The 288,358-nt window shown below is 37.9% G+C and overlaps 1 protein-coding gene, 2 non-coding genes and 2 pseudogenes across 6 annotated transcripts; all 5 read right to left on the minus strand.

Annotated features, from left to right (window-relative positions):
• Positions 1–2,474: 2,474 nt before the first annotated feature.
• On the minus strand, positions 2,475–235,455 carry FILIP1 (filamin A interacting protein 1). Of its 3 annotated transcripts, none has more exons than XM_033217691.1 (7): positions 200,324–200,797; positions 124,890–125,171; positions 75,848–76,021; positions 66,242–66,420; positions 23,359–26,164; positions 19,849–19,906; positions 2,475–6,590 (listed from the first exon to the last, which is right to left on the minus strand). In XM_033217691.1, the coding sequence occupies exons 2-7, from the start codon at positions 125,163–125,165 to the stop codon at positions 6,550–6,552; spliced, it is 3,534 nt and encodes a 1,177-aa protein (XP_033073582.1). In that variant the 5' UTR covers positions 125,166–125,171; positions 200,324–200,797; the 3' UTR covers positions 2,475–6,549. The 3 variants fall into 3 exon arrangements, with proteins under 3 accessions (XP_033073582.1, XP_033073581.1, XP_033073580.1); XM_033217690.1 differs by lacking the exon at positions 200,324–200,797 and adding an exon at positions 235,414–235,455 and having other exon boundaries at positions 5,532–6,590; XM_033217689.1 differs by lacking the exon at positions 2,475–6,590 and having other exon boundaries at positions 19,092–19,906.
• Positions 10,044–12,069, minus strand: LOC117087464 (annotated as a pseudogene).
• On the minus strand, positions 30,187–31,675 carry LOC117087462 (annotated as a pseudogene). The gene has a single exon (XR_004438818.1). The product of XR_004438818.1 is annotated as an MICOS complex subunit MIC19-like (transcript).
• On the minus strand, positions 109,295–109,502 carry LOC117088954. The gene has a single exon (XR_004439448.1). It is a non-coding gene; the product is annotated as a small nucleolar RNA U3 (small nucleolar RNA).
• LOC117088941 lies at positions 180,440–180,608 on the minus strand. The gene has a single exon (XR_004439443.1). It is a non-coding gene; the product is annotated as a U1 spliceosomal RNA (small nuclear RNA).
• Positions 235,456–288,358: the final 52,903 nt, after the last annotated feature.

Raw genomic sequence — 288,358 nt, forward strand, 5'->3', positions numbered from 1 at the left:
TCTTCACAAAATGGACTTCAATGTGAAAGTCGGCTTTTGTCGAGCCTCAGAAATCAAACATTGGGCCGGGCCTGGTGGCTCACGCCAGTAATCCCAACATTTTGGGAGGCTGAGGCAGGCAGATCACGAGATCAGGAGATCGAGACCATCCTGGCTAAAACGGTGAAACCCCGTCTCTACTAAAAATACAAAAAATTAGCCGGGTGTGGTGGCAGGCGCCTGTAGTCCCAGCTACTCAGGAAGGTGAGGCAGGAGAATCGCTTGAACCCAGGAGACGGAGGTTGCAGTGAGCCGAGATCACGCCACTGCACTCCAGCCTGCACTCAAAAAAAAGGGAGGAAGGGAGGGAGGGAGGAAGGAAGGAAGGAAGGGAGGGAGGGAAGGAGGGAGGGAAAAGGATATTTTGTCAGCACTAAATATTTATGACAACAAAGGCAGGCAGGCAGGAAGGATATTTTGTCAATAGCACTAAATATTGATGACAACAAAGGCGAAGACCAAGGGTTTCCCTCTGACCAGCACACCATGAGGCACAAGATAGGTTCAACAGACTGTTTCACAACATCATTTGTATTGTCACTGAATCTTCTGGGAGGAGAAATCTGCACTCGCTGTCTTTGCTTCCTTAACCCAGTCACTCAGCAACCCACTGCTCTCTGACTTCACACCTCACCTCCACTGAAACTGCTTTGCTAGCTAATCCCCACTCATCCTTCAAGATTCAGGTCAGCAGCCAATTTGAGGAATACTTCTTTGACCCCTTTGGTGGAGTTAACAGCTGCTTTCAGAGCTCAAGGTAATGTATATATGATGTCTGTCCTTGCACTTACTGTGTAGTATTGAAAACTATCTGTTTACATCTGTCTTTGTTACCAGATATAAATGAGTTCCTCAAGGTCAGAGACTGTTTTTATGCATTTCTACATCTCCAACACCTGGCAAAGTGCCTAGGCCATAAAAGGTACTCGATAAATCTTGTTGAGCTGACCTGACCTACTCTCAATGAACCCACATTTTAGTGGGAGAGACAACTTGCTGACAACTGAAATATTATATAATGAAGTCAGTGTCACACAAGATGTGTGTTCAAGGGGCTGTAGGAGCACTGAGGAGGTACCACATGTTGTCCCCTTATGATGTCAAAAACTAAACTGTGAGGAAATTGGAAATAAGGTCAGAGTTACACTGTGGTTCTCCACATAGGAGAATAGAGAAAAGAGAGCCTTATGCTAATATTACATGTACTATAAATGCTAAGCAAGACTGTGTACTCTGGGTGATCATGTTCTTTTCCTGAAGCAAGATCTCAGCAGATTATGATGACCATGCAAACAGACATCTCTGGTGCCCTCCATTTCTGGGAGATAATCAGTTTGTTGTCCCACCGCCTGCTTATGTCAATGCTCCACGTGGGCACCAATACATGCCCCTTTGTGAAGCAAAAATGAGCGCGCTTCTCTCAATAAAGCAGTATAAACCATCTTGAGGCCTGATGAAACTCTTGTCTTTTCAAAGGCATACCTTCCCTTAGAATGAGTGATTACTGAAGGTCTTTTCTTATGTAATCCAGATGATCTGCCTCTGAAACCTTCCGTGGGCACAGAAATTTCTGCAAGGAAAGCATCAGCAGCCAGAATAATTTGGTGAGGAAGATTTGGCACAGAATACCCTGACTGAGGTATTGCTCCCAAAGGAGCAATTCTCTGGGGTTAGGAGTCAATTATTAGGTGCCTACAAAACACCCTGTTATTTTGACTAAACCTGCCTTGCTATCAAGGAGAAAAAAGAACTGTGCGCTGAAAACCAGAACAGCCAAAAAAGAATGCAGCTGTGGTCATGGAAAAGGTCCTTGAATAACAGGGAAAGGGAGACAGGGCAGTTTAAGGAAGGATAGGAAAAGGCTACTTCCTAGCAGGAATTAATAAACTAATGTTTTTATTATTTAATAAGAGAAACCCATTCCCTTGTTTCAAATAAGGCAAAGATAAGTTAGGATTGGATGTAGCTATAGATCCCTATTTCTGGCACAGGCTGATAAAAATAAAGGAGGTCAGAACACAACCCCACTCTCACCCACATCCCACTTTGCAAAAACCATGACCCAACTGCCTCTGTAGATACTGAGCTGTGGACTGCAGGCAAAGCCTCAGGAGACTTTGCTCTACTGAGTGATCTACCTTTAGATGACAGCAGCAGCTGTGGAGTAACATCTGAATGTTGATTGACAATGCAGTTTGTGGGAATAAAGCAGGGAGGGAAACCCTTTAACCAGTTTCCATTTCTTGTGAAGTTTTCATCTTACTAAAGAATCAAACCGTGGTATAATCCAGAGGAAGAGCATACCTCATCCTGACAGCCCTGCTATACCGCATCTGCTTATCCATAGTGAAAGAAACCATATTTTTAAGAAAATATGAAATGCAGAGATGAAAACTGTTTTAGAGCAAATGATTTTAAATAAAAAGAAGGTTGCGTACTCATTTTAAATGATTTTAATTTTCTGAATATTATGTTCCAACTCAAGATATTGCACAATGCTTTAATATTACACTTGTTATTTTTCTCACACTAGTGAGATTTTGATAAACATAGTTGACTTTGGAAGTAACAGAGAATGTTTTCATTGGTTAAGCAATTTCAATGACCTGTGAGGAACTGAAAGCAAGCTATTACATTCATATAAAAGATAAGTACATATCCATAAATTCACTTGGATTCAATGAAAAATAATAAACTCATGTACTTGATAAAACTTAAAGGAAACAAAATTTTACATGGTGCAAAAATAGAATGTATTTCTTTAAGTTTTCAGTGTTGTTTTGCTTTTGAAAACCCTTAGACCTAAAAGAATTCTAAGAATATCAGGCCACATTATAAACCCCTTATTTGTAGAAGCAAACAGTTGATAATTTTAAAACAAAATCTAGATTAAATAAATATAGTTCTTCATTATTAAAATAACAAAATCTATGATGGTATGGTAAAATTTCCCTAAATAATATCAACAAAAAACGACATTGGAAAATAAATGTATCATGTTATGGCATCTATAAACATTTCTATTCAAATGTATGGATCTACAGCATTTTCCCTAGGTAACACACACAGTTGTTATCACATTATGGAATAAATGCTGAAAAATTAAGAAAAAAATACTAATGGTCACTAGGCCAAAGTCAATTCCAAAAAACTCTCTCAATTTTTATAAACTTTTATTATAGTGATTTTTATTGTATTACAACAATTTTTTTCTTTTTTTCCTTTGCTTTGTGATTCATATATTTAGCAGAGGCATAGCACTGGAGATAAAGAAGAGGAAATATGCCTCAGGTGCCAGTTGTGTTTTTTTAACTTCCATTTTGCACTTTTGCTATTTTTAGACTTGTTGCTCATCAGATTCATGAACACACCCTACTTTTGCTATTTTTTTTTTTTTTTAATTCATTTCCCGGAAAACTCAACCACAGCATTAGGAGAAAAGGCAAAAACTTTACATTGCCTGATACACCATTTTTTCTTGCTCTGCCACTGATTTTTAGTAGTTGTGTATTACTGCAGTAGTGTTGTTGTCTCTATTAATGCTTAGAGATTACACACCATAAATTTTTTTATGGTCATCCTAAGATACAATGAATTCTTCACATTTTGTGAAAATCATAGGCATCTGACAGCTGGTGTATTTATCTACTATCTTCATCAGACTCGAATATTTTATAAAATACTTGAGAAAAGATCTCTACCAAAGATATCCTCATGAAACACTCTCTTATCAGAAAGAAAAGGGTAAAATACGGATGAGTTCAATTGAACTAGAAACACTGATTATTATTATATTTCAGAAAACAGTTACAATTATTTCATTAAAAATGATTCTCATTTAGATTGATGATTGGAGACTTATTTACAAGGAAAGATAGAGAAATTTTATGAGCATAGGATTGTGCCAGGATTGCATGTGAGGGCAGTTTTTTCAAATGGATATGCATGTTGAGATGTGACTATTTATGATCTTATTTTCTTATTCATTAGATAAGGAGATGATCAGTGTTTTCTGGGGTTTTGTTTTGTTGTTAATTTTGCATATTCTCTTATTTCAAAATTAATCTAATTAATTTTATTCGTGTGTCACCCAGATTGCTTTTGGGTTTAAACACAGGACTTAATCATAGCATGGACAGAAAAAGCTCTGCATCTCTCTAAATGACTCTAATTGCACCATCATCCTCATTGTTCTTGTAAGTTCCAAGTTCATTATAAATCCAGGGAGAAAAAAACCCTTCAAATCCAAATATACATACATTTCTTATAGTATTTTAATTTAAATCAAGAAGTATTTAAAATCTTATCCTCTAACATTTTCACTATTAGTATAATAAAATTCCCACAAGTTGAGAAAGTTATTTGCTTCAAATACGAATCTAATATATCAGAATAATTTTGCCATCAGAGGTACAAACATTGGCAAATAGGATACTTAACTGTGAGTCAAAAAATATAACAGTCTAACTAAAACACTTTTCTAATTGAAAATGTCATTACAGTCAACATTTTCAGAAGACAAAACCCAGTAACAATTCTAAAAATCTTCACACATACACACTCCAGTTTTCTTAGTAACCAAAATTCTGGAAGATTATGTGATGTTTTCACAATCATTCAAGCTAGGGCAAGCCTACTGTAGCATTTCTTTTACTTTTAAAAATTAAAAATAATTTTAACATGTCATATAATTTACATGTTGAAAATGATTTGCCAATTTCCCAAGGTGTACCTTAAAACCTTCCAGGATTAGGTAGGGGAGGAAATCCAGCATTAATTTTTCTATTCCAGAGACTCGGTTTGGATGCCCGTGTGTGGGCTTCTAAAGCTGAGCACAACCTGTGGACTAGAGAAATGGGCCAGCAGTCCTCCTTGTGTGGCTTTTAGTTATCCTTGTGACACTCGGAAGCATGCTGTCTTTAATTTCAGTAAAGTTACATGATAAATGATTTCCACATTCAGAAACTGATGTGTCAACTCTAATTTATCTTTAAAGTTATCTTTAAAGACCTTAATAAAAACATGTCCATATTAACAGTCTTTAAAAAAAAAAAGTATATTACCAGGGTTTCAAGTTTGGACTTTAGATGCACATTTTCACATAAAACTAAATTCAACAGTAGCTCTGACATTGAGATTTCAGTAATGCATGTTGTGCTTTTTATCTTCAAAGAATATATTCTCTAACCTACCTGTAGTTATGAAAGTCTTTCAAAATCAAGGGGAAAAAAGTTATCGATCCTGAGATTTCTTGTACTACTTTTTCTTTCTGGATTTTGGGGTTTGTGTGTGTGTGTGTATATGGGTTTGTCTTTGTTTTGAGACCGAGTCTCACTCTGTCACCCAGGCTAGAGTGCAGTGACACAATCATGGCTCACTGCAGCCTCCATCTCCTGGGCTCAAGTGATCCTCCCACCTCAGCCTCCCAAGTAGCTAGGACTACAGGCAGGAGCAACCAGGCCCAGCTACCTTTTTTTTTTTTTTTTTTAAGTAACTCTCACTGTGTTGCCCAGGCTGATCCTGAACTCCTGGGTTTAAGCAATTCTCCCACCTTGGCCTCCCAAAGTGCCGGGATTACAGGCATGACCCACCGTGCCCAGTCTTATTTTTTTAAAAAGATACTGACATTTTAGGTCCGTTTTTATATTCAAGTTTTGGTTGGATTAGATTGTGAGAACTAGCTTTATTTCACAGTCCTTATTATAAGTCTTATACATATAAGTAAATAATTCAATCAGAAGTTAATTGAACTGTCAGTCGAAGCTGTTCTTATTACCCTCACTGGTTAAACTGGTACATCTCCTTTTATGAATTTGTTCTATATAAAAATCAATTCATCCAAGGTTTTGGGCCCAGAACACCAGAAAGAGCAACTATAGAAACTGATTTTTAGTATTTAAAATTAGGCTTTTAAGTCAGAGCATTATTTGTTAGTATTGAACCATGATCAGAACCATAGCATTGTACAAGCAATAGTAAAACCTCTTCCAGAATCTCCTGCTTCTAAGTTTTACCTCTTGAATTTACCTCAGGAAATATACTTGTACTTTCTTTTTTTCAGAATTAACAAATTGATAAAAAGAAAATAATTATAGGTTACCATTTTGAATGCAACAATACCAACACTTTGAAGAACTGACAGTGTATTCTGTAGATATATGTGCCAGAGACTACGAAAAAGGGAAACACTTTAGGAAAAAAATTACATTACAAAATGTATTATAAAAAATAAGTTATACATCATGTGCCCATAGACCTGAAAGCTTTGCAAAAAGAAATTTCTTTTGGCACATAGATTGAATTGCTTTCTTGCTACATATTTTCATATTATCAGCAAAGCCATTTTCAGCTTTCACATTATATCCTTAAAAAAAAAAAAATCACTGGAAGTAGTAAAATATTTCCAGTAGTAATCAGTAGCATGGAGGACCTTAGTCATGATTGAGGGCTGTCCATTCAATAGGGATTCAGAGGTCATACACACACCCAGTATGTGCTTGGTTTACCATTTCATCTGGAGTTCGTTCGTAACTGGTGAATGATGATGCTTTCTATAAAGAGAAAAAAGACATGGCATTTTCAATTAAACTGAAACTGAGAATCAAGCTACGTCATTTCACTAAAAGATCATAAATGTTAAATAACAAAACAAGCAAAAACTGGTACATGAGGCTAATAGACGCTCCTGCATTACTATTCTTGGGCAATGTCTTTATATTGGCGTATGTACTTTACCTCGAAATTTCTTAAATCCCTTTAGAAACTACCTCTAATGTTCTGACAATAGTAGATTAGTTTTAACCAAGGTAAGAACTGAAAACAAAGATAGTAATTGCTATATACAAACCCCATAATGAGAAACCAGACTATTTCCTAGAAGTAACTAATCTTCCAGCCAAACTTTCTGTTCTGAACAATATTTATACCCCTTCAATTTCTTTGTGTATGTGTGTGTATTAGAGTTTTAATAAGGAGATATTATTTCTAAGAAGTCAATAAATATAGGTGACTCACTTTTGTCTCTGACTGCTGCTTTTTTGCATAACTATATGTTTATTATTATTTTTTTTTTTTTTTGAGATTGGGTCTCGCTCTGTCGCCCAGGCTGGAGTGTAGTGGCGCAGTCTTGGCTCACTGCAAGCTCTGCCTCCCAGGTTCACACCATTCTGCCTCAGCCTCCCGAATAGCTGGGACTACAGGTGTCTGCCATCATGCCTGGCTAATTTTTTGTATTAGAGTAGAGACGGGGTTTCACCGTGTTAGTCAGGATGGTCTTAATCTCCTGACCTCGTGATCTGCCTGCCTCGGCCCCCCTATATGTTTTAAAATATAAATTTATTCTTATAAAAATAAATTTAAACTAGATGGAGATAGTCATTACAATAGTCCAGCACATTATGGATAATTAATATTTATATTTATTCAGCTGTAACCTTTATGCTTTCATGAACATGTATCAGTATGACTCATTTCATTCATTTATTGAGGCTGTATACTATGCTAGGTAGGCATGGAACTACATGTATGACCAAATGAGACAGATTCCTAACATCACTGAGATTATACACAGCAGAGGAAAGAAAATTTTCAAACCTCAAATAGTTTCTTCACCTGAAAATTTTGTTATTAATACTTCCTTGTCAACATATGGTATATGTTGTGAGTACAGAAACTTATGTCAGGGTTTATCAATAACATGAAGAAATTTCTACCTATTATTTTCACATTAATCTCAAGTACCTAGTATTTAAGTTTTATTTTTACTTATGTAGTTAGTATGTAAGTAAACATTAGTTAAATCATATTATGCCATAGACTTATAGGTTCATAGTAATTACACACAGTGCATGATTATCTGCCAAAAAGAAAATGTTTTCTTAATTTGGTGTCGTTAACTTTACCTCATGATGACCAATAGGTGGAGCTATTTCCATTTTGTCCCTCAGCCTTTTGGCTTGAATTTGAGGTAGATAAGAAAGCCAAGTAAGATGAAATACAGAATGTCTTATATACCTAAGAATATTTAGCTATGAAGGTTTTCTGAAGCTCTTAAGACATTCATACTATATTGTACTATGCCAGAAGCCTGAAATGATCCAGCTTCAACCTCTTTAAATGCCTAAAAATATATCAAAATCTTCAGGCACAATATTTAAATACTAATTAAATAATATGTAGTTTAAAATTAGCATCCAAAATTAAAATGATGTTTCTCACTACTTAAAAAAAAAAAAAAATCTGCAGTAGATTCCAAATAGTAAAAAGACCCACGTCTCAAATCTCCCTGGTAAAATTAAAGTATCTCCAATTTGCTTCCCTTAAGAAAGCATAGATAGAGTGAAATCAGAATTGTTCTTATTGTGGATGTAATTCAGAAATCTTTTGCCTTTGCTTCTACGGTACAAAATAAGGGTATTAGAGAGCATCTCAAAAATCCCTTTAAGGGTTAACATTTTGTATTACTACAATACCTTCTTTCTCCTTCAGTGTGCAGCAGTGGAAATTTACAAAATACTAGGATTAAGGCAATTTAGAGTTGTCTTGTCTTAATCCTAGCATTTTGCACAACTTAGTTGCCTTGTCTTAATCCTAGCATTTCAAAATCTCCATCATAGTAATAAGGGTCCGTACACAGAAGAAGCAATGTCTTGGTGCACCAAAACATTTAATTACTGTATTTAAATTAGCAAACTCATAATCCTTGCATGCTGTGTATGCTAATGCTATTAATCAGATAGTGTTATTAAATCAAATGTCTCAGAAACATTTGATAATGCTAAATAAGAGTTTATCTTATATAAATTGTACTTTAATAAAAGGTGGTATTTAATATTTATGTACATAAACTTTATTTAAATGAATACAATTAAGCTCCAAATTATGTTGTTTATATGGAGATACACTTCATTTTATTTCTAGAGATAGTGAAATAAAATCTATATGATATTGGCTCTATTAATTGAAACTTATTAAACAGATTTACTAAATCTATAGTTGCTTATTAGCTATGTTTTCCCCAAGTCTCAACTGAACTTACTCAAATAAGAATCACCCAGCCAATACACAAAATTGTGAGAAATTTTTAAAATGTTGCTTTAAAGCTGGGCTTGGTGGCTCACGCCTGTAATCCCAGCACTTTGGGATGATGAAGCGGGTGGATCACTTGAGGTCAGGAGTTCAAGACCAGTCTGGCCAACATGGTGAAACCCCATCTCTACTAAAAATACAAGAAATTAGTTGGGCACAGTGGCATGCACCTGTAATCCCAGTTACTCTGGAGGCTGAGGCGGGAGAATAGCTTGAACCCAGGAGGCAGAAGTTGCAGTGAGCCAAGATGGCACCACTGCACTCCAGCCTAGGCGACAGAGCGAGACTCAGTCTCAAAAAAAAATATTGCTTTAAGCCATTACATTTTGAAGTAACTCATTATACAGTCAAATTGTCTGAGGTACATGCAGTCCATGTTGCCAGCAAAAAAAAAATTAAATACATTTTTAAAAATTAGTGCTTTAGGGATTAATGCCATTCTTTGTGTAAAAAAAAGAGAGACTTGATTTCCCAAGTCTCTTCCTGTCTTTTTATATATAGTACAATAAAATAATGTTATAAATCTTATTGAAGTTACAGATTCAGTGAGCAAATTTTATTCCATCTCCTACTGTCTTCATTTCATCCCAGAACAAGATTCAAATATAGGTCATCTGGGGCCTCTAAAATAACCTCAGTAAAATCAGGTATAATTTTTCATAACTTTTCTTCTTACAGATCACAATTTTGCACAACCATCATAATTTTTCTTCTTACAGATACCACTTTTCTGACAATAGTGATTTGGAGAGCACTTTAAATAGGCAGATTGAAAACAAAGACCATAGGTGTTTACCACCTCTGTCAGCAAACTCAAAATAGCAAAGCACTTAAATTTGGGGCCCTCTGATATGAAGATGTTTAGTAACATAATTTCCTTTTTTTCCTAATTGAAAGTTTAAAAAACTCTAAATTTCAATGAACATATACATATGAGACACTGAGTTTTTATATATTTTTGACATTGATGGCTTATAAAGTGTACTTAGAGACAATTTCCCCTATATGTTTCTCTCTAGTGTTACCTTGATTTTTTTTTCTTTAAAAAAACTTCAGGTAACACATTAAATACATTATTTGTTATTATGACATTATTGTGAAATGGTGTAGTTTTTATTAAGTCTTTTAGTACACTAGCTATTGGATAACTTCCTGGAAAGGAAGTTAACATGTTATCAATTCCTAATTACACTTGATTTCTGAGCTTACTAAATATTTATCCTCCTTGTGTGGTATCCCAAAACTACTAGCCAGTCATATGACTTGAGATCCAAAGCTGTATGCATGAGAGAGGATTTGGGGAGACATTTGGGGGAGAATGTCTCCTGAGTGCAGAGTGAGGCAACCTCACAACAAATTAGAATTCTGTTTCCTCCCAGGAGGTCTCCTTGGCTGTAGAGTGGGAAAGATGTACTCCCTAAAAAACCAATACCTCCCTCCGAAGTAAATCATGTTTATACACTGCCAAACACTGCAAAGGAACACTTGAGCTCTAAATTAAAAACAAACAAACAAAAAATTCTTTTCTAGCAAATAAAGCCACATCACTTTAATAACTAGCCTCTAAGTTCACATACTAAAGACAAAACATACCAGAAATTCAACTTATAACAAGACGTTACATCAGCAAAGGAGGACTGCTTTATCCACAGGAAGCTGTACACCAGGTTACAGAACAAAAACATGTCCTCTTGGATTTTGCGTCAATTTGCCTATATATAGCCTGCTTCCCATGTTCTATGGCTCCCTACCCACCAGGGGCTCTGCCCAGAGGTACCAGGTTAGGGCTGTGCTATTCTTCCCCTCCCCCGACCAACTACCAAACATCAGCTTTGAACCTACTGGCCTCAGAACAACTTGTCAAGTGCAAAAATGCCCTACATTCTACATACCTTTTATAAGTACTTAGATATGATTTACTTTTAAGTTTCTCATTTTCATAAACTGCTTCAGGGTTCAATCCTGTTATTATCACATTCAGAAATTAATCAGAGTTCTGTTAAAACATCTGTTTTAAATAGGAAGTTCAAGAAACTTCCTCTCTTGATTTAGACTTGTATTCGTCTTTTGGATTCAGAACAGCTAATTAAAAATACTTCCGATAATAGGTTCTGTCATTTGCTCTAGGAAACTTTTGAACCAGATAATACAAACTCCCTTGGGAGTTCTCAACCACCTAATAGTTTATTTACTTCCTTCCAGCAGGTTTCCCACTCTGCCATCAGCCCAAATTATCCCCTTACCTCCCCAGGATGCAGAAGTCACCAATAATCACAGTCATAACTGATAAATTCTTTTTTGGCAAGCTAATTTCTTATCTCCAGCATAGATTGCTGTTTTACAGACACAAGCAAATTTGAATTAGTTCCCATATGTAACGTTAACTATAAATAAAAACTAAGTAATGGAAAAATAGGAAAGTATCTGAGCAAAGCATGTGGAGGTTCTCCTTTTTTTTTTTTTTTTTTTTTTTTTTTTTACCAAAAACACCTTTATTCTCGTCTTCAAAGAAGAAGCTCTTTTCTTCTTTTTCCAGGATAATCATGATTAACTTACAAAAATGGGTACACACCTTCAAAGCACTTCCCTTTAACGGGAAACTTAGCTTTATGGGATTTAAACATTAGAAGGTGGGGGAAAAAAATTCCATTTTCTTGTCATTAAAAGACAAAACAGAATCTAGCGTAAGTCAAGGAAACTCATTCACACTTCAGGTCCTTCTCCTCCAGGAACCAGCATTGTTATATTATTTCCATTTAGCAAAATCTGGTCTACTTTAGTAATCCTTCTTCCTTATGGTGTGATTTCAAACTCAGTGACATCTTCCAGTACCATATTGACAAAGTCATCAAATCCTAGAAGAGTACCAACAATTTCCTTATCACTCTTCATCACAATGTGAATTCTTGATCCTATACATTTGTCCACAAGCTCTAATGGCAGCAGCTGTGATGGGTTGGTAGTAGCGTTAGCCACTGTGGCTACGCCGGAATTGGGTTCTACTCTTTTAAACACAGATGGTAAATACCTAGGTTGTTCTAAGTCTATGGCTAGTCACAGAATAGCATGCAAAATAACATTATGTGTGAAAACTGAGGTCACTGCACTTTTTAAATGAGGACAATATTCAAAATATTATTATAAGAACTTTTTCACAGTTTCTATATAAATATCCTAGTAGCTCAAAATCATTTAGCAGTATTATTTTGACCCAATGAGTATGAGTGTTTCAATCTATGTATGCATGTACACTTTACTCACTTGAAGTAGTTTCATCATATGAAATAATGAATAATGTACTAGGAGGAACTGAAGAACTGATTTTTGGTTCTGGTCTTATCATTAATAAGATGGTTAGACATCTGTATGCCTCAGGGCTTTTTTTAAAAGGGTTTGTTGCTGTTTGCCTTCTTTAGTAATAGATAATTATCCTCTTGATCTCTAAGGTCTACTTCAGTTCTAACCAGTTCTGTGATTTTGCATATATGTAGCATTAGCAGAAGTAGAGAGGCCAAAAGTACTTTTACCAGATAAGTAATTAACCATTAGATCTTAGGAAAAGCATTGTAGCAGGATCTTGTAAGGTGCTTGCTAAACAATAGTGAAGCATATTATATTATGGCTCTAAGGGAGAATGCCAGAATCATAAAAAATTATAGCTCCATGCTAAATCATAGGCCAAGGTAGGGTGATATGCCAAAGGTTACACAACCTTTTGGTGGTAGAAAAGAGTATGGCTCCAGTCTCATGGTTTTCAGTTCTCTCAGGTATCGAGTCCATTTCTCAGCAGCCCTTCTTCTCTGGATATTCACCCTGATATCTATCCTAAATCTAAATCCTGCTTTTTGGTGGTGTTTGGTCCTTTAAAATGAGAGCCTCTCATCCTATTTTGAGGGTCCTTCATGAACTTGAGGAGCATGAGACAAACCCCTGAAACCTCCTCGTTCTTGAAGTGCCTTTGTGTTCCACTGGGAGAGTCGGAAAGGGTGAGGAAAGGGCTATTTATAACTCATGCATGTACTGTGTGTTTATACTTCACGGAAAGCTCTCAGGCCCCTTTCTTCACAGGCATGGTGGCTTCTGAGGTGAGAACTCCCCAGTCCAGGACTCCTGGCTGTTTGCATCCATCACCTGCTGTTGTGCCTTTGGAGGGAAATAGAAGTAACTTTCACCACCCAAAAATGACAGTACCTGGACTTCTGTAATTCTGCCACCTCATTACCTGCATGTTCTCACACAGGACTTGTTAACTGCTTCCATGTCATTCTCACTGGTTTGTGTTGCAAAGAGAGGAATCAGAAATAGCTCTTGCTTGCCCAACTTTCTGCCGTTTTTCAGCTGCTAGTTTTGTTTATCTACAGTGAGTGCCAAGCTTTCTACAGCAGTGGACAGGCCTTTAAACCTCAGGATAGATTCTGAAATAATTGTTTATCTTCCTAGAAGAGGTAATGTTCATAAAATAGGCTTTGAACAGAGAAGGACACATCTGCCAAAAAAAAAAAAAATAGGAGAAAGGGCAATTCAGGGAGAAGGAACAAATTGAGCAAGTCAAGGAAGGGTGGCATGGCCTGATAGTCAAGCAATTATTTAAGCCTGGAGTGTGGGGGTCTTGCCAAGGGAAGGGAAAGGTGCTCAGAAGAATGGAGAAGTAGAGCCCAGTCACAGAGTGCCTCAAGTACATAGCATTGTATTCTGTGAGTAATGAGGAACTTTTGGGGGGTTTTCAAATAGAGATGATTATGATATATGATATGATTTGATATGATATGATATGATATGATATGATCAACTTGCACTTTGGAAAACTGCAAGAATGAAAAATGAATCCTAGAGTTTTGAGACTGGAGATTACAAGACCAATTAGGAGAGTATCAGAGTAACCCAGATGAAAAGTACTTAAAAACCTCAATTTAGGCCATGGTAGGGGAAATGGAGAGGAGGAATCAGCTGCTAGAGATGTTAGTGAATAAGCAGGGCTTGCTGAATGAGGGCAGAAGGAGAAGGAGAAGCAGAAGCATAGATGGCTACCAGGTTTCTAGCTTGAGAGACTGAATGGGTCAGGATATCCCTGTTGAGATGGAGAATAGTAAGAGAAGGAGAAGATTTGGAGGAATACAGGGCAGTATTGAAAATGGTTTTTAGACAAGCTGATTTGGAAATACACACTATAAAGATGGATACACAGTTGGTGATAGAAGTTTGGGAGTCATCAGCATCTGGGTGTAGATGAAATAACCAGAGCCAGCTTGTAGAGCAAGAACATGGCTTTTGATAGAGATGTGGGAGACATCAATCCTTATTGTGTATATATAAAATAAGGAGCCAACAAGGGAAACTGAAGCAGAGCAAAGAGGTGAAAGAAGCAGCAAAGCAAATTAGATATCTTGGTCATTGAGGGAAAAGAGCACCGCCTAACTCTGCCCTTGCCCTTACTAGAGACCAGAGGTTTGTTTTCTGGAAAAACTGACCTAAGAAGTTCTGGACCCAGACACAAGAATGGGCAGCAGACTGATTGCAGGGGAGTAAAAAGTTTATACCTTGAGCTGTGAGATTCTCATCTTACCTCCCCTAACCTGTTCCCATAATTCAGATAGTCTGCCCCAGAAAGGTTACTGGAGGACTTTTCCCTTTAAAAACTATTAGAAGATGTAAAGAGAAAGAGAGAGAGAGTGAGAGAGTGAGAGAGAGAGAGAGAGGATAGATAGATGATAGATAGATAGATAGATAGATAGATAGATATATTAGATAGATGATAGATGAGACATGATAGGCAGATCGATAGATCAATAGATAAAAGAAGTCAAATATAAGCAATCAGGGAAACAGATAACTCAACATAGGCAAAAGGGCAACAACTGTGCAGCAGGCCTAGAAAACAACCAGTCCAGACTGAATATGGAAGCAGAAGGCTGAATAGGAAGGCTTCCAGGGAAAAATATGAAACTGCTGTGTTTAAGTGTTTGGAAAAATTACTGATAGGTGTTTGGCAAGTCTAATGGAGCATTTGAAAAAATATATATACACATACATGGAAAACCAAGCAGATGAAAAATTAAAACAATTATTCTTTTGAAGGGGGAAATGTGGTAAGAGGAAGAGAGCAAAATCATAGTATACTACTTGGCTCAGCAGATAGTAATATTTATTTTTATTTATTTATTTTAAGACAGGGTCTTACTTTGTCACACAAGTTGGAGTGCAGTGGCACTATCTCTCACTGCAACCTCTGCCTCTCAAGCTCAAGCAATCCTCCCACCTCGGCTTCCCGAGTAGCTGAGATTAAAGGGATGCACCGCCATGCCTGGCTAACTTTTTGTATTTTTGAGGCTGCAGTCTAAGTTTTGCCATGTCATCCAGGCTGGTCTGAAACTCCTGAGCTCAAGTTATTCAGCTGCCTCAGCCTCCCAGAGTGCTGGGATTACAGGCGTGAGCTACCGTGCTATATTTAAATTTAAATTTGCCCTGCAAAACACATAAATATATAAATGTTGGCTGCTGATTTATCAAAAAGTTGAGGATGTAATCATATTGGGAAAATGAGAAAAAGGAAAGAGAAGGGATAAGTGAGAAGGTTAAACATTCAACCATCAAAACAATAATGTGAAAACAAAAGAGATCTAAAATCTAGAAATAAAAAGTAACTGTATAGGCACCTTAGTTAGAAATATGGAGATAAATGCCAGAAGAAACAGCTAAGAATTGGAAGTGATTTTCTCCGGGGTACAAAACTGAGGGCTCAGGGAAGTGGTAAGGAACATCTGTTTTCATTGTCTTTTAGCTCTGGCTTATATTTGAACTATGTATATGAATTTTTTATTAAAAATAAAAAGTGATTAATGATAAATGAGAAGTGCGAGACTGGAGGCAGGAAATGTTGAGTGTTCTCTCAATAGCTCACCTGGGCATGGAAGGAGACTGGGCAGTAGCTATAGAGGACTGCATAGATGAAGGAGGAATTTTGCTAAAATGAGAGAGGTCAGAGGATAGCAAGTGAAAATGAGAAGTGGAAAGACCAGAGAACAAAGAAATAACCAACGATGAGACCCTAAAGGAAACAGAAAGGAAACATTATCTAGGTTGGGGAAATTTTGGAATCATATCTTCCTATTTCCTGGGAAATCCTCTCTATGCCCATCTCCTCATTACTCGTTCTCTCTCTGTGCCTCCAGCCTCCAGTATAAATGTGCTCTTCATATCTATAACCCTGTGTTTTTCCCAACAGGGAAAGTCTCACCCTTTCCCCAGTATTCGGAATCTGGGGAATGAGAAATTTAAATATTTTTACATTTCATATTCTTAAACTTGTTTTCATGTCTCCAAAATTATACTCTTCCCACACTACACATGAAAGCTATTTTTCACTTCTTTCTTGAAGACATTTGAGTAAGAGCTCTGGATACACCCTTAATGAATACCCTAAAATCTCTAGAGAGAGCTCGATTGCCGCCCATCAACCAGTCCTCACTGGAAATACAATTGAAACACCAGTAGAAACTGAATAACTTAAGCAGATGACCTAGATATATAGCTCACATGTAAAAAAATAATAAACACTCTTGGGGCTATGTCCCATATCGAAACATTTCTGGAATCATGCATGTAAGGTGGACACCACCATAGTGTGCTGAAATAGCACCTTACAATTATTCTCAGGCAGTGAAGACCAGGGTCTCCTCTGTAGCTGTGTAGATTGTGTCCTGCACATCCCTAGAGGGTACCAATGCACTGAAGTCTGTGGAAATGACCCACCCTTCCCACCCCCAAGTCACCCACCATCCCAAGATTTCAGGGTGGGGCCTGAGCAACAGCTGTACACATCAGCCACAGTGAGACCCCTTTTACTTTACTATGCGGTATGTTTCAGGACAGAGAAAATATTGCAAACTTTTAATCCCATTCACCCCTACAAAAGCATATTAAATTGCATCTTAAAAGTACTGTCTTCACAAATGGAAGTTGGATTTGTAATACATTTAGTCCTCCACCTCCTATCCCCAGTGGATTTTATTTCTAATGTGTGGCTTAAAGCAAAGCTATCCAATAACTATAGAGTGGGCTCTAAAATTACAAAGAAAAACTGTCATGGTGGTTGTTCTCTATCATTTCTGAAAAGCAAATCTGTGTTGTTCTGCCAAGATTTTTTAGCAGTTGTACTTTGTGGGTGGCTCTATTCCAATATCTAGATGCATAAACATCCTGTACATGCACTGTTAAGCCTTCAGAGCACTCTCCTGTAGATGGTATGGACTTCCTGGAAGAAACACCATAAGCATGATGTGAGAAGGTAAAAGCAAAAACAGCAGCAAGTGGCAATAAGATTATGATAAAAGTCACTGAAGAATGGCAGGTGGAGTCAAAAGGAATGTGGTGTTTGGTTCTTCTGACACCCTCATTTGCTCAAATACAATATGTTATGGTACAATAACACTAAATACTTCACAAATGTCAGGTACACATTAGTAAAAACAGTGAATGTCTTCATTTTTGAAAGGGTTGAATGTTCACTTTATGAAAGAGGAAAAATCTTTAAAAAAAATGTAAGTCAGTATTCCAAATGGCAATCTCTCTTGTTCAAATTTATCCAAAATCATAAAGTGTTCTTTCTCAGTCTCTCTCTCTCCTTTGACCTTGAAATCCCATTACTATGGCAGGTCTTTAACATGGCTCCTCAATTTTCTTTTTTTTCCTATTTTATTTTTTGAGACAGAGTCTTGCTCTGTCGCCCAGGCTAGAGTGCAGTGGCATGATCTTGGCTCACTGCAACCTCTGCCTCCCAGGATCAAGCGATTCTCCTGCCTCAGCCTCTTGAGTAGCTGGGATTACAGGCACCCACCACCACACTTGGCTAATTTTTGTATTTTTAGTAGAGATGGGGTTTTGCCATGTTGGCCAGACTGGTCTCGAACTCCTGGCCTCAAGTGATCCACCCACTTCAGCCTCCCAAAGTGCTGGGATTACAGGCATGAGCCACCATGCCTGGCTACTCAACATTTTGTAATACAATGTTGAGAACTGATGAGCAGTAGGCAACAGCCATCTGATTAAAGTGAATGTGAATACTATGAGGCATCTACATCTACCACCACTATACACAATTCAAGCCCAAGTTCTGCAAGCGATAGAAAATCTGCTGTGGAAAGGAACTCAGAGAAGAGCTTCATTATCATGACACATGTTGAAACATGAGATAAAAATCTAATCATACATCTTTTTTTTATAAAGAATTATGCTTTTTCCCAAATATCAAGAACAGGTGCTATCCATATAATTTTGGAACACTCACATACAAAAATGGAAAACTAAAAATCTGTGACATTTTGCTATTGTATTTTTGTAAAGTTCACTCAGTTGGCTCAAAAATGTCAGCAAAGGTGTAGCCTACATGAAATCTTGTGTGCTAAGCTGTGGGTTACTAGCCTTGAACTCATTTGTGGTTATGTGGCTATGAAGCACAAAGCCCACCTTAACATGGTTAATCTACAAATACACCTGGCATTTTGCATTCACACTCTGCTTCATGCTTATTAAAACATGCCTAAAAATGAAAGAAAATGATTCAAACAAGAGTAAAACTGAGAGAAATAATCCACTTCTCCATACCACACACATACACATACACACCCAAATCATGAACTGGTTTTACACTTGCAAGTCTATATTTAATTGAGAAAAATATTTGAATTCAATTAAGATATGTATGATGTCATTTTTTCCCTTGGCATTAATGTATCAGAATTTACTTTCTGCTAGTTTCTATCCATCACAATCACTTTTGAGCTATAAAAGGTCATTTGGCAGCTCTTTTCAAACTATTCCACAATTTAAATCAATTGTACACTTGAATAGAGCACGAGTCTGACATTAATGACTTTAAAATTATTGCCTAAGAAATTGTGGGAATCTTATGGAGGGGCTAAAACTTCTACAGTACACACAGACACACACAAATAAGTAAAACTCTGTTCTTAGGATTCCATATTTCATTTCCATTTTATTACACATTCATATTATTTCCTGAAATCATCTTAGAACCTTTTGTTTTTGCAAAATTTTAGAGGTCCAGGCCCTGTGATAGCTATGTGATGTTTTTTCCAGCACATAAAGCAAATTCATGATGTGAAAGAGGCAAATGACAATTGTTAAAGTATGTCTTATTTCATAATAGAATTTTTTTTAATAAAAAATTATTGTGGGACAAGGTACATTAAATTTGACTTGCAATTAGGAAATATGGGAGCCAGCCTTGAAGAGCATGTGGCTGAGTCCCCACATCTAACTGATGAGGAAACAGGCTCAGATGGGTCTACTGATGGGTCCACTTGCTAGAAGCAAAACTGGAACTAGAAACCACGCCCTGGCTTCTAGGCAGCAGGCAATAGTTTTGCTAATTTTGTTCCCCAGCATCAAAACAAATGCACAAAATAGGAAAGACACATGGTTATTAGTCGGTTATTTTATAAACACAATATTTAAAACTTAAATTAGTACATGTAAAGACCTGGCACAAACAGATGAAGGTTCACTTTCACGGCAGCAGTAGCATCTGCACAACATACCCCCTCAGCCACTGCCCTCAGCCCTTCCCCCCTCCGAGAGAGGTGGTGCTGCTGGCTGCAGATTTCTTCAGCTCTATTTTCATAGACTGAGTCTCAGCTCGAGGCTCGAATTTGGTCAGATTTCCTGCTCCTGGGGCTGCCACTACTGGCTTTCCTGCTTTCATACCTTTTGACATAGGAATGCGGGTGGGTGTAGGCCGCTGGGATGACCCGTCTTGTCCTGACTGTAAGAGAGAAAATACGTAGATACAAAGGAGATGTTGGTGAGTTTCCTCTGGATATGCCATCAATCTGAACATTAGTGGGACTCTTGCCACACAGGAACACCCACAGATGACCCTTCCCCAGATAAAATAATTGTGAGAAACTTGGAGTTGGTATCTAATCCACTCTGATTATCTCCCCTTCCCTTCTCTTAAAACAACTTTGCTTGAAACTTCCTTCTCTTCTGAAACACTAACTCACCTCCTCTGCCCTTACTGAAGATGGCCTTAACTCCAGTTTCACAGAGGAAATATAGACCACCGGGCAAAAACTCAGGCAACTTTACTCCTACTGCTCCCTAAATTACCTCTACACTCCCTCCTTTCTTCCATTTCAGATGAAGCCACTCTTTTTTCACCTCCTAAAGACCTCAAAATCTTCACATGTTATTGTCACTGCTGACCACATCCTCCTTTTTAAAGTGCTCCTAACACCGTCTTGCTGTGATTTCTCAGGACAGTCTCATCGGTTCACCTCTCATATCTGACGACTCCTTTTCAATCTCTTGCTGGCTCCTTGTTATCTACTCTGCCTGCCTTCTAAATATGTCACCATGTTCCATTCTCAGCCTCCTTTTAATGTTTAACATTCACTCTGAGAATTGCCTTAGTTATTACCTCATGTGTTCAAACCCTGGGACCCCTAGGCTTCAATGCCCTCTAGAAATGCAGATCCTTATTCCCAACTACTCACTGGACATTTCTGATGTTCCCCAGACATCTCAAATACAACATGCCCCAAACATTACTTATCCTCTCTCCTAAACAGCTAGTCCCCCTAAAGTTTCTCATCTTATTCTCCCAGACAGCCAAATCATAAACCCAAGAGCCACACTCTCTACTCAATTTGTCATGAAATAGTTTTGATCATCTTCACTATATCTCTGTCCTCATTTTCACTACCTTAGTTCAAGCCTGCTTCATCATTAAGATAGAGAATTGCAACAGCATCCCTGTCCCTCCAAGTTATCCTTTAGACTGTTTTCCACACACATCTTTCTAAAACATAAACAATATGCTTTTCTCATGATCATTACCCTTTCAGTGGTTCCCTAATATCAATTTCATAATAAGACAGGTATATGCCTCCCTTCAATATCCAACCCCAGTTTGCTTCCCTATTTTCTGCCCTTGCATTTTTTGCCCCATGCACAACTGGTAGCAGCACAATGGGATGCTCACCATTCCCCAAGCATGCCAGGCTCCTTCCCACTGTCGTGCCTTTGCACATGCTGTTCTGTCTACCTACTCCTTCCCTTTTCCTTCTTGAAAATCCCTCTTTAACTGTGAAACCTCCACTTCTGTGAAGCCTTCTCCGTTGACTCCTGTGTACATATCTCTATCATAGAACCACTAAGTAGGTTCCAAACCTGTCTATTCCACTAAGTCAAGAACTTCTACAGTCCTCTTGGCATCCCAGCACCTAGCCCATGCCTAAAGTATAGTTGACACTCAACAAATGTTGACTGAATAAATGTACAAATGAACTACCCTCACTGTTCAAATTCTAAGAGGAGTATTCCAAACCTTTTGTTGTCCTTGATTTTATGAGATCTGACATACTTAAGATAGGTGGACCATTGAGAACTTAGAAATCCTAGACAGTTGCTTTGAAATACTACTCATGTGTGAGGTTTAATCAGTAGTCAAAAATGTCGATACAGAGGGTAGGGCTACCTTGATCTGACCCTTAAAAACGGTAAGAAAATGTTATGGCAGAAAATGTGCTCTAAGTTACAATGATTTATACCTCCAATATCTTTTTATAAAATGCAGCAGAAGGAAGCAAGACCCTACACAACCAAGCTATGCTCCACATTACCTAAAAAGCAGTATTGGATCACCTGAGGACAGTGAATAATTCTGAATCCTATTTGGCTCATGAGGAGCCAACAAGTAAAAGCTTTACTGGCAAAGCAATTAGTAATTCACACTTTGGAGCCTGCCTTGAGTCTATGTTTGTGCATAGAAAATTAAAGTAAATCATATTAAGAATATAGGAAAATAAGCCACAGTTTCTGTTTAAATTATGAGCTTCCTGTCTTTCTTAGGAGATTTCAGTTTATGCTGTAGAACTTGTTCAGAGTCTAGAAATCATGATTTCTAGTTTATTAGCTTAAGTTAACATCTAAACAGTACAAGCTCTTCTATAATTACATTTGCCAATTTGCCACCAATAAATGAAGACAATCACTGGAAGTATTTTGAAAAATATAATTTATAATTTATTTATTTATTTACTTTTTTGAGACAGGGTCTCACTGTCACCCAGGCTGCAGTGCAGTGGCATGATCCTGGCTCACTGCAACCTCCATCTCCTGGGTTCAAGTGATTCTTGTGCCTCAGCCTCCAGAGTAGCTGGGATCACAGATGTGCGCCACCACGCCCAGCTACTTTTTAATTTTTTTTCCTTTGCATTTTTAGTAGAGATGATGTTTTGCTCTGTTGGCCAGGCTGGTAGAATTTATTTTTAAGTTCCAGCTTTTGTGCTTTGCACATGCTTTTCAATAATCATTCATTTAGCCTTCCAACTAGTTTTGTTTGTTAGTTTGTGACGGAGTCTTGCTCTGTCACCCAGGCTGCAGTGCAATGGTGCAATCTCGGCTCACCACAACCTCCACCTCCCAGGCTCAAGCGATTCTCCTGCCTCAGCTGGGATCACAGGTATCCACCACCACGCTGGGCTAATTTTTGTATTTTTAGTACAGACGGGGTTTCACCATATTGGCCAGGCCGGTCTTGAACTCTGACCTCAGGTAATCCACCTGCCTCAGCCTCCCAAAGTGCTGGGATTACTGGCATGAGCCACTGCACCCAACCCCAGCTATTTATTAAATAAATATTTATGAAGCACCTGCTCTCTGCAAGATCTGATTAAATAAAATATAGTTTTTATACATGTAAACTCACTTCTCTTTTACTTTTAAAAAACTTTTTGATATTAAAATCTTCTCATCTTATTTTGGGATAAAATATGCCTATGGCCATACATAACCACATATTGAATACTTTAATTTATAGAAACATAACCTAGGAACAATTTTAATTTCTTCTTCCATATAGACCATTTTCCCCGTCTGCATTTTAAAAACTATCTTAAACATTAAAATCAAATTTTAAACCTTCTGATTACTATATGCTACCATTTCAAAGAGGCTACCTTTGCAAGTGTTTTATGGCACTGTCCATAATTTACATGAATAGGCGAAGTTTTCCCTCAAAGTTGGCCTAATTTATTAAACTGTTAGGTCACTTTTTACATTCAGTTCTGTGTGGATAGTCCTCTGTAAAGCATCTGGATTCAGGCAGCATGAGAAGCATGTGGCTGGGTTTTACTGCGGGTGTTGGGGTAGTCTCACTACTCACATCTCCCTCCCTCCATAGGCCTGCCCTTTGGAGCCTCTTCTACTCACCACTGACTGGGTTCCTCGAGCAGATGACGTTGTGACTGGTGTTATGGTGATAGTGCTCGTCACCTTGCTCGCACCAGGCCGTGAGGAGAGGTGGTTCCTGGGAGAGCGAAGGACAGTGCCGGTGGAAACCTCCTTTTCAGCTGTCACGTTTACTGGTCGGACAGTAATAACTGGACTGACTCCTTCACCTGAAGTCCCAGGGGACCGTTTAAACTGAGACCCTAAGTGAATGTGAATTTTATTGTCCTCTGTGGTTATGATATTGGCATTGGAGTTGTATTTCCGTACTGGAGTTGGAACAGTCTGTTTTTCTGGGGTGACTTTGAGGATTGTCCGTCCCATGGGCATTTCCTGGGATTCGGGAGAAACTGCAATCTCAGCTGGTGCTGCTGATGTAGACACCGTCATTATCTGAATAGGGGATGTGGGCCTGTCTGCAAACACACCTCTTCCACTTTCTGGAGTCTTCTCTCTGGAAAATGTAGTAATTGTGACTGGGGACATGGCTCGTTCTGGGCCAAGAGTAGTATCTCCACTTTTTTGTTTTTGAGGCATAACATTTGGTGATGGAATAATGGTTATTCTTGGTTTCTGATTCCCTAAGGTAGGAATGACGGTGGTACTAGAAAAAAATTCTTCAGATGTCGGGCTTGTTATCTCCAAAGTCGCAGTACTGTTCTCATGGTCTGGTGTCACTCGAATATGCAGGGGCTGGCCCTGCTTTGGTGAAAGGACTACCTCTCCTGGGTGCCCTGGACTGGAGTTTGTTCGGGGCCCTTTCTCCTGAGTGATTGAGGGGCCATTTTCCCTCTTTCTCATCCACGGAATCCAAGACTTTCTCATAGTGAGCTCATTTGCTGCTGGAGGATACCTGTCTAGAACAGAGGATCTTTCCATGGGTTTCTTCAATCCCACCTGCCGAAGATTACTCATAATATGATTTTCTTCCTGGAAGGATTTCCGTATGAATACAGCTGGTGTTTCTTCCTCTGTTGCTTCACTGCTGACTGCATCAGTCTGGACTCCAGTTGATGTCACAGGAACATCCACCATTCTTCTTCCATTCACACTGGGCCTAAGAGCTCTGCTGTAGCGCTTGGAAAGCTCCAACTCTTTAGTCAGATTGAGGACCTCCTGCCCCATGTTTTTGTTCTTATTTTCTTCTTCCATAAATCTTTGTTGCAGTACAGAATAATCTACCTGGAGCTGAGAAAGCTGATCTTCTTTGTTCATTAATTCGTGAATCTTCTCTTTAAGAGCTTGTACTTCAGCTTTTAAGTCTCGACTTTTAGCTTCTTCCAACCGAAATCTGTGTCTCAGTTCAGCTTCCTGGCTCACAACCTCACCCTTCTCTATTGCTTTATTCTTGGCAATTTGGTGCTTGATCTCCTCCAGTTGTTGAGAGAGGAAGTTCGCCTTATCCTGCTCAGTTCTAAATTTCTGTTCCAACTGATCATACTCATCTTCTGTCTTCATCAAATCCCCTTCGACCACTTCCAATTGTTGGAGACGTTTCTTCAGTCTCTCAATTTCAAGTGTTAGTTCCTTAATCTTATTATCATCCGGGCAGGTGAGCTCAGACCCTTTTCGTGACCTTCCTCTTGTTATTTCTCTTTCCACTTCCTCTATACCATCAAGTCTCTTCTTTAGTAAGTCAACACTGCAGCTTAATTCAGAGGATTTTTCTTCTTCACTTTTCAATTTGCCTATCAACTCATCTCTTTCTCTTGTCAAGTTGTATACTTTTTCCTCCATTTCAGATTTTAGTTTTAAGAGCTTCTTACTTTCTTCAATTAGTTTTTCAGTTACATCCATAACTTTTCCTTGTTCCACCTTAAAATTTTTATTGAGTCCATCCACTTTTCTCTCTTCTTGCTTTATTTTTTCCATCATATTTTTCCTTTCATCAACCAGCATCACGGTAAATGACTTCAACTTCGTAAGATCATCTTTTAGGCTTAATTCAGCCTTTTCCAATCTACTTTCAGAACATTCCAATTCTTTAACTCGACTCTTGACCACCTCCAATTCATTTAGCAGGTCTTTGGTTAAGTTCTTTTCTTTCTCCAGATTTAAATGTAGCTGGGTGCACTCAGATTTACTCTTGCTGAATGCCTCTTCCAATTTCTCCAGTTCAGACATTCTCTTCTGTAGCTTCTCAACTTCAAGTTTGAGCTCCTTACTATGGTGTTCTTCCTCTTGCAACTTCTTCCTCAGTTCCCTACACTGGGATTCAGTTTTAGTGATCTCCTCATCTTTACCTTCCATTTCAAGTACACGCTTTCGAAGATTTTCCACTTCTGCCATGAGGCTAGAATTTCCACATTCTCCTTTGGCAATTTTATCTCTTAATTCCTGAAGTTCTTCCTCTGCCTTCTGCAGATTTTTGTTGGTCTCTTCTAGCTCCTCGATTCTTTGGGTTAAGCCAACCAGCTTGAGTCTAAGTTGCCTATTGTGAGACTCTTGATTAGCCAATTTAGCATTCATCTCTTCATGCTCTTGAGAAAACCTCGAAGCTTTGTGTTCAAAGTCTACTTCTAACTTGAGCAATTTCTGTCTGTCTTCTTTGGATTTGGAAGTAATGGCTTTGAGCTTTTCTTCTTCTTCCCTCAGCTTCTGAGTAAGATCCTGTACTTTCTGGCTTTGCAGGCCAAGTTGTTCAATGTGCATTTGTCTTTCATCCACCAGCATGAGTGCAAAGGACTTGAGTTTGACAAGTTCATCTCTTAGTTTATTGAGCCGCTTAGTATTTTCCTTTTCTTTGCGGGCTTGATAAGCCTTTTCTTGTTCAAGGAGCTTTTTTAACCTAGAAAATAAAATATGCCTATATGTTAAAAGAGTAATCAGCAAACAGATATAAGCATTGATATTAAATAAAAAACAAAATGCTACTACAATAAATCCCTTCTCAATTGTTATAATATCAAGGTTTAAAAAATAGCCATTAATGAAACTAATGTGAAGTCAAAATATTAGTTACCCTTAGGAGTAGTGGCTAGAAGGGGGCATGAGGAGGGCTTTGAGTGTGACTAGTTTCTCTTTTGTAATTTGCATGCTTGCTATACAGGATTGTTTAGCTTATCTTATGAAATTTCAGTAAGCTGAACACTTCTGAGTATCTTTCTGCCTGTGTACTATACTTTAATATAGTGGCCATTAAGTAAAACTTAGGTTGTGCAATAATAATGACTATGTCTTCTGTATCCTTGGTGTTAGTATTTACTTTATTCTCAGAGTAACTCTATGAGATATGTATTGCTACTATCAGCACTATGAAAAAACATGAGATACAGGGGAATTATGTAACCTGTCACAGATCCCAGAGTCAGTAAGTGGTAGGGCTGGATTTCAAACTTGGCCAGGAAGCCTCCAAAATTCCTGCTCTCACCTCTGCATCATATGATTTCAGGAGATAAATTTACTTTAAATGATAGTAAAGGTTCAGAAAAGAAGCAGCTTTGGGTTTTCTTATTTTAAACCCTTGACATAAACTATGTAACTGTCTCCTGGAAGGGACAAAGTAGGACTGGCTTTCTGATACAAAAGCTGATTTACAAAAATTGATTTTAGTTCACACCAGAACTGGCACAGGAGTTTTTTATTTAAACATTTTTTTAAATTCAAGAACTAGGTAGGAAGGAAATCTGTGTTACTATCAATATGAAAATGTGGCAGCCGCAGGAATTATTATGTTTCACATGTGTGAAATACATGTTCTCTACGGTGTTTATGCATATCTGTAAAAAGTAGGAATATAAACATGCTGAAGTAACTATTTACCATTCTTGGGTTGGTCAGTTAACTTGTACTAATTATATTAGTTTTTTTATTTACCCATAAAAACAATTAAAATTATAATCATATTTGCCATGTTATTGTAAGAATGCATTTTAGTAATTAATAGGTTTATAAAGGAGGTAAGTTATAAACAACCAATGACATGTACTTATTTAAGTATAATAGATTTTATTTTTTCAGTGTATTTTGCTCCTTTACTATTCTGACTGATTAATTTCATATTTATGACTAGATTAGCTGTTAGCAAAGTAAATAGAATTTAATAGTCTTACATTGCATTGTGCAAGAAATATTTGTGTGGTTTTTTTTTACTTGTCACTGACTGAAAGCTGGTGTATAAGAAATATTTAAACATACATTAGTAAAGCACAACAAAAGCTATGAATAATTAAATACAGTGTGAGATAAGTATTACAGAAATGGCTCTGATCATGTCATTAAGATTTTTTCATAGAATTTACTTTTATAAAGTATGATTGTGTCTTAGCATCTCTAAACTAATGCATAGCCTCCAAAAATCATTATGACTTTATCCCTAAAATAGGAGGAAAATATGATCTTCAAGTCCTACTGATTTGCACAAGTGATACTGTAACAGCATCACTAAATGTGGTCCTTACATGTAGGAAAGAGCATTTTTATTGGCCATGTTCTCTCTTTTAGTAAAAATTGAAACAACTGAAATAATGTCATAGAACCATAGATTAGGGAAAACTTTTCAGGATATTTTCAACACAAAATGCCATTTTCAAATTCCTTGCCCTTAACCAGACTGTTAGAGATTAATTTATTGAAAACATCACTGCTTCCAATTCTAAGCTTAACATGTGAAAACTTCTAAAAATATATTTTTAGGAATACTATGCCTCTATACTGTTAGAGGCAGTGGGTTGGAATGACTACAACATAGGTTTTGGAGTCAGACATAACCAAATCTGAATTCTGACTCTCACTTTCTAACTGTGTAATCTCTGACCAATAACTGAAACTCTCTGATTCTCAATTTTTTCACCAATGGAGGAAAGAGGGAGGGAGAGTAACCCATTTATGCCGGAGGTTGCAAATTTTTTTGTGTGAAAAATCAGACTTCGGCAATGACCTTGAGCAGCAGGATATAAAAAACTCCCACAAGCTTAGCGTTCCAATAATGGAACACTAATACCAACCAGATAGAATTGTTCTGAAGATTAATTGAAATAGTAGAAGTAAAGTGACAGATACATAGACTCAATACATGAATGTAATAAAGCATAAAAAGATAAGAATTATAGTATATGCTATTGGCTTCATCTGGAAAGACTGTCAGTGCTTTCTGTGTTTAATCAATAAACATTTTTGTCATTATCCTGTCTTTGATAGTAAACTTGGGGCACTAATGTTTCAGCCAGAGAAGAGCAGAAGGCATTCCGATCAGTGGGAAATTCCATGAGCTAGAGTGTGATCTCGGCAGGAATTTGGCTGCCAGGAAACCACATTTTTCACGTTCTCCTAGCTATGATTATTTCTGTTTTTCTAACCCCATTAGCTTACTCTCCCTCCTATTCTCTTTCACCACATCTTAAACCATGCCCATCTTATAGTTAAAGTGGCTCTAACAGCAATACCAGGCTCATTCTGGTATTACATTTTGTATGCTCCCAAAACCCAGTTTCCCAGTTGGTACAGCTGAGGGTCAGATCCAGGATCAAGGTAAAGTTGCTCAGCTCATTTTGGAAGGCCTGCCAACAGCCTTCTGTGCAAATAGACCTGCAATCAAACTTCTTACAGGCAAGACGTTGGGGATGGGAATGATGGGACTCAATATCTGACCTCCTTGATAAGTTCATCTCCAGTCAGTCTCTCCTGTTATCTAACATTCCTTGCAAATGCTGTGTCCTCTGCTTGGTATTTCCTCCCTGCTCCTTTTTTGCATTCTGTCACACTCACCTGAATGTTCCTGGCTAGTTTTTCATCCTCCAACTTTCACTTCAATGTCACTTCTTCAAACCCAATTAAGTCAGAATTTCTTATAGACTCCTGTAATATCAATATCCTACAGTCTTTTTTTTTTCTTAGAGGCAAGGTCTTGTTCTGTCACCCAAGTTGAAGTGCTGTGGCATGATTATAGTTCACTGCAGCCTCAACCTTTTGTGCTCGAACTATCCTTCGACCTCAGCCTCCCAAATGGCTGGTGGCTGGGACTACAGGCACATAGCACTATGCCTGGCTAAAACTTTTATTTTTTGTAGAGACAGAGTTGCCCCTATGTCACCTAGGCTGGTCTTGAACTGCTGGGGTCAAGTGATCCTCCTGCCTCAGTCTCCCAAAATGCTGGGATTACAGGTGGGAGCCATCATGCCTGGCCCAGTTTTCTTTTATGACACTTAATCAACTTACATATTTTTTCTTGTATTTCCTTAGGAGCATTCAGAATGTCAACAAAACACCTGCAACTTTTTTCTTTGCAATTACAGAGTGGTATTCCATTAACAGAACAATTATTTCTTATAAGCTGCATCAGAGACAACTAAAGAAGAAAAAACTACCATCCCCATATATAATTAATTTGTGCTGTGCACCAACAAGAATCTGCTTTAAATCCATGCCAATTTACAACCTCCATACTGTCCCAGGCAAGGTTAGTGGCTATTGAAAATACTACCAGGACAGGACTATCTAAAGACACACTCTGTAGTGTGTTAACTATACAAAAAAAAAGACACTGTACAGTTTAAAAACAAATCTTACACGCTTTACATTTCAATTTTTTTCTTTAAAAGGAGTGAGTTGTGTACAGGGGAATTAAATGCTTTATAGACAAGAAAAAAAAACCGTGCTAGAGCCAACTTATTCATCATCATCTTCTTCTTCCTCATCATCTTCTTCACCTTCTTTCTCCTCTTCATCCTCTTCATCTTCCTCCTCTTCCTTCTTTTTCTTGCTGTCTTCAGCCTTGACAACTCCTTTTTTGCTGCATCAGGCTTTCCTTTAGCTCGATATGCAGCAATATCCTTTTCGTATTTTTCCTTCAGCTTCGCAGCCTTCTTTTCTTTTCTTTTTTGTCAGAAAATATATTTATTATTGATAGTGAGTGAAGTAAAGATGTAAGTATTCAGTATAGAGGTTATATCAGCCAAGGTTGCCTTCATATTGATAAAAATACAGTATCTCACTTGTAATCATAAACATTATTCCAGTAGAAGAGGTACATTTTCTCTCCTTTTTGTCTTCTTGCCTGTGTAATCACCATAAGAAGTTAAAATGAAACAGCTCTTACATAATCAAAGGAGAAAAGAAAGAGAGAGAAAGCTAGCATGCCATAGCCTAGACAATTCCACCCAGCACTGCTGCCCCAGATCTGTGTTTTCTGGCTCTCTCCTCACCCCACTCCAATTAATTTAGCCCCCCACCCCATCCAACTTTGTTAGGGTGGAGGTTCACCAAATGATGGGGCTTGCTCTGAAGAGAAACATTTTATGGTCAGTGGAAGGTGAATAGAAAGTACCAAACGGTGGAGAGGGCTGCCCTTCTCTTTTAATCATCATGAGAGGGTTTACTAATACTGAAGTGTGTCCTTTAATAACTGATCCCTGATCAAGGCTTTGGCCCTTCAAATTGCTGCTGTTCAAAATGTGAAATGACTCTGCTGAATCCATTCTTGGTGTCTCTCTTTAGTGGTCTTCTCATTAGTGGTCTTCTCTTCAAATGGGTTATTTTCTTACTAGGAAAAAAAAAATGTTCCATCTCTGGAATTAACATTGATGGTGTTTTGCTCGTTCTGAAAGTTTTTATCCTCCCTTCTCAAGCATGCTCTGTTTGGCATGATTGACACAGTGCATATACTGGGTGGCCAGAGAGGAGCATTTGAGGGCCTGGTGGGTGTTCTCACAGTAACGCTGAAGAATTTTGGCCTGCAGATCAGCACAGACTGGATGAGACTCATACCGCTTGAACTTTGATTCTACCTCTTCAGCAGCTTTCTGATATTGTTCAGTGGTGACTTTGTAGAACTCTGAGCTCCTCTCCTCCAGTCTAGCCAGCTGTTCTTTGTAGAATGCGTCCTGCTTCTTTAGCACTCGGTCTTTCTCTTCCAGCTGCCTAGCCAGGTGCTTTGCCTTAGCGCCTTCCTCCTCGTTTGATATCCTCTCCCGAGGGATGGCTCTGGTTGACTGCTCATTGGCAGCAGCCCTCTCTCGGTCCAGCTCTTTGGCTTGCTTTAGTCGTTTCTGATCTTCAGATTCTTTCTCGGCTTGCTCCAATGCCCGCTCCTCTCCTTTTCAATTCTTCATCAGAAACTGAGGCACCATAAGCACCAGAATACCACTGAGACTTCGAACCAGAATGGAGAGGATTCCTTCATTCGATCAATCACATTTTCCGAAAGCCGGATGCCCTTCCCCACGGTGATGTTCTCATTCTCGTCCCCCTCGAAGGTGACCCAGCGGGTGCTGGTGGTCCCACCCATGGCTCCGGTTCCTGCTCCAGCGGAGACCTAGGGCGGAACCAGGAGCATTTCGGGGCCCCCGCACCCACACGTGCGTGGAAGGGCCTGGATTCTTTTCCCGCACAGCGGGAGCAAGGCCATGACCCCAGAACCGCAGACTTCTTTTCATAAGGCTGCTTGTCATCTGCAGCAGTGTTATTCCACATCTCTCCCAGTTTCTTCCAACATCACCAATGGGCAGGCCAGGATGTTCTCCTTTGATTTTCGGGGGATACTCAAAGCAGAACAGGAAAAAGGCCGAAGGAGAGCTCTTGGGTGCATTGGAGTCCTTGAACTTCTTTTTTGTCTCCCCTTTAGGAGGGATATAGGTTTTCATTTCTCTTTCATAACGGGCCTTGTCCGCCTTCGCCATATCTTCACATTTTCCTTTATCTTTAGCAGGCATGATCTTCTACCTCTCTGGGCACTTCTTAGAAAACTCTGAGGCCGGGCGCGGTGGCTCACGCCTGTAATCCCAGCACTTTGGGAGGCCAAGGCGGGCGGGTCACAAGGACAGGAGATGGAGACCATCCTGGCTAACATGGTGAAACCCTGTCTCTACTAAAAACACAAAAAATTAGCCGGGCGTGGTGGTGGGCGCCTGTAGTCCCAGCTACTTGGGAGGCTGGGGCACGAGAATGGCGTGAAACCGGGCGGCAGAGCTTGCAGTGAGCCGAGATCACGCCACTGCACTCCAGCCTGGGCAATAGAGCCAGGCTCCATCTCCAAAAAAAAAAAAATTGAGAAGTTGACTGAAGCATCTGGGTGTTTCTTCTTATGCTCCTCCAGACAAGTTTGCACAAAAAATGCATATCATGACATTTTGCCTCTCAGCTTCTTAGGATCTCCTTTGCCCATGTTTAGTTATTTTTCTTCAGCAAGGCAGAGTCGCCCAGTGCTCATCTGGCTCTCACTTGCCCAGGTGCTGTCTCTATGGAGCTCAATTACTGCAAAGTCTGTCCCAACTTACAATTTTTTTAATGTCTGCCTACCTCTGTTAATGCAAATTCCATGAGGGTGGCTGTCATGTTTGTCTTGTTTGCCCCCTAGTGTAATGCCTGACACATAGGATGTGCTCAAGAAATATTGGCTGTATCTATAAACAAGAGAAAGAATGAAGATATAAACTTGAATTAGAAATATAAATCTGTAGGCTTGGAGCGGTGGCTCAAGCCTGTAATCCCAGCACTTTGGGAGGCTGAGACGAGCAGATTGCTTGAGTCCAGGAGTTAAGAGATCAGCCTGGGCAACATGGCAAAACCTCATCTCTACAAAAAAAAAAAAAAAAATTAGCTGGGTGTGAGTGGCGTGTGCCTGTAATTCCAGCTACTCAGGAGGTTGAGATAGGAGGATCACTTGAGCCAGGGAGGCAGATGTTGCAGTGAGCTGAGATCATGTCACTGCACTCCATCTGGGGCAAAAGAACAAGACCCTATCTCAAAAAAAAGAAAATAAAGAAAAGAAATATGTATCTGGAAATTACCTATATAGAGATGTATTAACTAAAGTTCTTCACAATGCTGAGTGACTATACATTTTTGTTAAACAGATATCACAGTTGTTATTAGGCCAGCAATTTTATATTAATAATGGCTATTAGATGAGTGTCTCTGTCTAATGAGCAATGGCCTCCCTTGAAGAATCTGTCCATTTTCGTTGTCAGCCTATTAGAAAAGAAATGTGTCTCTCAACTGATAAACTTCAAATGAGGGAGGGAGCTTTCTCTATATGGACTGAGCAAGATATCCCTTACAATCTGTCTACCTGTATGTAGGAGTGGAGGCTGAACAACCTCTATTTAACCTATAAAACAGCTATGGGACTATTAGAACAGGCTGAATTAAGGCTTTTTTTCTCTCATAGGTTTTTGTGTCACTGGTTTGTCTTAGTTCTTCTTCTTCCTCCTCCTCCTTCTCCTCCTCTTCCTCTTCTACTTCCTCCTTCTTCTTCTCCTCTTCTTCTTCTTCAAGGTGGGATCTTACTATGTTGTTCAGGCTGGTCTCAAACTCCTGACCTCAAGCAATCCTCCCATCTTGGCCTCCGAAAGTATTGGGATTACAAATGTGAGTCATTGTGCCCAGTCTGTTATAGTTCTTTTTTTTTTTTAAAGGAAAGGGATTTTCATACACAGTTGGATCAAAAATCTAATGTTGGAGCAGTACACCCTTGGGTCTATTGGGAAGAACAGTGGTAATTACGGTGAGGGAACTCCTAGGAGGAAAGAAAATCAGAGGGAAACATGGGGCCATTTTGTCAGCCATCCCATCCTACATAGAAATTTTCACAGTGCTAAAAAGCTTGGTAATTGTTAGATTTTTATTTCCATAATGGAGGTGATATTTCCTTAGACACAGAAATGAATGTGATCTCCAAAGTAGAACATATCTAAAGAGAGAAAAAAGACAGGATGGAGAAAAAACTTTGGGAAATGTCCAAAAATGAGAGATAAAAAGAATAAGGAGGACCTATGGAAGGCCTGTGCAGAGAGGGAAGAGGAGAAGGAGATACAGAGGAAGAGGGAGCCATGGAGCAACACAGGAGGACCCAAGGAAGAGGGTTTTGGGAAGGCAGGAACAGGCTTGTGTTTCACTTTATCCACCTCCCCAGTCAATTCAGCATTCTACTTGCAGATGTTTTTTTCTCTTCCCTCCTATTTAGAAATCCTCATTTTACATTAAACAAGCATTCAGCATTCAGAAATATAGCATGTATCTATTCACAAAACATAATGCCTATGGCATATTACATCTCTTTTTTTTCAACAATTTCCTAATAGTTATAATTTCATTTTGCACTTCAAACAACTAAGTTGCTCTACATTACTGGACACCATTTCCATGTAATTATGCTATTTAAGAAGCAGAATAAGAGATTTAAGTGTTGCTTGTGCCAACTAGTCTTACCACCTCCTCTCCATTCTCTTCTCTACTCACCTTCCCATTCTTCAACTGTGCCTTGATTCTAAACATATTAGCATGAAAAGGAAACAAACCAGAAGACTAAGACTAAAACAATAAATTAGTACCCTGATTCCCATCAGCAGTCACAGGTACCCTAAGTATCCTAAGTATCCTAAAATCAAACTTGTTCTTGGCAAATTTTAAATTTTCTGCAAGCATTTAGTCCTCTTTAGAGAACAAAGAAAGACAACTAAATGAATTAATAGAGATTTTAAATTTTTATTGCCTTTCTTACTAACTACTCGTAAACATATTCTTAATTTCTTATTTCATAACGGATAAAATTATACTTTTTTTTGAGACAGAGTCTCACTCTGTCACTTAGGCTAAAGTGCAGTGGTGCCATCTTGGCTCACTGTAACCTCAGCCTCCCAAGTTAAAGTGATTCTCTCACCTCAGCCTCCTGAGTAGCTGGGACTACAGGCATATGCTACCACGCCTGGCTAATTTTTGTATTTTCAGTAGAGACAGGGTTTTACCATCTCGGCCAGGATGGTGTAAAACTCCTGACCTCAGATGATCCACCCACCTCGGCCTCCAAAAGTGCTGGGATTACAGACATAAGGCACTATGGCCAGCCAAAATTACACTTTTTAACTGGCAAATTGATCACTTATCAGCATGTTCAGAAATTTAATTATTTTCAACTAGAAGACTTTAAAAGTGTGGGCCCAGGTGTTTTTTTTTTTTTTTTTTTTTTTTTTTTTTTTTTTTTTTTTTGCCATTTAGAAAAGCATTTATTAATGTGATTGTGTGTGTGTGTGTGTGTGTTTGTTTTTTTTTTGAGACGGAGTTTCGCTCTGTTGCCCAGGCTAGAGTGCAGTGGCCGGATCTCAGCTCACTGCAAGCTCCGCCTCCCAGGTTCACGCCATTCTCCTGCCTCAGCCTCCCGAGCAGCTGCATTACAGGCGTCCGCCACTACGCCCGGCTATTTTTTTTGTATTTTTAGTAGAGATGGGGTTTCACCATGTTAGCCAGGATGGTCTCAATCTCCTGACCTCGTGATCCCTGTCTCGGCCTCCCAATTTGTGATTGTTTTTTACATTTAATTAAATAATGGCAATTGGAATAAAAACCCAGGTAAATGAATGGCATAGTAGTTCCATTCTGAGCTTCAAATGTGAATTTAGAATTTAATAGCTCAACTTTATATTCCCAAATGTTCTATGATTGTTGATGGTACATTTGTCAAGATTCATCAAATTGTATAATTAAAATTGGTGAATTTTACTGGATATAAATTATGTCTCAAAAAACAGAAAAAAAATTTAAAAGGGTTCTGAGGCATCAGATAAAGGGAGAAAGATTGTAAACAAATATTACTAGCAAGTGACTTAAAATACAATAGAAAACATAAAATTGGTTATTAATCATAAGGCAGAAAGAGGTGGAAGCACAGGTGGGGAAGATAAAGAGAAGAGAGCTGACATTTCAGGTGGTGTTAGAAGGGCTGACAAGAAAACTTTTTCTGGGGAAGTAATGTTTCAGACATTACTTCAGACAATCTCTAGTCCTAATATTATTTCAAGAGGCTCTTAAAAGCCCACCCTGCCAGAGCAATCAGTCAAGAAAAAGAAATAAGGGGCATGCAAACCGGAAAGAGGAAGTGACATAGTTTGGCTCTGTGTCCCCACCCAAATCTCATCTCAAATGAGAATCCCCATGTGTCAAGAGAGGGACCTGTTGATAGGTGATTGGATAGGGGTGGTTCCCACTATGCTGTTCTCAAAATAGTGAGGGAGTTTTCATGAGATCTGATGGCTTTAAAAGTGGCAGTTTCCTCTGCACTCTTTCCTGCTGCCTTGTGAAGACGGTACTCTCCTTTGCTTTTTACCATGATTATAAGTTTTCTGAGGCCTCCCCAAGCCTGCAGAACTGTGAGTAAATTAAACCTCTTTTATTTATAAATCACTCAGTCTTAAGTAGTGTCTTCGTAGCAGTGTGAAAATGGACTAATACAGGAAGTCAAACTGTCAATGTTTGCCAATGATATGATTCTATACCTAGAAAATTGTAAAGACTCGTCCAAAAAGCTTCTAGATCTGATTAATGAATTCAGTAAAGTCTCAGGATATAAAATCACTATACACAAATCAGTAGCACTGCTATACACCAACAATGACCAAACTGAGAATCAAATCAGAACTCAATCCCTTTTATAACAACTGCAAAAATAATAATAATAATAAAGCACTTAGAAATATACCTAACAACAACAACAAAAAGAAATACACCTAACCAAGGAGGTAAAAGATCTCTACAAGGAAAACTACAAAACACTGCTGAAAGAAATCACAGATGGTACAAACAAATGGAAGCACACTCCATGCTCAGGGATGGGTAGAATCAATATTGTGAAAATGACCATACTGCCAAAGGCAACCTACAGATTCAAAGCAATTCCCATCAAAATACCATCATCATTCTTCACAGAACTAGAAAAAACAATCGTAAAATTTATATGGAACCAAAAAAGAGCCCACATAGCCAAAGCAAGACTAAGCAAAAAGAACAAATCTGGAGGCATCAATTACCTGATTTCAAACTATGCTAGAAGACCATATACACCAAAACAGCATGGTACTGGTATAAAAATAAGCACATAGACCAATGGAACAGAATAGAGAACCTGGAAATAAAGCCAAGTACTTACAGTCAACTGATCTTCGACAAGGCAAACAAAAACATAAAGTGGGGAAAGGATACCCTATTCAACAAACGGTGCTGGGATAACTGGCAAGCCACATGTCGAAGAATGAAACTGGATCCTCATCTCACCTTATACAAAAGTCAACTTAAGATGGATCAACGACTTAAATGTAAGACCTGAAACCATAAAACCTCTAGAAGAAACATTGGAAAAACTCTTCTAGACATTGGCTTAGGCAAAGAGTTTATAATCAAGAACCCAACAGCAAATGCAATAAAAACAAAGATAAATAGATGGAACCTAACTAAACTAAAAAGATTCTGTACAGCAAAAGAAATAATCAGACTGGGCACGGTGGCACACACCTGTAATCCCAGTACTTTGGGAGGCTGAGGCCGAGGCCAAGGCAGATGGATCATCTGAGGTCAGGAGTTCGAGACCAGCCTGGGCAACATGGTAAAGCCCTATCTCTACTAAAAATATAAAAATTATCTGCGTTTGGTGGTGCACACCTGTAGCCCCAGCTACTTTGGAAGCTGAGACAGGAGAATTGCTTGAACCCGGGAGGCGGAGGGTGCAGTGAACTGAGATTGCGCCACTGCACTCTCAAAAAACAAAACAGAACAAAACAAAACAAATAGCAGAGTAAACAGACAGCCCACAGAGTGGGAGAAAATATTTGCAAACTATGCATCTGACAAAGGACTAATATCCAGAATTTAAAAGGAACTTAAATCAGCAAATAAATAAATAAATAAATAAATAAACCCATCAAAAAAATGGGCAAAGGACATGAATAGACAATTCTCAAAAGAAGATATACAAACAGCCAACAAACATTTGGAAAAAATGCTCAACATAATTATCAGGAAAATGCAAAATCAAAACCACAATGAGATACCATCTTGCTCCTGCAAGAATAACCATAATTAAAAAATAAAAAAAAAATAGATGTTGGCATGGATGTGGTGAAAAGGGATCACATCATGTGTAAACACTTTTTTACACTGCTGGTGGGAATGTAAACTAGTTACAACCACTATGGAAAACATTATGAAGATTCCTTAAAGAACTAAAAGTAGAACCACCATTTGATCCAGCAATTCCACTACTGGGTATCTACCCAGAGTAAAAGAAGTCACTATAAGAAAAAGACACTTGCACATGCATATTTTAGCAGTGTAACTCGCAACTGCAAAAATATGAAACCAGCCTAAATGCCCATCAACCAACGACTGGATAAAGAAAAGGTGAGATACAGATAGATAGATAGATAGATAGATAGATAGATAGACCCACACACCATGAAATACTACTCAGCCATAAAAAGGAACAAAATAATGGCATTCGCAGCAACCTGGATGGAGTTGGAGACCATTATTCTAAGTGAAGTAACTCAGGAATAGAAAAGCAAATATCATATGTTCTCACTTATAAGTGAGATCTAAGCTATGAGGATGCAAAGGCATAAGAACGATATAATGGACTTTGGGGACTCAGGGAAGTAGGGTAGGAGGATAAAAGATAAAAGACTACACACTGGGTTCAGCGTACACTGCTCGGGTGATCGGTGCACCAAAATCTCAGAAATCACCACTAAAGAGCTATCCCTGAAGAACTTATCCCTGAACCAGAAAACATCTGTTCCCCAAAAACTATTGAAATAAAATAAAGTTTAAATAAAGCCCATCCCAACTCCAATTAGGTATTTGCTAATACCTAATTTTGAAAACATGAAATAAAAGGAAAAGTCTCTTAGGTAGTGTGAGAGCTTTATTATTGAATCTTCATTCCCTTTGAGCAAGGCAATACTGTACCATTTTATAAATAAAGTAAATTATTGTTTAACTTAATCAAGAGAACATGACTAAGAAGAGGCAGGTTGGGATTTTGAATCAGATCTGTTTGCACAAACACTGTGCTTTAATAACAATGCTATTGCTCAAATGGATATTGCCTGGACAGCTCAGGTTTGCAACTCTGTTTAGGTTAACTTCATCTTGCTTGATTCAGTTTATCTTAGAATTGTCAAGATGCCCCTTGGATTCTATTTTGTCACCCAGAATATCAGCTTATACCTAGCGTTGTGTCAATGGCGAGATGACCCCAATTATTAATTAAATAGGCAGGTCAATGCACAGAACCTTTCAAAGCACTCTCCAGGTCTCCCTCCTGCTGACATCAATCCATTCAGTGGCGTGGACATTGTCATTCAATTAGCTCTGAGCCCACTGAGCTGTTCATTCTTTATCACTTCTGAGCTCCCAATCTTCCCCATGAATCTGTTCCAACCACATCTTCCTCAAATCAATCACCTACAACCACTTCTTCCAGATGCTTAGGACTGAAATTTAGACTCGTCTTGAGTCACATCCCTACATTCAATTCTTCAGCAAATCTTGTCAATTCTACTTTCAAAATATATCCTGAATCCAATTACTTCTCACTTCCTCCATTGCTATCCCCCTGGTGCAAGCCACCATCATCTCTTATCTGGATGATTGCAAGAGCCACCTAATCTGACTCCCAGCTTCCACTCTTGTCCACCCACAGTCTGTTCTCTTCCCAGAAGCTGGAATGATCCTAAAACAGGGTAAATCAGAACATGTCACTCTGCTTGTAAAAGGAAGGAGAAACAGGAAAGTGAACACAGGAAACAGGTAGGGCAGGATCAGTAAGGGCTTTTTTTGTGTGAATATATATACAGATGTAGATACACATATATGTGTATATATATAAAATATTATATATAATAATATATAATAATATAAAATAAAAAGGTCAATGCACAGAGCCTTTCAAAACACTCTCCAGACCTCCCTCATATATATATATATGAGATAAGAAACTAGTTTGTTTTTCCTATATAAACATTAAGAGACATATATTAACATGTCTCTTCTTAATATTAAATTCTTTGTTTTTCCTTATTATTTATAAATTAATAAATGAAAATATGCCACTATTGGCATAAATAAAGAGGTAACTCTGGAATACCACCATTTTGAAATAATGGATGTAGGTAATGCTAATCAGTGTTTCTCAAAAAGAGACAGCCAGACATTGTATACAAACCTCCACCCATGAAAGATTCTTTTAACAAAAAAAACCTGAACCTGAATCAAATTAAGCTCCTATAACCACTAATTACTAAAGGAAAGATAGGAGCAAGAAACTGCTAAATGACTTCATGATGATGCAATCAGAAAAATCCAAACTGTGGGCAACTATATAGGATAAACAAACTAGTTTCTTCAATCAATAAATTGCAAGATAAAATGGGAGCAGAAAGGGAAACCTATGGATTTTTTAAAAATTTAGAAGACATATCAACCAACTGTAATCTTTTGGATTCTTATTCAAACTACTCTTTTTTTTTTTTTTTTTTTTTGAGACGGAGTCTCACTCTGTCGCCCAGGCTGGAGTGCAGTGGCCGGATCTCAGCTCACTGAAAGCTCCGCCCCGGGTTCACGCCATTCTCCTGCCTCAGCCTCCCGAGTAGGTGGGACCACAGACCCCCGCCACCTCGCCCGGCTAATTTTTTGTATTTTTTAGTAGAGATGGGGTTTCATCGTGTTAGCCAGGATGGTCTCGATCTCCAGACCTCTCAAACTGTTTTTTAAAATCAGATAATTGGAAAAATTGTATTGAGAAATTTTTTTTTTTTTCTTTTTTTTGAGACGGCATCTCGCTCTGTCGCCCAGGCTGGAGTGCAGTGGCCAGATCTCAGCTCACTGCAAGCTCCGCCTCCCGGGTTTATGCCATTCTCCTGCCTCAGCCTCCTGAGTAGCTGGAACTACAGGCGCCCGCCACCGCGCCCGGCTAGTTTTTTGTATTTTTTAATAGAGACGGGGTTTCACCATGTTAGCCAGGATGGTCTTGATCTCCCGACCTCGTGATCCGCCCGTCTCAGCCTCCCAAAGTGCCAGGATTACAGGCTTGAGCCACCGCACCCGGCCGAGAAATGATTATTAAGTTTTAGGTTAGATAATGGATTATGGCAAGAGTCCTTTATTTTTAGGAGTCCTTATTTTCTAGAAGTACACACTGAAATATTTGTGAATGAAATTATATATCTGAAATTTATATCAAAATAATTCAGGGGAGTGAAAATAGATGAAACCAGATTGGTCATAGTTAATTAATTGTTGAAGATTAGTGATAGGTACATGGGTGTCCATTATACTATTCTCTTTACATTGTAAATGTTTGAAATTTTCTGTAATAATGTTTTTGTTTGTTTGTTTCTTCCTTTTGAGATGGAGTCTCACTCTGTCACCCAGGCTGGAGTGCAGTGACATGATCTCACTGCAACTTCGGCCTCCCGGGTTTAAGCAGTTCTCTTGCCTCAACTCCCAAATAGCTGGGGTTACAGGCACTCCCCACCATGCCTGGCGAATTTTTGTATTTTTAGTAGAGACGGGGTTTCACATGTTTGCCAGGCTGGTCTCAAACTCCTGGCCTCAAGTGAGCCACCCACCTCAGCCTCCCAAAGTACTGGGATTACAGGCATGAGCCACCTTGCCCAGTAAATAACATTTTTTAAAAATCTCCTTTGTAATCTTTAGCTCCCCTCTCTCACCTCCAGTCTCAGCTCCTTTGGTCTTTGGTTGTATTTTTACTTTCCTCACAGTGCCATGGAACTTTCACATTTGTCTGTGACTGTGGGTGATTCTTATTCCCTTCCATGTTTATGTAATTTAGTTTGTTGGAGACTTTTACTTTTCTTCCTTATTGAAATCCTTCTGATACTTAGTCAAACTTATGCTAGAGAACGTATTCTCACTCTGTCCTACTCCACAGATACTTGTTAATTTATCTTTCTTCTTATGGTCTAAGGATAAACTGTTTGGGAGAAGGAAATGGGAAGTGAGAATTTTTTTAAAGCTTATCCTGATTACCCATTCTTGTGATAACCACCATCCTTGGAACACTTGTCAATCTGTGCTACTAAATATTTAAGGGGACAGTCTGCCTATATTCATTCTTACTTCTCTTCCTTGGAATAAGGTGGTGTAAGATTTCAGGGCTCCTTTTGACCAACATTCTTGACACTCCCACTTTTCAACCACATTTCCAAATTTATCAGCATTAGCTCCAGAGCATCAATTGTCTCTTTGATTCCTTAAGATTTTGTCACTTGTCCCCATCTTAATCCATTGGACTCTGTTTTGCAACACAAATGTCACCAAAAAGTCATCCTAAGCTTGTTTCTTAGCCAGACCATCTTAATTTCCTTCTCAGAACACTATTTTTGCTTTTCTTCAACTCTCCCCTTGTGTATGCTTCTCTGTCTTCCAAGACAGAGGGCAGGTTAAAACTCATAAGGGCATGATAGTAATTAAAGATGAATGAACCTCAAAAGAGTCAAGCTTGCATGTAGTTTGAAGTCTTTAGTCACAATGCGGTTTTTCCCAACTAGAGTACAGTACAGAGCTAAGCAGCTTGTAACATAATAGGGCATGGTTTTACCAAATAACTCAGAAAGAGCATTACTTTTTAATTTTTTAAATTTTTAATCTTTAATTTTTGTGGGTACATAATAGGTATATGTACTTATGGGGTATATGGGATATTTTGATACAGTCATACAATATGTAATAATCACATCAGGGTACATAAGGTATCCAAAACCTCAAGCATATCCTTTGTGTTACAAATGATCCAATTATAGAATGTTACTTCTGAATAAATTACCTCAGTTCCTCAATATGGTGATTATTATTATAGTTATCCAGAATTAATCAGTGTCCTTAATATACTATGCAGGGCTGGAATGAGAGAGAAGTGGATGAGGGTTGGGTTGCACAACTGCAGAGTCAGAGCCTGTCTTCACTTGAAATTTTGATATTTTCTTCATCGTAAATTTTTTGCATTAATTTTGATACTTTTAAAATAGTTCATTAAAATATAATATATCTTGATTACTGAGTTTTTTGGCATCACCTTAAATTTTGCACCCAAGGGGAGAGCCTTACTTGCTTCACCCTGGTTCCAGCTCTGATTTCTGAGTGCTAAAGAATCATTTTTTTATAAAGAAATAGTGAATCCTTCCCATCAGGACAAAAACTTTTGAGCTTTGTTTTTGTTTTGTATTTCTTAGTAGTGAAGATGAGTTTACAAAAGCCCTTGTACACTTGTTTTCTCCTCTTGTCTTATAAAGACCAGCAACATTTTGGAGCATGTGATCTCAAATTTTTGACCTAACCCAGTGCAGGAAGGCCTATTTCACATAGTCTCACTCTAAAAAAGAACTTGGTGATAAAAAATTGAAAGAGAAGAGAAAAAATCAGTAGACCTGTTCCTAGCAGCTTTTGTGAACTGCTTTTGCTTCATAAGAGGAGATCCTGTAGTTATATTTACGATTTTAAGCTATAAAACTATTATATGTCCTATAATTTTTTTAAAAATCCAGTAATTTCATTACATTTACTTTGCTAGTATAATTCAAGTAATTTAAATAGCAAACACACAAAGCTCAGGCAAATTATCACAAATAAAGTTTTATTTTTCATCAGATTTTGAGGGAATTATGTGTAATTCTGCTCTAGAATAGGCATATTGATGATGGTCCTTGGAACTAGTTGTTGAAAATTATAAACTGAGAATCTGCATTATGGACTCTCTGTGGGTTAGTCCAACAACTCACAACAAACTAAAGTGTGAAGTTTAATCCATAGTAGTTTACCTTTAAAATGCATAGATGGTGAGAACTGAAAACCATGAAAGGTTCATGGCTAATAACAAATTATACATCTCGGAGATGATTACATTTCCTACTACTAGGTAATCAGAAACTTGTAGGTATTTGCAAACTGGGTGGCAGCTAGACTGCATTGTAAAATTCTGATTTAGTCCTCAAGAAAATCTGGTAACATGGTAATTTAAATTTATAAATGCTATATATGTTGTAAAATAAATTGCTCAATATGTAACTAGTAAATAACACTTAGTCATAATAAAAATTAAAGTCTAGGGAATTGTTAGTTGTTTGCTCCTATGAGCCACAGAAATGGCTGGTATTTTCCGATAATTTCTGACCATCTTGGAGGCCCATATTTGAGAATCACTGAGAGGAAACTCTCTGATCACACACTCTAGTATGAAGCTCCTTGACTCATATAGAATATAACCATGATTCATTAATTAACTCAATAATTCAACAAAGATGGGCAGAATGTCTCATCTCCATTGTCAGTGTATTAGGGGACAGGAATAAAAATATATATATATTGCAAGGCTATGTTAAATGCCAGTTATCCTTTAAATATAGGCTACTCGGGGACACCCATGGATGGGGACATGGATGGAGGAAGTAGTTGCTTGTCGGCCTTCCCAATACCCTTCTCCTGCTCTCAGGGGTATAACCCATATGGTACATTTGTCAGAAATGGAAAGATCTCCTTCCTCTCTGTGAAATCAGTGCCATGCTGCAACTCTATTTCAGCTCCTATTCCTTCACTGGTCAGTCACCCTTGTAAGCTACAACCTGTATGACTGCAATGAATTGAAGGTTTATATCCTCTCACATTCCAAAATTTGTATATTAAAACTCTAACCCCCAATGTGATGGTATTAGGAGGTGTGGCCTTGGAGGGGTGATTAGGTCAGAAGGGTGGAGCCCTCATGAATGGGATCACTACCTTTAGAAAAGGGATCCCAGAGAGCTCTCACACATGAGGATATAAGGAAAAGACAGAAGTCTGCAACCAGGAAGGGGACCCTCACCAGAACTTGACTGTGCTGGCACCCTGATCTCGAACTTTCAGCCTCCAGAACTGTGAGAAAAAAAATTTTTGTTGTTTATCAGCCACCCAGTCTATGGTACTTTGTTAGAGCAGCCTGAACGAACCAAGACAGCAGTTCACCATAGTCTCATGGGCTCTTCTTTCTCAACCTTCAGATTTCTGTTCTTATGTCCTTTCCCCAAAGAGGACAACAATATGGCTTTTATGGTGCTTTCCTATTTTCTATGTCGTTCAAAGTACTTTTCAAACACCCGCTCAGAATGGTCAGATGAAATACTTTCAAAACAAGAAAAAGCAGGTACTATTCTTTATTTTTGATAATGTGTATAAAGAATCAGCTAGGTGAATGAATTTACCTAATAATTTTCACAAGGAACAGGAAAAGCCATGAACCATACAAGTTTGTCACTTAAATGTGTGACCTTGGGCTCTCCCTTCCAGATGGCCCCTTCGCCTTCTCTCCCCAACTCAAACAGGCCTTCCATATCCCATTCTTAAGGAATGTGTTGCCCAGGTTCATCACACCCAATTATGGGATGCTATATTTAGGAAATGCGTATTGCCATAGGAAATTCTCTCCCTCAGAAATAGGTTAAATGGAGGGATCAGAGGGCAGGGAGGATATTAGAAGCAGGTAGGTTTTTCAGTCCCTGAATTCGCAGTATGAAGGTCTCCAATGTGTGGGGGTCTCCTCCCACATACACCTCCCACAGTGTGAGGAGTCTTTCCCCCATGGGATGCACTTGTGGTCACACAGAACATAACAGGAGGAGCTGGCAGCATGAATGAGGTTTTCTGAGACTAGTCAAACAAGTTGGAGACAATCCGTAAAGCTACCATACACCTCATTTTACTCCACACAAACATTTATACAGTGCTGGGCAAAAGTCATGGTTTTAAGCTTATACAGTGTGGGTGCTCACAACATAAAAACATTTTATTGTAAAACTTTTAATTAAGATACTACTACTCTATCTCGGGCAAATCCATTTTCACAAATAAGATTGTTTAAAATAACATAGACATACTTAGGTAGCAAATTAATTTAAGTATATACATCACTTATTGGTGTGTTTTCATTTACTTACTCAGAAAAGTAAACCTCTCTCTTTCTAAAATGGCAGTTGAATTTATTGCCATGACATTTAAAGGTCTTTTAAAAAGTTTTAAATATAAGCTTATGTAAAATTTTGCTAAAGTTTTTGAATTATTATGTTAACATTTATTTAATAATTATCTCACCCAGTTTTGGAACAACTTTAAAACTAATTAAAAAAATAAAATGTCAAAACAATAAACAAAACTCCAAAACCTCAGACTCAATTTTGTATTGATCTTGACTATCGTTAATCTAGAAAAAAAAAAAATATGAGCATCATTCTGTTGTGGAAAGGATACTTAATTTTACAAGTAAACAGAAGTTCATCTAGTCACATGGAATTAAGAATCCAGGAAGATCAATGTAGTGAACCCAAGATTTTCATCATAGTTGAACTCAAGATATTCATCACTTTAAACACAGAGACAAAACAGTATTAACAACCAATGTTACACAAATTAAATCTACACAAATGAAAACCATACCATCTGCCCCTATTTCAAATTTCTATAAAACGGGTCATGTGAATCTAAAATCACACTATAAAAATTTGGTTTTGGCCAAATGAAGTTCTTTTGTGAAAGACTCACAGATCTTTCAGCCCTACTGAGCACTAAATCAAGCTATTTATTTTTATACACTCTGCTGAACTTAGACAATGTTTTTTGGCATTTTGAAAAATTACTAAAGTTCAACTTTTTACACAATTGTTCAACATAATCCAAACTTTAATCTCATTCCCACTTTGAAATCAAACTTCCTATTTACTTTATTATTCTTGTTATCACTGCCACACTGAGTGTTTCAGAACAAACACGGCTTTCTTTGGATCGCTATGCATTCTAATTCATTGCCAACTTTTACAAGCCTTTTCCACACATGCAAAGAGAGAGCTGTAGAAAATCCACATGACAACAACAACAACAACAACAAACCTTTGGGAAGAATATTTTACTTGAAATTAGTTGCTTGCTCATCAAGAAATCATACATTAGAAGATACATTTACAGTATATAGAAAGGCTGCCTGTTAAAAGCCTTCAGAACACATTAGTAGGACTGCTGGTAGTAAGACAAGAGATTTTTCAGTTCTGATACAAACTCCCCAAGGTTTCTGTAGGATGAGATTACTTCCCCCACCATAGAAAACCAGGAGCACTCTTCATACCATAACAAGGTGCATCTTGGACAGTTCCAATCAAGGATTCTGAGGCATCAAGGAAAGTCACAAAAAGCTGGTAATTTTCAAGGCTTGTCACCATCCACACTCAGTAAAACCTGTAGCTGCAAACTGAAAGGTTGTCGAGTTCTTACAGCCCTTGTCAGATTAGTCAGGGCTCTACAGATATCCAAACCCAGCTTCCAAGATGCTCTTTGCAGTAACACTTAGAAATGAGTTTACTGCCAAGTAAGCCTATTAACAAATGAAATGCGCATGGACAAGAGTAACTAACATTGCTTAAATCAAAACAGATCTTGACTTCCTTACCTTAATACTAGGAAGCATAGTAGCTTTGTTTTTGTTTTTGTTTTTTTATAAGGGGGTACTGAAGTTTGTTCAACAGCTGCAGGCCTTGCTCAGCCCCCTACTCCACAGGGAATTAACCGTCACATTCCAGCCCTGTCATCAGAACAATGAAAGGTGAATGTTGTGCAAAACAGCCTGGGACCACTAAGTGATGATGTCATTCCTCCCTTATATGGCTCATTATTGTGCAGATTTACTTTGGTCTGTGAGAAGGGGTGGAGCTGCCCAAGACTGGAAGGGAAGGCAGCTCTTAAGAAGCAAAGCAAGTGAATGGGAATTACGCTCAACACTAAGGGAAATGCATTGGGAGAGGGATACAGCTGGGGAGGAAGAATGAAATAAAGAAAAGATATGCAGAAAATGTCAAATGGGCCTCACTCCCAATTTTTCAAACTAGCTAAACTCTATACAGTTCTATTCAGCACATATTGGAATTTCAATAGGGATCCCACTAGAGCCTAATCTATGATTCAGCCAACAGGAGAAAATTCATATTTCAACTAAAATGCCAGTTAATGTACATGGTATCTAAATGAAAACACTACAGTATGGGCTACAGAATGCCAAGTACTTTTCATTTTAAAAATCATTTCGTCTTTACAAAATATTTTTACTTGAATTTTTTTCCCTAAGTGTTTTTAAATGGCAAAAACTGCTGCCCGCACAAACAAAAGTAGGTGAATACATTCAGCTAAAGTTAAAAGAGTATCTGTATCATCATTTATATCAAATGTTTTCAAAAGCTTCTATCATCTTCAAATCAGTTGTCCCTCTTCTCCATTTTTTCTTTTCTTTTTTTTCCCATTGTTTCTTTCCTCCCTTCCTTTCTCCCTCCCTCCTTCCCCTCATTCCTTTTGTCCTTCTTCCTGAGAGAGTGTATGAGTGATAAATCTAGTCAAAAAGCCATTAGGTAAATTAAAAATTCCAGTATAATTTTTTCTAAGCCATATGCATAGAAATGTATGTCATTTATGTTATGAAATTTCACTTCAATTACAGAATAAAAGCACAATACCAGATAAATTAGTCAAATTAACTTTAAGTTAATAGAATTAAATGTTTGCAGAGCATTTTTAAGTCTTCAGATATCTTTTATACTATATAAGTATACGCCATTATGTTATGGTATATGGCATATGACAGAATATGAAAAAAATAACATCAAGATCATTGCTTTCTTACATTCCTAATGTTCAGTCATGCCCTTTTCTTTAAGAATATGTCTAACTGAATATAATAATAATTATTGCCTGTTTAAAGGTTGTAGTACTAAATAAATGTGTTTTCATTATAGAGTTATAATCAAATAATGTAGCTTTCTGTAAAAGTTACATAAAGCAATGTTCATTGTTAAGGTAAAATTACAGATACTAACCAATTAGTCATTGTTTTGTTTTTTAGCCATATTTTTAAATATGGGTGGGGAAACTGACATTGAAGAAGAAAACAAGAAACTATTGCCACTCCCTGGCAAGGCTGCACTAGTGCTGGGGGAAGAGGGGTCTTGGCAATTGATTGATAGACTTAATCTGGGCTTGGCAACTACTTGGAAGATAACCAAAGGGTATATTTTATAACTCTGTGGCTTCGGTTAACTCAGCTGTATAATAGGGATATGGGTTTTAACTTACAGGGTTGTTATAAGAATTAAATAAAGTAATGTAAGTCAAGGCCACAGAATCTGATGTGTAGTGGACCTACAATATATAATATGTTTCTGCACAGTTTAATTTTGATGATGGTAGGCAGTTTGTGAAAATATAATCTTGTGGTCTAATTTTGACAAGCAACATAAACCCATGTGAAAAAAAAAAACCGGGAATCAAGGGGTCAGGACTGATTATATAGTCAAGTGGCATCTTGTACTCAGTTTGCTTCTAGTGATTCAAACTTGAATTATAGTCCTGGGGAGGCATTGCTCATGTTCAAGCCATATTAAATCAATATTTAGAGACAAATGATAATAGCAAGGGGAAATGTTTTATTACCTTTAAAAAACCTTTTTAAAAAATACCACAAATGTCAATCACAGACAGGTTTTTTTCTCCTCCCTGTTTAATACCACTAAATGACTACATTCAAAGTTAATTTAAAAGATTCACTCAAAATGGCTATATTTATTATAAATTAATTAACACTCCCTTGGCTAAATAACATTGTTTATTAGAAGCCTCTTGGAACCCAGAGATGTTTAAATGGTGCTGTAACCGTCCCTAGAGTCACAGTAACAAGAAACGTCCCACTATTAGCTTCTGAAGGGCAGGGTTCTTTCTGTGTCTTTCTGTTTTCAGGAAGTATCTTGTATTCACTCATTCAACAAATACTTAATTGGTTGCCCACCAAGGACCAGACATTGTCTTAGACACTGGTGCCTAATTGTTTTTCTATGAATCATATACAACCTTTCTTCAACTCCTTATTAACTGAAATGTACACTACAATGTAATATAGTGCATGTGGAAAGTATTATTGTGATTATTGGTCCCTAGGTCGAGTCCTAAGTCCAGTTATGAGTGGGAATCTTCTAAAAACAATTACAACTTTTTAAAGCACTGGATCCTAGAGATAGAGTATCCAGGCTCCTATCATCCTTTAAGTAACTGGTTGCCATTAAGCATTATGACCTGACCGAGTGACTCTTTAAAACAAGTCTTCCTTCAGTTGCTTCTTTTTCAAATTGATAAGGAAAAGAGATATAAAGAGGATATGATTCCTGAATTATGAAAAAGATCTAGTTTAGCATATGGCAATTGGAAGTTTCTCAATGTGTTTGGGCAATCACTGGGTTTGCCAATGCAATATTCTTTCATCTCATGAACCTTTTTTTTTTTTTTTGTAGCAGAGCAGGGTGTGCTCCAGAACTTCAAGAAGTGGAGGCACTGCAGGGCTGGAGTGAGCAGGCAGGAAGAAGAACATCATAGGATATACTAGAAGCACTGCACTTGCCTTCCTCAGTTGGGGCAGAGGTGCATTCTTCCAGGATGCCACCTTGGAAGCTTGGGAATGGTGTATCAAGTCTGGACAATAGTTCTTCCCACAATTACGCCTTCTTCCTTGGGAGTAACATAATCCAAAACTTACAGTATGTTACAGATTCCAGGAGAAGTGAGAAAAATCTGAGAGCACTGTAAAGCTGAGTAAAGCAGAAAGTATTGGATGGAGGAATGGTAGTGTAGATAAGAACACTTTCCTGGTTTGAATACAGGATTTTTACAGAAGTTGTTGTGTGTTATTTAGTCACAATGTACTAAATGACAAAGACTAGGTAGACTAGAGCATTCCTCCCCTCTAAGAGCATGCTGGATGTGGTGCAGTCATAGTCTACCATTTCCTGTTTCCTTCATACTTCAGGTCAAATGAATGTGCTTCCTAAAGCATTTAAGAATAAAATAAATAAAAGGAACTCTCAGTGACCTCTTATATGATATTAGGAGCTATGCAGAAAACATTTTTTAAAATCCTTAAGGCACAGCATTTCTGAACTTAAAAGGAATGAGTTAAGACTAAGTAAAGTTGACCTCTTCTTTTCAGTTAAAGCTCACATTCAGCCCCTGAATAATATTTGAATAGTTTCTTGGCTAAGAGTTCACATCCAAGAGCTGAATATGTTATGCACTGAGCATGAAAGACCCAAACTTTGATTAATCTTTTTTGTTCAAACTTTTCACCACCGTGAAGCACTTTCCAAACACAAGCATTCTTGGAAAAAGCGTGCACACACAGTCAAAGAGCCAGAAGAGGAGCAATCTCCAAACATTGAAAACACTACCTTCCCAAGTTTCAACCTCCTCTCTGGAGTCCCAGATTTGTAATGCTAATCTGACTACCTTCTTCCACTCTAGAAAAAAAGTAAAAATACAAAAACAATGTAGTTATTCACTATAGTGATACAAGACAACACATTTTTCCAGCACTTTCCTTTCTTAACTTTTTCTTGATGTATAAGTTTATGCAAAAACAATATTTACTTGTTATTTATTGTGATGACAAATCTCTGCCAATTTAGAGCAGAATTCCCAGAGTTTTTTATTATAGAAGAATAATCTCACTTATCACTTTTCCATACCCAATTTTGTCCATGAGGCTGAAATAAGTGATTAGATCAATTAAAAACTCAAACCAACTAGTCTGGAATGTGGGGAACAAAAACTCCCCTCAGTTGTTGGAAGTGTTCACTTTTAATACAGTTGCTTCTATAACCTGGATTAATTTATTTTCTCTGAAATGTATACATCTCACTGATGCTTCAATTCATGAAAAAAAAAATCCATAGGAGAATTTGATTTTGCATTTCTGACATAAAGAACGTCTGTTAAAATTAGAATTGATCTACAGTTGATCATTACAGTTGCCTGGATTAGTGATAGTTTCAGTGTATTGGTAGGTCAGAAAGCATTTTTCAAATCTGTTACGACAAAGCACTAGTTGTTCACTGTCTAAATGTTTGTCACTTGGCTAGACTCTGAGGCTGTAACTACTGATGGAAAATTTGTCTGTTAAAGTCCCGTTCTAACTGGATTGTTTGTATTTCCTGATGATTTTCATTGTGTGTTTCTTAAAATGTGTCATCTACTCTGGTTCCTGAGGACTGTCTGATTAATTAATGCTTATTTATCTCTCTGAAAAATAGGCATGAATTTTCATCTATATACATAAACTGAATCACTCACAATCTACTTTCATCTAGAAATTATAGGGTAAATCTGTGCTAGACTTTCAAAATAAGCAAATTTGTATCTGGACTCTGCTAAATAATACACAACAACTTCTGTTAAAAAAAAATGCATGCTTTTAAATCCTTCAGTTTGGTAGATGCTAAACAACACACAACAACTTCTGTTAAAAAAAAATACATGCTTTGAAATCCTTCAGTTTGGTAGACTATTAGGCACAGCTCTTCATATTCGCTTTTTTTTCTCATTTAAAGCAAGTTGTTTTATGCAGCTGTTGGGAAAAGAAAATTAATATTCTACAGATTATTCTAATAAGTAAGTTTAAGCTGTGTTTAATCCTTTCAAGACATAAAGTGTAGGGAGGCCAGGTGCAGTGGCTCACACCTGTAATCCCAACACTTTGGAAGGTCAAGGCAGGTGGAAGGCAGATGGATCACTTGAGGTCAGGAGTTCGAGACCAGCCTGGCCAACAGGGCGAAACCCAGTCTCTACTAAAAATACGAAATTTAGCCAGGCACGGTGGTGGGCACCTGTAGTTCCAGGTGTATATATACACACACACACACACACACAAAGTGTGTCCTGTCACTTCTTTTGATTTTTTAAATATACAAATTTATAGAAATACAGCAATAAACTTATGACCTTAGCAAAATAACTCCAGCACTTCCTCTTCCAAAGGATGCTTCTAGTTACCACATATTTTACTTCTCATAAGATTTTATATGGCTAAAAATCATAATATTGCTTTTTAAAATGGAAAGTAAGCCATAGTTTTCCAGCTATATATTTCATAGTTTTATTTTATTCCTCAAATATAATTTTTTATTACAAAGAATTTATCTGTTCTTTGGAAACTTAAAATGTAAATGCTAAATTTTCTTCTGACACAAACCACAACTGTTATATGGATGGTTCTCCTGAAATGGTAGACATTAGATCAGGCCAGGGGAAAATACTCTCACTAAAATACGATCAGTTGTTCCCCACATTTACAAATAAAGTATAGGAGCCATACAAAAAGATGACTATAATAATGGTCATTACTAAGGGACCCAACTTGTGCCAACTGATTTGGAATGCCATCTTTAAAATATATTACGTTTTTATATCTATATAATCTTATCTCCAGAAGTTCTACTGGTCTGTCTGTTCATGTACCAATATCATGCTATTTTATGAACTGTAGCTTTAAAATGAGTTTTTATTTCTGCTGGGAAACTTTTTGTTTCTACTTGTTTTTGGTTTCAAAATTTGACTATTTTTCCTTATGGGTTTTTGTTTTATGGTTTGTTTGTTTGTTTCGAGGTGGAGTCTCACTTTGTCGCCCAGGCTGGAATGCATCATCTTGGCTCACTGCAACCTCTGCCTCCTGGGTCCAAGTGATTCTCCTACCTCAGTCTTCCTAGTAGCTGGGATTATAGGCGCACACCACAATGCCCAGGAAATTTTTTTTTTTTTTGGAGAGATGGCATTTCGCCATGTTGGCCAGGCTGATCTCGAACTCCTGACTTCAAGTGATCCACTCACCCCGGCTTCCCAAAGTACTGGGATTACAGGCATGAGCCACCGTGCCCACCCAGCCGCTTATGTATTTTTCATATGAACTTTGGAATCCTTTAATTTAGTTCCCATACTTTAAAAAAAGGTATTTTTAGAATTACATTAAAAATTTGATATTAGGATTACATTAAATTTGTGAATTAATATTGGGAGACTTGAGGGTTTTTGTTTTGTTTTGTTTTTTTGGTTTTTTTGAGACATGGTCTCAATCTGTCACCCAGGCTGGAGTGCAGTGGTATAATCTTGGTTCACTGCAACCTCTGCTTCCCAGGCTCAAGTGATCCTCCCATTTCAGCCTCCCAAGTAGCTGGCACTACAGGTATGTGTCATAATACCTGGCTACTTTTTTTTTTTTTTTAAGATGAGGTTTCACTATGTTGCCCAGGCTGGTCTTGAACTCCTGGGATCAAGTGATCTGCCTGCCTCAGACTCCCAAAGTGCTGGAATTATAGGAGTGAGCCACTGTGCCAGGTCTTTGACATCTTTATGATATTGAGTCCTCCAGTCCTAGAATATGATCCTTTCCATTGGTCTCAGTCTTTTTCATGTCTCTATGTAGCATTTAAGATTCTTCTTTATGTAGGTATTTCACATTCTTAGCTTTATGCCTAGATGTTTTATATTTAATATAGTTTATATGTAATATAGTTTATATTATTTTGTCATTTGGAAATATGAAAACTATTGATTTTTTGCTTATTGATTCCATGTAATTTTGTACTTTGCTACTTCCTTTTATTGAAGTCTCTAACTGCAGTAGGTTTTCAGTCTTCCTGAGTCTACATGTAATTAAGTACAAAAACAACTACCCTCAAACAATATAAAAGTTTACTTTTGCTATGTATTGCATTGTTCTCAAAATGTCTTAGTTTGATAAACCGTAAATCATGAGTTAGTGAAACTTGTATTGTTTTCCTCCAAGAGTTTAATACAGAGATGAGTAAAAGAAATTATCCCTTTAAGTATTACATGCTATGCCTTATGAATGGGGCTATATATTCATTATCTCATGAACATAAAATGCTGTGAGATAGGTACTTGGTTATCCCCATTCTATTTAAGAGGAAACCAAAAATCAGAAAGGTTAAATAACCTATCCAAAGTCATAGACCATAAGTGATAGACTTAGTAACTGAATTCAGAGTTACCTGTCTCTAAATGAAATGCAGGAGACTAAGAAAATAACTGTCTCTAGGTGACAGATTTCATGAGGGTCTCACACCGTGTAGCTAGAGTAATCTAGAGAAGAAACTGACTGCAGTTGAAGAGGTAAAACTAAGTTCAGGTGATCCTCTGAAGGTCACAAGATATTTGGAAGCACATCATATCTAATCTGAAATGCCTCAATACTGCATTATTTCTCCTCAGCACACATACAGATTATTTTACCCATGAAGTGGTACTAATTGTAGGCCTCATACTCATGTGTGCAAGAAATACAACGATCTTCATTTTTCTGTATCTTTTATAATTTCTATTTGGGGTCCCATTCCACAGGTGACAGAAACTTCATCTTAGTTAATTCTAGGTATGCTCACCCAAGCCTAGTTTCCTTTAGTAAATTCAGACTTCAGTCAAGTCAGGATCTCCTGAGTTCATTCTAGGGCTTCAAGTCCTCATTTCTGGAGTGTGACTAACCTCTGGAACCATCAGGAAGGTGGCTGAGAGGTCATCTGCTCATTATCCTTCCACACAGGCATCCTCTGAGATGCACACTGTGGTCTCTGATCTCAGTTGCCAATCTGTCCAAGTTCTGATCCATGTCAGTCACAGTTCCATGCTCTTGACAAGCCCTGCCTCAGCCACTTCCATGGCCTTTCAAAGGCATAGGGAAAAAATCTAGATATTCTTTTAGAGTGGCAGGAAACTGAGGCTGTATCAAGATTTCTCCAACTAAACATATTGGACACCATTTTTACTCATTTTCTCCTGAATTCATGGAGGGACCAAAGACTAATTTGTGCCCCTCAAAATTCATATGCTGAACCCCTAATCCCCAATGTGACCTTATTTTAGAGACAGGACTTTCAGGAGGTGATTCAGGTCAAATGAGGTCATAAGGTTGGAGTTCTAATCTGATAGGATTGGTGGCCTTATAAGAGTTGGAAGAGAGTGAGCTATCTCTACATACATGTGAACTAGAAAAAGTCCATGTGAGCACAGAGGGAGAAGGCAGCCATCTACAAGCCAACAGAATAGGTCTCACCAGAACCCAACAATTCTGGCATCCCGTACTTTCAGCCTCTGGAACTGTGAGAAAATACATTTCCATTGCTTAAGCTACAGAGTCTATAGTATTTTGTTATGGCAGACCAAGCAAACTAAGATTCTCTTGGACTCTATCTGGTAATCCCCTCAGTCTAGAGTTCTCCACACTAACCCTCTTTGGGTTTTATATTACTGTCCATCTTTGTCCCCCACCCACTCCCCACAAAAAAGCGCCAAACAAAGCTTCTTATTTTGAACTACCCCTTCCTATAGCATAAACTTCTCTTGCTTCCTTGTTTCTATCCTCTCAGAGAAACATCTTATCTAAATGGGAAAGAAGAGGGGTGATAAAAATTGGATCCACTTGATTACATATTCTGTCTAATGCTATACCTAGATCCTTGCTTCTGATCCTATACACCAGATATTGATTTCTATTCTCCCCTTTAGTTGCGACAAATTTCTCTTGAGGCAGTGGTTGCTCTTGGGTGACTACTCAGATGGGGACAGGTCACAAGGAAATAGAAAATACTAGGTTAAAACATTCAATTACTATCATGCTATAGTACATTTTTTATAATTGAGTATAAGTAAATGATATTGTGAAAGCTATAACAATTTTATTATTGTAACCCTTGGTCTCTGAGGTTGTAAGAGCAGAGCCACCCAGGTTACTTAAGATGATGGGAGTTCTTAGAAAGAATATCCCAAAAAGTGAATAAATACAGAAAACTGTCTCCACAGTCAAACAGGCCCAAAGAGAACTGGAATATTGTTCATCATTGTTTAACATACACCTGCAGTTCCAATAACCCAACAGCAATGCTTATGGCCCAATGCTTGTCATCCCTTCAGAAATAGGCATCCATTGTAACCCCAGATATGATGTGGCTTTCTTCACTCTGAGAATTTCTATGTTCTGGAGTGGTTTTCTGTTTGTTGTTTGGTTTTTGGTGGTTTTCTAGGCTACTATTGTCCTTTCTTCTTTCTGTTTTGTATGCCTCATGAGGGTCTCAATGGATTAACTGATCACCATCAAACAGCACATGCCCTGTCACCTCATCCACCTTAGTCTCTCTAATGCCTAGGCCATCAAAGGTTGTAAACCAGCCACTGTAAAGACAAAGTGGCCAGGAGACGGCTTTGTTCACCACACATTATTTTATCAATTTGAGTCAACATTGAAAAACTGGAATATCTTACTAAAATCAGAGTTCTATCATTTTCTGAAACTTAAGAACTGACAACACTGGGTCTACAAACTAAAATGGGGTCAATTAGTCTGAGCTAAACTTTACCTTTCCCTGGTAGTCAGAGAATGGCCTCTTCAGTCTAGCAGTTTCAACCACTCATGCCATGTATGCTAAAGAGTTGGGTCAGTTGGCTCTGGAGGCACTTGCATTGGAGACCTCTGTGACCTTTGTCCAGGATAGTTGTCAACTTCTCTAACTGGTTGTGACCAGCATTTACAGGGCCACATGACAAAAAGAATGACAGCAATGTGAAAGGAGCTGCCTCCATTTCTCTCAGTAGAGGCCTTTTCAGCAAATCAGGAACTTAAGAGTTTCAGGGACTATCTGGTGATATCCTGAAAACTTTTTGAAAGAGATCAACTCTCTGGAGGTTGCAGTGAGCTTTGATCACACCACTGCAATGCAGCCTGAGCAAAAGAGCAAGATGCCAACTCTAAAACATAAAAAAATTTAAAAATGTTTTTAAAAAGATAAACTCTCTCAATGACTGATTCAGATCTAGAGAAAGTCTGCCAACATGAACATCTACCCTTACTGGGTTCCCACTATTTCTCATATTTAAATGCCAAATACTGTCCTCCACTGTTGCTTTTCTTAGGACTTTTCTAAAATAAGGGATATCAAATACCAGGACTAAGGCATTCTTACACAGCTTGTTGAAATCATTTACAGTAAAGAGCATTTCTTGCTCATTTTCACTCAAGCCCTCCCTTTCAACACTTTTTTTCCTGTAGTCAGTTTTCTTTGATTATTATCTCATCCTTTTGTACAACTGACATAGGAGTTACAAAGAAATTACTCAGGCAGATAGTGAGAGTACGGAAGTCCTTGGTAAGGTTTTCCTTTTAATGAAAAACAGCCCCCAGCTCTTTTTTTTCTAACAAAGAGCAGCCCATAAAATCGAGCTGCAGACATAAACAAGCAAGCTGGAAGCTCGCACAGGTGAATGTCCCCAGTTGTGCGCATAGGAATATACTACCTGTGACTAGGCCTGTTCAAAATGGTGGTGTCATCTTTTTGCCAGCCTCATGTACAGTAAGGAATAGACAAGCTGGTGCTGGCCAAGTGGAAAAACATTTGCATAATAAGATTAGGGTGGGGCCACCAGCCTTTTCCGTGCGCTATGTAAACGTCACACCTGGTCAAACCAATCTGTGAGCCCTATGTAAATCAGACACTGCCTCCTGAAGCCTGCCTATAAAATCTGCTGTGGTCAGCCGTCTTTTCCTTTTTGGGCACCTCTCTCTCACAAGAGAGAGATAGCTGCTCTCCTCTCTCCTTTCTTCTGCCTATTAAACTTTCCACTTTCCTTAACCCACTCACATGTGTCCGTGTCCTTAAACCTCTTGGTGCAAGATGAGGAACCCTGGATATTTACACCAGACAGCAATGCCACTCCACAATGTCATTAGGGTTCTTTCTGGTCCAAGTTCTATTGCTATGGTCGTGGTGGTGGTGGTGGTTATAAAAGCCTAAATATATTGAATCTAATTAACTAAAATTCTCGGTTAAACCAAGTTAAGCCCTAAAATCTAGAAAACATCCTCACCATTTTTATCTATAGTAAAACATGATCAGAACTGACATTTAGATTTAAATATAATCTAATAGGCTCTGAGTTTATAAGGTACAGAGTCATCCAGGTAGTAGCACTATAAGATCCTGAATCATCAAATATGACTTAATTGAATTTTGTGGTATATTTTAATTTTTTAAAAAGAAAGTAAAATGTATTTGAGAGATATCTTCTATAGCAGTAAAAGTAAATTAATTCATGGCATAACCTTGATTAATTAGAAATTTCTGTGAGTCAGATAACTCATTTTCGTAGGCATCCTTGTTAACATTATAATACTAAGACTTTAAACAGTCTTTAATCAGAGGCCGTTAGCTCATTAACTTTGAGAATGAGAGTGCTATGAAGCTTGGGAAAAAGCTCACATCCATCCAAGACCCAGCATCTTTGTATAGGTGGAATCTGGTGAAATGAACCTCAAAAGCATTTTTAATGGGCTCCTTCATATTTAATCCAGGGGGGTGCCTGGTAGATCAGCAACATGCTACTAGTTCCACAGCACTGATAGTAGGTATGTTACTATCCTGGGTCTTTTAAAAGAAGTGACTCTTCTAACCCCAAACTTTCCAACCCTGGGAAGCTACCTTTTTAAGTTACTTTCTCGGTCCCCTCAAGTAAGATGTATCTTCACTTTCTTTATACCACCTGGCACCCACCTTATCACCCAAAACAGATACTCTAGCTATACCCTGGGGTAACACCTCGTCACCTCAGCCTCCTTTACTTTAATTACATTTTTCCAGTAGAAAGTGGGATTTGCATATTTTAAGGGTAAGACGAAATGGAAGGTGGAGTTTGATTCTGCATTATTTCAGAAACTATAGAACATACTCCAGCTGGGTCATTGGGCCTCTGAATTTTAATTCCTCTTCTTTCTTGAAAACTGTCTATTCCCAACAATTTCCTTCATCAGTGGGATACTGATATTAGGCAGTATGTCTTATGACCAAGTGAAGGTCTGTAAATTTGAATCCTAAACAGGCAACAGAATAAGTATGCAATTCAAGTCACTGGTCAACTTTCCAAGTCACCTTTCTCCTTCTGTGCTTTGAAGAAATAAGGCTTTCACTTTTATCAGAAGGTAAGAAGTTAGGAGTGGGAAAAGTTATTTTTTTCTTATAGAAAAAAACTCAATTCAAACCCTGATTCTGCCAATTAATTATTGGCAAGTGTCCTTGGGGGAAGGAATTTAACTTCTCTGCCTCCTCATCTGCTAAAAGGGGCTAATAATTACACATCTTATAGTTTTGTAAGGATTAAACAAGTTGGTACATGTGTCTAGCTTATCCGGGGATCAATAAAAGTTAACTTTGCTTTTGAACGGCTTCTAGCAGAGTGCTAATCACAAAGAAGAAGGCTCAGTTGTTTTCTGTTATGTTACACATATGGATTACTTTCTGCTTGTCAAGACTTGAGCATTTGCAAAGCATAAGCAACCTTTTTCTACAGAGTGTTTTATTTAGATTCTCTGAGCTACCAGTGAGAAAAGTCCATTTTGTTAATATGCTTTTAAGATATGGGCACTAAACCTAAGAAACTTAAGAATAATGTTCCAGGGAACCAGACATGAATCTTTTTCTATAAAGTGGATCAAGAATATTTCCAAAGATCCCAGTCCACTAGAGCAAGTTTTCAAAAACAGTTGATTTTGACTGGTCATTCCCCCACATAGGAAAGTATAAGAGTGCAGACTGTCCCATCATCCACCAGATACATGACCAACTCCCTGTTCACATTGACTTAAAGGAAGAATACCAAAATGGGGCTTGAAAGCTTCCCTTCCATTCAAGCCCCTGCTCTTACAGTCTCTCCTTCACAGGTTAAGGGATTTCTCTTGAGATGCTGATTTGTACTTTAAAAAACTTAACTTACACTTGGAAGGCTTGCTGCAATATTATATGATGATGTAATTATTTATGTAGTCCCAGCTGAGCCTATAAAATCCAAAAGTTTTAAAATCTGTATCTACAGTGATAGATCTAGACAGCACTCCTCCATATCATTTATACACACACACACACACACACACACACATATTTCCCTCAAATATTTCTTTAAGTCCCAGACCACTTTTTGATGTAACTGTGTTCTCTCTATTTTGACATTCTTGGAGCAGCCCTAGTGAAGCTTAAGATTAAAATCACAAGTCTTACAGTTCAGGCAGAGAATAAAGTACAGACTCTGAAGGTGATCTCATGTGCTCAGAATTATGCCTTTAAAAGTCAAGTTGACTTGAAATATGGACCAAACCAAATATAGCATTTAGACAAGGGGACTTTCTTTACGCAGCCTGAATTAATACAATAAAAAATATTTTGTTTTTATTATTAACAGTGCTAATTAAGCCAAAACATTTTAAAATGGTGTTTTCTCTTTTTAATTTGGGACTCTAATTATTTGTAAAAACAAATATGCAGTAAATGATGGAACAAATTATGATCACAGTTTGTTGACTTAGAATAAAGGAAGCCCAGAACAATATATTGCCCATTTTAGGTACTTAATTTGTGCAATTTTTATACAAGATGAATTAAACAATTCCTGAAAAGTGAAAAATAATTTATATAGTTTTCACACGTATAGGGTCTAGGTCAGTGGCAAAACAAGGGAGTTAATTTGGAGGAAGGCTTTATTAAGTGCCCCTACAAACCTCATTAACCTTCCATGATAACTACCCCAAATAGAATATAAGCTAAGTAAAACACTGTGTGTGCTATTCAGACTCAACTTCAAAACAAGTCCCAGGCTGCTCCTTCTGAGAGACCACTGTGCCGAAGCTTCTACCTTGACATTCTAGAGACACCCTGGTCCTAATATCTCTGTGCTTATATCTTCATGATAACAGTCATTCTGCCTTTTAAAATTTTGTGTCATAGTTTGGATATAAGAGGGTGGGGGTGGGGAACCTACACACAAAAATGAAACTTTTTGCACAAAGCATCCACTTGCCCACAAGTGCTAGAGTGGTGGCCTGCACTGTGTGATCTTGGTTGAGTTACATAATTGTTCTAGGCCTCAGTGCCTCAATGAGGGATTTGAAAGGGCTGATCTCAAAATCTTTTGCAATATTCAGGGCCTCAGACTCCTGGCTTCATCAAACATCTGAATCTGGATGGCTTATCAACAGCTACTACTGATCCTATGAGCCTGGGTTCCTTTTTGTTATCTTTAACCATTTTTCTGGAAGAGGTGAGAAACCCTTACAGAGCAGGACAAATGAGCAGAATGGAGCTGAAAAGGTTCTGGTGCCCGGAGAGTCCCTGCTCTGCCCCGCCCCAGCCTCACCCCTCCACCACCAAATCAATAAGCCGCCTGGAATGGAGGCAGCCTGCAGAGTCTCACCACCGGCGGGAGAAGCTGAGTGAGTGATTATAAGGAGAAAACCACTCAGGCTTATCTCAGACTTCACTTTCTTCCCTTACTCATGTTCACAGTAGAAACAAAAGGGAAGTGTTTCCGAAGCAAAGCTCTTGGCTCTGCTTTTTGCTCCCAGGGACTTTTCGGGAAAAGGGGAAGGGAGTGAAAAATAAAAAGCAAATAAAGGACTTGGAACAGTCTACAGGACACGAGGACTCCCACTTGTTCTCAGAAATGCCGTTTCCTTATTAGCTGCAGTCCAGCTTCCCCTGCAGGTGCTGTGGCCGCGTTGCGCCTCGGCGGGAGCCTCCTGGAGAGGCTCTCTGGCAGAGCCCCAGGGATGCGGCGACCCGGCCGAGGTCCGTGGTCGGTGGTACGCTCTGGGGAGGGGCTCCCCGGCAACTTGGCCCGCGGGAAAGAAAGTCTCGGGGTCAGCCTCCTGCCAGCTCTCATAAGTAGATCTAATTATGACCGCTTACTTCAAACAGAGGATTTAACCCAAAGCAGATTTAGTGGGGCAGTTTCCAAAGGGTAGCAGGAATCCCAGGCTTGACCTTTGAAAAATCCCAAAGACTTCGCTGCCCCGGGAACTTGGCAAGCAAGTCACGGTGGACGCCTCAGATCACAGAGAAATTCAGAGATGCCAACTTAAGTTATCAATCAGGTCCTACTAGGGATGTTTAATTTAGAATAAAGTGTCTGTCAGAGAATGCCCACGGCATGTGCACTGGTGGTCAGAGTGTTGAGTTAAGATAAAACGTTGACAGAAAAAAAAAAAAAAAAGATTTAAGCACTCAAGTATAACTGATTCCATGAAAAAGTATTTTAAAACATAAAGTGGTGTGAAAATTAAGTGAGAGTCAAAGGTCTCTTAGTGAATTCTTATCTAAAATGTGAAAGTTTGGTGACATATCCCAGTGGTGTTGATAAAAGTGTCAAAAGCATGTCAGGGTAATTTTTTTTAAGTTTTTTTTTTTAACTTTTAAAACTTTCTACATAGCACTTTGCTCAGGAGAGGCTGTTGTAATTGTTTTAATAAAATTAAACAACTTCTACAAGAGGGAGGGGATTAAAATTGTTAATTTAGAGTTAACCAACATGAAGGTAGTAAATAAACACATCCTGCGTAGGCTTAGTGGATACTGAATATAAAATTACTCTGTGAATGATCATGCTCTCTATCATGTATTATTTCAATTACTCTCACAGAACACAAAAATTAGGAAAACAAGAAACAAGTACGGTCACTCCATCTACACACTTTTATTAAACCAATGACTCAGTAAGTGACCTTATGCTACCTCAGGCATTTAGCTTAGGTGGGAAGCTGAAGAAAAGACAGATATCTGGTTCTAAATCAAGTAATTTACAAGGTAATGAAAAATAATTCGCATAGGTGCTCTTAGAATCATTTGATTTTCGACATTCTAAAAAGTCTATATCAAGTTGCTACTTTTTTTTTTTTTTTTTTTTTTTTTTTTTTTTTTTTTTTTTTGAGGCGGAGTCTCACTCTGTCGCCCAGGCTGGAGTGCAGTGGCCGGATCTCAGCTCACTGCAAGCTCCGCCTCCCGGGTTTTACGCCATTCTCCTGCCTCAGCCTCCCCAGTAGCTGGGACTACAGGCGCCCGCCATCTCGCCCGGCTAGTTTTTTTTTTTGTATTTTTAGTAGAGACGGGGTTTCACCGTGTTAGCCAGGATGGTCTCGATCTCCTGACCTCGTGATCCGCCCGTCTCGGCCTCCCAAAGTGCTGGGATTACAGGCTTGAGCCACCGCGCCCGGCCCAAGTTGCTACTTTTTTATCTGACCACATTCCAACACAGAACGCCTAACCAGATGACTGTTGTAGATAGAGACTTGAGCCACATAACAACACTTCTGTCAACAAGGGACTGCATATATGATGGTGGTGTGCCTGAGGCAGCACAAGAGAGCATGATAGTTCACAGAGACTGTTTTATTTTTTGGGGGGGGACAGAGTTTCGCTCTTGTTGCCCAGACTGGAGTGCAATGACACGATCTCGGCTCACTGCAACCTCTGCCTCCCGGGTTCAAGCAATTCTCCTGTGTCAGGCTGAGTAGCTGGGATTACAGGTGTGCACCACCACATCCGGCTAATTTTTGTATTTTTAGCAGAGGCAGGTTTCACCATGTTGGCCAGGCTGCTCTCGAACTCCTGACCCCAGGTGATCTGTCCGCCTCGGCCTCCCAAAGTGCTGGGATTACAGGTGCAAACCACCACGTGCAGCCACCACAGAGTACTTTTATATTCATTACCATTAGTATTAATTATACACTTAATATTTTATTTCAATTGCATAGGACTCTAAATAATTTGTTGACATGGGTCTAGTGACTTACTACCTTAAAGGGAGAACAGTGAGTCTGGTATTCACGGCCATTTCCCCCATTGTATCCCATAAGATTATAATACCATATTTTTACCTTACCTTTGATATGTTTAGATACACAAATACTTACGATTGTGTTGTAGTTGTCTGCAGAATGCAGTAGAGTAACATGCTGTACAGGTTTGTAGCCTAAGAGTAACAGGCTGTGCCATATAGCCTAGCTGTGCAGTTGGCTATACATCTAAGTTTGTGTAAGCATACTCTATGATGTTCACACAATGATGAAATCACCTAATGATGGATTTCTCAGAATGCATCCCCTTCATTAACACATGACTGTATATGTAATTTATACTCTCCTTAGAACCATGTTTGCAATATCTATAACTTGAGGTTGGAAAGTTCTCAGAGATTGAGGAGGTGGGCTTTATTTTCACTGGTTACTCCAAGATGTCAAATCAGTTAGTCTATGTGTTCAAACATGAAGCTAGTTAACTTGAGCTTAACAGGAACTTAAGACAAACATAAGTCTGGGATACAGTACACAACAATTTAGCCATTGTTCACTTTTCCATTTCTCCTTCCGCAAGGGATGTACCAAATCCAATAATAAATAAACATTACCAATAATTTTTAAAAAAATGTTTAACCCAAACCTGTTCTATTTTATGCTTTTATTTACTGTCTAATTGTGATAGCTTCTTCTCATATATACACTAATCTGGGAAAACTAGGTCTCTTTTTGTAACTAAATAGATAATAAAGTTGGGCTAGGTAAAGCTGTTCCCTAGTGGTTCTCAATTTGCAAGCTCTAAACACAAAAGCAGACATGCTTGGTAACTCAAAGCATGAGGATTCAATATCATTGGTTTCAAAGTCTGTGGAATTCACAGACACAAGCATTCAGCCTAGGGAAGAGAAGGGAGATAATAATTTAAAAGATACTGAGAAAAGAAAACAGATGGTATAGAAGAGTGAATTACAATATTTTAAAATTTGGGGTCTCTGCTTCAATTGTGGCAATCCCTGGTCTTAGAAGACTAAATAAATACCTACAAGAATAAACATCAAGGCTAAATGTGTCAGTTTTTAGTTGGTTTGGTTTCTTTTTTTACCCCAAGTTTTAAAATTTATGCAGTCCTTAGAAAGTTCAGCAGGTAGTTCTAGTCATTAAGTGATTTATACACAGCCAAATAGTAACATTTTCTACACTGGTATTAAAAATGAATAGGATTCATTTATAATTGTTAAGTATAATAATTTGCCTTTCTGAAAAGCTGATTCCCACCCCAAAGAGAAAAACTAGATTAGTTCAAATAGAAAGCAATTTGTAGAAAGACTTTTCAAATGTAGGTGCTTCATTGATCAAGTTTAAATATAAAGTCCTTGAGTTTCTTTCCAGCTTTACGGTTTCATGGCTTTTAACATCCTTGTGGGAATGTGATGCCCTACCTATATGCAACCCCCAAAACATTCATGTAACAATCTCAGGTAAAATTCAGTATCATTCTCTGTGGTTACCACCCATTCAGAAATTGGCATTCGATGCTGAGCACCTGTCCACAGTACCCCTGGCTGAAAGACTGATCCCTGAAGGGAGGAGCACACATGAAAGGGCTACGGGCATGCAGATGTGACCGGTGGTGTGTGTACGCATTACCTCTCCCGCTCCTGCTCCAGCAGGTTGGTGAAGTCGTCGCTCTTGTTCATGTAGTCAGTGTGTTTATGCTTCTCGTTCTCTAACTCGTACACGGTGCGCCTGTGACACTTTTCGGCCAGCAACAGCTGCTCTAGCATGCGCCGGTAGGTTTCTTTCTGTTTTTCCTCAAGTCTGTCCAGCTGAATAAGCAAATATGGGAAAGAGCTTAATATTTTATTGCATTTGCATAGGACTCTAAACAACTTGTTGACATGGGTCTAGTGACTTATTACCTGAAAGCGAGAACAGTGAGTCTGGTATTCACTACTATTTCCCCCATTGTATCAGTTTCTTTATGCCAATTGGCTGTATAAACCAACCATAATAATGTTGCAGTAACTTCTGGCTTTCTGGCTTTTTTGTAAACATATACATGGTTCCTAAACCTTTTTCCTTTTTAAGGGCAGTGGGATATACCACAATTTTATCCATTCTACTGTTGATGATCATTTGGGTAGTTTCCAACTTGGGTCTATTACAAATAATACTGTTCTGAATACTCTAATACATGTCCTTTAGTGAATATATAGCATATGTGTCAGGTGTATACCTATGAGTGAAATATGGGTCATAGGATATGTGTATATGTAGCTTTATTAGATATACCTATGAGTGAAATATAGGTCATAGGATATGACCAAATATAGGTCATAGGATATGCCAAGCAATTTTCCAAAGAAGCTGTACCAATTTATGCTCCTACAACCAGTGTTTAGGAGTTTTGATTGTTCTACATCCTTGTCAACACTTAGTATTTTTAAAACTTTTAGCCGGATGTGGTGGCTCACGCCTGTAATCCCAGCACTCGGGGAGGCCAAGGCAGGCGGATCACGAGGTCAGGAGTTCGAGACCAGCCTGACCAACATGGTGAAACCCCATCTCTACTAAAAATACAAAAATTAGTTTGATGTGGTAGCACATGCCTGTAATCCCAGCTACTCAGGAGGCTGAGGCAGGAGAATCACTTGATCCATAGAGGCAGAAGTTGCAGTGAGCCAAGATCTCACCACTGCACTCCAGCCTGGGCAACAGATGGAGACTCTATCTCAAAAAACAACAACAAAAACCTTTTAACCATTTTGGTGGGTGTGTAGTGTTCGTTCATTGTGATTTTAATGCTCACTTACCTGATGAAGTTCAAACACTTTTTCATTTGTTTATTGGTCATTTGGGTTCCTAAACTTGCAGGAGAACAACTCTTTCATGGTTTTATGAGATAGCACAAAGCTCTATACTCAGAAAGAGGATAACACCCTTCCTAATAGAAAAATTAAGATCTCAGCACGTACATGCACCAGGCTTCTCCCCTGGAAAGTGATTTTCATCACAATCTGTTTTTAAAGCTTGTAGCTATCTGCATTTCTAGGAAAAGTATATGTAGGATCCAAAGTCCTCTGTTTTTCAAGAGATGCTAAATATAGGGAGGATTTCAGAACTCATAGACAGTACATATCTCTAAAACAGTTCTTACCAAATATTATTACAGGGGCCAGGGGCAGTGGCTCATGCCTGTAATCCCAGCACTTTGGAGGGCTGAGGCGGGTGGATTGCTTGAGGTTAGGAGTTCGAGACCAGCCTGACCAACATGGTGAAACCCTGTCTCTACTAAAAATACAAAAATTAGCCGGACATGGTGGCAGATGCCTGTAATCCCAGCTACTTGGGAGGCTGAGGCAGAAAAATCACTTGAACCCAGGAGGCGGAGGTTGTAATAAGCCAAGATCATACCACTGCACTCCAGCCTGGGCAACAAAGCAAGACTCCATCTCAAAAACCAAAACCAAAACAAAACAAAACAAAAAAAAGGCAAAAAAAAAACAACCCATAAATATTATTATTGGGTTTTGGGCCAGGCACGGCAGCTCAGGCCTGTAATCCCAGCACTTTGGGAGGCCGAGGTGGACGGATCACAAGGTCAGGAGATCGAGATCGAGACCATCCTGGCTAACACGGTGAAACCTCATCTCTACTAAAAATACAAAAAATTAGCCAGGCATAGTGGCAGGCACCTGAAGTCCCAGCTACTCGGGAGGCTGAGGCAGGAGAATGGCGTGAACCCGGGAGGCGGAGCTTGCAGTGAGCAGAGATCGTGCCACTGCACTCCGGCAGGGGCAACAGAGCAAGACTTCATCTCAAAAAAATAAATAAATAAATACAAAATAAAAAAGAATTATTACCAGGTCTTTGTGCCTCTTTCTCTGATCAGGTTATAAGATTTTTTTATTTTTCATTATTTATTTATTTATTTATTTATTTATTTGAGACCAAGTCTCACTCTGTTGCCCAGGTTGGAGTGCCGTGGCATGATCTTGACCTCAGCTCATTGCAACCTCCACCTCCTGGGTTCAAGTGATTTTCCTGCCTCAGCCTCCTGAGTAGCTGGAATTACAGGGCACGTCACCATGCCCAGCTAATTTTTGTATTTTTAGTAGAGATGAGTTTTCATCATGTTGGCCAGGCTGGTCTCTAACTCCTGACCTCAGGTGATCTGTCCACCTTGGCCTCCCAAAGTGCTGGGATTATAGGCACGAGCCACCACATCTGGCCTGGCCAGGTTATATGATTTTAAAGAGATCATGCCTTGACCACCTTTTTAGACTCTGGTGCTGGTACAAAGTTGATGTTCAGTAAGTGTTTGTTAAATTGGACCAAATCTGACAATCTTGATATTTCCCTATCCTACTCACTATCCCATTCTTCCCTTTGAATTCTAGTTCAGTGTTCCACAACTTTGGCACTGCTGAGGCCAGATAAATCTTTATTTCAGGGTGCTGTGAGCTGGAGGATGTTTAGCATCATCCCTGGCCTCTGTCCACTAGATGCCAGTAAGCACCACCTCCTGTGTGACAACCAAACTATCCTGACACTGCCAAATGTTCCTTGGAGGGAAAAATCCACCACCACCCCAACTGAGAACCAACTGTTCTAGTTGAAACAGACATATTTAAAATCAGTTCTCAATCTCACAACCAACTTTCGGAAACTCCACGGGGTAACTCCACAGGGTCTCAGCATTAGAGCTATTCCGCTTTAGTTTTCTGTTTGTCCTTCAGTTATAAGGAGGATTAAGTTCTCTCTATAATTGCATGATATGTTCATTGTGAGTGAGTCATTTCCGGGGCCCAAAATAAAAGAGAGACTGCTTGCATTATCTTTTTCCCAGATCTCCACTTCCCTTGTTTAGGAGTCGGTGACCAGATAGAGACTGGTGGAGAAGCCCATGTTAATGGGTGGCTGATATTATCTGAGATCATCAGGAATTGCTAATTGTATTTTTATATCTTCCAATAATTTTTTGTAGTCTTTTTTTTTCTTTTTTTTTGAGATGAAGTTTCGCTCTTGTTGCACAGGCTGGAGTACAGTGGTGCAATCTTGGCTCACTGCAACCTCTGCCTCCTGGGTTTAAGCAATTCTCCTGCCTCAGCCTTCTGAGTAGCTGGAATTACAGGTGCCTGCCACCACACCCAGCTAGTTTTTGTGTTTTTAGTAGAGACAGGGTTTCACTATGTTGGCCAGGCTGGTCTTGAACTCCTGACCTCAGGTGATCCACCCACCTCTGCCTCCCAAAGTACTGGGATTACAGGCGTGAGCCACCGAACCCGGTCAATTTTTGTAGTCTTAAAGAAACAGTCTATACGTGAGGTTTTCCCATTATAATAGCTCCATTCCCTATTACAAAATCTTCTCCCCAAGAACTTTCCAAATTTCTACAAATGTGATTTTCAACATATTTTAGAGAACGTGTCAAGCATTGCTGAAACATCATCATCATCAGAAATGTAGAAAAGGCAACTTTCCCCCCTTTTTGAGCCTTGCTGCTTTATCATAAAATAGGACTCCCCATCCTTTGGAAAGTATTTGAAGATCAGTATTTTCCCTCTTTCTTCAGGCCCTACCCAACTCCTCCCAAAGGAAGGAGGGGTGACTTACTTGAAAGTTGTATTTGGAATAGGGAACTGGATATGTGCAGCCCAGCCCTTTCGTTTCTTAGTTTTTACTCTGCCTGTCATACAATGATACACTGTGATCTGAAGGGTCAAACTCTTCTGCAGGATCTCTCAATCCATGTAAGCAATTCTGGAGAGGAAGGTGGGAGCATTACTAATCGGAAGTTTGACTGGGAAATGTAAAGAGATAGTCATTACATGGACATCTGGAGAAAAAAACAGCACATGGAAATATCAAGTGTTCTGGGGCCCCCTAGAACAGGGTAGACCTTAGCCTTTTTACATCTATCCTTGTAGGCTTTTGAGACTGGTTGTTTGCGATAGCTACAGTTCCGGACTAAGCCACTGGAGTAGTGGCTGAAGTCTTTGTGGGTAATGTTCACTTCACCAAACACTAGCACAGCTTGACCACAACAGTAATTACATTATCAGGAAAGCAGTCTTTTCATCTCTTAATGCATAAGTTACTGAGGTATTGGTGTATGTAGTGTGTTTTTTAGGCAGAGCTGCAGATCCAGACTTTAGAATGTAGAGGCTATAAATTCTTCTGCTATGAAGCATTAGTATGTGAGGTTTTAGGTGTCAATTTTAAGTTTTGGATGTAAGAATAACATAGGTAGCAAAAGATCAGCTGTACCAGATGCTGTTTCTTGTTATTTTGTTTGGAACTACATCAATCTCCTAAGAGAGAACAGAGGTAGTCTATTTTCTTGGCTCTATGTGGCTTGTCCAGAGACTCTGAAGATTCTGTAGATTCATTAATCATAGATACTATATGTACATGGCTTTTGGTTTTCAGGATCCAAGCTGTGGTTCAGTATACAGGAATGGGTTTTATTAAATGACTAGTGAAAGTAGAATGGGCACCTATTACTTTGGAAATGTAGATTCTACTTGGACGAGGTGGAAGGAAAATTGAATGAGATAATCACAACACCAAATGCCAAAAATTTACTAAGGAAAGAGTGTACCTGGAAGTCTTATTCTAATCAATAAAGTTAGTGGAGAAGTACAATAACTTGAGGAGAAATTTCAGTATGTTTTAGATAAAAAGGCATGATTCAGGAAGTGTTTTTAGCTCTGTTACCTGCAAAGGGCTAACTGGAGAAGTATTAAGGAATTGAGGAAAAGAGAAATCTACTTAAAAGAAAATATGAGGTCTTAAAGACCAAACTAGATTTACACAAAGGGGAAATGGATCTAAGTGCTTCTAAAAATAGGGATATTAAAATGAAAGGTATTTCAGACATTGTTGAATCAGAATGCGTGCCCAGAGAAGATAGAGACAGGAGAGCCCAGAGGACAGAGCAGTGTGACTTTCCTCACAAAGAAGGCACTAGGATCCAGGAAGGGATTGAGGAGAACACTGTGAATGGACTGATAGTCTTTTGTGAGCTCAAATGGGGGCCCTTCCCTTAAAGACTGCAACATCTATTCAAAGTGGTTATATAAAATATGAACAGATTTAAGAATCGAAAACTGGGAAGATCAGGGTAAGATATCTGAAGCATTATTTGGTGAGTTTCAGTGTCTCAGCTGTTGTAGATGGAATTGCCAATGTTTATTTATTTATTTAGTAACTTTTATTTTTTTTTTGAGAAAGAGTCTCGCTCTGTCCCCCAGGCTGGAGTGCAGTGGTGCAATCTCGGCTCACTGCAACCACCAAGGCCTCCCAGGTTCAAGCGATTCTTGTTCCTCAGCCTCCAGAGTACCTGGGATTACAGGTACCTGCCACCACGCCTGGCTAAGTTTTGTAATTTTAGTAGAGATGGGGTTTCATTGTGTTGGTCAGGCTGGTCTCGAACTCCTGACCTCAAATGATCTGCCCACCTCAGCCTCCCAAAGTGCTGGGATTACAGGCATGAGGCACCACGCCCACTGGAATCGCCAATATTACTGTGGCCCTGAGTGAACATACTCAAGAAATGTTGGGATGTGGTGTTTGAAGGAAAGATGAGACAAAGAAAAGGGAATGTAGACAGGACAACATCAGATAAGTCTAAATGTGGGTGTGGTGTAATGGAAAAAAGCCCTTTAATGAAGATTATCCAAATTAAGAACATGAAAATAGGTAAGATTTAGGTTTAACAAAGAATACTCTTGGCAGACTCAGAATTCTTTGATTTCAGATCTCTCACTGAGGGAGCCAACATAATGTAGAATATGGAAGGCAGTATTAGAAAAACAAATGTCTGGGAGCACTTGAAGAAAAAGACTAAAATGCTGAAGCAACAACTCAGCTGAGCCTTCCTACACAGAAAAGTTGTGGCAGAAGAAATATTTTTGTTGCCTTGAGTCAGACAAGTTACTCAAGGATTGAAAGTTCAAACATGAGGGGAGGCTAAGTTCTGAGGAAGAGTAAGGTCTGATCCCTTCTGGGCCTCAAATTACACAGGCTTCAGAAGGGTAACCCTCTAAAGCGATGGGCTTCCTAGGCTTGGCAACAGGGCCCGAAAAAAGAAAAAGACCAAAGAAGTCTTAAATACTCAGATGGGAAAACTGAGTACCTAAAATGAGACCTAGGCACTGAAGAGGTCACCACTGCAAATCCCTAGACTTTACAAAAAGACAGGAATGTTTTGAATGCCACTCACTGAGGCAAAGACAATACCTGCAGACAGGCTCCACCCAACCTCGAGCTTGCCATTTCCCATAATTATTAAGCTGCTGATGACAATAGGCTCTGGTAAGAGCAGACTTACCAGAACCCTGCTATGGCTGAAGATTTTCTCTATGTACCTTCCTTTCCTCAGACATGCCCTAAATCTCTGCTTTAGTCTCTGGTAGGAGTAACATGGACCTTCTTTATACTGAGTCCTAGGGTCAAGGAATATCATTTTGCTTGAGAAAAATGTATCTTAGTGCTAGAGACTCTTTTGTATTTTTTAAATTTATGAGTGTGAAGTTGTACTCTGATAATTGCATGTGTCCTAATAATTCTTTAGATTCTTCAGAAAAAAGTAGACTCTAGGGACTTCAGGATATATTAATACAACTTTGAAAATGCTGGTGAGTCCAGGTTTTTTTTCACTAAAGGGGAAAACAAAAACAAACTCTACCCAATCAATTGAGATTCCATTGGCTAAAGCTAAGCAGAATACAAAATTAGGAAGGAAAGAAATGAAAACGTTTTTCGAATTTTGCTTAAGAATTATGAACTCTGATATCCCAGACTTTAATTTACAAAGAAGGGCAGAGAGATTTAATATTTGCTGTTTAATTTTTCCCCAGATATTTGGCAAGGGAAAAAGGTCCACTGTATTGGGTTCATTGCTTAACTTCTCGTGAGTTCTACTGGATACCCCTGCTGGGCCTAATACGGTATGGAAATAAGAAAGAGCAGTGATTTTTGGCTTAAGATATAATATGGCTTCTAGGAAACAAGAGCTAGAGACTACATGCTCATGATCCCAGGAGGCTAATGGAACAGTGACATATCACAGTTCCTGCCTCGTGAATTTGGAAGCAGGATTCTGCTCCTAGGTAACAATAACTTGACTGTTAATTTCAAAGGGTTAACAGACCCAAAATTTGTAAGTGGTGGAAGGAAATCTTTTCTCCTTCTATCATTTTATTTCTCTCACAAAATGGACTTCATTTTGGCAGTATTAGGAAAAGTATTTTCTGCCCTTTCTCTCTGCCTTCTCACTCACTTCTCCTCAAAGGGGAAACGACTCTTTAGACTGTCAAGAGGAGAAAGGAACCATGAAATATGCCCAGCTTAGCCAGTTCCAGAGGGACAAGTCACAGGGTGAGTGTTTTCTGTTCTGATCCTCTGTCCCTGAGTTAGGAATATTTAGGTCAGGCCTACTTTCTAAAGGTAGGTCGGAAACTCCTCTCTCTGTGTTCAGCCCGTAGAACTCAGTGGATTGGAGGCAGTAATCCTGGGTAAGTGTGTATTCTCTGCAGACCCACCTCTCCCTTGGTGGTGAGGGTGGGGAATGTCATCCCAAGCTCTAGCCTTGGAAGAAAAGAACTCAGAAGCCCAAATGAGACCATTTATCCAAGCTGAGTTCTCTAATCCAAGTTATTATTATTATTATCATATTAAATACATGTTTTTGACCTCTGTGTCTTTTACTCCTCAAATCTCCCCAAGTTTCAAACCAGTTAAGGGTATGAGCAGTTATTCTTGAATCCCAGCAAATACTAATGACTAATACTTGTTGAGTACCTAGAATGTGCCAGAGACTATGTTAAGAGTTTTATAGGCGGCCGGGTGCAGTGGCTCAAGCCTGTAATCCCAGCACTTTGGGAGGCCGAGACGCACGGATCACGAGGTCAGGAGATCAAGACCATCCTGGCCAATACGGTGAAACCCCGTCTCTACTAAAAAATACAAAAAACTAGCCGGGTGAGGTGGCGGGCACCTGTAGTCCCAGCTACTTGGGAGGCTGAGGCAGGAGAATGGCGTAAACCCGGGGGGCGGAGCTTGCAGTGAGCTGAGATCTGGCCACTGCACTCCAGCCTGGGCGACAGAGCGAGACTCTGTCTCAAAAAAAAAAAAAAAAGAGTTTTATAGGCATTGCTTTATTAAATTCTCACAGCAGTTCTGTGAGGCGGACACTGTGGTTCCTCACACCCCATAGTTGAGGAAACTGAGGCTTAAAGAGCTTACATAATCTGCCTATAGCCATACACATCTAGCAGTGGTAGGTCTCAGACATGAAAGTAGATCCAGCCTATTGACTGCATCCTATTGTATAATCATCTCTTAACTCTTTAGGAAAAGATGAGAATAGAGCTCCAGTTTATTCTTGCTGCAGAAATTTGAAAATTATGGGACCATCAATCTGTTGTGAATGCTGTCTAAAGCAGATCTTATCTCTGAGAGTTATCAAACTGAGCTGCTCCAAAGGCTTGACATAAATTACATGTTAAACGTATAGTAAATTGTTTCAGACTTTTAATTTCTGTTCTCTTTTTGGTTCATGACACTAATTTCACATCTGCAAATTTTTTAATATAAAGTCTGAAGGATCAATGTGAAAAACTTGTATCCTAATCTGGCTCGAACTTCTACTACAATGTGAGAGTATTTTTAAAATGTGGTATTATGAGTAATTGATAACAATAGTCATAGCCCTATCAGAATTCCTTTCATCTTAAAGAATTGCCCTAAGCATTTCATTAGGATTTTGCCTCAATCACTATATTTTGGCCACTCACATTAGACCATTTTAATTATGAAAGAGTTTATAAAATTCGAAAAAAGTGTCTTTATAACCATATCAGTGATAAGATCAATTTAATTTTAGGTTACCAATTTTGTAAGAATCATGACAGCTCAATGTTAAAACTGGTAAGCACTTCAAATTTTTACACATATCATTTCTTAGAAAAGTAAAATAATAATATACTGCAAGAGCATGTAACTATAAGAACCACATGGAAAAATATATTTCAGGCTTTGGTATGTTTAAAGAAAAGCTTCTACAATTCTTAACATTGAAGCTTATCCACTATAACCCTTGACTTATTTAATTACACTTTAATTTTACATTAGTGTATCATCAAAATTTTGCCTTTGAAAGAAAATGTTAAAGCATGTAAATGGAAGAATGTGAAGATATCTCCCTGAGGTTCCCTTCCAGGGGACTTGTTGGTGTCATATTTTTACCTCTGAAATCGGTTTTTCATAGACATCTTCTCCTATGGATTTCTCCTGGGCAAGAATGGCATCTCGGTGCAGGACCCGCAGCACTTTCTCTGGCTCCGCAGACCCGTAATGAGCCTCCAGAACCTCAGGTTTGGTTTTCTCCGTCTTCAGCATGTGGATCACATCTTCTCTGGCCTGTAATAGAAAGTGCAGCAAGATCAGACGATTGACAATGTAAATCACATCCTGGGCTCAAAATATCAACAGAGAGCTTATTGAATACATCCCCATCTTGTCAGGGCTATTGGCAAATTCACTGGGTATTCTGTTCTTTTTTTTTTTTTTTTTAACTAAAAGCAGATTGGCAACCAGATAGTCTGCTTCAGGTTGCTAGGAAGCAGGCAAGCAGAAAAAAGGATTTGTGCTAATATTAACTACATAAAAATTGCTTTATCTAAGTAGCAATAATTCGGGATGGGGTAGGGGAGGGAGGCAAGCAGGGCTGGTCCTGGGATACTTAACCTGTTTCAGTGCGCGTGAGGTCAACGGCAGTCTAAAATCTTCTAGTTTTCTGTTGATGTTCTCAATGTAGTATTCAAATCTGGTTTAAAATAAAACCCTGCTGCCTCCATTCTAGTTATAACTTCATGTGTCAATTAACAAACAGCCTTTATTGGTGATTTCCTGTTTCTCATTAGGTGATTCATTTTGCACAGAAACACATGGTTGAGAACTCATATGATGCTTGGATGTCCTTTTCAAATCTAATGTATCTAATGTATTCACAATAAAGGTGAAATTTCACCCCTTTAACATCCAGACTGTCAGTTAGATGAGTCAGCTTGGTAGGTCAGTTTTGTTTGTTTGTTTCTTAGCACAACGTATTACTGAAGCTTTCAAGAAAACCACGATTGTAGGCTTTATATCATACAGTCTGTGGTTCCCATCACATAATGCAAATACACCTGCTTATGTTTTGCACTGGTTAGTAGGGATGATCTTTCTACTTATGATGGAGCTGACATTTGCTGAATGTATTTCCATATAGGGACACACTTGGAGCTGTTTTTCCAGTAATGGTGATGGGTAAGAAGTGCCCTGACTTCATTCCAACTTGTACTAAAAAAAAAGCTGGTTGGGAACAAAGTTTCAGCCTATGACAATGGAATAGAGTTTTCTCCTATATTGATGCTAACTGTGGGACTGAAATTATAAACCTGGTTCATTATTATGATATTCTAAAGAAGAGAGCTAACTAGTCAACTATGAGTGTTCACGATACGACCGTTATAAAGTTTGTCTTTCTTGAGGTTTCTCACTTTTGTTGCTTTTTCAGTCTCCAAATTAATCTAATTCCATATGGCTACAGAATAATTCATTACTGAGATGTCAATGAACTGGAATTTGCAGATTTGAAATGTCTCTGCCACATATACACATGTTCACTTCAAGACAAAAATGGAAAATATGCATTTTGAAGAACCTGGTGGTTTAGAATGTTAGTGAATATTGAAGTCAGGAAATAGTTTAATGGAAAGGCAATGTGTCTCCATGCAGGTTGAAAGAAGATAAGCACAGATGCAGGGTCAAGTTAGCCTGTACACTGTGCTCATTAGAAAAAGGTGCCCACTTTATCCAGGAGACACAGCCCTGAGTCAGAGCACAGCTCACCTAGTGAGTGAAGAGCAGGCTGTCTTTTAGCCCTGTTCATCCTTTCTACCAGGCACCATTGTGCAAGGCATAACTCCCAATCTATACTGAAGGAGCCTCAAGTTAATGTAGATTGCTACTGGTCTTCAGGCAGAAAGTGCTCCTGTGTTCATCTGACATAGGTGAATATATAAAGCATGTTCTAAAGTAATGATTCACAATGCTGACTGTACTGAAGTCATTTGAGGAACTCTTAAAAAATCCCAAGGCCCAGGCCGTTCCAGACCAATTACATTCTAATCTTTTGGAGAAGGACCTATATACATCAACACTTTTTAAGGCTCCCAGGTGATTCCAGGGTTGAGAGTACTGTGCCACACTAATAGACTACAAGACATAGCAACTAAATTGAATACAAATCCTTGGCATCATCCAAAGTCACCTTGCTTACTTTGGTGCAAGTGCATTTCCTTTTTCCGATCTTAAAAAGCTGTCATCACCTTTCTCCTTTAAATTATCCTCACACCCTAGGTCAGTTTTTTGCTTTGACCAAATCTGAAAGAGACGAACTCGTCTTTAAAGAAGAAACACCATACTGTGAATTTAGTGACTTATGTAATGACAGGAAAGGAAAATTTAGAATCACATTTAAAGTGAAAAAATGGCGATGATAGAAGGTTGGCAAGCTGGAAGTTCTTGATAACAAACTACTGTCTGTTTCTCATCTTTAAATCGGATGAAGTAAAGGCCATTTTCTAAAGTTCATTTTTCTAACATGTGAAATGTGAAGTCTTATAGAGCAGACATAGACTGTACTGTCCTTTGAAAAAATAAATAAAAAATTTTAATATAAAAAATGAAAAAGAATGTACTGTTGTTTATACTGTAAATTGAGATACTGATTAAAAATTTCTGAAATACTAAAAGAAAAGGGCTTAGAAGACAGGGTAGTAATATTAAGGGCTGGTTTTTTTGACATTTATTTTGTTTTTCTGTTTTTTGCTTTTGTTTTTGTTTTTGAGACAGAGTCTCAGTCTGTCACCCAGACTGGAGTGCAGTGCCACGATCTTGGCTCACTGCAACCTCTCTCTTCCAGGTTCAAGTGATTCTCCTGCCTCAGCCTCCCAAGCAGCTGGGACTCAGAACATGCCACCTTACCCGGCTAATTTTTGTATTTTTAGTAGAGATAGGGTTTCGCCATGTTGGCCAGGCTGGTCTCAAACCCCTGACCTCAAGTGATCTGCCCCCCTCGGCCTCCCAAAGTGCTGGGATTACAGGCGTGAGCCACTGCACTCGGCCTAAGGACTGTTTTTAACCTCTTCTTTTTGTTTCTACAGGTATGTATTTTCTAAATTTTCTACTGTAAATATGTAACTAGTTTTACAAAGAGAAACAAAGTAGTGCTTTCATAAAGAAAAAAGAAATACTTCATCATTCCTTATTCCCCATAAATAAAACAAAGGCATATAATTTCATAGGAAGTTCTTTTTCATGCACCCAATGCTGAGAAAGCCACCTTCATTCTGGCTATAGACAGTCCCATGCACAGTACCTAGGATTTAACCAAAGGAGGACGCAAAACAAAAATTACTCAAGGATTATTCTATGCCCTCTTTTTGGCATTGTCTTGATTTCTTTCAGAATTATTTCAAACACACCAGTAAAGCCAGAGGTAAAACAGCCACTGAGCTGGGTAAGTGTACTGAAGACAGCATAGTATAAGGATTATAGGTTTTCCCACCTAAAATTTATTATGATTTAGTCACATTCTAACTAGACAGGTGAAGGAATCACAGCAGAACTATTTCCATATGGTCTTTCCACAAATGACATTCTGAAAAAGTGTTTGTCCTTAGTTATGGATAAAGGTAATCAGAAAGTGGCTGTATCAAGTAATGTTGAGAGCAACAATGTAAACTGTATCAAGTAATGTTGAGAGCAACAATCTTACTGCTGGTTTGCCCAAGTTTACATGGCTCGAGCATAAAGAAAATTAAATGAATCTTAAAGCTATCAAGCAAGTATGAATTTTAATGAAAATATAGGAATAAAATGTATATCATGATAGAATGAGTCCAGCTTTGAAGAGACTCAGAAATAGTTTCCAATGTCAGCTAAGGTGTGTGATTTGTGCAAGCAGTTAACATTGCTTGGACCTAATTTATCATTTATGAAGTTGGATCATAATTTTCTTACATACTTGTTGTTAGATTAAAATCAGATGTAAATATATAAGATGTCTAATATAAAACTTGGCATACAGTAGGTGCTGAGACAATAGTAATTATATACTATGGTTTCTGTTAGATCTCCATGATTAAATAACTTTTTGCTGCATGAGTAGAAAAGGAATTTTATAAGATACATTTTTCACTAACCAAATATAACATGTAAAACTGATATTGTTAAAACTGTCTATATATTTCACAATCTACTCTTAGGAATAATTTTTTCAAAAAGGAATTTCAAAATCAGAGCAGTCTCTCCAAAAGTTATTTAATCTCCCTGACTGTTTCCTTGTCTGTAAAGTGGGGACACAACCCCTATACATTATAGGGACTGTGTTAGGCTCTAACAAGATAATGCAAATAAAGTACTTTTAAAACTGTAAGCAGGTAGCTATTTCAGTTTAATCATTTAAGTTATTCAGTTTAAAAATATCCAAATATTATTGGTATTGATCATCTTGACCCCAAACTTCCCAATTCTCTTAGAAGACAGTTTCTTGTGTTCCAACTGATATCAAACATCTATTACTTTCCTTCCCCGAAATACACTTTTGCTTGAACTGTATTAATTGTGATATGCTACATCTACTATATATTTCATCTTAGTTTAATTATCCTAGATACTAATTACTGAAGAAAAAGAGGTTATGGTGATATAATACAGTGCATTTATTTACAATCACACTATTCACTATAAATTTACTAAAGCCTCTTTAATTGTATAGTAATAATCATGGAAAGAGGCCAGGTGTGGTGGCTCACGCCTGTAATCCCAGCACTTTGGGAGGCCGAGGCAGGTGGATCACCAGAAGTCAGGAGTTCAAGACCAGCCTGGCCAACATAGTGAAACCCCATCTCTACCAAAAATACAAAAATTAGCTAGGCGTTGTGGTGTGCGCCTGTAGTCTCAGCTACTTGGGAGGCTGAGGCAGGAGAATCGCTTGAACCCGGGAAGCAGAGGTCGCAATGAGCACAGTGAGCCGAGATTGTACAACTGCACTCCAGCCTGGGCGACAGAGGGAGACTGTCTCAAAAGAATAATAGTGATAATAATAAAATAGTAAATCAATAAAATTGTGGTATCTAATCAATGTATTAATGAAGATGACTGTGTGATCACAAATTTATTTTACTATTTGAAACAAATGATTCGATTTATGTTAAAAAAAGATTCTATATTTTGGGGAGAAAACAACTTTACATCTCCATTTCTGAGAAACTTGCAAATTTTTCTATAAAAGAATAAAGTTCAAAATGTAAGAAAGCTTCTGCTCTTGAGCATTAATATTTTCACTTAGAAATTTATCTAAAACAATTTGTTAAAATCCTAGCATGTGGGGAAGCTGCAAAATAGACCACTATATTTAAATACATGTAAAATGACCCAGAGGAGAATGCTTTGAAGATGACTCTACGTTCAACTTATTTACTCCTGATGATAGAGAACAAATATGAGATTAGAGTAGAGAAACAGACACAGTTGTCACACCATTCTCTTCCATCAGACATAGTTCTTCTTTGTGCCAGTGGAGGTGTAGGGAGGCCAAGAACAAGGATGTTCCATAAATACCCCACAACTGAAACTGCACCAGGTGGAACAAGGGGTTTCTCAGTTGACTGGATAAGAAGCTGATTCAAAACATGTGGGGGCAGCTCTGTGAAGCCTAGGGCCCACAGGTGAGTGTGCAATTCATTGTATAAAGTCAATGGAGTGAGTCTGCGCTTTGCTGGAAAAGCAGGAGCAAATTGGAGGATAGAATAAAACATACGACAGGTGGAACCCACACAAGTAGCATAGGTTCAAAAGAGGCTGAATCCCATCACTCCTTCAATAAATATTTGCACACATTTACTTTGTGCAATGCATTGTATTCAGTATTGGAGAAATAACTGCATCCTTGGGAATTCAAGTCTGGAGAGACACAAACAAACAATTGAGAGGTGTTTACAATATGACATAGTAAGCCTTCGGTGGAGGAAATAATTGGGGCTAAGGACATCAACTAGAAGAACACTTAACTTGAATCTGAGCTAACAGAAGAGGCCTCCTGGATTAAGGACCTGAAATCTCATAATGAGTACTTGAGCTAGCGAAAGAAGAGGTAAGGTAAGAGTGCTCTAGGCCCAGGCAAGACTGTATACAAAGGCCAAACAGATTTAAATGCATGGGATTTTGCAATATGAGACCAGAGTAATAAACTCATGAAAAGCTTTGTAAGCCATGCAATGAGTTTGGATTTTGTCACAGAAGAGCAAGAGGCTTTGGAGTTTTTGAGCAGCAGGACAATGATGGTCAGATTTGTGTGCTGGAAACATCATTCATCTGCTATGTTAAAAGCACAGAAATTCTAAGTCAGCCAGTCTGTTGGTGCAGGCCAGGAATTGTGTTTTGAAATATCTCTATAGGTGATTCTAAAGCACAGCTGCACTTGGAAATCACTGCTCTAGGACAGATGATCAATTCAGCATCAAAAATACTTAAAACTTTGGCTGTGTTAGCTCAAGGTTCTTGGCAGGGTGGTCTGATTCCCAGGGACTTGGTTGCCTCAGAGGTTTCTTGCTGTTCTCCCTGTGTTGTTAGTCCCTGATCTTTCTGCACCAAAGAATCATGGCCATTTCCAGCCAGCAGCCTATATGAGGAGGATCCCTGAAAACTGCTGGAAGTGTGTGCCAGTTCTGGGCAAATGAGGGTGACCAAACATCCCAGTTTGTCTGAGACTAAGGGAAGCTGAGTCCTGTGAAGTCGGACTTCTGCAAACCAGGACAGTCCCAGGCAAGCCGGGACAAGTTGGTCACCCTATGACAAACACCAAGCCAGAAAGAGACTGGATATTCCATAATATTCCTGTGTCTAGCAAGGCAGCCACAAATGGGCTTATTATGCTCAGGAACTGAATTTCATTGATCATGTTTCCAAAACTTAGCTTTTTTTCAAACGTACAGCACCATTACTAATTATTATGTCTGATGACAATTTAACTGTATTTTAAACTTGCGCAGCTTTTCTATCTTTGAATGAAAAAAACATAATGAGTAGGAAAGAATGCTTAGTTCTTACGCTCCTATGACATAGCTTCTTCCACACTTCTAAAATGGGGGTGGTATGCCCACGAGCCTTGGAGCTTGGAGATAAACATGGTGCATCCTCTTTTAGCACTAAGATTACTGAAAGACTTGGGGTGGGTGATAAGTAGCTTAAAACTCAGAATATTCATACAACTTTAATATTCACCTGAGTGTTCAGAACAAAACAAAAGACATAAAAAAGCATTTGCTTCAGCAAGGCAGCTTGGGACAGACTCTTAGACGATGTAACCATCACCCCAACATGATGATCCACTCACTTGGCTGAGAGGAAGCATAGCCAGTGGGAAGTTTAAGAAGCCTGCCCTTACCTAATGACACTGCACACTTTGAACAAGGCATTCCTGCCAAAAGCTGTTGACTTTAAATAATGATGAATCCATTTTGAGGAAAGGACAAATCCATTTCTATGCTTACGGAAGAATGACACAGTTCCCAAGCACTATCACTTCTTGATATTATTTAACTTCTTAAACATGACCCCATTGTTGCAGTGAGTCAAGGAGCCCTAGAAAAGACAGTTCTGGAAGATCAGTAACATATCCTTTCTGTGATTGCTTTCCCATTCTGCTTTCCCATTCAACCACTCTGTATCTACTTACATATGGTAATTTATTAATTTACTTGTCTATTTCCTTCTGAGGCTTTGAGCTGCTGTGAGGACTGTGACTGCTGTGGGAGACTGTGTCTACAGCATCTAAAAGTAAATATTTGCTGAAATAAAGAAAAGTAAAATTAAGTGATGTGAAAGTCAGAGAGGCATAAACTGGCACTGAAAATCTCAGAACAACCTTAACTACTTAGCTTTGTTCAAAAGATCTAAATAGTTACATTTTGTCAACCTCTTTACTCTTTCAACTGATATATTTGTCTGTACTTTGGGAGTCTTCTCTTCTTCTTTTTTTCTTTTTTTCTTTTTTTTTTAGACAGAGTTTTGCTCTTGTTGCCCAGGCTGGAATGCAGTGGCATGATCTCAGCTCACTGCACCCTCCACCTCCCGAGTTCAAACAATTCTCCTGCCTCAGCCTCCGAGTAGCTGGGATTACAGGCGCCTGCCATCACACCTGGCTAATTTTTGTATTTTTAGTAGAGACAGGGTTTCACCATGTTGGCCAGGCTGGTTTCGAACTCCTGACCTCAAGCAATCCTCCCACCTCAGCGCCCCAAAGTTCTGGGATTACAGGCATGAGCCGCTGTGCCCAGCCTACTTTCTTCTTTTTAAGTTGATTCCAAAAAGAAAATATGTAAACTGAATAAGGAAAAATAGTACATTCCACCAGAATGCTGCAAGAGGAAATGGACTATCTTTAAATCTCATACAAATTGAATTATATTATTTACCTGAGTTAGATAAATTCTAATATTATAAACAGATTGAAAGAAAAAAAGTTATGTAATGTATAATGTTATTAGCTGTTACTATAGAAATTAAACCCTTTTTTTCCCTGAATTTTAGAAATCAATGTTAACAAGATTCGTGATACAACTATGTACAAGAAGAACATTCAGACGTGGTTAGGTTAAAGGCCACTAGGGCTAAAATTGTGACTTTTCTTCTCTTTGGAGAAATTATTCTCCACAACTATACAGTCAATAGTAGCCTAAAAGCCTGTATAGAGCTTGTTCATAAAAGAGTAGCACTTCAGACTGAATATCTACCAAATCTGTTATTAAAATATCAGAAACAGATGCAATTTCTTATGTTAAAACCTGCTTTGCCACCACCATGATAGCTTGAGTTTTTAAATGTAAAATCCTCAAAATCCCAATTATGACTTTGCAGAAATAGAAAAATCCATAAATTCATATGGAATCTCAAGGGACCATGAATAGCTGAAATAATCTTGAAAAATAACAAAGTTGGAGGTCTCACATTTCCTCATTTCAAAGCTTACTACAAATTTACACTAATTAAAACAGTGTGGTACTGTCATAAAGACAGACATATGATCAATGGAATGGAATAGAAAGCCCACAAATAAATTATTGCATATATAGACAAATGATTTTCTACAAGAGTGCAAGATCATTCAATGGGGAAAGGAGAGTCTTTTCAACAAATGTTGGGAAAACTGGATATCCACATGCAGAAGAATTAAGTTGGAACCTTTCCTTGTAGCATATACAAAAAGTAACTCAAAATTGATAAAAATGTAAGAGCTAAAACTATAAAACTCTTAGAAATAGCACAGGAGAAAAGTTCCATGATATTGGATATAGCACTTATTTCTTGGATATGATACCAAAGCACAGGCAACAAAAGAAAAACATATAAATTGGACTATGTTAAATCTAAAAACTTCCTTGTGTCAGAGAACACAATCAACAGTATGGAAAGCAACCCATAAAATGGGAGAAAATATCTGCATATTGTATGTGCAATAAGAATTAATATCCAGAGACCGAGCGCGGCGGCTCATGCCTGTAATCCCAGCACTTGGGGAGGCCAAGGTGGGTGGATCACCTGAGGTGAGGTCGGGAGTTCGAGACCAGCCTGATCAACAATGGAGAAACCCCCGTCTCTACTAAAAATACAAAATTAGCTGGGCCTGGTGGCGCATGCCTGTTATCCCAACTATTTGGGAGGCTGAAGCAGGAGAATTGCTTGAACTTGGAAGGTGGAGCTCATCAGCTGAGATCGTGCCATTGCACTCCAGCCTGGGTAACAAAAGCAAAACTCTGTCTCCAAAAAAAAAAAAAAAAGAATTAATATCCATATCTAGAATATTAAAGAACTCCTATGGAAAAAAAATTTTAATGGGCAAAGGACTCAAATAGACATTTCTCCAAAGAAGATATACAAGTGGCCAAAAGGCACATGAAAAGATACTCAATATCACAAACACAAATCAAAATTAACAATGAGATACTACTTTACACCCAATAGGATGGCTATCAAGAAAAGAAAGAGAGAGAGAGAAAGAGAGAGAAAGAAAGGCAGAAAGAAAGAAAGAAAGAAAGAGAGAAAGAACGAAAGAAGAAAGAAAGAAGAAAGAAAGAAAGAAAGAAAGAAAGAAAGAAAGAAAGAAAGAAGAAAGAAAGAAAGAAAGAAAGAAAGAGAAAGAAAGAAAGAAGAAAGAGTTGGTGAGGGTACAGAAAAACTGAAACCCTGGTGCACTCACTAGTGGTAGAAAAGTAAAATGGTGCAGCTACTATGGAAAATAGTATGTCAGTTCCTCAAAACTTAAAAATAGATTACCACATGATCCCAAAAGAAATGAAAGCAGGGATTCAAACAATATTTGAACACTTGTGTTCATAGTAATATTATTCAAAATAGTCAAAAATAAGAAGAACCCAAGTGTCCATTGACTGATAAATGGACAAACTAAATATGGTACATACATACAATGGAATATCATTCAGCCTTAAAAAGGAAGGAAATTTTGACATGTGCCATAAGATTGGTGAACCTCGAAGATGTTATGCTAAGTATAACAAGTCAGTTACAAAAGGACAAATGCTGTGTGATTCCACTTACAGGTACTTAAGAGTAGTCAAATTATAGAGAAAGAAAGTAGAATAGTGGGTGGTTGCCAGGGCAGAGAGAGCAGGGGGAAACGGATGCTATTTTTTTAATGAGTAGTTTCTAGTTTAGAAGATGAAAATAATTCTGGAGATGGATGGTGGTGATAATTGCACAACACGGTGAATATACTTAATGCCACTGAACTGTACACTTGAAGATGGTTAAAATGGTCAATTTTATATTGCATACATTTTACCACAATTATTTATTTATTTATTTATTTATTTATTTATTTATTTATTTATTTGAGATGGAGCCTTGCTATGTTGTCCAGCCTGGTCTTGAGCTCCTGGCCTCATGCAGTCTTCCCATCTCAGCCTCCCAAAGTGCTAGGGTTACAGACATGAGCCACCACGCCTGGCCAACAATTTTAAAAAATTTAAGTATACATTCACCTGCCTAAAAAAATCAACTAAGAAAAGAAAATTAAAATCTTTCCCAATTTTCTATCTAGAGATTATGTTTTTGGAAAAAACTAAAATTTCAAGCTGGGCGCAGTGGCTCAGGCCTATAATCCCAGCACTTTAGGAAGCTGAGGCTGGTGGATTTCTTGAGTCCAGGAGTTCAAGACCAGCCTGGGCAACATGGCAAAACCCTGTCTCTATAAAAAATGCAAAAATTTGCCAGGTGTGGTGGCCTGTGCTTGTAGTCCCAGCTACCTGGGAGGCTGAGAAGGTAGGATCACTTGAGTCCAGGAGGTAGATCACATCACTGCACTCCAGCTGGGGAAACAGACTGAGACCCCATCTCAAAACAAAACAAAACAAAACAAAAAACTAAAGTTCCATGTAATAAATTATAAAAGTTTAGTCATAGTTCCCTGTAATTAGTCATCCGAATGTCACTGTCATCCATGGATTTGAATGCATTTTTATTATGTGGTTTTCTCCTTTTTTCTATTTTACACACATTGGGATATTAATAGTGTGACAGCTGCAGTGTCCTGGATTAAAAATTAGATAAGGTCACAGGTTCCCCCATGCAGCGCTATCATCCTACAGTGTATAATTTCTTAAATTCCAAAAGACTGCAAGCTCTCAGTTCTATGCTAACAAAGACCTTAGGCAGAGCCCTTAAACTGTCCACTTGTATGCATAATCAGCAGATAGGGTCCAGCTTTCTGTGAAACAGGTGAGAAGCTGATTTTTTTTTTTTTTTTGAGATGGAGTCTTGCTCTGTCACCTAAGCTGGAATACAGTGGCACGATCTCAGCTCACTGCAACCTCCACCTCCCAGGTTCAAGCAATTCTCTTGCCTCAGCCTCCTAAGTAGCTGGGACTACAGGCGCGTGCCACCACGCCAGACTAATTTTTGTATTTTTAGTAGCGACAGGGTTTCCCCATTCTTGGCCAGGCTGGTCTCGAACTCCTGATCTCAGGTGATCCACCCGCCTCGGCCTCCCACAGTGCTGGGATTATAGGCATGAGTCACCATGCTGGGCCAGTGAGAAGCTGAATTTTTTAGAACATGGGAGAAGTCATTGCTAAGGTACAACTAGATAACATTTTCTCACAGTGGATGTTTATCAGCTCAGTAAACTTAATCCCCTCAACACAAACCAGCTAGATGAGACCCAGGACAAATCAAGCATCTCTGGTACAACTCTGTTTATTAAGTTAAATTTTCTTCACCTCTTTCTTAATTTTCTGCGATTGCCTCCTTTTCAGTTGTCTCTAGAATTATTTTCCCACCTCAAGGGGAAATCCTTCTGTGTAATTCCATCTGGAAAACTGACTGGCGGGTGGCCTTGTCACACAGCTATTTTGCATGAGGCTCTTCCTGGGAAAGAACTCATCCCCAGGGAAGAAGGGCACCATTTTGGTTGAAGGACAATAGAACAGGGTCAGAGGGGAAGGGTGAGTCTGAGTGCAGCACAGTGTCTGTCACTCAGACTCCCATGTAGCCCACCCCCATCGACCCTTGCCTGAGTCCTGGGGTGAGGGATTGCCATGAAAGACCCAAGTAAAAACTAGAGGAATTGGTAAATTAGAATTCAAAGCACCACAGCTTCAGCAGTTAGGGGGGAAGGTGAGGAAGAGTAGCCCTGTCTATAGCTTACATCATGCTCTCAGTGTAGACATCAGCCTGAGCAGCCTCCAAGTAGACAACAACTGACATAAACAGAAGAGAGAGTCTTTGGGGCACACACAGCCGTGTTGGCTGTGCACTTACAGGGGCAGTCATCAGACCCACAGCTGGCTGGAGAAGAAAGGGCAAATGACAAATGCCAATATTATCCCAGAGAAGTGTGTGGAACATGTGTGGGTCATTTTCTGATTTTCTGGGGTCTTCCAAGGCTTATGAGATAACCTAAAGGAGCTTGGCATTCTCACCGAGCAGGAGGGCGCGGGGACAAGAGAGGGAAAGGACAGCTTTATAGAAGTCTTTGATCTTATTTTTATCCTCAGACTGGTGAGGTCTGGAGATATGGGTAAAGCATTTTCAAAAGAGAAACTATATTGATCAAACAAAATAAAACTACATTGTCTAGACAGAATTTATATGAGGTTTATTTGAATCACATAACATTGAATTTCTTTGGGTTTACTGTGTTTTCTGATCTATTCATTTTAGCCTCTGACCTAAGTGAATTCTACACTTATACATTTGACAAAGGTAATAAAACTACTGTTGATTTTTTGGAACAAAAATGCAAGAAAATCTCAGCCATTCTGAACCTATGAGGAATGTCACACTGGATATTCACTTTTACAAAAAAATCAGAGTTAGCATGCCAAATATTAGATATTTTAATTTTAAGCATTTGGGCACAGGTACATCCTCAAATGTATTATAAAGTTCCCCTCCACTTAAAAAATATATAAGGTACATAATGTCTTTTTGAAAACTCAGGGTGGTCCTTATAAGTATCAATTTTCTGATGTACTGAAGATTAATATTGTTGTGTCCTTACTGAATCCACTTGCTTTTTGTTTTTCTTTTAAAGCAAGTTCCTGATGTAGACTCAGAGCTACTTTTTGGCTTAATTTTACTCCTACTCAAGAGATGCAATGTGGTAGAAAGAGCATGCCCTAGGGAATCTTGTGTTAGAAATATGCGTCGGTACTACTGTTAGTGTGACCTTGAATGAGTGAGTTAGCCTCTCTGAGCTAATGTATACAAAGTGCCTGGTAATGTTGGTTACCCTGCACCCCTTGGGAGTCAGACAAATTATAGCTCTTCTGTTTACTACAACTATGTGACCTTGGGCCAGTTAGCTCTGAATTTCAACTCCCCAACCTGCATGAGAATGAACTATTTGTGAAGTGACTAATATAGTGCCTGACATACAGTGAGGCCCAATGAAAGGCAATTTCTTCTCTCTCTTTTTTTTTCTCTGGTAAGAGCAAATTGCCTGATCCACTGGGCAACATAACCAAAAGCCTTTCCATAAACTGAACCAATAAGTCAAAGGCTAAGGCATTTTTTTTTTCTCATCCCTGTTGTTCCCAATATTCAGTGACTACCCAAACCATTCATAACAACATCTCTGATTCCTGTGCAATGAACCTAGCAGACCACTAGTAACCCTATGTCAGCTTGTGCCAGCTTGTACAAATAGTGCAAGTGGAGGCCTCTTGTACTATTTGTTGATGTGATTTAAAGAGGCAGCTCCCTCTCTAATTCAAAAATTTGGACTACACTGTTTACAGTCTGCAGTTCCCTCATCACCACTGTCAAAAGATTACATTACGGCAGAAATATCTTACTATTTTTTCTAAACTTTTCTTAGTATTTTTTTAAAATCCAGCATCAGTAAGAAACAATACTACATAGCACATTTTGCTAGTACTCATGCTGAAGGTAAGTATTGCCCATATATGAAGGATGCAATGAAAGTCAAGCCCTCTGATTTAGGAAAGGAAAATAAAAATAAGCACAAAAAATAGAAATGTTAAATTTTTTAAAAATTGCATCTTTAACAATATTCCCGTTGAGTTCCTACTTGGAATGTCCTTTTTTAAAAAAAAAAAAAAGAAAAGAAACTAGACCCTTGAGAAAAAGGTCTACTTATGTATGATTTGTGATTTGTTAACTGCTTTTCATGGGCAATATTTGGCCTTACAAGGCCTGTTTAAAATGCCAAATAGTCAATTGCATTTGCTTGTAAAATTAACTTGCCTTTTCAGTATATTGGATCAGAGATGGGACACATGCAAAAATGTTTTGAACACCAACATCTCATATGTCCTGTTACCTAAGTGTTATTGTTTAGGAGATACGTGATGCTCTGTGACTTGAGAGTGAGCATAAAATTTGGGGAACTGCCATTTCTGATGGCTGATACTTCCCTAATCACAATAGTCACCACTTTGTAATTACAATTGCGCCTTTCTCCCTTCCCACAAGACTGAGAGCACTGAAGGCAGGAGCCTCTTGTTCTCTTTTGTGTCCCTAGCTCCTAGCACAATGACTGACACAAGTGGGTGCTCAGTAAACATTTGTTGAATGGTGTGTATGTGTGTATCCTACTTATCCATCAACAATTTATTGTGCTTCTTCTTTTCAAAGCATGTACATTTTCTCCTCTGAGGACAGAACTGCTTTTTAAAAAGCTACCTTTTTGCCCTTCACTAGAGAAAGTTTAGATTCCAAAAGATACCGACTTATTAGTTTCACTTATGTTCACAAAATTTCTGTCAAATGTCTCCATGGTTCAGATTCCTTACTGAACATGAAGAACAAATAGAAGTGAACGACAGTTGATCCTCATTATTCACAGTAGTAGTTATGTTCTGTAAAGTTGCCACAAACATGAATTTAGTGAATACTGAATCATTGCTCCCCGGGGAAACAGAGTTCGATTCCTGTGAGTCTTTCTTCACAGTATTTTCATCAACCAATCAATACATTACTTTATTTTGTGTGTTTTTCTGTTTAAAGGCATCTTATTTTATAAAAACTGTTAATTAACATTGAACTCATGATCAATGACACTATGTCTGAAGGACTCATGTCTGAAGGAAACTTACCTAACACACATGTTTTCTCCTTAAAGCATGTCCTACACTTAGGAACACTAGACAGCACTTCAGCACTCTGCCTGGGGCCATTTTAAACAGCAAAATCACCAACAAAAACCACAGAAATGTGAAACATGTGGCACTAAATAGACAGCAAAAAAGATACTTGTCTACGATATGAGAGCTGAAACAAGAAGGCAGAGAAAAGCCTGTTCGGCCTCCGTTGGGAACATGCACGTAGGCAACACAAATTTTTGGCCGCTCTGTGCATGTCTGGGAATGGCCATGAAAGCACTGCAAGTATTGATTTGGGGATTACAAATAAAAAGCTTCCCCCATCTCCCAGTCTCCTTGTGACTGGAGGGGGTTATGTGACTAGTTGTGGTCAATAGGCTATGAGAAATGATGAGTGAATTGATGCATAACTCTTCTACTTTTCTCTTCCTGTCCAAACAACTAATGGACATGAAGTGAAAACTGATGGAATTTTCACTTGATGGTGAAAACTCCATCTGGGTCCCTGAGTGACTACATGGAACACAAATCACCCCCTGTTCCCATCAAATCAAGTTGGACAAACATAGTAATGAGAAAAAATTTGGCCACTGGTATTTGTAGATTAATTTATTATTGCAGCATGTTCCTGTCTACCCTTATTAATACTGAAATTGATACCAAACTAAGGGCACCAATATAGGTTTTGCCACCACCAAAATCTAAAATATAGAGCTGATAATATGTAGAGTAAAATGTATGACCCTCATTTCAAAGATCCTGATTCAGGAATTCAATTCTATTTCTTTATCTATACATAATACCTGAAAAAATGCTTTAGAGATCATCCAACTTAATGCTCTCATTTATGAATGAGAAATCTAGGCTGAAGTAAGGTGAATAACTTAAAATATTACCCTTGAAAATGAATTAAATGTTATGAACTTCATAAAAGTAAGTTGTTATTATTGCCTACCGCCTACCAAGGATATACAGTTGGTTCACAACCAAGCTATGACTAGAACCCAAGTTGTTTTTTTTTTTAATTACTAGGTATAAATGTAGTTTATTACTCAGTTTTTAAAAATATAGAAATACATATTACAAGGAATATTGACTGGAAGTTGCTGATATTCAGATGCCTTTTGCAAGTAGAAATAAGCGACTGTTTCGTTTGCATTACTGCTTTACACAGAAGCTAAAGATGCCTAATGGAGGCAGAAAAAGAGAGACAGAGAGAGAGGGGTCTATTATTGAATTTCAGACTTATTCAAAGGTATTAGATAGATTGCAATGGTCAAACCAAGGCCAACTTATTGGGAGAAACAACAGAGACTCTGAGGAAGCTCACTCTTAGGGAAGAAAAATCTGGGATGGGAAGTCAAACCCAGCAACAGGACCCAAGTGTTGGAGAGGCTGTTGCTGACTTCACTGCTCCCTCTTGTAACCACCACCTCCTCTCCCCTTGGTTTTATCTGCACTGGCCTCCTTGCTGTGCCTCAGGCTCTCCAGGCATACTCTCCCCTCAGGCCTCTGCCCCTTTGCCTAGAATGCTCTTCCCCCGTGGTGTGCTCTCCCATCTTCTTCAGGTCTTTATTTAAATGTTAGCTTTTTAGTGGAATCTTCCCTGATCTCCTATTTAAAACTACAATCCTCATCTCTGAAATATCCTAAGGCTTTTCTTGTCTTTCTTTTTCTCCATAGGATTATTATCTTTTAACATATCTGTTTGACTGACTTACTTTGTTTCTTGTCTGTCTCCTCCTGTAGAATGTAACTCCTTAAGGACAGAGATATTTTGTTGTTGTTCAACAAGCTTTGTTTATGCTTTATCCCCAATGCCTAAAAATAGTATCTGGCAAATAGCAGATACTTCATAAATATTTGCTGGATGAATGAATGAATATACATGGGTAGTTATCTGACTTCTGAATACAGGAAAGACTTTCTCTAAAATAACAAAGAAAAAAACAGAGATTCGAACTGTAAAAAACAAGCATAGCCAACTAAAAGACAAAAAAAAAAAAAAGAAATATTTGTAACAACTATGAAAGATATAGGGTAACTATACTTAATTATAAAGAGTTTACGTATATCAGTGAGAAGAACCCTAAAGCTCAAAAGAAAAATGCCTGAAAGGTATAAATAGACAGCTCTCTAAAGAGATATAGAATGTTCATTAAGAAACAGTTCAACTTAACTAACAACTAAAGAATTATAAATTGAAACAATAATGAGATACCATTACTCACCTCTTAAATCAGGACAAATTTTAGAACTATAATAGTTATTACAAGTGAGAGTTTGATAAATAGGCATTCTCATAATTTTGTTGGGAAGACATATGGCTCTAAAAATAACTTGGCAACAGAAACACACAAGTCTTCAAAACCATTTATACCTTTTAATTGAGTAGTTTAAAAAGAAGGACAAAGATTGTTGCACAAATACGATGTTATGTTTAATAGTAAAAAAAGGGAAAAATAAATATTTAATAATAAGGAAATATTTGAGTAAAATGTACTATACCCATAGAATAAAATGTTAAACAAAGATTAAAAATTATATCCCAAGGGTGGCTGAATGATGTGGCAAATGCTTATTATAAATATTTAAAGTTGCATATATACTGTGCTTGCAATTATGGAAAAAATACATGTGAAGAAAAATACCCACCAAAATAGCCACAATTATTCTTTTATGTTGGTAGAATTATGGATGATTATGAAAACCTTTTTTCATAAGTTTTAAGTTTTCCTAAATCATTGTTTTTCAAACTTGTTTTTGTCCTCCTAAGGAGACTTTTTAGGTATTTTTACTTGTATTGTCCTCTTTTGAAATTTTAATACCATAGATATATCCTGTACATATATTTATGTTCTGTGATCCTTTTGAGGGCCATAAACCATTGTCACATCTAAAATTTATTTACCACCACCCTCAGAACCAAATTTCACCCTCTTGAGAACAGTAGTGATGACACTGAGAATGCATATTCTAAATAATCTATACCAGACTGGTTTTACTTTGATAATTAGATACAATTTTTTTTTTTTTTTTTGAGACAGAGTCTTGCTCTGTCGCCCAGGATAGAGTGCAGTAGCTTGATCTCAGCTCACTAGGGTTAAGACCTCCACCTCCCGGGTTTAAGCCATTCTCCTGCTTCAGCCTTCTGAGTAGCTGGGCTTATAGGCGCGTGCCACCACACCTGGCTAATTTTTGTATTTTTAGTAGAGACGAGGTTTCACCATGTTGGTCAGGCTGGTCTCGAATCCCTGACCTCGTTATCTGTCCACCTTGGTCTCCCAAAGTGCTGGGATTACAGGCGTGAACCAGTGTACCCGGCCTACAATTCTTTTAAAAGAAAGTGCTAGGTATTTCAGCTCAAAGGACTAAATTTCCAACAGCGGAATTTCTGGTCTTCTGGCACCTGAAATTTTGAAACAATGATCTTTCTATTATACCTAAAATTGCTTGTATAGTAGATATTTGTTCTAGCTAATATAAGTCTGACTTTGGATATGTAGATTTAGATATGTAATATATTTTGCAGGAAAGGACAGAGTTGAATTTAAAAACAATCAATTCTTATGTTTTACTCTAGTGTGGACAAAATTCCTTTCAGGAGCATTATTTAATTTACTACTTCTTAATTCCAATTCTATAGATGAAGAAATAAGGCTCAGAGAAAGTAAATAGCTTGACCAAGATCCCGTTAGTAAAAAACAGAGTTATCTAACTCCAAAATATTTGTTCTTTCCATTATATGTTGCTGTAGGTGTTAATAACAATTTTCAGTGAAAATATGATGTAAGCACAGACCTAAGGAAAGTCCTGGAACAAAACTCACTGGGTAATGTTTCCTGTACTAACAATCATCCACAAGTGGTGCCGTCTTTAGCCATCTGGTCCAATTTCCCCACACTACATAACTTGATTGGCTTCTCATGGTCTTGCCAACATTTTTTGAGTATTGCCATCTTTTTTTAGTAACTTCCTTAAAGATGCTGCACTTCAATCTTCAGGCCAGGGCACGTGAGGCAGTGAACCCAATCCCGTAAACTTCTCTGACTCTCCAAGACCCCTTGCCAAGCCACTGCTGCTGGGAGACAGCCCTAGAGCATGACTTCTTGCAATGCGCTTTGAAGTAGATAAAATATGCACTCACGGACATCTGTCTGTTATTTCCTGCACTCACAGCTTTGTTCTGCTTTATTGCCAGAGAATTCTATGGATGATGTCACTTTTTTCTGAAGAGAACAGGCCATCAGAGCTTTTCACTGACATAATTAATTATCTGTAGTTTGATTCTGGGCCAGAAAATTCTCAAGGCACAGCCCCTAAAAGAATTAACTCTACTGTGCTTGCTATTCTTAAACTGTTAAAGAAACAGGGTACCATATCTCTTTTTTTCTCAGACACTGATAATGGTATTTTTGTTCAGTGATATCAAGTAACAGAAAGTGAACTGGGGCACTATTCTATGATTTCACAAGGAAGACCTTCGGTTCAATGGGCAGTAAACTCTAAAGGTCGCTACAGATCAAGTATACAAAGCAAAGCTTTTAGGGCTTAGTCTTAAATGCTACAGGAATGCATCACAATTACTGAATAGACTTTGGGGGATCTTGTGAATCTGCAGGCAGAAAAATGAGATCTCAACCAAAACTAACCATGTTAAATTAGCCACAAGGTGAAAGGCTTCAGTTTATCAGTCACAAAAACCTAAAACATCAAATATATTTAAACCTTACAGGAGATAAGAAATTACCAGAATGGTGACCATATATTTTGAGAGTCTTCGCTTATGTTTTTATATAGATCTAAAATGAATTAGCCAGTTCCTCATAAGACTTGTTACTCTCCATTCTGCTGGGTTTCAAGATTACGTAAATGCACTGTTCTTTGTCTCTTTAAAAGTGGAGCTCTGTGGGGGAATGATGGACACTGTAGATGTCATAAGGCAGTGAAGGGGCTCTGTGGAATCAGGGAACTTCAGTCATTTCTGTCCCTGCTCTTCACTAGGTGACTAATAAGGTAAGATCTGGGAAGTCTCTCAACTTTCTCAACTCTGGTGGAAATAGCAAAATCCTATTTAACCTAAAGGATTAATTGAGACCATAGGTTTGAATATGCATATAAATATTGTCCCCCTAAAAAGGAATTGTTATTTGTGGTATCTTCTACTACCTTAATTCTGCATAAATGAGTTTGAATTGTGCTCTCTCTGAATGAATTTACAGTGGTAAGTTATCTCTTTAGATCTATCAAAATTTAAAGACAAAATTATGACATAAAAATCTTTGTTATAAAAAAGTCAACATTAGAGAAGTGGTTAAAGAAAAAGTGAAACGTATGTGCTACATCCCCCCACATTCCACTCACCAAGGCTAATTCTATTAATAATTTGAAGTGGATCCTTTCAGAATTGTTTTCTCTATAGATATACAAATGTAGTAGTAGCACACGCATTATCTCCCCCACCCAATAACATTATGAAGCACTTAGACAAGTAATGTGCAAAGTGCTTTTTAAACATTATCTCATTTAAACTTCACATAACCTTATCAGACACTGTTATTATCACCATTTTGTAAATGAGGGTTCTGAGGCAGGTGCAGAACAGTTCAGTAATTTGCTCAGTCACATTAACTAATAAGTGGTGTCAGAATGCGAAATCAGGCAACCTAACTTCAGAGCTGGCAATCTTAATATGATACTTTATAAATTTGCCATATACATACATCCATATAGAACCTCTCAAATACGTACCACTTAAAAATACGTGTTTTTTTATTCAACAATAGAATGGAAAGGTCAAGGAGAATTAAATTTCATTGCAGCTAATACTCATTTTACCATAACTGTTATGTCTTGCTTATTTCATTTTCATTAAATTAATCGAGTCTCTTCTATTTTTATGTTCATTTCTCAATTGAGTCTTTTTCAGTGTTCTCAATTTTTTTAAACCTGAATCTATAACCTAAAATTTACATCAAACTCTAATACAAAAAAAATTCCAAGGAAAAGATCAAATAATTGTGTTGGACTAGAATTTTTAAAGTTTACTTTGTTAACTTTGTTTGAAATATCACTTTCTACTGTGATTTACGTCTGTAGTAATTAAATCAAACCTTTACCAGACATCTCTGATTTGTCCTGCTCCCCTCTTTAGATGGAAGTTGACAGACTTAGCTACTTCTTCTCTTTCCTTTAGCAGCTCCACATCATAAATGGAACAGTTAGTTATCTATCTCTCTCCCTCCCCCTCTTCTTACATCCTTCATTCCATCTGCTAATTTATTCCTTTAGCAGCTATGTGCAAAGTATGTGGCTAGTTGCTGTGGTGAATCTCATATGAGTAGGACATAATCCTATGTTGGTATGACTTTATAATTTAGTAGGAGCAAGATTGTGGAAGACTACTCCTACAGCTAGTTGTTCATCAAGCCACCTTTTGGAAGGAAGGGTGAAAGGAAAGTTCTAGAGGATGAAATAGCATTGGGAAGTCTTTAGGAATGGTTAATCTTAATTCCCGTTTTTTGACCATCTAATTGGCTCCAAGCCTTAGCAGACCATCTGATTTATAGAATCAGAATAATTTAGAACAAAAAAATTTAATTCTTTTTTTTTTTTTTTGAGACAGGGTCTTGTTCTGTTGCCCAGGCTGGAGTTCAGTGGCACAATCACGGCTCACTGAAGCCTCAACCTCCAAGGCTCAATTGATCTCCCTACCTCAGCCTCCTGAGTAGTTGGGACTACAAGTGAGCACCACCATGCTCAGCTGTTTTTTTTTTTTTTTTTTTTTTTTTTTGAGACACAAGGTTTCACCATATTGTCAGGTTGGTCTGGAACTCCTGGCCTCAAGCAATCTGCCCACCTCGGCCTCCCAAAGTACTGTGATAACAAGAGTGGGCTACCACACAGAACCAAAAAGACAGAGGTTCAAAGAAGTCAATAATTTGCCTAAGGAACACAACTAATTGGTTCTTGATTGCACATTAGAATCCCAGTCTCCTGATTCTCAGACCAGAGATCTCTCCATTATGCTAAATCACTAGTAAATATATTGTAGTAATCTCACATAGGAATTAATTCATAGGCTAATTAATTTTTAAAACATGAAATGAGCAATTTTTGGCAAAATTAATATTTTAAGAAGCATTTGAATGCTGTTGGGCACACTTGAAGGAATGCTGGCATACATATCAATAGCAGCTTTTGACTGTAAAATCAATGCCCTAAAAAATGGTAATTGACATTTCACTGATATTTGACTGTGTATTCAAATACATCACTTGTCAATTAGCAATAGGAATGTGTTTACTGAACTTAAAATAGCTGATGCAATGTATTTTTCTCTTACTCCTTTATCATGTAATGCAATATTTTACCTTAATTTTCAGATAAGTACATATATATATAGCATTATTTATATAATGCCTTCTTTCCATATGCAGATCCTGAAGTTAACCAGGAACTGGTTGGTATGTTTGATAATCTTGTTGAGGGAACATGTTGGAAAACCTTAATTTTGTTATAAGGTGATTACTTCCTTCCAACTTTCACTCAAAGTGGGGAGCATTCTGGTTAAGCATGCTACATATCATGGTCCCATTACTTGTAGCCCCTTAGGATTTTTTTTTTTTTTCCAGGATATGCTAACCCTGAGCTTTATCTGGCAGCACAATATTGATTGTGACGTTGGAAAATCTTTGCCTTACTAGCTTGTATAATGTTTCCAATGTATCTACTTTTTCCAAATAAATGACCAAGAACCACTGGCCAAGATTTATATTAATAGCTGGAAAGTTTCAGGGAAAGAACTTTCTGGATTGCGATAGAATCAATAAAATGGTTCAAGGTCTCCCTAGCTTCTTTCAAACTCCTACTGCATATTTGTAGTTACCAAGCTGCCAAAAATTATTGTTTCAGACAATGATATGCATTGACCTCTACTGAGTTTTTGTGGTCAGGAACCTTCTCTGAGCTGTCATAATCGTGCTTCATCATCTCCAAGCAAGTGGTCAGATGAAAGCATGGTGAAGATGACTAAATAGAGGAGGCAGGTGGATGAGATCAGTTAACCAGCATCGCCAGATTTCTCAGCGCTGAACTCATTTCATGTTCAACAGTGGCCAGTCTTATTAAATAATATTATGGGAATATCCCTAGAGTCTTCTTTCACATTTCTTCACGACCTTCAAGGCCAGTAAGCATGTAGTCTGAAGCCTTTTTCTTACAGCCACTCTTCACATGCTTAATCCCGAGAGCTAGCTTATAGCAAGACACCACGGAGCTGCAACAATACTGGCACATCAGTTCCAGCTGAGTCTTACCAGCTGTTTCGGAGATAGTGTCACATTCATCAGGGATGTTGGCCTGAAATGTTCTTTTTCTGTTGTGTCTCTGCCAGGTTTTGTTATCAGAGTGCTGGTGGCCTCATAAAATGAGTTAGGAAGCAGTCCCTCTTTTTCTATTGATTGGAATGGTTTCAGAAGGTACCAGCTCCTCTTTGTACCTCTGGTGGAATTCAGTTGTGAATCCATCTGGTCCTGGGCTTCTTTTTGTTGGTAAGCTATTAATTACTGCCTACATTTCAGAACTTGCTATTGGTCTATTCAGGGATTTGAATTCTTCCTGGTTTAGTCTTAGGAGGGTGTATGTGTCCAGGAATTTACTCATTTCTTCTAGATTTTCTACTTTATTTGCGTAGAGGCTTTTATAGTATTCTCTGATGGTAGTTTGTATTTCCGTGGGATCAGTGGTGATCTCGCCCTTAATCATTTTTTATTGTGACTACTTGATTCTTCTCTCTTTTCTTCTTTATTAGTCTGGCTAGTGGTCTATCTATTTTGCTATCATTTTTTCTAATCTTATATCTCCTATCCCCATCTCCTGAGACTCTTCCACTGTGCTCTCTGAAACTCACATTCAACCACAAGTAAACTCTCCTCAGTTCACAAACTCTTCTGAGAATGTTCCCTTCACCTCCTTGCTCTAAGGTAGTTATTCTCAAATTTGGCTGCACTTTAGAATCATCCAAAGCTTAAAACAAACAAACAAACAAACAAAATATAGGTCTATGGCTCCTACCTCCAGAGGTGGTTATTTAATTAGTCTGGGATACGGTCTGTGCATCTGTGGTCAAGTTTGAGAACTACTTCTCTAAAGGAACACTGGCTCTCTCCTGAGGACATTACTTGTCCAACAACTCAGAAGCAGATAGTTTCTATCCCACTCTCCTTGTACCAATGGGCCTGGATGTGGGGCAGATTTTCCTCCTTGATCATCATCACTGCTTCCAAATAATTCTCTCTCCCTGCTTCCTAAAATATACTAGCTTTTACTCTCATGTCATCAGACAATATTAATTATATCCTTTCTGTTAATAGCTGTACTAGTCCATTCTTGCATTTCTATTAATGTAAAGAAATACCTGAGACTGGGTAATTTATAAGAAAAGAGGTTTAATTGGCTCATGGTTTCATAGGCTGTACAGGAAGCATGGTGGCATCTGCTTCTGGGGAGGCCTCAGGAGGCTTCAATCATGGCAGAAGGCAAAGAGGGAGCAGGCATGTCACATGACAAAAGCAGGAGCAAGACAGCAAGGCAAAAGGTACCCCACACTTTTTTTTTTTTTTTTGACACAGAGTTTTGCTCTTTTTGCCCAGGCTGGAGTGCAATGGCGCGATCTTGGCTCACCGCAACCTCTGCCTCCCGTGTTCAAGCGATTCTCCTGCCTCAGCCTCCCAAGTAGCTGGGATTACAGGCATGTGCCACCACCCCAGCTAATTTTGTATTTTTAGTAGAGACGGGGTTTCTCCATGTTGGTCAGGCTGGTCTTGAACTCTCGACCTCAGGTGATCCACCTGCCTCGGCCTCCCAAAGTGCTGGGATTACAAGCGTGAGCCACTGCGCCCAGCCCCACACTTTAAATGACCAGATCTTACAAGAACTCACTATCATGAGGACAGTACCAAGGGGAGTGGTGCTAAACCATTCATAAGAAATCACCTTTCACCAGACCCTATGTCCAACACTGGGGATTACATTTCAACCTAAGATTTGGGCAGGCACTCACATCCAAACTATATCTATATCATGGGCCATTCAATACCCCCAGGTCATTCATTTTCCTTCCTTCTTTGAAGATTTTTGTCTCTGGATTGCTGTTATTCTAGTACTACTTTTGCCAGTTTTTTGGTGATTTCCATATTCTCTTAGATGATATTTCTGATGTTCTGACTTCCCAGTTCCCTGAACTTCTCTGCTCTCATAATTCTGTCCTTCATACTACCTCAGCCCTCACTTGTGTGGTCATACCCTAGTTTTTGCCATTATTATAAAAAATTACAACTATCTGTAATTTCAACTCTCCAGCGTCATCTTCTATATTTCCAGCTTATTCCCTCTAGAGCTCAAAATCCAACAGTGCTTTGATGGCAGCACATTATAATTCATTGATTTTTGTCATTTTCTGATTGGCCTTCACCCTTCTCCTTCCATGCACTCATTTTCCTTCTCATTCAGCTTAAATTTCAATTGCATACACCCTTAATGTCATGCCCATTCTCTCACGTGATTGTACTCTCTTGGTCAAATTACAGCCTTGGTTAAATCTCTGTCCCCAGAGAAAAACTCATGCCAACTGATCTCATTTCAAATTCATGGCCACTAACTTTAACTGGGCTGTTAATTCTGTCAAGAAATCACACTATATTCCTTTGGTCCACTCTCATACACTATTTCATAACTTCTCTAGCCTTATCAAATCACACATCTACCCTATTGCTCCCTGACTCACCAAGAAAATTGAAACAATTTGGGAAGAATTTCCACAATCTCCTATCACTTTCATACACCTACTGCATCTTTGCTGGTATATGTGACCTTCTCCCCTATTACTAGAAGTAAACTGATAGTGCTTCTAATTAACACAAACTTCTTACCTCATTTACTAAATCCCATCCTTTTTGACTAGCTAGGACATTGCTCCAGCCTTTTACCTTTTGTTAATGTTTCCCTCCATTTTAGCTCATTCTCGTTAGCATAGAAAATAGTTATTTCTTCCATCAGAACAAGATCCTCCCTTGACTCTACTTCCCCTGGAGATCCCACTTCATTTCTTTCCTTTCCTATACAAATAAAACTCACTGAAAGAATTGCCTATACATACTGTCTCCAATATTCTCTCCTCCCAAGTGAGTGGGATTTCTCTGAGCCCATTCCAACCAGGCTTCTGCTTCTAGTACTCCACTGAAACTCTTTTATGAAGGCAAATCATGATCTGTCTATTGCTGAATTCAATGATCAACTCTCACTCCTCATTTTTCTTGATACATCAGCAGCATCTGACACTTTGAATCTTTCTTTCTGCCTTGAAAAATTTTCCACTTTTACTCCAAGATTTCCTACTTGCTGATTTTCCTCTTTCCTCTCAAACTGTTCATTCTCATTCTTTATTGCTGAGTCCTCCTCATCCTCCCAGTCTCTCAGTGCTGGAATTTCCCAGGGCTTAGTCCTTGGACCTCTTACCTTTTCTATCTAAATTTGCTTTCTTCATGATTTTACTAGATTTCAAGGGCTTTAAATAGAATCTATATACATGTGACTTCCAAATTGATCACTCCACCCTAGACCTCTTCCCTAAACTCTAGACTCATATTCAAATGCCAGAGTTTCAGATTCAAATCTGAAACTTCCTGTGCAAAACTATATTTCTGGTTTCCACTTGTCTAAGCATCTGAAACTTCCTGTGCAAAACTATATTTCTGGTTTCCACTTGTCTGCTCTCCACCTGTAGTCTTCTCCATCTCAGTAAATGACAACCCATTTCCCATTTGGTCAGGCAAACAACCTTGGAGTCAGGCTTAGCAAATCTCTTTCTCACATATCCCACATTCAACCTGCCATCAAATACAATGAGCTCTTCCACACAATTTATACAAAATCTTAGCACTTTTGCCCCACCAGTACTGTTATTGGCTGATATGGTTTTGCTCTGTGTCCCCACCCAAATCTCATCTTGCAGCTCCCAAAATTCCCATGTGTTGTGGGAGGGACCCAGTGAGAGATGGTTGAATCATGGGGGCAAATCTTTCCCATGCTGTTCTCAGGATAGTGAATGGGTCTCACGAGAGCTGATGGTTTTAAAAACACGAGATTCTCTCCACAAGCTCTCTCTTTGCCTGCTGCCATCCATGTAAGATGTGACTTGCTCCTCCTTGCCTTCTGCCATGATCGTGAGGCCTCTCCAGCCATGTGGAACTGTAAGTCCCATTAAATCTCTTTCTTTTGTAAATTGCCCAGTCTCAGGTATGTCTTTATCAGCAGCATGAAAACAGACTAATACACTGCCCTAATCCAAGTCACCATTATCTCTTGTCTGGATTACACAAAGCTACCTAGTTTGGTCCCTCTTTCTTTCTAGAGGTTCACATTGACTCAGAAACAGGGAAGTAAATAAAGAACTGCTGATGAAGGAAAGGATCCCTCCACTTTCTCTGTTTAACCCAATCACTGTCAACATAATAAAACTAAAACTGTTTTTAAGTACATAGAGATGGAATTTTTTTAAAAGACATAATGACATTTTTAAATGTTAATAAAGTTATTCACATACATTTATTAAGTACCTAATATATGAAGATTCGTGTTACCATAATGAAACAATAGCCAAAAGTAAACAAATATAATTTTCCTAAAATTGGCTCTTATTTTTAAAATTCCTTTAAAGATCTTTTAAGTAAAAAAACAAGTTTTTAAAAAGTAAAAAAGAATATTTGGGAAAATTCAGAAAAGCATAATGAGAAAGGACTGGCCTTTCCATACATAAAAACATATTATGCTACAACAATAATTAAAACTATGGTACTAGAGCATGGAATACTAGAGCATGGAATAGGTAGATAAATCTTTGGAGTAAACTAGAAAACCCAGAAGTAGATTTAAATATTATAGGATAAAGTGACATTTCAAATTATAGGGTAAAATAGCTTGTTCAATTAATGGTTGTTTACTCATTATCTCTCAGTTATAAAACCATTTATATCATTTATATCTATTCTATTCTGTGATACTAAATCTGAGATTCTGCAAATTACATTTCCCAGGTTCCTGTACTAGCTGCTTTCTGTTGGATTCTGCTAATTGGAGTGAGTAGAGGAATGTTAAAAGGTGGGATGGGGAGAAAGATTTCCTTTCTACTTTATCCTATTTCTGACAGTGTTGCTCCAGTAGTAGCAGTTACCTGCGGCTCTTGGTTCTTCAGGCCTCCCACAACTAGTCTCATCAAGCTCCCTCAGAGGTACTAGCAGAGGCTGGGCAGTAAGCCCTCCGCAGATGGATTCCTCCTCTGTAGTCCTATGCACTAGTCATCTTATGTCTTCCCTTTGTTTCCTCAGCCCTAGAGGTGATAGCTGCTTCTTGCAGTTACCATCTCTGGTTACTTCAGCATTCTCCTTTTACTCTTTTAGGCTTCTAACATCTGTGTGACCAAATCCCTTTAACTCCTTTCTGTTTGAAATATCTAGTGCACTTTCTGTTTTCCTAACTAGACCCTGACTGCTATTAACAGCCACCCACAAAAAAGTAAAGTAGTTCACTTTAAGATGAATTTCAGATGGGTTAAATATTTAAATAAGAAAACTTGGGGGAAAAAGGTATTAGAAGAAAATTCGAAAGAAATTTTGCATAATCTAAGAGTGGGAAGGCCTCTCTAATTTTAATCCACATCAGAAGCCATAAAACAAAAGATTGATGTCTGGGTAATAATAGTAATAACAAATTCTGCATAACAAAAAGTGCCAAAAGTTAAGTCAAAATAAAAATAATGAGATAGAAAAAAATATTTGATTGACAGCTTATATCAAAGAGAACTAATTTCTGTGTTATATAAAAAGTGATCATTAATCAATAAAAGATTAATAAGTCAATGGAAAAACAGGCAAAGATAAGAACAGACTAGTCACAGAAAAGGAAATACAAATATCTCTAACAACATTTGAAAAGATGTTCAGCCTCACTCATAAGATAAATGTAAATTAAAACTACTGGAAAATACCCATTTCACCTATCAGATTGGCAAAGGAATTACAGCACTAAATTGGTAAAATAACTGATAATGTACTGTGTTGACAGGAATGTAAGAAACCAGGCCTATGAAGGGCAACTTTGCAAAGTCTATCACAAATTTATATACCATTTGACTCAGCAATTTCAATTCTGGGAATTTAATGAAGAGAAATACTCTTACATGTGTGGTAATATATATGCATAATGCATTAATGGAGCATTGATTGTGATAGCAAAAAACTAGGTACAACTTAAATGTCCTGCAACAGGAAACTGCACTATGTACCCAAATATCATATACTCTAAAGTCATTGAAATGAGTGTAAAATCTCTATGTGTACTAATAGGGAAAAATTTGCAAGCCATATTTGATATCAGAAAAAGGCTGATTTCAGAACTATATATATATATATAAAATATGCTCTCATTTGTATAAAAAACAAAAATATAGTATATATACTTCCATATATTATACCCTTCTGGAATTTTTAAACCATATGTGTGAATTAACCAGTCAAAATTTAAACTAAAATAGTTTTAACATACTTTTTTTTTCTTTTTTTTGAGACGGAGTCTTGCTCTGTCACCCAGGTGGGAGTGCAGCGGCATGATCTTGGCTCATGGCAACCTCCACCTCCTGGGTTCAAGCCATTCTCCTGCCTCAGCCTCCTGAGTAAATGGGATTACAGGCACCCGCCACATTGCCCGGCTAATTTTGTATTTTTAGTAGACACAGGGTTTCACCACATGGCCAGGCTGGTCTCAAACTCCTGATGTCAAGTGATCCACCCTCCTCGACCTCCCAAAGTGCTGGGATTACAGGTGTGAGCCACCGTGCCAGGCCAAACATTTTTAAATATATAAACTTTTCCCTTAGAATTCTATTTTGATGTTTTGCCTAATTTTTGAACACAAGTTTACTACTGAATTAGAGCATGGTTCCATCCATACACTTGTCTTGTTTTATAATTACAACATGATTCCTGAGCATGTGATTACAATAAGACTCTACCTTGGAAAAGACATTGTAGTGACACTTTATCAAAAAATAAAAGTTTCTGAACACCTGGACAGAACAGAAGTTCTCTCCCCTGAGTCCTTGATGAAATATGCAAGCTAGTTATTTTACGACAAATAATGGAATAAGCTTTGAAGTACTAGCTTAACAGTAGGTTTTTGTATGGAGAATTCCTTTCTCTAATGACCTTGCCTTGGATATGGAAACAACATAAAAAAATAAAGTAGGACAAAAATCAATGAAGAAAATAAATGCACTATACACATCAGCCAACCTGGAACACATACAATCTTAGTGCCTTTTCTTTAAAATCATTTGCATAGCACATAATGAAAAAGAATACTCTCCAATAAGAAGAGGCTCCCAACATTATTTAAGACAGGAAACATTCAGGGGACTGCAGACAGGTCAGCATGACAGGACCATAAATTGAGGAGACGCAGTGAAAGATAAGGCTGAAGTGGTGAGCAGTGGTGAGCAGGGGTCAGTCCATAAAAGCCCAAGCAGAAGATAGACTTGATCAATTTTGTATTTTAAAAAGCTAACTCTTGCTGTGATCTGGGGAATTAGCCAAAGGGGGACAAGACTGCAGGAAGGGCATACCAGTTAAGAGTCAGTTGCAATAAACCATGTGAGCGGTGGTGAGGATGCCTGAAGTAAAGCAATGGCAGTGGAGATCATGTCTCTCCAGCTATGTGAGGTCAGGGACACTGTGGCTTCCTCTTCTACATTCTCTCCATTGCCTGGCATTCCATAATTGCCTGTCAATTATACCCTTGTTAGTTGAATCCACTACCACATGGTGGTAGATAATAAATAAGAGTGGCCAGGCTGTTGATCCCCTCTCTGCTGTAGGTAGGCAACAATATGATATCTGTAAAGATAATTGCAATGAGCCAATGACACTCAAGAGGGAATGGGATCTTAACAACCACCTGTGTCCTCTCTCACAGGCTACAAAGGGAAGCCTACGTCTCTTGCCTCAGCCTCCCAAGTAGCTGGGACTACAGGCGCCAGCCACCTCGCCCGGCTAGCTTTTTTTGTATTTTTTAGTAGAGACAGGGTTTCACCGTGTTAGCCAGGATGGTCTCGAACTCCTGACCTCGTGATCCGCCCGTCTCGGCCTCCCAAAGTGCTGGGATTACAGGCTTGAGCCACCGCGCCCGGCCGCCTACGTCTCTTAAACAATTAGTTCTGAACAGAGAAAGCGCAGTGTTCAAAGCTTCCCATGCTCAACTCTTCAGTGACCCTCTAAGTGTCTCGCAGTCAGGGTTTGTAAGATTCTTTTCAAAGGTCTTTGCTCAGATATTTTGTAGTCAGCATACCGGGCACTTCAGGCTGACACGTTATGCCAAACCATCTATAAATAAGTCATGTTAGATATTGCAAAGATTACAAATAGGGCTCACACTCCGTATGCAACATTGATCTTATCAGCACTCACATGCTTATCCTTTCTAAACTCAAAGCCAGGAATTTACATTCCATTAAAGAAAAAAGAGGCATGCATATTTTGATTACTTCAGAACACAACTCATCTTACACATTGTTTTCAGGTTTAAAAAGTTTGCTAAATGAATATATATGTGTGTGTGTATATATACACACAGAGATTTTTTAACATAACATACACACACAAGACATATATATATATATATATATATAAAATTCCAAGTTGGCAGGAATTATAACATCCCATCTCAGGGCAGAGCCATTTAAAGCTCAAAAACAGTAATGTTAAGATCCCTTTCCTTCCACTCTTCAAGGATCACTCACTTTTATTGGTGCAAATATGTGTTTTGAGTCTGTGAGACGGTTTCCTTCATCTGCTGAGGAACCTGCAAAATCTTGGTTTATAGCTGACTTGCCTCATAAATGAGCTGATCCTCACAGAACCATGGACTTGCAAATGTACTTTCATTATTTCTATTTTTTGAAGGGCAAAGGGATGGCCCAGAGGCTGCTAAAATTTGTGCACATTGTTTCATGTTTATTTTCAGGCTGTTGATGAGGAAATGTTTAACATCAGAGTAAGTATTCTAGAGATTAATGGCTGCTGTTTGGAAGGGTCCATAGAGGTCCTTTCCTGCCAATACAAATATATACATTTTTGAAGCACAAGACTACATCCACAGATAGGATTACATGTTAACTGAAAAGAGTCAAGGTACAGTGTTCTTATTTCATCAAAGTGATGTCCTCTTTTGATTATGCACTCTCACAGTGAAAGAATTCCAACAATTTTCATCAGTTCCCTGCTTTCTCTCTTAAATACAGAGTTTGGAAAAAATATTTCTCTGTTGACAGCCATGTGATATGAGTCATTTTGATCCCTTCATTGTTTTGAAGCCATCTGTGACAGGTTGACGTAGCACTTATGAGGTCGTTTTAAATCCCAGTTGGGCCAGTTAGTTTTGCAAAGAAACATATTCCACTACCTTGTCTGCATTTGTAACCTCACCTGCAAACCTAAAGATACTGCAGGTCACATGAGCTTCAGAATAAACCCTCCATCACCACTACACTAGGAGAGGTCTCCTGAGGATCAGTGAGGCCGAAAGGGGGGAAGATCAAGAGGAAGGAAGAACCTAAGAAGGGGCCGTTCTGTATCTATAAGTATTAGCCCAGTGACTTTCAAGAGTGTCCCTGAAACTGTTCAGAAGAGAGAAGAGAATAAAGAAGAGGTTAAAGGTTGCACTAGGCACTTTGAACAATGTCAAGGTGCGAAAAGTTGTAAGTGATGTGGTACAGTGACATGTCACTAATTTCGGTCAATTAAAATTTAAATTCACTATGGTCTAGACATGCTGGTCTACATTTTACTCTTAAAAACATTTAATAACTATCTTTTAAAAAGTTTTACATGAATAGTGTAAGCCAGCAAAATGCACCTAACTTAAAGTGAAATTTATACCTTTTTTTTTAACCACTCAGACTGCATCCTCCCCTTCTTTTCTCTCCCAAAGGAAGACAAGATGGGCCATCAATGAACAACGGCGGTTGCAATGAAGCAAAGATTTCACAGCTGAGGCAAGAGCACTGCACTTCCTCCTCATGCTTTCTGGTACACTCCACGCTCAGAGAAACTTCTCTAGTAACAAACTATGAAAATGGCTCCTCAAAGTATAGAATTTTACTTTATTTTTCAATGTTTTTCAATCACCAGTTTGACAATGGCATTGGCCTGTGTTACCATTGAATTTATTACAATTGATTTCTATTGTTCAGGTTGTTAAACTCCTACTGAGAAGCATGAAAAAGAGCAAGATGCACTTGAGGAAATAAAGCAGACCTTTGAAGGGAAACCAAACATCAATTCAAGTTATGACTTAGAGACCAAAAAGATATTCCAAGTTTTTGTGAATTTTAAAATATGCTGTTTTGTATGGAAAAAATAAATCCTGTTGGCAAACAATTGGTGTTTCCTCTTCTTATCTGTGGAATCAGATTCTCTTTTCCAGTGAGTTTACTCCTCAACTTGGACTGCTAAGACAATAGCAGCACATTATTTTACTGCCATACAATAGGGCATTAATATACATTTGTTGGTTTATTGTGATTTAAAATCATTAGCTTTCAGTCTTTAGAACAAAATGGAATTATTTAAAAACAAAATGTGAAAACAATGTGATGCCACAGATTTTGGAGATTCATGCTGAAACAAAAGGGCACTGGGTTTGGGGTCAGAAGAGCATGGTACACTTTATAAGGAGGTGCTCTTAATGGAGTTACTTAAACCCTCTGGGCTTCTGTTTGGACCTCATCTAACCTTTTAGGGTTATTGTGATTATTAAATAAAATAATGAAAATCCTAGCATATATTAGGCAGTGCAAGAAAGTCACATGGGCAACATAGACATTATTTTTCTTTTGTCATTTCATGCTATTTGTTTTCCTCTTTGTATTATGAAAAAGTTTTAAACATACATCAAAGTAACCTGAAGAGTATAATGCACCATCTATCTCTTCATATGCTTTTTTTGAAACAGAGGAGTTGGAGCCTTTTAAAGGCAATTCCAGGCACACTATCATTTCACCCAGCAATCGGGACATTAAGATGACAGTGTCCTCAGAGCAGGAACCCATCTGGTTCCTGGCTGAGAAACATCTCTGCCATTAATACTGGCCTAACACATCTGTGGAAAAAACAGGTAAAGTGATGCAGGTGTTAGGCACTGTGACAGGTAGAAAACAAATCCAGAGTGTTCATTGTGACCTGTTTCCTGTTTCCTTGGAACAGCCTCACTCTTGGTCGCTATGCTGAAGGTTCCGCCAAAGCCAACTCTTTGCATTTAACATGCAATACTTTAGAAAAAAATTGAACTGGAAATATACGCTTTATTTAAAAAAAACACACACAGTTTATGTTTACCAATTGCAACTACAAAGTAATTTTCAAAAAGCACCTATCAAAGTGCTTTATAGACACCGTCTATTCTTAAGAAGTTGTTAATTTAAAATAGTTCTTTAAAAGACAAACATGGACAAGTACAAGTCTTGTTAAAAATAGTCAATGTAGAAAAAGATGGAGATGAATTTACCTCTGTGAGGCTACAGGTACCTAAATAGAATGGAGGGAGGAAAGAAGAGCATGTATATAGTCAGGAGAAGGTTAGAAAAAGGGGACCCAAATATTTCATGTCCATATTCCCTAGAGGGTGGAGACCTTTCTGAAAATAATTCCATGCCTAAAGAACCACAGGAGCTTTGATCAATCTAGTTCCTTTAATTTGCAAAGTTTCCAGGACCCCAACAGTCTAGTGCTAAAGGCCATGGGAGATTCAGGGATGGGGGAGGGAAGGGTAGGAGATATGTTAGTATGGGAAGGCAGTAGGATCAAGTGAACAGAAGTAGCTTTGACACAAAGAGACACTTTACTTTTAGTGAAGGGGGAAGTAAAGAAAGGTGAGGCAATGAACAGAGTATTTTTGCTGTGGAAGGAAGTTGAGACGATCTTAATCTTATAGGTAAAATACTTCTACATCAAAGCATCTGTGGAAGACAAAGAGAGCAAGGGTAGGACTGGAAATTATGAAAGAAGTTTGTATTTAACATCTATAAAGTGTTTAAGTGTCCTCTTTCAAAAAAAAAATCTGAACAAAACAAAAAACCTTTCCCCATCCCTACTATTCCCTTAGATATAGCCCTACCATCTATCCACAAACTTGTCAAAAGTGAAGTTTGCCCAAGCACTTCTGGACACCAGTAGTCTGGTATCAACCCTCACTGTTTCTTGGAAAACACACCTTCTAATTGCGGCTCAATAAACAGCCTGTTGTCAGTTTTCATTCTCCAGCTTTGTGGCAGCATTGAGAACTATGTCTTCCTGAAATTCTCTCCCTCTCTTGCATCCATGACACATCTTCATTCAGATGGCCTTCCTTTCTCTTTAACCATGCCTTTTTTTTTTTTTTTTTCCTTTGGCCAGTTCTTTTCTCTCTTACCACCCTTAACCATAGATAATTTCTAAGGGAATCTCCTTGGTGTTAATTTTTCCTTTTACTCTCTTATCCCTTTGCTTCAACCATGGTCTCTTCAGATTAGTACCTTGTTTGTTTTTCTGTATCCATGCTGATCAATACAGTAGCCACTAGCCACATGTAGTGACTTAAATTTAACTAACATTAAATAAAATTTACAATTTAGTTCCTCAGCCTTATTAGTTACATTTCAAGAGTTTGCAAACCACATGTGGCTAATGGCTACCCTATAGGACAAGGCATATATAAAACATTTCTTTCTTCAAATAAAGTTCCATTGTACAGCACAGGTCTAGACCTTATCCCTCCTGAGCTTCAAATCTGGCAGTGTTCTACATGACATCTCTACTGGAAGTCCTTCTGGAATCACAAATTCATCATGCCGAAGTCCTACTCCGCTTAACATACATTTCTCATACCAGTTATCTGTACAAACTAATTTTACTTGAAAATGCTCCATGTAAAAAGAGAACATCCCCAAATAATTGGGAAATATTTGTACAGGTAAGTTGTAATATTTATATATAATTTAGTTTACTAAATAAAGACCATTTTCACTGAGGAAAATGCAGGCTGCAGCCATTTAGGGGGAAATCTCCATCTTTCACATATTACCCTTATGTGGTATCTTCCCATGACCAGATTCCTGTAAAATAATAAAAGGATTTATGAGAGATTTTCTTTATTAATATGTCTTTTTTTATGTTTCTCAATAAAACTAAAGTTCTCCCCTACAACACCAATGAGGACATTATTCTCACTGCAGGAAAGCCAACTTTCTGATTCTATTAGGAGCCCTAAAAGTATTCTGCCTGAAACAATGAAACTCAGACAACAAAGCTCTTTGCCAAAATACGAACAATATTACTGGACACATGAGATTCTGAAGCATCATATTCAACAAATAATCAGATCTGGTCCTGATTTTAATCAGAAAGCAACCTGTCTCTCTGTTGCCTCCTAAACGTAGCAAAGACATGCCATTCTCAGCACGCTTACCATTTTGATGGTGTGAGGTTTCACTGGGCAGCCTCACTCAGGGTGACCTCAGCCTGAGATTCTAAAGATGGAGCATATTAAGTGCAGGTGAGTCATCAATTTAAAAAGGCATAGAGAGTAACTAAAAGCCTTATGCTTCAGAAGCACAGGGACTCTACTGGAGGCCTTCCCATGTGACAAATGGAACTCATTTAGAAAAAGAAAAGCCATTTTTAAAGAAAAAAGTGATAAATGGTACCCCTGAAGGATAAGCCTGTTGTTCTTGGTTGCACAAGTAATTCCATCTGAACTGATTATCACCATTCCCAATGGAGTTATGACATCTCTTGTTAAAGATGACAGAAAAGTAGAATCATAGTATTGTAGTAGGAATATCATTGTATATATTTATGACCATTACTGTTAATTCAATAATAACATTATGTATTATGATACTTATACTTTTCCTATATAATTCAGAGTGTTTTGCAGATGTTAAAAATATTAATCTTATGACTGTCTCATAGGGTGTATAAATATTAGAACATTTCATGATTAATCACCAGTTTCTAATAGACTAACAATGATATGCCTAACCCTTTTCTAGATAAAATGAGGCACGTGAAAGATGCAGAAGACACAGCTTCTCCCAGGAAGTTTTTTTGGGCAACAAGGTGTAAGTACATAAAATACTTAGGAAATGTGGGGGTATGAAGTGCTATGGTTCACTTCATGAAGGATCAATGTAGGATTTCATGGCAGGAGAAAGATAAGCATCGGGGAGCAAGTCATTAGGAAATGCTTCACTGAGGAGGTAAGCCTTCAGTGGCCCCTAAAGAAATATTGAATAGGGCCAAGTGTAATTGTTCATGCCTATAATCCTAGCACTTTGGGAGGCTGAGATGGGAGGATTATTTGAACTTAGGAGTTCAAGACCAGCCTGGGCAACATAGTGAGACCCCATCTCTACAAAAATTCAAAAAAATTAGCCAAGTGTGGTGGTGCACGCCTACAGTCCCAGCTATATAGAGGCAAGAGGATCCCTTGAGTCCAGGAGATTGAGGCTGCAGTGAGCTGTGATCATGTCACTGTGCTCCAGCCTGGGCAACAAAGCAAGACCCTGTCTCACACACACAAAAACAAACAAACAAACAAAAAAATACAAAAAAAAAAAGAAAGAAAGAAAAAGAAAAAGAAGTATTGACTGGTACAGGAGAAAACTATGGGATAGGACAAAAATAAACACATATCCTGAATTTCCTTGAGAGCCCCAATTTATGTCTTGCAAGTATTTTAAGATTGTATGTGTGAGTATGGGGAAAAAATGTAGAGACTGCCTGATTAGATAGGAATGGTCATGTTAAGTAGCTCTAAAGATGAGGTTTCATAGCTAAGAGGGAGATTTTTCAGACCAGTCTAAGCAATTTAGACTTCTATCTGATAAGGTGTAGGGACCTCTTGTAAATTCCTAAGCAACAGAATAAAATGATCAGAGAAACACTTCCGAAAAAGTAGTCTGGCAGCAGTTATCCAGTTATCTACTGACCTTCTGGTCCCCAACGCTCATATTTGTTAGATGACACAGACTTGCACTCCACTCCAAATCCTGCCATAATCCTAGGAGGTTTCAATATTTAATGGAAGATTTAGCCAATGTCCTAACTTCACCATTTCTTGACCTCATTCATTCCAATTGCTTTCACTTCCACTCCCGGGACCACACCCAAGACTCTGCATTAGTTAAAGCTGTGCCACATAGCATGCACCTATAGTCCTAGGCACTTGAGAGGCTGAGGTGGGGGGGATCACTTGAGTCCAGGAGTTGGAGGCTGCAGTAAGCTGACTGTGCCACTGCCACTGCCCATGGCCTGAGCAACATAGCAAGATTGTCCCCAAAAACAAAACAAAACAAAACAACACTGCCATACCAGAAACCTTAAATGCAAATAGCCCAAATTCCAGTTTTTCCAGCCCTCTCTTGCCTGTCCTGCCATTGGCCTGCTCACTTCTCCCAAGACCTCTTCCTGCTGGGCACCGTCTCACCAACACATTCTACTTTCTTATAACACTGTCCTTTCACTGCACTGACTTGGACAACTACAACCCTAGATCCAGTGCTATAAAATATGTCTCCCCCTTTACACGCAGGCTTCTAAACAGACTGCTGCCACTGTAAATGCATGGTCTCTCCCTGCTGAATCCTAAACTTCACCCATTAGTGCTTGTATTTGTACATAATCACCTTTCTTCAGCATTCCCTTCTGTAACGATTCAGCATGTACACAATCATGCTCAGGACCGCCACTAACTTTCAGCAGACCATAACTTTGTTCCTTGATGAAAAAGCTGAGGCTTTAGGGGGATCTACCTCAACTGCCCACCCCTCGGTCGCAAATGTTAGCCCCACTCATCTTTCCTCCTTCCATCACAGAGGAAGGGTCTCCTTCCTTTTCAAGACCAAAACTAAGTTCAACCCAAAATCATACTTTTGATTCACCTCCTCCTATATCCTCCAAGATGCTGTCATCTAAAATTTTTTCTCTTTTCTACATCTTTGACTCTGCTTTTTTCTTGTCCTGCAATCTCTTAACCTGTAAACACAGCAAAGTATCTTTCATCACCAAAACCCTCAGTTGACCTGAGTTTCCCTCTAGCTACTGTCTTCTTTCTGCGCCTTGTTCATTCAAACTTCTCCAAATAACATCTATATTGGCTAAGCTTAGTAATGACAACAACCCCAGAAGTTAGGAAATATCCCCGTTAGAACACATGGGGAGTAAACTGAGGCCCAGAGTCAACACTAATAAAGTCAACTACCAAAGCTTTTCAGTTCCATCATGTTTCCCCATAGGACTTGGCATTCAAGTCACACTGTTTTGGCCTTTTACTTTTTAATAATCCCATGCTTCACTTAAAGCTTCAAAGTAGAGAAAAGCAACATGTAATTTCAAATCAGGAAGCCAACAAATGTAGGCCTAAAGACCTATTCTGTGCCACACAATTAATTTACACTAAGCTAAAGAAGGGGGAAAACTGGCTTCTCTGGCTATGTAAAACCACAACAACAACAACAAGAAGCAAACAAACAAAAAAACCAGAAAACCTATTACCAAAAGAGAAAAAGAAAAAAGAAGAAAAAAAAACATAAAAAAGTTTTTCTAAATTATTTACTTAACTTCCCTTCACCTTGTTATAAATAAAGTTTTGGTGCTGCAAAAGAAATAGCATTTGAATATAAAATTTTCTTTTTAATTCTCAGCAAGGCAAGTTACTTCTATAGAAGGGTGCACCCTTACAGATGGAGTAATGGTAGCAGACACTTGGACAAGGGAGGGGAAGGGGTTCTTCTCCCTGACACACGTGGCCCCTGCTGCTAACCCCTATTGGCTAGGGTTAGACAGCACAGGCTAAACTAATTCTGATTGGCTAATTTGAAGAGACTGACGGGGGTGAGTGGTTTGGAGGTTATGACAGAGCGGACAATCAGAACGAGTCAGGGTGGAGTAGGTAATTGGAATGAGTCAGGGTGGAGCAGGTAATCGAAAAAGGTTGCTTTACAAGGAAGTTAAGTTTAAAAGTAGAAGTCAAAGAACTGAACATACTGACATACTGATTCTGTGAAAAGAAATTTAGAACTCATATCTAACAACTTCTCAACCCACTGAAAATGGGCTTAACCTCACTAAAACTGCTCTGACAAATGTTCCCAATGAACTTCAAATTAACAAACCCAAAGAATGTCCTTCAGTCCTGTCTGATGGGGCCTTTCTGCTGATTTGAGTAACTGAACCTTTCTTCTTGATACTCTTTCATCTTTACTCCCCCGACTTCTGCATCGCTCTACTCCCCTGGAATCCTCACACTTTCTGACTATTTTGGCGGGAAAGGAGGACCTCCTATTTGTAGTCTCTAAATGGAGGTGTCGTTTTACCTCCACAAAATACTACTACTACACTAAAGCCAGACTATTCACTGATGAACATGATGAACGTGGTCCAAGACTTTTTTACTCACTCTGTTTGATTCTGCCCATGTTGGCCCCTATGCTCATCTCCGTCTGCCCAAAACCCACAAATTCTTCAAAGTCCAAATTTTTAGTGAAGTTCCTATATTTTCATAATCTTTCCCTCCTTTGTACTCCTGTAATTTATATTGTAATTACTCAATACAATACTCATTCCTGTATATTCTTATCTATTCATCTATCCTACCAAGTCATGAGCTCTTTCTTCATGATTGTTGTAATATCTAGTGACTAAAACCATACTTGGCACATAGTAGGAACCCATCAAATACAAGTATTATGATTATTCGTCTTTTCATTCCTCAAAGCTCTCGAATAGCAATGTTTCTTTTTTTTTTTTTTTGAGATGGAGTCTTGCTCCGTCACGCAGGCTGGAGTACAGTGGCACAACCTCAGCTCACTGCAACCTCCGCCTCCCGGTTCAAGCGATTCTCCTGCCTCAGCCTCCTGAGTAGCTGGGATTACGGGTGCACACCACCACACCCAGCTAATTTTTGTATTTTTAGTAGAGACAGGGTTTCACCATGTTGGTCACGCTGGTCTTGAACTCCTGACCTCGTGATCCGCCCTCTTTAACCTCCCAAAGTGTTGGGATTACAGGCGTGAGCCACCGCACTTGGTCTCAGCAATGTTTCTTAAATATTGTAAGATCAACCTATTTTGAATTAATTATTTATTAATTAAAGCCCAAAGAATGAATGAACTCTCTTGGTAAGAAAGAAGCACAGATAGGAGGCTCACTTATATTAGGTGATGAAGAGGAAAAGAGAAACTAATGAACAATATTTTAAAAAATGGCTGGGAACCCCAAAAGAATGTGTTTATGAGTTAAGAAGATATGGAATAGAAGAAGCTTCTAACAATCCACAGAAATTATCTACTTTCTAAATTATTTTTGAAGTATTCAACACCTCTTCTGCCACTCACTCAGAATGAAGAGAGATTTCTCAATGTGTCAATGACTTTGTCTCTGACTTAGCCTGGAAAATAGCAATGCCGAATGGAATGGTGGTGCAGTATCCAGCTGCGTAATCTAGTTTACTCTGCGCCTCCTTATACACAGGCAGAAGGGAGCTAACTATAACAACAAAAGGAAAAATGATGAAAGCAAATTTAGGTCTTTTTCTCTAAAATGTACCCAAGTACAAATATCAAGGGAATTTATTATATAAAATGGCTATTTTTTCATAAAGAAAAAAGAATTAATTTGTCCCTTTTTCTTGAATCATTCTACACGAATATCCTTTTGCCAGATCTTCTATGTAATGGCTTTTTGATATGAGTACCATTTCTGTCAAACTTTTGTTATTTTTAGTACAGCCAAGTTTACTCACTTTTTTAAAGTGCTATTTTGGGACTAATACAAGGGGAAATTAATCATGGTGCCCAAATGACGGGCCAGGGGTACTATTTTATTACTTTCAGTTTAAACTGGGAAATATGTAACTGGTTTTTCACCCAGAGAATAAGAATGTTCCAATTTATTAGAAAGTAATTGGTATTGGAAGCAGTCACTGACAGAAGTATAATAATGGAAACCATCCCAGCTACTTCATGCAGGCAATGCAGGCCAGTCATTGTGCTGAGATGACAGGCCTGCATCTGCAGAGGTGTGGCTTGAAAAGTCTGAAAAATGTCCCTCTTCAAGACAAGGGTCACATTACCGGTTCTAGACAAGACTCCCTAAAATGCAAAATCTCCAGTAGATGTAACTCCATTTCTAATATATACCCATTAAAGGTGCACTTCAGGAGTTCATGGGGTACCTAGATTGGCAAACAAAACAGCAAATGTGCACATTTTGCAAAGAGCCAAGGTCTACAATAAAGGTCATGCTGTTTATAATATTGGCTCAACAATTTTCTATAGATCACTTAACAGGTACTAAAAGTGGCAGGGCACTGGTGTACCAGAAAACACACAGAATTGTCTACAGTGTCCAAAATGTTGGATATAGAGTTGGAGAGAATGAGAGAGATCAAAAAGCAGTCTGTAAAGGAGAAAACTGGCATGACAAGCCTGAAGGAACCTCCAACTCCTCCATTTCTCAAGTCACTTTTAAGGTATACCTCCTATGGGCAGACTTGATCTTAGTCCTATCTCTCCAAAATATAAGCTGTTTTCTTTGTGTGTCACCCTATTTCTTTCTACCTGGAGATGTGATCCCCCAAAGCCTGCACTGTTACACAACTCCAGAAGACACCATCCTTAGAGTAGTGAATATGAAGCTCCCCCAGAATTATGCAGTGGCCAGCTCACATAGCCCTGTGGCTCCCCTGCCTGCTGCCATTTTACTCATCATCTAGGTTGTACCAAACTTTGAGGCTCAGATCCCATTTTTGTCTCCCTGGTGTTAAAAAAAAAAAAAACCTTACATTTCTCTTACCTGAAAAGTTTCATCCTTTCACAAAATAGCTTCAGCCTCTGAGTTTACAATGTAAGTCTACTTTAAAGAAACTCTGGAGGCCAAGAATAAATGGAAGGTCCTGGAGCCCAACTTCCCTTGAACCTCCATAGAATGTAAGTGATATAATGGGAAGGACATTCAATAGAAGGATAGGAAATTTAGATCTAGAACTCTATATTGCTGTGCAACCTTGAGCAAGTCACAAAACTAGCATGTGAGTTTCACATTTGTAATATAAAGGAGGTGAGGTAGATAAGATACCTTAAAGGCGTCTTAGAGTTCTAATATTTTATGGAAGCTTGAAACCTCCTTTGCAAAGATTATGACAGTGAGAGGACTCTTGCATGGCTGACTCTATCTTGCTTCTAGCCTCACAAGCAGGGTGACCTCACTCATTCCTGGGTATAGGCCAAGCTAACCATGGGAAGAATTTAGTTTATAGTTTAACTTGGAAGCAAGGATGATAATAATCCTTCCTAAAAACTAACCCCTTCCTTGCTCAGGGACCTATAACTAATGAAAAACCATGAAATTAGGATTATAGGAGGGGCCTGAATTCTGCTAGAATGTAGGCATAGTTTCTATAATGCCTTACTGCTCAGGAGTCATGTGGCCAGAGATCACAAGATTTGTGACTTCTCCAATTGCTCCTATAGATAACACCACTATTGTGGAACTTAAGATTGGTGTTTTGAGATATTTTTCAGATTTTTGCATTCTGGCAACTGACTGACCCCACTTGGACCCATGACTCCTGACTCAACCGGTCCTGTGGCCTCCACCCAGAAGTGGACTCAGCTCACAAGACCTGTTTTCCACACCCCTACAATTCCATCCCCAACCAAGCAGCAGCGCCTATTCCCTATCCCCTTGCTCACCAAATTATCCATAAGACTTTAGCCCCTGAGTTCTCAGGGAGACTGACTGAGTAATAACTCCAGTCCTTCCACTTGGCCAGCCTTGTGTTAAACCATTTTCTACTGCAATACCACACTATCAGTGAGTTGATTTTGTCTGTGTAGCAGGCAGGAAGTACCCATCAGGCAATCATAACCTCAGAATACCACCTCCAGAGTAAGGGCATCTGAATCATATATAGTCACCCCATAAAGAGAGAGCAATAGGTGGTCTTTGGAGATCTGGGAGACTACTCACTAAATGCTCCATACATATCAAGCCAGATGACCCATAGGTCTAAGCTGAGAATAACTTATTTCATAAGGCATAGTTCTGCTTCTCCTCCCAGCACCAGCCATTCAGAAAGATTTTTTTTTTTTTTCTTATCTCTAGTCTGGCAAACCTTGCACATACCTTCCACATTTTTTTTTTTTGAGAATTTTTTTTTTATTATTATACTTTAAGTTCTAGGATATATGTGCATAACATGCAAGTTTGTTACATAGGTATATAAGCACCATGGTGGCTTCCTGCAGTCATCAACCCATCATCTACATTAGGTATTTCTCCTAATGCTATCCCTTCCCTTGCGCCCCAACCTCTGACAGGCCCGGGTGTGTGATGTTCCCCTCACTGTGCTCATATGTTTTCGTTGTTCAACTCTCACTTATGAGTGAGAACATGTGGTGTCTGGTTTTCTGTTTCTGTGTTAGTTTGCTGAGAATGATGGTTTCCAGCTTCATCCATGTCCCTGCAAAGGATGTGAACTCATTCTTTTATATGGCTGCATTGGTATTCCATAGTGTATATGTGCCACATTTTCTTTATCCAGTCTAGCATTGATGGCATTTGGGTTGGTTCTAAGTTTGCTATTTTTGTTGGTTCCATTTTTTTGCTATTGTGAATAGTGCTGCAATAAACATATGTGTGCATGTGTCTTTATAGTAGAACGATTTATAATCATTTGGGTATATACCCAGTAATGGGATTGCTGGGTCAAATGGTACTTCTGACTCTAGATCCTTGAGGAATCACCATATTGTTTTCCACAATGGTTGAACTAATTTACACTCCCACCAATAGTGTAAGAGTGTTCCTATTTCTCCATATCCTCTCCAGCATCTTTTGTTTCCTGATATTTTAATCATTGCCATTCTAACTGGTGTGAGATGGTATCTCATTATGGTTTTGATTTGCATTTGTCAAATGACCAGTGATGATGAGCTATTTATCATATGTCTGTTGGCCACATAAATGTCTTCTTTTGAAAAGTGTCTGTTCATATCTTTTGCCCACTTTTTAATGGGGTTGTTGGCTTTTTTCTTGTAAACTTGTTCCTTGTAGATTCTGGATAATAGCCCTTTGTCAGATGGATAGATTGCAAAAATTTTCTCCCATTCTATAGGTTGCCAGTTCATGCTGATGATAGTTTCTTTTGCTGTGAAGAAGCTCTTTAGCTTAATTAGATCCCATTTGTCAGTTTTGGCTTTTGTTGCCATTGCTTTTGGTGTTTTAGTCACGAAGTCTTTGCCCATGCCTATGTCCTGAATGGTATTGCCTAGGTTTTCTTCTAGGGTTTTTATGGTTTTAGGTCTTATGTTTAAATCTTTAATCTATCTTGAGTTAATATTTGTAAAAGGTGTAAGGAAGGGGTCCAGTTTCAGTTTTCTGCATATAGTTAGCCCGTTTTCCCAACACCATTTATTAAATAGAGAATCCTTTCCCCATTGCTTGTTTTTGTCAGGTTTGTCAAAGATCAGGTGGTTGTAGATGTGTGGTGCTATTTCTGAGGCATCTGTTCTGTTCCATTGTCTATATGTCTTTTTTGGTACCAGTACCATGATGTTTTGGTTCCTGTAGGCTTGTAGTATAGTTTGAAGTCAGGTAGCGTGATGCCTCCAGCTTTGTTCTTTTTGCTTAGGATTGTCTTGGCTATACGGGCTCTTTTTTGGTTCCATATGGAATTTAAAATAGTTTTTTCTAATTCTGTGAAGAAAGTCAGTGGTAGTTTGATGGGAACAGCATTGAATCTATAAATTACCTTGGGCAGTATGGCCATTTTCATGATATTGATTCTTCCTATCCATGAGCATGGAATGTTTTTCCATTTGTTTGTGTCCTCTCTTAATTCCTTGAGCAGTGGTCTGTAGTTCTCCTTGAAGAGGTCCTTCACATTTCTTGTAAGATATATTCCTAGGTATTTTATTATCTTTGTAGCAATTGTGAATGGGAGTTTGCTTGTGATTTGACACTCTATTATTGGTGTATTGAAATGCTTGTGATTTTTGCACATTGATTTTGTATCCTGAGACTTTGCTGAAGTTGTTTATCAGTTTAAGGAGTTTTGGGCTGAGATGATGGGGTTTTCTAAATATATTATCTTGTTATCTCCAAACAGAGATAATTTGACTTCCTCTCTTCCTATTTGAATACCTTTATTTCTTTCTCTTGCCTGATTGCCCTGGCCAGAACTTTTAATATTATGTTGAATAGGACTGGTGAGAGAGGGCATCCTTGTCTTGTGCCGGTTTTCAAAGGGAATGCCTCCAGCTTTTGCCCATTCAGTATTACGGCTGATAACTTCTACATTTTTACCAGTGCACTCACATTTGCTAATGTTAACTCCCTCCCACTCTTAGCTACAACACCCCCACATGACAATGCTACTACTACAAAAATATATATCTATAGCTCTAAATATAGGAACACTCTCATTTTAAACAAATCTATCATAGTTAAATCTGCAATTACAAGGACATATGTTTATATATATGGACTTGTATATGTGTGTGTGCATATATATATGGAATAGATTATCTGCTTTGCAAATGAATTCACCAGGGAATTCCTTAAAATAGCAGGTCCTTCATTTATCCTTCTCTTCACTGTTTCCCACATAAATGATATCTTGCACTTTTTACTTACTGATAGCTGCTCAAGAATTTATCTATCATGTAATGTAGGTATATTGTATTTATAAAGATTAATGGAAAGCAAAATGCATTTCTTTGGAGCCGTCTGACTAATTTCTTTAATATTTCAGAGGTGTGAGTTTGTATTTTGTATAGCTAGGATCTGAAACCTCATCTAGCACCACTATGAACATAAAAACCACATGAATCTTAAACACTGTCCAGAGTTCACCATGATATAATAGCATTATGCAGAAATTAGAGTCTGCAAGAGCCACTGGCTTCACAAAAGCCTTTATGGATGGAGAAAAGTGAACTAATGATGTTGTTTTGTGAAGGTTTCTAAGGCAAAAATTATACCTTTCACTCAGGTCAATAGCTTTTGGCTGGGGGTAGCTTAAAAGGTGAAGTAATTCTGCCTCTTTTAGCCAAAAGCTAAAAGTTCTGGCCAGGGCAATCAGGACCAATGTTAATAGACAAAAACATTAACCACATTTCTGGGAGTGGTGAAGCTATTTTTAGTAACAGTGGCTGCTCTAGAAAATTTTATCTTTTGCTGTGAAATGCCAATGTGATTTTTCTCAGTCTGTAAATGGTAAGCATAATCATGTTTGTTTGTTTAAACTTGAGTTTTGTATGTTATTTGTTTTTCTTTACCCCAGGGATTTCCTTATCTGTATGCACACATAGATGATAACAGGAACAGAGTGACCCACCCTAGTTTAAAGTAGGCTGCCAATTACCTCTCTAAAGCTAACAGCACCCATAAGCCAACAAGGATTTTATTTTATGCAATTGTTAAAGTAATTAGTTTTGCACCAACCTAATAGTATTCCTTCAAAGGCTCGTGCAAGCTAAGAAACTAATAAAAACAAAAATGAAAACAGTAGCTCCACTCTTTAAGTCATCTTCTCCAAAAAAAAAAATATTGTTCCCCTACGTCCAGAAATACAATTGTTCAGGGCTCAGAAACTCAGAAGAATCCTGACTGCCTGCCTGCCTCCTGGGTCCCTAGAAACATAGACCTAATGGGAGGGAGGGACCTGGCTCATGGCAACTAAATAAGATTGGTGGGTGTGGGCAGAGGAAAGAGCATAGGACAAAGAATCAGGAAGCTTGAGATAAGATCTAGACAAACCTTCAATCCTTCTGGGACTCTGATTCTTCACTTATAAAATACAGATGATACCCACATTTTTATTGTGATCATACGAGATGGTAGATTTGAAAATGTTTAGGAAACTATTAGGTTCTTCATAATGAATGCAATGCTCTGCTTATTTCTGTGCATCTCAATTCCTATGATGTTGTAGAATATTGAGACTGAAAGTTTAAAAAAAAGAGAGAAAAGACTGGGCAATCAGGCTGGTTTAAACAAAGCCTTATTTGCCTCTAATTCTCCTCCTCTCTTTCACTCTACCTCCTGGAAAAAAGCAAAAGTAACAATTGACCCGAACTCTCCATTTTAATAATCACTGCATTTCTACATTTTTCAGTCACAGTCAATGTCTAAATTAGATAACCTAATTGATTGCCTACTGACCAAAAGAATCTGTATGAAATCATTACCAAAATCATATAATGAAGAAATTTTCTGCTTCTAGAGAAGTTTGAAGTTAGAATCAGCACTTTTTCATTTAGCATTCATTCAACAAATATTTATTGAGTGCAAACTTGTGCCAGGCACTAGGGATTTAGAAATAAGGGAAACATATTTCCTTTCCCCATAAAGTTCATTATTCAGAGAGAAGAACAGATTTACATTCTCTTGTTTTATAGCTTAGAAACCAAAGACACAATAGTTGGGAAAGTTTGACTCTACCTGCAACTCTCCTTCCATTATACTGAGTAGTTGAATGAGGTCTTCTTTGGATAACTCCAGGGATTTCTTAGTCTTTCGTTCACTTTCTCCAGATGTTTTTAGGTGTCGTTTGACAGTTCCTGAGGCCGTGACATCATCCTCCTTCCTATTTGATTTCTTCTTCTTTTTGGCATCTTCTGAGAGACTTTTTTCACCAGCATTGCCGATGATGGAGGGCTTGGGACAGGAGACATGCCCATCAGACGAACTTTCACCACCTTGGTTTCGAGATCTCATTCCCACCTACAACACATTAAAAAAAAGATAAGATGTTCTTTACCACCATCAAAATTATTTTTGCCGAAATACTTAGAGACTTATAGCAGCTTTACCACATCACCAATAATGAAAAACCAAATTAATATGCCATTAAAATTTTCAGGAAACCCCTTTGATGGTCTTCAGAAAAAATAAAAGTAAGATTTTAACCTGAAAAACCCCTCAAGCCAAATGATCAAGGTCAATATCAATAGTGCTAAGTCATATTGCTGTTACATAACCCCCATAATAATATATCAATATTGGTTCATTAATTATAATGAATGTACTATACTATCCTAATGGAGAATGTTAACCATAGAGGCAACTGGGTGTAGGGCATATGCGTATTAGCTTTGTAATAATGTTATGAATCTAAAACTGTTCTAAAATAAAATAAAAATCAATAAAAAAAACTGTTCTAAAATAAAAATAAAAACAGTTCTAAGATAAAATAAAAAGTTTATTTATTTATCAGAAAATTCAGATCTGAAACCCTGTCAGGAACCAGTTGGATGTCACAGGGGGAAAAAAAAAAGTCTGCATAGGGTGGGGGCTTAAAATGGACAGAGGATAAGGGAAAAGGAAAGGGAAGAGGAGGGTGGTATCATTTTCAGTGATATGCAATTCTATTTTCCCATAGCCTCTATTTTAAAATCAGGTCTTTAAATGTCATTTACAGTAATAAGAGCACAAAGAATTGGGAGAAAATGAATCAATTTCAAAATCAAAATGTGAAATAATATTTTGAGGTAAAATAAGGAAAAAAGACAAAGCAGCAGCTAAGATATTAACTTGTCCTATGAGAAGCACATTCAAGTCATTCTATGAGGAATGCTTTATAGTTTCTCCGTCAGTCTCTGAGCAAAAGGATTCTACCAATAGGTATGTTACAAACAAACACACTGAACTCACAGGCTAGGTCTCAAAGTGCTGTGAAGAGAGCTCTAATATCCTGGGGGGTGTATTTCAAATTTTGCCTAAACCCTTAAATATAGTAGATTAGCTCATGGGCTTATTTAAAAACTCACAGTATAAATAGCCCTTACCATGAATAGCTAAGCAAAAAGATTTTCATCATTCATTCTAGATAAAATATAGGGACATTGTTATCTGAAAGTAAATTTCCTTTATGGACCCAACCATACTTAAGAAACTAAGGAAAGATTTTTAAAAAACATTAGGTTTGTAACACAAAAATTAACACAGGGTGATGTTTCCTTTCAGATAGTGAACATCCAATTCTTCCAATGAATCTTGAAATCTACATTAATGCTCTTTTTTAAAAAATTGAACTTGTAAGCAAATGGACCCCTTTATGTATGTGTGAACTTTCTACAGCACCCCAGCTTTTAACAATACAAACCAAAGGAATGTTTCTTGACACTAGCACCCTGTTTTCTGGTTCACTCAATGATTAGTTCCCAATTTTAGAGTATCTTTTGGGTTTCCCTAGTCAACAAAGAATAGAAGTTTCTTTGTAAAGGAAGCCAGAGCACTTTGGAACAAACCTACTGTATTTTATCACAGCTTATTTGTGGGCAGAATGGGCTGACTAAAGCCCCAATCCAAAAAAAAAAAGATGTGATGAATAAAGAGTTTCAAATTTAACTCATGACCTGTTATGGCTCACAACTAAGACACATGGACTTCCCAAACTGAATTGTGATTCTGTACGACTTCATACCACATGTATTTCCTTTTACCTGAAATAATTTTCTCTATAAGATCTTAAAGCTCTTTGAGATGGCATATCAAATATTGATTTGACAACTTTAATTTAAATCATTAAATCATGAGTTAATAGAAATCCCAGACAATAATTCCCAAAGCACAGGAAGTGCTTAATCTTACACAGTATTTAAATCTGATTGTATTATGTTACATGCATGTACTCAATCACAATTATATCTGCAAACATACAGAAAATAGTCTGCTAGTATCAATTTTATATTTAGTTCTTTCTAAAAATTTCAGTCTGAAATTAATGTTTTAAAATAAAATTTATTATAGTATTATATTAACGACTTTTACACAAAAAAATCCACCCATTTTAGAATTATGTAATTATTTTATATCATTATTCATTTAAAAAGCTTAAGTTTCCTATTCCCTTCCACATTAATTCACTTTGGCTGATGGAAAATCTCATGTGGTAGGCCCATGATGTTAATTTTGTCTTAACAAATATTTTTCTTTTGTGATACTGAAATTTCACATTAATTACTTTTCCTTTGGCATGAACATAAAGATTTTTAGTCCTTTCTTGGTTAGATAAATGAGGTCTTCTATCTATCTTCACAATAAAGTCAGCAATCAGCACCTATTCTATGTCAGGAATACAAAAGTACTCAGCAATAACAAATGAATCCAGAATGTTTTAGCAAGGAATTAGCATCTATGAGGAAGATAAACGTAAGTTCTCAATAGAATAACTAAGTCTGTTATAAATAATGTACACTTTAAAAATGCTTTATTCTATTTTGGAGGGAGAAAACATCCAAGCAATAATGGACTTGCATGTGTCTCATTTAGTGACATTTATATTCTTCATATTTTTAATAGCTCTCACTTACTGCTTCTTAAGTGTTACACAATATGGGAAGCATTTTTCATTTAGCACCTTGTTTAATATTTACATCAACCCTGTGAAGTAGGTGCTATTTCTCTCAGGTTTATAGATGAAGCTACTGAGGTTTAAATAAATTAAATATCTTCTCCTGGATCACACAGTTACTCCTAGTGGATAGAAAAACTAGAATTTGAACTCAGGTTGGACATGAAATACTACCCCACTACACAGCTTTCCTTACAGCTTTCCTCTAAGTTCTTAAACATATGCTAATTGGAAGAGGGGCGATCCCTGATAAATCAGGGGATCAAGAAAAAGTTAGAGGCCAGGCGCGGTGGCGTGTGTGTAATCCCAGAACTTTGGGAAGCTGAGGCGGGTGGATTACCTGAGGTCAGAAGTTCGAGACCAGCCTGGCCAACATAGCAAAACCCCATCTCTACTAAAAATACAAAAATTAGCTGGGCATGGTGGAGTGCACCTGTAATCTCAGCTACTAGGGAGACTGAGGCAAGAAAATCACTTGAACCTGGGAGGCAGAGGTTGTAGTGAGCAGAGATCGCGCCACTGCACTCCAGCCTGGGTGACAGAGCAAGACTCCATCTCAAAAAAAAGAGAAAAAGCTACAAATGCTAAGAAGTTTTCTCACTTCACATAACAAAATTTGAGAAATCCACGTATATATCTTCCTCCATAGACACTCTTGCAACACTCACATAGCAATTTAAATTAGGTTACTAAGCAATACTATGTTTTCTGAAATAATTAACCTTCTGCAGAACTTCTAAGATGATGAATCATTCAAAAGTCTTCCTGAGAAGCAATCTGGTCAATTATTAAGGGTACAGTTATGAAAACAGGATGTAAAGTCTGAACAGGAACAATTACAGACTTACTGTGTTAAAAGCCCTGGAGCTGAACAACAGTAAACACTTCATCAGTGTTGGCCAAATCCTGCCTATTGTGCTTACAAGAGTAGCAGGCAGGTAACAGAAAAGGCATCCAGAACTCCTTAGGCTTCTTAATAGTTAATTGCATGGCTGCAAGTTTAAGACGTGTAGATAACATTTTCTGAAAGAAGCCAAGAAGGCCTTCGAATCATCCCAGTGTATATCCTTTAAAAAAAAGTTCTCCCCAAGAAAAATACATAAATAAACTGAAGATTCATATCAGGTTTTATAACCCTTTTAAAAAAATCAGTGTCAATTGGGGAACAGATGCTTCTCTTTGTAAGCAAATTATCTTAACATAGTTCATAAAATATACTTACTTTTCCTTTCATAGTAGTCAACAACAATTTACATGGAATTTGCTAACTACAGTATGAAGAAAAGAAAGATCAAATGTTATTCTGAACCTCCCTCTTTTATCTACAGTCCTCTCTCCCTTTCATCTGCGCCTCCCCGCCCCCTGCAGCCTCCCATTAATTGGGCAATGCCAGAGCATACTGTCAGATGAAAAATATCACAGGAATCAGAAAATGTAAAGCCTTTTAGTCATTTATGCTGAACTACCAAGTATTTCTAGAGCATTTGAACAGGAAAAGAAAAAAAAGGAAAAAAAAAAGTCTATGAAAATTCTAGTTCCCAGACTTCCTTAGCTCTTACAAATCTTGACCTTGAATTTTCTCCCTAGCACTCTCACCTTTGCTCTTGCTCCTTTCCAGATTTATATTTTCCTGTTATGATTCAACATTGGTCAAAATACTCCCCACCCCACCACCAACAAAAACTTCTTTTCTGTATAAATTCGGTTTTGGCATCTTTGCTATGCTTCTCAGGTATCCAACCCCTATCTGTTCCCGGTTTTATTTTATCTATGTATATTTTCAAGAACCTACCTAGTGCATAGAATGAGATGTCATAATAATTTTATATATTTAATTTCTATTTTAAAATTACTTCATAGAATTATGAGGAAAAATTATCATAGTAAAAAAGGAAAGTACATAATTACAGAAAAGCCGAGATTTTACAAGGCGGCCTGGCAAAAGGCCTGCTACAAGTGGAGCTTCCAGAACATTACCACAGAACTATCCTGACTCTTTCTCTTACACATAAACGACAATACCCTAAGTACCCAAAACTCAAAAAGAAAACATCTGTTCTAGTTTTATGTCATCAGTGAATTTTCAGATGCAAAAGACCAATTAAATCAACTAGTTTATTTCCTATCAATGCCAGATTACTTCCTGTGTGCATTATCTTATTGGTTAAATCTGCATATAAATATCCCAACTCATGAAATGTTCAAATATTTCTCATGAGGTTATCACATATTCTATAGCGTATATTGCTCAGAAATGTTCCCAAGTTTGCCTCTAAATTTTCCTTTCTTCTCTTCATCCTATTTATGCAACAAGCCACATTAAATATTTGTTTTACTTCTCATTACCTACATTTATTAAATCCTAAAAAATAACTAAGGTTTTTACTTAAAGTATTTTTTATTCTATTAGGGTAGATCTATGCAGACAAATTGAAAATTCCTGTAAGTAATTTCACAAAATGTTAGAGTTCAGAGAAAGGGATTCTCTTGGAGTCACTGCAGTGATGTTGTCATCAAAAGGCCAAGGAAAATATTATAACTGTGGCAAATAGAAAAATATTATCCTACTCCAGCTTAAAACTATGGTGAAATATTTTATGACGTTCTGTTTAATATCCTTCAAGAACAATACCAGCAGGCCCAGAAAAATTTCCAGAAAAAAAAAAAAAAGACAAAAAATAACAAGAGAACAGATCAGGGAACTGCCATGAAATAAGAAATCTTCTAAAATTAGCATGGAGTCTAAAAGAATGTACAATTTGAGTTTTAAACTTTGAATGGTAATATATGGTAACCTTTCTTACCAACATTTTAATTAAAATCCCCAAATTGACAGACTCTTCTATCATAATGTGTCCTGTTGCTGTCCTTTACTTTCCATTCCACTAGCCATGACCTAGTATTCAAGATCCTCCACTTCCCAAAAAATTGTATTTCCAGTCTTATCTTTCAATGCCTCCCATATATTTATCATGTTTGTTTAGTCACTGAATTACAAATTATGTCTGGTATATTTTATTTTTATATCTTCGCTCATGAATTTCTTTCCTAAAATGGCCTATTCTTCCCTTGTACTCTTCAGGCCTCCTCTGACTATTCCAACATGTGCCATTTCTCCTTCCTGGTTAATTTTGTACACTTGCTTGTTCTTTATATTACTTGGTGCTTTTCACACTTGCCTATATTGTTGTTATTGCCCCAAACATAATCTCTTTAAGGACATTTAATAAGACTTCTTCAAATCATTGAAATGCCAATTGATAGATATCATTTGATGGTTTGAATTTATAACATTTTACATATTAGAATATAGGTTTATAGAACTCATTGCTTCCAATTAAAATAACTGGATAAAATATAATTAGAGAGAAAGAAATATTTAGACACACTTGTTGTTAACAGGCGCCAAAAGCAATTAGCAATATTTGGAGAGATTTCTAACACTAAAATAATAAAATGTTCATGATAGTAACATGTGCACTTTGGGATAAACATGGTGAATTAAAACTTGCATTTATTTCCACTCTCTCCTGAAACACACTAAAATAAAAACAAAGAAACAAAAGATGACAGAGAAAATAGGAGTGTAAATGACAGCAGATGAGGATGAGAGATGTCAACACAATTTTGGAGAATGGAAAGTGGATAGATGAGTGGATACGTACTTGGGCATCTAAATGCTGGCACAGTAGAAAGTAAAAGAGATGCAAATTGTTTGAATTTTCCCAATTACTCTCAAGCTAGGGATGTATCGGCTCCACAGGGCAACAGAGTAACCAGGACACAGGTCCCAGGTCCTTAAGTCATAGTATATGTTTAGGAAATACTCATGAGATTTGAGTCCTGGGTGGTTACTGCAACATTCAACCAGATCCCTCCAACTTGAGGCTGGAACTTCTGGTACTATATCCTTGTCGCTGAGCCTGAAACATCAGTACCCTTCCTTGCTATTCCTCCTCACTGTCCCTCCACAACATCTCTCTTCCCTGCTTCAGCTCATACTGACTTCTTCCTCTGCTAAGCTCCCGTAGCATATCTAGTTTGTACCACCCATTTAGGGCTTAATAATACTGTCTAGTGTGGTTCTTGAAAGGCTCCTGGTATTAGTCTTGTTGACTCATCTAGAATGCAAACAACTTTGCATAAGAATAGTGTTTCTACTTCATCTTCCTAAAATAACTAGCATGCTAGACCCTCTACTCCTACAACTGAGGAAATTGAGGCTATACAGCTGATCAATGGAATAGTTGGAACCAGGACTCATGTCTCATGAGTATTCCCTAAACACATCCCATGACTTCAGGATCTGTGATCTTGCAGAGTGGGTATTACATTTCACTTATTTATACTCACTTCCAGTGTCTATAACAGAGTTTTTAACATTTTTCTTTTTTACTTCAATCCGTGGAAAAAGGCTACTTTCAATTATATAAAAGAGAAAAGCATTTAACTATCTAGTAATATACTGTTATATACAGTGGTGGTGACATAATGACATAATTTTTTCTGGCATTTTCAACATTAGTGATTCATGCTTGAATCTCAAGTACATGTTAAAATATTTTTATATTTATAATCCTTTATTATTATAATTCTGATGTCACCATCACCACTAGACATAGCATGTGATATATAATCGTTGATTAAACAAAAAGAGTAAGACCCTCACATTTAAGTGATTATGAAAGTTGTTTTCTGGTAAATTTTACCTTTACTTTTTCTACTTGATTACTATAATTTTTTTCAGACGTTTTAGTAGTATCATCTGGCCTCTGAAGAAAAGGGAATGTCACCATTTAGTTTAATTAAAGTTTCTAAATGTCTGGAAAATTACCAGATTCCTAGTTAGCCAGGACTAGAATTTCTTCCTGTATTTCATCAGGCTCAAAATTGAATAAGAATCAGCCCTTTTCCTGCCACTAACAAAACAGGCCTATTGGTAGCCAGAAAGACAAGTACCTTAGACATTATCTCAGCAGTCTATATCTGCTGAATTATTCTTAAATATTACCTTTGTTTGCAATAACAATAGCTGACATTAACTGAAGAGCTTATGATGCACTGAGCTGTGGCTTAACCACCGGATAGACATCGGTGCAAAAGTAACTGCGGTTTTTGCATTGTTGAAATTTGCCATTTGATAAAGGAATACATTCTTAAATAAATGTGTTTATGTTATACATCATTTTAATGTACATTTCTTGCTCTTTTGGTAATCAATTATTACTTGTTATTTATTTTCTATTTATTTTAGACTATGGAAATGACGTTAGAAAAAGCAAATTCGAGGGATTTTCTGGTTCAAGTTCAAAATGGGTAGCAAAGCAACGGAGACAACTGGCAACATCAACAACACATTTGTTCCAGGAACTGCTAATAAACATACAGTGCAGTGGTAGTTCAATAAGTTTTGCAAAGGAGATGAGAGCCTTGAAGAAGAGGAGCACAGCGGCTGGCTATCAGTTGACAATGACCAGTTGAGAGCAATTATCAAAGCTGATTCCTTTATAACTACACGAGAAGTTGCTGAAGAACTCAACCTCTACCATTCTACCTCGTTCAGCATTTGAAGCAAATTGGAAAGGTGAAAAAGCTTGATAAGTGTGTGCCTCCCGAGCTGAGGGAAAATTTTAAAAATTGTCATTTTGAAGTGCTGTCTTCTCTTATTCTGCACAATAACAATGAACCATTTCTCAACCTGATTGTGATGCACAACAAAAAGTGGATTTTATATGACAACCGGTGATGGCCAGCTCAGTGGTTGAACTGAAAAGAAGCTCCAAAGCACTTCCCAAAGCCAAACTTGCACCAAAAAAAGGTCACGGTCACTGTTTGGTGGTCTGCTGCCTGTCTGAACCACTACAGCTTTCCGAATCCCGGAGATACCATTACATCTGAGAAATAAGCTCAGCAAATCGATGAGATGCACCGAAAACTGTAATGCCTGCAGCTGGCCTTGGTCAAGAGAAAGGCCCCAGTTACTCATAACAACGCCAGACCACACATTGCACAACCAGCTCTTCAAAAGTTGATCAAATTGGGCTACGAAGTTTTGCCTCATCCACTATATTCACCTGACCTCTTGCCAACCTACTACTACTCCTTCAAGCATCTTGACAACTTTTTGCAGGGAAAACACTTCCACAACCAGCAGGATCCAGAAAATGCTTTCCAAGAGTTCATCGAATCCTGAAGCGTGGATTTTTATGCTACAGGATTAAACAAACTTATTTCTCATTGGCAAAAATGTATTGATTGTAATCATTCCTATTTTGATTAATAAAGATGTGTTTGGTTTAGTTTTAATGATTTAAAATTCATGGTCTGAAACCACAATTACTTTTGCACCAATCATTTCCTGACACACTGATAACAGCCTGGTAAAGCAAGTACTATAATCATACTTCTTATAAGGAAAATAAGGCTTAGATAGTTGTAGCCATTTGCCCAAACAATATGGCCAGCACCTGGGAAAGCCTGAGCTAGAACACAGGTCTGTTTGGATTCTCCATGTGCAAGAAGTCTGAATGGAAGCTTTTGCCATCACATCAAGACTACTGCAATACAAATGCATTTATAGCCACCTTGTCATGGGCTGAAATAAGTTCAGTCACAAGGCATAGCATCCCCCAAGAAGTCTCAAACAATAATAAATGATAAAGAACCCCACTATTCCAATAAAATTTTTCTCTTATTTGTGCAATAACTCTTTCTACTAAGACCACATTCTCTTCCCTCACTTCTTCCTCACGCTGTCCTTCTACTCCTCAATACTTGAGGTTTTCAAAGGAGCTGAAGGGTAACTTTGCCCTCACAGTCTTGACTTTTAACTTCTTGGATTGGGGAAGTCATTAAGACTCCAGAAACAGAACAATTTTATGACAACTAGATGAGTAGAACTGTTTTTTGAAAGTAACTGAATTTTTAAAAATCTAGTCTGTGGATTACTTATTCTATTAAGCCAACCATACAAAATTTCCTGATGGAAAAATGTTTGTCTTTATATAGCAAATATTCTCAACTTTATTGCATTTTTCAGAAATGTGAGGCAAATCCCAATTGATGGTCAATGTTCATAAAACAAGCTAACCTCCACAGGGTGAAAGACATGCTGTGATTTGGATGATATCATTGCTTTACGCTGACAAAGAAAAAAAATGAGATATGGCACAGATCACCCCATCTGTGGGCTGCTGATGACTTCATGTGTTCTAATCGCCTACACACACTTCAACTGTATTCAGGTATCCTTTAAATGCCTTTACTTTCAAATCCCTAGAGCATTTCATAACATAAAAGAATAACTTAAAATCAGTTGTAATGTATGAAGTCAAGTTGTGTCTTTTTTGAAGTCCTCCTGACTTCTATCTCTTCTAATTGGCCCTGAGATCCCTTGTCTTAGATTAGATCAAAGCATATAGAGCCAAAATTGAAAACAGGCATAGCTACTACATAAACCAAGAAAGGAGAAATACAAAAATTATTCCTATTAAAACACATCCTGTGAATGCAACTGAAAATACATGATTGTCAAAGATGTTTATTTGATGTTTAAAGATGTTTATCACTCTGATACTGTGTTAAGAGACTCTGAATACTGTCAAGCAATCAGCATGAACTTAGTTGCTATGTGAATGCAAAGGCTGGCAAGAGCCATAAACTTGAAGAGCTTTGTGATGAACTAATTAAGGTGCACTAGAAATTTATTTTATCTAAAATGTCATGCCACAATGCAGAAGTTTCAGACTCCGTGTGGGCAGGAAGCATATAAGAAAATGAGTCATCGTCTTTTGGAATAATTTTTTCAAACACATAATGGCCCTTAGACTACTATCTTCTCTACCCTCCAGCCACCCTACCTCAGCACACTGGACCTTAAGGTGTCTCATCACCTCATACATCAACATCCTTAGCATTTGTTTCCTTAACATGCTGAATCCTCCTAGAGATGTTTGCCATTAACCCCAAGGAATCAAAGGAGCTGCATCCCTAACCCCACACACTTATTCTGTAATGCTGGACAAATTACTTAACTCTCCAACCCACAATGTCCTCATTTGTAAAATGATGACAATAAAGCATTAGATGTACTATCCACAGTGTATGTATGTGAAATCATAATGCCTGTTCTACTCTCTGTATGTATGTGAAAATATTTACTAGAAATATTAAGGTAAGAAGCATTAACCAATGGTAGATTAACTACTGGAGTCATCAAATGCCTCTCAATATCCTCATATAGGTAGCATCAGGGACAAAACTACTTTACTTTCAACTGTGAGCATCTAGCACAGGGGTTGGCAAATGTTTTCTTTAAGAGGCAAACATTAAATATTTCAGGCTTTGCAGGCCATATGGTCTCTGTTGCATCTACTCAACTGTATTACTGTAGCACAAAAGCAGAAACAAACAATACATACATGAATGGGTGTGGCCAGAGTTGACTCTTAGCTCTTAGTTTGCCAACCCTGATCGAGACTATGTGACAAAAATGATGAGTGTATTTAATCTGGGAGAAATAGAAATGGTTTCTGCCACTCCTCATTCTGTCCTCTAGTTAAGAAAAAAAAAGTGCCACTTCTTCTCTTCCAGATAAACTGAAGGAGGACATGAAGATAAAAGGGTTTTCCCACAAAGTTTGAGGAATCCAAAGTGGAAGAACCTGATATTCTGTTTCATGGCTAAAATTTGAGAGTAGGATTCCGCTGATGTTAGCCATGCCATGGGATATGCAGACAGGAAATACAGTTCTAGCTATATGTGACTGTAGAAAGGAGGTGATAGTGATGAATGCCCACTAAGTATATAGAGGAGATACAGAAGTGGCCATGTGCTCAACAAAGGTGGAAGGTAGCTTGGAGAGGCAGCTGATACACTAACAGGAGAGCCACCACGGCAGACAGCTTCAAGCAGATCACCCAAACTGGGGCTGAAATGGAAGGCACAGCTATGCTTGAAGGACTCTGCAGCCTTTGTGTGAATTATGGTGGGATTCCAAGACAGCAGTAGAGATAGGGCATTTTACAAGAAAGAACCATGGGCACTACTTCAACAGAGGCCAAGCTGAGAGATGACAGCAGATAATACAGGTAGGATGGGCTTCACAGGCATGTGACCCATTACAGTTACACAGGGCCTTGCACTCAGTTTAATGTTCTGCTGTAGCTATCTTGAAATTCTTATTTTTGAACAAGCAGCCCCACATTTTTATTTTGCATGGGACCCCCCAAATTATGTAACCAGACCTGATGGCAGCAGGGAAAGCAGTCTAAACTAGATACTGAATGTGCTTCCCCTACTACTTCCACCAGACTACCATGCTAGTAAACTTCCCTCCTACTCCCTAACACTGATGCTCAGTGTTTGTGTGATACCCCAAGACATAGAGGAGGAGAGCTTGGGAGAAGGCAAAGGAAAGACAGTGATGGAATTTTGATTTGGTCTAGGATTGACTTACACATATTGAATGTAACAACAACAAAATAATCACCAGATAAAATTTTGCCAGAAAATATATAGGTTAAGTTCTCTACCTCTGGCAAGGATTGCAAGGAAGGAGTACAGGACAGGTAAGTAAAGAGCAAAGTTGAATTCAGTTATAAAAAAATCAATTATTAGACTTGTGCCCCTGAGTTTTACATGTATCTTAACTTTGAAATATGATACTGGTTACAGTTTTATAAACTATAAAGTACTACAGGACTTTCAGGCTATGCATGGAAAGACATTTTCCTTTAAGTCTCATCACTATTCTTCTTTCTCTGACTTTGAAAAAGAAAAGAAAGAAGTAAGACTCATATGGGGCCTGGAGGTGGCCAGAGTTTCAGTCTTTCCAACAATGAAATGACTCTACAGCTCCTCTCAGAGGAGGTTGGTGAGGACCTCTCAGTAAGAGGGAATGGTCCAGGAGTACTCTGCCCCAAAGCTATCCATTGCCCCTCTCTCTCTGCCCCTCCTCACCTCCTTCCTTTAGACACATTTCTTATTTTCCCATCTGTGCTCCTCTTCTATGCTTTTCCTAAAATTTTAAAATGAAATCCCAATGATATTCTGCTTTTGAAGAGGTCTCTCTATCCCTCACTTCCTCGAAATGTGCCCCAAGCCCAAATATGACCCCTCACATCCTTTTGAACTCTCACTCTTCCAGAATCACAGAATGGTGCTGAGAAATCAAGTTGGTTAAATTTAAATCACATAGCACCATGATTATTGTAACTGTATATTCCTCAGTGTCTTTGTTTGTTAACACTAGAGGATCTTTGATTGAAATTAAAATAGAAGTAGCCATTTTTAAAGAGGGTGGGTTGAAGGAAGAGTGAGGAAGGTCTTTCTTTAAATCATATCGCTAGCTTATTCTTCTTTGTGAAATAAGCCCTGGCAGAGGGAGGGGAAGAAGAATACTGCAGACATATCTTTTTCCTCCTCTTCCCTTTCAACATACTTAATTCCCAAATCCCCCTTTCTTTGCTAAGTGCCAGCCTCCTCAGTCCAATATTCCTTTCTTGGAAAGCCAAGCTGAACCCACGGTTCACATATCAGGCATATCTTTGCTCCTAAAACCCGGTGTTGAGGGTGGAGGAGCAGTAGTACCGAGACTATACCAGCCTGCAGGGCCCCAGGAGCATATTGCAAGTGGAAAAGCTCCCTCTAAAAGCCTCGGGCAGTGGTGCTCAAGCTTCAGTGCACCTCAGAATCCCCTGGAGAGCTTGCTAGCAGATTATTGGTCACCACCTCCAGAGTTTCTGAATTTGTGAGACTGGGGTGGGGCCTGAGAACTTGCATTTCTCACAAGTTTCCAGGTGATGCTGATGCTGTTAGTCCCAGGACCACACATGGAGAAACAATGCTCTAGGACAAAGTAGGACTAAGTTAGGTCCAGAAAATTGCAAAGAAGCCCCAGCCCCTGAATATCTACCTATTTCAACCAGCAACTCTGCCTTCCCACAGTTAAACTAGAAATACTTGCCTTGGTTGGATAAAAATAATATTAACTGTAATTATTTCCTTGAAAGGATTATATGCCACATTATCATTCATTTTCCAGCAGGGTCCCTGCTTGAGAGTTTAGACTTGTGGATTACAAAATGATGCCCAACTGACCAAACCTTCTTTGCAGATATGGTTTCAGTGTGTGTGGGTTTAGTGAGACATTTTTGTATCAGATTTCACAAATAATCTATTTAGATTTTGTTGAAAAAGTTAGAGTATTTGGCACCACTTGACCTTTAGTCCTGCATAGTTACATTTAGCTGGAGTTGGGTAGTAGCTTACCCATTTACATGGAGCATTTACTAGCTAGTTTACCACAATCCTTATTACTCACTATTACCTCTTGAGCGCTGAGACTAAGAGTCAATTGCCATGTATTTATGACTATGTTTGTACTATATTTTTTTGTTATTGCAGAGAAATTCTTCTGTGTACCTAAGGGGAAAAACAAAAGCTACACCAAGAGTTTCATGTTTCAGTTTAGAAAAAAAGAGGAAGGGAGAATTTTTAGTTCTTAGAAGTTTAATATACAACTACTCTGCCAGCATCACTGTTTATTATCCATCTATCCTCCAAAACCAATTGAGTTTGGGTCCAGTCCGGACAACTCTGGATGGCAAACAGAAATGCAAGGCGGATGGGTGGAAGCAAGAGGCCAACTCTGTGTGTAGGGTGGTCAAAGAAACCTTCCGGAGAGGAATTGTCCAACAAGAAGAAGCTGTGCTCCAACTACAAGTTTGATCCAAGGTCAATGTTACTTTCCAAGGGGAGAAGGAATGTTGTGCATAGCAGGGAATGTGTTCCTCAGGATGCCTCCACAGGCATGCAGCCAAAGCTGAGGCCCCTAGCAGGTGTAAATAGAAACAGAAGCACACCAGGAAAGGCTCTGTAAGAACTGGCTATGCAGGAGACAGGAAGTGGATTTGGGGCACTCCTGAATGGTCACTGTTGGAACCAGCAGAGGTAGCAGAGGCATCATCAAATCTTCAAAGGCAGCTCAAGAGCAGAACAGTGTTTGGAAGGCCTAAGGAACATGCCCTGGGGACCACTTCTTAAATTAACCTGGCAGAAAGTGAAGAGAAGGTTCTACAATAGTTCAGGTAGAAATGAAATCAAGGAAATACGATACTAATCTTTCACTATTAACCCCCAGGCTTTCTCAACATGAAAACTACGGGTTATATTTCATTTCACAAACTTTTTTTTGTGTCCCACGATACTGCATAACAAGCACACCAGCACCATGCCAGATGCAAAGACACACACACAAAAATAAAACATGCTGCTTTCCTCAAGAATACCACAGTCTAAGAGAGTGGTTGATATGGTTTGGCTTTGTGCCCCCACCCAAATCTCATCTTAAATTGTAATCCCCAAGTGTTGAGAGAAGGACCTGATGGGAGGTGATTAGATCATGCGGGCATTTTCCCCCATGCTGTTCTCATGTTAATGAGTGAGTTCTCACGAGATCTGATGGTTTTATAAGGGGCTCTTCCCCCTTCACTTCTCTCTCCTGCTGCCATGTAAGACATGCCTGCTTCCTCTTCTGCCATGATTGTAAGCTTCCTGAGGCCTCCCCAGACATGCAGAACTGTGAATCAGTTAAGCCTCTTTTGTTTATAAATTACCCAGTCTCAGGTACTTCTTTATAGCAGTGTGAGAAAAGACTAACACAGTGGTTTTCAAATTTGTTTGATAGTTGATAAATAAAAAAGTTAATCACTTATCCCAAAACATGTATATGTATTTATAAATTATAAGTGTTATGCTACTCTCCTTATGTTTTAGGTGTATTATAAATCATATCCAAAAATAGAAAAAAATAACAAAATGAAATAATTATAACAAATATTATATGTACATAGTATAATAGACATCATAAATATATATATAATAACGGCTCTCACCCCAATGACTTCTCTTGCAAAAACTGGTCTACAAAAGAGACATTTAAACAAATTTAAAAAATAAAAGAAAGCTTGGGACATGCGTTAGTAGTGGTCTCATATCTGAGGATTAACTAGACCTAATCCTGAATAACTGCTAAGATCATAAGAAATTAGAAACATGCAAAAACAAATGGCTGTGGATTAGGACAGAGGTGCAGGCTTTGAGGATTGAGCATTTCCCAGCTGATGGTACGCCTGTTGATCCTTAAGCAGGGAAGTAAGCTCTTTGCAGGCCAAGGGAAAAGCACAAAATCACACTTCTGTCTTGTGGTTTGATGTGAACCTAGGAGGAAAAGTTCAAAATGGAGGACAAGTGTAGCAAAATAATAAGTATGTATATTGCAAAACACAACAGATTAACTCAGGAAAGTTGCATGTTATAACAAGACTACACTCTGAGTTTGCATGTTCAGCCTTCAGTTTGTCCTTCATATGGCACTGTTACCCATTCACATCAGAAAAAAGAAAAAGTGAGCCTTGGCGGTAGCCATGGTAACTAAATACTGAGCATGAGGGCAGAGGAAGGTCAAGGAAATGTTCTATAGTTACACATCAAGAAAGTACAAAACACAGGTTATTTTTAATTTTGGCTACATTCCTATAATTTTTAATGTCTAGAATTTAAGATGTACATAAATAGCATAAATAGTAAAGTCTGTTTCTCATGTAGGCATGAGAAAAAATACTTTCCCAGTAATTTAATACTATCTTCTTATTTTGTTGACACTTTATTTTCATCAGCTGCCATTCAAGCCAACAAAAATGCCCAGAGTTAGTATTTTCCAAATTTGAACCAGGGAGGGTGTCCTTTACCCTTCTTCCCCTTGTTTTCTGTTCGCCCCTATTCTTAGTATACTAGCATGACTCACCATCCACAGAACACAAATTGAGAACTACTTTTCTAGGAGTGCTGGTGTGTTTGCCTTGAGTCGTTCATATGCTGTCATCTAATGACACTTGTGGCCAAGGACAAAGATTTGCCAGACAGCTGACAAACCAGAGTGAGGGTGTAGCATAGCCAATGAACAAAGGACTTCCCCCACACCAGGCACAGCCAGCTGTCCTAAGCAGAGAAGGAGCCTGCAGTATTGGACTCCTGGGCCAACTGAGGTAACAGACCTAAACACCCCTCTGTCCTTTCTACACTTCTGCTCCAAGGGAATATGCACAAAGACTAGTGGGAGGATAAGAAGAAATATGAAAGAAAACAAATCAAAACCTCAGAAGATAAGAGGAATGTGTTTTTAAAAATCTCTTATAGTACCCTATGCAAAAGATATTGACATACATGAATTGTGTAAAAAAAAGTTTCTCTTCTAAGGATTATAAATAGCAGGATTCTGCTTGAACAAAAATCCTAGCCAGGACCAAAGACTTAGAGGTTTTCTATTTCTCCATAGATTTCACTTAGATTGTAAACTAGTGATACCCTGTATTTGATACACTGTTTCAGTCTTACCAAAATAGTCCCACTGTTTTTATTAAATAGTTGTCACTTGCATATTTATAAATACCATACCCTACATATGAATGTATCATTAAAAAGGTAATTTTAGAGTAAATCTTTCTTTGTCACTTTAGAATTTACATTCAAAACTAAGTTTGAAGACAGACTTAATGTAAATGTTACCTATGAAATTATTTTCAGGATCTACTTTATTGTTTTCAAATTATTTTCAGGATCTACTTTATTGTTTCATTGTTACTGAGTGATTTCAAAGGGCCAGGCCCTTGGTAAAGGAAGGAATTGTAGATGATTTGTGTCAGCATGGACCTCACAGTGTAACAAAATTGTTCCCATTAAAAAGATAAATCACAGAGAGAGCTGGAGAAATTAGGAAGATTTTCGCCTGTGCTAGCTGATTGGGTGAATGAGTTATTTCCAAGTCAATGTTTATTCTAGTTTATTCAAAAAATAAGTTGATATTTCTTTCACAAAGCCAATTCTGCAAAAATGTAACTATGCAAGGTCATATAGGTTTCATCCACAGTGGTTCAAAGAGAGTGATTTTTTTTTTTAGATTTTTGTTTATTATTATTTTTATTTATTTATTTATTATGCTTTAAGTTCTACGGTACATGTGCACAACATGCAGGTTTGTTACATATGTATACATGTGCCGTGTTGGTGTGCTGCACCTGTTAACTCGTCATTTATATTAGGTATATCTCCTAATTCTATCTCTCCCCTCTCCCCCCTCCCCCTACCCAAGGCAGCCCCCAGTGTGTGACCCCTTCCTGTGTCCAAGTGTTCTCATTGTTCAATTCCCATATATGAGTGAGAACATGTGGTGTTTGATTGTCTGTCCTTGCAATAGTTTGCTCAGAATGATGGTTTCCAGCTGCATCCATGTCCCTACAAAGGACATGAGCTCATCCTTTTTTATGGCTGCATAGTATTCCATGGTGTATATGTGCCACATTTCCTTAATCCATTCTATCACTGATGGACATCTGGGTTGGTTCCAGGTCTTTGCTGTCGTGAATAGTGCCGCAATAAACATACGTGCGCATGTGTCTTTATAGCAGCATGATTTATAATCCTTTGGGTATATACCCAGTAATGGGATGGTTGGGTCAAATGGTATTTCTAGTTGTAGAACATTGAGGAATTGCTACACTGTCTTCCACAATGGTTGAAATAGTTTACAGTCCCACCAACAGTGTAAAAGGGTTCCTATTTCTCCACATCCTCTCCAGCACCTGTTGTTTCCTGACTTTTTAATGATCACCATTCTAACTGGTGTGAAATGGTATCTCATTGTGGTTTTGATTTGCATTTCTCTGACAGCCAGTGATGGTGAGCATTTTTTCATGTGTCTGTTGGCCGTGTAAATGTCGTCTTTTGAGAAGTGTCTGTTCATATCCTTCACCCACTTTTTGATAGGGTTGTTTGCTTTTTTCTTGCAAATTTGTTTGAGTTCTTTGTAGATTCTGGATATTAGCCCTTTGTCAGATGAGTAGATTGCAAAAATTTTCTCCCATTCTGTAGGTTGCCTGTTCACTCTGATGGTAGTTTCTTTTGCTGTGCAGAAGCTCTTTAGTTTAATTAGATCCCATTTGTCAATTTTGGCTTTTGTCGTCATTGCTTTTGGTGTTTTAGACATGAAGTCCTTGCCTATGCCTATGTCCTGAATGGTATTGCCTAGGTTTTCTTCTAGGGTTTTTATGGTTTTAGGTCTAACATTTAAGTCTTTAATCCATCTTAAATTAATTTTTGTATAAGGTGTAAGGAAGGGATCCAGTTTCAGCTTTCTACATATGGCTTGCCAGTTTTCCCAGCACCATTTATTTAATAGATAATCCTTTCCCCATTTCTTGTTTTTGTCAGGTTTGTCAAAGATCAGATGGTTGTAGATGTGTGGTATTATTTCTGAGGGCTCTATTCTGTTCCATTGGTCTGTATCTCTGTTTTGGTACCAGTACCATGCTGTTTTGGTTACTGTAGCCTTATAGTATAGTTTGAAGTCAGGTAGCATGATGCTTCCAGCTCTGTTCTTTTGGCTTAGGATTGATTTGGCAATGAGACTCTTTTTTGGTTCCATAAGAACTTTAAAGTAGTTTTTTTCCAGTTCTGTGAAGAAAGTCATTGGTAGCTTGATGGGGATGGCATTGAATCTATAAATTACCTTGGGCAGTATGGCCATTTTCATAATATTGATTCTTCCTATCCATGAGCATGGAATGTTCTTCCATTCATTTGTGTCCTCTTTTATTTTATTGAGCAGTGGTTTGTAGTTCTCCTTGAAGAGATCCTTCCCATCCCTTGTAAGTTGGCTTCCTAGGTATTTTATTCTCCTTGAAGCAATTCTGAGTGGGAGTTCACTCATGATTTGGTTCTCTGTTTGTCTGTTATTGGTGTATAGGAATGCTTGTGATTTTTGCACATTGATTTTGTATCCTGAGACTTTGCTGAAGTTGCTTATCAGCTTAAAGAGATTTAGGGCTGAGATGGTGGGGTTTTCTAAATATACAATCATGTCATCTGCAAACAGGGACAATTTGACTTCCTCTTTTCCTAATTGAATACCCTTTATTTCTTTGTCCTACCTGATTGCACTGGCCAGAACTTCCAGCACTATGTTGAATAGGAGTGGTGAGAGAGGGCATCCCTGTCTTGTGCCAGTTTTCAAAGGGAATGCTTCCAGTTTTTGCCCATACAATATGATATTGGCTGTGGGTTCATTATAAATAGCTCTTATTATTTTGAGATACGTGAAATCAATACTTAGTTTATTGAGAGTTTTTAGCATGAAGGGCTGTTGAATTTTGTCAAAGGCCTTTTCTGCATCTATTGAGATAATCATGTCATTTTTGTCTTTGGTTCTGTTTATATGCTGGATTACGTGTATTGATTTGTATATGTTGAACCAGCCTTGCATCCCAGGGATGAAGCCCACTTGATCATGGTGGATAAGCTTTTTGATGTGCTGCTGTATTCAGTTTGCTAGTATTTTATTGAGGATTTTTGCATTGATGTTCATCAGGGATATTGGTCTAAAATTCTGGTTTTTTTCTGGTGTGTCTCTGCCAGGCTTTAGTATCAGGATGATGCTGGCCTCATAAAATGGACAGTGAATTTTTAGTGTAGCCTTTTAAAAAATTGAAAAAGTACTCTGTATTCTGGCTGTTGATTTTTTTCAAATGACAAAATTATATCATATATACAGTATCAATTCAGAGGTCCCTACAGATTTGTTCACTTTTCTTCAGAAGAGGATTTTAAATCATTGGATATTTCTTTGCTTTTTAAAGTCTTGAAATATGAATGAATGGGTAAATTATTGTTAGGGACTTAACTAACAATTAAAAAATGTTTGATTCAGTCCAGATTCCACATTTTTATGCCTCTGCTGTTTCACACAATGAGAACTTAAAATCAGGTTCCCTGGAATACAGTAACCTGGCAGTACAATATGGCCTCTCAAACTCTGCTCCCACCCATGACTGGGGACCAAGAGACTTTCCTCAAAGACCCTTATTCCGCTATTTCTAGAACTCCCCAAGGGTGGGAGGGATGAATAACTCTGCTCTTAAATGCTGTTCTGACAGCTACCAAGAGACACTCTTACATTTCCTTATCTCTTGATTTCTGCCTAGTGACTTCTCCCTTCATCATTGATGCTACTGAGATGTTATCAAAGGCACCAAGGAAAAGAATCTCAGGAAGGTGCACAGCCTCCAGGGTTTAAACCACTCAAACTTCTCACATACTAAAGGCACACTAATCTCTGCTTATTTAATCTGCTTGAGGGCTTTAATTACTCAGAAAAGTAATGGAGCATAGTACAGTAGAACCTTGATTAACTGGAACACTGAATTGAGATAATGGGATTTTCTTGTTAATTTTGTCTTTAAGATCAATGGCAGGGCTGGATTCCCTGATGCTCTTGAAGCCCTTAGGATCACAGAAGTCATAAGAGTTGCAGAAGTCACTGCTGCAAGGTGGCTCATGCCTGTAATCCCAGTACTTTGGGAGGCCGAGGCAGGCAGATCACTTGAACTCAGGAGTTCAAGACCATCCTGGACAACATGGTGAAACCCTGTCTCTACTAAAAATACAAAAGTTAGCCAGGCTTGCGGCCTGTGCCTGTAATCCTAGCTACTTGGGAGGCTGAGGTGGGAAGATCGTTTTAGCCTGGGAGGCGGAGGTTGCAGTGAGCCAAGATGGCGCCACTCCAGCCTGAGCGACAGAGAAAAAAAAAAAAAAAAGAAAACAGTTTTGCAAAAAACTTCCATTGTAGCAAACAACTTTGTATGTACCAAAGTTGGAAGCAGAATGGCTTCTAAGTTCCACCTAGGAACAGGAGATCTAGTGGGAGTAATCTGGTTAGAAGTGGGTACAAGGGAATCATAGATTACCTTGAGGCTGCATTTACTTAGAAAGCACACTTTTGTCACAAATCAGTAATTATACGGTGGAGCTTTACAGAGTTGCTCATGGAGATTATAGGACAGATAAAGCCCTGTCCCAAAGCTATCTTTTGATGACGAGACAGGTGGAGAGAATTTGTTTCTTTCTAACTCATTTTGGGTTGCCGATTTATGCTGACAATATACCAGAAGTGTGGTGACGTTTTAGTGGACACTGGCAGAAATCCTCTGGGTTTAGGTAAAGACAAACAAAGGGAAATGATGTGCTGGTAAGCCAGCTCTCCAGAAAAATTAAAAAAAAAAAAAAAAAAGGACTTGATTGGTAGCATTTGCACTTTCCATGGTGTAAATACCCCCATCATGGTCAATTTCAAGCTACCAGCATGACATCACTGAACGCAGAGTTGAGAAGAGATGAGCACAATCAGTTCCTGCAAGCCAGTGCCAGCTGGCTCTAGCACACCACTGAGAAAGGGCCAAATAACTCCTGAGACCTCAACTCCCCACTCTCACTTTTCCATGCAGACGGAATCAGATCGGAAAAACTTCCCTGCATTCCTAAGTAAAATATGATGAAGACAGAACTTGGAGAGACAGATATACCAGATAAACCTGGCATCATTTGCTGCGCCTGATAAGGATAAAGATCATGCCTCAGTCCACAGTATTATGGCTGGTTCAAAGCAGACAGAATAGCACGGAAAAGGAGGAAAAAATCAGAAGGAAATAATTTGTCTTCTTAAAGTATGTGACAATAAGCTAGGGAGAAAATATGTGAGTTTGTATGGACAAACTTAAAACAAATGGCCTCTGTAAAGAAAACAAGCTGGATTTTGAACTGCAGTCAATGTTTTGTTCTTGTTTTTCTTTCTTTTATTAGAAATAAAGCTTAGTTCATATGAACATTGGCTTTCTCATCTTCCTCACAATCCTCATTTCAGCAATCCTCTTGGCCAGAGACGCCTCATGGGAGAGCCTGAGTCTGTGGTATTTCGGTAACAGTTGCTGATGTGTTGATACAGTCGAGAATCTCTCCTTGCTCACTATGAGGTAACTGCCTCAAGTACAGTCCAAAAAGATGATGTCAAAGATATATACAAACAAATGGTGACCTTGAAGACTTCTAAGGCATCTCTAATGGAACAAGGAGAGACGTACTTATTGGTCAGAGTCCTTCATGATCTGCTGAGAACATGTTTGAGCTGGGGAGGAACTGTCATCAAGAACTAAGAATTAGTCATTAGTAACATTGGCTAAGAGACTAACTGGGCGTTCCAAAGCAATTAACTGGTAACTGGGCATTTCAAAGAAATTAGCTGCTTGCTTTGTGCCTTAGTTTCTCCAATCTAAGTTGGGAAATCATTAACTGTTGCATTTTTCATAGGAGTAAGTTATAAGATTTCATGAATTAATTTATTGAAAATAAATAATTTTAAAAGAAAGATTTTAAAGACAAGGCCCTGTGTATCACGGCTGTCTTCACCAAGCTGCATCGTAACAATTCCTGTATTATCTCTGTTACATTCCATTATGTGGCATAGTGACAGTTGAAAGACAGCCCCTTTTACTGTCATGAATTTCAGGATATGCTTCTTCCAGCTGTGCATAGTTGTGTGCCTGCTAGTAGTCTTTTGGGGCAGGAAATATTAGCCAAAGAAGGTTAATGCTTCATCATAGGTTATATATAAATAGTGAAGCAATAAAAGACATAGTACTCTGATTTTTGTCATTCACTGAGCTGTGATATAAATCCAACATCTGGACCTCATACTTAGGAGCCAGCTTATTCACAGCGACTGATGAGTATAGTCAGCCTGGGGATTTTGCTTTTCCTCTTCTTATCCTCGTTTATTTCACAGAGCTTTGATTAGAAAGCCTTAGATAAATTTAACCCAAGTAAGATATAAAAATGGCAACAGAAATTATACTTATTTTTGTCTGCATATTATAGCTTTGGTGTAATTGCCATGTCTTTCATCCCACAAGATCATAAACTGCTTGAGGGCAAAAACTGTCTAATTCACTCTTGTAACCCCTGCAGTAATTAGCATAGGGCTTTCAAATGATGCACAAGCGATAAATCTTGGTGTAAATGGATTAGGCTAAAAAAACAAATGGCAGGGTATGGGAAAATGCAATGGATATCAGTACATTCTACTTAATCTCCAAAGGCAGCTCCACTCTGGCTCAGATAAATTAAAGAATGTAAAAAATGTGGACTGATATCTCAAAAGTTCTCAGAATTGTAAGGCCCTACTAGAATGCAACTAGTGGAAGCAACTAGAATGTTGCTTCTACTCATGGACTCTTTATTAAGATGTGGAATTGACAGGATTTCCCAGAAATTACAGAGAAATCAGAAAAGCCAAACTGTGACTAAAATGTTAAGAAACTAGAAAGATTTTGAATGACTCCAATAGGAAAAACTAAGCTCTGCCAGAGACAGGGGTCACAAACAGGCTGCTGACCAATGTGATAGGCCAATATTACACTCTCCCCAGATAACCTCTAATGAAATGTCTCCAGATCTTTTAATTCACTCCTCAGCATGTTAACACAGAGGTCCTGCATTATAGCAATTCCCCAGTTTGTTGAGAGAAGGAAATCTAAGCTACTAAAAGTTCTGAGAAAAGGAGACCATCCTGGCTAACACGGTGAAACCGCGTCTCTACTAAAAATACAAAAAATTAGCACGCGCTTGTAGTCCCAGCTACTCAGGAGGCTGAGGCAGGGGAATCACTTCACCCCAGAGGGTGGAGGTTGCAGTGAGCTGAGATCACGCCACTGCACTCCAGCCTGGGCGACAAGAGCGAGACTCTGTCTCAAAAAAAAAAAAAAAAAAAAAAAGGTTAAATGGATGGTAAGAAAATATGATCATGATTGGAGTGTACTCTCTGTCCCTTTGAGAATAGAATAAAAGTTACAATGTGCAAACGTATGTGGAAGTCCTTAAAATATGAAGGAGGGCAGGCATAGGACAACGAAAAGCAAGCTATCCCTAATACTGTAAAACAGAGTATAGTCACTCCTTGAGATAAGTCAAGCAGCTCAGGTTTGAAAAGATTTAGATAAATAAGTAGATGATCAATTTATAATAGGATACTAAAAAGAAGTTAGAAATATTTAAGTACCACTCCAGCCTTTGAGGAGAATGTCCTGGAGAGCAAGCATCATATTATTTGACAAAGGTCACTGGGGATCCCTATCCAAAATAAACTCTAGGTTAGAAAGACCACACACTTGAACTAGTGCTTGATAAGTTCTTCCTAACATTGAAGTACAAATTAGGCCATTGTTAAGAAGTAATTATCAATTAAAGAGGGAAGATAAATCAGCAAATCTTTCCTACTGTACTAAATAAACCAGTCAACAAATATTTCTTGAGACTCTATTAAAGGCAAGTCACCCTGGATATCCTACCTCACCTCAGTCAATAAAAAAAATGCATTTGCATGACCACATATTATTGCTATGATGGTTTGCTTTTCTTGTTAATGTATAAGTCAATATTTTAGGGGTTTAAACTTGGTAAAAACCTGTAATAATTGCATTGAGCAGATGACATAAATAAGATAGGAAAATAACTTCTGGATTTTTTTTATGACCTTCATTTTGAAAATCCATCATGGGCTCTTTGGGCAACTTTTTGGGAATCTAACATTATTTCAGAATAAAAAGTTTTAAAAATACACTGTGGCAAAATGAAAATAAAAAGCAAATAAGCACTGAGATACAAGCTGATCTTTTAAAATGCTCAACTCCAAGAAAATAAAATTTTAAGAATCTGGAAATTCTGGATTCCATCTGCCTTCTCCAACCTTCATGGCAAATCAATTAGGTTTACTGCCAAGCCTGTGATTGTGCAGAAAGTGAAAGAGAAATTGCAGGTGAAGAGAATTTTCACTATGGAGGGCTTATTGAAGACATTAAACAACATTTGTAGTATTAAAAGCCATGCAACCAGTAAGAGGGAAATGCTGAGACCCATCTACAAAGTGGAATGGCAGGCAAGATTGACTTCCTGCAATCAAGAATCACATAACTCCATGAGACCACAGGTGAGGGCTCACTGGGAAATGGCCCCACCAATTTACCACTGTGTTCTTTGACTCCATGGACTTCTCTTAAGAAATGGGTGTGACAGGCCGGGAGCGGTGGCTCACACCTGTGATCGCAGCAGTTTGGGAGGCTGAGGCACGTGATCACCTGAGGTCGGGAGTTCAAGACCAGCCTGACCAACACGGAGAAACCCCATCTCTACTAAAAATACAAAATTAGCCAGGTGTGGTGGCACATGCCTGTAATAACAGCTACTCGGGAGGCTGAGGCAGGAGAATTGCTTGAACCCCGGAAGCGGAGGTTGCAGTGAGCCGAGATGGTGCCATTGCACTCCAACATGGGCAACAAGAGCAAGGTCTCAAAAAAAAAAAAAAAAAGGTATGACAGAAGAGTGACACTTCCTCTTTTTTCCCACTCTATTTCATAAATCCATGTCTACACACATGCAGGATCCCCAGCCAGTGTCATTCGTGGAGTTAGCCCTCCCTGATTCCTTAACACCCTTGCAATGGATGAAGGACCAATGAGTTCTCAGAAGGGCAATCTTTTTACTATCAGAGAGGAAACAAAGAAGGGAGAAAATTGTTCAAAGTGAACCTGTAGATAGCTTTATATTTATGGTCCACAATGAAAAATCTTGGAGTGAAAGTGTAAAGTTTCTTAATTGTTTCGGGAAATGATTCCCTAACTTATTTGTCCAATTTTTAGATCAGATGAAAAATGAAGAGTATTAGAAAATTTGTAATTAGAATTCATTCTGCTCCTGGAACATCTATTAAACAAAAATAAAGTCAATCCATAGATTTTTTTTTTTTAGAAATTTTATTATCCAAATTATATTACTTAATTAAAGCTCTTTTTAACATAAGCCAAAACAATCAGCAGAAAGAAAAGCATATATCTGTAAATGCTTATGCCAAAAGCATTAGCATTACAAGCATGGATTAATTTTAATAGATTATCAAGGAAATAAACAATTTTAAAATGCATTTCAAAAATCTACCAATTTTTAAAAACATTTTTCTGAAAAACGTAAATATTTTGGTAACATAATCTCACATTATCTTAAGGGGAAAAATACATATATCCCTGACTTGTAGTGAGTCACTGGGTGGCTTACTTCACTTTTCGGTGTCTTATTTGTAAAATAATGGAATTGTACTTCATCAGAGGTTGCAACCTGGTGACCCATTGGCCATAACCAGCCTGTGGACATATCCTATTTGCCTAGCATGTTTTTAAAATTGGGAAATATCACATTCAAATTCTGATTCCTCATTTCTGTTAAACAATTATAAGATTGGCAACACTGGGTCGACATTCCCATGTGGCAACAAAAGGCATACACTGAATAGCAGCTGTCCCCCTTGGATAAGGCATGAACTCCTGGTGTTATGTTATCTGCCTGACTATTTAGGCATCTAAGTTTTTGATAAAATGGATTACCTCTAAATTTTCTTTCAGTTCTAACATTCTCATATTAGATTCAGCTGTATAGCAAAAGGGTCATTTAACCTCTCTAAGCCTCAACTTAATTTGAATGTGGAGATAATAATAATGTCTGACTGCCATTTGAGCTTTGTAGAGACAAAATGAAGTTGTGAATGGTGGCTACTCAGCACAGCACTATACATGTAGAAAGTACTTAATAAATAGAAGAGGTAACAATAAAGGCAAATAATGGTAAACACAATGACTCAAATATAATTTTATGATGTTCAATCCAATTTAACATACTACTGATTCTTCTCTTTCAAATGCAGCATTGATCCCACCAAAAAATCAGTTATTTGCCTCTAATTATCAGATACATTTCCCTCAGTTAATACTAAACAGGTTGGGATTCTTCAATGAGATTCAGCCAATTAAAAGAAGTATTATTTGAGTGTCTCTGGTTCTCATATTCTCCACTTCTGGTTGAACCAGCTGTCAATATTTGATTTGTTGTAAGCTTTGATCCTACTTGATATGCTTTCTAAGTACATAGTCTACTATTGGTTATTCTTATTAAACACAAATAACCAATTTAATAGAGAGTTTGTGCTGGACTTCTCATTGATACAAGAGCCACAAATGAGCCCATCTTTGTTATAAATGTTTTTCCACAATTGTAATTATATTGATGTTCATATTGTGTAAAATAACTCATTCAATAAAGTAGTACTTTGATTTACAACATCAATAAAAGGACCTCACAGGAGTTTTTGTCATAGGTGTCCCCCACCATCGTAAGTTGCTTTACAGTCAGCCAATCACTTGCCACTCATCTAGCTCACTTCCTCAGACACACCCTTTATATGTTAGATTGTTGTATTAATAATGAAGCTTAAATGGACATGTTCCAGTGTGTGACTGGCACAGATTTATCCACATTTTAAAAGCTTCATTTTTAAATTAAACTAACTTACACATACTGCTCCTGTGTATATGTATATTCGTAGAGAAAAAAATTCATGTAAGTTCTAGCCCAAAAATATCTTAGGACAGGTAATAAAATTTCAAACAATTAAAATAATTTATAATCCCCATGGAGTTTGTTTTATTGGGATTTTTACCTGTAATTGTGTAAATGTTATTTATATCACCTCACAACTTGTGACTGATTAAAGAGAATTGGGCCAGTACAAAGGGTGTTCCACTGACTTTCAGTCCAGCATAAATTCGAGGCTGAGACAAGATAGAAATAGAGCTGTAGTAGGCTATGCATTCTGACTCCCACTCCTACCTCCATCCCCTCTCCTACCATCTCTGCAATAACCACTCTTCACCAAGTGCAGCCCCTCCAACTCATACACTTCAAAGCTCTTAGGAAAATATTTTCAACACAAAAGTGGTTTTGTGTCAATTCTCTGCTCAAGACTCTTGAGTCATTTGCCAAGATTCTTTGAGCTATTCCCCAAAATAAACTTCTTACTCTTACACGACCTAAGCTTTTCAAGGTCTTTATACTCTTTTCTCGTCCTTCCCCTCAAAGTACCCTGTACTGAATCATGTCCTACTGATCTCTGTTCCCTAAACACACCACCCCTTCTCAAGGTCTCTGGAACTCTGTCTTTCTCCTACTCCCCACACTATTAATCTTATTCTTCCTCAAATCTCATTGCAAGCATTACTTTCCCTTCCCTGACTTCCTTAGAAAACTTAGCTGCTTCTTTTCTTACTCTCCTTGAACACTGGTTCACATATAATTATGGCAGCCACCATGTTTATTTGCCTATATGTGAGCTTCTTGAAAGCAGGAACCACATTTAATTTTTTTTCTTTTTACTCCCAGCACCTACTACATCCTAGGACATCATAGCCAACACAGTATCTGCTAAATATTGAATAAATGAACCTGCTGAATTTCTGTAGTCTATATATTTGTAGATTCCATTCGGCAAAGTCATAAGACCGTGCTTGTTAGCACTACATTAATTAACAATATATTTTTGCACCTCTTTTTTTGAACACATTTTTCCTTGTTCATTTATTCCTTTAGGACAGTCCATCTGTTTGTGCTTAATACCTATTAACAACGACAAACTATCCAATCCCGTCAACATGGTAAGATCATTATTTTGCTGAATCTTACAAATTTGAAACTTTCTTAGCATTTATAGGACATTTGTTGTAAAATTTAAAGCATCACCATGTCATAGACTACTTTGAGAACTAATTTCAAAATATAAAATCAGATTTACAGAGAGAAAACTTAAGAGATCTTGATTTACAATCACCCAGTTTTCAAAACTCACAAAATTTTCATTTTCTGAAGCTATTGCTATAGTTAGATTCTCCTTAAGAATTTATATTTATTAGAATATATTTATTCTTAGAAACAAATCCTCCAGTTGTTCCATTCACCATTCAAATCTTCCTCTTCATAGCTAATGGCAGATACTATGCTAACTACTATGGAGTAGTGTTTGCAGCTGCAATCACTATAAAATATTATAAACTCCTATACTAAACAAGGCAAAGCCCAAATTCTCTAGAGTGACATATCTGTTTCTTATTATAGTAACTGAATGCTGTGGATGTAACCACTACCCATCTCAGTAAAATCTCCCTCTTGCATGTTTAGCCTAAAATTTAAATGAGCTAATCTACGTTTCACAGCCATTCACAGAGAAGATTGTGCCTCTGCAGAATGGCATGCTTCCTGTGAAAGTGCTATGCACCTCAGTGGTTTCAAATCCATGGTGGCTTCTTTAGTGGTAAACATTTCATTTACCTGGGTTCACACTCCTTGACTTTCACTTGGACAAACCTGAAAGTTCAAGGAAACTAGAACTGCCAACTTTCGCATAGTTTCTAGCCGCAACCATCAGTCTCTCCCTGGCAATGAAAGGAGACTAAACCTTGGTTTGCCCCAGTTCACCTGGGAAGATGATGACTCTTTCATTGCATCTGAGCCAAGGATGACGTTCTCCAGCAAATGTAAACCGGGTGCACAAGGTTCCAACAGTTCTATAATTTGGGGGGTTGGAGTCTTTACACACAATGTGGCACATTTCCTGAGCTGACTAATTGAGCCAGTTGCTTCTAAAAAGCTAATGCCAAGAGTCTGCCCAATCATTTAAAACACCTTCCCTTTTTGTTTTTTTAAATAGTCCATGTTCATTTCCTTGGTTAACATTGGTGTCATATCAAATGAAGTCACTGAACCTTAGGGAGGAGATAACTGGCCTCCAAAAAAGTAGCATATTATTCAGAGGAGACGTTTAGTCAAAACCAAAAAAGAAACAATTAAGGCATAAGCATGGTATGAACAACTCTACAAACTTCTGTCATATTAAAAACCTTTACATATTTTTAGCTAAAATAAAGTTTGAGTGCAAGTAGGGGAAAAAGAAAGAAAATGGTTATAAACATAGAAAAGTAGAATTTTAGATTTCTTTAAAGAGTTCTTTTTTCCCCTGCAAGAAACACTGGTAATAAAACTTAGAATTTAATTCCCTGAAAATCAGGTGCAATATACATTTATCTTCTTCCTTCGTTTTTAATTGGCAGGAAGCATTTTCAATGAAAACTCTAGTTCACCAAACACTAGCTTGAGCCAAGAATTGCATTTTCAAATTTCAAAAGACCTTTGGATGACGTCAAGGTCTCCTAAAGAGAATGTGCAGGGAGCCCTGGGATTCTACTTGAAGACCATTTGAAGAGAAGAGGATAACAATGTTCTTCATCCCTGGGTTTGTAGTCCTGTGCTTTACCTTAACAAGCTGAGATGATTTAAAATATTCATAGGACAGAAAGATAGATGGAGGCTAGTTGTCTAGGGAATAAAGAATAGTGAATTTTGAAAGCTAATGTTAAGGACTGAAAGGTACTAAAGTTATTTTTGCATTTCAGGTGTACAGGATTTTGATCAAGGATACTTTGGAAAGATCTTTTTTTTTTTTTTAACTGTGGCTCCAGACCTTTCCAGTGTGCCCTTAGCTAAATATCCAGGTGAGGCTACATGTATTAAATCTTCATCTTAAAAACAAACTGTATTTAAAAACCTAAATGCATCCAGAGGTAGTCACAAATACAAATCAGACCTCTTTTCCCATTCTTTGAAGATTGAGCCCTTGAAGAAATCAAACCAGGTACCAATATACAAGAAAGAGAATTTCTTCAGGATTCTTCATTAGCACTTTTCAAACAGAAAAAAATAAAAATAATTGTAATATCACATTATTTTATGGGGAGCTGTTCCCTACATATAGAATAATACCTCCCACATAGATGAGGAAAAAAGTCTTTGCAATTTTGCTTCAAAGATAGCACGCCAGACACTAAATAAGTTTGAAATTTCTGTTTACATTTGAATATTCAAATTTATTAAATTTACTTTAATCTGGTGGTAAACACACAGCGTGGATTTTGTCATGCCTTCCTCCTAGATCACTAATTAGTTGTGGCATCCTTTGACTGCTGAGCCTGAATTCATTCTCAGAAGCCTTCTCAATACATCACTGGAACAGTCTCTACTAATAGGTGAGAGTTCCTATTTACAAGGATATGTATTTAGCATTTCTGATCTCAATTCTTTTAAAATGAAACATGATTAATTATTATGTGCTATTACTGTATAAATAAGATAGCAAATATATCCCTTTAAAGATAAATGCGTTACAAAGACTTCATATCCAGGAACCCAAAAGCAAATGCAACAAAAACAAAGATAAATAGATTGGACTCAATTGAACTAAAAAGCTTCTGCACAGCAAAGGAAATAATCAGCAGACTAAACACACAACCCAAAGACTGGAAGACAATCTTTGCAATCTATGCATCTGACAAAGAACTAATATGCAGAATCTACAAGGAATATAAACAAAACACCAAACAATCCCATCAAAAAGTGGGCTAAGAAAAGACAATTCTCAAAAGAAGATACACAAATGGGCAACAAACATATGAAAAAAAATCCTTAACATCACTAATAATCAGGGAAATGTAAATCAGAACTACAGTGTGATACCACTGTATCACACTGTATATGATACAGTGTGATATTCCACTGTATTGTGTATTCCACATATCCACTGTGATATTCCAGCAAGAATAGCCATAATAAAAAAAAATAGATGTTGGTGTGAATGTGGTGGAATACACTATTGGTGGGAATGCAAACTAGTACAACCACTATGGAAAACAATGTGAAGATTCCTTAAAGAACTAAAAGTAGAACTACCATTTGATTCAGTAATTCCACTACTGGGTATCTACCCAGAGGAAAATACGGTATTATACAAAAAAGATACTTGCACACGCATGTTTATAGCAGCACAATTCGCAATTGCAAAAATATGGAACCAGCCCAAATGTCCAGCAATCAACAAGCGGATAAAGAAATTGTGGTATATATGCACCATGGAATACTACTCAGTATAATGGCATTTGCAGCAACCTGGATGGATTTGGAGACCATTATTCTAAGTGAAGTAACTCAGGAATGGAAAACCAAACTTCATATGTTCTCTCATAAGTGAGAGTTAAGCTATGAAGACGCAAAGGCATAAGAATGATACAATGGACTTTGGGGACTTAGGGGAAAGGATGGGAGGGAAATGAGAGAGAAAAGACTGCATATTGGGTACAGTGTACACTGCTCAGGTGATGGGTGCACCAAAATCTCGGAAATCACCACTGAAGAACTTACTCATGTAACCAAATACCAACTGTTCCCCAAAAACCTATTGAAGTTTAAAAAAGAAAGAAAAGATAAATGCCTTAGCTGGGCATGCGCCTGTAATCCCAGCTACTCAGGGGTTGAAGCAGGAGGATACCTTGAGCCCAGGAGTTCAAGACCAGCCTGGGAAACAGCAAGACCCCATCTGTATTTTTTTTAATGCCTAGGTAGCCTGGCTAAACACAAAATCGATTAAACTTGAACAAGAGTAGGACATTGAAGGAAATGCATTTAAAAACTAATGATATTTATTTGACTGCTATGGCAAAAATCCTGAGACATGTACTCCCAGCTTAACTATCTTAAAGTTTGAGTATTTAAAGTATGAGTGTTTATGACTCATTGAAAATAATCAGTGGAATCTGCAATTGCACTCAGAGTAATATGATAACCAGTTAGAAACTATTACTTCAGGTTAAAATACACATAACTCTGAATACTATGTTGATATATCTGATTATTTTATTTAAAAAAAATTCTTTTTTTAGACACAGCATCTCACTCTGTTACCCAGACTGGAGTGCAGTGATGCAATCATGGCTTACCCCCATGCAGCTTTTAAACTCCTGGGCTCAAGTGATCCTCCCATCTCAGCTTCCTGAGTAGGCAGAACTACAGGTGCACACCACTGTGCCTGACTACTTAAAAACGTTTTTTTTTTTTTGTTAGAGATGGCAGGGCTAAGGAAGTGGCCCGGCAGATGGAGGGATCTTGCTGTGTTGTCCAAGCTGGTCTTGAACTCCTGGCCTGAAGTGATCCTCTCACCATTGCCTGTCAAAGTGTTGGGATTACAGGCATGAGCCACCATGCCCAGGCTAAACTAATTCTTGATTTCAAGAGATGTTCTATAAATATTCTGTAATTGTTTAATAAGAATACCAATGAATTCTTTTAGAATAATCAGAGGTCAAGTGAAGTGCCTCACACCTATAATTCCAATATTTTGGGAGGCCAAGACAAGAGGATTACTTGAGGCCAGAAGTTTGAGACCAGCCTGGGCAATAAAGCAAGACCACATCTCTATTTTAAAAATTAAAAAATTAGCTGGATTTGGTGGTATGTGCCTGTAGTCCCAGCTACTGAGGAGGCTGGAATGAGAGGACTGCTTGAGCCCAGGAGTTTCAGGCTGCAGTGCAATTATGCCACTGCACTCCAGCCTAGGGGACAGCAATAAGAACTTCTCTCTTAAAAAAGAAAGAAAGAAAGAAAAAAAAAAAGAGTGGCCGCACACGGTGGTTCACGCCTATAATCTTAGCACTTTGGGAGGCTGAGGCGGGCAGATCATCTGAGGTTGGGAGTTCGAGACCAGCCTGACCAACATGGAGAAACCATGTCTCTACTAAAAATACAAAACTAGCCGGGCATGGTGGTGCATGCCAGTAATCCCAGCTACTCAGGGAGCTGAGGCAGGAGAATCGCTTGAACCTGGGAGGCAGAGGTTGCAGTGAGCCGAGATGGCACCAGTGCACGCCAGCCCGAGCAACAAGAGCGAAACTCCATCTCAAAAAAATTAGTTTATAAAAGTAATGTAATCAATTTATATTTTGGAGGAAATATAAGTTCAAATGCTAGTGGACTTCTCATTTCATGTTGGGGCAGCAGGGATAAGGATTGGGTGTCAGGGAGTGAGAGGAAACCACGTTTCGCAACAATTTCAAAAAGCAAGCCATTGACTTGCCATGATGTTTAGATTGAGGAACTGCTTTGATATGTTGATCTGTATAAACAGTATAAACAAAATTCAAAGGCAAACTACAAAATAGAAACATTATTTATAAATATTATATATAAATATGTAAATATATAATACGTATTATATGTATATGTAACTTGTATTAATGATTAATACATATTGTCATTAATATAATCAAAATATCAATAATTAATTATACTAGAAATAGAACTCATAAATCAATATAAAACACTAATATATAGAAAAATAGGCAAAAGGTAACAACACGTGATTCCCAAAGAAGATAAACAAATTTCCACTCTAACATGAAAATATATTTAACCTCATACATATATCAAAGTGCATTTAGAAAAATTAGTGACATTTATGGCAAAATAACAATAAAATATCATTTAAAAAGAGTTACAAAAGCCAGGCACAGTGGCTCCAGCCTGTTATCCCAGCACTTTGGGAGGTCAAGGCAGTCTGATCACTTGAGGTCAGGAGTTTGTGACCAGCCTAGCCAATATGGTGAAATCCCGTCTCTACTAAAAATACAAAAAGTTAGCCAGATGTAGTAGCTTGCACCTGCAGTCCCAGCTACTCAAGAGGGTGAGGCAAGAGAATCGCTTGAACCCAGGAAGCGGAGATTGCAGTGAGCCAAGATTGAGCCATTGCACTCCAGCCTGGGTGTCACAGCGAGATTCTGTCTCAAAAAAAAAAAAAAAAGAAATTACAAAACTAAATGCTGGTAAATGTATGGTGAGATAAGTACTCTTATACACAACTAACAGAAATATCAATTAATGTGAGGTAGCATGTAAAAAAAATTCCACTTTTTCTTCCTGTTAAATAATTTGACAAGTTGTATAAAGAGGTTAAAAAGTAGCCATTCGTTTGGATCCAACAATTCCAACTTCTGGGATTTTATCCTTAAGTTATTATCAAAGATGCAACCAGGAATTTATTGACAAGGATTTTTACCAAAGTTTTAATAATATTATTGAATTCCAAATTCCACAACATTGGAAACAACTTAGATGACCCATAATGAGGGAGTTATCAAATAAGTTACGGTTTATTCACATTATAGGAAATTACACAGAAAATAAGAATTAGATATAAAACTATTTCTTAGGCATAATACTAATCTTGTGACTATAGTATTTAAGTGATTCAGAAGGACAAAATATGAAAAAATATATCAAACTACTCAGCAGTTATTTTGGGTGGTGAAATTCTGTATGATTTTTTTTCTTTATGCTTATTTTTTCCTAAGTAGTCTATAGGGAAGATGTATTCCTTTTGCATTAAAATTTATTTTTAAAAAGTAAGGTATTATACCATTTAACATGAAGGTGTCATATTTTGATGAGAGAAAAAGCCAGATGGAAGAATAAAAGGAATGATCAAGATCCTTGATAACTGAAACCCTAGTCCCCATTGATAGGTGTTTTGTACTATAAAGTGTTCACTGTAATTTCCAGCAGGGCAAGGGACTGCAGATGACACAGCAGACTCACCATCAGGCCCAAGCCAAGATTAGTACATCTTAGATTACCCTAAACTGGTCATCTTGGACTACCCCGTACAGAGTTGTAAAGCTGTTGTCTTTTTCTCCTGTCTTTCTCCCCTTTGCTTTGCTTTGCTTCTTTAGTCATCTTACCCAAAGGCCCATCTTCTCCATGAAATTTATTTCCACCTGTACCCATTGCAACTTCTATGCCCCTAGAAAACTACAATATGTATTGTCTAGACCTCTCCATTGGCACTGAAATATATTGTTCTGTTTTGGGAGTTAATTGAGATTTTGATGCTTCAACTAGATTTTTAAGTTCCACTAAGGCAGGGATAATATTGAAAATTCTTTTGTAACCCTATATAGTCATTCAATAAATATCTATTGTGTACATAGTATGTGTTAGACAACTGTTTGAAGTGTTAGAGATTACATAGGTGAAAATTTTATAAGAGAGGGAGAAAGGCTGGGAATAGTGGCTCACACCTGTAATCCCAGCAATTTGGGAGGCTGAGGTGGGAGGATTGCTTGAGGCCAGAAGTTTGAAGCCAGCCTGGGCAACATAGCAAGACCCCATCTCTACAAAAAATTTAAAAAGTTAGCCTAGCTTGGTGTTATGCGCCTCTAGTCCTAGCTATCTGGAGGCTGGTGCACGTGGATCACTTGAGTCCAGGGGTTCAAGGTCACAGTGAACTATGATCAGGCCAGAGCACTTCAGCCTGGGTGAAAGAGAGAAAGAGAGAAAAAAAAAATCTCTGTCCTTAAAGGCTTAAAATCTAGTGGCAAAGCCTGGTACTTGGGGCCATGTCATGTGATGCAAATATACAGTAAGTCATAACAATGGTGGTGACAGTAATGAAGACAGAAACAATGACAAAGAACTCTATATTAGTTTTCTATTGCTGCCATGACAAATTACCATAAATTTCAAGGCTTAAAACAACATCCATTTATTATCTCATAGTTTCTGCAGATCAGAAGTCCAGGTACAGTGTGGCTTAGTTGGTTCTTTTGCTTAGGGTCTTTCAATGATAAAATCAAGGTGTTCAGGGATGTGTTCTTTACTGGAGGCCTGCAAAGAACCTGTCTCCAAGATCATTCAGGTTGTTAGCAGGATTGTGGTCCTTACAGCTGTAGGACTGAGGTCTCTGCTTTTTTATGGATGTCAGCGGAGAGGCCCTTACTTTCTAAAATTCTCTCTTTGATCCTCATATTAGAACCCTACATCTCAATACCAGCAATAGTGCATTGAGTCCTTTTCATGCTTGGAATCTCTCTGACTTTCCCTTTTGCAGCATCTCTCTTCCCTCTAGCTGGATGAAATGCTCTGCTTTTAAAGATGCATGGGATTAGATTGGGCCCACTTGGATGATTCAAAAAAATCTCCTCATCTTAAGGTCCATAACCCTAGTCACATCTGCAAAGTCTCTTTTGCCATGTAATATTCATAGGAGTCAGAGATTAAGGTGTGGACATCTTCAGAGGGGCTATTCTGCCAACTACAAACAGTAACAACAAAGAATAACTAAATGGAATACTGCTAACCAAAATTATGGATTAAAGAAATTTAGAGTCCATGAAGTCCCATGTCTTTTCTTATGATGAGAAACATTTCTACAATAGGCCTGATTTCCTGATGACTAAATCTAGAACATATTGACAATCTTTTGCTTGTCAATGTTTTTAATTAGCAGAAACCAATTTTAGCCATAGTTGAGTTTTCTCCTAATTACTCATTTCATTTTTGTTGGATCAACTAATTTATTCTCATCTTTGTCCTAACATCAGTCAGACATTGAGGAACCAAGGAACAAGAAATGTTTGTTTTGAGGCAGCAGGGGAAAAAAAAGAAGAGCCGTGCATTACCTCATAACACCCAAAATTATGTAACTTCTCCACAGGATAAGATCCGATCCTACAGTAAATAGAAAAGGTACCTAGGAGGTGGGAGCATTAGCAAGAAAGCTGTCTGGCCTTTTTGGGGATGGAAAGAACAGAGTGGTCAAGGACTAATCCTGTGGCACCACAAACAGACTTTCAAGAGATTGGGGGATGGGGGGACAATGCCAAATTCATATGACAGACATCTCTTTTAATGCTTGTACAGTGCCACTTATTCATCTGAAGAAGCAAAAGGAAATGCTTTCAACCCGGATCCCAGACACAGAAAGGAGCCCAGGTTTAAAAGCTCCTCCCTGCCAAGGACAGAGTGCCACTCAACTCCATCTTTGCCCATAAGGTGAATCAGTTGCCCAGGCCCTTTGATGACATCACAACTTGAAGGACAAAAAAATAAAATAAAATTGTGAGCATTTTTTTCACGGCATGAAATGTATCCAAAGCTCATTTTTATTGAGATGTCCAAACATCACTGCTAGTTGGGATGAAAAATAACTAAAGAAGAAAAATTTTTAATGAAATTGATACTGGATTTTTGGGACAACCAAATTAGAAAATGCAGGCAAAGTGCTTTGTAAATTGTGGGGGGAAAATTTTTTTAAAGGTGATTGCTATTACTATTCTCAATTCCAACTCCTTTCTCTCACCATTGAGATAACTGACCCCAATCAACCCCAGAACAGCTTGACTTCCTCAAGGTCATGCCATTCCCTTGCTCAGATAACTTTCCAGGACTCTCCATTGCCCACCAGAAAAAGTTTTACCTCTTAGACTTTCCATTCAAGGCTTTCTTATCTTGATAAATTTACCTTTCAAATCAAATCACCAGTGAATTACTGAACAGCTACTAAGGTCAAGATACTATTAGGCTGCTACGGGCATGGGCGGAGTCACAAAATATGATCTATTTTTTAAAGTACTTTACAATCCTACTGTTTCCCGTATGAATAATAACTATATAGTTAAACTCATCTGCTTACTCTACCCCAGTCTTACTCTCAACTTTTATACCTTGACATCTTTATTTATGCCTTTCCCCTCACCTAAAATGCTCTCCAAAAAAACTACTTCTTTCTTGCAAAATAACACATATCCTCCCAGGCCCTGCTCAAGTGATAGCTCTCCTAAGTCTTTCCCTACACTAAGAGGCTAGTGGTTCTCAACCAGAGAGATTTTCCTCCCCAGGGAACATTTGACAATGTCTGGAAACATTTTTGGTTGTCTCAAAGGGGTTGAGGGTACTACTGGCATGTATGAGCAAAAGCCAGAGATTCTGCTAAACATTTTACCTTGCATAGGACAGCCCCCAGCCCCAACAACAAAGATTTATCCAGCCCAAAATGCCAATAATGCTAAGATTGAGAAAGAAGCAGTATCTCCTCCCAACTCCTAGAACACCAAATATGTAAACAATCTTTTGGCATCTAGCATATGTTGTAACATATATTTATTTATCACATTTAGCAAATAAATGTACAGGACGCTCGGTTAAGTTGGAATCTCAGATAAAGAACAAATACGTTTTTAGTATAAGTGTGTTCCATTTAATATTTTACATATACTTATAAAAAAAAGTATTCTTTTTTTTCTTTTTTTTTTTTTTGAGATGGAGTCTCGCTCTGTCGCCAGGCTGCAGTGCAGTGGCACAACCTCAGCTCATCGCAACCTCCCCCTCCTGGGTTCAAGTGATTCTCCTGCCTCAGCATCCCGAGTAGCTGGGATTACGCCACCATGCCCAGCTCATGTTTGTATTTTTAGTAGAGACAAGGTTTCACCATGTTGGCCAGGATGGTCTCAATCTCTTGACCGCCTCGGCCTCCCAGAGTGTTGGGATTACAGGTGTGAGCCACCATGCCCGACCCAAAAGTATTCTTTCTTTATCCAGTATTCTCTTTGTTACTTTTTCTTATCTGCATGTATTATTTTCCTAAATGATATGGAAGTTTGTAAAAGACAGGAAAAATTTTATGCTGTTCAGCCTTCTTTCAGCATTTAATTCATACCTATGGAAAGTACTTGAAAAAATCTTTATCAATAACAATGATAAAATATTTTTTATATCCTTTAGTATCTATGAGCACTGTAGGCTTACAGTTATCACTTCCATATTTTACAAGTTTCAACATCCTCACGACTCCCTCATCCTTATGTTGAGTCTTCAAGCCCCACACTATCATGAAGACAACAAGTAAGAGTGGAAATTTTAAAATGCCAGATCCTAAACTGGTCAGATGAGTCTGGCTCAAATTGAAAATGCAGTGTGTTGAGTTTGGCACAACACAAAGACATGTACCTAAAGCTCTGTTTCATTTGATTATCCATTTCTCTACATGTACACTTCTTCATAGAACTGCCCTTTATACATAACTGCTCAAGAGTTTAGGGTAGAAAGGAGGAGTGAATTACCTGTGGCAAAACCTCTTTCTGTTATGACTGATGTGGGGTAAAATGTCCTAAAATCAGGCCAGGGTTAGAAACTCAAAATCCGTAGGCACTGAAAAGATTATCCTTCACCCCACTTTCATATGGAATTCAAAATAAGTTCCACAAAGTTAGAACTTCTCCCATAGTGTCTACTACACTGATGCTTTTTTAAAAATCTAATTCTTTCAAACAAAGTCTCCCTTTCTCTCTTTCTCTAGTTTCTGTTTTATCAATGCCCTAAGCACATGTTTAGCCTTCTCAGAGAGAAATCAGCAGTAGCTAAAAGGAATGGTCATTGTCTGACATCCCTATCCTAACAATGTTGAAAAATACTCTTTTTTAGAATAGATATATCTATGAATACAAAATTAATCAATCAGGAACATTTCCAAAAATCTGATCTAATGGAAGTCTGGCCTACCCCTTTAATTATTCTAATACAGAAAACTCCAAGGAGAACAAAACCATATATTTTTAAAAAACCTTTTGCCTAGAACGTTGGTTTTTCAATGGAGTGGAGGAGAGAGCAATTTTGCGCCACCACCTCACCCACCCCACCAATAAGGTTACCAGATTTAGCAAATTAATCATCAGAGTGCTCAATTAAATCTGAATTTCAGACAAAAAACAAGTAAGTTTTTAGTATAAATATGTCCAATTAAATATAATAAAATGATTCATTCTTTATCTGACATACAAATTTAACTGGGTATCTTGTATTTTATCTTTCAGTGTCTCTCCAGGGGACATTTGGCAACAGCTAGAGACATTTGGGGATGTCAAAACTAGGAAGGACGCTACTGCATCAGGTGGGTAGAGACCAGGAATGCTGTTAAACATTGTACAATGCCTACAACAGCACATCACAACAAAGAATATTCAGTCAAAAACATCAATAATGTTGAAATTGAGAAATCTTTATCTAGAATGACCTTTGAGAACATCTATTCTTTCTTCTTCTTTTTATCAGAAAAGAACAGAAGGTCTAGAGGAGTTAAAGTGGTTTGCTCTAAGCCTCACAGCTAATTAATTTCAAAGTTGGTCAACTTGGAGGCAAACCAAGAAAACTGGTTCCATTTCTGTGTGGCTCAGAAATGTTGCCTACTAAAGCAGATATACTTAAGCTACCCAAGAGTGGATTCCTTCAGACTTCTCCAATAGAAAACATCAGTCAACCCCTGGGTGGTCTCCGGCTGGGAGGAAGAGGAGGAATAGGGATAAAATTTTTGCTCAAATATTTTTCCAAATCTTTTCCCCACCCCAAATTTTATTTATAGGCAAGGAAGCAAGGAAAGAGTGAAAACGCTGGCTTGGAATGAACTCTGATCATGTCTACTCTCTCCTACTCCCACTTTTTCTTGGAGCTACAAAGATAAATTGTTTGAGTCTTTAGGAGAGCCTAACTCCTTATTCAAGTGTTTCCTTGCTCCTGTATATGGAAAAATTGCTTAAATAAAAACCACCCAAAAGAAAAAAAACCACCCAAAGAAGTTATTAAGTATTACAAAAGAAAAATGAAGGCATTGATGAAACCTACTAGAGATTATTTGGGGGACAGCCAAATGTCAGAGGCCTGTGAAATAACACGAAGTGGTGTACTGAAAATGTATTCATACGTCAATTCTTGCCACATAAGGTTTGCCTGGAGGCCCCAAAGCAAGCAACATGGCTCATCTAAGTAAAGAGCCAGCCAAGATAATCTAATGACCTAAGAATCTAATGACACTATACACTGTCTCTGATCCTGCTTGGTTTTATTTTAACAGACCGATTTTTATTGCTTCTTTTCTGTGAGTGTCTGCAATGATTCTCTGCCACTGCTGACTGAAATATTTTCTTAAATTATGAGTTGAGTTTTTTAAAATGCAGTTTTAAAAATATTCATTCAGCATGTTATTAATTACTAGTATGAATTGTTGGCAGGATTGGACTAAAGGGAAGTAATTGCTTTAACCACACTATCTAACTAAGGAGTACTCATCCTATTAAAAGAATTTTCATATGAAACATAAAAATGAATTTAGAAAAGGGCATATCCTATTGAAGATATTGGAAAAGAGTTTCCTCCTTCCTTCTCAGTCCCTTCAGCCCTGTCATCCGATCATTACAAAACTTTCAAAAGAAATGTCTTTTCCATTTACATTGCCTTTACCAGACCTGGCACAACTAAGGTCTGAATCTATTGCTTTTTAATATCCTCTTGAAACATCCACGCTGTCATTGTTACTTATATTAACATCTACATTCCCTTTTAGACACATAATTTTCTTGTTACTTTTTGATCCACTGATTTAACAGGGATGCACTTCAATAGCAGTCTTTCCAATTGTCAAATATATTTCCTGTCTCTTGATATTTAGGTTACCCACACACTTTGCATTCCCAAGAGAATTAGAAGATAATTTTCAGAATCTTGAAGTCATTTCTCTGTTTCCTGGGAGCCAATTTCTCAAATATTTACATTAATCTCTTCGAGGGCCTTAAATAATTATAAGCAATTCAAATCAAACATTATTTTGAGAAGGGAAATGCTACTGACTCCTGCTCTAATTTTCATTTTATTTGGGAAAGCACTTAGACTCCAACAGAGCCAATAAAGATAATGGTGATCCTATGACTAGGGGGCCGAAAATTCCCTCTGCCATTAGCTCTTCACCTAAAAGACAACAAAAAATCTCCTCAGCCCAGTCAGTTGGAGCATGTCTAAGGATTCTTTAGTTGGAACTCCTTCAGGAATTTAGTGTGGTCTCCACAACTGCAACCTTCTTCAGGAAGTGTGAAGCATGATCAAGCTAACTAGAACCCTCAAAGTATTTTTGCTAAGTCTCAGCAAATATATGAAGACTAAAAAGGGATAAAGATACTCTCCCTAGAATTTAGTAGCACTCTGAAGAGAAAGTCCTTTCTGCCATTCTAAAGGTATTCAGTTCTTAATACATCTTTCTGATGACTTACAGTTATTTTATGCATATTAACATATTTTTTAAAGAATCTAAATATTATTTGGAGAAAAATCTATTACATCCTAAAGTAGAAAGCTAAATTTTTACAGGAGTAATATTAGGTATTGAATCATTTCTGTCGTTGAGAATTTGGGATCAATAAATTATTTTACAAAGTAGAAATCTAGGAATTTCAGCCATCTTAGAGTGAAATAACTGTCAGAATTACTAATAATAATTTTCATTTTCTTCTGAGGCTTGATTTAATACTGAGGTGAAAAGTTCCCCTTTTGGAAATGGTAATTTAGCCTCTATTTCTGAGATTCTAATGTGAGCCCTAGTCCTCATTATAGGTTTTTGTGCATCTCTTCAGAAGATAACCAAGACAATATGGCCAAAAGACTATAAAAGACTGTGCTTTCTGAGCGTTACAAAAAAATGTGTTGAGTCAGAATACTTGTTAGCTTTGTTTTTTTCTGGCTTTGATTGGACATGATTTGCTTATAAGAGAGATAAGACATGCTGATAAAAATAGGACTGGCCCAAACAAGCTGATTTGTGACAAAACGTTTAGTACTTTCAAATTTTTCTGTAGCTAACATATTGGATACATAATTCAAGCAGGATTTACTGTTTACTGTAATAACCCCACATGACCTCCCTCTCTATCTGACCTTTCACTTTTGTACTTATCAAATCGATTTGAAGGAAATCAAGTTCCTCTTACTCTCTGAATCTGGTCTATAAAAAAACCTCAGCCCACAAAAACTGTGATAAAAACAATACAAGCAGCCCTACTGTGTGCTAGGCATTGCTCTAAGCTAAATCATCTTGCATAATCATCTGACCCACTCTATAAAATGTACATTATTCTCATTTTTACAAATAAGGAATCCAAGGCAGAGAGAAGTTAAGTAACTTGTTAAATATTGCTCTGCTAAAATTTGAGCCTAAGCAATTTGGGATCCAGAGTCTATTCTTTAACTGCCTCTCATGACACCATAGAAGATAATTTATTGGCTTGGGCATAGAATGTTTCCTTTGCCTAAAATTATGTTCACGTATATATTTTTAATGTGGTCATATGGATTTTTTCAGTCAATGTAATATTTTGAATATTTTTCTAAGTTTTCATAAGAAAAAAACAAAGTCCATTGTTCTCAAAGCACAGAACCAACTGAGAAGCTTGTCCTGATTTGTAACGTAATTTCCCTCAGGAAACCTGCAGTTTGAGACCTACAGTGTTAGTAGGAGAATCATCCCTGGATTTGAGGGACATACAGCAATTATTTGATTTCTTTAGACCCATTTTATTCTCTCATTTGCAAAATGAAGGTAATAAATTAGGTTATCTCCAGATTCACTGCATGAAGTTGCCTGGACATACACATTAGAAAGCAAACATTTGAGAATTCTTACTGAGCATCACTTGAACAAGGGCAAAGTGTGTGCATGCAACACAGGAGATTAGCAGAAGAGAGGATGGGGTGTGCATGCTCAGAGGGGCAATAGGAAGTATTTTCTCAAAGGTTCCTACACAACTTTCAAGCGAGGATAGGTCCTCACATGAAAAGTGAGGCATGAAAAGCAAAGGCATGGCTACCCCAGGCCATCCAGATGTAGGCCACGCTTGCTCACAGTGCCCTTCTTCAGCAGTGTGTCTTCACCTCTCTTCCCACACCCTTCAGTCTCCTTTTCATGCCGCATTTTTATTTCCACACTTCTTACCACCTCTCTTTCTCCCCCTACCAACTATGAAGCCCACATGGACTTGCCCTTTCTAAGTATCTCATCTCCTTAGGGCCCAGCTCCAGATAGATCACAGAGGTGGGATTTTAAACATTTAACAACTAATCAGAGTGGATGTTAGCTATAGTGCTGAAGTGAGTTTCTGAGGATGCCAGCTATAGTACTGAAGTGACTTTGAGGCCCTCTGAGGCACCAAGCTTGACCCCTTTGTCTTCTGGATTGTGGGGATGCCCAGAGAATTCCAGGGGAGAGGTTGCACAGCTGGAATGGCAGGGTCACTGGCTGGACAGAAGAGACACTGACCCAATCAGGAGGGATAACAGCTGTAAAGAACTAGTTTGCCCATCCTGATGTGTACCACATTAATATAAATCTTGCTGATAATCAAAAATAATTACAAATAAGGTTAAATCTTATTAAATCTTACAAATTAAACCTCATATATGTGTATGTGTGTGTGTATATATATATATATATTGATAAGTATTGCTATAGCTGTGTACAGCAGCTGCTTCAACAAATTTCTTTCCTTCCTCTGTCTAAACTCTAGAAAATTCTCTCTCAAACTCAAGCCAAGCCCACTGCCCAGTGTGTGTTTACTCTCCTGTAACCCATTGCTTTCTGGGGGTGCAGAGAAGCTGTCCCCATCCCTTTACTCATTCCAAAGAAACCACTTTTCTACCATCTCCACTTCTCCACTACCCCTCTCATAATCACAGTGGCCCAAGAGCAGTTAAGTGGAGGTAGGAAAGTCTGGGGTAGGGAAATGGGAAGAGGGATCAAAGACTGTAGTTACTCAGATGTTTACTTTTCAGTCACATAACTTCATCTATACCTGAAGTCTTCACAGTGGCCACAGAATAGAAAATGAGCACAATATATGCAAGAAATGCGAAGATGATACATTTGGCTCTTGGTAGAGAGTAAACAGATTAGCAAGAAAGGACATATCTCCGAGCAAAGGGCCCAAGAGTCTACATTTGGTTCCATGTTCTGGCATATGTGTGAATCTTAGAATTGCTGCTCTCAGTGCACAAAGTAAAGCCCACTATTGTGCCCCACAGCCCGTTTCTCTAACTTACAATCTCATGGAAAGAAGAAATTTCATATATTCACATAAATTTTTTTTTCCATTTAGCATTTAATATACAGAATAAGCAACCAAGCCATTGAATTATCTTGTTCTATTATAACCTAATTGGTTACTGTGTTTGTGTGTAGTGGCCGTAAAACTAAAGAGAAAGAAAAATAACTAGCTAATTATGCTCAAGTATAAACATAGCAAAATATCTTTTCTTTTACATAAATATCCAGTTTTGGATTACTCAATTAAGAAAGCAAATCAGCTGAAAATAAACAGACTGAATGAGTTTCCTATGTTAACTCACATGATTCCTCTGAGACTTCCAAAACAGTTTTCTAGATATCATAAAATAAGGGTTCTTTGCACAGCATGGATCACTAGAATATATTTGACCTAGAAAACAGCCAGAGTCTTAACAAGAGAAAAATATAGTAAACACATTATGAAAGCAATGAAGTTAAACCACAAGAAACTATCTGATGTTTCTTATCTTAGTTTATTCCTATTAATACCTTTAGATTTCATGACCCTAGCTCAGAGTCAGTGAACTTTTTCCTTGTCATTTTATTTCCTTATCCAGAGATGTTTGTAGATGGTCATATTTCTGAAAGAAGGCGCTAGTTGAATTGTTCACATTAGGAGTGAATAGGGGTTAAAAGCAAGGTACAGATGGTAAGGAGACAGCTGAAAAAAATTGCTATGCTTCTGTGGCTTTTAAAAAATCCATATTTTATGAATTAAAACCATGGAAAACTATCATGATGTCTAAACATTTAAAAGGAAATATTATGCTTCACAGAGGTCACTCTGGCACAGATGTTGGACTGTTCCATGTCTGCCCTTAAGAATCCAAGACATCAGACCCTTGACGTCATCCTTTTAAGATTATAATGCTCCCCAATTTTGATTAACTTGTTTTTATGAGACTCAGACCTAATACTCAAGTACTTACATTTTACTATTTCCTTCTTTTAAATTAACATCAAGATTTTCTTTCCAATGACTAAAAATAGATTATTTATGCTGCAGTGGTAAATGAAGTCTATTTAAAGTACAGTGATTTGGGTTTAACTGTTAAAAATATTATGGGCCTAGGAGAAAATAATACCAGCATTTGTCCTAACATAGCATTGATATTAACAAAAATGCTCAAGTGCTTTCTGTGAAAATCACAGAAAAACTCTGCACACTAAATATCAATGTCTGCAGGAAATATTTCCTTTTTAAAACTGAATGTAATGCCTGAATATTTTGTAAATGTTTGCAAAGCAAAATTTGTTAACAGGTCTCTTAGCTCATGCTAAGAATAAAATGATGATATTTTTACCCGAACTCACAGCCAGCCAATTCTACCTTCTGATGTACAAAGACTTTGGTTCATTAAGAGACTATATTTGCTTACCTGTTAGTAACCTATTTCAACTCCATATTATTCTCCCAAATCTGCACCTGTATATCCAGCAACTCATTCAACTCTTCTACTTCTATGTTTAATGAACACCTCAAACTTAACATGCTCAAAACTCAACTTCTGATCTTATCCTCTATTTGCTCCTCCTGTAGTCTTCCCCACCCCCATTAATGCTGACTGCATCCTTTTAGTTGCTAGGCTGAAACTCTGACTTCTCCCTTTCTCTCACATCCACATCCAACCCATTCAGAAATCTTATAGTTCAACCCAGAAAATATATCCAGAATCTGACCACTTTTCACTATTACTATTGCTACCACCGTGGACCTAACCACCATCATCTTCAACCTAGATAATACAACAGCCTCCAGCCAGCCTTCTTGCTTCTGTCCTTGGCTTACTACAATGTCTTCTTAACACAGGAGCTAGACTTCACCTTTCAAAACTTAAGTCAAGGAGCAACAGCTCCTTTGCACCTTAAGTCAAGGAGCAAATCAAATTGCGATATGATTTACTTATTTATTATGCCTATTATTTACAATATTTACCCAATCCTCCAGTACGTAAACTCCAGAAGGGAAGTAATCTTGGTCTGTTTACTTTCCTGATCAAGTGCCTGAACCAGTACCTGGCAAGTGGTAGGTATTTGATAAATATTTCTTGAGTTAGTGAATGGATAAATGAATGCAGTATTTTATCAAATAGTAGGAATTCACTGCTAGCTTCATTCATGTATCCATTCATCAACAACATTATTGATTCCAATCAATGTTATTGATCACCAATCAACGTTATTGATTCCTGAATGCCTATACTGCAACCAGTATGGACCCATATTCTATCTTCTGTTAGACCCCCTGGCAATTAAAATCTGGGATTACATTTAATGTAGTAATCTACAGAGGTAAAACTATTGATATGTAGAGAACCTAAATTAAGAGATCAACTAGGTCAGTGCTGTCCAACAGAGTTTTCTGTGATGACGGAACTAGTCTGTATCTGTGCTGTCTAGTACTATAGCCCCTAGTCACATGGAACTATGGAGCACTTGAAATACAGCAATATGATTGAAGAACCTAATTTCTATTTTCTATTTTGTTTTATGTTAATTAACTTAAATTTGAATAGCCACATGTGGTTACTGTATTGGACAGCACAACTTTAGTTCATCCCTCTGCCTCTCTACCTAGGGCTTTCCCTAAGATATCCAAAGCAGATTGTTAACTATACCACTTTGTTTATCAGAAAAGATGATTAACAGCTAGTTACTGTCTCCTTTTAACTATTTTGTCCTCTAACTATCCTGTTCATGAATGCATCTTCTTTTAGAATTATTGTTATTTGTCAACTAAGGTAAAGCTTTTATATCTTGTCCAATTTGTAAAATACGAAACCTTAAAAATTTATTCTCTAAATCCAACAGAACATTTTATACACTTTACTACTTGCACAATAAAATGTCTTTAACTTTTTTTACTTTATTTTCCAGCTTTATCAAAGTATAATTGATGTACAAGGAACTATGCATATTTCAAATGAATAATTTGATGCATTTTGACCTAGGTATACACCTGCAGAATCATCATCATACATAATGTACTTTAAAGCTCAAATGACTAGGGTGACTGCTGACCCACAGGACATCCTTGTATGAATTAGAAAGAAAGAGTCCCTCCTGCCTGTCAGTTGCTTTCTGACAGATGGGAAGAAACAATGTCCTTGCTCTGAGCTCTTGGCTACCTCCTCAGCTGGATGCCTTCATACTCTGAGCAGCATACACAACCATAAATGGCAGTCCTGCAAACTGGTCTGCTAAACTCATTTTTTTCAAAACATCCTCCCAAGGTTTTGAAGATTACACGCTGGTTTCCATTTCAAGGTGGTAGAATGGAAATAGATTGTAGTCTCCTTTTCCCACTGGAAATCTCAAAATTTTAGAAAAGATTTTTTAATGCATATAGCTGGGAAACAGTATCAAGCTTTGGAGGACCATATAAACTTTGAGAGGACATTTGGAAGACAGAAAGCAGGTGTTATTAGAAGGAGGATTTAAAACCAGCTCAAAACAAGAATAGGAGAGTGCTGCCAATAAATGTTGGGAATGGATACAAAAGACAACAGTGTTTGCTACAGGAGAGCAGTAGGAAGAGCAAGGTTGAACTGTGCACCTTCCCTCTACCAATTTAGGCCACATTTGGATTCAAAGAGTAGCAACAGGAGTTATTGCTTCCAGCTGGGAGTCAAAGGTACGGAAGCTTGAATCAGAGAAACAAAGCAGCATCCTGGACACCCTGAATAGGTGGAGCTACCAATAGAAATGAGACAGCCTCTCCCCTACCAGGAGCTAATCTGTGAGGCACCCTGCCAGCAGTATCCTCATCCCCTCCCATACACTTTTGAAAACAGACTGAAATACAAGTTCCAGCAGCAAATCTGGTCCCTCTCTCTAAGCAGCCTGCAGGATCACATAGAACAAAGAGCCTAATAAGGAGTCTCAGCTAACAGATGAACACGCAGGAGTCACTAAGTGTTGGAGGAAGGCCAATATCATTAAAAAGAGATATAATAGAGTTCTTTGTTTTTAAAACATGAAGAATTTACAGCCTGGAATAATAATGTCAGAAAAGGACTTCAGAATATTTACCAGTCATATCCACAGAGATATGTGAGAGGATATTAAATCCACAGAAAATAATCAATTGGAAAGCACACCTATTAAAATATTGATCTTTTAAATAGAATACTCGACAAGTAGGTCAAATAAGAGAATGGACACAAAGAACAAATTGCTAAACTGTAATATTAACCCAAAAATTTCTTCCAGAATGCAATAAAAAGTGATGAATATATAAAAAGAATAAAATAAAAGTTAGGAATTACGTAAAATAGACTCAAATGCTCCATCATCCATCCAATTGGAGTAGTATTAGCAGGAATGGAAGGAAGGTAACATATACATTAGTTTAGTTGCAATTTAAGGTCCAACCAGGTTCTGAATAAGATAAATTTAAATAATAAACCATACCTAGGTATTATATTAACATTTCCCAAACCAAGAACAAAGGAAACAAATACTAAAATCTTTGGGAAAGAAAAAACAAAATCTCCTATACAATTTTCTTGTTAACAAATGAATAAAATCAAAGGAGCAAGAAAAAAAAGTTAAACCTGCAATTTTATATCCAACCAAACTATCATTCAAGAATGAAAATGAAACACGAAGGAACCAGAAACTTTACCACTCACAATAACTCCTTGATATAATTTTGCCAACCAAAATAAAAATGAATATAATAATAAGGAAGCTCTGAAAAATAATGGTGAACAAAAAAATCAGTTAAATTATATTATTAATTCTAGATAACTGTTGATTTTTTAAAACAACAATGACAGGAATTTTTAAAGTAACAATGTAGAATAAACTTTCAAATTAGGTAAATATGGAAGAGAATTGAAATGGGAAGAAATACTTAAGTAAAACTAAAGCATACAAACATTTTGGTTTTGTTTAATAAATGTAGAGAAACACAGACCAATTCTGAATATTAATAGAAAATATATTTCATTCAAGGGCTAACTGAATAGCATTTAGTAGAAAAACACAAATACAATTTATAATGTTTACACTATCGCAAAAAAGTGGAAGAAAATAAAATCAATTCAACAAAGGCAGAAAAAACTTGAAATGGTATTCAAATATACTCCCCTCTCCCCTAATTTAATCAGGTCTACAAAATTTCATAGGCAACTCTGACCAACTCTTTAAAAAATAAAAAAAGTCTTTTAAGAATGTGCATTAGCTTTTTAAAAATTTCGAACAGGACTGCATAAGGAAAGAAAACCATAGCAAATCTCACATAGATGCAAACTGCTAAATAAAATACTAGAAATTTAAATTCAGCAATCAATTAAAAGAATAGTGCACTATGATCAAGTAAGGTTTATCCCAGGAATACAAAATATAGCTTTTTAATAATGAACGACCAATATAATCCAATATAATTGGCTAACTTAATCATTTGATTTAGGAGAGAAACAGTTTCAATAGATGCCCAAAGACAATTGTGATTATGTGTGTATATGTAATATAGTCGTGTGTGCATCTGTTTGTGTAAAAAGTAAGAACAAAAAGAAACTTCCTTAATCTAATAAAGAGTACCTACCCCAAAATACAGCAAACGTGACATTTATTAGAAATATTGTAAGGTCAAGAACAAAACAAGAATGCCCACTGCTACTGTTACTATTCAACATTAGACTGAACATCCTAGCCAATGGAAATAAATAAATGAAACCATAGTAAGTTGTATAAATGTTGAAAAATAAGGGGTAAACTGTTATTATTTACAGAGAAAATGATAGAAATTTCAAGATAATCAAAGGAAAAACTTTTATAGCTAAGAAGAGAGTTCAGCAAGATAGCAAGAAACAAAAACAACATAAAAACAACGACTTTTCTATATGTTGCCATTGATTGTTTTTAAAATGCAATTGGGAAGGAAATTAATGAATTAATGCAACAATACACAAGTAGTTTGAAGAAACAGAATAGAGTTCAAAAAACAGACTCACAAACAAACAGAAAATTTATAGAAAGTATAGTCATTAAGGCCACAGACTCTAAATCTAGATCCATAGGTTTTATTTTTTCCTCCACTATTTCTTGACTATGTGTGGCTGTGCAAGTTATTTGATATTTGTGTGCCTCAGTTTCCTTGTCTGTAAAATGAGAAATAATCATAGAACCAACCAATATGTTTATTTAAATGATAAATATGTATGTATATATGTATCCATCTATAGAACACATATGTTTATGAAATATGATAAAAGTAGAACTTCAAATCAATAGGAAAATAATGGTATGCCATTTCAAATCAATGAGACTAGCTATCCCTTTTTAAAAAGTAAAAGTTTGATTTCATCTTACATTGTTCACAAAATTGTAATTAAGACTTAAAAATTTTTAATGATAAGAAATTATTAGAAGAAAATGTAGGCAAATATGTGGTGCCTTAGAGTCAGGAAGACCTTCTGAAATAAAATACAAAAAGCAAAAGCCATAAAAGAAGATATGAGTCCAGGCGAAGTGGCTCACGTCTGTAATCTCAGCACTTTGGAAGGCAGAGGCAGGCAGATTGCTTGAGCCTAGGAGTTCAAGACCAGTCTAGGCCACATGGCGAAACTCATCTCTGCTAAAAATAAAAAAATTAGTCAGGCATAGTGGTAAGTGCCTGTAGTCCCAGCTACTCGGGAGGCTAAGGTAGAAGGATTGCTTGAACCCGAGAGGTGGAGGTTGCAGTGAACAGAGATCACACCACTGCACTCCAGCCTGGGTGACAGAGCAAGACCTTGTCTCAAAAAAAAAAAAGAAAATATGAGTTTAACTACATCAACCACAGCAGTATAAAAGTGAAAAGACAAGTCCTAGGAGAAGGTATTTCAACCTAAATAATAATAAAGGATTAGAATCAACAAATCATTTAAAGAAAGAAAAGAATCATCTATTTGAAAAATAGACCAATAATATAAACTGGTAACTCACAGAAGAACTAATAAAAATAATCAAGATTTATATAAACTGGCATTCAACCTCACTTTGATGGAGGAAATTCAAATTTAAATTCAATAAGTATATTTATACACTGCTGAAGGGAATTTAAATGTAACTTTTGTGCATTCATGGATCATTTTGCATATCCTGTCACCTCAAAATTCTACTGTTAGTATCTACCTCACAGTCAACTGACTTTTGGAGTAGATATTGAGGAAGCAAGTGCAAGAATCTTCATCATAATATTATTTGTAACAGTGAAAAATTCAGAACAATTTAAATATTCACAAAATCAAGAATGACTAAAGAAATAATTGTGCATCCTTTCTATGGAAGAACATGCTGCAATTTTCTAAAATGAAGTGAACCTATCTGAACTGAAAAAATGTCTAAGTCATGTTGTCAGGTGAAATAATGTATATATCATTTATGCTAAAATACAAACATAGATATCTCTTCTATGAGCAATGCTATGGAGAATTCTGGAAGCATATACATTATATTGTTAACAGTGACTATTTCTAGAGAGGAGAGTAAGATGGGGGCATTAGAGAGGGGAATAATCAAAGGGTATGTCAACTTGATCTGTAAAGTTATAATTTTTTATAAGGAGAATCTATTACTAAGGTAATTTAAATTTTTTAATGTACAAATTATAATTGTAAAGTACTGCAAGCAAGTTGCTTTAAACTGGTGAAATCAGTGAAACAACAGTCTTTATAAAATCTAAGCTATTTCTTCTTTTCATTCATATTACTGGAAAATCCAAAGATGCTGCATGTCATACCACAGGAGTATAATCCTTTACTCTCTGGTCTTAAAAAATGAAAGGTAATCTTGGGTGAGGCTTTATTTTTGGGGGCCATGTTTTAGATGAAGTTTCATTTACCCACCCAGGGTGCTATGATATAAGTGCTCTTTAATTTCTAAAATGATTATTCTGGGAACAAGAGTTACCCTCTTAATATAATTAGAACATTTGAATGTTAATTTAATAGAATAGTTTTTCTCAAGTCTTAGTTAATATTCATTGGGAGAACAATTTTATAAATCTAAAAATTATCCATTTTTTAAAAATTTTGATTCCCACATTGAATGTTTTGTGATAAGATGTTAAAGGACTAATTGAATTGGCTTTTAGTGGGAAATGTAAGACTGTGAAGGCCAAACATACAAACATTTATTTCTTGATAACCACAAATGGCCTATGATTAAGACGGAACCTGATAATTTAAGGAAAATTAACTTGTCTAAAGTAGAACAGAGAATAATTCATGAATGTACTAATTTTTCTTTTTCTACTTCCCTGCTAGTCTACATTGGTCTTTAACTATGACATGTACAAACCAATGGGAAAACATTAACTACAGTTAATGGACTGAATGGGTTTATTTAAGAAGAAATATTTAAAGAACTAAAAGCATCAAATTATCTTCACAACACATATATTGGTCACAGAGACATAATATAAAGTATGTCCTAAATATTACGTCTTCCAAAAACCCATCTTAAGCCTCATAAAGATTGAAAGAAACAGCACATTTCCAAATCTCAAATTCTCTTTGCCATATTTTTACTTTTCTCTTCTCATCACCTATTTCAATATTTTTCTACCTTTCTAATTAAGGTCTATACTCTAGAGGGAAGACTGTGGGTATGGTAGAGCAAAGGCTTTCTCAGTTGCAGAGTGTGGATATGAAACCAGGTCTACTTTCAAACCAACTAAAGTTGAGAAGATCGTATGTTGCTTTTTAACTTTATGGACAATCTTGAGGAAGGATCATTTACTTTGATTCCTCAAAGTGCTTATTTATGATACAATATTATAGGACTTTAAAGGGCCAAAGAAGAAGGGCTAAGGAAATGTTACAGAGTGAAATAAACTAAGGAGACACAACTGAGTGCCATGTGTGATTCTGAAATAAATTATTTCACTATATAAGACATTTCTGGGACAACTGAGAAACTTAAATGGATTCTGAGTATTAGATGATAGTGATGTATCAATGTTAATTTCCTAATCTTGATGCTAGTGTTGTAGTTATACGGACGAATATCCTTGTTTGTAGGTGATCCAACGAAAGAAATGTGAGACATCAGATCAGAAATTACTCTCCAGTGTTTCAAGAAAAAAAAAAAAAATCTTTGTCTGTGCTTCCATCTTTTCTGTAAATATGTGACTGTTTGATCTTTAAAAAACAAAATGAAACAAATTCACTCACGGGAAAGCAAAATGTCCATGCATATGCTAACTAAGAAATGTTTTGTTTAAAAACATAAAGACATAGTTTTATTTGGGACAATGTATAACAATCTCTACCAAATCCATATGAAAACTTTTTTTTTAAGGGAAAAGCATGAACGCAGTCCCCCACTATCACAAATTATGCAGTTGAGTTTCCCACATTTGGGGAAATCACAGAGGTCAGCACATCCGGTGTGCAATGGATGAGCCTCACCCTGGGAAAACCACCTTCATGATCATGGTCTTAATATTTTTTATGGAAGAAAGTAAGGGTATAAACATACACACATACAATTTTGGCACTATGACCTCCAGAGAATATCTTATTAAATTTTGAGTTTAAAAGGAGTATTTCTTATCTATTTGGCCATGTGAACTGATCCATTAAATTATTTTGAAATAGCTTCAATTCTTTTCCTTGTTAAATGTAATTCATGCTTAATGTAGAAATTTAAAATCACACATTTATATCTCCAAATGGAAATGGTTACTGTTACTGTTAGAAATATAGTCTTCTTATTTTTGCAATAGAATCTTAAAGATACTTTCTGTAATGCATTTATTTTTATTCAATATATTATTTTATTAATATCATTTACTCTCACATTTTATGTCTGCAGATTGTCATTAAGTGGATGTATTAAGAGCTATTCAAATCTCACCTTTTCTTGGTTAATAGCAGCCTATTATTAAACATGTATTTGTTTCTAACTTTTCACTGTAACAATAATGCTACCATCATACACCCATGATTCAGTTAAACATCCATGCTCTCTGTATTACCACCTCCTATTACTGAAGTACTGGAAGTGAAGGAGGAAGTAACTAGTAAGTAGCCATATGTCAGACCCAAAAATGGGTCTTGCTTCTTCTCTTGAAGAATAGTCAGTGTATGCAAACAGAGGGACCAAAAGAACTGAGATGCTAGCTCTTCTTTCTTCCAGCAGTGGTTGCTTGAGAGGTCTGCAATTGACATGACAGCAGTGAGTGAGCTCTACATTAGGTTCCCCAGAGCTTCCTTTTTCCATGAGACGATTATACTCATTAGGTATTTAAAGAAGATATCAGACAAAAGTTTTGATACGGTCTGGATCTGTGTCCCCACTCGAATCTTGTATTAAATTGTAATCCCCAGTGTTGGAGGTGGGACCTGGTGGGAGGTGATTGGATCATGGGGGTGGTTTCTCATTCATGGTTTAGTACCATCACCTTGGTACTGTCCTTGCAATAGTGATGGAATTCTCATGAGATCTGGTCATTTAAAAATGTGTGGCACCCACCACCCTTCTCTCCTGCTCCTGCTCTGGCCATGTGACATGCCTACTCCCCCCTTCACCTTCCGCCATGATTGTAAATTTCCTGAGGCCTCCTCAAGAGCCAAGCATATGCCAGCATCATGCTTCTTGCACAGCCTGCAGAAAATAAGCCAATTAAATCTCTTTTCTTTTTAAATTACTCAGTTGCAGATATGTCTTTATAGCAATGCAAGAATGGACTAATACAGGTTTAATTGATATTTAACTTAAAGTGAGTATAATTAAAATTTTTCAATAAAGTATGTCTTAAATATAAATCAATGTTTATTTGAATTATAAATCACACATAGTCTGGGCTGGTCAGTGAAGTAGTTCCAGAGACACAGGTGAAGATTGAAGATTTGCTCTAAGAGCAGTTAGCCTTCAACAAGGAAATATTTATTTCCCAATAATCCTGAGAGCAATCTGGCAGGAAATAATGGATGCTTAATTTCTCTCCTGAAATCAGCTCACAGTACTAGTTGTATTTATGATGGCTAACCATCATCCCTTGTTCCACCATTCCCTACAAAGGATAGCACAGCATCTTAATATATTATGATGATGTTGTTATTAAAACAATAAAAAATCTTTCTGAGGTTTAGAAAATTAAAAAGACTAAATGTGGCTCACATTTTTTTACTCTGATAATATCTTTGTGGGTAGATTTTTAAATTTCATAGTGAATTTTGTATATAAATCAAAACTATCAAGTATTAGAAAATCTATTAGGAAAAAAATTATTTTATGAGCCTCACCTCATTCTGTAAAAATCTACATATCTGAGGTTTTCGACAAGCCTAAATTTTAGTTGACAAGAGGTTAGATCATGTCTTAGAGAAGAATTCAAAAAATAGTATGATTATATCCATAAAACGAAAATGATAATAGTTATCTCGTGCACATAAAGCATTTAGCACAGTTCCTGATATGGTAGGAAGCACTCAATAAAAGTAACTATTATTATCTGTCATTTACTTTCTTTCTAGAGCCAATAGCTTTAACAGTTATATTAAAAGTAACATTGGCCAGGTACTGTAGCTCACACCTATAATCCCAGCACTTTGGAAGGCTGAGGCAGGCGGTTCACTTGAGGATAGGAGTTCAAGACCAGTCTGGCCAACATGGCAAAATCCCATCTCTACTAAAAATACAAAAATTAGTCGGGTGTGGTGGCAGATGCCTATAATCCCAGCTACTTGGGAGGTGGAGGCAGGGGAATGACTTGAACCTGGGAGGTGGAGGTTGCAGTGAGCCATGATCATGCCACTGCACTCCAGCCTGCGCGACAGAGTGAGACTCCGTTTCAAAAAAAACAAAAGAAAGAAAAGAAAAGAAAAAAGTGACTTTGATGATCATCATATTCAGGTGACAGCTTAGAGATTGGGTCTTATCGGTATCATGATTCTTAATTTGTCATTCAGTTTAACTGGGATTTAGGTGACCTGGGAAATTGCTTCTGTAGTCAGGTCCAGATCACACAAAACATAAGAGATTATACCCTCAGTTTAATCAGTTGTAAACTTCAGTTGGTATGAACAAAACTGAACAAATAAGTCAATCACTATTAATAAAGAACTTAAGTTGAGCTAAAGAAAGTAATTAAACATCAACATTATGCAGAATCTTTTCGGGAATATTCCGTAAAATGGTGCTCAATTATTCTACACGCATATTTTACATACCTATTTATAATTCTCCTTTTAAAGTTAAGCTATTGCTCCAATGCGCTTATGAAAAATATCTGGAATTTAGCTAAGGACTTTATATAATGAAGATTCTGGTCTTTTCTTAGTATATTGAGCACCCTTTACAACCCTTGTACTCACACCGTGTTCTCCCTGTTTCTGAGCATAGTAGACACTATTCCTCCTTACAGCACCAAATTCCAAAATAGAAAAACAAATGCTAAAACCTAGGAAGAGTCATGACAGACCATCTTCCTGCTCCCTAGTGTTTGGTTTGACCTCCTCATTGAATATCAATTTGTTCTTGGAACTCTGCTCTGTTATACAACAATATGGAAGAAACTTTGGGTCCTTCCTCCAAGGTGGATATTTCCTGGAGAATGATTGGAGTTATCAGTTTTAATTGGAAATTGATAATTCATCTTGAGTTTGAAGGTTAATTATTGGTTAAAATAATTATCCCTGTGAATATAACTTTTTCTACAACATTAATAAAAGTGCCTTGATTTTGTGTAGCTTTCATGTATATTAATGGTGAAAGACGCTCTAAGACTGACTGAAGCAGAAGAAATAACAGAAAAAGGGTTCTTGCATGATCTCATTTATATGTGGAATCTAATAAAGTTAAATTATGGAAATAGAGAGTAAAATGATGGTTACCAGAGACTTGGAGTGGGGGAGAGGAAAGGAATGGGGAGTTGTTGATTAAAGGGTACAAAAGTTCAGGCAGACAAGAAGAATAAGTTTTGAGATCTATGTCACAGCAGAATGACTACAATCAATAATAAGGCATTACATAGTTCAAAATAAGAGAGTAAATTTCAAATGTCTCACTATACAAAATGATAGGTGATAAATATTAATTAGCCCGATTTAATCATGCCACAATGTATACATATATCAAAACATCACATTATACTCCATAAATATATGCAATTACAATTTGTCCACCAAAAATTATATTAATAATTTAAAATATTTTCAATATCTAAAAAAATAAGGAGAAAGAAAAAAATCTGAATAAAAAGTAAATAAGAGATAATAAAGAAAAAGCTCAGGAAAGCATGGGAAGTTGAATACAAGGCCTAATGGAAAAGGTCCTCGTGTGATGCAGAGGGACAAAATTTGTACACATCCAAGCCTGAACCCAGAGGAAAAGGGAAGATGGGGAAAAAATTCCCACAAGTCACAGTATGATTATGTTGAGGAGGCTACAAAAGATAATAGGAAACAAGGATATGAGAATATAATTGGCTAGACTGTTTAAAGAAAAGAGGTCTACAAATGGACAATGTGAAAAATTCATTGAATAATGTACTGTTTGTTAGATTTCTGGGTCTGACAATCATCAAACAGAAGTTGAAACTAGAGCGCCATTGTTGGTATTATTTACACTTACATTGTAATTAACATAATTAAATATGATGCTTGGACTCACTCCTCTTTACCTGTGGGTATGAGAGAAGTAAAGAGATTTCATTTGCTTGCGCCCAACGTATGAAAACGAAAGGACAACTTATGTGATACAGCACTACTACTCATCTCAGCACATTCTTTGCAGGATCAAACAGCAAAAGATAATCTAGATGATCAGCTTGGTTTAAAATGCTTCATGCTTAGCTTTACTCAGGGTAATGTTTCAGGAGTGGCTTCTTCCAAAAAAGTGCTTCCCCAGGAGAAAGCAGAAAAATGTTAGCACACAAGATTTTGAGGGAGATTTCACTCAAATTGCTGCTTCCTACCCATTCACAAAATGACCCTTCTGTCAGTGCAGTGAGAAGCAGCTGAGAATCATTTACCACCTTCACTGGACACCACATAGGACACATTCACCCCAGACACCACTCTATAACTGGAGCTTAGGTTAGCACCAGCCTCTCTCCATACCCTGGAGTAACAGGCAGGATTGATGGGTAGTGAGCTGCCGAAAAGTCCAACATCTGGTGGTGCTCTTATACAACAGGTATCTTGGGAAATAATGCAAGACAGGTGGTGTTCTGGATTCTAGGAAGATACGTGCCACAGCATTGTGACTTGTCTATGAATTCATACATCTGAATTAATAAGCTGTATGACCTTGAGAAAGTCAAACTTTCTAGGTCTCAACTTCATCATCTTTCCTAAAAAGAGGTTAGAGTCAATTATCTTTTAGCATCTACCAGTATCTACAAATACTATGATAAACCAATTTTTGTTTTCAGAGTATTTCATGCCCAAAACAGTTTAATGAGCCTGAGCAATTTTATTCTCGTTAATGATCCATGGCAAAGAGTTGTTTGATGCAATTAGCCATTTCTTCCACCTACTCCTTGGTCCCTCACCCTCATGATCTAGTCACAAATGTGTCAATTTTGCCTATCAGTTTGTTTTAATAATATAAAAGTAAGGAAACAAGTTGCTATCAAGATGTACTTGACACTTAAGGACTATGCAGCCTTGTTTTAATAATCCTATTCTAACAAGGTCCCTCCTAGGAAATCCTATCAAGCAACTGAGAAAAAAGTAGATTGGCTGTTTTTTTCATATAAGAGTCTCTAGGTCTGCCAAATTTTTACAAGTCAACAGATTTGAGAACAATAGGAGGAAGAACAAACAATGCACTCTCAAAAGCACTGCATGTGTTTAGATTTTTTTATTTCTCAAAATGGAAATATTCTTATTTTTCTTCTGATTATAAGGATTTTTGCCACATATTGTTGCTTTTCTGGAAACTTTTGCAGTTGGTTTTCCCACCAGCAACATATAGTGTCAATTTCCTCATACCCTTACCATACTGTGTATTGAACTTTTTTGTCTTTGTCAATGTATTGGTCGAAATAATACATCTTCTTTTAATTTAATTTTTAATTATAAGTGATTATAAGTAAGATTAAGTAGTTTTTCACATATTTATTCCAAATTATTTATGTCATTTGTCAATTTTTCTATTGTGTCTCTTTTTCTATTTTCATTTAAAAGAGTGGTGGCTCAGGCCTGTAATCCCAGCACTTTGGGAGGCCAAGGCCAGTGGATCACCTGGGGTCAGGAGTTCAAGACCAGCCAGGTCAACATGGTGAAACCCAATCTCTACTAATAATACAAAAATTAGCCTGGCCTGGTGGCATGTGCCTATAATCCCAGCTACTTAGGAGGCTGAGGCATGAGAATCGCTTGAACTCAGGAGGCAGAGGTTGCAGTGAGCCAAGATCATACGTACCATTACACTTCAGCCTGGGCCACAGAGTAAAACTGTATCTCAAAAAAAAAAAAAAAAAAAAAAAAGGCCTATATTAAGGACATTTGTTCCTGATTATTTTGGTCACAAATTGCTGTTTGAATTTTAACTTTGCTCATGATGGTTATAAGGGGTTTTTTTTCAGTGTAAAAGTTTTCATTCAGTTTTTATGGAATCAAATGTTTTAGTCTTATGTTTTACTGACTTTTTGTCTTACTTAGGAAAGCCTTCCCCACCTATATATGTTTTTAGTTTTTTTTTGTTAGTATTTCACCTTCATTTTTTTAGACTTAAATTTCTGGTCCATCTAGTGCATGTTTTAGTGTAAGTTGTAACAGGAATTTCATATTTTTCTGGTTATTTCAACCCTGTTGATGGAATAATTCATATTTTCAGTATAGATTTGAAATCTCTTTTTTATAACACTACATTTTTATAGTATTAAAAATGCACACCAATTTTATAGGTATATACTTTCCTGAACCTTCTACTATTTTCCCTTGATCTCATCTGATGTGAACTGATTCTGATACCACCTGCAAAGTGTTTTAATTAATATGGGTTCAAAATTCTTTTTTTTTTTTTAAGAGACACAGTCGCACTCTATTGCCCAAGCTAGACTTGAACTCCTGAGTTCAATCGATACTCCCCCTTCCGCCTCCACTGCTCCTGGCTCAAAATTCATTTTAATATGTGGTAAGGCAATTCTCCAACATGGGCTTCAAAAATTTTCTGGCTACGACCTAGGTTTATTGCCTCAGCAGCAGTTAGGCACTTGAAGTGAAGTGTTGAATATATGTAAGTATTTTTTCAAAGTGCACAAACTTATAAAAGTCCTAAAGCAAATACTTTTTTTTTTTTTTTTTTTTTTTTTGAGATGGAGTCTCGCTCTGTCGCCCGGACTGGAGTGCAGTGGCCAGATCTCAGCTCACTGCAAGCTCTGCCTCCTGGGTTTACGCCATTCTCCTGCCTCAGCCTCCCGAGTAGCTGGGACTACAGGCGCCAGCCACCTCGCCCGGCTAGTTTTTGTATTTTTAGTAGAGACGGGGTTTCAGCGTATTAGCCAGGATGGTCTCGATCTCCTGACCTCGTGATCCGCCCGTCTCGGCCTCCCAAAGTGCTGGGATTACAGGCTTGAGCCACCGCGCCCGGCCGCAAATACTTTTATAGGAAGCATTCATCATCTGTTTTTAAACATACTCTCAAGTAGTCACTATTTAGAAAAAATACTCAGCAATGTGGTTTGAGGGTCAGGAATTTTCTAGGCTTCTTTGGTTGCCTCATTATGGCCACTAAAGATTCAACTATGATGAACATATATGTATATAGCAGAGCCTCTTCATCACATTATTTTTTAAAACATTAAAATTGTCGTGTAAGCAAAAAAATGCAACTCACTAATTCCCCACTATTGGTAGAGCTATGTAGACTTGTTGTAACAAGTCAGATGTTTGAGCTTTTCAATAACACTCATGTCTGATGCATTCCCTTAGACCTTGTTTATCAGGCCCTATCTTGTTTTCGGCCTCTACAGTTCCCTTTCCCACAGCAAGAGTCACTTTATACTGTCTCTGGACCAATCACTGACCATCCCAAACCAGATGAGTGGTCCCATTTCTGTGGTCCCACTAAACCATTTACCCACTAGTTGCTTGGTGTTGAAATTGCCACTGTTTTGCCTGTAACTCCTGTTAGAGAGCAGAGATAATATAACATTCACCGTTGTATCCCAATCCTTAGCTCAGTGACTGAACACATGAGTCTCAAAAAATAGTTGGTGAATGACTACATTATTTTTACTAAATGTGAAGCAGGAGAGACACAAAGAACTCTAGCCCAGCACTAGGATTTAGCATCCTCTTAGTTGTTTTGACATTGTATGACAATGTTGGCATCTCACTCACAGTCTCTAGGAGTGTTCCTCCTCCACAGCTATCCTGTTCCTGATTCCCACCTCCCTGCTCTCCTTCCTGCTCCTGCTGACAAGCTTGCCCAAATGTGGACTGACTCCCTGCCTGTGTCAGAATGCAGGCATCCTCTAACCGCCTGCCAGAATACCCCATAACCGCATGTTAGACCTTCAGATGCCAGCTGCTAGCTTGAACCACTCTACCACCTGATGGCATGCCATTTAGATCCTATGTTCTCTCAGTTCAGCATCAATCCAACCCCTCTTTTAGCTACAAAACATGAGCCTTGCCTGACTGAGCCCCAGGACATACTGTTTAAGATGACCGGACTGAGTGGACCTCACTCTATAATCATGTACTTTCACACAGATCAAATCCTTCTAAATTCTCACACAATTAATAGTGAGAGCTCTGTTGAAATTCAGCTCCTGTGAAAAAGTGTCTGGAAAGAGAAATTGAAATAACAATATAACCCAGATATAGTTCAAATGGGATGATTTTAATCTTTCACTAATACAATGTAGAAAAACAAGAGCTCTGTTTTTTCCCTACTCTTTCTCTCAAAAGGACAAAATTCTTCACTTTCTGAGAAACCACAGGCCACTTTCATCTGGTTTTCCCCCTTGTCCTATTCTCTGAGCTCAGCATTTCACGTGCTCGTTTTGGTGAGATTCCATCACAATACATCACCAGGAACACATGTGTTCCACTGGGACTTTATTCCCTGGAAGATGTGAATGGTGATGTAAATAATGGCATCACTGGAATTTGGAAGAAGTGATGTGAGAAAGAAATGAGGTGAAATAAGGCAAAATAAAGCAATTATCCTCAATATATCCTTTTGGAGCAATGTAGATAGTATTGATGGTAATAGGGAAATTCAATGGTATTCATCAGCTGGAACTGTCAGCAGAAACATTAATTAAAAGGCAGCTGTTGCTTTACCACTTGTAGAGGAGTGGAGCAATCCTAACTCCAAAATAGATTTCCAAGGATGGAAGTGTTTCCAGCTAATGAACTACAGCCGGGTTGTGGTTTTGGGTTAGTAGCTGCAATTAGACTTTTGTCAATAGTTATGTGTCTATGCCACTGTATTTTAAAGTAAGAATTCTAGTCTATTAATAGAAATATGTATGCATTATGCTCATTCAAGCTACTAAGTCCATCTCCCACTTAGTTATGAATTGGTTATTCTGTGATACTCTAGTGAACATTTAAAACATTTGTTTATTTTTAATTAATATTGTTAGAAAAGCAATACATGACCATAAAGGTTTAGAGAAAACTGAGAAGCAGAGAAATAATCACCAATGGTCACTAATTGTTACTGCCATGTTTATCAAGGAAAAATTATGCTTACTTCAATCAATGGAAACTGGTCATTAATATTTACTTTATCAATTTCATGACATTTAATGAATTCAATTTAACAGTTATTCAGTACTTGTTTGGTGCAAGGTGATTCTAAAAACAGTGCCAAGTCATAACAGAATTTATTTATCACGTTGAATCTTTGAATTTACATGTAAATATGTGTTATGTGATAATTATAAGAATCTTTTCATTTTTTGTTTGCTTTCTATTGCTTAGAAAAACCTGTGTTACAGTACTTGTTATTGGTGATTTTCATCTTAGTAAGGTTCGTTTTACCAGACAACACACATAAATTTTTCTCTAGGTGTGAAAGAGCCTGTTCTATAGAATTTCAAACTTAAAGAATCAATCAGAAAATTAATTCCATACATGCTACCTAAAAAGTAGATTTTAAAAGTTCTTCAGAGTACATTAACACACTGACCTGTCAGTTTCACAGGACACACTGACCTGTCAGTTTCACAGGACAGATCAACTTGTTTCCAATGTACCGGCTGTATAGGAAAGCAAAGTGATTAATCCTTTCCTGTTGTTGCTGGTATTGTGAGAGAAGATGGGGGAGGTCCAGAGAGAGGAATCCCAGGATAAATGGGGAACCCAGCCAAACTCACAAGACTAGGCGAAAAGTCAAGGATCCAAACAAGACAGTAGAATTTGTGTTCAGAATGTCTGGGGTAAAGTTCATGTGCCCAAAAGTAAGGCATAAAATATTATATTGGTCCCCAAGAGAAAGGAAAGACAGGAAATAAGAAACAAAGTCACTAGGAGAAATAGAGCATTATAACAAAATCTTGACAAGAATAGGTTGTCTCCAATTGGGCCACTTATTGGGAAAATAGAGGGAAAGGCAAGGACCCAATCTCTAGTCAAGCAGAAAGCCCAGTTAGCAGGAACTAAGGGCACCATAACCAGCTGCAACAAGACCCCTGATGCTGATATGAGGGAGCAGCTGCCATTCAACACCTTATATTTTCAGAGTGGGCTCCAGAATAGCAAAGTGATTAAGAGCTTACAAGCACAGGCTGGGGAGTCCAATTGCCTGGACTCATCCCAGACTTGCCACCTGCTTGCTGGGGGCTGAGGGGAGGATGAACAATTCCCTCAGCCTCCTTATCTGCAAAATATATAGTATATGTGTATCTGCCTCATGAAACTGTTAGTGCCTAACATACAGAAAGCATTCATTAAATATTAGCTACTTTATTATGATTGTGTGATAGAAAAAAGTAATAGACTGGGGCTCAGGGGATTTAAGTTCTGGTCCTTGCTTTACTTCTTTTTCCACCTATGTGACTCTTGTACAAAACTGAGGTGCAGTCATTGAAATGGACCCAGAAAGTAATCAAAAATCCTTAAGTCAAGATCTTAAAAGTAAAGCCAGGCAACGATCCTGAGTTTCAGTTCTCTTAAGACAGGAACATAGCCACTGCAAGGTGTAGAAAGTACCCACTACTAAGGGTTGAGTAAGCACAGTTCCATACTCAATTCTACCTGCAGAGGGTTTCGTAACTTGAGCTGAGTTACTTCTCATTCCAGTACTACCTTCTTTAAAATGATGAGGTGGCACTCATCATTTTAAAGTACTATCTTTTAAAGTACTTTAAAAGTACTGTCTTTAAAATGATTGTGATAACTGGTTCTCAATATCAGATGCAAATTAAAATCACACAAAAGCTTACAAAATAGACCAATACTTGGGCACCCTCTCAGGCCAACTTCAATCAGAACTTCTGGTGACATAGCCTAGGTATGTCTCTGCATTTTTAAAGCACCCCAGGTGACCCTGATGCATGGAGAGTGTTGAGAACCACAGTACTAGATAATCTGATGGTTTCAAGTGAGGTCAGAGGCTAGAGGTTTCCACTCCTTTTGGTTTCCTGTAAAGTATAGCTGTCCCCAGGACCAAAGCCATGTAATCATTGACACTGTGGTACTCAAGGCCCTGTGCCTGCTCACAATTAGACTAGGGGCAGATGTGCAAAGAGAACTAGGAAATCTTACAGAAGTCTTAGATAATTCTTGAATGACTATGATAAGCTGTTAATATCTTAACAATTAGCTAAAGACTAATGTGGAAATTATCGCTGTTGTGTGCCAAAAGAAATTTAGAATAACTGAATAAGGGAAAAAAAATACTTCCAGAGGCCAACTAGTCAAACTCTTTGTCTCCAAAGAATAGAACACTAATACTCTTTTTCTGGGTGGGTAAAAAAAAATTACAATTCTTTTTCTCCTTTGACACTGTTACATCTTTTTATATAAAGACAGGAGAAGACAAAAGGAAAACTGAGTTATTGCAAAGAAATCAAGAGATGTTATGTCAAGAAAGCAGACAGCCTTCGTGAAATGTAATACATCTCTGCCTTTACTTCTTTTTCATTGGCTTGGATTAAACAGGTCTGTGTCACACAGCAAACAATATATTTGCTTCAGGAAGATGTTTAGCCTGTCAGGTGAGTAGCAGTACAAGTCCTGTGCTATTAACCAATAATGAATGTAGTGTGTTTGGGGAGGGGGTGAGCTAGTATAGTTGTGACAAGTTACTGTTTCAATTTATTAGAATAGAATTTCTCAGAAGGTAGAGATTTATTCCATTATATTTCATCCCATATAAAACATTCACCTTCCTGGGGTATTCAATCCCACTACCTGGGATATGTGATACCCTGGAAAAGTGGAGTCTTCATGGCCACTGGCATAAGAGAAAGCAAAGCCTTATCTGCTCCATCAAAATTTTATTAGAATTGCTCTCCTTTTACTTCAGACAATCTGAAAGTTAAATGCCAGAAATGCAAATAGAAACTCAAAAGTTTCAATTATTTCCAAATAGTCAGATATTTGGACATCATGCAGGCAAATAAAGATAAAAGAATTAAATAAAACATCCCATAAAATATGCCACCGATCTACAGTAGCAAACCAATGGCTGAAAAGTGTCAGGTAATTTTTCTTAAACTATAGCAAGCTCTCTGTTTTGTCTTGCTTTTTTTTTTTTTTTGAAGGAGTGTCATGCTACCAGAATAACAACTCACTACCAAAACAAAGTCATTTGGAACCAATAACAAGCCTTTATGTGGAGCACTTTCTAGCTGCTTCCTCACTGCCTCCTGACCAAAACATACACACACACACACACACACTCCACCAAAGGTTTCTTGAAGAAGTATTGCTACCAACAAGGAGATAAGTATTTCATAGAACTCCCTCTTGAACCCACTTCACAAACTAAATGTTTATGACCAAGGCAGAGACTGGCAGCACATTCAAAGTTTACAATAGAAGGTGTGGCTCTGAGTTGTCAATAGAAGCAACAGCAGACCAAAGCCCCAACAGTGTCAAAGGAGGTGGTACAAAATCAAATGCTCCATGACATCCTCTTCTTAGGAATCAACCCAGCAGTGTAGAAACCAAGAACCACATTGCCCCATCAATAACTGGAAGAATCGCTTCTGCTTCTCAGTGCCCCAGGCCTAGCTCATCGAGGGTGGCCCAACTCTACTGGCCATTGAAGCTTCTGATTCCACTTTGGGATCCTGGAAAAGAGCCTCTGTTGGCTTTCTGACCCTAAATCTCTTCATTCTTTGCACTTTGTGAATCTTTTCATGCTATAGAGGCAGCTGTTACCCTGCAGTGTCACATTCTATACATTTCATTAAAACATCTCATAGTCATCTAGGTGGAGGTGTTCCATAAACAACTGCCTGCATTTTAAAAAGTGGTTGAAAATATAGAATAGATAAGGTCAAATTGCCTGGATTTGGATTTTAAATCTACCACTGGGTAAGTTATTTAACATTTATAAACCTCATTTTCCTAATCTGTAAAATAGTGATAAAAATAGTACCTCATAGGATTGTTATGAGAAGCAAATAAAATCATCCATGTAAAATGCTTGGCACAATTCCTGGCACATAGTAATCTTCTCAAGTATATGCTAGTTATTCATATCATTTTATATAGTAAAAGTACTGCATATGTTGTATATTATATAGATAATATATATTACATGTAGCCATTATTATTATTATTTGTGGAATGAGCAGAATGTAGAAGGTGGGGATATCTTACCAAAAGTTGAGGGGCCCTGAGAAGTGAACTCTGCCAATGCAGCTGACTTCCTTAAAGACCAAAATGAACAGGCTATGGCCAAACCAGTTGGTTTGATGGTATCCAAACCAGAAGATGATATCTATCAACACAGCATATGAAAGTTAAGCTTATATGTAAGGCCGCTCCCTGATCCAAATACCAGGCTGCTCTTCAAGCATGTGTCACTTACTAAACAGTTAATGAAACACAAAGATCCTTGAATTCCTCCAATGTCACATTTCAAGACTTACAGAATAATTAGGAAAAATCTGAGCTGGCAAAACTCTTCCTGGCTTGCCCTGATGAGCAGACCCTCTTTGTTTGCCATTAGTGTGTGTTGTCGTCACAGCAACTACAGGACTCCAAATACAGGCACAGGGCATCATTTCCTCATCCACACTGAAATAGCATTATGAACTCAGCAATACCTCTTCCTTTTCTGTTGTGCTTGGTACCACGGTCAAAGAGGCAAGGCCTAAAATGAGTTGCTTAAGACATAAGTATATGAAAGAAGAAGAATGTTCATTTATTCCCATTACTGTGTCATCGTGTGTGTGTGTGCGCACACATGTGTGTGTGAAAACTTAATTTTTGCATAGATCTTTTAGATAAACAAGGGCAAGTTGGCAGTAACTCCATTGTCTTGGTGGTGCCAGTAGTCTATTGTTTTCAGTCAAATCTCCTTTTGGCCTGAAATCTTCAGCAAATTATTGTTTAAAGAATGCATTTAGTCAACTCTGATGTGTCCATTTCATACCTTTCTTACATCTTTTCCTTACAAAGATAAGAAGTAGATAATTCATTTATTGAAAGTAACTTGGGAAGATTGCAATTAGAGTTTTTACAAGATCAAAAAAGACTATTTTCAAGTACAGACTTATAGGGTCCTTGGTCAGTGAAGCAACAATCATCGTTTCCTCAATGTTTTGGTAAAGGAGGTAGGCAACAGCATTTAGGCAAGCAAATAAAAAGAGAAATAACCTTAAACCTTAAGGGCTCAATTAAAATCAGATCACTCAAGATAATTTCTGCATTAGCTTTAAAAAATCTTTTTAGTTTGTCTTTCACAGACCTCAGAAACACATAAATCACCCAATATTATGCACGTTGACACCATTTCCCAAAAATTGGAAAAAAAGACCCAAATCTTCTTTTGATGTCTCAGTGTTGCTATGGCTTAAACAAAGCCCTCAGAGACACAGCAGCATGGGGATGCTGGTTTATGTTATATTACTTCACTTCTGTGCTGGGAGTTTCTCAATTTCTGCAATCAGCTGGTTAACAGCCAGCTAAAGCTGCTTAGTTCATGTATGACTTTCCTTATTCTAAATTCTTCTAGAACAGGCTTCCCGGTCTTTGAAATTAAACTGCCTTAGCTTCTACCAGGGAAAGCTATATTCTGCCTGTTGTCTTTTCCCTTCTCTCATTAGCTAAAGCATAGACTGACCATTTAAGAAAAAAGAAAAATATAATCCAATATACTTTCCTGAGGTTCCTATATTTTTGCCTTAGTACCACTATAATGTATTCATTCTGCAAAGCCAGGAAAAATTATTTCCTTCTTTTCTTTCTTTATTGTACTTTTCCTTCCTACCTTCCTTTGTTTCTTTCTCTCTACACAAAGTTTTCATTAGAGAATGACAATTTTAAAATTTGTTTTGCCTCGTCTTTTAGAGACTTATTCTTTCAATTGGGAAAAATAAAGTAAAATTGACAGATTTAAACCATGTATGTCCTACATAAGGTTTGTTGCCACTAAAGCTGCTAAGAAAGTTTCCTGCTTATAAGGGTGCTTTATATATTTTTGTTAAGTATACAGAATATTAAGCGGAATACACATACACACACATCTTACGAGATAACACTTTTTGTCTTGGAATGTATATTTCTTTTCATATTTAAGAAGAATGAATAGGATTAAGGGCAATGAATAGCAAGAATTCATTTCCATTTAGTAAAGTTAAAGTTAGCTTATGATGACCTTTTTTGGTCTTTTCATTTTTATCTGTTACTAGGTTAGTAAAACAAAACAAATCATCTAAGGAAAGAAATAAAGAATGATAAATTTAATAATGTGTTCTTGCATGGAGGAGGAAGTCTTCATTGCTGTACATTACCCAGTGTAGTCGGCTGTAAAACAGACACCCAAGCACTATGTATAAACACACTTTATCTCCAAGTGCAAATATAGAAACCATAGAACAGTCTGTGCTGTGGGTGATTTCTTAGCCTTTTTAGTAATGGTTCTATAAGACAGCAGACTGCTGAGTGATAAGGGAGAGTTTGAAACATAAATTCCATACTAAATTATTGGCTGCTGTTCAAATTGTGTCTGCTTAGAGTACCCAGCAGCAAAGTATGTCCCAAGCAGGATTCCAAACTTAAATAATACATTCTCCTACCTTTCCTATAATCTATGAAGTTGAGATCAGAAACTATCTGCATCCAAGAATTTTGTGTGCAACAAAGATTAAAGTAAACAAATAACTACATTTAAGGTGTAATAAAGCCATACTAGCTTAAATTTATTGAAGAATAAATTATAAACTACAGATTTTATAAGTCATTTAATGTTCAAAAAAACTTTATAAGGAAATAGCATTATTACCCTCATTTTACAGATGAAGAAACTGAGACACAGAGATTAATTTGCCTAAGGTCACCTTGAGCTGAAATCTGAATCCAGGCTATCTGACTGACTTACTCAAGTACTAACCTTTTCTGACTCCTCTTCCATGAACATATTCTGGTTATATCCTCAACTCAGATTTAAAGAAACAAAATGTATTTTTATTAGTTCATCTTTTTTTCTGTTTATTGTTATATGTATTAAAAACAATGTAAAAACAATTTTATACTGCAAATTTTTAGATGTCATTTTTCTAATAAATTGTTAACTAACCTTTTTTCTCTTAAACCTTTCTGTTGAGATAAATCTCAACACGAGCTTGCCCCCTCATTTCTCCTAGTGCTACCTTTCAAAAACCCACAAGTTTAAAGAAGGAAGATTAGACAAATGAATGAAAATGTGGATTAAACAAACTGTGTAAAATCTTATATCTTAAAGAATATGTTTTATGAAAAAATGCTCATCTGCCAAAAAAGGAAAACACAGGTAGCATTATTTAGACTGTGTAAACCCCAAAGTTTCACTTCTAAACAATAAATAAAAATTATAACCACAAGGAAACCAGTGCTTAATGAACATATTAAATATTTCATAAATTTCATTGGAAAATTCCATAGGGTTTCTTACTGAATATCCATTTAAAAGAGTAAATTTCACCACTTTGTCCATCTTAAAATATAAATACTAAGAGAATGTTTTTCTTTTGGTGGATACAGAACAAATTGCTTCGAAAGTATGATTCCTGCTTTATCTCACCCAATAAGGTTACAGTTTTCACGAGAAATTAAAGATAACACTGAAAAATATCTCTTTTTCAAAATATCAAGAGAAAAAGAACAGAAAAAGGATCATAACGTATTTAAATGTTTTCTTGTTCAAAGCCAGATTCTAATTCATGATCCACAAATAGGAGCCATGATTTAAATGAATTGTACCAAAAGTAACTGTAAGCAGAACCTGGCACCAAAAGATAACAAAAGTATATAAAAGTTACAGTATTTAGAGGTCTAGGTAGATACACAGGATGTGTGTGTGTGTGTGTGTGTGTGTGTGTGTACATGCATGCATATATACATACACAGTCCTGTCATATTTCCCCTTTCTATTTTATTCCTGAGAGATACAACATCATTTCCACAATCAAGTACATGAGTGTAGTTAAAAGTGTTTGTAATTTTTCTGTGCATGGTAAAACCAAGAAGACTTTCCTTGAGAAATTTCTGAAGTAAAAAGTTATTAACTTACAGTTGCTTTTCTTGATTCTATACTTATCCATACTTTCTCTTATCATCAGATATCAGAGCCACAAATGTGAATAGAACATCCGCAACATGCCTGCAGCTGAGAAGCTCCAAAGTCAAGTGATGCTTAGGATACTGCCTTGCACCTAATAGACGTCATAAAATTGTTCTGAATATAAAGAGGCAAACCCTACTTAAAAGTACCCTAATTCTAACAGAGCACCAAGCTGTCTAAACTTAGAAAGAATCACTTCTAAAATGTATGGTCCAGAATATCATTGTGAAAGTGGAAGACTCTGATCTGGGTCTTAAAGAGTAGGCAAAGTTTCTACAGGACCAGAGAGTAAATGTCTTCCAGGCAGGGAGAATAAAAGCTGGGGCAAAGCTGGGGTATTGAAATGTTCACTGAGTATGTGTTTGGAGAATGGCCTATAATCTGAAATACCTGAAGCAGAGGGACCTTGTTGTTGAGTCATAGTAGTGAGACTGGAAAAGTGAAGTAGGTGCCAGATGATGGAAGGTTTTCAAAATACCCAGCCTAGGTGTTTGGCAGCTACTAGAAGCCCCAGAAGATAACTGAAGAGTAGATAGACAAACATAGCAATGCTTTAGTAAAACCAGTCTCGTGGTCATGGGCAAGATGATTTGGATGGCAACAAGGGGTAGGAGAGAACGGCATTGTTACAATCCAAACTAGCATGAAGAGAACAGGCATTAGTGTGGTGGAAGACATGGCAATGGAATCTAACAACTTTCATGGTAAAGGGGAAAGGGACAGTTCCAAAATGTCACAGAACTATGAACTTGAGTGAATAGGAGAACAGATCTGCATTGTCATGGAGAGCCTGATTGTTCATGTAGTGGAGGAAACCGTGTGGCTTAGCCTGAGCTGAGTTGCTCTTGATTCTCAAGAATAAGTGTACAACAATGAAGACAATTAATGATACTGAAAAATTCACTTCATAAGCAAACACGACTTTCACACAGGGCCAAATGCTGCACTCAGTTATCGCCACACTGTCCCACTGACTCCAAAAGAAATTACATGCCTAGAATCAATGGTAGATTTTGGCCTTACACATACATTTTTAAGCCAACAACGTGACCCTTCTTAGGACAAAAGCAAGAACAATGTAAAGCATTTAGTTCTGACTTTTCAAACTCCTTCGAGACAAAGATACTCCATCTCTATTAAAGCACCAGGAGTTTCATTCTCTAATAGTAAACTTACCAGAGTGCATTTTGCACTATTATTTGTACATATTTGTATCATATGTGATTCACTTATTTACTGTATAAACAAGTAATCAGAATTATAAAACATAATACATACTGAAATGGGTGCACTGTTTCATTTTCCTGAGTATATGCTATATAAGCTTTAATTAGCTTTTCTTAAAAGAGGATCATTTTCTGAAAAGGATGATACATTCTTATTTGTCAACAAATAATATGTTCAAAACTGGTCTTGGGTAAATTCTTTCTTTACATTGATAGAATAGAGTTTAAAAATTCCAGTTAAAATGTGCTTCTATAAATTCTTTGATATTATCCTTAGACTACAAAAATTATTCAAATCATCATGTTCATTTAGAGGAAAAATATTTTTATGCAAATCTAGCCCAATTACAAACCACCAGATGTCAATACTAACTATATCAACAATGTACAGCCATAAGTTGTCATATTCAACATGAAATTGGTTACTCTAAGCATTCTGATAAAATTGCATGGCAACTCATGGAAGGGGAGACAAGATGTCATCACGTGAAAGGAGGATTTCCTTCATGCTATAGTAAACACATTCATACACACATACATGCAACTTAAGAGAAAATATTTTCTAATTGTTTTAAAAACAGAATCTGTTATACCTAAACACAAGCATTAATTTATTTTTTTTAAATACACAAATATCATTATCTTGAGTAGTTATAGTCAACAACTTCAAGAGTAGTGATTTAATACCAGGCATATTTTATGCCCAGTCAGAAGCCTTCGGGGTGACTGCAGTGTAACGAGGTCAGAACCAGCACAAGGTGTACCAGTGTAATCAGAGAATTAGGCAAAAGGAGACACATACAACAGCAGGTTTAAAAAGTACAGCAATACAAACACCATGCGAGACTTTCCTCTCATTTACCACACAAGCTGGTTAGCTAGTTTTAGTAAATGAAAGTTATTTTACTTCTAGGGGAGATATCCTTTTCATTGCTTAGCCATCCCAATTGTGAAATGAGATATGAAATGTTCTTTGTCATATTTCTGTTACCTGCCGAAGAGCATTAACTTGGCAGAAATATTTTGATATCTACTAAAACACGATAAATATGTGTTTAAAAAGGAATCGGTATGATTTTGAGGAAAAGATGATGTTTCTGACTTTTTAAAAATAATTCACAATGGTTATAATTTCTAAATGTGCTATCACATCGTAGAACAGGAAGAATCAAAGGAAACAGACAAAACAGAATGGAAGAGAATTCTCTTCTTGTGGAAACAGATATTTCTTAAGAGAGCAAGTAGTTATTTATTTTGGTCTTACCTGACGGCAGCTCCTTTAACCAAAGGTATGTCCTCTATGGAGGTAGTTTATCCTTTGAAGAACCCAGTGGCTTGTCTCACAGCCCAAGACAGATTCGAGTTCTCAAAAACTATCCAGCTCAAAAGAATACAGAGGAAAAAGCTTTTCCCACTTTCTTTCCCAGAACTAGCCAATAGCTGAAGTCATGCAGGAAACAGAGTAGAGAGGGGGGAAAGCAGCTTCTTCTCCCTGAAATCCCGATCAGCAGAAATTGGAAGTTGTTGTATATCTCCCACCCAGACTTTTGTTTAAAAGTTTTTTCAACTGTTGCTAGGTGTTGTTGGGTTCTGAGATTAGGTTTCTCCTCTTCTGCTCTCTTCACAACACTGTCCGAGCAATGACTATGTTGAGGAGCTGAGCTCGCGGGTGCTATATTTAACTGGTGTTCTCAGCAAGTCAAGCCTGTCAACAGCTGAGAAGTTTGGAGCCGGCTTTACTCAGTTCCTAAGCAGCTGGGTTATCAGTGGATACAGCGCTGCTCACCCTGTAAAAGATTGCGGGAAAGCCGACAGACCCTTTTAAGGACTTCTGCTTATTTCACAGAGGTAATTATTGTTTGAAGCTCTTAACTATAGACTGAGATTTGGGACTTAGGTTTTAAAACGTGAAGAGAAACAGAGCAGCAGTTGTCTTGGGCAGAGCAATTTACTAATGCAATATTCTTCTCAATTAGGCTCTCTCAGATAAATGTTCTGAAATAAAAAATGCTTTTTAAAAGTGTATCACTTCTTCTGCGTAAAGGGAGGTTTCAAAAAAGTGTATCACAACTGTTGGTTGTGAAAATGAGTACGAGATCACTTCCAAACAGCTTTTGACACTGGTGTGTTTCATTTATAGCTAGATCACTTACCTAGTCACATCAGACTTTTGTCCAGCTATGTACCTGCATGTTATTAAAATAAAATTACCATAAAGGAATGTCTATAACATTATGATTTTGAAAGGAGTAATGTTAAGACGGAAAATCTTAGCATCCTCACTCAGGTCATTCATTCAAAGTAACACACAGTAAACACTCCAGGAAATCCAGGACACGAGATACCTCTGGTTGTTGATAGGCTTGCCTCATCATTAACCCTCAAGTCTCCACAACATGAACAATGTCTCAAGATACTTTATGTGCTTCATCCTACATAATACGGTATGAATCTGCTGAGATTGAAACTTTCTAAAAATTGTTTAACTAGTTTTGGGGACTGTTTTACTAATTACATATGTGAAATTAACACTAAGGGAAACTGAGGGAGGTCCTTTTGGCCACAGGTAAAATAGGAAGGGAGACACACACACCACACACACACACACACACACACACACAGAGAGAGAGAAACATTATTGAATAACAAACTAGAATATGGCCCTGACAAAAATCTCACCAATACCATTATAAAGGTTGACCCTCTTCCTGAGATCAATTTGTCAGATTAAAGATACCCTCTTTTTGACATGCAAACTGAAGATGAACCAAGGACATATGTAAAGGTGTGGATGTAATATTTTAAGAGTTGCATACTTGCAGTAAGTAGCTTATGTGCTGGGTAACCCTACGTCTCTGAGAAAGTTTGCCACTTCAATCAGGAGTGTGTGCGTGTCCTTCTTTTTAAAGAAATGACCCTCACCTGCTCAAGCCATTCGAAAACATCTCAGTTCTTCTCACTCCAAATGGCACACTGACAGCATACAACCTGCTCCCTTAATGTACTTACTACCATATGCATGTAAAATTGCATTTGTTCAGACCCAGTCTTTCTGAGTCTGAGCCAACCTTGATTAAAAAAAAAAAAGACTTCTATTAAGATGAAAGAGCTCTCATGTGAAATTAACTGACTCTTATTGAGCTAATGGATCTTTTAGAAACTTAATCTATTCACAGTCCCCAAAAGTGGGTTCTAATAGAGGTAGAAAGTATTTAAGTGAAGTATGAGATAATTCAGAATCATCAGAACTTTTAAAACATTACAAAGGGGCTGGGCACAGTGGCTAACACCAGCACTTTGGGAGGCTGAAGTGGAAGGATCACTTGAGGACAGGAGTTCAAGGCCAGCCTAGGCAACATAGCAAAACCCTGTCTCTACAAAAAATTAGCCGACCATGGTAGCACATGCCTGTAGTCCCAGCTACTTGGGGAGCTGAAGTGAGATGATGGCTTGGGACCAGGAGGTCATGGGTGCCATGAGCCATGATTGTGCCACTGCACTCCATCCTGGGCAACATGACCCTGTCTCCAAAAAAAGTGGGGGGTCAGGGTGGGATGTGGATAAATTACTGTTTGAAAATATATACACTTCCCCTCACACACACCAAATGCAACAGCCCAAGGTTAAAATCCACTAAAAATAACTCTGGGGATATATTATTTGACCCCTACTAAGAGTTCACTTTACAGATATCTCCAGACCAAAATGAATCAAAGAAGAGTGGTAGCCAAATGTCGAGATAACTGAGGGGAAAAACCCCCTTTGCCCTTATGGCCACAAAGGGGTGAGAGATTTATTTTTTCCATAACTATCCAGATAATTAAAGTTTTCAGTTTTGTTTTGTTTTATGAAAACCTATTCTCTCACCATTGTTTTCCTTAACCTTTGGATTAGCTGTCTATTGTTGCTATTAGTTTATTTTTAAACAATGTGGTCTCAAGCCACAGCATACAGAATAATTCATATAATTAGATATTCATATAATTGCTATCATCAAATTATGTTCTTTAATTATACTAGGCATATGTACATGACTGACTCGGTATTCTACAATAATCAGACTTTCTCTCTCTCTCTCTCTAACATACACACTCACACACACACAGGCAATAAAGTAAATTTATTTTGAAGGCTTTCCCCCCCGGGAATGATTATTCAGACTAAAGCATTTCCGACATAATCTGCAGAGGAAGTGGTGCAGCTAAGAACTATTAGAAATTTGTGTTTTGTATACAGTCAACAAGGAACTGCTGTTTCAACACATATTGTTAATATATTACTGTTCAGCTGCATCCTTTCCCACAGCCCTAAGTGTGAGCATTCTGAGAACCTATGATCCATTTACAAATAAAGCTGAATATCCCAACTTCAAGGATGAGTCATGATGAAAGTTTTTAATAAGAAGATAGACTAATGCTATGGGGGGGTGGGAGGGAAAGGCAAATAAATTAAATAAGAGCATTGACCCATTATCTCTACACCCATTTCTAAAATCAAATTTTCCCGCCTTGTTCATTGAAATAAGCACAGTGATTTTTAAAAGCAAAAATAAGTTAAGTTATTTAATAAGTTAATTAAGTTCTTTAATATACCAGTGAAGAGAAAAACAGACATTTGCTTCAAAACAATGTTTACTTTAATAATGTTTGAGGGTAGTGGGTGGGTGGCATGAGACAAGTTTTCAATCAAACATGCTCTGTTAACATTTATTGCCTCACTTTGAGATGATGAATATAAGCTCACCGGTACCAGAGAATTTTTCAGTTTGTTTTTTTCCAGCTACCTAAGCACCACAGTAAGTGTTCAATAAATAAGAAAGACTAAATGACAAATGAACATATAAAAGATTAAAGAAAAGATAAAGAAAACTATAGAGCATACAGAAAATGCTTCCAGGCTCTCTGGACAGAGTTGGGTCATCATTAGATACCTATAAAAAATTCGTAGAAGGAAATTATTTGATTGTGAATTAATTATTTTGAATTTGTTAAATTTTTGCTGTTGGCCGGGTGTGGTGGCTCAAGCCTGTAATCCCAGCACTTTGGGAGGCCGAGACGGGCGGATCACGAGGTCAGGAGATCGAGACCATCCTGGCTAATACGGTGAAACCCCGTCTCTACTAAAAAAAAAAAATACAAAAAACTAGCCGGGCGAGGTGGCGGGCGCCTGTAGCCCCAGCTACTCGGGAGGCTGAGGCAGGAGAATGGCGGGAACCCAGGAGGCGGAGCTTGCAGTGAGCTGAGATCCGGCCACTGCACTCCAGCCTGGGCGACAGAGCGAGACTCCGTCTCAAAAAAAAAAAAAAAAAAAAAAAAAAAAAAAAAAATTTTGCTGTTATTGTTGTTGTTGTTGTTGTTTGACACAGAGTTTCACTCACTCTGTCACCCAGGTTGGAGTGCAATGGTGCGATCTCGGTTCACTGAAACCTTCGCCTCCCAGGTTCAAGCAATTCTCTTGCCTCAGCCTCCTGCGTAGCTGGGACCACAGGCATACACCACCATGCCCGGCTAATTTTTTTTTTTTTTTTTTTTTTTTTTTTGGTATTTTTAGCTGAGGCGGGGTTTCAACCATGTTGGCCAGGCTGGTCTCGAACTCCTGACCTCAAGTGATCTGCCCTCCTTGGTCCCCAAAAGTGAATTTGTTAAAATTTCAAAGAAAAGTAATAGATCTCAGGATAATAATTAAAATACCTATGTAACACTTACTATTAGCCAGACACAGAGTTCTAAGGGATTACATATATTAACCCAATTAATTCTCACAATAACTTTATGAGGTGGGTATTATTATTATCCCACATTTTACAGGCAAAAAATTGAAGCACAGAGATGTCAATAAGTTGGCCAAGGTTGCATGTTAGTTGATAAATACCAGGACCAGAATTTGAACTAGTAAATCTGGTTCCAAAAATTTGTGTTCTTAACTACTTAACTGCCTCTTACATACAATAGTCACAGTAGCCTGTTCTTATCAATCACTGAGGGTTAAGGCATATGAACTTCACTATCCCTGAATATATATACTCTGACCAAAAAATACATTTAAAATCCAACAGTTTTGGAGGAGACAGGAAAAAAAGATGGGATAATTTCATGATTAGCATAGTAAAATAAAAATTCATTGGAACTGAAGTCCTGTTGAATACCAGAAAAGAAAAAATTGGACTGAAAAGAAGATAATTGCTTTAAAAAAAAGTCTATTTTTAAGCAAAGGATATGAGCTGTTCAGTATTGTTTCTAAAACAAGCAATGCATGATGTTTTATGATGAATGAGTTTAATGCTTAATGAAATTCTAAAATTACATTCTAAAAATATACTTTTGGTTTATGATTTGATAAACAATTTAAAAATGTTTTGGAGCTATGTGTTCTCAAAGATGTAACCAACAACACAAGAAAAAATGAAAAACAATGTAGGGGAAATCATACATTAGTAAGTTATTTGGCATCAACATAATATTATATTACACTTGATATAATCAGCTTTCACAATTTGAAGACACTTGAATTTTCAATTAATCTAGCTATTCTTCTATTTAGATTTTATAAAACCTTAAAAGAAACAGCACTAACACTGTTATAATAATAGATACATATATTTGTAATAAAATAAATACTTGTCCTGACAATAAGTACTGTCACACCCACAAATATTCATAAAATATTAAATTATTTATTTTTCCAACTGCTTCAGGAAAGAGAAAAACTAGGTTTTAAATAAACTAAGATAATATTTTTGCCTTTGCCATAAATTAAGGACTTATATGTATGTATTAGACATTAAAATTCTCACTTCTCTGCGTGTGTGCTTGAAAGTGGGTTATTAGAACTTAATCCTAAAAGTTGTTGTGTTTTTGACACCCCATAAGCCAACCTCTGGAGGACAAGCCTACTAGAACATGTGTAATCCTGAAAGTTATTTTAGGACCATATTCTACAGACACTTACAGATCACAAGCATCCTACTTTTCAACAGGGTCAGATAACCTTCTCCTGAGTCTATTTCCTGCTTCCTTTCCTGTGCCAGAGTCACAATCTACTCTTGCTCAATACTCAATTCTTAGTTGTAATGGATGACTTTTAACAATTTCTTATAAGAGGTTGGGACATTAATTCTCTAAGAAACAGATACAGAATCAGAAAGCCAGTGACTGGGCATAAAACCACATAGAATAATGCATTTTCTTCACAAAGTATATAGGTTTGTATGTACACACTACACACACACACACACATACACACATATATATAGTTAACTCTGAAAAATGGGCTTTCTTAAAAATACAGACAGTAAGATATCTGATTCTGGAGTAGGGTAAAGCTAGTTTAAGTCCAGATTCCCTTGTTTATTACCTGTGTGAGCTTAGCAAATCACTTAATCTCTCTTAAGCCACCTTTCCCTCTTCTATAAGATTAATAAAAGAATTTAAGACTATTCAGTTTTTCCCTTTTGCAGCCATCACTGAAGCAGAAGCAGCCAAAATGAAGTCCAGTCCCTTTGGGACTTCTGACTGAAAGAGAACTGTAAGAAGCATTTCAATGCACCTTCCCACATTTGCAGGAAGATTATGTCTTCTCCTCTTTTCAAAGAGCTGGATCTGAAGTACAATGTTAGATGCATGCCTATGTGAAAGGATGATGAAGTTCAGATTGTGCAAGAACACTATAAAGGTCAGCAAATTGGCAAAGTAGTCCAGGTTCACAGGAAAAACTATGTCATCTGCATTGAATAGGTGCAGCAGGAAAAGGCTAATAGCACCACTGTCCATGTGGGCATTTACTCCAGCAAGGTGGTTGTCACTGGGCTAACACTAGACGAAGACCACAAAACAGACCGTTGAAGGGAAAGCCAATCTTCTCAAGTAGCAGGGAAAGGGGGATATATAAGGAAGAAACAATAGAGAAGATGTAGGAATAATTTTATATAAAACTTTCAATTAAAACTGCTAAAATGGAAAAACGACTATTCACCATATCCAAACACTAGAAACACTCTAAATGCTTTCTACAAGTGAACAGATAAATAAATTGTGGTATAGTCATACAGTAGCATTGAGAATGAACAATCTACAACTACACAGCCGTGTAAATAAATCTCTCTAACAAAATGTTAAGTGAAAGAAACCAGACTCAAAAAGTACACTGTATGATTCCATACATTTCAAGTTCAAAAAGTGACAAAGCTAATCTATGGTGTGGGAAGTCAGGATAGTAGTTGCCCTTAGGAGATGGGAATATGACTCGAAGTGGACACGAGCAAAGAGTCTATGGCATTGGTAATGTTTAGTTCCTTGCTAGTGACGCCAGTGTGTTCAATTTTGAAAATTAATCAAGCTATATACTTATGATTTGTGTATGTTATAATTTAGTGAAATTTTTTCAATTAAACGTAATCTAAAATATATCATGCCTACAAGTCCTTACCTTCTGAAATATTTACAGATAATGTGATGTCTGAAATTTGCTTCAAAATAATCAAGTGTTGGCTGGGAGGGATTACAGGTGGCTCATGCCTATAATCCCAGCATTTTGGGAGGCCGAGGTGGGCAGATCACCTGCCTTGGCCTGGCCAACATGGCCAACATGGTGAAACCCCGTCTCTACTAAAAATACAAAAATTAGCTGGGTGTGGTGGTGCATGCCTGTAGTCCCAGCTACTCGGGGGCTGAGGCGGGAGAACTGCTTAAATCCATGGGAGGCGAGATCACTCCCACCTGGGCAACAGAGGAAGACTCAGTCTCAAAAAACAAAAAACAAAAAAAACAAAAAAGAGAAAAAAAGAAAAAAGAAAAAGAAATCCAGCATAGGGAGAGGTAGAGAAGTGGGTGAAGGTATAATGAAACAGAATTGACCATCACATGACTGTTGTTAAAGCTAGGAAACAGGTAATCATTATACTGCACACTCTTTCTATTTTCATACAGATTTTAAGTTTTCTATAATTAAATGTCTTTAATGCTTACTGTTTGGCATATAAATAGACACTCACTGAATGATAGTTATTATTTATATAATTAATAGTATGACTATCTGAGTCTTTACACAGAAGTCACATGGAATTCCATTGGTGTCATAAGATAATTAAGAAGATAATTGAGGGCTAGGGGCAGTGGTTCATGACTACAATCCCAGTACTTTGGGAGGCCAAGTGGGGAGGATCACCTGAGGTCAGGAGTTTGAGACCAGCCTGGCCAACATGGCGAAACCCTGTCTCTATTGAAAATACAAAAATTAGTTGGGCGTGGTGGCGTGTACCTGTAATCCCAGCTACTCAGGAGGCTGAGGCAAGAGAATTGCTCAAACCTGAGAGGCAGAGGTTGCAGTGAGCCGAGATTGCTCCACTGCACTCCAGTCTGGGCCACAAAGCAAGACTCTATCTCAAAAAAAAAAAAGATAATTGAATTTATACTATTAATATACACTATTAGCAACCGAGATTTTAAAAATTGAATATAAAAAAGTTTATTCTCAAAGAAGGTGATTATTTTTTAAAAAAGAAAAACAATTTTAAGAAAAAAATACAGTAAAGAAACTAGAAATGCCAACCTGAAGCAACTAGTTTAAAAACCACTGGAAAAGAGGTTTCATTCTTGTTTTTATTAACAAAACTAACAGCATATTTTTCTTGCCTTATCTGATAATTAAAGGTAAAAAATATCAAGAAAGTAAGGCATCCAGACAGTAAAAGCTGTAGGTCAACAGTTAGTAAATAACAGGAAATGTCATCACAAAGTTCGAACATTCAGGATGAAAAATTCAGGGTGAGAAATGTTCAGAAACACTTGAATTTGGTATCCATCTTACAGCTGAGTGGGCCCTTGTATCCTTAATATTTGCGTTCTTCACTTTTTCATCTGAAAATGAAGTAATAAATCACCTCCTGGGAGAGGTGGAAGGGACAAGAAAGTGTTTTTGAAATGACAAAATATCTGAAAACTTTGTGCCTCGAAGTTTCCTTTCAGTCACCTACCTTGAGAACTATGAGCTAAGTCAACTATATGGTGAAATGATGGAGAACGTTCTTTTAGAAGCTTTACGTTAAATAAGTATAATAGACAATAAATGTGGAAATTAGAGTCATTAGATAGAGTGAGACATTTAAAAAGTCAATGAAAATTACAAAGCAGTAATTTTTTAAAAAACAAAACTGACCTCTATAAGATAATTACAAGTTCCTTGTTGAATCTTTAGCCCTTAAAAACAGCTTTACAGTCGGTGCAGTGACTCACACCTGTAGTCCCAGCTGAAGTGGGAGGATGGCTTAAACCCAGGAGTTCGAGGCTGCAGTGAGCTATGATTGTGCCACTGTACTCCAGCCTGGGTGGCAGAGCAGGACCCCGTCTCTAATAAAATTTAATAATATTGCAGAAAATACTAAATTTAGTTAATGAATTGGAAAAAAACTCACTGAAAGTAAAATGAAAACAGCAGGTAATAAAACAGCATTAAATATATTGTTGCATTATCCTACTTAAAGATTATGTAGATAATATAGATATAGATACAGATAAGAAAATAGAAATAGATACATAGAAATGCCCTCCCCACATTTCTATAGAAATACATACACACATACATATATGTGTATGTATGTGTGTATCTGAAATATTTGCACATAATAATTACAATGGTTATCTTTCTGTATGTTCTCTAAAGTTTTCATATTGACATTTTGTTTTTATAATAGGAAAATAAGATAATTTAAAATTATTTGCTATTGGGGTGGTTTTCCAACATGTTGCTGAGGTGGAGGCTTGAAGATTCATGCTTGGTATGACTTGCCTTTCCTGTTACTACTCAGGATTTCAATGAGTCTGCCTCAGGATAATGTAATTATTAAGCAAATGACATAGTTGAATTATGTCTGGTGTGGGTCTGGCATTCAATTTCCTTAACTAAATTCCTCTTAATATCCACTCACAGAATAAAGAAAAAAGGTCATGTTGTGATTCTTCAAAATGAATTACGGTTGCTTTGCTTTCCATGCTGTATATGGGTTTTTCTGCTCTTTTATCCTTAAGAATGTCTTAACTTGCCATAACACTATATCATTGCATTTGCCTCTGTAGTTTTCTCCCATGACATTTTCCCTTTGAGCCATCGATTGTGTTTGGGTCTGCCTGGAAATTCTGCATGATGCAAGGAGGAGATATTTTCTCCTTTAGGGCTTACCTGAGGAAAAGTTTCAGTCATTTTGCTGCTGTTGACCTTAAGTGATAGAGGACAGAGAAACACTTTTCGCACTTCCTTAGCAATAGCTAGAACATGACATCACTATCTGAACATGTGTTATGGTAGAACGAGGCCTGGGAAAAAGGAGACTTTGTTCTGACCCCAACTAGCAAGACAATTTTTTAAAAATGATTTAATCCCTCTGATTCTATTTCCTAAATTGTCAAGTGGGAATAATGGTGTTTAATCTACACACTCCACCGCCACTCTGCACCCTCCACCAGCACCACCACTGTGATGATTGGGAGCCACTGCTCTAAGAACGAGAACGTTCCATGAGAGAAAAGAAAGGCAATGGTGTTGTTGGGTTCACCCCAGTCAATTTCCACTATCTAAAATTATTTTCATCGCCTAAAAATATTTTCATTACCTAAAAAGGGTTCCTTGTTATAAGCTTCATTTCTAACATAAAATATCTTTTTTACAAAACATTTATTGTAAGTGTGATGGAGTCTATTCTGTCACCCAGACTGGAATGCAGTGGCAAGATCTCATCTCACTGCAACCTCTGCCTCCCAGGTTCAAGCTATTCTCCTGCCACAGCCTCCTGAGTAGCCGGGACCACATGCGCGCACCATCACACCCAGCTCATTTTTGTATATTTAGTAGAGTCAGGGTTTCACTATGTTGGCCAGGCTGGTCTTGAACTCCTGGCCTCAGGTGATCTGGGACCACAGGCGTGCACTACCACACATGGCTCATTTTTGTATATTTAGTAGAGTTGGGGTTTCACCATGTTGCCCAGGCTGGTCTTGAATTCCTGGCCTCAGGTGATCTGCCCGCCTCAGCCTCCCAAAGTGCTGGAATTACAGGCATGAGCCACCATGCTTGGCCTAATATATTGCTTAGGTTTTTATACATAACTCTAAACTGTTGAAAACATTGTCAGATATGTAAAGTAAGGATGCAGGAATCTTTCTTTTCAAAAGCTGCTGATTTAATTAGTTGTAACCTTGCTGAAAGAAAAAAATGTTACAGTTCCAAAGTCAAATTTTGCACATTTATGTAAACAAATAGTAAGTATTCTGAACTTCTATGTCTGTGTGTTTTTGGAAATTCCACCATTTATAAAGAAGGTGCATTTGAATGTAAATTGACCAATACCATTTGTCAGAAAATGAATACATGTATTACGGAAGTAATAGACTTAACCTACACACTAAGATCATAAACTCTAGATGTTTTCAAACTATAAATAAGTAGATGAGAATGAGAGAACAGGCTTTGAAAGGGGAGTTGACAATGAGTGGTGACAGGAGCATAGCTCATCTCAGTGCCAGTTCAGATCTGCAAACAAGAAGGTTGGTCCAACATGAAACCAGTTCCCTTGAAAAAACATGAATCCCATGTTTGCCTGTGTGGAATTCAATCAAAATCTGCTATAGGATTTATATAATAAATGAATGTTGTGCATTTACTCTGTGTGAGGCCTTCTAAAGCAATGGTTTTCAAGTGAGAGACATTTTGTCTGCCAAGGGACATTTGGAAATATCTGGAGATGACTTTGGTTGTTATAACTGAGGGCTGGACTGGTATCCAATGGTAGAGGCCAGGGATGCCACTAAATATCCTAAAATGTACAGGATAGCTGCCCCAAACAAAGAATTATCTGGCCCAAAATATCAATAGTGCCAAAGTGAAGAAACCCTGCATTGGAAGATTAAAATAATAATAATAATCAGACAAGAACGGCCCTCAGGAGCTTAGAGTCTGGCAATAAAGAGGAGGCAAATACATAACAAAATGGGCAAAGCAAGAAGAGCTATAAGAAATATACAGAGGAAAAATTATTTATAGCTTAGGGATCAGTGAAAATTTTGAAAAATAACACTGTACCTGGAGGTATTGTTACCAGTGAAGGGTCATTCAGGTTCTTGGTGTTTTGAACAAAAAATTGGACAAAATGCACAAGACAATGAAAGAAGCAATGAAAGCACAGATTTATTAAAATGAAAGTACACTCCACAGAGTGGGAGTAGGATCAAGTAAGAGGTTCAAGGGTGCTGGTTACAGAATTTTCCGGGGTTTAAATATCCTCTAGAGGTTCCCTATTGTTTCCTCGGTCACACCCTGTGTAAATGAAGTAGTTACCCATGATTAGTTGCAGGAGGGGAACAATTAGAGGCTGAAGTGAAGTTACAAAGTTATACCCCTATGCAAATGAAGACTAGGCCCGTGACCAGTGTGATTGGTTGCAGGAGGGGACCTAGCAGAGGTACTTCCCATTTTCCATCTGCAATGCAGTGCAAAGGGAATAGCCTCTGATCCTTTTGTTACTTGGGGTGGAGAGGTAGGGTTCTCCTTTTGATTCATTTCTAGGAAGTCGGCATGAATTGGCCTTAGGTTTCCTGCCTCCAGACCCTATTCTGTCTCAGTATCACAAGTGAAGGCTGCGAAACAGTAAAGATGGCAGGGTATTCAAACAGGAGGAGAGGAAGTCAAATTGTCTCTGTTTGCAGATGACATGATCCTATATCTTGAAAACCCCATTATCTCAGTCCAAAAGCTTCTTAAAATGACAAGCAACTTCAGCAACGACTCAGGATACAAAATTAATATGCAAAAATTGGCTGGGCATGGTGGCTCATGCCTGTAATCCCAGCACTTTGGGAGGCCAAGGCAGGTGGATCACCTGAGGTCAGGAGTTCCAGACCAGCTTGGCCAACATGGTAAAACTCTATCTCTACAAAAAACACACAAAAATTAGCTGGTGTTATGGTGCGCACCTGTAGTCCCAGCTATTTGGGGGGCTGAGGCAGGAGAATCGCTTGAACCTGGGAGGCAGAGGTTGCAGTGATCTGAGATCATGCCACTGCACTCCATCCTAGGTGAAAGAGTGAGACTCTCTCTCAAAAAAGTAAAAATTAAAAATTAATTAAAAAGTTAATGTGCAAAAATTACTAGCACTCCTATATAACAGGCAAGCAGAGAGCCAAATCATGAATGAACTCCCATTCACAACTGCTATAAAAAGAATAAAATATCTAGAAATACAGCTAACAAGGGAAGTGAAGGCTGTCTTCAAAGAGAACTGCAAACCACTGCTCAAAGAAATCAGAGAAGACATAAACAAATGGAAAAGCACACCATGCTCATGGATAGGAAGAATCAATATCATGAAAATGGCCATACTGCCCAAAGTAATTTATAGATTCAATGCTATTCTCATTAAACTACCATTGAGATTCTTCACAGAATTAGAAAAAACTATTTTAAAATGTATTAGGAACCAAAAAAGAGCTCAAATATCCAAGGCAATCCTAAGCAAAAAGAACAAAGCTGGAGGCATCATGCTACCCAACTTCAAACTATACTACAAGACTACAGTAACCAAAACAGCATGGTACTGGTACAAGAACAGACACATAGACAAATGGAGCAGAATAGAGAACTCAGAAATAAGACTGCACACGTACAGCCATCTGATCTTCAACAATCCTGACAAAAACAAGCAATGGGGAAAGGATTCCCTATTTAATAAATGGTGCTGGGAGAACCATTCTTTCCATATGCAGAAAATTGAAACTGGACCCTCTTCCTTACACCACAAACAAAAATTAACTCAAGATGGATTTAAGACTTAAATGTAAAACCCAAAACTATAAAAACCTTAGAAGAAAATCTAGGCAATACCATTCAGGATATAGGCATGGGCAAATATTTTATGATGAAATCTCCAAAAGAAATTGCAGCAAAAGCAATAATAGACAAATGGAATCTAATTAAACTAAAGAGCTTTTGCACAGGAAAAGAAACTATCATAAATGATCATCAGAGTGAACAGACAACCTACAAAATGGGAGAAATTTATGGCAATCCATCCATCTGACAAAGGCCTAAAATCCAGAGTCTACAAGGAACTTAAACAAATTTACAAGAAAAAAAAACATTAAAAAGTGGGCAAAAGACATGAACAGACACTTCTCAAAAGAAAACATACATGTGGCCAAAAAACATATGAAAAAAAGTTCAACATTACTGATCATTAGAGAAATGCAAATCAAAACCACAATTTGATACCATCTCATACCAGTCAGAATGGTGATTATTAAAAAGTCAAGGAACAATAACTGCTGGTGAGGCTGTGGAGAAATAGGAATGCTTTTACACTGTTGGTGGGAATGTAAATTAGTTCAACCACTGTGGAAAACAGTGTGGCAATTTCTCAAAGACGCAGAACCAGAAATATCATTTGACCAGCAATCCCATTACTGGGTATACATGCAAAGGACTATAAACCATACTATTATAAAGATATGTATACACATATGTTCATTGCAGCTCTATCCACAATAGCAAAGACATGGAATCAACCTAACTGCCCATCAGTGATAGACTGAATAAAGAACATATACACTGTGGAATACTATGCAGCCATGAAAATCCATGCTGGGACATGGATGGAGTTGGAAGCCATTATCTTCAGTAAACTAATGCAGGAACAGGAAACCAAACACCACATGTTCTCACTTACAAGTGGGAGCTAAATGATGGGAACACATGGACACACGGCAGGGGTGAACAACACACACTGGGGCCTGTCAAAGGATGGGGGTGCCGGGGGAGGATGAGTATCAGGAAGAATAGCTAATGGATGCTGGGCTTCATACCTAGGTGATGGAATGATCCATGCAACAAATCACCATGGCACACGTTTACCTATGTAACAAACCTGCACATCCTGCACATGTACCCCTGAACTTAAAATAAAAGTTGAAGAAGAAAAAAGGAAAATAACACTGTAAATATCCATCTTAACATTCCTTAAAAATCTAAATTTAAAGGTGCTAGTGATTTTTATCATTCCTTTTTAATATAAATAAAAATAAATTAACCACCAAATATCTATGGAAAGATCCGCTCTATTACATTGTCTGAGAAGACAAAATTGAGTAAAACAGAGTCACTACTCTCTGGAACTCAGAATGGTTACATCTGTAATTCCACACTGACATTATTGAGATTCATTCTGTCAATGTGTTATGAGTGTCAATTATGTGCCAGGCACTTTGTGAGACATAAGACTTTAACCATCAAGGTTCCTGTTCTTATGGAGCACACTGTTTCTTGGAGCAGAGAGATAAAACTCAAACCAACAAGTGCATGATTTCGATGTGTGACTTCTGTTTCCGAAAATGTTGGACCATGTCTAATAATCCTGAAAATCTCCTCACCAAAAAACACCTAGAAATTCCAGCTAAAGTAATACAAATACTCTTTTAGAAACCTAGCTGACATGAAAGACATTACAGGAAATCCCTAAGGGCCAAAACCAAAGAGGGGACTGAAAATCAGAGCCATGAATATGAGGTTTCTCAGGTATGGGGGCTGTATTCGTCTCAGAAACCAATAGATTTTAATAGCCAGCTAGGGATAGGATAGGATATGAAGCCTCAGGCGCATAGAGATAAAACCCCTGGATAAAGTTAGGATGCCTGTAATAAAAACAAAAAATGAAAATACCAAATTATAGGCACAGAAAAATAAGAAAACATCCATCTTGGCCTGGCTTTGGATGAGGAAAAAAACAGCATATGCTGAGAATTCATTACTACAAACCAGGTTTCAGTGGGTCTGATGAGCGAATATACAACAATCATTTCGAGTCCCCAATCAAAGATGTTAAAATAAGAAGCTCTAGATTGGCAGTCCTCACAGAATACCTAACAGAAGAAAATGTTTACTTACACAGTCAGTACCTGGTGACCAGCTGTGCCTCTTTATGGCTTGTGAAGCCGTGGGCAGCATTGTCATGCTTCACCTTACATTGATTTCCATCCTTCCCTCCTTCTTCATTTCTCTTTTCTGTTAGTTTTGCCATCCTGGAATTACACCTCCCAAATAAAGCTTAGTGCATAATCCTTGTTTCAGCTTCTGCATTACAGGATACCTGAGCTAAGTTAGGGATTCCCATAAGAAGAAAAGGCCTGTTTACAGAGATGCCATCTAAACTGAGACCTGCAGGATAAGAATACCATGCAAACTATAGAGTGGAAGAGGAAGAGTAATCCTGACAGAAGTACAGCACATCGGAAGTCCTTGATGTGGAATAGAACACAGAACCTTCAAGAAATGTAAAGACAATGGCAGAGTATGGGATAGAGAAGTTTGGAAAGCTACATAAGCACCTTGCCATGCAGAAGAGAGGTCTCAGGCCTGGATCTTAGTTAAAGCTATGTATGCGTTTTCTTAATTTAGTTGCCAAAAGTTGAAAAGTAAAAGATATCATATAAAAACATCTGGATTTTGAAAAAATTTAAAATATCTGTCAGCAATGGGCCTGTATTCTCATGGGACAACAATCAGCTGGATCCACTCACTTGAGACAAGACCTGTGACCTCATGTTCACCACTGCATCAACCGTCTTTTCATTCATTTGTTTTGCCTATTTGGCCTCTGTGTGCATTTGAATTTCTAGTTCCTAATTTAGGACCTTGTTGGTTATGGCTTTTTAAAAGTGGAATTTTATTATAAAATAAAGGATAGCCCTTGACATATTTTAAGCAAGGGAATGATGTAATCTGCTTCATCTCTACACCATTCACTGTGCAAATATACATTGGAGAGGACCAAGAATGGAAATAAGGATATGAATGAGGAGAGTGTTGCAGGAATCCAGGTGAAAGATTATCATGGCTTAAAATAGAGTGGTAGCAATGGAAATGAAGAGAAGTAAGCGATTCTAAGTGTATTTTGGAAGCAGAAAATACAATATTTGCTGACAGATTTTATATTGAAAGTTAGAGAAAGAATAAAAATGACTTGTATTCTATTATTAACAACTTGAGCTTTCTGTGGTCAACAGTTGAAGGGATATTTATTGATAATCATTAGTACCCAGCAAATTTAACATGTGTGAGTTAAAAATAAAGGAACACTGATTCCCTAAAGGAGCTTGAATCCTACAAGTAGATTTAAGATTGATGCAAATATATGTACTTACAAGTAGCCAAAAATAAAAAGATATGTAACTGTAATTGTAGAGAACAATAACAGCAACAGCTAATATTCATTGAGGATATATAGGTATCCAGTAAATACATCTCATTTAATTCTTATGATACGTAGAGTTAGGCATTGTTATTCTCATTTTACACATAGAAAAATAAGAAGTTAGGAAAGTTAGGTTAATACAGATCATATAGCTTGTAACTGGCAGAACTGGCATTTGGGACCAAGCAGACCGACTCCATGGCACGTTTTCTTAATCAGTACACTAGACTGCTTTTATAAACATGTAGTAGGTCACAAATTTACCAGCATCCCACAAGTTAGATATTCAAAGAAAAATGAACTCCTTTATTTGACTGAAATTGCTCTGATCTTCACAAACCTCCATCAGATGGTTAGAGAGGAGGAATTAGCTTTCCTCAATCTTGCTTAAAATTTAGACCTATTCAATAATTGAAATAATCCATTGTTATCACATAAGAATACAGGCCCATGTTCTGACACGTCTAAGAAAGAAATAGAAATTTCTCAGCCTCTCACCACATGTATGTGTGCAGTACATATGCAGGTCCACACGTATTTCAGCTCTCCAAGATGGTACCTGAGCATATGGGGGAAGGCTATGGTTTATGTGTGAACTGAGAACCATTAAAGTTCCCCAATCTAAGCTTGATGTTCAGGCCCACTTTGTTGCTGCTTGCTCTGCTGGCATTCATAACAAAACTCCTGTCTGGAATTTTCCTTGATCTGGTTCCTAGCTTGTTAAAAACCTGGTAGCGTTACCAGGTTAATGGAGCCTTAGGTCAGTTCTCAGCAGTGCTGTAGAGCTCCCCTCATCTGTGACATTTCCTACATCCAGCCATCTGCCCCAACAATCCACCTCCTGCCTCTGCTTCAGGATGACCCACACCTAATCAGGGCCACTAGCTAGGCTAAAATATAACTTGTCATTCAAAGTGAGAGTGATAACAAGGTCTACTATAATTGTAATGAAACAATAGGGGTAAATTAGAACAATCTCAAATTAGGACATAGGGCAGGCCCACTTGCTCTCAACTTAGCTGCCTTGCAAGTTCCCCTTCCAGAAGTTTCAAGAACTCTTGAGTTCTTGCTCCAAGGAATGGAGGAGAGGCCCAGGAAAATTAACTTTGCAGACTCCACCTAGTCACATTATATAACCAAAGTTCAGTTTGTTGTGGCTAACTCCCAGGTTGGTCTAGATTAGCCCAAAAATCAATCTCTTTCTGATCCAAAATGGAAATAGCCTCCCACACAACTGTTTAACACACCTCCTCCTCTTCAGGCCAATGCCCAGAAAGGGAAATGGCTCAGTCAGATGCCACAGGGGAAGGGATATCTTCTCTTCACTATGGGAAAACTCTGTGACCCAAGTTTTCCAGATTTTCCCTTTGGTGGGTAAAATCAAAGCTAAAAGAGACTGGAAAAGGAAAAAAAAAAAAAAGAAACACTCTCAATTCCATTAGCCTTGTTTGAACCCTACTGTCTTGTTAAAGTCCGGTACCTATCTTCTTATCCTGGACCTGCAATCCTCAAGGCCCAGCTTTAGAAGGAGAAGATTACAAAGGGAAAATGATTTGATTTAAGGAAAAAGGTAGAAATAAAATGCATTGGTTTAATACTTGCAAATTAAAGTAACTGTAACACATAGAAGGCTATTCATTCTTACTCATGTTGTCTACAGTGAGAAAAGTATTTTCTTTTCAGTCATTCAAAATTAAACTTCTTAACCCAGACTTGATAAGGCAATTAAAGGATGCCCTTTACGAGATATCCTGTCAGAATGATTAGATCTTCAGAGGTCAAGGGTCAGCTGTTTTTAGATCTAAGATCTTGTTCTAAATATTCTATGGTTCTGTGATTTTTATCTTTGAAAGGCCAAAAAGTATTACATATTAAATTTCCACTTAGGGCTTTGCTTACTCAAGTCTCTCAAACCCAAACTGTAAGTCTTAACGTTTTAGAGTGGCATTAAATGGTTTTCCAATATTGAGCAGGGATTATTGAGAGTTCCCCAAAGCTTGCGATGTTTCACAAGGGCATTGTAATGGGTTAGTTGTTCTATTTATACCATTTAGTGTCAGCTAATGGCAACAAAGGTGTTTCAATGTATATTGTTATTTCAGTTGATTTGCAATAATCCTAACCAAAAAAAGTTCTGTTTACTAATGGGCAATTTCCAAATACAAACAGAAACACAAAAATGTTGAGTGATTAGAATCGTGGAAGGACCAAACAAGAAGTAGCTAGATGGAGTTTGTTTGGAAAAGTTTTACAGTGCTTTTATGATTAATAAACCTAGGGAAAACATCTGAAGTTTCTTTGAAATGTTAAGAATGAACTATTGGAGAACAACTGTTCTTCAAAGAGTAGCAAAATATGCAAGGCAGTATCTCATTGGAAGGGTTGGGGAGGAATCCTATACCTCCAATAAATTATTTAGAAAGGAGTAGAACATTGAAGTCTACAAGTTTGGAAGAATTTCTATTAATTCATCAAGTCAGACTACCCCTCCAAACCCTAAATCCCTGAACTTCCAGACAATTTCTTTGGAGTTTGTGTTATAAAACCGACTATTCCAGGAAATGCAGTTTCCTATTGCATATCCAAATTAGATGGGACTTAGCAAAAAGAAACTGTACGGAAATCTGGATAGTTCTCCAAAATACCTCTAGGCACTTCACCTGAATGAAAAGGTGCTTAAGAAACCAAATAAAGAAGAAGACATTTTGCCTTATAAATTATATAATTAGCAATATACATTCATTGAGTACCAACAGTAAACTAAGCTTGTTCTTAGGAATAAAAATAATTATGGCCGGGCGCGGTGGCTCAAGCCTGTAATCCCAGCACTTTGGGAGGCCGAGACGGGCGGATCACGAGGTCAGGAGATCGAGACCATCCTGGCTAATATGGTGAAACCCCATCTCTACTAAAAAATACAAAAAACTAGCTGGGTGAGGTGGCGGGCGCCTGTAGTCCCAGCTACTCGGGAGGCTGAGGCAGGAGAATGGCGTAAACTCGGGAGGCGGAGCTTGCAGTGAGCTGAGATCCAGCCACTGCACTCCAGCCTGGGCGACAGAGCCAGACTCCGTCTCAAAAAAAAAAAAAAAAAAAAAAAGAATTATAAGTTTGTCTGTCCCTTCAACAAATTTCCTCTAGTTAATACAATAGATATAAATACACACAATTATAACTAATAGACCTGTGTATTCTAACAATTAGAATACATACAATTATAATTAAGATAACATAAAATAGAATTAGGAAAAAGAGTAATAAATACTCTTTTCTAATGCAGGAATTTGTGAGGAAGAAATAACCTTTCAAAAGGGTCTAGGTAAATCAGAAATACGGATAGATAAATATTAGCCAAAGAGCACACCACATGCCTAACGAAGAGATTAGCTAATTCTCAAATATTCATGATTACAGGGACAGAAATTATGTAGGTAATTGAAATACATCTACGAGATCCTCAAGTTTCATAGATTCAAATTCCAAAAATCTCATGCTTTGATATATCATGTATCAATTCCCTTAAACCACAGAGACCAAATCAGAGTTTTATAATTCACTTGACTAAAAGTTATTTCAAGCTGTCATAAGGTGGTACTATGTGCAAGCTATTGCTTCTGGGAGAGAAGACCTGTTCTCCATCAGAACGGCAAGTAGAGTACCATACACTGGCCATGTTTGTGGGAACTGCCTGTGCATTTAGAAGCACTTAGAGCAGTTCCCTACATCTCTCTATCCCTGATGGAAGTCACATATGTCCTCGATTAGTATCTCTAGAGAAACAGAATCGATAAGGGGAAGAGAACGATTTATTACACAAATTGGCTCACACAATTATGGAAGCTGAGACATCCCACAATCTGCTGTCTGTGAGGGGGTAGGACCAGGAAAGCAGGTGTTGTAATTCAGTATTGAGTCCAAAGTTCTGAGAACCAGAGGAATGGGGCAGCAAGTCCCAGTCCAAGTCCAAAAGCCCAAGAACCAGGAGTGCCAATGGATAGATGTCCAAAGGCAGAAGAGAGTTGACTTGTCCCAAGAGCCTTGTCTGGTTCTCGGTCCCACTCAAAACTAGCAATTGTTAGAGCCATTTAGTAAATGAGCTGGAGTGACACACCTAAACGAGTAATATATTGCCTCTAAAATCCAAATAGGCCTAGTAAGTATTGTGCCTCTTTCTTGATTGTAGGAGGGGCCAGATGCAATAACTTATCCTTAACTTAAAAGGGGTATCTTGATATACCCCACATCACTGGATCCCTAGAAATTTTACTGAAGTAAAAGTCCCCTGAATTTTAGTCAGACTTATTTCCCACCCTCTAACATGCAAATGTCTTAACAATACATCTACAGTAGTTAGTAACTGTCACTCACTAAGTCCAGTTAGCATACTGTCATCAGTGTAATGAACCAGTGAGATATCTTATGGAAGGTCATCAAGATCCCAAAACACTAAACTATGCCATAGAGATAGAGAGTTGATATACCCTCTTCTGGTGGGTCTTGTAGACAGGTAGGGAGAAAAAGTCATTCACCATATCAATAGCTGCATACCGGGTACCAGGAGATGCATTAATTTGCTTAAACAATAAAACCACATCTGGTACAGCAGATGTAATCAGTCACTGCTTGGTTAAGCTTACAATAGTCCACTGTCATTCTCCAATATCGATCTGTCTTCTGCACAGGCCAAATACAAGTGTTGAATGGGGATGTGGTAGGAATCATCACCCCTGCATCTTTCAAGTCCATGGTGGCACTAACCTCTGCAATTCCTCCAGGAATGCAGTATTGCTTTGATTTACTGTTTTCCTAGGTAGAGGCAGCTCTAATGGCTTTCACATGGTCTTTCCCGTCATAATGGCCCTTACTCCACAGATCAGGGAATGGATGTGGGGATTCTGCCAGAGGCTAAGTATGTCTATTCGAATTACACATTAGGAACTGGGGAAATAACCACAGAAAGAGTTTAAGGACCCACCGTGAGATTGGACCTGAGCTACAATTCCATTGATCATCTGACTTCCAAAAGCTTCTACTCTGACTGGAGGGCCACGGAGATGTTTTTGATCTCCTGTAATCAGTGTCAATTCACAGCCATTGACCAATAGTCCCCAAAATGTCTGATTATTTCCTTTCCGCAATGCACAGTTACTCTGGTAAAAGGTCACAGGTCCCTTTGGGGAAGGCTGAGAGAAACATTAAGGCTATGCATTTTTAGTGGTGTGCCAGGATCCTTTCTTAAGGGATCCAGCCTCCCTTTCATTCAAAAGGTTTTGGATCTGTAAACTGGCTCAAGTCTGTGTAGGAAAGGAAAAATAATTTTCTCCTACCTTTCATGAGTTGTTAGCTGGGACTCCCCATAACAAAAACAAACAAACAAACAAACAAAAAAAGATTAACAAGTGAAAAACAAAACAAAAAGAAGTTTAATAACATGTATACCTTCTGTATACATGGGAGATAACCCAGATGAATGACTAAATCTTTAGAGTAGGTCTCAAAGAAGTAGGTTAAACTTCAGACTTAAATATCATTTGCTAAAACAAAAAAATAAGAGTGTGGGGAAAGGCTGGTTACAACAAGGTTACAACAAGTATAGTAAACAAAGTTAAGATTTGTTATCCAGATTTAAGTCAATGCCTTCTCCATTAAGAGTTTTTATTTAGTAATGCTTCTCCTCCTGGTGCAGAGAAGACACTTTTATAAATGGAGATTCTCTTTGTGGATATAAATTTATCTTAGAAAATGGTAACTTCTACTTTGTTTCCAAGGCTCCTCTTGTATCTGCAGTTTCTCAAAATAAACAGCTTAAAATAGTCCTTATGCCAAAAAGGCACATTTGGGGTGGCATACTCTGATTTCTTACAGCTATATTTTGGGGTAGTGAGTCCTGAACCCCATCATCTGGGAATTGATTAGGGAGCCATGATTCTCTGTTTTTATGATTAGACTTTGTTCACTTGACCTGGAACTTTTCTGCTTATATGGATAAAGTAAGAATTTAGTAAGTTTCCTATCTATTTCACTTCTAGAAACACCGTGATTAACTAGCCGGCACCCTATGTCTAAACAAGTCAGAGGGTTCTGATTGTTGCTTTGACTTTTCTGTTCATTACACTAACTATACCCACCTTGTCTTTGGCAACTGAGTGCCATCACTTGGCCCCTCTCACTCCAGGATCCAATTATGCCAATTGCATTTGGCATTTCCAATTGAGTGACTATGGTTTCCTCTGAAAATCTGGCCTACAGAGAAGAGGCCAGATTTCACTGAGCTCTTCAAGGATGCTGATGGTCCCTTGCCAAATTTATTTTTTCAAAGTATTGGTGAAAAATATGTCTTCTGGACCTCCTAGTGTGGGTGAATAGGTCTCAAATGACAAATCCACTCTAACATTCCAATCTCACTAAGTCTTTGAATCCCTTCCTTTACATTAAACCAAGGGTTGTCAGGCATATCGATTTCCTCACAGTGAGTTACCTTTTGGCCCATGTTTCAGCCAAACAAACAAACTGTTAGAGATCTTTCTGACTCACCAAGCTGCAACATAAATGTAGAATATCGCCCGGCGCGGTGGCTCAAGCCTGTAATCCCAGCACTTTGGGAGGCCGAGACGGGCGGATCACGAGTTCAGGAGATCGAGACCATCCTGGCTAACATGGTGAAACCCCGTCTCTACTAAAAACTACAAAACACTAGCTGGGCAAGGTGGCAGCACCTGTAGTCCCAGCTACTCGGGAGGCTGAGGCAGGAGAATGGCGTAAATCCGGGAGGCGGAGCTTGCAGTGAGCTGAGATCCGGCCACAGCACTCCAGCCTGGGTGACAGAGCGAGACTCCGTCTCAAAAAAAAAAAAAAAAAAAAAAAAAAAAAAATCTACTTAGAGGGCCAATATAAATAAATTTGGCCTGATCCAACTTTATGTTTTTTCCACCATTATTTCACACCTTTAATATCAACTCCCACACATTTTCCCTGGACTTCTGCTTATATAAATTAGAAAAGTCAAGTAGTTTTATTGGAGTGTAGTGTACTTCCTCATGGGTCACACTTTGTACCTCACCTTCAGGGGTCTGCCAGGGCTTGAGTTTAATAAACTCACACAGAAATATCTTATGCAGGTCACTTCACTTCTTGGTAATAGATCTAGAAGCAAAGAATGGTTTGTGGGGGTGGGGAGTGGTACTAAGAGGAATCAACCAATTCAAATTTTGTGTGGCAACTGCTTTAGGGAAGCCATTACCATTTCCTCAGGCAAGGCAGGGTTAATCCTCTCAGATGGCAGTGGAAAGTCTGACACCACTATAGGTAGAGAAGCTACTTCCACTGGGGATGGGGAGACCTCTTCCACTGGCAAAGAAGACTCATCAGAATTTAGGGACTCAATGTCCCCAGCTTCATCAAGATCTTCCCACACATGCCCATCTCCATTTATGGAATCCCATTCTTTCCTAATTAATGCCCTCACTTTAACATTAGACACCCTGTGAAGCTGGGAATTCCACTTGCATTGTAATTCAGCCAATGGAAGGATGAAGTTCTATCACTGATTTTCAGCAATTCCAGTCCTGCAGCTACAGGAAATAAGGCTCTCTTTCAGGGCACACCTAGCTTTTACGTCATTTATGCTGTGCATTAGCTGGGAATTCAAATATCTGAGCTCACCGTTTTCTTTCACCACTTTGTCCAGAGACATTAGGAGCAACCAACTAATGTCATTATATTTTTTAATTTACAAAAAAAAGTTTAAAAGTACTATATAGAGAGTCACTTATCTCCTTGCTTCTTATAATTGGTTGATTAAGAGTAAGCAATGCAGATATTTTGCAAAGCTCTATTAACAGTTCATGCCATGGAACTATAAGTGCTCTCTTTACGACTGGAAATCAAGTATTAGCAACTTTAATCAGGTTAGAAAGCCAACTCTAGAAGTCCTCGTCCTACCCAGAAAACTTATTCTTAAAATTCTTTTCCTCTGGAACCACTTTTGGTACCAAAATCTGTATTAGTCAGAGTTCTCTAAAGAAATGGAACCAATAGGATATACATAAAATAGAAAAGGACTCATGTAATCATGGAGGCCAAGAAGTTCCACAGTATGCCACCTGCAAGGTGAAGAACGAGAAAAGCCAGTGTTATAATTCAGTCTGACTCTGAAGGCCTAAGAATGGGGGCAGAAGGGTACTGTGGAGTGAGAGGGTGGTATTACAAGTCCCAGTTGAAGTCTGAAGGCCCAGGAATCAGGAGTGCAAATGACCAAGAGCAGGAGAAGAGAGATGTTCCAGCTCAAACAGAAAGAGAGTAAATTCATCCTTCCTTGGCCTTATTGTTCTGTTTGGGCTCTCAATGAATTAGATGATGCCCACCCATCATCTAATTGGTGAGGATGATCTTCTTCTATTCAGTCTACCAATTCAAATGCTAATCTTTTCCAGAAACAGTCTCACAGACACACCCAAAAATAATGTTTTACCAGCTATCTGGGCATTCTTTAGCCCAGTCAAGTGACAAAATTAACCATCACAAGTCCACTGTAGCAAACCTAGGCCCTACCTCTGATCCTCTCTTGAGCTCCCCATACCCCCACCAAAAACTATGGGTTAAAAAACCTGCTTTTTCCCATGGTGCCCCTAACACAACTTCCCCTCCCACCCCAACATCATCTCCTTTCTTTATTTCCAAATAAGCTTCAAGCAGATAGTATATGGGGAGCCTTACCATGAGTTGCACGTGCACCAGATAGTGGTATGATAGTTGGATGGCAAAAGACCTCTTCCCTCATTCTTGCTCTGGGAACTTACTGAGACCTGATACTTGATTAAAATAGTACTGACTGCACAACAATCTTCCCAGGTAGCTACAGAAGGGTAACAGACCCCCAGGAATGTGGAACAGGCAACAGAGGCCCCTGGCCCCAGGCATCCTACTTTCGAAAGTCATTAATTACCATCTGCTTTGCTTAAATACAAAAATAAATACATAAATAAATATAGTATTTGCTTAAAATATACTTAGAGATGATATACTATGTCTTACATGTCTGAGAACAGATATCAGCATACCAGCAACTTTCTAACATTTTACTTTCTAAAATCGTTTTCAGGAAGTTATTATGTATGGAAGTGTGAGACTCCCTGCAATGACTTTCATTCATTCCCATTTCACTTCTCTTTTTCCAACCAATGAAGCAACAGAAGTTATGCGGTAAAAAGTAGAATAGACACACACAAGCAATTAGGCAAGGCTCAATCTAAATATTCATTACTGATAAGTCAACATATAAATCAAGATGTTGTATATAAATGTATAAAAATATGAGGGGAGAAGGTATATTTTTCTAGGTAAGTATATGGGTGGGTAAAAAAGAGAGATGAGGTGAAATCCAAGGTATTATCATGAGTATGTAAAAGCTCTGTGACTTCATTTGCATAAAAGATGCCAGAGAGATTGATAGTTCCATATTCTGTCCCCTTGTCTGCAGTTAGTGACGTTCACAAGGAGCCAAAAATACATACTCTACTATAAAGATGTGGTAGAGAGTGCTGGTGTCTACAAAAACGCATCTTCCCTTTTCCTATAATAGTAGAATTATAGTTAGTTACCTGATTACCCAGGTAGTTGGCATTTCCTAAAGTCCCTTGCAATTAGATATGGCCTTGTTGTCCAGGCTGGTCTTGAACTCAAGTGATCCACCTTCCTCGGCCTCCCAAAGTTCTGGGATTAAGTGATCTGCCTTCCTTGGCCTCCCAAAGTGCAGGGATTGCAGGCATGACCCACTGTGCCTGGCCTGGAGAATGGTTTTAAGCTGACATGGTGAAATACAAAGTAGCTGGCTGTCTTAATTTGAGTTTTCCCAGAAGCAGACCACAATGCAAAAATTTGAAGTTAGTAAATTTGGGTATTTCAGAGAATATATTAAAGAAGCAGAAAAACTAATTGAGCAACAGAAGCAACCAATAAAGAGGACATGGGTAAAGCAGCTACCACAAGGGGAAACTGGAGCTTAATTTTGTAAGAAAACTTTGGGAAAATGGTGCAAAGAATACACCTTAGAAATTATTCCACCCAAGGGTTGAAGTAACTGTGATATTTATGCACCAACAAAGGGTTGAGGTCATTAGTTGAGGGCAGCTCCTGGGGATATGAATTACTTAGCACTTGAGTCTACACCCACTCAGAGCTGGAAGAAACACACTGAGGCACACAGACACACATACTGGCAGTTGGGGTTTCACTGGAGCACCATGAAAGGCCCAAAGAAAGTGGAATGGGCACTAAACATGTCTTCTGCAGTAGCACAATGTGTGTGCAGGGTTCAATAAAATATAGCTATTAAAATAAAAAATAAAATTACTTGTTATTAAAAGGTATTGTTATTTCAAGACCAGCCTGGGCAATATGGCAAGACCCCATCTCTACAAAAAATACAAAAATTAGCCAGGTGGAGGCAGAGGTTGCCGTGAGCCAAGATCATACCACGGCACTCCAGCCAGGGTGACAGAGCGAGACTCCCTCTCAAAAAAAAAAAAAAAAAAATTAGCCAGGTATGGTTGTGCACACCTGTGGTCCCAGCTACTCAGGAGGCTGAGGTGGGAGGATTACCTGAGCCCAGGAGGCCAGGGTGGCAGTGAGCCAAGATAATGCCACTGCACTCCGGCCTGGGTAACAGTGAAACCCTGCCTCAAAAAAGCAAACAACAACAACAACAACAAAAAAACAGTATAGCCATTATTATTAGGCAATATTAAGCTCTTTTGATGGATGAGGAAATTGGATTTCTGAGAAAGTAAGTAGCTTAACCAAGGTCAGTGTCAGAATTAGAATGCATACCCAGTACTATCTCGCTCTGAAGTTTCTGCACTTTTGAAAAAAAGTAGCTCCTTTTAACAGAGTTGGAAGTTTTCCATTTTCTACTGTTGGAATTTTCAGTAGATGGTTATGTTGGAAGTTTTCTGATTGGAAGATATATTTCAGGGAAATCAGATAAAATCAGTCAACTCTACATTAGCCTATAATGTTTTATACAAAATAAAATACTTCTGATAACACTTTTTGTTAAGCAGAACATTTTTTATGCCTGAACAGGCATAAAATGTGCAAAAAGAGGCACATTAAGGCCATTTGCTAATACAAATTTGATTAGTATTATTTAGATTAGTTAGTAAAAACCTAACTGGAACTAACTCTGTTGAATAAACCTGCTTTTTTTTTTTTTTTTTTTTTTTTGAGACGGAGTCTGGCTCTGTCGCCCAGGCTGGAGTGCAGTGGCGCGATCTCGGCTCACTGCAAGCTCCGCCTCCCGGGTTCATGCCATTCTCCCGCCTCAGCCTCCGAGTAGCTGGGACTACAGGCACCCGCCACCATGCCCGGCTAATTTTTTGTATTTTTAGTAGAGACGGGGTTTCACCATGTTAGCCAAGATGGTCTCGATCTCCTGACCTCGTGATCCGCCCGCCTCGGCCTCCCAAAGTGCTGGGATTACAGGCTTGAGCCACCGCGCCCGGCCATAAATCTGCTTTTAAAGATGGTCTGTGTGTGTGTGTATGTGTGTGTGTGTATATATATATATAATATATATACATTTTATATTTTTATAGTTTCAGATAAGAACCCAGCTCTACTCACTTCTCTATCAAGACTTGCATGGAGAAAAAAATAGGTGAATACTTATCAAAGTATAAATAATTCATAAGGTTTAAAGTGCTGGGGAATTGCTGAATTTGAACAAAGAATTCAATCTATCTACCTAATAGAAGTTTGTTTTAAGTATTTCGTAAATTAGTTAATAGATAAAATTCAGAGATATTTGATGAGACAAAGTTACTTGTCCTACGCTTTTTAATTCTTTATAAAGAAAAGCAGGCATATAGATAGGATAGTCAAAATCTTTATCCTTATTGGATTAGCAATTTAATCCAATAAGCAATTTTTTCCATGCATTCTTTTATATTTTAAGTTAATAGTCTGGCAGGAAAAATCCTTCAAAGTTGTCACACACAAGCAATACACTGGGTTAAAATAATGATGTTGTAAATAATATGGAAGCATTACAAGGTCTTACAGGAAAAAAGCTGTCTGTTTACTCTTCACTGCCACTAGATATAATCTAAACATTACATTCCTAAAAGGATACGCAATATCACTCACATTCAGGCTAAGCAATTGCATTCCTTTCTTGGTCTTAGCTAAACTTTGTGGCATGATCTTAAACTTTGGCTATTTGAGGTAAATGAACTCTGTGGTCACGCCTGCCTCGGCTGAAGCAATCTGTCAATATGGATGGGCATGGAGGAGAATACTAAAAGCCTAAAAACTGATTATCTTCAGAAAATGTAATGAGTCAGTTCCTATCCTTATTGATGTCAGAGTTTCATAGGGAACACTACATCACATAAAGTCTGAAAAAGAAAGCAAGCCAAAATAAACAGAGCTGCACATCAAAAAGTCTTAAGTCTCACAGCAGGCAGAGTTTAGCTAATGTAGCCATATTCATGATTTTTATTCAGACAACGGCAATAAAATAGAAACATGCACATTAGGGCTATGCACTTATCTAACTTATAAACAGAAGTATGAACACTGGAAATATGCACTTATCTAACAAGACCTCACTTATCTTGAGAAATGTATTTGCTTTTCATTTGTCCAATGATCCACACATGAGATACATAAGGCTTAATTAAATAATGAAATGTAGAATATATATATAATACATTTTATCTTAAAAATCTTTTACTTTTTTTTTTTTGAGACAGAGTCTCACTCTGTTGCCCAGGCTAGAGTGCAGTGGCGTGATCTTGGTTCACTGCAACCTCTGCCTCCCGGGTTCAAGCGATTCTCCTGCCTCTGCCTCCCAAGTAGCTGGGACTGTAGGTGCGCACAACCACGCCTGGCTAATTTTTGTATTTTTAGTAGAGACGAGGTTTCACCATGTTGTCCAGGCTGGTCTCAAACTCCTGACCTCAGGTGCTCCACCCGCCTCAGCCTCCCAAAGTGCCGGGATTACAGGCGTGAACCACCACGCCCAGTCACCTGTTTTTTAAAAACAATATTTATTCAACATTCTACAGCATATTCTTATTTTAAACTCTCAAGACAAATATTGTCTCACTGAGGATGACATACTGCCTGATTGAGCTTTAAAACAAAGTTTCATATCAAGTGCTTGGGTAATGGACTAGCAGTATTGTGATTATGTGGGTTTGCTTTTTGAAGTTCTCATCTATTGGCAATACAAACTTAAATTTCACAGATAAAATGATATGATCTCTTGTTACTTAAAAATATTTCAAATACTTCAGAAAAAATAAGCTTGAAGAGTACAGATGAAACAGTGATGCAGAATGTTGGTAATTACTGAAGTTGAGTGATGAGTCCATGTATATGCAGGGGATTGGCTCCAGGACTGTTGAGTATACCAAAATCCACATATACTCAAGACCCACAGTCAGCCTGTGGACCCTCTGTAAGCAAAAAGTCACCCCACATAGGCACATTTTCCACCCATTGAGATACGTGGTTAATCGAAACAATTCCTGTATAAGTGGACCTGTGCACTTGTCAAAGTATCAACTGTATTATTCTCTTTTCTTTTGCGTATGTTTAGAATTTCACATAATAAAAGCATAAAACTAACATTAAAATAACAATCACATTTTGATTGTATGCTTTCAAATTACCATGTTAGGTATTTTCTGTAATAGTATTAATTCAACATAGCTCTAAGAAGTTTTAATTACATATAGAAACTACACATTTTTCTTTAGTATATTCAAATGCTATATTAAAGTACTTAGAAAAAATTAACTTTAGTAATAAGAATATAATCTTTTTTAAAAAGTGGTATGAATGTTTATCATTTTCCATATTTTTGGAAGGGGTTTGCAAAGTCAGACACCCTCTGGGGTGAAGAGGAGGCCCCTCCAGAGAAATCCCAGGGAGAAGTGCATCTTACAGAGTAGTAACCCTGTATGCAAACTTTTTCCTCTTTGCATGGGAGTTCTGGCCATTTTTCTGACAGAAGATTTTTAGGCACTATTTATTGATATACATTTTCAAGCACCTGATCAATAAGATAATTATGAATTCCTATCTTGTTTTGCAGTGTGCAAGAGAAAACTATGTATTCATAGCAGATAAGCAATAACATTTTATCTTAGTTTCAATAGATTTTAACCACAACGAAGTTTGTGGTTCTATATTAGAATTCATCCATATATGAGAAAAAGTTCTTAAAATTAAGTACTTTTATTTTTTCAGCAAAATTGGTTGCTTCATCATCATACACTAACCTGACTGTATATGCGTGTTCTAACATTGATGAATAGTACTTGAGCGCTACCTGGTGGCTGTCTTTCTCCACACACTATAATTTTAGTCTGATAATCTGACATGAGAATATCCTTGCACCAGCCTGGCACTCCAAATGCCAGATTAAAAGAAGACATTATTTGCCAGACAAATAGATCACCTGCTCAAAGACCGTAGAATCCCAAACCTCGTAACACAAAATATCAATTTTTTGAAATATATAAGTAGCTCTGTTTTATTATGGTCAAATATTCTCTAATAATGCAAAAATTGAAAGATAAAAAAAGTAGTATTGGTTATTTTTAACAACATATCATGTTTTAACATCCTAATTGAGTATCATTAATCACTCTCCCCTCTTGAAAGAAGCATGAGATTTGGAATTAGAAAACCAGGTATTAGATGTTTAATGTCATCTTTGAGCCATTGGAGAAAATGGTCCCATTCTGAGGGAAAGAAAACATTTTTTAAATATTCACTTTCTTTGTTCCCCATAGTTTCTTGTATCCTCCCCCAAATCAGTAAGAAAATTGTTAAGTCAAGAGAACAAGAAAGAAGCAGTCAATATTCAATGTGGTTTTTGTTTAATGACATTTAAAAAAGGTCCCTAGGGGAACAGTACATAAAGTTTACACCATATCAATTCATTGGAAGAATAATAGAAGGCACCAATAAAGTCTTATCTCTGCCCATGAAAGAGAAAATGAGAGTCATCAGGACTATAAGGGAGGTGGCAAGCAAAGTCAGGATCCAGAGGTGACCAGCACTCCAGTGCTCAAAATTACAGTTTGCAGAATTCCTTCGGTTGAATAACAGCCTTTCATCTTTCTCATTTGCAAATCAGAAAATTTAATAGAAAATATAGGACACACCATCTTGTCATATTAATGCTTTCTATTTCTGAAGCTCCAATCTTTCTGCTGACCCATCATCTGACCAAAATTTTCTAAGTACCTACACCACAATTGACCCGAAAGTACATTTCTTCATTTTGCACCACATTCTCTTTCCCATGCATCAGCCACAACTCACTATGTCTTCCCCCTCTCAAAGTCGTATTCATCCTCCAAATGCTAATTTAAACCATGCATGTTCCATGAGTCCAAATATTACTAGCCTGAGAGAATCTTTCCATCTCCTACATACTCACCCAGCCCAGAACCACATGGAGTGAGACAGAGGCAGATTCCCTGAGAAGAAAGGAGTGGGGAAAAAAAGCTTGGCAGACAAAAACAATAAGTAACAATTACAGTTACAATAGGAACAAATTATAAGAGTAAAAATACACACAAACCATTCAGGGAAGTGCACAAAGTCAATTCTGCTGGTGGCTTTAGGGAACAGTGAGAGGAAAGGTACTTGGGGCTATAATGTGGAAGTTAGTGAAGTGAGGAGCTGAAGAAAATGGTACCTAATTAGGCAGAAAGTGAAGAGCCAATGACTTCTTTTAAAAACACAATGGCATAATTTAATCTGAGTTGTAGGAAGATTTATCAGTCATCAGTCATCAATGTGTAACAATGTTTTCAAAGTTTGGTCCTTGGCTGACCAGTATCAGAAATCACCTGGGTACTTTGTTAAAAACTGCAAATTCCTACATCCCACCCAAATTTACCGAATAAGAATATCTGAAGCTGGGCCATGTGTATCCGTATTTTAAACATGCACTGTAGGTGGTATTTCTACATTCTAAAAAGTTGAGAAAAAATAAGGTAGATTTTAACAGGAAAAAAGATTTTAACAATAAACCTACACAATGACCTTAAGTGGAAGGTCATTGAAAACCTTCCACTTAATCCTGATGCATTTTGTCTATCACTAACTAGCTGTGTGGTTGGGTAATAATTTAGCTGCTCTGAGCCACAGTTACTCAGGCTATAAAGTAAAGTTTGAACTAATTAACCTTCCAAGCCTTTTTAAACATTGCAACATCATGATTTTTCAATCCTTCTTGAACTATTTCTACACCAATGTGTAATAAAGAGTTAGTTCAACAGGCTTTGCCTGCTCAAACTGCACAATCCAAAAAAAGGAGTGGCTCTTGACCTGGTCCTGGGAGAGAACTTCTGAGTCCTTGGAATATCCTGCCTGATAAGAATGCTTTTGCATGCCTCATACCTTGAGCCATTCTGTATTGGAGCCATTGTATGCCTCCAGCCTTTAGCAGGCTGGAGATTGAGTAGCTAAGGTCAACCACATGGGCGCTACATACCTATGTGTCTGACCCCCGAAAAATCCTGGATACTAAGCCTCAATGGAACTTCTCTGGTTCACAATACTTTACACATATTGTCACAGATCATTACTGAGCAAATTAAGCACACCTGCCCTGCAATTTCACTGCTAAACAACACCGGGAAGCTTGTGACTGGTTTCTCCTAGGTTTCAGCTATGCACCTTTTCCCATTGCTCATTTTAATCTACAGTCTTTCACTGTAATAAGCTGTAATCATGACTATAACAGCTTTTCTGAGTTCCATGAGTCCTTCTAGAGAATCATCAAGCCTGAGAGTTGTACTGGGAACCCCTGACACAACAGTATTTCAATATGATAATATTTTCTATTTCATTAAGCTTAAAAATTGTAAGTAGAATATTTTGTATTAATTTTTTATTTTGCTGCTCTTTGACCCAATTTCTACCAGAAATTTATTCCACAGAAATTATATAAAATAAGAAAAGCATTACATGAATTTAAATGTTTATTACAGTGTGGCAGAAAATTGAAAACAACTTAAGTTTCAAACTTTACAGGAAATGACTTAATCAATGATGATATGTCCACCTAGTGAAATAGTGTATAGTTACTAAAATGTTTAATTAAAGAACATAACTCTCACCAAATTGTGTGTGTACGTGGACAAAAACTAAAAGACAACATAGAAAACTAAGAGATGACTTATGGTGACATTTGGATATTTTTAAAGTTGTTATTATAATAAAATTGCTTTTATATAAGTATATATTTTAAGCACGAAATTATAAATTTAATTTCCTTGTTTATAGTACTAATTTATTTTTTTAAATTTGAACTTCTGAAAATTATGGACCACTGATACATAGACCATTCATTAACTAAGATAGAAATTCTAGGTTCTATATGGAATCCAGCTCCCTTTGACAAAGGATTAGGAAATATGAGAACGGAGCAATGTGGAGAGACAACATTATGTGATGGAAGGGGATTGGATATTAGAGTCAAACTCATCTAGGTTGAACACCAGCTTTACCCACTATTAACTATGAGGCCTTGAGTAGCTTTCTTTACCTTGGAGAACCTGAGTTTCCTCATATGCGAAATGAGAATAACAACAACAACAACTGTATTGAATGGTTATTCTAACAAGTGAGTACAGCACTCTACAGTGTCTGGCATGGAAGAAAAGGTATATAAATATTCAGTTCCTTCTCTCTTTCTCAATTTCACTCTCCAAGATTCCAGATGTTAATCTACATATATTTTTAAGTGCTTTTCATCGTGTGATATCTAGTTTCAATATCATATCAATTATGAAGAAATGTAGTCTTCACGACATAAATAACGATGGCCCAATAGATCTGAAAAAAATCTTAATTTTTTAGGTGATTGATTTAAGGGTTGATAAACGCACACATTACTGTTGAGCATTTTTCCACTTAGCTAAGTCATAAATACAATTCTGAAAATCAAATAATCTCATTCAAACTTATGTTACTAATTTTCAAATCCAAAATAGAGCAGCAATGCATAATAAATATTTAGCAGAGGTCATTAATGAACCAAAACCAATAACAATAAAAAATCAGAGAAATAATGGGATACAATAATGGATGGAAATTCTTACCACAGCCACTGTCACTGCCTTCCAAAAGCTTCTGGGCATTGTATTTTGCTAAAAAAAATTCAAAGATGGAAAATTTTAGAAATCTTTTCTCTACTTTTAAGTTCACAAAAGAAAATTGTGTTCAAATTGTCTTTCCTTGATTAGTTCAAAAGCAAAATAAAAAATGATAGTGCAAAAATATTTTCCTCCAGTTTGCAATGTTTTATTGACCATCCAGCCTATCTGATATGTTGCTTTAATTATGTTTCTGTGTGGGGAGTATTGTCTCCTACCAAAGCATGCTCTTTATTTAGTCACACAGGAGATTTTGAGAAAAACAAGTAAGACAATTTTAGTTTTCTTACCAGTGGGAGTCAAGTATGCATTGAGGAAATATTTGTCATGCTCACCACATTTTTGTGATATGCTCGTCTGACAGAACCAGTGTACAACTTACATAAAAGAAGAATGGTTGTTGTGTATAACACTGGAGAAATATTCCCTGCCGCCCATCTTCCCTCCTACAGAATTGCCAGGACAATCTTCCTAAAACATAACTTTTCAGTTCTGAATCTTGTTTAAAATTTATTAAGGTCTCGTTTTTATCTCCTGCCTGATATTCAGTCTCTCCAGCCTGCTTCCAATGATCCTCCCTGCAAAATCACCCCAATAACAGGATCAAATTAATCCGACCCTGTACCTTTGCTCATTTTGCTATAGCTGCTTCAAATGACTTTTATTTAAATTCGAATTATCTCTCAAGACCCAGATCAAGCCATCTCTCATTCATGAGACTTTTCTAGTCCTTGTCGCTCACACTAACTCTAAATGCCCATAGCAGATCTTGTATGAACTCTTATCTTGACATGTCATAAAATACTCCTTTGTACTTTTGCCATTTCAAGTAGCCATATCCTTTTTATGATTCACCTTCTACTCCAGTAATTGGAAAACAGTAACTGTGGTATTGTAGAAGCAAAACATGATGATTATATCTGTGATAGATTATATTATTGTTTACAATTATTCATTCCCTCCTTTGTGAATAAGATATATTTCCCCAGCCCACTGATTTGGGGCTTGGACATGTGAATCGCTTTGACCAATGGAATGTTTGATGTATATCATTTCTGAACACAGGCTTTTAAAGAGATTACAAGACTCCAAAAGTACTCTAGTTTCTGTGCCCTCTGCCATAAGAAAGTCATGTTGCACAGGAGGCTCTCGTTTAGTTCATGTCCCAAAATAAGGAGATATACGGAGCAGACTCAGTCTGCTGTCTGCATAGAGTCATAGCATCCAACCAGTAGCTGACAACATGAACCAGAGACAAGAAATAAATATTTATTCTTGTAAACCACTGAGAATTCGAGGTTGTTATACAATGAAAGCTGACATAAATACCCACTATTTTGCTTGCACTATGTCATGTATTCACAATATCTCATTTGACTGACATATAATTCTATGTGCCATTGCTATATCTTCCCCATTTTACATATGTGAAAACAAGGATAAGAAAGGTAAAGTCACTAGTCCAAAACACACAGTACTGTAAGATTTTAGAATCAAACACATCTGGTTTTAAAGTTGGATTCTGCCACTTAGTAAACTTGGTATCATATGCAAGGTACAATCACAATGAAACTCAGTAAAACAGAGATAATATTTAAATTCTTCTCACAAAGCACACTTTTTAGACCTGTTGGGAAGATTAAATAATGTATTTGACTGTCCAAATGATTTAATAAATGTATATCTTAATTTACGTCACCATTAAATTGGACCATGATAAACCCTTAAATGTAGGCAGTTTAGGAAGCATGTGTGAGGAAGAGAGACTGAGAATGAGAAAAGTCAACAAAACGATCAGGTTATAATTTGGGGGAAAGGGCTCAAGCCCACTAAGATACTATATGAGATATGTATCAGATGACCAAGTAAGAATCTATCAGCACCAATCTTTTCAAAAATAAGAATCCATATTTACTTATAATCTCTGCATAAAATAAATAAAGTAAAATAAACAAACAAACAAAAAATGATCCGAAGTCACTGGAAAGTGAACAAAAGCAAGAAGATTCTGTAAGAATTAAAACTTGGAAGAAGAACTAGAAGAGGATGAGTTTCCCATTGTTATAGATTTTAGCCTGAGGGCAGGCTAAAGTCAGCACTACACAGGGTGGCTAAAATTCTAATAGAAAGCAGTCTTTCTGGCCTGAAGAATTAGAGAATGGAATTCAGAGTGACCACAGAACATGGAAAGTGTGGAAGGAATCTGAGAAAAAAGAGAGCCAGAAAGGGAGAGGCCAGAATTCTGTTTATGACCTCTACCCAAGTCCCTGAACTATACATGAATGAGGCAGAGACTCTAAGTACCTCAGCTAAGGACAAGAGGAATGAGTTGAGATTTCAGCTGCTGGCCAAAAGAAAGCATGTACAGTAGGAGTTTGACAAAGTTAATTTTCCACTTGAAATATTAACACTCTTTGGAGAAATATAGTAGAAACTAGAATCTTAAGTACAAAACATTCTACAGAGTCCACAACACAATGCAAAATGGCTCAACATATTAAGAAAAAGGAAAATGTTCATTTTCAAGAGACAAGACAATGAGCCGAGATCAACTTCGGCTGAGCACAATGGCCCATGACTATAATCCTAGAACTTTGAGAGGCCAAGGTGAGAGGATCACTTGAGCCCAGGAATTTGAGACCAGCCTGGGTAACATAGTGGGACCCCATCTCTACAAAAAATGCAAACATTAGCCAGGTATGGTGTGATGTGCTTATTGTTCCAGCTACTTGGGACAATAGGCACACAGGGGATCGCTTGAGCCCAAGAAGTTGAGGCTGCAAGGAGCCATGATCAGACCACAGTACTCCAGTCTGGGTGACACAGTGAGATGCTATCTATCAAGAAAAAAAATAAAAAAAGATCAATTTCAAAGTGATCTAGATGATGAAATTAGCAGACATGAATTTTAAAGCAGATTTTATAACTCTGTTCACTGAAATGAAACAAAATATGCTTATATTAGTGAAAATATAAACAATATCAGCAAAAAATAGAAACTTTAAAAAAGAATTGGCTGGGCGCGGTGGCTCAAGCCTGTAATCCCAGCACTTTGGGAGGCCAAGACGGGCGGATCACGAGGTCACAAGATCAAGACCATCCTGGCTAACATGGTGAAACCCCGTCTCTACTAAAAAATACAAAAAACTAGCTGGGCGAGGTGGCGGGCGCCTGTAGTCCCAGCTACTGGGGAGGCTGAGGCAGGAGAATGGCGTGAACCCGGGAGGTGGAGCTTGCAGTGAGCTGAGATCTGGCCACTGCACTCCAGCCTGGGCGACAGAGCGAGACTCCGTCTCAAAAAAAAAAAAAAAAAAATCAAAATTCTTGAAATAAAAGATGCAATTTTGAAAATTAAAATCTAACTAGATGGACTTAACAGCAAACTGGACATGACAGAAGAAAGAATCTGTAAACTTAGATTAACAGATATCATTCAGTCTGAAGGACAAAGGATTTTATAATTTTTAAAATTATCAGTGTGTCTTGGAGATCTATGGGACAATGACAGAAGATCTAACACATATGTAATCATATTTCCAGAAGGAAAACACAGAGAGAATGGAGCTGGGGGGAGGGGGAAATATTTGAAATTTAATGGCCCAAAATTTTGAAATTGGGTGAAAGACATAATTTACAGTCAAGCTTGCAGTGGCTCATGCTTGTAATCCCAGCATTTTGGCAGGCCAAGGTGGGTGGATCACTTGTGGTCAAGAGTTTTGAAACCAGCCTGGCAAACATGGTGAAACCCCATCTCTACTAAAAATACAAAAATTAGCCGGGCGGTAGTGGCACGCACCTGTAATCCCAGCTACTTCGGAGGTGGAAGCAGAGAACTGCTTGAACCTGGGAGGCGGAGGTTGCAGTGAGGCGAGATCGCACCACTGCATTCCAGTCTGGGTGATGGAGTGAGACCCTGTCTTGGAAAAAAGAAAAAAAAAGGCTGCCCAGAAGGATAAATTTGAAGAAAACCACACTTACACACATCATAGTCAAACTGCCAAAAAGCAACAATAAGGAAAAAATTTTCTTGAAAGTAGTCAAAGAAAAATGGCATATTGCTTATATGGGGACAACTATTCTAATATATACTGATTTCCTCCTCAGAAACTATGGCGATCAGAAGACAGTGAAATATCTCTAAAGTGCTGAAAGAAAAAAAAAATCTGTCAAGAATTCTATATCCAATGAAAATGTCTTTTCAAGTACAAAGGCAAAATAAAGACATTTCCATGCAGTAGAATATTAAAAGGAGAACTGCACTATTAGAAATGTCAAAGAACCTTTTTTTAGACTGAAAGAAAAATGAAACTAAATGGAAACTGAGATCTTCAGAAAGAAATAAAGAATTTTTGAAGTGATTAATATGGGTAAATGTGAGAGACCATTTTTTCTTCTTTAAAAGATAAATATAATTATTTAAAGCAAATATGACATTGTCTTGTGAAGTTTTTAATATATGTAGTTGTAAAATATAACATCTACAGTAGTATCCACTTATTCTCAGGGGATATGTTCTAAGACCTCCAGTGGATGCCTGAAACAAGGTAGTACCAAACCCTATTGCCATCAAGCAAAACACATATCTATGCATTTCTTTCACTCACAAACTTAATGTCTTTTCCCTACTAACCAAGCACTCATCATGCACTGTGGCCATAACTTCTGCAGTATGAGGTGCAGCAGCAAAACTAGCATAAACTTCTTTTTCCTTATTCACGATTTCACAGACAGAAGATTTGTTCTTACCACAGATCTTAGCAACCTCAGCATGTGATTTTTTTCTTTCCTTATTAAGTTGGGAACTTTCAGCTTTACACTTAAAGGAAGCAGTGTATTGCTTCTCTTTGTTATATCCAAATTGTGAGTATCACTACTCTTGCCCTTTGGGGCCATTATTAAGTAAAATAAGGGTTTCCTGAAGCAAGCACTATGATACCCTGACAGTCAACCTGATAACCAAGATGGCTACTAGGTGACTAATAGATAGTGTATTAGTCCGTTTTCACAGTGCTGATAAAGACATACTCCAAACTGGGCAATTTACAAAAGAAAGAGGTTTAATGGACTTACAGTTCCACGTGGCTGGGGAGGCTTCACAATCATGGCAGAAGGTGAAAGACATGTTTCACATGGCAGCAGACAAGAGAAGAGAGCTTATAAAGGGAAACTCCCCTTTATAAAACCATCAGATCTCATGTGACTTATTCACTATCACGAGAACAGCACAGGAAAGACCTGCCCACATGACTCAATTACCTCCCACTAGGTCCCTCCCACAATACGTGAGAATTCAAAATGAAATTTGGGTGGGGACACAGCAAAACCATAACAGGTGGGTAAAGTATACAGCATGGATACACTAAACAAAGGGATGATTCATGTTCTGGGTGGGATGGAGTAGGATGGCACAAGGTTTCATCACACTACTCAGAACAGTGTATAATTTAAGGCTTATGAATTATTTCTGGAATTTTCCATTTAATATTTGTGGATTGCAATTGACTATGGGTAACTGAAACTGCAGCAAGTGAAATAGCATATAATGGGGGAGACTACTGTAGAGCATAAAGGGCCAAAGGGGGTGGTTAATTGATATATAAAGTTGCATGGTTTCTACATTTTACATGAAGCAGCCACCAATAATAATAATAATCATAATCATAATATGAAGTGGTCTAGCTAAACAGTAATAAATAAATAATATGGAATTTTAACAAATATTCAAACAAGAAGAAAGCAGACAAGAAAGAATAAAAACAGAAACAAACAGAAAACAAGTAATAAAATAATAGCTCTAAAACCAACCACATTAGTAACTACATTAAATTTTAATGAACTGGCCGGGCACGGTGGCTCAAGCCTGTAATCCCAGCACTTTGGGAGGCCGAGGTGGGCGGATCACAAGGTCAGGAGATCGAGACCATCCTGGCTAACACGGTGAAACCCCGTCTCTACTAAAAAATACAAAAAACTAGCCGGGCGAGGTGGCGGGCGCCTGTAGTCCCAGCTACTCGGGAGGCTGAGGCAGGAGAATGGCGTGAACCCGGGAGGCGGAGCTTGCAGTGAGCTGAGATCTGGCCACTGCACTCCAGCTTGGGCGACAGAGTGAGACTCCGTCTCAAAAAAAAAAAAAAAAAATTTAATGAACTAAATACTCCAATTGAAAGGCAGAGATTATAAAATTAATAAAAAAGCAAGACGCAACAATATGCTATCTACAAGAGATACACTTTCAATATAAAGGCACAGGTTGAAAGGAAATGGATGGGAAAGATATACCATGCAAATAATATCTATAAGAAGGCTGAAGTGGTTATGTTAGTATCAGATAAAATAAACTTCAAAAATCATTCCACCGCAGTACAAAGAAAATAGAGTTGCCCCTGCCTTTAGTGGAGCAAGTGCCTACAGGGCAGAGAAAGCCCTCAGGCAGCAAAACAGTGACAGACCAAGTGCCAACAACTGTCTGCTGATGTAGGTGAATTTATGGAGCCAGGGGAATATAACGCAGCCATCATTGGCATCTGCTATAGAGTGAGTTAATACATAAATTAATAAAGAGTGGTCCCAGCAAAGTACATAAACAGAAAACTCTTCTGCTATAAGCACTTAAAAACACTAGGCAAATGTAACAAAAATACTTTTTAAATGCATAGGCAATTCCCAATAAAGTTACCAGAAACCAAAGACGCAAATGACAATCAAGTGATCTGATACTACAGCTGCAGGGGAAAGTAGTGATGTTTGCAGATGGACAGGAATAGATTTTATAATTCAGCAGATTCTTGGCTCTCTCATTGATTAACAAATGAGTTCAGGTACCAAAACTGCCCCTCTGCAAGATGGCTTTCTTCTACTAAGAGAGACCATCTAAGCTCTAAGACTTTGTCCAATTAGAAATAGATTATGTGTCTGTCAGGTTTCTTTCTGCTGTAAGCTATAAAAAACTGGCTTGGGGGTAAGGGATGATAAGTTCAAAGAAGGAGGAATTCTTGGCTCATGTAAATGAGACTTAAGCTTTGCTGGATTCAACACTTAGATAGTGTCAATACGACTTGTTCTCCCTCCATTTCTCAACTCTTCTTTCCTCCGTGCTGACTTTCTTCATGGAGATCTAATCCACATGGTAGCAAGATGGCAGTCAGCATCTCCAGGTTTATGTCTTTATTGCTTCTACCCCAGAAAACAATTGTAGACAAACAAGTCTTAGGCCTGACTCTAATCAGTCCAAATAGGGTAGCATGCCCATTTTTAAACCAAACACCCCAGGGAATACACCAGTCTGATTTCCCAGTTAAGTCATATTCCCGCTCCTGAACATGGAATGGACTCAATACCACTTAAGCTACTGTAACAGACTCTTTGGTACCCTGTGTCACTTCCCCTTGTGCCACCTCTGATTTCAGCATCAGCTGTGATAGAATTTTCTGTGCATGCTGAACCCCCTACACTCAAGCACCTGCCCTGGGTTTCTCCACTTTTCTGCTTCAAGGCTTTCCAAAGCAATGGGAATTTTCTCAACCTCTACATGGCCACAGGCCCAAAGTGCAGGGGATTTAATGTCCCTAGTGGCAATATTCAAAGTAGGGATGGAGATAGCAGATAATTCCTCAGCCTCCCAATCTTCAGAGAGGTTATACCTAGGAACATTCTAATGAGTTCCCAAAGGCTCTTTGATAGAATTGAGCCCCACTTGTCACAGTGATAATGAACTTGATTAATCACTCTATTGGCTATTGGCTTTTCCATATTTCATGTGTTTCATACTCTCCCTACTCCCTCACTTCTGCTTCTTGATATCATCTCCCAAATAAATCCCCACACCCAACTTCTAATCTCAGGCTCTGCTTAAAGGAATCCAAACTAATAAACTACATGAGCTGGAAGTGAGATAAAAGATGCTTTATCTGAAAAAAGTTAGGACACTGTTAACAGAATGATGACAGCACAAAACAACAAATGTCTATTACAAACCACCAGTTACCCAAATTTCTCCTATCTATGTAGGGACAGACCAAAACTTCCCATCTACTCTGGAGAGATTCCCAAGAGTCCTATACAGTCTCTAGCTAGACTGTCAAAGGTGACAAAACTTGTGTCCTATTTTAGCTCTTCTTTATCCATTTTTTCCTTTACAAATTCAAATCGATCAACTCTTTATTCTTCTGAAGATCATTTCTGTAAATTATATTAATCTTTTCAGTTACTGTTTCCTTTGGCTATGTGTACACCCTTTGCTGGTTCCCAATATTTCTGTTCTTATCTTGTCTGGAAGAATCAGTTTTGGGAGCAAAGGTTTTGTTCAGTTTACCTTGATTTTATCACATTTTTATTAACATCCCCAACCAGAAGACTCAAAATAATACATGATATTTCCCTTTCCAATCTTTGATCTAGATGTTGTATATTATCCTAAGAATGACCATGAGCACAACCACTATGAGAATTCGTAAATGTTTTCTTAAATAGTAGACCATTTCATCCATTCAGGAACCCACTGCTACTCCCTACCAAAAAAAGTTCTATACTCCTTTTGTTTAGTCAAAACCCCTCTGTAAGGAAACACTTCCCCTTGAAAAATGCTAATCTTCCTCTTTAACCCTTTCCCCATTTAAAAAAAAGCAGGGGGCAGCTTGCTGCCAACACTTATTTAATTTTATATAAACATGCTCTGAGGCTGAAGCAAATCTGTCTGATTTTTACTGTGAAAATAAAATATAAAAACTGATCTTGGAGTTATTTCTAAACAGAACTAACATCAGAATCATCTGAATCATCAGAATTGTCTATTTCGGAAAAATTGAATTCATCAAATGAATCTTTGGTCAACAACTGTTCAAGAATGATGTTAAAATCGTGCAAAGGAATGCTACATTTTCTAGGATTTGACATTTTCGGCAGTCGAGAATTACTATATTTTGTAAATGGGAATACCACTACCAAAAACAATGCTATAAATAAAATGATGTCTTTTGTTTCTAAAGCTGACATACTAGAGCAATGCAAAAATAATAATAAAAGTGAGATGTTTAATGGCAAAGTTATTTTGAGGTAAATACTGCAGCTGCAAGTGCTGCTGGCAAGTATTCGCAGGGCAAAAGGGGAGAGTTAACTAGAAAAATGTAAACAATCTGAAACTGCCTTGGCAAAATTATAGCAGTTAGAAAAACTGACATAACTGATTTCATCTTGTTTCTAACTTCACAAGCTAAGTGCCTTTGCTAATTTCTGTGTATAGACCAAGCTAACTGTGGGAGAAATTTAGTTTATAATTTAACTTTAAAGTGAGGATAATAACAGTCCCTTCCCAGGTTCCAAGATGGACAAACAGGAACAGCTCCAATCTACAGCTCCCAGCATGAGCGACGCAGAAGAAGGGTGATTTCTGCATCTCCAACTGAGCAAACAGCACACCAGGAGATTATATCCCGCGCCTGGGTCAGAGGGTCCCACACCCACGGAGCCTCACTCATTGCCAGCAGAGCAGTCTGAGATCGAACTGCAAGGCAGCAGCGAGGCTGGGGGAGGGGTGCCCACCATTGCTGAGGCTTGAGTAGGTAAACAAAGCAACCAGGGAAGCTGGAACTGGGTGAAGCCCACCACAGCTCAAGGAGGCCTGCCTGCCTCTGTAGGCTCCACCTCTGGGGGCAAGGCATAGCCGAACAAAAGGCAGCAGAAACCTCTGCAGACTTAAATGTCCCTTTCTGACAGCTTTGAAGAGAGTAGTGTTTCTCCCAGCATGGAGTCTGAGATCTGAGAAGAGACAGACTGCCTCCTCAAGTGGGTCCCTGACACCCGACTAGCCTAACTGGGAGGCACCACCGAGTAGGGACAGACTGACACCTCACACAGCCAGGTACCCCTCTGAGATGAAGCTTCCAGAGGAATGATCAGGCAGCAACATTTGCTGTTCAGCAATATTCACTGTTCTGCAGCCTCTGCTGCTGATATCCAGGCAAACAGGGTCTGGAGTGAACCTCCAGCAAACTCCAACAGACATGCAGCAGAGGGTCCTAACTGTTAGAAGGAAAACTAACAAACAGAAAGGACATCCACACCAAAACCCCATCTGTATGTCACCATTGTCAAAGACCAAAGGTAGATAAAACCACAAAGATGGAGAAAAAACAGAGCAGAAAAGCTGAAAATTCTAAAAATCAGAGCATCTCTACCCCTCCAAAGGAATGCAGCTCCTCACCAGCAATGGAACAAAGCTAGACGGAGAATGACTTTGACGAGTTGAGAGAAGAAGGCTTCAGACAATCAAACTTCTCCGAGCTAAAGGAGGAAGTTCGAATCCATTGCAAAGAAGCTAAAAACCTTGAAAAAAGCTAGACGAATGACTAACTAGAATAACAAGTGTAGAGAAGTCCTTAAATGACCTGACGGAGCTGAAAACCATGGCATGAGAACTACATGATGAACACACAAGCTTCAGTGGCCGATTCAATCAACTGGAAGAAAGGGCATCAGTGACTGAAGATCAAATGAATGAAATGAAGCGAGAAGAGAAGTTTAGAGAAAAAAGAGTAGAAAGAAATGAACAAAGCCTCCAAGAAATATGGGACTATGTGAAAAGACCAAATCTACGTCTGATTGGTGTACCTGAAAGTGACGGGGAGAATGGAACCAAGATGGAAAACACTCTGCAGGATATTATCCAGGAGAACTTCCCCAACCTAACCAGACAGGCCAACATTCAAATTCAGGAAATACAGAGAATGCCATAAAGATACTCCTCGAGAAGAGCAACTCCAAGACACATAATTGTCAGATTCACCAAAGTTGAAATGAAGGAAAAAATGTTAAGGGCAGCTAGAGAGAAAGGTCAGGTTACCCACAAAGGGAAACCCATCAGACTAACAGCAGATCTCTTGGCAGAAACTCTACAAGCCAGAAGAGAGTGGGGACCAATATTCAACATTCTTGAAGGAAAGAATTTTCAACCCAGAATTTCATATCCAGCCAAACTAAGCTTCATAAGTGAAGGAGAAATAAAATCCTTTACAGACAAGTAAATGCTGAGAGATTTTGTCACCACCAGGCCTGCCCTACAAGAGCTCCTGAAGGAAGCACTAAACATGGAAAGGAACAACCAGTACCAGCCACTGCAAAAACATGCCAAATTGTAAAGACCAGCGATGCTAGGAAGAAACCTTATCAACTACCGAGCAGAATAACCAGCAAACATCATAATGACAGGATCAACTTCACACATAACAACATTAACCTTAAATGTAAATGGGCTAAATGTTCCAATTAAAATACACAGACTGGCAAATTGGATAAAGAGTCAACACCAATCAGTGTGCTGTATTCAGGAGACCCATCTCACATGCAGAGACACAGATAGGCTCAAAATAAAGGGATGGAGGACGATCTACCAAGCAAATGGAAAACAAAAAAAAGCAGGGGTTGCAATCCTAGTCTCTGATAAAACAGACTTTAAACCAACAAAATCAAAAGAGACAAAGAAGGCCATTACATAATGGTAAAGGGATCAATTCAACAAGAAAAGCCAGCTATCCTAAATATACATGCACCCAATATAGGAGCACCTAGATGCATAAAGCAAGTCTTCAGAGACCTACAAAGAGACTTAGATTCCCATACAATAATAACGGGAGACTTTAACACCCCACTGTCAATATTAGACAGATCAACGAGACAGAAAGGTAACAAGGATATCCAGGAACTGAATTCAGCTCTGGACCAAGCAGACTTAATAGACATCTACAGAACTCTCCACCCCAAATCAACGGAATATACATTCTTCTCAGCACCACATTGCATTTATTCCAAAATTGACCACATAGTTGGAAGTAAAGCACTCCTCAGCAAATGTAAAAGAACAGAAATTATAAAAAAAACTGTCTCTCAGACCACAGGGCAATCAAACTAGAACTCAGGATTAAGAAACTCACTCAAAACCGCTCAACTACATGGAAACTGAACAACCTGCTTCTGAATGACTACTGGGTACATAACGAAATGAAGGCAGAAATAAAGATGTTCTTTGAAACCAATGAGAACAAAGACACAGCATACCAGAATCTCTGGGACACATTTAAAGCAGTGTGTAGAGGGAAATTTATAGCACTAAATGCCCACAAGAGAAAGCAGGAAAGATCTAAAATTAACACCCCAACATCACAATTAAAAGAACTAGAGAAGCAAGAGCAAACACATTCAAAAGCCAGCAGAAGGCAAGAAATAACTAAGATCAGAGCAGAACTGAAGGAGATAGAGTCACAAAAAAAGCCTTCAAAAAATCAATGAATCCAGGAGCTGGATTTTTGAAAAGATCATCAAAATTGATAGACTGCTAGCAAGACTAATAAAGAAGAAAAGAGAGAAGAATCAAATAGATACAATAAAAAATGATAAAGGGGATTTGACCACCAATCTCACAGAAATACAAACTACCATCAGAGAATACTATAAACACCTCTCCGCAAATAAACTAGAAAATCTAGAAGAAATGGATAAAATTCCTGGACTCCTACACTCTCCCAAGACTAAACCAGGAAGAAGTTGAATCCCTGAATACACCAATAACAGGCTCTGAAATTGAGGCAATAATTAATAGCCTAACAACCAAAAAAAGTCCAGGACCAGATGGATTCACAGCCGAATTCTACCAGAAGTACAAGGAGGAGCTGGTACCATTCCTTCTATAACTATTCCAATCAACAGAAAAAGAGGGAATCCTCCCTAACTCATTTTATGAGGCCAGCATCATTCTGATACCAAAGCCTGGCAGAGACACAACAAAAAAAGAATTTTAGATCAATATCCCTGACGAACATCGATGCAAAAATCCTCAATAAAATTCTGGCAAACCAAATTCAGCAGCACATCAAAAACCTTATCCACCATGATCAAGTGGGCTTCATTCCTGAGATGCAAGGCTGGTTCAACATACACAAATCAATAAACGTAATCCAGCATATAAACAGAACCAAAGACAAAAGCCACATGATTATCTCAATAGATGTAGAAAAGGCCTTTGACAAAATTCAACAGCCCTTCATGCTAAAAACTCTCAATAAATTCGGTATTGATGGGACGTATCTCAAAATAATAAGAGCTATTTATGATGAACCCACAGCCAATATCATACTGAATGGGCAAAAACTGGAAGCATTCCCTTTGAAAACTGGCACAAGACAGGGATGCCCTCTCTCACCACTCCTATTCAACATAGTGTTGGAAGTTCTGGCCAGGGCAATCAGGCAGGAGAAAGAAATCAAGGGTATTCAATTAGGAAAAGAGAGAGTCAAATTGTCCCTGTTTGCAGATGACATGATTGTATATTTAGAAAACCCCATTGTCTCAGCACAAAATCTCCTTAAGCTGATAAGCAACTTCAGCAAAGTCTCAGGATACAAAATCAATGTGCAAAAATCACAAGCATTCTTATACACCAATAACAGACAAACAGAGAGCCAAATCATGAGTGTACTCCCATTCACAATTGCTTCAAAGAGAATAAACTACCTAGGAATCCAACCTACAAGGGATGTGAAGGACCTCTTCAAGGAGAACTACAAACCACTGCTCAACGAAATAAAAGAGGACACAAACAAATGGAAGAACATTCCATGCTCATGGATAGGAAGAGTCAATATCGTGAAAATGGCCATACTGCCCATGGTAATTTATAGATTCAATGCCATCCCCATCAAGCTACCAATGATTTTCTTCACAGAATTGGAAAAAACTACTTTAAAGTCCATATGGAACCAGAAAAGAGCCTCATTGCCAAGTCAATCCTAAGCCAAAAGAACAAAGCTGGAGGCATCATGCTACCTGACTTCAAACTATACTACAAGGCTACAGTAACCAAAACAGCATGGTACTGGTACCAAAACAGAGATATAGACCAATGGAACAGAACAGAGCCCTCAGAAATAATACCACACATCTACAACCATCTGATCTTTGACAAACCTGACAAAAAAAAGAAATGGGGAAAGGATTCCCTATTAAATAAATGGTGCTGGGAAAACTGGCGAGCCATATGTAGAAAGCTGAAACTGGATCCCTTCCTTACACCTTATACAAAAATTAATTTAAGATGGATTAAAGACTTAAATGTTAGACCTAAAACCATAAAAACCCTAGAAGAAAACCTAGGCAATACCATTCAGGACATAGGCATAGGCAAGGACTTCATGTCTAAAACACCAAAAGCAATGGCGACAAAAGCCAAAATTGACAAACAGGATCTAATTAAACTAAAGAGCTTCTGCACAGCAAAAGAAACTACCATCAGAGTGAACAGGCAACCTACAGAATGGGAGAAAATTTTTGCAATCTACTCATCTGACAAAAGGCTAATATCCAGAATCTACAAAGAACTCAAACAAATTTACAAGAAAAAAGCAAACAACCCTATCAAAAAGTGGGTGAAGGATATGAGCAGACACTTCTCAAAAGAAGACATTTACACGGCCAACAGACACATGGAAAAATGCTCACCATCACTGGCCATCAGAGAAATGCAAATCAAAACCACAATGAGATACCATCTCACACCATCGTTAGAATGGCGATCATTAAAAAGTCAGGAAACAACAGGTGCTGGAGAGGATGTGGAGAAATAGGAACCCTTTTACACTGTTGGTGGGACTGTAAACTAGTTCAACCATTGTGGAAGACAGTGTGGCGATTCCTCAAGGATCTAGATAGAACTAGAAATACAATTTGACTCAGCCATCCCATTACTGGGTACATACCCAAAGGATTATAAATCATGCTGCTATAAAACACACGCACACATATGTTTATTGCGGCACTATTCACAATAGCAAAGACTTGGAACTAACCCAAATGTCCATCAGTGATAGACTGGATTAAGAAAATGTGGCACATATATACCATGGAATACTATGCAGTCATAAAAAAAGGATGAGCTCATGTCCTTTGTAGGGACATGGATGAAGCTGGAAACCATCATTCCGAGCAAAATATCGCAAGGACAGAAAACCAAACACCGCATGTTCTCACTCATAGGAGGGAACTGAACAATGAGAACACCTGGACACAGGAAGGGAAACAACACACACCAGGGCCTGTCATGGGGTTGGAGGAGAGGGGAGGGATAGCATTAGGAGATATACCTAATGTAAATGACGAGTTAACGGGTGCAGCACACCAACACGGCACATGTATACATATGTAACAAACCTGCATGTTGTGCACATGTACCCTAGAACTTAAAGTATAAAAAAAAAAAAAAAAAAAACTGAGGAAAAATAAATAAATAAATAAAATAACAGTCCCTTCCCAAAACTCACCCCTCTGTTTAGGGTCGGAAACCACATTTATAAAACTATAAAAGCCTACAAAGTTAAGATTACGGTAGGACCCTGAATTCTGTTAAAATATATGCATAAACAGTAACCAATCATTGTCTCTTAGCTCACTTTTTATAATTGCTTACTGCTCAGGAGTCACATAACCAGTGGTTACAATATTGGTAACTTCTCCAATTGCTCCTATAGGTAACACCCCATTGTGAAACCTAAGACTGATCTTTGAGATAATTTTCAGACTTGGCATTCTGGTGGACCAACTGACACCACCCCGACTGGTTACCCTCATCAAGGAACTGACTTAGCACATGAAGACAGTTTTGACACCCCTGTGATTTCATCCCTGACCCAACTAATCAGTAGTACCCATCCCCTAGCCCCTGACCACCAGACAATTCTTTAAAACCCTCATTTCCAAATTTTCAGGGAGGTGGTTTAAGAAATACCACCCATCCTCCTCACCCGGGTGCCTTGTAAGCAGCCTCCTCTTTCATAAATGAAGACTCTTTGTTCTTATTTTTTCTAAATAAGGACATAAAAAGCCGGGTGTGTGTCCTTATGGTGGTGGCTCACACCTGTAATCCCAGCACTTTGGGAGGCTGGGGCAGGCACATCACCTGAGGTCAGGAGTTCAAGAGCAGCCTGGCCAACGTGGTGAAACCCCGTCTCTACTAAAAATACAGAAATTAGCTGGGTGTGGTGTGCACCTATAATCCCAGCTACCTGGGAGGCTGAGGCATGAGAACTGCTTGAACCTGGGAGGCCAAGGTTGCCGTGAGCTGAAATCGCACTATTGTACTCCAGTCTGGGTGACAGAGCAAGACTCCATTTCAAAAAAAAAAAAAAACATATAAGTTAATATAAAACACAGAAAATTACTCTGGTAAAACACAGACACTTTGCTATCCAGAGTACACAGAATTTTTTTTTAATCTCACCTATTGTAGGCAAAGGCATTAATCAGTAAACCAAGAAAGCAAGACCATCAAAACTAGGCAAACTATGACAAAATTTTAGCCCATTGCATATATTCTTTTCAGACTCAGGTATTATAAACCAAAGCAAATTCATTTTCAATGTTTCATATTCTAGAATAAATTGACACTTTAGAATTGCCTTTTTCACTATCTTCTCACCAGTGTACAATGAAGTTTTTTTTATAAGCCATATGATGTGTGATATCACAGATTGAATGCAGGAGATATGAGACTCTGGCTGTGTTCCATTAGCCAGCTCTCAAAGAGATTTGCAAAAATTTAAAACAATGCAAGTCTCCTCACTAATTTTTTAAAACATAATTTGTTTCTATTAAATGTGTTATTTAAGTTAGCATGCAATCAGTTCATCATCTCTGTTTTTCAAAAGGATCAAATACTTTAAAGTTTTCTTAATTTTCATTTCTAATATGGCAAATGCTGATAAATATAACCTACTTAAACAAAAGTTCTTTAGTTGTCCTTAAAAGTTTTAAAAATATGAAGGGATCCTGAGACCAAAGGGTTTGAGAATACCTCCATTAGGACAAAACTACTCTTTTTCCTTGAAAAACAAAGCACATAAATAATTACATTTCTCTATCACCAATGTTCATAGTATAGTCTCAATGTGCCATATTAATTATAATTTTTTTAGACAAGGTCTCACTCTGTCACCTAAGCTGGAGTGCACTAGTGCAATCACAGCTCACTGCAGCTTTGAACTCCTGGGCTCAAGCGATCCTCTCACCTCAGCCTCCAGAGCTGCGAGGACAAACTATAGGCACGTGCCAATAGACTCAGCTAATTTTTTCTTTTTTGTAGAGATGGGGTCTTGTTACGTTGCCCAAGCTGTAGTTATAACTTTTAATCAAAGTAGTTAACCTCTGCTTTACACAGAAAATTGGATGAAGGTAGGTAATTGAAAACTGTTTAATATAAAGGAGTATTTTAGTAGACTAGCAAAGTTCATGAACACACATAACATAACTTTCTACAAACATACACATCCCTTTTACATCATAGGGTGGCAACATGAGCACATTCATTAAACGATCCAAAGATTTAGATTATTTACAGAATATTTAAAAATAAGCAAAAGCATAGAAATAATACGATATTTAATAATCAAAATCTCAGAATTGCGTCTTAGAAATTATTTACATATCTAGTAATTACTCATACATTTGCTTAACTTAATATTAATTCAGATTGTAAGCTATCCAAAGATCTCAAAAATTGTTTAAACTGGAAGACTTTAAAAACTTAATTATTCTTTATATAAAAGTTTGTCAAAATAATTATTCAATTTTATTTCAAACAAATTTATGTTTTTTATAATCTTAAACATTATGGAGGAGAACTGTTAGCTTACTTGACTAGAAAATCTATATGTCCTATATAAGTTTAGAAAAAATAAGCCCCTGTAAAATAAATTGTATAATTGTATTTTATCATTTAATACACTGATAAATCCAGAAAAGATATAGTTGTTATTTTCTCATCAAAATTATACTGATCTGATTTGCTTTAATTATGTGAATGGGGATTCCTAAAATATTCCTAAATTAAGTTTCTATAAGAAGAATTTTTTTAAGTTTAGCACATTTAAAATGTTAGAAGTCAAAGTCCTGGCTGTGCACAGTGGCTCATGCCTGTAATCAGAGCTCTTAGGGAGGTAGAGGCGAGAGGATAGCTTGAGTCCAGGAGTTCGAGACCTGTCTAGGCAATATAGTGAGACCTTGTTCTCCACAAAAAGGGGAGAAAAAAGTCCTTCTGTTAGAGGCATTTTTAGGGACATTTGGTTTATATAAGTACTTATTTAACTCAATAAGCCAATCAGAACAGAGCCGCTTTAATTTAAGAGATTATAATCTAATTTATTAATACTTTCTGGAGCTAAGAAAATATTTTATACTCATAAAATGGGAGGAAAGGGTCTTTCTGAATTATAGACACATAAACTAAACACAAAGACACATAGGCACAGATATATAGAAAACTTATAGCTTCAGTTCTACAACTTCAGCCATAGGTCAAGAGTAAACATAGAAACACAAAAGCTCGATAGCCGGGCACAGTGGCTCACGCCTGTAATCCCAGCACTTTAGGAAGCCAAGGTAGGTGGATCACCTGAGGTCAAAAGTTTGAGATCAGCCTGGCCAACATGGTGAAACCGCATCTCTACTAATAATACAAAAATTAGCCGAGCATTGTGATGGGCACCTGTAATCCCAGCTACTTGGGAGAGTGAGGAGGAGAATTGCTTGAACTTGGGAGGTGGAAGTTGCAGTGAGTCGAGATCGTGCCATTGCACTCCTGGGTGACAGAGAGAGACTCTGTCTCTCTCACACAGACACACGCACACACACATAAACACACACACACACACACACACACAGAGAGAGAGAAGCCCAACAGTGCCAATATCAAAGAACTGTTCTCTTTCCCACTGAACATAACATTTTTAACTGAGTTCAAAATAAACAAACAAAAAAACCCTAGCAAGCCAAATTTCCTGTCATCTCTCACTCAACAGAAAATAAATCTCCATCACCCATTTACAGAAAGCATCAAATATGCCATACCATAAAATCAAATCCCCAGTCACTGCTGCCACCAATAGAGAATATTTATTTGTCATGTGTGAACAAAAGAAAACACAAAATCAAGGGAAAAAAATGGGGAAAAAAACTAGAGAAATAGCCAAGTTAAAGTTCTACTGACACTAGGGATTATTCTGGGATCTAAGAAACAATATGCCTAGGTTTAAGTAACCCACAAAATCCACTTTTCCAGCAAGACAGTTTACCTGGCTTTGTCATCAGGTGTCTCAGTGGATGACCACCAAGACTATTAGGGATAATTTTTAAAGGTAAAATTATGGCTATCATACACATATAAAATTAACATATGCCAACATTGTAACTCATTGATTAATGAGGGAACCAATAAGATGTTACATAGACCATGAGTTTTTTAAAAGAAGAAAAAGAAAAATTTTCTTTGTAATAAATTGTTCGAAGAACAATCTAAAGAACAGATATAGGCTGGGCATGGTGGCTCACGCCTGTAATCCCAGCACTTTAGGAAGCCGAGGCGGGTGATTACTTAAGGCCAGGAGTTCAAGACCAGCCTGGCCAACATGGCGAAACCCTGTCTCTACTAAAAATACAAAAATTAGCTGGGCTTGATGGCATGCGCCTGTAATCCCAGCCACTCAGGAGGCTGAGGCAGGAGAATCACTTGAGCCCAGGACGCAAAGGTTACAGTGAGCTGAGGTTGCACCACTGCACTCCAGCCTGGGCGACAAAGTCAGACTCCTTCTCAAAAAAAATAATAAAATAAAGATAAAAATAACAGAAATACAGGCCATTAGGAATAATGAAATTAATTTGTTAATAGATATAAAATGGACCTCTTGGGGAAAAAGGGAATCAATTGCCTCTCCAGCAGGCAAAATTCACTGACATTACTTTCTGTTTTCTCCACTGTGTTTAAAATACTCCATTAAGTCAGTGGAAGATACAGACTCCTATAGTATTAGGTAACCTAGAAGTGTTCACTAAAAAATACTTAGTATTCCATTGAAAAGACACCCAGTAATCTTTTTTCTTTTCTCTGTTTCTTTTTTCCCCTTTCAAAATCTTTCACAATTTTGCCTGACAATACAATGAAATACTATTCAGACATAAAAAAGGGTGGAGGGATAGAGAATATATGCATTTTGGTATACAGAAGAATAAAATGTCTCTGGAAATATTTTTTAAAGCTATCACTATTGGTCGCCTCTAGCAAGGGTAACAGGGTGACCAGGGATCCACGATAAGGAGAAGCTTCTCAGTATATATATAAAAACTTCTAGGGTTTGGCATGGTGGCTCATACCTGTTATTCCAACATTTTGGTGACACTGAGGTGGGAGGATCATTTGAAGCCAAACGTTCAAGACCAACCTGGCCAAGATGGCAAGATCCCATCTCAAAAAAGGAAAAAAAGAACTTTTATGTCTTTGAGTTTTGAAACTTGAGAATATATTTTTAAGTGAATAAATTAATTTTTTTTTGAGACAGAGTCTTGCTCTGTCACCAGGCTGGAGTGCTGTGGCACAATCTCGGCTCACTGCAACCTCCAACTCTCTGGTTCAAGCAATTCTCCTGCCTCAGCCTCCTGAGTAGCTGGGATTACAGGCATGTGCCACCACGTCCAGTTAATTTTTGTATTTTTAGTAGAGACAGGGTTTCACCATGTTGGCCAGGATGGTCTCAATCTCCTGACCTCGTGATCTGCTCGCCTTGGCCTCCCAAAGTGCTGGGATTACAGGCGTGAGCCACGGTGCCCAGCCAAATTAAAATTTTTAAAAAGAAAAAATAGCATAATATACAGCCTTGATATCTCCAGTTTCAAAGTAATTATGCAAATCTTCCACTTCTGTCTAGTTTTTTTTTTTTTTAAACTGACTCCTTAATTATTCATAGTTGCTTTTAGGTTCATGTTTAATGTGTCTAATTAATCTTTTTTTTTTTTTTTTTGAGACAGGTTCTCACTTGGTCACCCAGGCTGGAGGCACAATCATGGATCACTGCAACCTATATCTCCCAAGCTCAAATGATCCTCCCACCTCAGCCTCCCAAGTAGCTGGGACCACAGGTGTGTGCACTATGCCCGGCTAATTTTTGTACTTTCTGTAGAGATGAGGTCTCACTATGTTGCCCAGGCTGTTCTCAAACTCCTGGACTCAAGCGATCTGTCCACCTCAGCCTCCCAAAGTGCTACAGGAGTAAGCCACTGCGCCTGGCCTAATCATATTTTTATAACCCCATTTTCATTAAAATGTCATTGCAAAACCTTGATACCAATAGGCAAATTCTTTTTTTTTTTTTTTTTTGAGATGTAGTTTTGCTGTAGTTGCCCAGGCTGGAGCGCAATGGCGCAATCTCAGCTCACTACAACCTCTGTCTCCCGGGTTCAAGTAATTTTCCTGCCTCAGCCTTCTGAGGAGCTGGGATTACAGGTGCCTGCCACTGCGCCCAGCTAATTTTTGTATTTTTAATAGAGACGGGGTTTGACCATGCTGGCCAGGCTGGTCTTGAACTCCTGACTTCATGATCCACCCACCTTGGCCTCCCAAAGTGCTGGGATTGCAGGCATGAGCCACCGTGCCAGGGTCCAATAGGCAAATTCTTAATAACACTCTGATGATGAATGAAATGGCAAATTTTATGTTTATGTATGTTTTACCACTTGTTTAAAAGAAAATACCTTGAATATTCCACGCACCAAGACGATTCTTTTTCCTGCAATAGTCTCTCTTTTTATAACAGGTAATTACCTGTTATAAAACTGGTCTGGGCTGAGTGTCTCTTTTTATAACAGGTAATTACCTTTTCATGTTTGTCAAACTCAGGATATGTGAGGAATACTGGAATAGACAGACACCAAAGGTGGGCTGGGAAGAAAAGTTGGCTAATACTATGGGAATAGGGAATCTTCCCAAACCAGAGCCCAGCACGTTACAGAAGATCAATATGTCTTTGTTGAATAAATTAATAAGTGATTTATCTTAATAGTCATTTAGCACTGTTTTTGTATTTGAAATACTTGATCCATTTATCCAGTATTTATCCTGGTTCTCTGATCCATCAATCAGAAATCAGGCTGTCATCCTGTGAGAGGTAAATCCTCCTAGATGTCATTTAGAGGGAGAAGTATTTAGTTGGTTCTTACATAGAGGATTAATCTGAGAGACAGACTCATTCCTATCTTATGCAAACATGAGAAAACATTGTTTGAGCCTCCAAGAATTCTCTCATAAATTCCGTGTGCACTTCTCACAGTGGTAATCTTCCCTTCCAATGTGGCAGCAAATGCAATGTAACCTAAAAATATCAGAGGAAGACTAAAAGAACATTTGCTCTCCTTAGTGATGTCATGTGGAAGGTAGTTATGTACTAAGAAATTCTTTAAAAAAAAAAGTAAATGCTTAAAAGCTCACAGATAATTTCCACAAGATTTCCCAAGTGCACTAATATATTCAAATAGTACAACTCTGACACCAAGTGGTAAAAAAAAAAAGTATAAGCTCTTTGAATAAACAATACTGCAGATGGTATTATTATGGGTAGATCAAAAATTTTACAGCCTTTCAGTCAGTGATATTTTGTTAGCCCATTTTTTGTTGCTTACAACAGAATGCCTGAAACTGGTATTCTAAATACGATATGATTTATAGAGAAGAGGAATTTCTTTCTTACAGTTAAGGAAGCTGAGAAGTCCAAGGTCGAGAGAGCACATCTGGTGTAGAATTTCTTCCTGGTGGGGACTCCCTGCAGAGTCCCAAGGTGTTGCAAGGTATCACATGACATTCCAGCTCAGTTCTCTCTTCCTCTTCTTATAAAGCCACCAATCCCACCTCCATGATAGCCCCATTAATCAATTAACCCATTAATTCATGAATCCCTCATGACTCAATCACCTCTTATTGGCCTGACCTCTCAATCCCGCCCCATTGAAGATAAATTTTAACATGAGTTTTGGAGGGGATAAATATTCATACTATAGCAGATATGTTACTTCTAAGACTCATTGTCAATGCTATTTTTCATCTGATCATTTCTAAAGAAGAACATTAAGATTGCTCCTTGTATAGAGTTGCTGAGAAAATTAAATAAATTAGTAAAAGAAAAAGAAATGTTTAGTGCCTGATACACAATTAAGTGCTAAATAGATGTTAATTATTACTACTTCCTAATTTCACGTCTGCTAGTGATAGGGACACTAAGCAAGCTGTCCCTGTCCTCCAGATGCAAAGAAAAAACCAAATGCAACAAAGTAAGATAGACATATTTAGTAGATACATGGAAGGCACATAAGAGGGAGTGATCAGGTCGGGCGCGGTGGCTCACGCCTGTAATGCCAGCACTTTGGGAGTCTGAGGCAGGCGGATCACTTGAGGTCAGAAGTTTGAGACCAGCCTGGTCAACATGGTGAAACTCCATCTCTACTAAACATACAAAAATTAGCAAAGTATAGTGGCACGTGCCTGTAGTCCCAGCTACTGGGGAGGCTGAGGTGAGAGAATCGTTTGAATCCGGGAGGCAGAGGTTGCAGTGAGCCAAGATCGTGCCACGGCACTCTAGCCTTGGCCACAGAGCGAGACTCTGTCTGGAAAAAAAAAAAAAAGAGGGAATATCAGTTATCTTTGAGTGCTTTCTTCTTCAAATACAGACCTTCAGCAGCTATATTAGTAATATATGACCTCATACACTCCTCATGTGTGATTGACCCGGGGTTGGAAACTCATCTCAGTATGGGTCCATCAAATCCTTTATTCTAGGAATTTAGACTTGAAATTTTGATACATTTATCAGTCTGAGATGTTCACTTGAGCCAAGGATATAAAATGAAGTGCTTTAAGGTTGTCATCTGCAAAAGAACTAGGACAGACCTGTCTACAGAGAAAAATAAAACAGAGGACAGGCAGAGAGAGAGTTCAGATGTCTCCAGAGAGACACAGGATCCAGCTCTCTGTAGTTCTAATGACTTTCCAATACTTGGTTCGAGGCCTGAGAATGTTCTGGACAATATCCTTGCCCTTGAGTTTTGAGAAATATCCCTGCATCCTTATAATAAATTTCCTCTCCTTGCTAAATCTTACCTCCATGAATTTGTTATTTGCCACTAAAGTAATCTTGGCTTAGACACTGAATAAGCTCAAACATTAACTTCCCACCTAATATTTATCCTGAATAATTAAAATTTTATTCTTTTAAATATTTGCGTACCACAGATATGTAATGTAATTTTATACTATAAATTGGATGCTGTTTTTCACCAAGAGAGTAGCTGTTTATTTTGTCAGATGTAAAAGGCTGTCAATCTTGATTCTTCGATTAAGAAGAAAATAGATTTCTCCACAAAGAAAAGGGTACATTTGAATTTAAAATTCTACAAATATTTAACTAGAATATTTTTCCTAGTTTATTAAATTAACATATAGGAATATGCAAATATATGTCTCACACACATAAATATATTAAAGTGAAACCATGACAGAGAAATAAAAACTCATCTAGTGTACAGTAGAGATCAAATAAAGAAGACTATCAAGTTTCTGGAAAGCCAGCACTCCACAGTCTACACATGTGTACATCATAGTCACTGTTTTTAAGAAAAAAAATATGGCTGCATATGGTGGCTCACTCCTGTAATCCCAGCACTTTGGGAGGCCAAGGCAGGCAGATCACCTAAGGTCAGGAGTTCAAGACCAGCCTGGCCAACATGATGAAACCCTGTCTCTACTAAAAATACAAAAATTAGCCAGGGGTGGTGGCATGCACCTGTAATCCCAGCTACTCAGGAGGCTGAGGCAGGAGAATCACTTGGACCCGGGAGGCAGAATTTGCAGTAAGCTGACATCATGCCACTGTACTCCAACCTGGGTAATAGAGCAAGACTCTATCTCAAAAAAAAAAAAATACATATATAATATATATATATATATACACACACACACATATAATTTTGTTAGTAACCTTTAAATTTAGAATACACAGAAATTTTTAAGAAAGAAAATGATCTTTTTAAGAAAGAAACATCATAGTCACTGTTTTTAAGAAAAAAATACATACTAAATCAAATTTTGGAAGTAACCTTTAAATCAAGAATACACAGAAATTTTTAAGAAAGAAATCATCTAGTGCCCCAGTACTGAAAGAAATTTCATTTGTCTATTTTGATGACTGAAAGATGGGAAGGTAGGAGTAGAAAGAGAAAGGTTGTTCAAACCCTGTTCAGCCACCCCAAATACTGTTTTTTAAATGCTCTCATGCTATACAAAAGCTTTTAGAGAAACATGGGACCAATTTTGGTGCTTTTACATATATACAGATATTCCCCTACATCATGCACACATAGGGACACGATGGAGGGACACATTTCTGTGAGTGGTCTGCTGACTAAATAGGAGTAGAAAGGAGGTGAACATATCAAACCATTGTTCTCTTCTAAACTTGGGTTACTTCTATGAGTTCTTCTAACACAGGGGATTTATTTATGATTGTATGCCCCCAAAGGCACCTACCCTAAAGTATACATAAATGGTAAAACAAATGCATATTATCAGTTTAGAAAAAAGTTATTGTCTTCAAGTCTCTCAAACCCTTTACAACTAGATGTGATTAGCTAGAATGGCTATTCCACATTTTCAGAGCTCCTAACCTGTCTCAATCTTTTTGAATATCTCCTACGAGGAGGTTTTTTCATTGGCACTTCTGCTTTGAAGTTTGTTTCTGCATAATCTATTTCTGTTTTACACCAAGAAGTCCCAGGCATGATATTCAGCCTTTCCCTCAATTCAAAATGCATATTCAGAGAGAAAGAGAGAGAATTTGTTAATAAAATTTTTCATACTTCCAGCCTGGTGCAGTGGCTCCCACCTGTAAACCCAGCACTTTGGGAGGCCAAGGCAGGTGGATCACCTGAAGTCAGGAGTTCAAGACCAACCTGGCCAATATGGTGAAACCTCATCTCTACTAAAGATATAAAAATTAGCCAGGTGTGGGGTGAGCACCTGTAATCCCAGCTACTCAGGAGGCTGAGGCAGGAGAATCTCTTAACCCTGGGAGGTGGAGATTGCAGTGAGCCGAGATCATGCCATCGTACTCCAGACTGGACAACAAGAGTGAAATTCCATCTCAAAAAAAAAAAAAAAAATTCATACTTCCAGAAGAATTTACTGAGGATTGAGAGAGGGAATGTGTCTCAGAAAGGATTTTCATACAAATTCAAATAGCATGGTGGATATTATCATACTTAAAATTCCTCTAAATATTGCACTGGTAATTTTCCAGCAATTGTTTTGCTCCTTTGGCCTCAAGTCATCTCCTTTCATCCCCATCCTATTTCTTATTTCTTCCTTTCCAAATTACTCAGTGTTCCAAATTTTCCTCCTTCTTTGTAAAGCACTAATAACAAACCTAACAAGGGGATAAGCAGAATAATGACATGGTCAGTTTAACAAGATCTAAACTTGTGGTTTACAGAACAAAGAATACCATAGGAAATTCCCTCTTCTCCTTGCAGAAAACAATCACTTAAAAACAAGATAATGTGAAAGAAACCAAAATAACATGAAAGAAAAAAATGCGTGGTTCATCTTTGATGAGACTAGAGACAGCTGATATCCAAGCCACAATATATTTGGAAGAGAGGCCAAAACCAGAGAAGAAAAAATAAAGTCAAGAGAAAACAGAGAGAGGAGGTCTGTTGGTAAAAATCTCAGAATTAATCAGCAATGTACATTTCTCCTAGGTAAAAGACACTGTATTAGTCAGGGTTCTCCAGAGAAAGAGAACCAATAGGTGATGTATATATGTGTGTATATATATGAATATATAAAATATGCATAATATCTTATGTTCCTATATATTAATGTGATATATATTTATATAGTATATATTTTAATATTTTATCTATAATCTATTATTTCTGATTATATATACACACACAAACACACATACACACACACAAAGAGGCATATGATAAGGAGGAATTAGCTCATGCAATTATGGAGGCAGACAAGTCCCAAGATCTGCAGGGTGAATTGAGCAAGCTGGAAATTCAGGAGAATTAACGGTTTAGTTCCAGTCTGAGTCCAAAGACTTGAGAACCAGGAGATCTAATAGTGTAGTTCCCATCTAAACACTGGCAACCTCAAAACCTAGGAAGAACTAATGTTTCACTTGAAGTCTAAAGGCAGTCAGGCAGGAAGACTTCTCTCTTACTCAAGAACAATCAGCCCTTTTGTTTTATTAAGGCCTTCAACTGATTTGATGAGGCCCACCCACATTGGGGAGGGCATTCTACTTTATACTTAGTCTACCTATTTAAATGTTAATCTCATCCGAAAACACACTCACAATAATACCCAAAATAATGTTTGATCAAATATCTGAACACATCATGGCCCAGTCAAGTTAACACATAAAATTAACCATCACAGACACACACTGAGGTATGAAACTGAAACCACTTGTCAAAAACAGGAGACATAGCATACATAGACTAGTAACAAAAACATATCTTTTGTTTCAAACAGTAGAGAAGAAAGAGCTAAATGATGAATAATACCGATTTGTAGGAAGCAATGCTAAACATTATATTAGCAAAGAAAACTCAGTAGCACAATTAAGGAATAACACACCATAATCAAATGTGATTTATTCCAGGAACACAAAGATGAATCAGTGATTCAGAAAATCTTTCTAAATATGGCACAAACCCAGAAACCATAAATAAAAGATTTATAAATTCAACCACTTAAAAAAGCTAAAATATCTGCACATTAAAACCATCATAAACAGAAACACTTTGGGAAAAATATTGCAACTCATGGCACTGAAAGATGACTGATATCTCTGTATTTATACCTATCTTTCATAAATTAATAAGAAAAAGCTCAAGAGCCCTTTAGAAAAATAGGCAAATTTTATGAAGAGATGGTTTTTTTGTTGCTGTTTTTGGGTTTTTTGGGTTGTGGTGCTTTTCGGCTTTGGGGTTTTGGTTTTTTGGTTTTTTGGTTTTGAGACAGGGTCTCACTCTGTCATCCAGTCTTGAGTGCAGTAGTGCAATCTGGGCTTACTGGAGCCTCAACTTTTCTGGGCTCAGGTGATCTTCCCCACCTTAGTCTCCTGAGTTGCTGGGACTACAGGTGCGTGACACCATACTCGGCTAATTTTTGTATTTTTTTGTGCAGAGACGGGGTTTTGCCATGTTGGCCTGGCTCGTCTCAAATCCCTGAGCTCAAGCAGTCCACCCACCTCAGCCTTCAAAAGTGCTGGGATTACAGACATGAGCCACCACGCCCGGTTGGTTTATTAAAAAGTAAAAATAGTTCTTATGCTGCTGAAAAAGTATGATCTCTCATAATAAAATAAAAGCAAAACAACTCTGAGATAATTTTTCACCTACCAAATTGGCAAAGATTAAAAAATTGATACACTTTGACAGGCAAGATACATTACTTCTGGGAATGTAGTGGGCACAACCTCTATGAAATGTAATGTAACAGTATCTATCACAATTATAAATATACTTACCTTCTGACCCCACAACTTCACTTTTGGAATTTACCCTCCAGATATACTCATTTATTTGCAAAATGATGGACGACCAAGATTAATCAAGGAAGTATCATTAGTAATATCAAGAGGTTAGAAAAAACCGAAATGTCCACCAATAGGGACTAGTAAATATATTATGGTGCATTCATATGATATAACATTATGCAGCTGAAAAAAAAATATGAGATCTACCACATCACCTAGGACAATACCTTGCATATAGCTACTAAATGAATACATTACTGAGAGGAAGGAAGAAAGAAAGAGGAAGGATTCTGTGTATTGACATAAAGTAACCTCAAAGATATATTGTTAAGTGAAAAAAGTAAGGTACAGAAAAATATGTATAGTATCCATTTAAAGATGAAAATGGCTTATTAATATATTTGCTTTATTGGGTATATAACATCTCAAGAAGGGTATATTCAAAACTAATACCAGTGACTGGGAAACTCAGAGACTGAGGCATAGGAATTGAAGAGATAGTGTTTTCATTTCAAATTCTTAACCATAGAAATGTATATCACCAAAAAGTATAATTAAAACATTTTAAATAATTTTTAAATACAAAAAATAGAATCTATGTTTATTAGAAGGTGATTTTGTTTATAAATATATGTTAGCTGAAAAGAAACTACTAAGCAACTCCCTCCACCTAGACCTAAGTCTAAACCCATACAAAAGCATTATAAATAGGCAGATGAGATACTTATGTCCACTTTATTAGACTGTTCCACTGCAGTCCTGTCTTGGTATCTATCACTGCTGGAAATCTTTTGTTTGGTACTTACCCATTGTCCACCCTTGCTTGTGTTCAGCAGGATATTTGAAGGAAAAAAAGACAGTGAGATCTGGGTACAGATGCTCTCACACTTAGAATGGGGTTATGTCTCCATAAACCCATCATTAAGTTGAACATATTATAAGTCAAAAAATGCACTTACACCTAACCTATCCAACATCATAGCCTACTGTAACTACTCAGAACACTTCCATTAGCCTACAGTTGGGCAAAATCATCTAACTCAAAGCCTATTTTATAATAAAGTGTTGAATATCTCACATAAGTTATAGAACACAGCACACAGTAGAGTACAATATTAGTTGTTAATGGTGGTGGTCAAGTAGCTGACTGAAAGCAGCAGCTTACTGTCACCTCCAACATCATGATAGAGTGAGTATATTGCTAGCTTAGGAAAATATCAAAATTTAACAGTCAAAGTATGATTTCTACTCAAAAATGTGTATTGCTTTTGTGCCATCATGAAGTCAAAAAAATCTTAAGCCGAATCATTGTAAGTTAGGCACCTTCTGTATTTTCCTAAATTCTACCCTTCCAAGACATCCCAGGAAGAGCTGCCTTTGTCCACCATGGATCACAGCTTCTGTCAGCAAGCCCTCCCACACAGCCTGCTGTGTGTCCACATTCCAGTACCAGCTTCTTCGTGTCCCTCTCTCCACCCCCACCACATCATTCAATTGTAGAGATGGTAGCAGTCCCATTATTATGAGAACCAGATTATTGCTGTATTCTTTGTAGGTTATTTGTACCCCAGCCATAGCTTTGTAAATACAGTCAGCCCTCCATATCCAGGTATTCTACATCCACGATTCAACCAAACATGTATCAAAAATATTCCAAAAAGTGGACAGTTGCGTATGTACTGAACATGAACAGACTTCCTTTTCTCGTCCATATTCCCTAGACAATACAGTACAACAACTATTTATGGGGTATTTACCTTGTATTGAGTATTATAAAACTTACTGTAATCTGGAGATGATTTAAAGTACATGGGACAGGCTGGGCCCAGTGACTCATGCCTGTAATCCCAGCATTTTGGGAGGGCAAGGAGGGTGGATTACCTGAGATCAGGAGTTTGAGACGACCCTGGCCAACACAGTGAAACCCCATCTCTACCAAAAATACAAAAATCAGCTGGGCGTGGTGGTGCATATCCATAGTCCCAGCTACTCAGGAGAATTGCTTGAACCCAGGAGGCAGAGGTTGCAGTGAGTTAAGATCATGCCACTGCACTCCAGCCAGGGCAACAGAGAAAGACTCTGTCTCAAAAAATAATAATAATAATAATAAATAAATAAAGTCTATGGGACAATGTGTATAGGCTGTATGCAAATACTATGCCATTTTATATAAGGGACTTGAGCATCTGTGGATTTTGGTATCTGCCAGGGTCCTGGAACCAATCCCTTAAAGATGCCAGGGGATAACTATAGTTCCTTTTAACAACTCATCTCAAATTATACACTTTGAGTATGCCATTTCATTCCAGGCCCTAACTGATAAATCATTTCAACCCTTGTAATTAGTTCTTAAACTAATATTTGCATGTTTTATCTCAACTCTTTGCTCCTCTTTTTCCCAAGTTGCAATTCAAAATTCATTTAACCTCAAACTGATATTCTTTCTTTAAATTTCATAACACTTACTAAAATACATGCAGAATCCTAGCTGTATTCATTTTCATCTGTATCTTTTCAGCATTCAAATTATTTTAAGTTTGGAAGATCATTGTTGAAAGAGATTTTTTTCATCTCCTCCTCATAAATCAGAAAAAAGTTTTTGGCCCCAGGTGGTTTACAGTCTGGCTGAACGAAGTGAGTGACCAGGATGGAAAGTTAGACCTATGGTAGGCAGCAGGGCCAACTTCATAGTCATGTGACCTGGATAGTCAGCAGGACCCACACATAAAAGAGCCCCAGACTTGGTTTAATTCACTGCTATCATCATCTTGAAAATATTAATATTCTTTGAACAAAGAGCTCTGCATTTTTATTTAACATTGAATCCCACAAAATCATGATAGGCAGCTTTTAAGATGCTTTCTAATGGTAAGCTGCCTTTAAGATGAGTGGGGATGGGGAAAACAAAGATGGTCCCTAATGGTCCCCACTTCCTGGTATTCACAGCCTTGTATAATCCTCTGCCCTTGAGTGTGAGCTGGACCTACTGACTCAACTTCTAACAAACAGAGTACCGACAGTGACGAAATGTCACTTCCAGGATTAGATTTCATAGAACTGTGGCTTCTATTTTGTGTTTTTCTTTCTCTCTCTTTCTCTCTCTGTCTGTCACACACATACACACACACACACACACACACACACACATTCTAAGGAAGTTAGCTGCCATGTTGTAAGCTATCCTATGAAAGAGGCCTACATGACAACAAATCATAGTCTTTAGAGAACAACCAGTGAAAAGCTAAGGCCTGCCAACAGCCATGACAGTGAGCTTGGAAGCATATCATCCCCCAGTCAAGGCTTCAGACGAGACTGTAGTCCCACCTAACACCTTGTTTGCAGCCTATGAGAAATTTTGAGACTGAGGCACCCAGATAAGCTGTACCTGGACTCCTGACCCAAAGAAGCTGTGAGATAATAAATGATTTTTGTTTAAGCTGTTAGTAGCTTAAATTTAGATTTTGGGGTAGTGCATTATGCAGAGTAGATAACTAATACAAATCCCCAAGATAAGCTTATTGCCATATGAAGTTCTTAAATAGATTATACAATTTTAAATGCAGACATTACAAAAATATAGCACTTTCATTCATTGTTAAAACTCAGAGAATCTGATCTATACTTGATTTCTAATGCAATCTCAGTTTTTGCTGGATCACAAGTAGTCTATTGCCCTTTGACAAAACCTTAGCAAAGTAACAACAGTATCCTCCCCTAACCTTTCCAACCACATCCATTAATGAAGAAATGTATACCTTAACAAAGTACATTTCATTTCATTAAGTACCAAAGCACACACTTACTTTTGCTTTCCTGGATGGATACAACAGAGTGAAAAGTTTCCTGAACTCTAGGCTAGTGAGTAGAAAAACTACACACTGTTTACCCTCCCCAAGTTTGTTTCAGGTAATTCCTTGTGATTTCTACACCATTAACACTATTTTTTAGTGCTGTATTTTTGTTTCAAATAAATTAGTTTAATTATTTTCCAAAAGATAAACAACATGAAATTCCAAAACTACTAGCAGATGCTAAAACAAGTTTTCCCAGGCTTCCAGGAGAATAAACAGTCTGGTAACCGAAGGTAAGATCTAGATCTGGTTAAAACCATAAACCCCAAATTGTATGTTAATCACATTGCCCCTGTATTTCTTCTGAAATGTAATTATTTCCATGCAGTTTTCTCAGGCTATCTCTAAGTAAATGACCCAATATGCCAAAGCAACTCATCCTCTAAAAAGAATTCAGCTAATTTGAAACATCGACATAGGCTAAAGATAAACCACAAACACAAGTATCATGTCCTAAAATAGACTTTATCAATCTTCTATCAACACTGAACTGTATTTTCAATTTCTTGTTTTTAATCTCTTACAGTGCCTAATCTAGTCCTAAAGAAAATATTTACTAGTAAACAAGTATGGAAAGAAGGAAGATAAATAAGGGAAGGAAGGAGGATTTTATTGGTTTGAAAGATAAGTATTATCTTAACATTTCCTTACAATTTACTAAGTGTTATGGTCTGAATATGTCCTCTAAATTTCATGTATTAGAAACTTAATCCCCAATGCCTTCTGTGGGGGAGGCACTTAGGTCATGAGGGCTCCACCATCATGAATGAACTGATGTTGTTATAAAAGGGCTTGACAGGCCAGGCCATGGTAGCTCACACCTGTACTCCCAGCACTTTCAGAAGCCAAGGCGGGCAGATCACTTGAAACCAGGAATTGGAGACCAGCCTGGCGAACATGGCAAAATCCCATCTCTACTAAAAACATAAAAATTAGCTGGGTGTGGTGATGCACATCTGTAATCCCAGCTACTCTGGAGGTTGAGGTTCAAGAATCGCTTGAACCCGGGAGGCAGAAGTTGCAGTGAGCCAAGATCATGCCACTGCACTCTAGCCTGGGTGACAGAGTGAGACTCCGTCTCAAAAAAAAAAAAAAAAAGTAAAAGACTTTTGAGATAAAATATATTTTATATATATATATATATTCTTCATTTCATTATTTAATTATGCTTAGCACGTTTCTGTGGATAAACTTCAAAGGATCCATGAACTCTTTTTGGCTTTTTTGGTATCAGTAATATTTTTCTTATATTTAAAACATTAACTCATATTTCAGAAATCAATATTATATTTGATTAATGGAAAATCACAAAGTCATTGCTCTGTTGCACAGTTTTTTAAAAACGAAAATAAAAAGACTTCACCACAACGCAGATAAACTAAGGATTGAGACCAGGCTACCACAGAAATATTTAGCCCTAATTATGTGACAATTGTAGACTTAAAATCCTGAACACAGGCATCCAGTTAAACACAGTAGATTAAAAATATAGAATGTATTGCCTCTCTCTCCTAAAACCACACTAAAACGACAGTAAGTGGATTTTTTTTTAACCACAAGGAGAAAGAGAATTTAAAAAAAGATCGTAGCAATCAACATTTTGGCTGAAAAGCAGATGGATGAGTGGTAACTGACTTAAAAAAACACAGAATACTAAAACCTAGCAGTGTAAGGGAAATCCAGAAACAGACAACGGAATCCCAGAAATGCTCAGAAAATTGAAGCATCAGTTACTCTTGAAAGTCAAAGTTAGTACAGATGGATTTTAAAATAGAAAATTGATTTCTTTAAATGCTGTATAGTTTGACAGCTTCCTCTCCCTCAGAAACCTGCCCCAAAACTGAAGCTACTATCCATCCCCAATCCTAGAAGACAACTAAAGATCTGCTCTCTGAAGAAATGGAACTAAAGAGATTTTAATTCAAGGACAAGATACTGAAACAGAATGATCAAGTGATCATTATTCATTACCAAAAAATAAGATCTCTGACCCCCATTCCCTGGGAGAATGGAAGATTTCTCCTAGCTCAAGGAAAATTACTTGAAGAGTCTGGTATCAGACCCTGCCAGATGACACCATAGTAAAGTTTACCTGTGACTAGTTCTGCATACACATCTAGAGCTTCAAATCAACCTCACATTGCCTTACCATCCAATAGAAGCTGAGAGCCAAGGATTGCCTGATACTTGAGAAGTCTCTAATGTGAATCAGTAATGAAAAAAGAAATAGAAAGAATTTGAGATAAAAAATGTGCAGAAGGTGCCAGTGCGGTGGTTCACAGCTGTAATCCCAGCACTTATGGAGGCCGAGGTGGGCGGATCACCTGAGGTCAGCAGTTCAAGATCACTCTGGTCAATATGGTGAAATCCTGTTTCTACTGAAAATACAACAATTAGCTGAGTGTGGTATCGTGTACCTGTAACTCCTGCTACTTGGGAGGCTGAGGCAGAGAATCGCTTGAACAAAGGAGGAGGAGGTTGCAGTGAGTCAAGATCACGCCACTGCACCCCAGCCTGGGTGACAACATGAGACTCCATCTCAGAAAAAAAAAAAAAAAAAAAAATGCAGAGGGAATAAAACATTCAAGAATGTTTTTAAATTCTTAGAAAAAAGGCCAGACATGGTGGCGCATGCTTATAATCTTAGCACTTTGGGAGGCCAAGGTGGGTGGATCACTTGGGCCCAGGAGTTTGAGACCAGCCTTGGCAACTGGTGAAACCATGTCTTTACAAAAAAACACAAAAATTAGTTGGTGTGGTGGCATGCGCCTGTGGTCCCAGCTACTTGGGAGGGTGAGGTGGGAGGATTGCTTGAACCTGGGAGGCTGAGGCTGCAGTGAGCTGAAATTACACCACTGTACTTCAGCCTAGGTGACACAGTGAGACCCTGTCTCAAAAAAAAAAAAAAATTTCTTAGAAAAAAAATTTTTTTTGAGAAAGTATCTCGCTCTGTTGTCCAGGCTGGAGTGCAGTGGTGCAATCATGGCTCACTGCAATCACAACTTCCCAGGCTCAAGCAATCCTCCTACCTCAGCCTCCTGCATAGCTGGGACTATAGGTGCACACCACCATACCTGGCTAATGTTTATTTTAATTTCTTGTGGAGATGGGATTAAAAACATAAAAGCAACTTGCTCTTCTGCCTATGACAGAGTAACTAGTCTCAGACTAGCCCTCTCGGCAGTAAAAAAACAAACTAAACTAAAAAAACTGGGCAAAATATATGAAATAGTTGTTTTCAGGTATTAGACAACTAGAGCATAGGATGGTGATTGCTAAGAAAAGGAAAACACATGAGGTGAGTGAGCTCCACAATTGACTAAATTTTCCCTTGGGAGCACATCCCAGACTGTGACATAGACAGAGAAGGAGACCAAGTTGAATACAGAGGTCTCATTGCCCCTGAGAAAGCAGAGATCAAAGTTGAGAAGTTGGAACCCTGTGGGGTAGGGTGTTAGAGAAGAGAGAGTTGTGTGGAGAATGAGCTCCAGAAATCTGCATTAGAGACCCTTTAGATTTTTGGCCAAATACTAATAAAAGATGAGACCATGTAAGGCCTGGCAGAGACTAGCTACTAGAGAACTGTGAAGAAAGGGGGTTCTGGAGGCCACATGCTTGAGAGATGCTGGAGTTCAAATGCCAGAGTAGGGACATTTCAGTTAGCCTAGGCATTCAATTGAGACCCCAGAAAATCTACACTTTGGAAGAAGGGCTGCTTCAAACCACCATGGCACATGTATATCTATGTAGCAAACCTGCACATTCTGCACATGTACCCCAGAACTTAAAGTATAATTTAAAAAAAGAAAAAGAAACTAGGAGAACAAAAGAATAAGAAGGAGGAGGAGGAGGAGGAGGAGGGCTGCTTAAACTGTAAAGGCTAGACTAGACCTGCCCTAACCACATCTTTTTTAAAGCCTCAAAATTATCAAGCTCATTTGGCGAGTAAATTAATTGCCTGCAAGAACAAAATACAGTCCTCTTCAAAAAAAACAAAATCTGTATTCACAACAATGTATCAGCCAATGTCCAATATGAAAGTTTAAAATTCCTAGATATAGAAAGAAGCATAAAAATACTACCCATAAGCAGGAAAAAAAAAAACAGATTTTACAGACTCAGAAGTATATATATGTGTATATATACACACACATACATACACATATATGTGTATATATATGCATATACATATACACATACACACATATATGTGTGTACATATATGCGTATATATACACACATATGTGTGTGTGTATATATGTGTGTGTGTATACATATGTTTAAAGGGCCTAATGAGTGAACAGATGCAATATATTCTACCAATAGAAAAACTGAAACTTTACAAAAGAACCAATCCTGGAGCTGAAAAATACATCTGACATGAAAATTTTATTGGATAGGTTTAATAGCAGATTAGACACCACAGAAGAGAAGAATCAGTGAACTTGAAAACAAAGCAGAGACAGCAGGAATTACTCAAATTGAAACACACACAGAAAAAATGTTGAATATAATTACGAAATCTTCAGTGACTTATAGGACAAAATCAAATGGCCTAAAATGTTGTAATTGACATACAAAAGAAGACAGAGGGAAGAAACAATGAAGCAAAAAAGAGTTTGAAGAAATAACAGCCAAATTTTTTCTAAATTTGATGAAAACTATCAACCCACAAATTCAAGAGGTTCCCTACACTGAGCAGCATAAACGTAAAGAAAAACACATGAAGTCATAATCAAATTGTCAAAAAACCAAACATTATTAGGGAAAATATTTAAAAGAGCCCAAGGGGGGAAAGCACATTATACACAAGGACAGAGAGATAAAAATTGTCGTTGACTTCTCATAGAACATTGTAATCTGCATACATCTTTCTTTTCTTTTTCTTTCTTTCTTTTTCTTTTCTTTTTTCTTTTTTTGAGATGAAGTTTTGCTCTCATTGCCCAGGTTGGAGCACAATGGCGCAATCTCAGCTCACTCCAACCTCTGCCTCCCAGGTTCAAGCGATTCTCCTGCCTCAGCTTCCCAAGTTGTTGCTGGGATTACAGGCACCCATCATCAAGCCCAGCTAATTTGTTGTATTTTTAGTAGAGACAGGTTTTCGCCATGTTGGCCAGGCTGGTCTCCAACTCCTGACCTCAGGTGATCCACCCACCTCCACCTCCCAAAGTGCTGGGATTACAGGCATGAGCCCCCACGCCCGGCCTGTATACACCTTTCAATAGCAGAGGTCCAATCTTTGGTGTGCTCCCAGAAGGTGGGCATTTCCAAATTTGAGCAATGTTTATAGAATAGATGAATTAGATAGCTGTAACATCTTACCTGTAGCCAGTGAAAAATATTCCCCCTGGAAATGTATCCTGTTCTGATCCACCTAATAATATTCCTCTTTTTTGAAATATTAAGGTGGGTGGGGATAGTAAGTTTCAAAGTTCAGTAGCAGAATTGGATATAAAGTTGAGGAAATCTCTCGGAGCATAGAAGAAAAAAAAAAGAGGGAATATAGGAGAGGAAAAGTTAAAGAAAAGTAAAGAATCAGCATAGAAAATTCAACATACAAATAAGAGTTCCAGAAAGAATAGAGAAAAGGAGTAAAGAGAAATTTCAAAGAAATAATTAAAGAGTTTTCTTTTTTTCCCCAAGATGGTAGATTAACACTTTTAGCATGCCTTAGACACTTCAAAATAGTAAGGTATTGCATAAAGATTAACTTCGTGACCTTTAATTCAAGAAGGAAAATGGGAATTCACCAGAATCATAAAGAACACCTCAGATCCTGGGAAGAAGAATGCAAGCAAATAGACGCTGTGATGACATCCAGCTGTTAAAAGTAAGTGGGTGAAGCTGCGGTATGTGAGCAAGGCATAGGGCCTCGCTTTGTGACTACTTTCCACTGGAGAGCAGGGCAACTCAGGCCAAGGGAGAACATTTTGTTTCTCCCAAGCCCTGGAGCTAACTTGGGGAGAGGCTTGGAGATGCTACAGGCATTTTCCCAGACGTGGAACCAAAAATGGAGTGCCATTTTCAATCTGGGCTCATACAGTCAGCCATTTCTTGGCTGACCTGGCAGCATTCCCACACAAGCATTTTAGTCTCAAGCCAGAGATTGGAGCACCTGCTCTGGAGCAATGTTGACCATAGCTGGCTGTTACACGTAAGTGCCCCATCTACCGGCTTGTAGGTCAAACTGCACAGCGCAATAAAAAAACTGCTAACAAAAGTGCTTATGGCTATAGAAGCAAAGTCAAAAGACTTTACCCAGCATTCTCTATAGTCACATTCTCTGTGTGTGTGGTGGCGGCGGGGTAGGGGGGAGGGGGCAAGTGGGGGGAGGGCGTGGTGGGAGATCAAAGAAGAATATTAAAGGAAAGACAGAAAAATAAACAATATTACCCACATGAAAATTATTAGAGGTGCGAGCATTTCTAAATTAAAAAAAAAAAGGGCAAGAATTCTGACACCATGAAAAACCTGAATGTAATGACACCACCAAAGGATCACCCTAGCTCTCCAGCAATTGTCCCTAACCAAAATGGAAACTCAGAAATGACAGATAAGGAATTCAATGCATGGATTGTAAGAAAACTCAATGATATCCAAGATAAGATTGAAAATAAACTCAAAGAAACTCCTAAAGCAATTCAGAAAATGAAGGAAAAGATGAACATCTTAAAAACAAATCAATCAGAGCTTCTGGAATTGAAAAACTCACTTAAGGAATTTCAAAATACAGTTGAAAGCTTTGTCAATAGACTAGACAAAGAAGAAGAAAAAATTTCAGAGCTCGAAGACTAGTCTTTGAAACTAGCCTAGTCAGACAGAAATAAAGAAAAAAGAATTTTAAAAAATGAACAAAGTCTTCAAGAAATATGGGATTATGTAAAGCAATCAAGCCTACAAATATTGGCATTCCTGAGAAAAAGAGAACAACCTGGAAAACATTTTTTGAGGGACTAGTTTAAGAAAATTTCCCTAATCTTGCTAGAGAAGTAGATATCCAGATATAAGAAATCCAGAGAACACCTACAATATGCTACACAAAATGAACATCACCAAGGCATTAGTCACCAGACCGTCCAAGGTCAACACTAAAGAAAATATCTTAAAGACAGCTAGGGAAAAATGTCAGATAATATACAAAAGGAACCTCATCAAACTAACAGTGCACTTCTCAGCAGAAATCTTACAAGCAAGGAGAGATTGGGGGCCAATTTTTAGCATTCTTAGAGAAAAAAACATTCCAACCAAGAATTTCATATCCTGCCAAACTAGGTTCATGAATGAAGGTGAGATAAGAGAAATTTTCTCAAACTAGTCCCTCAAAAAATGTTTTCCAGGTTGTTCTCTTTTTCTCAGGAATGCCAATATTTGTAGGTTTGATTGCTTTACATAATCCCATATTTCTTGAAGACTTTGTTCATTTTTTAAAATTCTTTTTTCTTTATTTCTGTCTGACTAGGCTAGTTTCAAAGACTAGTCTTCGAGCTCTGAAATTTTTTCTTCTTCTTTGTCTAGTCTATTGACAAAGCTTTCAACTGTATTTTGAAATTCCTTAAGTGAGTTTTTCAATTCCAGAAGCTCTGATTGATTTGTTTTTAAGATGCTCATCTTTTCCTTCATTTTCTGAATTGCTTTAGGAGTTTCTTTGAGTCTATTTTCAATCTTATCTTGGATATCATTGAGCTTTCTTGCAGTCCATGCATTGAATTTTTTTCCAGATAAACAAGTGCTGAAGAAATTTGTTACTACTAGATCAACCTTACAAGAAATCCTTGAGAGTTCTAAACACAGAAACAAAGGAACGATACCTGCCACCACAAAAACACACTTAAGTATAAGCCCCCAGACCCTATAAAGCAAACACATGATAGAAACTACAAAGAAACCAGCTAACAATTCCACAGTAGGTTCAAAACCACACTTATCAATATTAACCTGGAATGTAGATGGTCTAAATACCCCACTTAAAAGGCACAGAGTGGCAAGTTCTATAAAAAAACAAGACCCATCAGTCCATCTTAAGAGAACCATGTCACATGTAAGGACACCAACAGTATCAAAGTAAATGATTGGAGAAGGATCTATCCCACAAATGGAACACAAAAAATGAGTAGGAGTCTCTATTCTTATATCAGATAAAACAGACTTTAAACCAAACCAACAAAAGTTAAAAAAAGACAAAGAAGGGCATTACATAATGATAAAGGGTTCAATTCAACAAGAAGACTTAACTATCCTAAGCATATATGCACCCAGCATTGGAGTACCCAGATTCATAAAGCAAGTACTTCTAGAAATATGAAAATATTTAGACAGCCACACAATAATAATGGGGGACTTCAATACCCCATTGACAGCCTTAGACAGGTCATTGAGGCAGAAAACCAATGAGGAAGTTCTGGACTTAAATTTGACACCTGACCAATTGGACCTAATAGACATGTAATTAAAAAGCCAAAACTATACCAGTCATACTCTTGGACCACAGTGGAATAAAAATAGAAATCACTACCAAGAAGATCTCTCAAAACCACACTACCTGGAAATTAAAGAACTTGCTTCTGAATGACTTTGGATAAACAACAAAATTAAGGCAGAAATCCAAACATTATTTGAAATATATGAAAACAGAGCACAACATACCATATCTCTAGAGTACAACAAAAGCACAGTTGAGGAAAATTTATAGTCCTAACACTTAGAAAGATCTTAAATCAATGACCTAACAACACATCTAGAAGAACTAGAAAAACAAGAACAAACCCCAAAGCTAGAAGAAGAAAGAAAATAACTAAAGTCAAAACAGAACTGAATAAAATTGAGATCCAAAAACCTATGCAAAGAATCAACAAAACCAAAAGTTGGTTCTTTGAAAGTATGAACAAGGTCTATAGACCACTAGCTAGATAAAAAAAGAAAAAGAGAGAATATCCAAACAAAATCAGAAATGACAAAGGTGACATTAAAACAAATACCCCAGAAATACAAAAGATCTCAGAGACTCTTATGAAAACCTCTATGGACACAAACTAGAAAATTTAAAGGAAATAAATAAATTCCTGGAAACATACCACCTCCCAAGACTGACTCAGGAAGAAATTGAAACCTTTAACAGACCAATATGAAGTTCCAAAATTAAGTAAGTAATACAAGACCTACCAACAACAACAACAACAACAAAGCCCAGACCAGCTGGATTCACAACAGAATACTACCATACATACAAAGAGCTGGTACCAATTCTACTGAAACTATTCTAAAAAATTGAGGTGAAGGGGCTCCTCCTAAATCTCGTGTCCTTCTTACATTGCAAAATATAATCAACCCTTCTCAACAATCCCCCAAGTCTTAATTCATTTCAGCATTAACTCAAGAGTCCACAGTTCAAAGTCTCATCTGAGACAAGGCAAGTCCCTTTGCCTATGAGACTGTAAAATCAAAAACAAGTTAGTTACTTCCAAGATACAACGGGGGTACAGACATTGGATAAACATACCCATTCCAAAAGGCAGAAATCAGCCAAAACAAAGGAGCTACAAGCTCCATGCAAGTCTGAAACTCCACAGGGCTGTCATAAGATCTTAGAGCTCCAAAATTATTTCCTTTGAATCCACGTCTCATATCCAGGCCACACTGATGCAATGCGTGGGCTCTCAAGACCTTGGACAGCTCTGCCCCTGTGGCTCTGCAGGGCTCAGCTCCCATGGCTGTTCTCAAGGGCTGGCATTGAGTGCCTATGGCTTTTCCAAGCACATGGTGCAAGTTGTCAGTGTATCTACCATTCTGAGGTCTGGAAGGCAGTAGCTCTCTTCTCCCAGCTCTACTAGGCAGTGCCCCATTGGGGACTCTGTGTCGGGGCTCCAACCCCACATTTCCCCTCCACACATCCCTAGCAGAGGTTCTCGATGAGGGCTCCACCCCACAGCAAACTTCTGCCTGGACTTCCAGGCATTTTCATACATCCTCTAAAATCTAAGTGAAGGCTCCCAAGCATCAACTCTTGCCCTCTGTGCACCTACAGGCTTAACACCACATGGAAGCTACCAAGGCTTACAGCTTGTGCCCTCTGGAGCAGCAATCTGGGACATATCTGGGTCCCTTTAGCCACAGCTGGAGCTGGAGTTTCTAGGACGCAGGAAGCAGTGTCTCCCAAAACAGTTCATTCCAAAACAGATTAGAGAAGAAAGCCTCTCTGCCATCTCAGCCCTGTCTATTGTTCCCCTTGTCTACCTTAACAGTCAAGCCTCAATAAATTAGACTGAAGTCGAAACAAATAGCCAAGATAAACTGTAAGTATGTTCCTTGCCCAAATGTGGCACTCAAATGATAAAATAAAGTTGTATATGTCACCTAATTTTACACAGGTTAAACCAAAAGTGCTGGAGTTTCACTTATTGCTAGAACCTTTGGAGTCTTCAGAAGTCCTGTTTATTTTATACACCTAATTACTCACTCTATTGTTTTCCTAAAAATCAAATGAAGACAAACTCTTCTCTTTGTTTCCCCTCATTTCCCTTCCTATTTCCTTTTCTTCCTATTCACTTTCATTTCTATTCCCTTCCCTTCACTTCCCTTCCCTTTCCTTCCCTTTCTTTTCTTTTTCTTCTTGGTATAGCATGAGGAAGAGGTGAATAGGATGCTTTGCAGAGGTACAACAGCTGACAGTGCTGCAAGGCAGGGAGGAGGAAGCCATTACGAGACTAATCAGCAGTGTGCACATTGGCTCTGAAAGGTAAGAAAGCATTGCACAGAGATGGTATATGAAGGAGACATGAGTTTGGGAAATAGATAGAATGTGAAAAATAAGTAAATTAATTGAGACAGTGAGTAATTAAGTTGAAAGTTACAAGAATCAGATTTCCCACTTGGAGAAGGCATTTACTTACATGGGGAGGGAGAAGATCAAAAAGAAATTGACATGTTGAATTAGAATTGGAGATATCATATGAGGACATGATTTTAAAATTTTCCTTTTTTTTTTTTTTTTAACTTTTTGTGGCGACAAGGGCCTCACTTTGCTGAACTCCTGGCTTCAAGTGATCCTCCTGCCTCAGCCTCCCAAACTGCAAGGATTATAAGCATGAGCCACTGAGATTTGCTTCAATAGAGCTATCCTCAGATGGTTCCTTCCTTAGTGAGCAACAAGCCAGTTGGCATTTATGACCATGCCTATAGATATCCTAGTTGCAGTAGAAGAGGTACTAAAATATGTTTTTCTTCTTTTTTTCTCTTAACGATCACCAAACAACTTAAAAAACTAAAAGAAAGAAAATATCTTAAGTAAAAATTTAATTAAAAAAAAAAAACAGTCAGGACTGACTAGGTGGCTGGCTTGACCCATGGAGAGGAAGGAATAGCAGCGTGGTGTGGCAGCCTATCTGAAAGCCACACATGGCAGGGGAGCACCCACCCCTAGCCAAGGGAAGTGCTGAGTGAGCCTGCTACCTAACCTGGGAAACCATGCTTTTTCCACAGAACTGTGCAATCCATGGATCAGAAGATCCCACTCAGGAACCCATGCCACTGGGGCCTTGAGCCCCAACCACAAAGCCATGTAGATTCTCAACACCACTCAGCTAGAATCGGTGTAAGCCTGCTAAGTTCCCAGCGAGGAGGGGTGGCCATCACCACTCCTGTGGCTGCCTGCAGTTTAAGCCATCTGAACTCCTTGGGGGAGAGGCGGCAGCCAACACTGCGAGTGTAGGGCCTCCCTGCAGGAACTCCAACTCCAGCCATGGGCTCAGGGGCAGAACTCTGATCTCCCTGGGCATGAGCCCTTAGGGGTAGGGGTGGCAGTAGTCTCTGTGGACCAGCAGACTTAGTCTTTCCTCCTGCTAGTTCTGAGAAATCCAGGCAGCCTAGATGAGTAGGTGTCCCCCCAGCTCAGCATACCTCTTCCACCAGGGGATAGCCAAAGTGCCTTGTTACATGGGTCCTGCTTGCCATGCCACCCAACAGGGTGAGACCCCCTGTATTAGTCTGTTGATAAAGACATACCCGAGTCTGGGAAAAAAAGAGGTTGAACTGGACTTACAGTTCCACATGGCTGGGGCGGCCTCAGAATCATGGCAGAAGGCAAAAGGCACTTCTTACTTGGCAGCAGCAAGAGAAAATTAGGAAGAAGTGAAAGCAGAAACCCCTGATAAACCCGTCAGATCTCATGAGACTTGTTCACTATTACGAAAATAGCACGAGAAAGAGCAGCCACCATGATTCAAATTACTTCCCCTGGGTCCCTCCCACAACATGTGGGAATTCTGGGAGATACAATTCAAGTTGAGATTTGGCTGGGGACACAGCCAAATCATATCACCCCCCACCAATAGGGGTTGTCAGACATCCCATACAGGAGTGTTCCTACTGGCATCCGGTTGGTGCCCCTAAAGGTCAGAGATCCCAGAGGAAGGAGCAGGCATCCATCTTTACTGTTCTCCAGCCTCCTCGAGTGACATCTTCAGATGCAGGAGCGAACCACACGAACAGGGCCTGAAGTGAACCCCCAGGAAACCGCAGCAGCCCTCCAGAAGAGGGACCTGACTATTGAAAGAAAAACAAACAAAAAGAAAGCAACAATAACAGCATCAACAACAACAACAAAAGTTTCCACAAAAACCTCATCCGAGAGTCAGCAACCTCAAAGATCAAAAATAGACAAATTCATGAAGATGAGAAAGAATCAAAAAAAAACCGGAAAACCCAAAAGGCCAGAGTGCCTCTTCTCCAAATGATCGCAACACCTCTCCAGCAAGGGTGCAGAACTGGATGGAAGATAAGATGGACGAATTGACAGAAGTAGGCTTCAAAAGGTCGTTAATAACAAACTTTGCTGAGGTAAAAGAGAATGTTCTAACCCAATGCAAAGAAGCTTAGAACATTGATAAATGGTTAGAGGAGCAGCTAACTAGAAGAACCAGTTTAGAGAGGAACATAAATGACCTAATGAAGTTGAAAACTGCAGCACGAGAACTTCGTGAAGCACACACAAGTATCAATAGCCGAATTAGTCAAGTGAGAGTAAGAATATTAGATATGTAATCCCAGCACTTTGGGAGTCTGAGGCAGGTGGATCACCTGAGGTTAGGAGTTCAAGACCAGCCTGGCCAACATGGCAAGACCCCGTCTCTACTAAAAATACAAAAAATTACCTGGGCATGGTGCTTATAATCCCAGCTACTTGGGAGGCTAAGGCAGGAGAATCGCTTGAACGTGGGTGGTGGTAGTTGCAGTGAGCCAAGATCACACCACTTAACTCCAGCCCGAGTCACACAGCAAGACTCTGTCTCAAGAAAAAAAAAAAAAAAAAAAAGAATATTAGAGATGGAAGACTATCTTGCTGAAATAAGGAAGGCAGACAAGATTAGAGAAGAAAGGATGAAAAGGAATGAGCAAAACCTCTGAGAAATGTGGCATTATATAAAAAGACCGAACCTACAACTGATTGGAGTACTTAAAAGCGATGAAGAGAATAGAACCAAGTTGGAAAACACACTTCAGGATGCTATCCAGAAGAACGTCCCCAACTTAGTAAGACAAGGCCAACATTCAAATTCAGGAAATATAGAGAACCACACTAAGACACTCCACAAGAAGATCAACCCCAAGACATATAATCATCAGATTCTCCAAGGTTGACATGAAGGAAAAAAAGTTAAGCGTAGCCAGAGAGAAATGGGCCAGGTCACCTACAAAGGGAAGCTCATCAGACTAACAGTGGATCTCTCTCCAGAAATCCTATAAGCCAGAAGAGAGTGGGGGCCAATATTGAACATTCTTTAAAAAAAAATAAAAGAGAGAGAATTTTCTTTTCTCTTTGAGACAGAGTCTCGCTCTGTCACCCAGGCTGGAGTGCAGTGGCGCCATCTCAGCTCACTGCAAGTTCCGCCTCTCAGGTTTATGCCATTCTCCTGCCTCAGCCTCCCAGTGTAGCTGGAACTACAGGTGCCTGGCACCGCGCCCGGGGAATTTTTTTGTATTTTAGTAGAGACAGGGTTTCACCGTGTTAGCAGGATGGTCTTGATCTCCTGACCTTGTGATCTGCCCGCCTAGGCCTCCCAGAGTGCTGGGATGAAGGCGTGAGCAACTGCACCCAGCCGAAAAAGAGAATTATCAACCCAGAATTTCATATCCAGCCAAACTAAGCTTCACAAATGAAAGAGAAATAAAATCCTTTTCAGACAAGCAAAGGCTGAGGGAATTAGTCACCACAAGGCTTGCCTTGCAAGAGCTCCTGAAGGAAGCACTAAATATGCAAAGGAAAAATTGGTACCAGCCACTACAAAACACACGAAAATATAAAGACCAATGACACTATGAAGAAATGGCATCAACTAGTGTGCAAAATAACTAGCTAGCATCATGATGACAGGATCAAATTCACACATAACAATACTAACCTTAAATGTATGTGGGCTAAATGCTCCAATTAAAAGACACAGACTGGCAAATTGGATAGAGTCAAGACCTATCAGTGTGCTGTATTCAAGAGATCCATCTCACATGCAAAGACACACATAGGCTCAAAGTAAAGGGATGAAGGAAAATTTACAAAGCAAATGGAAAGCGGAAAAGAGCAGGAGTTGCAATCCTAGTCTCTGACAAAACAGACTTTAAACAAAAAGATTTTTTAAAAAGACAAAGAAGGGCATTACATAATAGTAAAGGGATCAATTCAATAAGAAGAGCTAGCTATCCTAAATATATACGCACTCAATACAGGAGCATCCAGATTCATTAAAAAAAAAAAAAGTTCTTAGAGAACAACAAAGAGACTTAGACTCCCACACAATAATAGTGGGAGACTTTAACACTCCACTGTCAATATTAGACAGATCAGTGAGATAGAAAATTAACAAGGATATTCAGGACTTGAATTCAACTCTGGATCAAATGGGCCTAATAGACATCTACAGAACTCTCCACCCCAAAACAACAGAATATACGTTCTTCTCAGTGACACATGGCAATTACTCTAAAATTGACCACATATTTGGAAATAAAACACTCCTCAGCAAATGCAAAATAACTGAAATCATAACAATCTCTCAAGACCACAGTGCAATCAAATTAGAACTCGAGATTAAGAAACTCACTCAAAACCACACAGCTACATAGAAATTGAACAACCCGTTCCTGAATAACTCCTGGGTAAATAATGAAATTAAGGCAGGAATCAAGTTCTTTGAGACCAATGAGAACAAAGAGACAACATACCAGAATCTCTGGGACACAGTTAAAGCAGTGTTAAGAGGGAAATTTATCGAACTAAATGCCCACATTAGAAAGCTAGAAAGATCTCAAGTTGACACCCTAAAATCACAATTAAAAGAACTAGAGAAGCAAAAGCAAACAAATCCAAAAGCTAGCAGAAGACAAAAAAAAAACTAAGATCAGAGCAGAAATGAAGGAGATAGAGACATGAAAAGCCGTTTAAAAAATCAAAGAATCCAGGAGCTAGTTTTTTGAAAAAAATTAATAAAATAGCTAGACTAATAAAGAAGAAAAGAGAGACAAATCAAATACACACAATAAAAAATGATAAAGGGGATATCACCACTGACCCCACAGAAATACAAACTACCATCAGAGAATACTATAAACACCTCTAAGTGAATAAACTAGAAAATCTAGAAGTGGATAAATTCCAAGTCCAAACCAGGAAGAAGTTGAATCCCTGAATAGACCAATAAAAAGTTCTGAAATTGACTCAATAGTAAATAGCATACCAACCAAAAAAAGCCCAGGACCAGACTGATTCAGAGTTGAATTTTACCAGAAGTACAAAGAGGAGTTGATACCATTCCTTCAGAAACTATTCCAAACAACTGAAAAAAAGGGACTCCTCTCCAAATCTTTTTTTTTTTTTTTTTTTGACAGAGTCTCACTGTCACCTAAACTGGAGTGCAATGGCACAATCTTGGCTCACTGCAACCTCCGCCTTCTGGGTTCAAAAGATTCTCCTGCCTCAGCCTCCCAAGTAGTTGGGGTTACAGGCGCACACCGCCACATCCAGCTAATTTCTATATTTTTAGTAGAGATGGAGTTTCACCATGTTGGCCAGGCTGGTCTCAAGCTCCTAACCTCAAGTGATTCACCCGCCTTGGCAGTTGCTGGCATTACAGGCATAAGCCACTGCGCCTGGCCCTTCTCCCTAAATCATTTTGTGAGACCAGCATCATCCTACTATCGAAACCTGGTAAAGACACAACAACAAAAAAAGAAAACTTCAGGCCAGTATCTCTGACGAACATCAATGCAAAAATCCTCAATAAAATACTGGCAGGCCGGATATGGTGACTCACGCCTATAATTCCAGAACTTTGGGAGCCTGAGGCAGGTGGATCACTTGAGACCAGGAGTTTGAGACCAGCCTGGCCAACATTCGAAACCCTGTCTCTACTTAAAAAAAAAAAAGCCAGGTGAGGTGGCGTGTGCCTATAGTCCCAACTACTTGGGAGGCTGAGGCAGGAGAATCGCTTGAAACCAGGAGTGGGAGGTTACAGTGAGCCAAGATCATGCCACTGCGCTCTAGCCTAGGCGACAGAGTAAGACTCCATCTCTATAAATGAATGAATGAATGAATAAATAAATAAATAAATAAATAAAACTGGCAAACTGAATCCAGCAGCACATCAAAAAGCTTATCCACCACAATCAAGTTGACTTCATCCCAGGGATGCAAGGCTGGTTCAACAGCCACAAATCAATAAATATAATTTATCACATAAACCGAACCAATAACAAAAACCACATGATTATCTTAATAGATGCAGAAAAGGCCTTTGATAAAATTCAACATCCCTTCATGCTAAAAACTCTCAATAAACTAGGTATTGATGGAATGTAACTCAAAATAAGAGCTATTTATGACAAACTCACAACCAATATCATACTGAATGGGCAAAAGCTAGATGCATTCCCTTTGAAAACTGGCAAAGACAAGGACGCCCTCTCTCACCACTCACATTCAACATAGTATTGGAAGATCTGGCCAGGGTAGTCAGGCAAGAAAAAAAAAAATAAAGCAAATTTAAATAGGAAAAGAGGAAGCTGATAACCAATTTCAGCAAAGTCTCAGGATACGAAACTAATGTGCAAAAATCACAAGCATTTCTATACACCAATAGAAAAGCAGAAAGCCAAATCATGAATGAACTCCTATTCACAATTGATAAAAGAGAATAAAATACCTAGGAATACAGCTAACAAGGGACATGAAGGACCTCTTCAAGGAGAACTGCAAACCACTGCTCAAGGAAATAAGGGAGGACACAGATGGAAAAACATTCCTTCCTTATGGATAAGAAGAATAGATATTGTGAAAAGGGCCATACTGCCCTAGGTAATTTATAGATTCAACGATATTCCCATCAAACTAACATTGACATTCTTCACAGATCTAGAGAAAACTATTTTAAAATTCATATGGAATCAAAACAATCCTAAGCAAAAAGAACAAAGCTGGAGCCATCAAGTTACTTGACTTCCAACTATGCTACAAGGTTAGCTGGAGCCATCAAGTTACCTGACTTCAAACTATGCTACAAGGCTACAGTAGCCAAAACAGTACGGTACTGGTACCAAAACAGACATATAGACCAATGGAACAGAACAGAGACCTCAGAAATAAGACCACACATCTACAACCGTCTGATCTTCGACAAACCTGACAAAAACAAGCAACAGGGAAAAGATTCCCTATTTAATAACTGCTGCTGGGAAAACTGGCTAGCCATATGCACAAAACTGAAACTGGACCCCTTCCTTATACCTTATACAAAAAGTAAATCAAGATAGATTAAAGACTTAAATGTAAAACCCAAAACCATAAAAACCCTAGAAGAAAACCTAGGCAATACCATTTAGAACATAGACATGGGCAAAGGTTTTATGATAAAATCTCCAAAAACAACTGCCACAAAAGCTAAAATAGACAAATGGGATCTGATTAAACTAAAGAGCTTCTGAACAGCAAAAGAAACTATCATCAGAACAAACAGGTAATTTACAGAATGAGAGAAAATTTTTGCAATCAACCCAACTGACAAAGGTCTAATATCCAGAATTTACAACGAATTTAAACCAATTTACAAGAAAAAAAAAAAAAAAAATCATGACTGGGCAAAGGAGGCCAGGTGCAGTGGCTCACACCTGTAATCCCAACATTTTGGGAGGCTGAGCAGTTGGGTGGAACACATGAAGTCAGGAGTTCAAGATCAGCCTGGCCAACATGATAAAACTCATCTCTACTAAAAATACAAAAAATACAAAAACTCATCTCTACTAAAAATACAAAAATTAGCCAGGTGTGGTAGCACACACCTGTAATCCCAGCTACTCAGGAGGCTGAGGCATGAGAACTGCTTGAACCCAGGACGTAGAGATTGCAGAGAGCCAAGATCATGCCAGTGCACTCCAGCTTGGGCGACAGAGTGAGACTCTGTCTCAAAAAAAAAAAGATGGACAAAGGATATGAACAGACACTTCTCAAAAGAAGACATTTATGCGGCCAACAAATATACAGAAAGAAGCTCAATATCACTGATCATTAGAGAAATGCAAATTAAAACCACAATGCAAATTAAAACTGCTGTCATCTCATGCCAGTCAGAATGGAGATTATTAGAAAGTCAAGAAACAACAGGTGCTGGTGAGGATGTGGAGAAATAGGAACGCTTTTACATTGTTGGTGGGAATGTAGATGAGTTCAACCATTGTGGAAGACAGTGTGGCAATCCCTCAAGGATCTAGAACCAGAAATACCATTTGAGCCAGCAATCCCATTACTGGGTATACACCCAAAGGAATATAAATCATTCTATTATAAAGATCCATGCACAGGTATGTTATTGCAGCACTATTCACAATATCTAAGACATGGAACTAACCCAAATGCCCATCAGCGATAGACTGGATAAAGAAAATGTGGTATACATCCACCATGGAATACTACGCAGCCACAAAAAGGAATGAGATCATGTCCTTTGCAAGGACATGGATGAGGCTGGAAGCCATCATTCTTAGCAAACTAACACAGGAACAGAAAACCAAATATCCCATGTTCTCACTTATAAGTGGGAGTTGATCGGCCGGGCGCGGTGGCTCAAGCCTGTAATCCCAGCACTTTGGGAGGCCGAGACGGGCGGATCACGAGGTCAGGAGATCGAGACCATCCTGGCTAACACAGTGAAACCCCGTCTCTACTAAAAATACAAAAAAAAAACTAGCCGGGCGAGGTGGCGGGCGCCTGTAGTCCCAGCTACTCGGGAGGCTGAGGCAGGAGAATGGCGTAAACCCGGGAGGCGGAGCTTGCAGTGAGCTGAGATCCGGCCACTGCACTCCAGTCCGGGCGACAGAGCGAGACTCCGCCTCAAAAAAAAAAAAAAAAAAAAAATACAAAAAACTAGCCGGGCGACATGGCGGGCGCCTGTAGTCCCAGCTGCTTGGGAGGCTGAGGCAGGAGAATGGCGTAAACCCAGGAGGCGGAGCTTGCAGTGAGCTGAGACCCGGCCACTGCACTCCAGCCTGGGCGGCAGAGCGAGACTCCGTCTCAAAAAAAAAAAAAAAAAAAAAAAAAAAAAAATAAGTGGGAGTTGATCAATGAGGACACATGGACATGAAGAGGGGAAAAACACACACCAGGGCCTATCGGTGGTAGTGGGGTAGGGCAAGGGGAGGGAGAGCATCGGTACAAACAGCTAATGCATGTGGGGCTTAAAACCTAGGTGACGGGTGATAGGTGCAGCAAATCACCATAGTACATGTATACCTGTGTAACAAACCTGCATGTTCTGCACATGTATCCCAGAACTGAAAGTAAAAATAAATAAATAAATAAAAAATAAAAATACTCCAAATGCTACAAGATTATTTACATTAAAATTATCCAAAGAATATAAAAATAAATAGAAATAAAATGTATTTCAGTGTTTATATAATGCATATATAACAATTCCATATATATGCAATATGTGATAAAATACACTTCAGTATATATGTCATGTTGTGGCAAATGCAATAGAGAAAAAGAGCTTGCAAATTGAGTACAAGAAAAAACACCCAGTGGAAGTTGAAAACAACATTCTGGCTGGCAGTAAATTACACAGCTAGTGCCACTTGGGGAGTAAAAAGGAAAAATATATTTAAAGCCTGGTGATTTTTTTGGAAGACTCAAAAAAACACCCTCCAGTTTCTTAAAAATAATTTTTTCTTAACTGTAAACCTCATGCTCTCTGTTTTCCTTATAGGCTTAATAACTCCAGTTGATATTTCAAGGAGATTTTTATTTTAGAACTTGAAAATAATATGATACTAAAAATCATATAGTATGATTAGGTGAGAATAGAAAGCAATGGGCAGGAAAAAGCCCTATCAATAATTCAAATATATTATAAAATGACAAGAATCTTTAAAGTACGGTAGTAACATTGGAATAAAAGACCACTAATGAAATAAAATATAGAGCATAGAAATGCGCCCTGTTTTATGGTTAATATTAGATAAAGGAGGAATCACAAATCCATAAGAAAGAAGAAAGTATTTTTTAAAATATTGGCAATTTATAAATTTTGAAAAAGAAAATGCTCACTTCACCCTATAGTTCCAAATAAAAACTAAATAGATTGAATATTAGAATCTGAAGAA

The sequence above is a fragment of the Trachypithecus francoisi genome, unplaced genomic scaffold, assembly GCF_009764315.1.
Source record: "Trachypithecus francoisi isolate TF-2019V2 unplaced genomic scaffold, Tfra_2.0 Lachesis_group10, whole genome shotgun sequence".
Taxonomy (NCBI): Eukaryota; Metazoa; Chordata; class Mammalia; order Primates; family Cercopithecidae; genus Trachypithecus; species Trachypithecus francoisi.

Excerpts from the sequence above, each read along its gene's own strand:
- FILIP1 (XM_033217689.1), bottom strand. The coding sequence starts at position 125,165 with ATGAGATCTCGAAACCAAGGTGGTGAAAGTTCGTCTGATGGGCATGTC. Across the intron at positions 76,022-124,889 it reads TAATGGAAGGAGAGTTGCAG|GCCAGAGAAGATGTGATCCA; the intron begins GTAGAGTCAAAC and ends TTTCTATTACAG. Across the intron at positions 66,421-75,847 it reads ATGAAAAACCGATTTCAGAG|CTGGACAGACTTGAGGAAAA; the intron begins GTAAAAATATGA and ends TTGCTTATTCAG.